The sequence below is a fragment of the Catharus ustulatus genome, chromosome 11 (genome assembly GCF_009819885.2).
Source record: "Catharus ustulatus isolate bCatUst1 chromosome 11, bCatUst1.pri.v2, whole genome shotgun sequence".
NCBI classification, from domain to species: Eukaryota; Metazoa; Chordata; class Aves; order Passeriformes; family Turdidae; genus Catharus; species Catharus ustulatus.
The window spans coordinates 18,389,014-18,658,965 of record NC_046231.1 but is presented as its reverse complement, the minus strand read 5'-3'; the positions used below and the strand labels follow the sequence as shown (position 1 = coordinate 18,658,965).

At 45.2% G+C, this 269,952-nt stretch overlaps 7 protein-coding genes across 10 annotated transcripts; 4 read left to right on the top strand and 3 right to left on the bottom strand.

The window, feature by feature from the left end:
- Window positions 1-6,274: 6,274 nt before the first annotated feature.
- KLHL36 (kelch like family member 36) lies at window positions 6,275-24,918 on the bottom strand. 2 transcript variants are annotated; one of them, XM_033069512.1, is made up of 5 exons: window positions 24,719-24,918; window positions 19,924-20,005; window positions 15,291-16,364; window positions 14,273-14,430; window positions 6,275-8,323 (listed from the first exon to the last, which is right to left on the bottom strand). In XM_033069512.1, exons 2-5 carry the CDS (start codon window positions 19,981-19,983, stop codon window positions 7,708-7,710), a joined length of 1,908 nt encoding a protein of 635 aa, XP_032925403.1. In that variant the 5' UTR covers window positions 19,984-20,005; window positions 24,719-24,918; the 3' UTR covers window positions 6,275-7,707. The 2 variants fall into 2 exon arrangements, with proteins under 2 accessions (XP_032925403.1, XP_032925404.1); XM_033069513.1 differs by having other exon boundaries at window positions 6,275-8,263.
- Window positions 24,919-25,078: 160 nt separating this feature from the next.
- COTL1 (coactosin like F-actin binding protein 1) lies at window positions 25,079-43,698 on the top strand. Its single transcript, XM_033070014.1, has 4 exons — window positions 25,079-25,258; window positions 25,550-25,632; window positions 35,750-35,907; window positions 43,272-43,698. The coding sequence occupies exons 1-4, from the start codon at window positions 25,182-25,184 to the stop codon at window positions 43,380-43,382; spliced, it is 429 nt and encodes a 142-aa protein (XP_032925905.1). The 5' UTR covers window positions 25,079-25,181; the 3' UTR covers window positions 43,383-43,698.
- A 52,597-nt stretch (window positions 43,699-96,295) lies between these two features.
- MEAK7 (MTOR associated protein, eak-7 homolog) lies at window positions 96,296-107,909 on the top strand. The gene is made up of 9 exons (XM_033069804.2): window positions 96,296-96,491; window positions 96,742-96,856; window positions 97,946-98,123; window positions 100,589-100,819; window positions 101,282-101,426; window positions 102,056-102,496; window positions 103,693-103,811; window positions 104,624-104,803; window positions 105,806-107,909. Exons 3-9 carry the CDS (start codon window positions 97,956-97,958, stop codon window positions 105,938-105,940), a joined length of 1,419 nt encoding a protein of 472 aa, XP_032925695.1. The 5' UTR covers window positions 96,296-96,491; window positions 96,742-96,856; window positions 97,946-97,955; the 3' UTR covers window positions 105,941-107,909.
- A 1,001-nt stretch (window positions 107,910-108,910) lies between these two features.
- On the bottom strand, window positions 108,911-136,053 carry ATP2C2 (ATPase secretory pathway Ca2+ transporting 2). Its single transcript, XM_033069803.1, has 27 exons — window positions 135,955-136,053; window positions 130,801-130,911; window positions 130,007-130,123; window positions 128,224-128,313; window positions 126,589-126,624; window positions 126,436-126,497; window positions 125,163-125,271; window positions 124,937-125,086; window positions 124,522-124,590; window positions 124,134-124,209; window positions 123,883-123,949; window positions 122,641-122,765; window positions 120,874-120,971; window positions 119,109-119,210; window positions 118,227-118,316; window positions 116,464-116,565; window positions 115,631-115,787; window positions 113,940-114,110; window positions 113,526-113,623; window positions 113,377-113,427; window positions 112,681-112,847; window positions 111,988-112,056; window positions 111,792-111,908; window positions 111,016-111,163; window positions 110,349-110,444; window positions 109,905-110,046; window positions 108,911-109,290 (listed from the first exon to the last, which is right to left on the bottom strand). The coding sequence occupies exons 1-27, from the start codon at window positions 136,051-136,053 to the stop codon at window positions 109,178-109,180; spliced, it is 2,832 nt and encodes a 943-aa protein (XP_032925694.1). The 3' UTR covers window positions 108,911-109,177.
- A 5,203-nt stretch (window positions 136,054-141,256) lies between these two features.
- Window positions 141,257-227,562, bottom strand: WFDC1 (WAP four-disulfide core domain 1). Of its 2 annotated transcripts, XM_033069927.1 has the most exons (10): window positions 227,350-227,562; window positions 168,313-168,426; window positions 160,568-160,677; window positions 158,507-158,760; window positions 152,548-152,743; window positions 149,219-149,302; window positions 147,021-147,161; window positions 144,874-144,915; window positions 144,025-144,099; window positions 141,257-143,292 (listed from the first exon to the last, which is right to left on the bottom strand). In XM_033069927.1, exons 3-9 carry the CDS (start codon window positions 160,596-160,598, stop codon window positions 144,041-144,043), a joined length of 807 nt encoding a protein of 268 aa, XP_032925818.1. In that variant the 5' UTR covers window positions 160,599-160,677; window positions 168,313-168,426; window positions 227,350-227,562; the 3' UTR covers window positions 141,257-143,292; window positions 144,025-144,040. The 2 variants fall into 2 exon arrangements, with proteins under 2 accessions (XP_032925818.1, XP_032925819.1); XM_033069928.1 differs by lacking the exons at window positions 168,313-168,426; window positions 227,350-227,562 and adding an exon at window positions 191,981-192,047.
- KCNG4 (potassium voltage-gated channel modifier subfamily G member 4) lies at window positions 222,728-239,187 on the top strand. Of its 2 annotated transcripts, none has more exons than XM_033069925.2 (4): window positions 222,728-223,160; window positions 223,915-224,705; window positions 236,967-237,770; window positions 238,452-239,187. In XM_033069925.2, the coding sequence occupies exons 2-3, from the start codon at window positions 223,965-223,967 to the stop codon at window positions 237,750-237,752; spliced, it is 1,527 nt and encodes a 508-aa protein (XP_032925816.1). In that variant the 5' UTR covers window positions 222,728-223,160; window positions 223,915-223,964; the 3' UTR covers window positions 237,753-237,770; window positions 238,452-239,187. The 2 variants fall into 2 exon arrangements, with proteins under 2 accessions (XP_032925816.1, XP_032925817.1); XM_033069926.1 differs by lacking the exon at window positions 222,728-223,160 and adding an exon at window positions 223,724-223,791.
- Window positions 239,188-264,083: 24,896 nt separating this feature from the next.
- Window positions 264,084-267,802, top strand: HSBP1 (heat shock factor binding protein 1). Its single transcript, XM_033070152.1, has 4 exons — window positions 264,084-264,164; window positions 264,587-264,653; window positions 265,271-265,390; window positions 266,463-267,802. The coding sequence occupies exons 1-3, from the start codon at window positions 264,120-264,122 to the stop codon at window positions 265,387-265,389; spliced, it is 231 nt and encodes a 76-aa protein (XP_032926043.1). The 5' UTR covers window positions 264,084-264,119; the 3' UTR covers window position 265,390; window positions 266,463-267,802.
- Window positions 267,803-269,952: the final 2,150 nt, after the last annotated feature.

The window sequence follows — 269,952 nt, the reverse complement described above, 5'->3', positions numbered from 1 at the left end:
GTGCTAGAAGGATCGCAGAGTCGTGGAGTGGTTTGAGTTGGGAGCTTGAAGATCATCCAGTTGCACGGCGTGCATGGTCAGAGAGACTTTCTGCCATGGCAGGGTGCTCCAGACCCTGGACTGGTCAGAGACAGCTTCTGCCATCACAGGGTGATCCAGACCCTGGACTGGTCAGAGACAGCTTCTGCCATCACAGGGTGCTCCAGATCCTGGACTGGTCACAGACACCTGCCATGGCAGGGTGCTCCAGATCCTGGACTGGTCAGAGACAGCTTCTGCCCTCACAGGGTGCTCCAGGCCCTGGACTGTCAGAGACACGTTCTGCCCTCACAGGGTGCTCCAGGCCCTGTCTCTCCCAGACCCTGGACTGCTCAGAGACACTTTCTGCCCTCACAGGGTGCTCCAGACCCTGTCCATTCTGGCCCTGGACATCCCAGGGATCCTGGGCAGCTGCAGCTTCTCTGGGCAGCCTGTGCCAGGATAGTGCCAGACCTTTTTCTGTGGTGCTCAACAACAGGATGAGCAGCAATGGCCATAAACTAAACTGTCCCAATTTACTTCATAAACCATGAGAAGTTTCAGCCCAACATGAGGAAGAATTTCTGTTTGTGGAAGGTGGCAGAGCTCTGGAATAGCTGCCCAAGGAGGGTGTGGAGTCTCTCTTGAGGAGACATTCTGACTGTCACCTGCTCCAGATGGCCCTGCCTTGGCAAGGTTGGACTGGGGGATCTCCAGAGATCCTTTCCCACCCAAATAATTCCATGACTCCTTGATTAAGTTGGAAAAGCCTGCCAAGACGGTGGAGTCCAGCCTGTGACCGATCCCTGTCTTGTCAGCCAGCCCAGAGTGCTGAGTGCCACATCCAGGCATTCCTTGGACACCTCCAGGGATGGTGGCTCCACCACCTCCCTGGACAGTCTGTTCCAATGTTTAATCACCCTTTCTGTGAGGAATTCCTCCTAATGTCCAAATTTCATCTGTGAAAGGCCACGTGCCAAGGGTGGCTCTGGCAGGTGACAGGTAAGGCTGCATGCCCAGATGATGCCAGAGTGAAGCTGTCCCACCTCTGTCCCAAATAACCAGGGTGGGAATGGGTTCAGGGTTTGTATCTAGGGAAAAAAATAAAAAAAAAAGAGGAATGACTAAGCCAATCTCATGATTTTGTGAGGATTGAGTCACAACAATAACTGAAACCCCCAGGCAAGAATCCATCAAATTAATCGCTAATTGACTCCATATTTTTTCTCCTTAAACAAACCACCAAGTCCTGCAAAAGTCTAATCCAGCTGGGCAGCGAGTGACAGAAACAACTTCATATCAGTGAGAAAGTTGCAGAGAAGAAGGGCACACAAGAACTTTGTGTCTTTGGCTGCTCGCAGAAAGTGAGGAGGAGATTCCTCCCCGTCTCCAGGACAAGGACACGTCGCTCCTGTTTTGTGAAGTGCAACACTTACGGTGTGCTGATGACAGTAAATGATTTTCTCTATCAGCCTTTACCCTTCCAGCTGACACACCCAGCTGCCGCTCCCTCGCTTTTGTCTCTCGCAAGTGTTGCTGCGCTGTCCTGAGGCAGAGAACCAGCAGTGAAAATGGCTGGTTAATATTAAAAGGGAGAAACAAAAAAGGGAGACAAATGTTCTGGCTTTTTGCATACAGCATTTCAAACGTCTGAAAGCCCCTCTCCCCTCGGGAGTCTAATTTACAAGGTAAATAATGGAGTGAAAACCCTTACGTAGCTTGTCTGGTTGAAGGCAAAATTCCCTTCTGCCCACAATGCTGCCTAAGTAAACCGACTGTTTCAAAATACAAATGAGCACAGTGTCTTCAGCCTGGAAAGCAGAAAATTCAACTACCAAAACTGTTAAAACCCAGAGCTGAGGGTGAAACCTGAGAAAGGATGTCACTTGTCTCATTCAGCAACATTTTAAACACGTTCGATTTTATCCCATCTTGGTATAGCTTAATTATGAAGTCTGCTAACATTTTACCATAATATTTCCTAATAATCTAAGGGGGTTTTTTTGTAATACCATGCTTTGATGAAACTTACCTGCTGCAAAGTTTCCATCTCTGTTCTGTTCTATTAATTTTTACCGATTTTAGTGGCCTGTTACTTCATTACTGCTTTCACTGCATAAATCTGTTGTGTTTTCTTACATTCTTTATGCCAGTGGCTGTGAATTATCCCTCCAAAACAACAAGATGCTTTTCCAAATTAAAAAAATACCCAGTGTCGTGTTTTAATTTCTGCCTATCCACGTCCTTAAGATTCATGGAGTCATGTTCCTTACAACATGTGAATTTATCAAAACCAAATGAGGTCCAGGCTGTGGAAATAAAGGATTGTCTGACAGCAGCCCAGGAGCTGGATAAACCACTCCCAGGGTATCTGGCTCCAGGTGCTGCTGTAATTGCTCTTATCCTGCTGGAAATGCAAAGTGTTTGGGGACTCTGTGGGATTTCACAAGGTCATGAGATCTGTGCTGGTGACAGTGCCAGGGAGATGTGAACACACCACCTCTGAGCACTGCTGAGGATGATTTTTGGGGACTTGAAGCACTCAGGACCCTCACACACACTTTTTCAGCGACAGAGGGAATACTGCAGCACTTCAGGTGCTGTCCTTGTAGAGCTTCCTCCTGGTGCCAAGAGCTTCAGGAGCTCCCAGGACTTTTTATTCCAAGATACAGAACTTTTATCCCAGCAGTTTCCAGGTCCAATAAGGGCTTTGCCTACATAAAATATTTGCAAGCAGCAGTCACCTTCCCTGGCTGAACTCAGGGAGGGTCAGTTGGCTCACATTAAAAACAGGATATTAAAGTTTTCAGTAGAGAACCAACCTGCTCTAGGTCAGCATCACAGATTGCAGAATTATCAACCTTGGCAGTACTTTTTGACCTTTCTGAGCCCTAAATGTCCCAGGCCAGCAGCAGGCACTGGGAGTGGGCAAAGGAGAGAAGGGCAGGAATGTCTCTGCAGGTGGAAGACTTTAGACAGGTAGCACAAACAGCAACTATTTAATTGCAAAAATGTTTTAATGCAAACCTGACTTTAAACTCCATATCCCTAAACTTGCTGGACATTTGTAAAAGATTTGCTGTTGTAAAAAACTTAAGCATGGACTAGTTCAAGCAGAAACACATTTGGAGTGTGGACAAACCTTTAGTAGATCATGTGGATGCTTGACTCAGTGTTTCAATTATCTATGCAGAACTTCTGGCTAATTAATTGTGACTTATTCATCCTTATCTTAAATACAAGTCTTCCCTCTTCTCACTCATTCATCTCTTTCAGTTCTGGAGCATCAAAAGAACCAGCAAGTCTCCATCTGACCTTCCCCTCATGTTCTGTCACCAAACCCATCATCATAAAAACACAGGTGTATTTTTTTCCCAATGCTGCTCCAAGTTCCAGGAGGAACTAAAAAATGTGTGTAGCACCAAGAGCCCCGTGCCTGGGCTGTGTCCTGTGTGGAGTTACCAGGCAGAGGAGGAAGCTGGGAGTAGCTGAGCTGTGCTCTGGCTCTCACAGCACAGTGACAGAACCTCTCCCTCTGCCCTAACCTGATCCCTGAGACACTCCAAAACCATAAGTTCATGAAGGAATAATTAGCATCTTGCTCATTATTGCATTCATGAGAACTGAAATAGCTCAAGAAGCTGAAATAAAATAATATTTAAAGCTGGTCACGCCAGCATTTTTTTTTTTGTTTGTTTTACTGGTCAGAGCTTTGCTAAGACATACCAGCAAGTGAAGAATCACAATTCAAATCCGGGCTTGTTTCCTGCAAGTTAAATTGCTCTCAGAAAGAGTACTGAAGGTTAAATTATTTCTTTACATTCCCTAGACACACGACCCCTTTTTTGCTGTCACGCAAGAATCCGGAATCCTAAACAGCGGCCAGAAAATCAGCAGTCTTGGGAAGAAACCACTGAAAGCAGTCTCATCTCTTACACAGAAAGACACCAGAATATTTTTCTCAACTTAAAATTTCGACTTGAGAATAAAAATATTTCCATCTTCTTTCTCAAGCTTTCAAAACAGCTGCATCTCACACCAGGCTGTAATTTTTCCTCAGGGTACCTCGGGGGATTTGTTATCGAATGTCAGAGTTACAGGCAGCAGCTCCTTGACATGCCAGTGCCACAGTACAGGCATAGAAGTGTGGGAAAAGCAAACCTGAGGCTTTTGGTAGCTGCTTTGTTTCAGGTAAAACGAGCTTTCCTCAGAATTTGGCAATGGAAGCCTTTTTGAAAATGAGCTAGAGCAGTAGTTATTTTTCCCTGGGGCAGGAAGAAAGAGCTGTGCTTCCTGGCAACAGTAAAACGCTGCAGAGAGCTTAGTTAGGGATGGAGGAGGTGGGATGTGCAGGTTCAGGAGCCAGGCTGAGCCAAGGGAATGCACCTTTCCTCTAGCAACCCTCATTCCTCACCAAGGGGACTGTTCAGACCTCAAAAACCAGAGCAGAAATCCACTTGTGTCACACAAATTCTCCCTCTCCTTTTTCAGAAATTCCAGCACAGCAATTCACCCAAAGCTGTGCAGCTCTGGGGAGTGAGGGTGAGCTCCAAGCTCCCTGTGCTGTGTGCTGACACTTCCCAGGGGATGATCAGCCACATCTGGATCCACAGCATCCCAAATTGATGGATGAGCAGTCACATCTGGATCCACAGCATCCCAAATCACAGGATGACCAGCCACATCTGGATCCACAACATCCCAAGTAAAAGGATGATCAGCCACATCTGGATCCACAGCATCCCAAATCCTGGGGGGTGATCAGCCACATCTGGATCCACAACATCCCAAATCCTGGTGGGTGATCAGCCACATCTGGATCCACAACATCCCAAATCCTGGTGGGTGATCAGCCACATCTGGATCCACAACATTGCAGATCCGGGGTGATCAGCCACATCTGGATCCACATCTCAGATCCAGGGGTCATCTGCCACATCTGCATCCACAACATCCCAAATTTATGGATGACCAGTCACATCTGGATCCACAACATCCCAGATCCGGGGGTGATCATCCACATCTGCATCTACAACATCCCAAACTGATGGATGAGCAGTCACATCTGGATCCATAACACTGCAGATCTGGGGTGATCAGCCACATCTGGAGCCACATCTCAGATCCAGGGGTCATCAGCCACATCTGCATCCACAACATCCCAAATTTATAGATGACCACTCACATCTGGATCCACAACATCCCAAATCCAGGGATGATTTGCCACATTTGTATCCACAACATCCCAGTTCCAGGGGTGATCAGCCACATCTGGATCCACAACATCCCAGATCCTGGGGGGTGATCAGCCACATCTGGATCCACAACATCCCAGATCAAAGCAAGACCTGCCACATCTGGATCAGTAAATCTCAAATTGATGGATGATCAGCCACATCTGCATCCACAACATCCCAAATGAGGGCTGATCAGCCACATCTGGACACACAGCACCCCGAATCCAGGGGCACTCTGCCAGACCCTGCCTTTAGAATTGCTCCCAGCCATGGGCTTGCAGGTGCAAAAGGGGATCACTTGTTCCTTTAGTGATGGAAAAATGCTCCTGACAACAGCAGGAAGGATCCCCAGAGACCTCTGAGGACACAGGAGATGTCCCACACTCACTCACAGCCTCTGCCTTTGGTATTCTCCCCAGCACACACACCAGGGGAAACAGGGCTTGCTTTGATGAGCTGTCTTTTGTTCATGGAATGAAGTCTAACATTTAGAAATCATTAATTGTTTATTTACACCCCATTAAATATTGTCTTTGAAACCACCTTACAAAGTGCATTGGATCTTTTGTCAGACCTGCAAAAATGTGAAAAGGAATTTCATAGAATCACAGATTGCTTTGGCTTGAAGGGACCTTAAAAATCACCCTCTGTCATGGCAGGGATACCTTCCACTATCTCAGTGGTCTTGGACACTTCAGGGATTCAGGGGCAGCCACAGCTGCTCTGGGCACCTCCTCACCCTCACACAGAGAATTTCTTCCCAATGTCCCATCCAACCCTGCCCTCTGGCAGAGGGGAGCCATTCCCCCTTGTCTCTTCTGACTGGCTGGAGCAGAAAAATGCAGAAAAGATGAATTATCAAAATAAGTTCTATTTCTGATTCATATTGTTAAAATTACCCCCTTACTAAAATGTTTCCACCATTATGAATTTCACTGAAAAATGATTACAGGATTATTTTTTTTTCCAATTAATCACAAAGGAAAACCTCAGTGAAATCAATACACAAGACATCAGACTGTGATGAATAGAATATTCTAAACTGGATTTATTGTTCCCAGACATTAATGTAATACATAAACACATTAAAAGAGGGGATATATTAACAAGCAACCCAGTAACAGAATGAAAAGCAAGCCTTTGAAATTTTTGTTCTATACTTACACATGAAAATGTCCCCAAAAAGTTAAGTAGTTGTCAGTCAACATAGCAAGGATTTCAGATATTAAAAAAAATAACCCCAAAAACTTGTCAATGAGTTTGTCATAACCAAAATGTTTTGTTTGGGTTTTTTTTTTGTTTTGTTTTAAATTTATTTTTTAGGTCGAAAAGGAATAACCATTACCTCATGCAGTATACAAAGGCTTTAAAATAAATCCATTAATGCAAATGAAAGACTGACTCTTGGGGATTTTTTTTTTTAAATTAAAAAAACACCAAAAAAACCCTCAAAGAGTTTCAGAAAATTAATTCCAACTAGTTTTCTTAGCATTGAAGAAACAACCTATAACCTCCTTGCACTCCAGAAATTTATTGTTACCTCTTTCAATACTTGCGTGCTTGTAGTAGGTCTCAGATTTACCAGAATTTCAAATGAAATTAAGTGCAAAAATGTTTTCTTAGTGTTTTCCAATTATTGAGGTAAGTAGTTGAGGGGGGAAAAAAATGACAAAAGAATGAGGGCAGCAGGATATCACCTGCACATACAACAGATGGAAGAAAAGGCAAATCTGAAATACATGGAAAGGGAGATGGGAGAGGAGGACTGAGAAAAAAAAATAACAGCAGTGATCAACAGCTGAACTTTAAACCAAAGCCCTTGAAATCCACTGAAATAAAGTGTGTTTATGAGCATGGCTGTGAGCTGGGCTCTGGGGAAGCTGGAATTGTGACAATGGTCCCAGTTCCAGCTGACTGCCTGACAATGCTGGGAATGCCAGTGCTGCTCCAACAGCTGCACCACGTCCTGGCCAAGCCACACAGAGACCAAAGATCATCAAACGAGGAGTTCCTGATGCCAACAGCGGGGTCACGAGCACACAGCAGCAGTTCCATAGTCAACAACAAAATGTATGGCAAACGAGAGACTGAGTTAGCAAAATGTGGTATAAAAAAGTATAAAAGTTGTCTTTAAAAACCTCCTGAAAATGTTGATATAATATGATGTATGGAAATGCCATGAGCCACAGAAGGAAAAGCCTAAGCCTTAACATTCAGGAGAGCAGCAGAACCTCTCTGGCCACATCACCCTTTGTATAGCAAGAGGGGGAGTTTTTGGTTTTTGTTGTTTTTACCTTAAACATGGGTTTAATCCAAAAACCACATTCAAGTGTGCATTTTCCGAGGCTGCAGAAGATGCCCTCCCCACCCTGTTTAAAAAGAAAAAGAATAAAGGTTAGACAGAAATGTCTAAATCCAAGTCCACCATGCAAGGATGGCTATCCAGGAGTGGTCATCTCCCTCGATCTTGATGTTTTTTTGTTTTCATCTTTTTCTTTTTGTCCTCTGTTTTGGGCTTCAGGGCGCACACACACGCGGACACTCCGGCGATGGCTTTGGGCAAGTCCGTTCCTTTGCACCACTTATTCTTCTCCTTATCATAAACCTGGACTGTTTTGGAGAAGACAGCTTCCTCCCAGCTGTAACCCCCAAGGATGTAAATCTTGCCTTCCCAAACTGCCACCCCAGACTCGCTGTTGGCTTGCAGCAGAGGCGCCACTCTGGTCCACTGGTTGCACTGGGGGCTGTAGGACTCCACGCTGAGGATGTCGAAGCGAGCCATGGTCTCGATGTTATCATCGCTGCCGCCGATGGAGTAGATGCTGTCCTGCAGGGTGCACATGCTGTGCCAGCCCCTGGCAGTGATCATGGGCCTCTTCTCCTCCCACACGTCGGTGCGGTGGTCGTAGCACAGCAGGTTCTTCCTGTAGGGGCCGATCTGGTAATCGTGGCCCCCCGAAATGTAGACGAACTCCTTGTAGACCGTGCCGGCGTGGCCGTACGTAAACCTGGGGCAGCAGACAGGACAGTCCTTATGGGTTTTATCAAGGCATGCAGCAGGGGCTGTGCTAAAGGAGCAAATAAACAGTAACTGGAGGCAGAAGAATGCCTGATGTGGTGGTTTTACCCAGTAACTCCTCTCCTTGTCAGGTCCTCACAGCCTGACAACCGCTTCTAAATCATCCTTTCCATAGCTGGTCGCTACAGAGCGCTAAGGTATGGCAATCACTTTTTAATGCATCCTCTAGAGTGTGTCACACAACAGAAATAGCCCATCCTGCTCTACTGGCATGACCTTTCACTCCCATTTTCCTGCTCTAGTGCTTGGCTTGCATCAGTCTGAGAGGGCCAGAGAAGGAAAAAAATCCTCATCTCAGTAAGGGTTTCTGTGACAGAAAGCGGAAATAATCATGACACCTCTCAGACTTACCAGCAGAGATAAAGCAAGAGAAACCAAGAAGAAAAGTGCTGCTGCCTTGTTCTTGCACAGCTTCAGGATCACTGGTCACATTTTTCCCCCACGGGCGCTCACCTGCAGACCCAGCACAGGCAGTGTCCTTTCCATGAGCCATCTGTCTGCTCTACCAGCACTGCCCTGCAGGAGGGAACTTCTCTGGTCACCCCAGGACAAGGCAGCAGACCCCAGTCCATCACAGATCATGGTGAAACAGGAGAAAATGAGATGGTAGAAGCAACACCATGCATGCTGCATCCACAGTGCAGAGAGAACCCCCCTTTGATCATCTATAATAAAGCCACTACAAACCCAAGTCTCCAGGCTATTCTTATCTTCACATTATGCTATTCCTGACCAAACCCCTTTGAGCTCCCAGGAGTGGACAACCAAGGTGATGAACAGCATCAGCACCTTTGAACACATCATTCCTACATGTCTTTTTTTCCTCTTTTTGGGGGTTGGGGTGTCCAAAGCTGCAGCAAATTGCTCTCACAAGGAGCCTGATCGATTCAATACCCACAGGGCACAGAGCAGTGTGCTCATCACGAGCCTCTACCACCATCCTTTGTAGTCAGGCACTCGAGACAACGCAACCTCCACGGCACACAAACCTCTGCTAGCACTGCTTCAGCCTTTGAACTGTGCCTGAACACGCTGAGCTCCTTGAGCTGTTTTCATTTCACAGGATAATGGTTTCTCTGAGCCACACAAATGCTATCAGAACATCTTCCACACACCTGAGTGCCAGCACTTCTGTGCCAAGGGAAAAAGATGGGCTAGAAAAGAAACCCCACATTTACCCTGGAAGCACAATGCTTCTGAGACAAGCTAAAAGGTGGTTATTATTCTAGATGCCTACCAAAACCTCTGATCCCTGTCTGAATCAGATATTTTAATAGGTTCCTGCTACAAGAAGCAGAAAAATCCCTGACACTCTTGGGCTGATAATGCTGAGTGACCAGGACAGTCTGTTCAACTACAGGGGCTGGAGCACCAGCCCTGGAGATGCTGCAGAGGTGACTTCATAGCTGTTCTGCTTCTTGGCCTCTCAGGGAAAAGACAGGGAAAAAAAAAGGAGACAACTTTGGTACAGTTATGAACTTTATCCAAAAAGGCAACTCAAAATTTCCACAGCTCTCAATGCCTCGTGATGGAAGCAGTTAATTCACACTCAGTGCTTCTGCTGGACACGCTGTACCCTGAGCACATGAACCCCTGACAGAAATACCACAGCAGATGGAGTGCCCAGAGATGCTGCTCCACCTTGTCTGAGGTCTCTTCCAGACAAGAACCAGGACTGGCCATCTCCAGTGGTTTCTGGGCTGCTCCAGCTGTGTTTCTCTACAGACACAGGAATGGGTTTAAAAATGCTCAGTCTGGGGTGGGATGGAATGGACAGCTTGAGTTCAGCTCATTTCAAACTGCAGCAGCTTTAAACCCACATGAAACCAAGCAGCCTGGAGGCTGTGCTGTACCAGGGAGTTTGGAGGAGTCAGGAGGAGGACAGTGCAAGGACATGGAATCCATCCCAGAGCCTGGTGTTACTGCTCTGCTGATGGCAATCACACATTCACCATTCAGGGAAAAAATGACCCGAAGTTAATAAAAACTTGCATTCTGGAGAAGCAGGTTAAATATTCTCCTGCTCTGGAGTTCTGTACCGGTAAGCAAGCAAGAGCCATTGTCTCTCCAGCACAGGCAGCTGCAGAAAAAGCACTGCTCTGCTTCTTTAGCCTCAGTCAATGGCTGTGTCCAGGGAACAGCAGCAGCTAAGAGAGTGGTTTGACAGAAACAATCAGATCTGAAGCACCAAATCAACCATCAATTTGTTATTGTCCAGTGTAGGACAATTACCCACTGAAATGCACCAGAGGTGTTCCACTTTGCCTCACTGCTGAAAGCTCATCCAAAATAGCATCACTTTCATAGGCACTGCATGAAATAGATGCATAAATTGAAACCAGTCAATACAAATCCTTCCTACAATACAAATCCTTCTGTGACTGAGAGGGCATTTCTAAATGAGTGGCTCCAGACATCCTCCAACAGACAGCACTGAGCATTTTGGCAGTGTTATCTGCAGGAGTGGCCAGAACAAAGCAGAGGCATTAAGAGAAAGGAGATTTGACTTTAACATCTGCTGGAGCCTGGCACTAATTTTGAATGTCTTAACCCAGATACAGTCCTGAAAAAAATTAGTTCCTGACCCAGTAACACCATTCAAGTACTAGAAAACCTACCATTTGCTGTCCAAGGCAGAAGAACACATAACTCAATAAAGCTTTGGGAATCCCCTGCTCCAGCCAGAGTCCAGGTGAGCTGTGGTTGCTCTGAATCTCGCTGTCCACCTGTTGTAGCCCTGCGAGATCGTTCATGACCCAACCAGCAGAGCAGATACCATCACTCCAACCTGTTCCAACACAGCTCCTCACACAGCAGCTTTCAGTTGTTCTGCCAAACTTTAACCTAGGGCCACTCAATTAATTTCTCTGCTGTCTGCAGCAGACCTTTTCATGGTGAGTGCAGGATGAGAACACACTGCCCCACCTCCTGCTCTGCTCCCTGCCGGGCTAGAAACTCTGACAGAAACTGCTCCCAGTTTCTGGGAAAAGGGGCAAAAAACACAGGACCTCTCTGAAGAAAGGGAAAGGTATCCCACAAGCAAGGACCCTAATGAGCATCAGGCAGGATGAATTCCCTTGGAGCAGGCTTGGACCAGCTCCACCCTTTAGACAACTTGGCTGAAGTTTTCACTGCGAAGCATCTGCCCCGAGAGGCTGCTTCTCCAGCAAGCCTTAGCTCAGTCTAAACAGCTCAGCTCCTTCCAAGAGAGTGCTGAGGGAAAACAACACGTTGTTTTGACCATATAGGGTGGGAAGGAGTGGGGGTAAGAGAGATAAGGAGCCTGTCAAGCTCTTCCTTAGGAGTGAGACTGCGAGCAGCAGCATGGACACGGCATTTGGCACTGGCGTGTGTGCTCAAGGACACAACCACTGCCTTTCCCCTGCAAACCTCCACACATGTGGCAAGCTCTAACCCTTGGGAAGCAACAAAATGAACCCATTTTCTGGATGTTCAGCATAGAAGCTTTAACAAACAACCTCTGAGAGTCCCACCCCAACAACACAAGCCCACACCCCTGAATGACCTCAACACGAGCCTGTCACTCCAGGGAACAGCATCCCAGGCAGCTGCTGGCTTGGGGCAGTCAGGAATGGCACCAAAATCCTGCTCCTGGTGGTCATGCTCCCAAGAGGACCAAAACACCTGCACTTGCTCTCTTCAGAGGGAAGAAGACAGAAAAACACAGGAAAATAGGCAGTTTTGTTGGGATACATTGCCTGATCAGCACTGGAGCTTCTGGCTTCCTCTACATGAAAAGTCTTGCTGCTAGAATAGGGCTGGGGGAGATGCTATTTGAGTGAAATAGGAACTTAAATCTGTTTGAGGAACAAAACCATGTGGTGGGGAGGAAAGCAGATCAGATGAGGAGTGTGTTGAAGGAAGACTGGAGCAGGCAGCAGGCACTGCAGCTAGAATGCTTTTAGTCTTGAATGGATCACAGAATCCTCTCTCATGCTCCTCCACTGCCAGCAAATCACACACTCACAGGGATGGGGCAGCCACAGCTTCTCTGGGCAGCCTGTACCAGGGCCTCACCATCTCACAGCAAAGAATTTTTTCCTAATATCTGATCTAACCCTGCCCTCTGCCCATGGGAGGCCATTCCCCCCCATCCTGGCACTCCAGGCCTTTCTAAAATCTCTCTCCATCTTTCCTGTGGGATCCCTTCAGGCACTGGAGTGCCACAGTTAGGTCACCCTGAAGCTTCTCCTTTCCAGATGGAACAACCCAGATTCTCTCAGCCTTTTCTCTTAGGTCAGGTGTTCCAGCAGCTCCACCTGAAGTGCCTCGAGGAAGAGCTGCCCAGACCCTTTTCAGCAGCCCCAGATCTGCCAGAGCCACTGCTCCCCCTGCTCCAGCAGTGTCAGGAAGGTTCCTGTTGCTCACCTCCGAGTCTGGCCTTTTGCAACCTGCATGAATTTCTTTTTGCCTTATTCCTTCTGTGCAGAAACACACAAACAATTCACTGCCCAGCACCAAAGGGAAAAAGGGCTGAAAAGATGAAAAATCCAAAGGGACCAAGAGTCCACTAAGATCTAACAAAAGATTTTGCAGCTGCATGGAAAAGTGGGAAGCTGCCTAGTTCACCACACAACAGGAAGAGAGGATGCAGAATCATTTATTTGGATACAGGAATAATTCATCCCACTCCTTGCAGTGTTAGAGGGGTCTGTCCCCTATTGGGGGAACTTTTGCCTCATCCAAGAGGACCAGCCAGGCAATCTAATAAAAAATTAACACCCACAAGTCAAAGTTCACTTTAAATGCTGCAGCTGCAGAATTCCCAAAGCCAGCACAGGTAGCAGATGGAATATGCAGACAAACTTCCCCTTTCTAGAGAGTCTGGGTGGATTAAGCCAACAGTGTGAACTTCTCCAGGATCATTTATGAATAAAAATATCCATACAGGATACACTCACAGGTGACCCCAGTTAGCAGAAGGATTTAGGACCTGAAGATACTCCCCTGCACAGCTTCCCAGGAAGGGCTGTGGTGTTTAGCCCCAGCTGCTGGATCTGCCCATGTGAGCAGAAATAAAAAGCATCCTGCTTGTGAAGAGCACTCAGGCCCAGCTGTTAGCCTGGATCAGCCTCGCATGGCAGCACCTGCCCAAAATAGAACTGGGCAACAGGCTTCTGTGTCTTCACTGGCTGCCTCTGGCTCTGCAGCTCTGCAGCTCAGGGAGCAGGGAAAACCCTCAAACCAAACTGTGAGCCTGTCTGAGATGGCACTGGGAGAGGCAGCACTGCTGCTGAGGTTTCAGACATCATGGGAACACCATCCACACAACGTCCCTGTGACTGCCAAATGTAAAACATCACTGAATCCGAGTCACTGTCAGCAAATGAAATGTCCTGCTGTCCTTACAAAGTCACTGCCCTGACCTTGATTCGAGCAATGCCCTGTCTGTCACCACAAAAGCTGCAGGGCTTAAACCTCTCAAGAGCAGAACAGCCAAGTTTTTAGTCAGACAGAGAGACAGAGCTCACATTTGTCGGGGTTCTGTATTTCCAATACAGGTAAATGTCTTTAACTCAACACTGAGAAATACCCTACAAGGAAAATCATCACACCAAGGTGACAAAGTAAGGCCAAAGAAATGACAAACCCCTTTGACCAAAGATGTGAAAAGTGCTTCTGAAAATATTCAGCTCCCAGTGGCCTCAGGAAAAGCTTTGTAGGAACTGTAGAATGAAATGACCAGAGCTCTCCCTCCCAGCCTCCAGATGCACCTTGGGATGAATTTAAAACCCCCCTGGCATGAGGCACGCTGCCTGCTCAGATCCCAGCTCTGCTGTGGTTTGACATGGCTGATTCCACATTGGTTTTCCATCCCCTTCCCTCCCTTACAGAGTTCCCATCCATCAGCTAAAGTCACACAGGCTCCCTTTACCAGCACTCCAAACACAGGGGAGCTCCCAAGCAGCTCAGTTACCTGGGCAGTCCTGCTATGTAGGTCCAGGAGTCCTTCTGAGGGCTGTAGGTCTCAACTGAAGACAGGGCCCCGTTCTCATTCCTGCCACCAACAGCCACCAGCATGTCAGTGATGGCTCCCAGGTAGAAATCCACCCGCCGCTGTCTCATGGAGGCAACCTGGCAAAGGAAACAACCTGCTGCCATCTTCCAGAGTCTGCTGAGCAGGGGACGTCAGGGCTGTTCACGTATGAGGACAGGGCAGCTGCTCCTTCCCCTTTATTTGGTAAGGAGAGATTCTGGTTTTGACCATTATATATTCATGAAACACTTCTGGTTTTCTGCAGCAGCGCTTATTTTCAAACAAGGGGAAAGAAGGAAATATCCAAGAGACATTTGTGTTTGTAGGAACTCCTTCCCCAACTCTGCAAGAAACAGGTACTGGAATCACTGAAAACCACAAGTGAACCATCCAGGATGACTGATTCATGGTTGGTTCATATGGAGACCATAACTGGTCCATACAGGAACCATGACTGGTCCATGTAGGAACAAGGAGTGGCTGATACAGTGACCCACACAGGTGAAGGTTTTGTGGCAGGACTGGGAGTGAAGAGCTTGTTCTAAAGGACATTTAGCACAGAGACACTTGACAATTGTCAGAGACATTTCCTTTTTTCATCACACCCTCTTTTGATACTGCTTGAGGAAGATGAACCAAGCAATCAGCTCTGAGTCCATTCCAGCATTGTTCACAGAAGTAATCTAAAGAATTGCAGGTGGATGCTGATCAGGAATTTCTCAAATGAGATGCCCAAATCCCAAATAAAGCTGAAAATCTGTCCTAAACCCTTTTGCTCTTTGTGTAATTTAAGCATTCCCACAAAGAACTCAAGCAGGTGCTTTGATGTAACCAACTCAACTTTTCATTTGGGAGTCATGCTGACTATTCTAACAGCCCTGTCCTTCCACCAGAAAAGGAGAAAACCCTCTGAACATAAAGGACTTTGAACAGAGAAATAATACAGCTCAAGTCTCACCTTTATCCACTGGTTACAGCGGGGATCATACCTATATAGGAGATTTGACGCCGCATCCCCTCCATTGTCCCGGGAAAAGCTGCCCCCGGCTATGAAGATGAATCCTCCCAAAACTGCGACACAGTGGTGGCTCCTCCGGGCTGGCAGAGGGGTTTCTGCCACCCACTGTCCCTTCCTGGTGTCCAGGAAGCAGGTGTCATCACAGAGCTCCAGGCAGCGCTCCGACACCTCCCCTCCCACGAAGAGCAGGCGCTCCTCGCAGGTGCGCAGCGCCGTGCGCTTGGTCTGCAGCACGGGCTGGGCCGTCACACTGTTGTGGTAATTCACTGCCTCCTCGATGAAACCCTCGCAGTTGGCTTCCTTGGGCAGCAGCGAGCACACGGCAGGCTTCACTCGGTGCAGCAGGTCGCTCTTGGGGATCAGGGGGAAGTGGATGTTGTCCAGCACCTGGTAAGCCTCGTTCTCCCGCTCCGGGTACTGCGTGAGCCACTGCAGGGCAGCCTGCAGCAGGTCGTGCTCGCACTCCTGCTGCACGTCGCTGCTGTCCAGGTACTGGCACAGCTTCTGCAAGGAGATGTTCTGCAGGAAGTCCGGGGTGAAGGACAGCGTGCCGAAGTTCTGCAGGATGAAGGAGTCGATGTAGGAGTCGAGGCGCTTCAGGTTGTAGATGGAGGCCAGCTCCTGCAGGTACAGGTAATTCTCCTCGCTGACCTCGTTCTCCAGGTACTCGCAGCAGAAGTCGACCACCTTCCAGATCTGCAGCAGGTGAGCTGTCTCCAGCACGTAGTCGATGTTCCCTCCATCCAGAGACAGCTCGCTGCCATACAGGAAATCCACCACGGCCTTGAGGCCGATGTAGGAGGCTCCAAAAAGCTCCACCTCCTTCTGGTGGGCCTCCCTCATGCCGATGGTGAACATGGAGTTGAAGTAGTCGCTGCACACAGCCAGCAGGTTCCTGTGGGCCGGGACTCTCTGCTCGTCCACCACCAGCACGATGTCGCAGAACAGACCGCGGTGCCTCTGCTCGTTCAGGCTCTGCAGGACCAGGCTGGAGTGGTCATCCCACCTGTACACCTGCAGAACACAAACAGCATCAGGCAGGGGGCACCTGGGTCAGCCCCAGAGTGAAATGTGTGTTCCCACTAAGTGCAGTCATACAGAAGTCAGAGGCAGCTTTCTTGTGTTGCACATTGGCATTTAGAATAAATTCTGATATTAAATAGTTGGTGGGTGACACAGTACGAGCCTGAGCTCCTCATCTGCACTTTGAAAGGTCTATGGAGACTTTTACTGCTTCCCACTCCTCCTTTTTTTACAATTTACTCTTCCTTCTCCCACAATGCTGCATTGAAACCTCCTCCCTGATGAGTTATACAGGCACAATTTTCTGAAACTCTTCCACTCATTGTCTTGGAGACATCTTGCTGACATTTCCTTTCTTCCTTGTCCCCCAAATGACTCCTTACAGAGTTCTCCCAGCTCAGCTACTCACAGAGCATTTAGAGTGGGAAGCACACACGCAGCAGCACTCTGAATTTTCATTCAGCCCATGTATTGTTTGGGTTACTGCTTGCTTGACAGCTGCCCCCTCTTAAATCTTTCCAGAACTCTGCATTTCTAAGCCTGTTAGGGTAAAATCCCTCTCTTTCTTCCCACATTATTCCAGGCACACACACTGCACTCAGAAGTAATAGCTGTTTATTTATGTGCAAAGCCACACATGTGGAGAGCTGATTCCCACAAGGCTTCTCCTGGCTTCCAGAAGCTGAGGTAGGTTTTGTTTAAATGAATACGAGTAGATATTTTCCTTTTAAAGAAAAGGGAAAATGCCCTCAGGACACATCCATTAAGTGCCCTTCTGGGATCCCTCTGGTCCTCACATGCTAACCACCAGCTCTGGTTGTGTCCCTGAGCTTTTGAGGCAAACAGCATTGGCCTCTTTTCTCACAGACTCACATCACCAGCCTCAGGATGAGCCAAGATGGAAACATTTTGTTACCCCTCAAATGCCCTGCAGAACACAAACTGAACGGGGCTGGTCAGTCCAAAATGTCAAGAGAAGTTTTAGGACCAGCCTCTGGAGGAATTAAATGTGTGATGGCACAGTCAGGTACCTTGTGATGTCTGTTAATAAAAGCCAGGTTAAGGTAAATGCAAATAGCAAATACTTTAATTACCAAATCCCAACTAGGCAGAGCCTGTAAGAACTTGTGAGAGGAGTGAAAAGGGGTGGAATGGAAGCACATCCCTGTGTCCTACCTGAGGCAGCTCTGAACAGCCCTGGCTCTTGCCCTGTCCTAAACCCCCGGGCTGCATTCCCAGAGGTGACACCTGAAAAGGTCACACAGGTGACCTGAGGTCTCTTCAAGCCTCCCTTCACCACCAAACTGTTGTTTCTCCTAGAAATCCCCATTACCTGTGGCTCTGCTGGCTGCCCAAGCAGAGAACACATTTTAGAGCAATCTAGAAAAGCCATTCCTGGCTTGGTTAAACCACAGTGGGACCCTCTCTACCCACCTGGGTGGAAATTATTTGATTCTCAGAGCCAAGAGGGCTTTTTGAGACCCAAATTAACAACCAAATGTGCTGCTCTTGGTGTGACATCCCAGCATCCCACATCCTTTTTATTTCCTTATGTTCTTTTCTAAACAATGGAGCCCAAGCTGCCAAAAATCCTGCTGTTGGAATGGCTCTGAACATTCAAGTGTGCAGAGTTAAACCAGTCTAAGGGAAGAGGCTTCAATAATTAAAAGGTTTCTGGATGAACACTCTTTAATTTGCCTTATACTCATCACACCTCTGAACTTAAAAAGGGATCTAAGGCATAGACAACTAAATGGCTTCCACTGAGGAATAAAACTGCCAGAAATCTGTAACAGGAAAAAAAAATTAAAATGGGGGTTTAAGGACAGTAAAGGTTTTTATCTGCATTTTCCTGAGGTTGGGAAAAGTGGAGCCTAAACAGAAACCAGGGAATGGAAGAGAGGGGGAGAATAAATATGGCAAAGGATAAACCACACTTTTGTAGCAGCTGTAATCAGGGGTAGCTGATGATGGGAGATGAACAGACAAGAAATAACAACTTGCAGCACCCTCTCCTGAATCTGCCTCACAGGGGATAGGATTGAACCAAATCCTTGGATTGAACCAAATCCTTGGACTGAACCAAACCCATCGTCCCTCTCATCCCTGGGAACTGGCTGATCATTTCTCTCTAATATTCCCTAATACCAGCACCATGCATAACGAGATTACAGCAGAATATAAGATTTGCCAGAGATCCCTCTCTGCTGAGCTGGATGTTGAGTCAGCAGCGTAATCCTGCCCTCAGATCCGCCTGGCAACTCGCTCTCCTCAAATCCTTGTTGCCATGTGGAGCTGCTGCTGCTCCAGGAATCAGGCATGAACCCATTCCTCACTCAGAATACAGCAACGTATTTCAGCCACTTAGTGACTTCATTTGTTCAGGAGCTGAGAGCTGCACATTTCAAAACCAAGGCTAATTTTGTACTGAACTTGAACATCTTTCTCAAGCTATTTATATTCTGCAGAACAGCCTTAGCATTATCCAGTAATTCTAAGTTTAACAGATAGTGACAGCTGCTGTCTAAGCAAGCAAATAAAACAATGCTGTCAAGTTAATTAATTTTTAATGTGATGAATTATCATTACATTCGGACTAAACTATTTAAGTGGCAGACAGGACCAGCACTGAGGGTAAGATTATATTGGTAGAGATGCATTTAGAAATTATTTATCTTTCATCAATTGTGTTAGAGCAGAATTTCAGCTTCTCTTGGATTCAAAGATCTAATTTCTCTCAGACTGCTAATGCAGCACTGCTGCTCATCAATGGTGCAAAAGAAAATTAGATCTGGCTCATTCAGAAAGATAAAGGCATGGAAAAGTTTGTCTTTTCCAGCTTTTTTTCTGGTATTACATGGTACCTGTTCTGCAGTTCCTGTAACAACACCACAAAAGCAGCTTGCACTGGCATGAAACAAAGTGAACATAATAATTACAGCTGTTATTTACATTTTATAAGCCATCCTGAGGACCTGCATAAGAGCTGCCTGGGATGGATTTCCGTGAATTCACAAATAAAAACAATGTATTTGTGCACACAGAGGTTTGATACAAAGAAAATGAACCGCACAAACCCAAGAAAGCAGCGCAGGTTCTGTGAGTTCGCAGCTGGCAGGATCAAGATTCCCATCTTTTACAAAACCAAGACTGAATCTAAAGAGTAATCCCAGCTTTGCTTTTGTAACGAGCTTGGATTTTACGAGGTGGATCAGTATAAAAAATAAACACATCACATTTCATAACTGAATTTTTAGTACAGAGAAACTACTGTGCTGCAATGATGTGGGTTTCTAACTTATGAGTCACGACGAGCAGATGTCCATTTGCTGCTGCTTTTCCTTTTTCTCCCTTAATCACCAGGCAGCAACTTCGACCAAAAACACTCGAGCAGGTAAACCACCATTTCCATCCCTCTTTTTAAAATCTCAGAACACTGACATTCCCCCACACCGTTCCGCCCTCTACCCCCACCACCCTCGCTGTTTCCACAGCGGGTTTTTGGTTTTTTTTTGGTTTTTTTTTGGTAGGAGACACGAATCGCACAAACCTTGGAGGATTCACTTATCTTGTGCGGGCGGCAGATCCTGCTCTGCCGGGTTCCCTCCATCACCGCCCGATCCGCAGCACTTCTGCAACAAAGGCACAGGAGATGTTCAGCAGCTCGCCCGCATCTTGTGCTCCACGGGGAATGCTCGGCACTGATCTGCCCGCCTTAAAAAATATTATTATCCCCTCCTCGGTGGTGTTTCCCGGTGCTGTCACAGGTCGGTTGTGCCAACAAGTTGGGCACAGCCCAGCCCGGCTCGGCGTTCAGCGCTGCCCGGGGCCGGCCGGAGCCCCCCGGGCACGGTGACCGACCGGCCCCGCTGCCAGCCCGCATCGGCCGCGGGGGAAATCAGCCGAAAACAGCGGGGAAAACAAAGCCGTGACAAATTCCGGCAGGCTGCAGCCGCCCCTCGCCCCGCGCCCGGGGCAGGAAACGGCGGCGGGGCGGGACCGGGGCGGGGAGGGAGCGGGGCGGGGAGGGAGCGGGGATGGGATGGGATGGGATGGGATGGGATGGGATGGGATGGGATGGGATGGGATGGGATGGGATGGGATGGGATGGGATGGGATGGGATGGGATGGGATGGGATGGGATGGGGTGGGATGGGATGGGATCCCCTGCGGAAGAGAACCACGCCGGGGATGCTCGGACACACCCCGGCAGATCGGGGCTGTTCCTGTCGCAGGATGCTCGGACACATCCCGGGAAATCGAGGTTGTTCCTGTCCCGGGATGCACGGACACACCCCGGGAGATCGGGGCTCTTTCTTACCCCAGGATGCTCGGACACAACCCGAGAGCTCAGGCCTGTTCCTGTCCCGGCATGCTCGGACACACCCCGGGAGATCGGGGCTGTTTCTTACTCCAGGATGCTTGGACACACCTCGGGAGATCGGGGCTATTACTATCCCGGGATGCTCGGACACATCCCGGGAGATCGGGGCTATTACTATCCCGGGATGCTCGGACACATCCCGGGAGCTCAGGCCTGATCCCTGCCCCGAAGATGCACGGACATATCCGAGACATCGGGGCTGTTCCTTGCCCCAGGATGTTCGGACGCATCCCGGGAAATCGGGGCTCTTTCTTACCCCAGGATGCACGGACACATCCCGGGAGCTCGGGTCTGTTCCTTGCCCCAGGATGCTCGGACACACCCCGGGATATCGGGGCTGTTCCTGTCCCGGGATGCTCGGACACATCCCGGCAGCTCAGGATTGTTCCTGTCCCGGGATGCACGGACACATCCGGGGATATCGGCCTGTTCCTGCCCCAGGGATGCACGGACACATCCCGGGATATCGGGACTATTCCTGTCCCCGGATGCTCGGACACATCCCAGGAGCTCAGGGCTGTTCCTGCCCCAGGGCTGCACGGACACATCCCGGGATATCGGGGCTGTTCCTGCCCCAGGGATGCACGGACACATCCCGGGATATCGGGGCTGTTCCTGCCCTAGGGATGCTCGGACACATCTCGGGATATCGGGGTTGTTCCTGTCCCGGGATGCTCGGACACATCCCAGGAGCTCAGGGCTGTTCCTGCCCCAGGGATGCACGGACACATCCCAGGAGCTGAGGGCTGTTCCTGTCTCAGGATGCACGGACACATCCCGGGAGCTCAGGGCTGTTCCTGCCGGGTCAGGGATGCTGCTGGCAGGGCCTGAGGCACGGCAGACATGGGTAGCTGTGCCAGGGGCACTGTCTGCAGGGAACACGGCGTTTCCTGTGTAAAGCAGTGATAAACTGTGCAGTGGGTGCAGGAAGTGCAACCAGAAACCACATCACCATCTCCTCTTGCTTACCTGGCATGACACTACCCGACCTCAAAAATTCACCTCCCCAGTGGGGCTTTCCCTGCCTCTGTGGGACTTTCCCTCATTCATTTATGGCCCAGGAGGCTTAAAATTAAGAAACCCCCATGCTGGTGAGCAGCAGGCTGAAGGTTCCCTGCCTAGGTGGGGAATGAGAAGCAAAGACACTTCACAGACCCACGGGTCCAGTTTCAGTGCAAAACCCAGGGGGCTGGCTGTGTGTCCAGCTCCATCTGCTCTCACCAAGGACAGCCCAGCTGGGACACGTGTCCCAGGTGGTGACAGGGCTGGCAGAGGATGATGTGCAGTGTGTGCCACCAGGGGAGTGTGCCACGGCTGCCTGGTGCCAGCACCTCCGCCTGCCCCGGCCTCTGCCACCCTCCAGGGCAGGACATGGCTCCAGGGCTGGGACAGCAGCTCCTGGGACACCCCAGGGCTTGTATCATCTGTTCATTATTGACTCTGGAGATGGAAAGGGTTATTGCCAGCTTTAGTCTCTCCTGCAGCCCTTGAGACCATGAGGACCTGGGTAAAGACCCTTGACTGTCTGAATGAAATCTCACTTTGCTGTCAGCCCCAATGCTGACTGTGACTGAGAATTGACAACCCCAGTGTTAATTGTGACCTGCAAATTAACAACCCCAATGGTAACTGTGACCTGAGAATTCAGGGCAGCCTCTTCCTGAAGGAGAGCATTGTTCTCTCCACTTCTTTCTCTGCTTCTGCACAGAAAAGACAGGGATGGAGAAGCAAGACTGGGGACAGGCATATAGAAAAAAAAGAGAGGGAGATGGCAAAGAGACACAGGGACAAGGCACTTGCAGGGGTGTGTTTTAAGTTAAATATAATGCTCCTGGGGGCCCATGGCTGCACAGAGCCATCCTGTTTGCTCAGCTGTCTCCAAATATTCTGAGACCCTTCCTGAGCCTCATGGTACAGTCTAGACAGCTGAAGGTCAGTCCAGACTGCCAGGACTTCATGCCTGCTGGAGATGATTTGGAGAGGTCCATAAGTCCTCACTTTCTCTTGTGCTTCCTCTCCAAGGACTCCTGACATGGACAGGTATTTCTGCCAGGCCTGTGGCATTTTCCTGACAGGATGAAAAGCCCTGTGTTCTGGAGAATTGCCATATGAAAAGCAAATCAGAGGTCACCAAAGTAAAAATAGTAGGTAATTTCCTCATTTTCTCACTCCTGTTACAGCCTGATGAAACTGAGCACAATACTAATCCCTCCATGCATTTAAAAAAAAAATATGAATCCATGAAAAAGTGAGAAAGACAAGGAAGAGAAGCAAAGAGAAGAGGTTTGGTTCCACAAGGAAGATGTGCATTTCTGATGTTTGGATCTGGCACTGAAATGTGTGAGGCATGAAATCCCTAATTAAGAGAATTAATGTTCCAGCCACTGGGTCACAGAGACCTGCACAAGGATGAGGCTCTCTCCTCCTGAGGGGGTGACATTGGAGTCACCCAGCTGTGCCCTAGGACACACCAGGAGCTGGGGATCAGGGATTGAAGGACAAGGACAAGGACAAGCAGCAGTGTCACAGGTATAAACAGCAGCAAGTGCCAGTGGATGATAAACACACACTACAAAAAATACATTTATGAGCAGATAATGGTCAGCACAAAGGCTTTTGAAAAATGAAAGTGCTCCTAAAAGCAAAGACAATCAATATAAATCCAGAAGTATTAATGTGTGATTATATTAACATCTGTGTGATTCACCCAGTGTGCTGCCCTTGTCCTGACTTCAGAAATATTTCCCTGTTCCCTATGACCTCATCGAATCCGAGATGCACTGCAGCAATGCCCGCGCTGCTCCGGGAGCCTCAGGGCTCGCAGGGACGGGGATGGAGCTGGAAGGGGCTGGGGCAGAGGGGCACTAAAGGGTCCCTGGCACTCGGGGGTTTGTCCCTCCAGATGTGTGACAGCACTCAGTAACCGTGGGGTAATGGGCATCCACCGCTCAGCCCTCACTGATGTGACACAAGCAATCATCATCCTCTGCAAACTTTCAAAGAAACAAAATGTGATACTTCTTATCGAGGAATGTAGATTTTATTAAATTGTAAACCTAACCCCAGGGGTTTCGGGTAGAAGCGCACTAAAATGCCTAAGGAGGATTGTAAAACTCAGTCCTTGGGCACGACATCACCCGGCGCTGTTTATTTCCAGCCGGGCTCTGCAAAGCAGAGAGCAGTCTCTATTTCTGTCACATCCCGCATGGCCCCGGAGCGCAGAGACTCGCGGGGATGCGGGATCGCTCCGGGCAGCGCCGGGAGCCCGGCAGGGGGAGATCGCTGCATTGCAACGGGGCGAGCCGCGCACGGCACGGACACGGACAGACACACGGACACACAGGCACAGGGACAGACACACGGACACGGACAGACACAGGGACAGACACAGGGACAGAGACACGGACAGAGACACGGAAACACGGACAGACACAGGGACAGACAGACAGACACAGGGACACGGACAGGCACAGGGACAGACACAGAGACATGGACAGAGACACGGACACACACAGGGACAGACACAGGGACACACGGACAGACACAGGGACAGACACACGGACACACAAACGGACAGACACACGGACAGCACAGGGACAGACAGACAGACACAGGGACAGACACAGGGACAGACACAGGAACAGACACACGGACAGACACACGGACAGACACACGGACAGACACACGGACACACACAGGCGGGCCCCGGGGCCCGCACACCCCTGGCCAGCAGGCTGTCAGACCCAAAATCCCCCCGGAGCCGCCGTCCGAGGCCGGGGCCGCCCTTAGGGCTGGGGCCGGGATGCGGTGATGCTCGGTGCCCGCTGCTCCTTGGCCCCGGCACAGCCCCGAGCCCCCACCCCCACCCCCACCCCCATCCCCATCCCCATCCCCATCCCCGTCCCCATCCCCATCCCCATCCCCATCCCCATCCCCATCCCCATCCCCATCCCCCTCTCACCTGCTCCTCTCTGCGCTACCTCCCGTGCGCCCGGCCCGGCCCCCGGCCCCGCCGCTCCGCTGCCGGCTGCTCCATCCCGGGCGCCTCCTCCTCCTCCTCCTCCCTCCTGGCGGCTCTCAGCGGCTGCCAAAGCATCGGGGGGCTGCCAGCAGAGCGGTGCCCGCGCACAGCATCCCCGCGGCGGGGCCGGGCCGGGCCGAGCCCCGCGGCCCCCGCGCCCCCCGCCCGGGCTATTGCATCACCGCGGTGCCCCCGCTCCGGGAGGGGCCGGGCCAGGCCCAGCCGAGCCATTGGCGGCGGCCTTGGCGGGGGCGGGACGGCGGCGGTGCGCGGGGCTCGGCTCGGCTCGGCTCGGCTCGGCTCGGCTCGGCTCGGCTCGGCTCGGCTCGCTCAGCGCCGTGCGGCAGCAGCGGCGGCCGCGGCCCCCCCAGCTCCGCGCTGTCCCCCCCTCCCCTTCGCCCCCATGGCCACCAAAATCGACAAGGAGGCGTGCAGGGAGGCGTACAACCTCGTCAGGGACGATGCCAGCGAGGTGAACTGGTAGGTGTCCCCCGGCATCCCCCCGTCCCCTCTCCCCGCTCCCCGAGGGTGACTGCTACAGACCTTGCCCCTTCTCCTCTCCCCCGCTTCCTAAAGAACGCGTTTTTTACATTCTGTTCTTCCCCATCTCCTCCTTTCCTTTCCTGAAGATTGTGATTGTTCGATGTATTCTTCGCCTTCTCTTCCCCCGCTCCAAAGGGTGACTTTTAAATGTGTTACCCCCTTTCCTTTCGCCCATCCGGAAAGGTGACTTTAACTGCATTATTCCCCTTGTCTTTTCCCTCCCCGAAGGGTGACGTTCAAGTACAATGGCTCTACAATCGTCCCTGGAGACCAAGGGGTAGACTATGAAGCCTTCAAAAGGAAGTGCACAGGTAAGCTTTGGTCCCTGTCCGCCCTCCCCGTGCCCAGGCCGAGGGGAAAGGATGGGAGGGAACCTGGGGGAACTCCGATTATTAACGCTGCTGCTCCCCGTGTCCTGCGGGATGCGCTTCCAGCTCCACAGAGCGCAACTCGAGTCCGGAGTCCGCGGGTCCTTTGTCTCACCCTTACACTTAAGGTCCTTCCTCCCCTCTTTGCACAATCTTCCAGCGCCTCTCGGTTATAAACCAGATAAAAAACGTGATAAGCAACGGCCGCCGTGTTGGGCAATGCGATTTCAGGGCAAAACCGGCTCAGTCGTGGCTAGAAAGATGCTGAGAATAAAGTACAAAATCCTTCTGGAAATCACAGCACCAAAGCGACTGGAGCTGGAAGGCTCGCTGGGATTTTTTTAAGAACGCGGAACGTGAGCGGAGGGTGGGCATTGAGAGCGGGGCTCGAACAATACAGCCCTGCAAACAATCGCAGATGTGGCGTTGCACAACCACAACTCTTGCGGCTCCAGGTTTAAACGTGGCAGTCCATTGCTGAGCTGCCGGCTGGGGATCATTCCGGGCAGGAACAAAGCCTGGGGAAAATGAAAATTAATTGGGGAGTGTTTTAACTTCGTCTGACTGTGACTTTTGATGAGTTTCACAAAAGCTGTTCTGGTTTTTGTCTCGGTTTTCCTCCTATCTTGGCTGCTAGTTAATGTCACCAAGTGAGTGAGATACAGAGTATTTTTTATTAATATTGGATTATAACAAAGCCTTCCTCGCTCAGCCAGTTACCGTGCATTCAAGTGCTGTGATCCACCTGTAGTTGCAGAGTTCTGTCTGGGCTGTGCTGAGCAGTGTGTGCCCTCTGAAAGTGGGGCAGCTCCTGGGGACACCTCAGGCAGTGCTGTGGGAACATCAGTGCCTGTCCCCGGGGCTGGGAGTCCCCGGGCTTGGCTTTGCTTTATTGAGTGGAAAGGGAGAACTCCCAGGGATGTAACTGAGGGCAGGACAGCTCTGATCAACCACAGGAGAAAAGAGTATTTCAGTCCTTGGAAAGGAGTGAATGAAGATGGTTTAGGCTGCCCTGCTGTGGTGCTGGCAGTGGGGTCTCACTGGGATTAACACAGCCACTGATTTCCAGAACCTGCAGGGAAGATTCTCAGAGCTAAGAAAGGTCCTGGTGTAGCTGGTGTCACTGCACTGCAGGAGCTCCTTCCCACTCAGCTCTCTTCAGTGGGCAGCAGAAGGGAAAAGCAATTACCTGGAATCCAGGGAATGCCGGGGAACCCCAGGGCTCAGCGCTTTGGGAGTTCATGGCAGTGGTTAATCGTTCCCTTGGGAGGTCAGTGACTTCAGGATCTGAGTGCCACATTCTCTGTCCCCTCTCCTGAGCATCTCCAGCATCTCCAGACACCTGAGGCTTGCAGGGCTCTTTCCCATTTATTTTCTCTCCTTGCCTTTATGCAGTCCATATCTTTCTTTTTGTCTGAGCTGATTTTCAATGTTTTTTTCTGGGTGTTCAAGAACTTCCTATTCTCCATTCTGTGGCAAAGGGAATCCTTTTCTGGAGTGGCTGAGCAGGCAGAGGGGCTTTGGCAGAGCACAGGCATGAGTTGGGCTGGGTAGGATGAGGATGACAAACGGTGGAGGCACACAGTGCACTCTGGAGTGCAGCTACAGCTGTGTTCTTAACAGGGTTTATAAACAAGGTGTTCAAACCAAGCTGGCCCCTAGCCAGAAAAAAAATGAAATTTTACAAATAAGCTCAGTAAGGGAAGAGTTAAATACAGGGCACTTGTGGGGTAGGCTGTGGCCTATTGTTAACATTTAATGGGGAGCTAAATCCCTTAGAGCTGCTCCATTGCTCCCTTTCCTTCTTCCTTCTTTCCTTGGCACCTGCTGAGGTTCCCTAGCAGACCAGGGCCAAGGTGTCCTCAAGCCCACCTCTGGAGCACAGCTGTTGGAGGCTTAAAAAAAAGGCAAATTGAGGTGTCTGGTCCTTGGCTGAGAGCTGAACAGGATCTTCCTCCACCCACGAATTTTGGGGAAGGAAGAGATGCAACTTTTGGAGCCTCCATCTGTGCAGCAAACCTTCACCTGGCCTGCTAGACACAGGCAGGAACCAAACCTTGTGCCAGCAGGGAAGCTGGAGCTTTCCTTCCCATCTGGAAGGAAGTAGAAGTAGAGTTGGTTAGAGTATTTCTACTGAAACAAAGTCAGGAAGAAAAGAGTAGCAAGGGGTGGGGAAAGCTGTTAAATATTATTTCTTCTTGTTGTTACATCTCTTTCCTCCTGATCTCTTCCATCTCCTTTTACATTTCACTGGAAGGGAGAAGAGCTGCTATCAATGCAAACAGCTTCAGGAAATGCAATTAAAAATGAAAAAAACCCTTGATATCAGAATAAACTTCCTTGGTTTGAGTTCTTGTTGTGTGACAAACACTGCCCTGAAAGCCACAAAGTGCTGCAGCTGCCTCTGGTAGAAGCTGAGCATCACTTGGTGGCTGGAGGTGAGAGCAGGAGCTGGGATTGCAAATCTGTGTGCAGAGAGTCACTGTCAGAGCTCGCTCTGTTCCACCTTCTGCACCAGCTATTTCAGCCGTTCTGAGCTGCAAACATCCGTGTTCCCTCTTTCTTTAAGCTCCATTCTTATGAAAAGCACCTTGGTACACTTTGCTGGGCATTAGGCAGCAGCACGGGCGGGGTCACTCTGTGCTGATTCCAGCCAGGGCTTTTGTACCAGTTTGGAAAATATCCTGTGCTGGATGTCCTGCCTTGTGCAGTGACAGAGCTCAGGAAGGGTTCTTGCTAACAGGGCTGTGGTTTTACTTTTTTCCCCCCATCCCTAACCCTTTGCATGCCCATCACTGACTCTGCAAACCTCCTGGGGACAAAGGGAAAGGAGAGAAACTGAAATTGCTTCTTTTAGAGGAAGTAGCAGTTCAGACAGGCTGTGTCAGAAACCAGCTCTGCACACTCCAGCCCTGCTCTGGGGCTGCTGCAGGAGCACACCTGACAGAGTGAGGCCATGCCCTGAGCCAGGAGCTGCTGCTGTCCCTGCTGTGGCTCCATTCCTCCTCTGCTGCACTCTCAGATACACATCCCACACCAGATCCTGGCCTGGGGGCCTGTTCTTCCTTAGATCTTCACTAAACTTTTCACTAAACATTCCACTATCACATTTTTCCCACCCCTATTTGGGGACAGCAACTGCCACTCTCAGAGGAAGGAAACATGGGAAGAATTTCTTCAGTGCCCTTTTGTTCAGGGTCCTGGGGTGCTGCTGCAAACACAGTGAACCCTGGATCTGTGTGTGTGAATCTCTGTGGGGCTGTCACTGTCAAGGTGTGTTTGTCTCAAGACAGCTCAGACACTGCCAGGGAGGGAGCAGACCTTCATTCAGCCAGGCTTTCATCTTCCCTGGCCTCTCCTCCAGCCCATCTCTCCTCCAGCCATCCCAAAGTAAAGCCAGGGAGGTTGGTTTAAGCCACTGCACATCCTTGTGTGATTTGGAGGTGGCTGCTGGGGGCTCTTCCTCTTACAGTCCTGTCTAGTGGCCAGTGTCCTCCCTATGGCCAGTGTCCCCCCTAATGGCCAGTGTCCTGTCTAATGGCCAGTGTCCTCCTTAATGCCCAGTGTCCTCTCTAATGGCCAGTGTCCCCCTATGGCCAGTGTCCCCCCTAATGGCCAGTGTCCCCCCTAATGGCCAGTGTCCTGTCTAATGGCCAGTGTCCCCCCTATGGCCAGTGTCCTCCCTATGGCCAGTGTCCCCCCTATGGCCAGTGTCCTCCCCATGGCCAGTGTCCTGTCTAATGGCCAGTGTCCTCTGTAATGCCCAGTGCCCTCTCTAGTGCCCAGTGTCCTGCCTGTGCTGGCCCTTGCCTGCCCCAGAGAGCTGGAGACCAAACTGGAGGCCATTCCCTGTGTCAGGGTCATTAAACACTCAGTGCAGACACTCCTTGTGTCTCCTGGCTGAGAATGTTTTGGTTAGTGCTAACAGCACAGATTACCTCTGCATGGAACAGGGACTTAATTCAAGGCTTCTGATCCTTTTTCCTTCCCAGTTCCAGCTCTTGCCTCTGCAGCTGGCCTGGCTCCAGAGGAAGCATTAATTTGGTGGTTAGTACTACATGCTATCAGTACACTTTGAAAAAAAACAGCTGAGCTGGTGCATTTGAAGCCAGATAGAGATAAGAGTTGAAGGTTATTGTATGGAAGGATGTGACAGCTCTCAGGATTTTTTTTGGGGGGGGGATGTTTTTAATTTCAAAGTTGTATAACTGGGCTGGTGATGCTGCTGCTGGGAAGAGTGGAATGAGTTACAACTGAAATGACATCCTGTGGAACTTGTGTGTGTGTCTGTTGTACCTGACTGCCCTGGACATTGCCTCAGTATTATGGAGCAGCAGAGCATCACATTGGCCGTGTCTGTGGTTTAATTTCATTTTTTTTAGTGTGTAATTTGCCATTAAGCAGTGGAGTGGCCAGAAGACTGTATTTTCCCTCCCTGCCCCCCCCCAGCCATATGTGAACAGCTGTTCTCAATGCATCTCTGACAAAAGAAATAATGAGCCTTTTATTTGGAAAGCCCCAGTCCAGATAAATAATTGCAATGACAGCATGAAATGGGATGGCTATTCATGTGTCTGAAAAGATCAGCCCAAAACCACACTGGGCATTCAGCAGCAGGAAGAACAGAAAATCTTTGGTCTGAAGTAAATACCCTATAAAATCATTTGGGGTAGACATAAAATATTAGAAAATAGACATAGAATTGGCTCCTAACAAAAATACAGGTTTTTTTGGGGTATTAAGATCAATTGTCCCAGAAATCCTGGGCTGCACATTAAAAATGCAGGAGCTGTGAGTTGAGGTTGTAGGAAAGATTTGTAAAAACACACGAGGACATATAATGAGATAGGTGCTTATCTGCATTTGGCTGCATCTTAAGTTGCTAAACTGGGCCTTGCAAATCAATCTCCTACTGCTTTTGTTTTTCCTCCTCAGTGTTCATCTCTCCTGCTTTCCCTTACTGGCTATTTAAAGGAAGACCTGGGGCCACGGGTGGCTTATGGAATTTGTCACCGTGCCCCTGTGCCCTCCCTGCCTGTGTGGACGTGCTCCTGGCAGGGTCACAGAGCAATCCTGGCTCCAGCTGGAGCCCAGGCTCAGCCTGTGGACAGGGTGTGGGTTTAGGGAATATTCTCACTGATTTTTGTGGGTGTAACTCGTCAGGTCAAGGCCTGCAGTGATGGTAACTCTTGGGTTTTGTGATGTTTAATTAAAATGTTGTGGCAGAGGAGGAGGGAGAGAAGAGCTTTGTACCTTTGTTTTGAGACCTTCTGGCCAACCAACACCACAATTCCTTCCTCCAGGGAAAAGCTGGGTCCCCTTCTGCTCCCACCCTGCTCTCAGCATCACCCAGGTCAGGAGAGAAATCATCATTGCCACAGGGGCAGCAACCTCCTGGTGGCTTCAGTGGACCAGAGAAGCCCCTGTGGGCTCATTTTCCCCATGCTGTGTCCCTGCACTCACAGCAGCCACCCTGAGTCACCCAGAGAGGGTTTGGTGGCCCAGGAAAGCCCCGTGGTGGCCCTGGGGTCAGACACGTCTGAGATGATTTAATGAACACGTTGGGGTGGAACAAGGCAGCCCTGTGTGAGATCTGTGGGCTTAGTGCAGGGTTTGAGAGGAAAAAACAGAGTGGGAAAGGGTAGGGAATGATTCTGTCTGCTCTTGTAGCCATGGGGTGATTGAAGAGGTGGAAAATCGACAAATTAATCTACAATTAATCCAATTGAAGCAAACAAATTAAACCTTCGTGGAAGCTGTAGTAATTCTTGTTGGACAGAAGACAAAAGCAGGTCAGTCCATCACCTGCCTCGCTGCCTGTGACCTTGTTTCAGCAGCAGGTGAGGCTGGGAGCAGTGTTTTCATCCTGGCACATCTGTGCCTTGGCCATTCAGAGCCCTCAGCCCCAGAACCGTGACAGTTTGACAATGCATTTCTTTCCTGCAGCTATTATCTTTTACTGATGACTCACTGCGTTTTCATCTAATGGGGAATTTTTCACTACAGCTGAACCAGAGCACTTGAGTGGATGTACAAAAAGAGAAGGGTACCATGAAGGGAATCTCTGTAGTTTGGCATCAAGCTTTGTTGACAGCCAAGGGCAGCTTAGTCAGAATATTTGGAAAATCCTGTCTTAGTGATAAATAAAGAGTTTGGAGAGAAATAGCAAGTGATGCTCCTTAAGGCATCCATTGTGCTGCTCATTGTCTGTCCAGCCATTGTTAAAGGAGTCGTGCTATTAATTGAATTAACATTGTTAATTCCTGCTGTTTGGGTCTTGTGTGATCCCAAATAAAGCTGCTATTTCCATCCTCCCCAGATCAGTTATGTGCTTCTCTCTGCCCTGAAATTCATGTCTCAGTGGCTGGGAGGGGGTTGCACAGGATTTCCTCTTTCAGGGGAGATCCATGCTGTCTCTCTCTGATTTGTTCTGCTCCCCTCACTCCCAGCAAATTCCTGAAACCACCGTGAGTGGTTTTGTGTGGTGGGTGTTAATGCCCTGAGATTTCTCTGGGAATTGGCACTGATGGCATCGATGACTTCCAGCGTGGGGATTTGGTCTGGCAGGGTAGAACTGATTAACTGTGAAAGAGGAAATCTGGGAGCAGGAAAGAACTTGCATTTTGATCCCCTTATCACTGGGAACACGCTTCAGACTAATTGTGAAACTCAGCCACTTCTGCTCAGGGATTTTGACCTGCACTTGGAGAGGCTTATACCCAGGCTGAGCCAGAGCTAAAAACCTCTCCATCCATCCCTGATGCCCTTTTAGGAACAGAGACATGTTAATTGCTCAGGGCTCCAATTCTCATTCCCTCTCGGCTTTGTGTGCAGTGCAATTCACACAGGCGAGTTAAGGCATCACATTTGTGCTAAATATCCTGGGCTGAAGGCTGTGGCAGCTGGAGAGCCTGCCCTGCCTCCAGAAGGGATTTAAACTCCATGGGGAGACAGGAGGAGACAGGACCCAGCTGGGGTGTGACCCCTTCAAGCCCCCACAAGTGAAGCAGCCCCAGGAAAATCTGCCCAAGAGGTGACTCAGAGCAGCCTCAGGTGCTCCTTAAACTCACTGGGACTGAACAGGGTGAAGTAAGAGCTGCTCATGCTCAGGTGATCTCATGGATAAATGCTGGAATTGCTGGATTTGGCTCTCTTTAATGTCCATGGGCAAGCACTGGAAGTTCTGCTGAGAAGCAAATCCTGCTGCTGCCAGTGAGCTGAGGGTTCATGTGAAATGGAAGTTATTCTACAGACAAATTCACAGAATCTCTGAATGGTTTGTGCTGGAAGGGGCCTTAAGATCATCTCATTCCAGCCCCACCATAAGCAGGGACACTTTCTACTATCCCAGGGTGCTCCAAGCCCCATCCAACCTGGCTTGGACACTTGGGATGGGGCATCCCTGGAACTTCCTTTATGTGCTGCTATGAAAAAGCACTCTTTTTTCACACTCATTACCTTTTTTCCATTCTCTTTATCCTAAAGTGGCATATTCCAGTGTCCAGGTTCTGAACAGCCTTTGTTGGATGAAAACCCCCCAGGCTCAAGGTGGGGAGCGAGGGCAGTGGCACCATGGCAGGGCAGGAGGTGCCAGCACTCCACGGCACCAAAGAACCTTCCAGGGCTGCTCCCAGCACAATCCTGGGCAGGGCATGGCCTCCTTTGCTGTCAGAGCTGGGGAAGCAAGGCTTGCTCCTGATCTGCTAATTGTAACATTAGGGGATTTGCTGTCTCACTTCCCCTTGGGTATTTCCTGGCTGTCGCCTCATTTATGGCTCTAATCAATCTGGGGAAGAGGATTTGCTGTCAGAACCAGCAGTGTCCACGGGTGTTTCTTACACTCACCAGGAGCAGGGGAACTGAGGGAGAAGTTTTGTTTGCCTGCATTGTTGGTACACGATTCTTTCTCTCCTTCCAAAGACCCATCTGGATTTTTCCTCTGAATAAGATCTTTCTCTTTGTTTCTATTTTTGAGATCTTCAGAGGAGTTTGTTTTGAACACTGTACTGGCTCACACACCCCCCTGCATCCATTTTCCAGTTTGCCCAGTATTACTCAGTTAGTGACAAAAGAATAAAAAAGAACAGAGAGAACAAAACAGGGAGAGCAGAGGAGGATTTTTTCCAGACTTAAAAAAACTCTTCTCTTTTATCAAGGGGAATTTGTCCACACTTTGGCAAATCAAAATGTTAAAGAAGCTCTGAGGTATGGCAGCTTGCAGAGAATATCTGAATTTTTATTTTTTAACATTGATTTCTAGCAGCTTATTTTCTGGGGGTGAACAATTTAGAGCTGCTTCTCCCCTGTCCCCAGAGCTCTTGGGGCTGTCCTGGCTCCTGGAGCGTGCTGGGGATCTTGGCAGTCACTGCTACACCTGGAGCCTGCATTTCCACCTGGCAATTAGTCAACCCAGCAAATCCCTCTGAGGCATGTTGAACTGGGCACAAGAAGTGTGCCAGGATTACCAGGAGTCCTCTCCAGCAGCAGCTTTGTTCTGCTTTGAGTCACCTCCTCCTAAAGGCCTCGAGTGACCTCGGAGCGATGAAGAAGCCGTGATGAGGAATATTCCACAATTGCACAAGTGCCCATCTGCTTTCTGCTTTCTGCCACTGCTGCTGCAAGGCTCCAGCATCCCTTGGAGCTGGGGATGCAGGGGGATGGTGCTCCTGATCAGGAAGGCTTCCAAATGCCTGGCTGCATGAATCACCAGGGCATGGAGGAAGGAGCTCTGTGAGATAAGAGCGTCCAAGCTCGTCACACATATGGCCAGGGTAAATTCACCTGGTGTGGTGCAGCACAAACCAGCTGTGAAACAAAGGTCAGCACAGCTCTAAAATCCAGGACTTCTCCCTCCAGAGTTTCTGGAGGAGAAGAAAAACACACCTGGGCAAGTAATTGGAGGTTTTTCTTTTCCTCCTTCTTCTCCCCTCCTTGTAAATTCATACAGCAAGTGAGTCAGAAATGGATGGAAGGAGGAAGAAAGATCAGATTTGCACAATGGCCAGTTCCTGGTAATGCTATAAAATGTGACCCTAATCCTGCTATTCTGTAAGAGACACCAAGGTATCACTTTATTTCTCTCTGCACCAGACCTGCAGGTGAGTAATTTGGCTGAATGTGTAACTGGGGTTAGCTCTGAGCTCCTGACCTGCCTGCTGGCTCTACTTTAACCATTTCCACTGTGATGTAGGGCATCCAGTTCCCTCCCAGTAACTCAGAGAACCCAGAGGAGGCAGAGCTGACAGCAAAGCACACCTTGTAAGCACTGGGTGTATGAACAGAGCCCCTGTACTGCCCCCTGATTCCCAAATTGAAACATGGCATCAGTGCTTTTCCTTGGTGTCTGAGAGCAACAGGCTCACCCTGGAAAAGGGCAAGGCAGGGATGTGTAAGAGCTGGATGGAGAGATGGAGAATTCAGACTCTGAAGATGCTGTTTATTGCACAGATGAGGTCCCAGCAGTTGTGGGGGTGGGTGAGCCCACAGCTGGTGGCTGTAGGCAAGCCCTGGGTCCTGGAGCTCTGTCCCATCCATGTCACAAAGCACTACATTTCTTTCTTTGCTGTGCATCTCAATACCTAACAACCAATCAATACCTTTACTATTACCTCCAGCCTATCCTAACTACTGACATTACCATATTCATGTTGCTATTTTCCAATCACAAAAGGTCAGTATGTTCAGTTTAAGCTAGAAGTTGTTTTTAGTTTTCTTGCAATGGAAAATTCTGAGATCTTGTGACATTGGTTTTCTGGTTTGTCTGTGAAAATCTTTTTGCTTGGTAAAACCATATTTTGTTTGAGGTGGATTCATCCTTTGCTGAGTTATAAAAACCCTTTCCAACTCATTTTACCCTTTGCCTTTTTAGTTACCCAGTAAGACTGGCACAGCAATTCTTCTACATCAAAACCTACTATCATTTCTATTCCTTCTTCTGATTCTACATTCAAAGATCTTTCTGTTATACACACATATCTGTGAGACCTTCCTGTCAAATCCTCATCCTTCCCAACAGGGATATTCCTCCTTTAATCCATTTTTCCCTTTTTTCCCTCTGCAGACGATGTGCGATTGTTCGGCTTTGTCCGGTTCACCACCGGCGATGCCATGAGCAAGAGAGTCAAGTTTGCCCTCATCACCTGGATTGGAGAGGATGTCAGTGGCCTGCAGAGAGCCAAAACTGGGACTGACAAGACTCTGGTCAAGGAAGTAGTACAGGTAACCTCTTCCTTGTGCTCCTTTTCTGTAGGAACACGGGCAGGAGGGACAGAGGGAAGGATTGGCTCATCCTCCAACTTAGGGGTTAATCCTTTAAAGAGAAGACATTGCCTGTCTTCCTCCTAGGAAGGCTTAACATCTGCCCTTTGGCCACCCAGGCACAAAGAATCACCTTTTGAGCTTCAGGCTGACGTAGCTGCTTCAAGAGGGTGAATTTATGTCTCCCATCCCCTTCCTCGATATGCAAATCGTTCAATATTGAATGATCACCAGCAGTATTAAGTTCAGCAGGTAAAATTAAACAGGAAAACCCACACCCTTGTTTAAACTTCCCCGGAGGCCTTTTGTCTTTGCACGGTGAACTTGTGGAGCTAATCACCTTTGGTCTGAAGTCCCCATTGTACCAATTAACAAACCCTTAATAGCTAACTAGATGTGAGCAGGCTTTGTTTGGCCTTGGGCGTAGCAGGGGAAAGAGAAATGTGCCCAGTCCAAGTGAGAACAAACAAGAGCCAGGAGAGAAGTGACTCGTGGGAGGCTGCACAGAGCCACAGCTGAAACCTGGCTGTGATGGAGAGGATGCTGTGTTTGGAATATTTCTTCTGGAGGAGTATTTAAAGCAGGATTAGCTCTTCCAATGAAACACAGAACCAGCTCGCCAGAGCCTGAGAAATTATTTTGTTTATGCTCTTGGAGAGTGGGCTGGTGATTAAATGAATGTCCCTCAATACCTGAGCTCTTGCCTGTGTAAAGGAATCTCCAGCAGGACACTGTGAAGGGTGAGAATGGAGCCCCCTCAACTCTTTGGTAGTTTATTTGATACAGAAGATTACTTTAGATAAGAGAATGAAGAAAATAATACATTCCAGATAAACTCTGGTGCTAAATGTTTCACAATGACAAGGACTCAGAGGGGTTCTCCAGAGAAACTTCCAGAATGACACCTGAGAGATGGGAAAGCAAGTTTCTACTCATGGGAAGCAGCTGAAACTGTGTAATTGTAGCTGAAGATGAAATTATAGAGTGCTAATGAATGACTCTTACATGAGTCACTAAGCCCAAGATTTTCTTAAAAATCTGTTTAGACAATGTGTTCCTGTTGAGTTGAATAGCATTCCTGAGCTCTGTGCTCAGCTCTGTCCCTAGGTCTGTTACATATAATTTGCAATTTCACTTGTTTCATCTTTGATTAGTAGTCTGTACAAGTTAATAATCTGGTGGAGCATTAACCATTCTTGGCTGTTACTTAAAAGCTTTCATATTCCAATTAGTCTGTACCAAAATACAAAACCAATACAACTGGTACTTGATACACTTTTACTGAGCAACCTTTCTCAATGTCACAGCACTGGTGATCTCCTGTCCAGAAGAAATTATCTTGACAAGTATTTTGAATAGTTCTTAATATGCAACTGAATCCCTCTGAGTGGAGTGAGATAAAAGCAGAACTATTTTCTTCTTTTTATGCCTGTGACCTTGCAGATAATCTGTCAAAATAAACAAGGACAAGAAAGTCCTACTGAAATTTAACAGAGGGAATTTATCCCAGGGAATTTATCTCACTCTTAGTAGCTCCCTTGACCTTCAGGCACATTCTCAGTCTTGTGTTTTTCACAGAGATTATTTGAGATGTGTTACACACAGAAAAATACACTTGTTTTTGTTTTTCTGTAATGATAAACTACAAATTGGAGTCAGTGTTGGTTCATCACTTGGAATCCCACCCTGAGGTGGGAGATTTTTGTTCTGCAGACCCTGAACAGCATGCAGGTGCGCTGGGCTGTGTGCAGGGAGGGTGGCACAGGGAGGTTTCTGTACAGCTTTGATCTGCACAAGGGACAGGCTGGGATTCCAGAAGAGCTCTCTCAGTAAAACCTGAAGGGCTCTCACAGTCTTGTGCTGTTTGCCAAAACAACTGTGGGTTTTTATTTAAGGCCAGAGAGGGGCTCCTGCTTTATACCCTGTGCTGAGCTCTGCTCAGAGCTGAACAAACACCAATAAATGCTGCTGGTCCTGGGAGACAAAGTGAAAAAAGAGTCAGCTCAGGCAGCTCCTGCCAGCACAGCCCAGCCCTGGGATAAAGAGGATCCCACACAGGGATTGTGGATGGCTCCCAGAAGCTCCTGCCACAAGAACACAAGGGACTCAAACTGGAGAGGGGCAGGTTCTGGGCTGTGAACAAAGGGATGAACTATAACACAGCAGAGAGGGGAACTGGGCTGCCCTGGCTTTGTGTTCTTCCCTTGGAAGGGGAGCAGGTGCTGAGAAATCTGTGGGGAGGTGGATTGGGAAGCAATGCTGGTGCTGAGTGCAGGAGGTTGCCAGAAAACCTCTCAGGAAGAAAGGACAATTGATTTTTAGCTGTAATAACTGTAAAATGACAGGGATGGATCTCATCTGCTACAAATAGCTGTAGCTCTTCTGATCTGTGCTAGATGAGAGCCAGGTCTTCTGGCCCTGCTTGGATCTATGCTTATTACCTCCTTAATGTTGTTGGAAAATGGCTTTTGAGTTTATTGTATTTCTTTTGGATTGTAGAAAAATCCACTTAAAGAACTATCAGGAGCTTCTTTTTTTTTTTTTTTTTTCCCCATAGCCATTTATTTTTCCATCCTTTCCTCCTTAACTCAGCTGGAATTTTTAGCTCAGGCCTGCAGCCTGGTCCAAGCAGTTCAGCACAGAAAGCCAGGATGGGGAACAAGTGTTTATCTGTATCTTCTTAAGGGTCTGGCTAAGTCCTGCTGTGTGAGACTGCTGTGCAAATGGAGTAGGGGGATGCACAATTCCATTTTTATCCACTGGCCTTCTCTCCATGCCAAGGACAGATTTAATGGGGGAAGAAGTGGCACAGAATTTCCCATTGCAGGCAGCTTGAGATGTTTGGGAGATAATTTCTGGGGTAGAGTCTAAACCTGCCCCTAGAACAATGTAAACAACTGGGAACTTCATGGAACAGTGACTTTTGCAAGGCTGCATCAGTTTGTCTGATTTTCCATGGATTTTCACTCTTCTCTGTTTTCATCAGCACTCCTTCCCCCACAAAGTCATGTGCTCTGTTATTTCCCTAATTCATATTCAGGGTAAAACAGCTCTGTTTCTGTGAGGAAATATTCCAGGCATTTTATTCATCATTATTTTTGGTGAGGAATTCATCTGGCTTTGGTGATGTCAACAGCTCTACTGAGTTCCTGCTTTGCAGCTGAAGCCCAGATCTTTGCTTTGCTCACCTTCCCCTTTTCCTTTGGATTCCTCACTGCACTGATGGTGTCCCATGAGGGAGCACCCCCTGATGGGGTCCCTGTCCCCAGTTTTGGGATCACACAGAATTCCCTGTATGTGCTTTGGTTTTCTCACATCAGTACAGACTCCTGACCAGAAGATTAAATAGTTAAATTAAACCAGAAGGTTTAATAGCTCTGTTAGAGGCAGTCAGGAAATCAAACTCACAGGGAGCAGCTATGGCACAGAGGCTTTGAGAGTTACTCATGAGGGTGAGTGAGACCCTGCTGGGAATGCAAACTGAATTCTGCTTTGTGACTGCTTTTCCTGTTCTGGTTTACTGTAATGACCATACCAAATGGGTATGGATTTACAAGAACTCCCAGCCTAGAGAAGAGGGTCAGAATCAGCAGCTTCTCATCCCCCTGTGTCTGACACACAGACTTGTGACTCTTCCAGTGGGATGAAGCACAGGCTGGGAGAATTTGCAGAGCAGCTGAAATGCAGCTCCCAGTGCTGAGACAAGTGTTTGCCAGAGGTTTGGACTGGCTTCTCTCAGTGTCTGGAACTGGTCCATGCAAAATTGGCAGGGAGCAGATTTGAAGAGAGGCTTTTTGCTGAGCTTGGAGTCTGACAGCTGAGTGCAGGAGCAGGTTTGCTGGAGGTCTGGGACTCAGACCATGCTGGAAAAGAAACCTGGGAGATGTCATCTCCTGACCAGTGGATGGGAGTGCTGACATTAAGCACAGCAGAACTGAGGATTTTGAACATCAGCAGAAGCTGCTCCAAGCCCCAGTAAAAATAAAATAAATAAGGAATGGCAAGAAGCTGCTCAGCTACCTGGCACCATCTGTAGCTGCTGAGTGTCTGTAGACTATACCAGGATTTTATTCCTGGCTCCAGGTTCCCAAGCTGGGATTTACAAGGGCCTCTGCAGACCTAGCTTGGTACAATATCTGCACCACACAGATTTTCCCTTGGGCAATTCAGGGAAATTTTATGGCCCATATGCTAAACATTCAGGGCTTGGAAGAGGAAGAAAATCTACTCCACCCTTTTTTTTCCCCCTTTAAGTGGCTAGAAGAGGAGGATTGAGCTTTCTGCACAGATTTCCCTTCCCAGGGAGGGATGCAGGCTCCTTCTTTGCTCCTGCCCTTTCAGTCTGTACCTGCTGTGGAGGTGGACACAGGGATGGGATTCCAGAATTGTGAGCCTGTGCTGCTCAGACACAATGAGAGTGCACTGGAGAGCCACGAGTGAACCTCAGCATTCCTGTGTCCTGTTCACTGGTTTGGGAGGCAAAGCAAAGAGGCTGTGGTCACTGCTGTGTTGTGAGAGTGAGAAAGATAAATGGCATCATTGTTTTTGTTATCTGGAGGCTGCTGATGAAGACAAAGGCTGGGATTCACTGGCAGGGCTTGCTGTGGTTGTGGAAAGCCTGGGGTTGGGGGGAGGAGAAGGGAAAAGGAAGTGGAGGATGTGAGATGAAGACACATGTCAGCAAATCAAGGGCCCAAACACCAGAGTTCTGCACTGTGCCTCAGGATTTGCACCCTGAACAAAAGCTCAGCCCCAGAGAGCTCAGACAGTAAATTCAGAGTAGTGAGGGAGGCTGTGGCTGGGAAAGGTCAAGCAGGATGTTAAAATCAGAAATTCCAGGCACCCAACTCACCAAAAGCATCTTCCCTCCTTGGGCCAGTGTGAGGAGACACCGTGGGTGAGAGTCAATGTGGGGAACTGAGGAGGACCCTGAGAGAACGGAATAAAGCAGAGTTATTAATAGCAGTGACCCAGATTGCACTCTGAGGGCACAAATCTGGCACAAGAGGTGGCCCAGTCAGCTAAGAGGATATTTAAGAGTGGCTGGGAGCAGAACCCATCTGGCCACTGCTATGGGGTTCATTCCTTGCAAAGTGTCTTGGTGGTGCTGATGTGAAATCATGGCTCAGCCCCCAGGAGTCATCTGGATAAATGTCTGGCTGAGAAAGCATCTGAGTAATTATATTTACTTTGTGGCACATGTAATTAATTCTCCTGTGTTTGGGCATGAGTGCACTTGCAGTTTTAATTTCAGAATCAGCTGGATGCTGCAGAGTGGGCATTGAAGAAAACCCTCCCAACATCTTTAAAATACATTTTTCATTAAATCCCTCTCAGAAACGGTTTTATGGACCTGCCTCAGTTCTCACTAAAGCAGGGCAAAGACTTGCCCTGGAATCAGACAGTCCTGGATAATCTGCTTCCCAAGGTGAGGAAGATTTGTTATAGCTGGTACCATAGAAAAGGAATTGAAAAGGCTCACCTCAAAACTCACATAGGGAGCACACCTCAGTGAGCATCAAATAGCTGAAAATCCTGGGCTCAGTCTCAGCAAGAGCTGAGCTTTGCAGAGATCTCACCCCAGAGACCTGGCAGTAGGACACTCATGAGCATGACTTAAAAAAATAAAAAGGATTTGTTTTTCTGTGGAAAGCAATGTCTTTCCCATTTTCCCTGGACTCTGCCAAGCTGTGGACGAGTGCCTGTGCTGTCCACATGGCCTGCAGGCAGTGCAGCAGGGCTCGTATTCCTGGGCTGCCATCAGGCAGGGCAGAGCAGACAGGGCTCCTGAGCTGCTCCCAGGATTTCCTACAGTGTGAAACAGGATCAGCCACAGCCCAGGGGAAGCAGTGGGGGAGGAGGAAGCTGTTTTCCTCTCCCTTCCACTTCTCCCACTGCATGAAAGAGGCGCTGAGGCTCTTTCAAGCTGCATCCTCCTCCACCCCCTCCTCACCCTCTCTGATCCCAAACTGAGACCCTTGAGATGCTGCCAAATAAAGAGCCCTCCCATGGAGTCTGAAAGCAATTAGAACCCCCCATTCCCATTGTGCCAGGGCTGCTCCAGTGCCAGGGAGACCCACACAAGATTGCTGCTGCTCTCCCAAAGCTTTGCCTCCTTCCCCCATCACCTTTAGGGGAACTCATTGCCCAGGGATTCAGGCATTGCAGATTTCCTGAGATATCACAGCAAAGCTGCTGGGATTTTAGTTCATGCTTTTGGTGGAGTGCAGTGGATGCTTGTGTTTGTCATGCTGGCTAAAGCTCTGTGGGGTGGGGGAAGGGAGACTCATGCAGTGCTCTCAGTTGTGGTTAGGAAGGGGAGGAAAATGCTAAAGCAAGCAGCAGAGAGCCTGTGTGCTGTGAAATGGCTGTGCACACACATGGATGCCATGCTGTGAGCAGCAAGGACAGCCCCCACAGGGGAAAAAATCCCTGAGGTGCCACTGCTCTGACAAGAGCCCTAAAGGCACCCTGGGATCCCATTCTGCTCCCAGAAAGGTTTTGTGTTCACAGCCTCACATCCCAGCAACTGCCTGGGGCTCCAGGAGCTGCAGAGAGCTCTCAAGCAGGGGAAAAGCTGCCCTGCAGACACAAATCATTCATCCAGTGTGTCCTCAGAGGTCACTTGGGATCACAAAGCACAGGGCAGAGCCTGTGAGCAGAGCAGCTCCCTGGCTGGGGCAGTGTCCTGGCTTTGGGTGTGCTGGAGATGAGGTGAGGAGGCACCAAATGATGGATTTGAGGGGAGGAGGCACCAAATGATGGATTTGAGGGGAGGAGGCACCAAATGATGGATTTGAGGGAGGAGGCACCAAATGATGGAGATGAGGGGAGGAGGCACCAAATCCACTGAAGGAGCTGAGATTGCTCCTGGTGCCATCCCTCCTCAGTCTCTCACTGATGGCAGGTGTGACACTGCATTGTGCTCTGGGGTGGTGCTGTTCTTTTTTTAGGAGAAAGGGCCCTCAAAAGGGGACAGAGAAGATTAATGACTTGCCCAAGATTATGCTGAGGGTCAGTGGCAGTCAGGAGGTCAATAATTTTGAGGGTTTTAGTTCACATACTGCTTAGGGAACCTGCCCTAACCTGGCCTGTGCATCTCCAGGAAGAGCTGCTGCACCCCTGGATTGGAAGTGGATACACAACATTTTTCCAGGCTAAGTGTTGGGTTTTGCCTTCACTTCTGTCTCATCTACAGCTTTCTATTTATATCAGGAGACCAGGGATGCAGCTCAGACACCCAGGGCAGCTGGATAACCCATCTTCATTCAGCTCCTTTGAAAATATCTCCCTTTTTTAACAGGCTTTTTCTTTATCTCTTGCAGAACTTTGCCAAAGAATTTGTGATCAGTGACCACAAAGAGCTGGACGAGGATTACATCAAGAACGAGCTGAAGAAAGCAGGGGGGGCTAATTATGATGCACAGACTGAGTAAAGGCAGGAATCTCCTGGCACCATCACCTGGATCTCAAAGGGAGGGCAAAGGCACAATAAACTAACACACCTGAGAGATGAGGCAACTGTGGCTTTCTGTGGCTGCACATAAGAACTCCCTTTTTTGCATACAGTGGACTTTTATTTTCCATTCTCTCTCACGAAGCATTCTTCTCTGGGGCTCTGTTTTTCTTTTTTCCCCCTTTTTTTACTCATAACTCTGTCCGTGTTCTCGCACCTGTGGAATTTAGGTTTGGCTCTGCTTTGGTCCTATTCAGCCCTGTGTTAGTAGAGACTTGCCACTGTGTCCTTCTTCATGTCTGTGTGTTTTATTTGGGCTCAACCTGGTCTCTGAGGGAAGAAAGCTTTGGGGCAGTTCTGAACATCGATTACAGTAATTTCACGACTATAAGGCGCACCCTTTTGACTAAAATCTTCCCCCGAACCCGGAAGTGCGCCTTATAGTCCGGTGCGCCTTATATGATGGACAAAGTTGCGAAATTCGCCAGCCTGGAAGTGTGAGCTGCAATGGGGGTGTGGTGCCGCAGGAGCACCGAGTCGCAAGCGGGGGTGGGTGGCCACGGCTGGCAGGAGCTGCGCGGGGAGGGAGGGAGCTGCCACTGGCCCCGGCCTCTGCCACTGTGTGGGGAGGGAGGGAGCTGCCGCCAGCCCCGGCCCTGGCGCAGGGGGAAGAAGAAGCTGGGTGGCACTGGGTGTGGGAGGAACAAGAAGCCGGGCGGCTTGGGCGCAAGGGGAAGAAGCTGAGTTTGCCAGCCAGCGAACTCCCAGGCGGGAGTGCCTGGGCCTGCAGCAGCTGTGGCCGCCGGGCAGGGGAAGCCGGGACCCGCGGCTGCGCGGTGGTAGCCAGGAGACCCGAGCCGCGCCAGCCGGGGGCAGGTGGGAGTGCCTGGGCCAGCGGCATGGGGAGGGCACCTGGGGCTGCGTTTAAAGGCTACGCCAATCTGTGAAAAATTTTTGCAAACTGAGCACCTGCTGGTAATTCGTTACTTTGTTGCGCGTGGCACAGCTCCTCAATGCAAAAAATAGTGTGAGCCATGAGCTGAGCCGCGAGGAGGGTGGGAGTGGCCAGACCCTGGCCAGCAGCAGCTGCACAGGGAGAGAGGGAGCAGGCAGCGCTGCGCCGCCCCGAGCCGCAGACGGTCCCAAGCCGTGGGTGGCCCCAAGCAGCCCTGAACCGCAACAACCCCGAGGTGTGAGCTGTGGCCACCCCGAACCGCGGCCACCCCGAGCCCCGCCTCGCCAGCTGGGGGCAGGCGGAAGTGCCAGGCCCCACACATGGGGAGGGCACTTGGGGCTGCATTTAAATTCTACACCAATCTGTGAAAAATGTTTGCAAATTGAGCACCTGCCAGTAAACTCCACGATTGCAGGTTTCTGTTACTAATTCGTTACTTTGTTGCACGCGGCGCGGATCTTCGCGGCAAAAAAAAAGTGCGCCTTATAGTCCGGCGCGCCTTATGGTCGTGAAATTACTGTACTTTAATTTTTGAAATATTTGTTCTGACTCTTATTCTTGGGAATAACATTATTTGCTGTTCTAGGCTCAGATCAGCTTGGGATGACTTCCCTCAAACTTTGATTAAATCGTCTAAGCAGAAATGTCCAGCTGAGATGTCATCTAACAGCTTAAACAACAAAGCCAACAAACAAAAAAATTTCTTTGACTCCTGTAAATGGGAATAAATTTGCCTTAAACATTGCTTGACAGTTGCTATGCTCTGTGCTGCATCTCTGTCCCTCCCTCTTAAAGGTAAGATCTACCATAACCCTAAAGTGGGTTTGGTTGCTTTTTGGAGGTATCACAGCACAGTAAACTGAGGGGCTTAGAAATGTCTGGACACTTGGTCACTATTTTGTGTACGTTGGTCTCTGGGTTTGTATCTGACTTTCCTAACGCTGGGGCTCAGGAGGTGAAACTGAAATGCATAGATTTCCTTTTTCAATGATGTCTGAAAAAAATAGCAGCTGCTGAACCCTTCCCTGCCGTGTCCCCCCTGTTATTTTGCAGTTAAACACAACATCTTCAGCTCTCTGGGGCTTTGGCAGTGAACATCCTCCAGCTGGGACCAAGGGAAGGAGCAGGGCAGCTCCATCCCAGCTGGGCTTCAATACTCAGAGAGAGAACCTGGGCTCAGTTTGGTACCAAACTGTTTCTTTGTGGGGGCTTCTTTGTATGGCTTTTGTTTTTCCATGGAAGGTAACTGTCCCCAGAATTTCATCTTGGGAGAACTGTGGGGCTTGGGAGTCAGCACTCTAAATCCATTACAGAAATAAATGTTTTTCAAGAACAGTTCTCAGCGACTCTGTTTTCTTTTACCTTCCCTGCAACAAGCCCATATTTAGGAGGTTTCTTAATCCTTATTGTAAAGCTTTGAGCTCCTGCAATCTTGGGGCTATTAGGAGAATTAAACAGTGGCTTAGATGTAAAATGATCCCAGTGCCTGCAGCCTTTGTCTGCTCATCCCTGCTCTGAGAGGCAGAGGTGACCACAGAGCACCTGACACACTTTTTGTTCAGCAGCTCTACATCTCCATTTCCAGCGCCAAAATACCAAGTGGGAATTGTAACTAGGTCAGAGAGAATTTCACAGCCACGGAAAATAAATGCAGAGAGGTCAGGAACAGATTTGGGAACAAGAACAACACTTTAGACAAGTTTTGCAGCTTCCTGCATGGGGTTGCATGGGGCATTAATTCATTAATTCTGGACTGGACTTCCTAAACTTTGCCCTGAAAGAAGGGAAATGGTTGTTTTTTACAGGACTGACAGCAGGAACAGGCATAACTAACAGGAATGAGCTTTGCAGAGAGTTGTGATGCTCTGAGGCTTTGCCTTGCTGGTTCAGTGACCACGATAAAATTTAATTTGACACCCTGTGGCACAAATCTCAGCCTGGTTTTGAATCCTGGCAGCACCATCACAAGAAATTCATCAGCACCAGCTGTGGTGGGGGCCTTCTGTGCCTACAATTAATAATGCAAGAAACAATTGGCAAAACATGGAACAGCAGAAAGGCTGGGACACAGAGAGCAAAAACTTGGGATCAATCACTTGAGGTGTGTGTGGGATGCCACACTTGGCACATCACAGAAGCACAGAAAAAATTGGAATTTGTCTCTGTTCTGAGAGCCCAGGGGAGCTGAGTGTCTGTGAGGGGCTGCTCTGATCAGATGTGGGTTGAATTTTCACCCAGAGTGGTGGGGGCAAAGGAGGAATTAATAATGCTTATTTTTGCTGGGACATTGCTCATCGGGAGTACCCAGAGTGTTTCAGGAAGACTGGAATCACAGAATCATTAAGGCTGGAAAAGACTTCCAAGATCAAGTCCAACCTTTGTCCCAACAACATCAAAATACCTAAACCAGAGCACAGAGTGCCATCTCCAGTTTTTCATTGAACAATTCCAGTGATTCCACCACTTCCAGTGCTTGACAATCCTTTCAGTGAAGAAATTCCTCCTGAAAATTGTATTTTACTTATTGATAGAAACCAGACTGCACTGAAGCTCCTCCTGGAGCAGAGTATCCTTGTTTAGGAGGAGCCTTTCACCATGGAACTGGAGCAGGAACAGCAGCCTGTGTGTTCCAGGGCCCCACATCCCTGGGAATTGAGGCTCTGGATGTGTCCCCCCTCTCCTTATCACAGCACTGCTGATAATGCTGCATCCCAGTAGTGATGCTAGCCCCCATAGGAGACAAGCATTCCCTTTTTTTCATTTGAAAGGCATTTTTTACCCAGTCAGGAGCCCTGATTTTTGTCCATTTAGCATTCAAAGCCTGGCTGTGCCCTGCCAGCCCTCTCCTCAGGCTGTGCTGAGGCTCAAGGGCTGTTCTGATGGTGTGGGGACCCAGGGCTGGGACACTGCTGTGACAGAGCTGGGACAGTGTCAGCAGCACCAGCAGCGCTCTGGGGGCTGTGTCTGGCAAGGAACAGATGGAAATGGATCAATGGCTGCTTTATATTTGGCACCACTGAAGGATTTGCTCTCCCTCCCCATTAGGAGTGCGGCAGATCCGATGCAGAATCCAATTTTAGCAGGGAGGAAGCAACAGAGCCTCCAAAAATCTGGCTGAATAGAGAGTGATGCAGCAGGTGAGCTCAGTCCAGCCAGCCTGCCTGGGGGTTTTGTGCAGGGCAGAGGGAAGGGAGAGGTGGGTGACACCTCAGGATGTGTTCAGGGCATCCCTCAGGCAGGGAAAGGTTTGGTACCCAGGGGCAAAGTCGTGCTTGGAGCCTGGAGAAAACCAGGCTGCAGTGAGTCAGAGCAGCCTGCAACACGTGAGCAACAAATTCCCACTTGGAGGAGGAAAAGAGACCTTTGGAGATGAGAAAAGAGCTGAGCCAGGCAGCGCTGGCCCCTGGGGACGCCGGGGTTTTACAGCCTGCTGTCCCCAGGGGTGTGTAATGCCAGATTAGCCCGGGCTTTAAGGAGGCTCTGCCCCGGGGGGATCTAATCTCTGCAGAGGTTTAGCACCAGGGCATGAGGAGAGGGGTCTGGAGAGGGGTGGAGGGACACACAGAGTATCTGGGGAGTTACAGGGTGGGAGCAGATTATAATTAATAATGCAAGAAACAATTGGCAGAAACGGAGCAGAAGAAAGGCTGGGACACGAAGAGCAAAAGCTTGAGATCAATTCTTTGTGGTGTGTTTGGGATCTTATACTTGGCATGTCACGAGAGCAAGACATAAATTGGAATTTGTCTCAGTTCTGCTCAGTTTAGTGCTCCACCACAAAGCTCAAAAAGGGATGCAGTTCGAGGTGTAAGCTCAGCTCAGTCAGGGCAGGGGCTGCAAGCTCAGCTCTAGTTAGAGAAGGGGCTGTAAGCTCAGATCTAGACAGGGCAGGGGCTGTAAACTCAGCTCAGTCAGGGCAGGGACTGTAAACTCAGCTCCAGCCAGGACACAGGCTCTAAACTCAGCTCCAGCCAGGACACAGGCTCTAAGCTCAGTTCAGTCAGGACACAGGCTCTAAACTCAGCTCCAATCAGGACACAGGCTCTAAACTCAGCTCCAATCAGGACACAGGCTCTAAAATCAGCTCAGTCAGGGCACAGGCTCTAAGCTCAGTTTAGCCAGGACACAGGCTCTAAACTCAGCTCCAATCAGGACACAGGCTGTAAGCTCAGTTTAGCCAGGACACAGGCTCTAAGCTCAGCTCTAGTCAGGACACAGGCTCTAAGCTGAGCTCCAGGCTCGTTTCTTTGCCCAGATCCCTCTGCACATTCCTGTGCATCTCCAGAGCAGGGGGAGCTGGAAGCAGGACTGAGGCAGGCTGGAACAAGGGCTCCTGGCAGGGGAATGGATCTCAGAGGGCTCTGAAGTGGGATCTCCTCTGCCCCCCAATCCCCCTCTGGGGCTCTCTCTGCTCCACAGGGGCTCAGTGAGTTATTGCAGCCTCAGCTGTGGCTGCCCCTGGGTCCCTGGAAGTGTCCCAGGACAGGCTGGGACAGTTGAGGTGTCCCTGCCATGGCAGGGCTGGAATGGGATGAGATTTAAGGTCCCTTTCAACCCCAGTCCAGTCTGGGATTCTGTGATCTCAGGCTTGGCTTTATGGCCCAAAACACCAGAGGAGCTTTAACTGCATGGTTTGGTGGGAATGAGGGCAATAAATGACATTCACAGCCCATCAGGCCTTCATCCCTTTCTCTTCATCTTTCCCAGACATCTGTTTCTGGCCTGGAGTAGCTCACTTTGAATTTCAAGGGCTGGTTGATTTGTGTAAGTTTGTCTGGGCTGGGAAACAAAGAGAAACCTTCCAAATATTTCACCTTTCTCCCTCTCTCCACCATCAAAATGTCCAATAAAGTTTTTCATTAACCTTAAGACTTCTTAGAATGAGAGCAAATTTCCTTGGAAAGGCAGCTGAAGGGAACAAACAGCATCTGCTGAGCAAATATTAAATGCAGGCAGGGGATGAATAGACTTATCTCCTTTATCATGATTAGCCACATTTCTGCCTTGTAATTTTGGCCTATCACTCAAAAGAAACTGTAATCAGGATGTAATACATCCTATTGGCAAATTACAGCCAGGCAGCTGCTGGAGGCAGCAGCTGAGCCCTTCAGCAATTTAAACTGGGTTTTATTACACCAGGGCAAGGCTCCAGCGAGTATATTAGTGCCATCATTTAAAAATAATAAGAGTTGAATCTTGTCCCACTGAAGTTAATCCTGGTTTTCGTGGGAAGAAGTGTTTTGCCAAACCCAGGAATGCAGCAGGTCCCAGGGGTGTCCTGAGCAGACTGAGAGCAAAGAGCTGAGCTGAGATCAGCCCAGGCAAAGGTGTGAGTGCTGCCTTCCCACCGGGATTTCTGGGTTACTACAAGCCAAGAAAAGTTCCATGTGAGGAAAGCTAGATGGAATCTGGCTGCAGAATACAGCTCAGACAAGATTTAAAGTGTGCTGTGGCAAAGTGTGAATTTTCAGCTCTCTCTTGAAGGGTGTGTTAGCATAACAAAGAGCACCAGAAGTGTATTTAACTTAAAATGTCAATGCTTCAATTTTGCTGAGTTCCAAAACCAAGATAAAACTAAAAGCTGTTACAATTCTTGAGAGCAAGAATCCTGCAAAAGTTCCCAGTATTTTTCAGAAAAAGAACCATAACTCTTGGTCCTAAAACAGATTCCTATTACAAAGTCACAATTATTCTGTGGGCTGTTAGAAACACCTTGCAAGAGTCAGAGAAGCACTGTTCTCTTTTCTAGATGCCAAGTGATTTTTGTCTATTTTGCAGTGGGAGGGTTTCAGTGCCCATCTCTATGTCAATATTCCCTGCACTACCCAGACAAGCAGCTATTTTCCACATCCATGTGCTGGCTGTCACCAGATATCATATTCTGCTTGAGAATTATTTGCTTTTTTTCCCCCCCTAACACTTTTAGTTCTGTTGGAACGACAGGGTTGATGAAAAACAATCACAAAATTAGGCTTTAAGTCAGAAATCAGCACTTTCCTTCTCTTTTATGCTGTTTTCTTTTATGCTGCATCTTCCTTCTAAAACACAAAGTTTCTGGAGAATCTCACTTCTGGATTTTCACTGGGTCAATATGGATACAGCTATGGAGTGATTTGATAGGGAATCTCAGCTGTGATCTGTAGAGAGCAGTCAGCTTATCTCACATCAGAGCTGTAAATCAGATCTACCACAACATTCATTATCTTTATCTCCCTTATTTAAGAGCTCAAACCTGTCAGATGAAACCATAAATCTGCTCCTTGCATCAAGCCTCTTAATATTCCTGTTGATGGAAAACTCTGCCAATGTTTCATTTTCCTCTCACACTGACACTTAATGCCTTAAGTGCTTGGAAAGATAAACACTGGCTTTAAGCAGCACAATCTCCTGAGCAGTTTATCTGAGGATTATTACACGGGTGCACGGAGGAGTCACTCATAAATTGAGCATTTTTGCCCTGGCTGCTGATTTAATTCCAGTGAATGGGGTGGAATATTCTGAGGATCATTGACCTGGGACATGGAGGAGATTCAACTTGAAATTTTATCCTGTTAAAACCTGCTGGAGTGGGACCCAGGCTGGAACTGAGATCCAGGCTGAGGGTGAGAAGATGAATTTTACTGGGGGCTGAACTGGTGTCCTGCAGCTGAGCACAGCAGGACTAGAACCAGTGTCAAAAAGCTGAAGACAAATTAACAGAAACAACAAAACAGACACAAACATTTTATAAGGGAAGGTGATTAACCCCTACAAGAGATAAAACTGATTCACCTTTTCACTGCAACACAAAGCAAGAACTCTCTTCAGTAGATGCTTGAATGAAACACCAACGATTGGATTTAACAAATGGGAAATTCAACTGTCTGCAGCACACAGATGATTAGATTTGATCTCAGCTCCCTCATGAACTTTAAGCACCTTCCCTGTCTCAGGTACAATACAAGAGATGATTCAAAGTGCATTTTCACAGAGCTCAGATGCATTTTCAGTGTCAAGGTAAAAGTGAGCCAGCTCTGCTCCAGACTGGGCAAACAACTGGAATAAAAATGTCCTAAAATGTAGGAGGGCTCCAAAGGCAAAACTCACCTCTCACAGTCTTAAATAAGGACACACAAACCTTTGTTTGCTCTTTTTCCTTTTCAGCCCCATTTTGAATAGATTAAGTTGTCTGAATTAGGGTTTATGGTTTTTACCAAATGCCACTTTCAGCACAGCCAGAAAAGCTGGAGTCTTCCAGTGGAAGAAGTATTTTAGAAATGATGTTGTATTAAAATAAACCAGCACAAGCTCATCTCCTTAAATGCAAACCAGGCAAGAAACCAAGGAAGTTTGATTTTAGTGCATGTTGGACTGAAATGTAGAGAAGAGTCTGCAAAATGTGCTGGGAAAGAGCTGTGACAGATAAAAACAGATTAAATGGGGGTGGTCAGTGGCCCCAGCTCTGCCCTCCTGGAAGGCACTGCACCCCAGACAAGCAGCTCAGAACCTGCCTGCACATCACTGAGTGCTCCCCTCAGTGTCTGAGAGTGTTCAGGAAGTGTCTGAATGGGATAAACAGCCAGAAATAACAAATCCTTCACTTAACAGAGGCACAAAACAGAGCAACCACTGCAGTGTCTGTGGGGATGGGGATGGTTCTTGTTACTCCTGCTCCACACACCAGAGACCAGGAGCCTCCACTCAAAAACCAGAGTAAAAGCAGAGAAATGTTTGCTACATTTTCTCATTTTTCCATTCAAGGTTTAACCTGCTCCCAGCCAGTCAATCCCTGTTTTTAGGAGGAAGGAGAGTTACTCACCCATCCTTGGACAGGGCAGGGCTGGAGGTGCTCACTGGTTACTCCCTGTGCAAAATGAGAATGAATAAATGTCAAACTAAGCTTGAAGAGTCCAGTTAGGGCAACTGCTAATTAATTATTGCCCTGGTAATGCAACTGTCCCTAATACCAATGCACAGCTCTCAGCTTTCCATTCCACAAGGATATTTTTTGGTGAGTTTAAAATCTGCTTTCACCACCTTACAAACACCCCACACAGGCCAAAATCCTCCTGGGGTTTGGCTTTACTGGAAATGTAAATCCCAACAAACAACAAAACAGCTTTCACTGTAAACTTCCTTTCCAGGCTTAGCTGTTCCCAAGGCTGCTCCTGGTGACATTTCTGTGCCAGTCTGACACTTCTTTCTATTATTTAATTGCAACTTGTAAATCTGATCTGCAAGAGCAGTCCAGCAATAATCACAGTGCTCCTTTTTGCTGCCTTCAGTATTTGAACCCAGTGTGAGCAGAATTACAACTCTTCTCAAATACACACAAATAATTCTTCCAAATCCACATTTTACTACTTTGTTTATACCAACAGATGTCAAGGCAAGAACACACTGGATTGCTTCCTGAGAACTGATACTGATGTCAGATTGGGAGTACATCCTCCTAATGAAAAACACCTTAGAGGAGAGGATGTTTTCAAAGCAACTGCTGCTGGCATGCTAGATGTTGAAAATAAAGATATGCTTTTCTGTATCCTGAAAGAATTCCACAAAATTCACACATACTTGGGAAAACAAAAGATCTTTTTGTATGTGTGTGAAAACTGCCCCGTTGCTGGAGCAAGAAATTGAAGCTGACAAACAAATCTGCAATGAGCACAGATCGTTTGGGGACTTCTTTGCTAAGTAGATTCTCAGACCACTCATAGCAGTGATTTTTGAAATTCTTTGCCTTTGAAAGGTTCTTTGTGAGGGAAATGTGGTCTAGATGGAATAGAAACAGAGTCCACTTTCTCATTAAACAGAGCACTTTTCATGTTCTAAGCATGACAGGCCAATACAAATCACAGATGGACCTGAAATTCAGAATTTGAGTCCAGAGGGAGATCTGCCCTTCCACTGTGTCCAAGGGAAAGGAGGAAATACATGCACAGCTTGTGTTCAGAACACTGAGGGGACAGAGAGCAGCCTTCAGCAGCCTGATGGGGGCATGGGATGGATTTGGGATAAACCTCCATGGAGCCCTGGGAATTCTCCTCCTGAGGGATATGGGAGTACCCAGATTGCCCCAGGAACCTCTGGTATTTTCCAGGACAGAACTGGAGAACTCTTGTGTGTCTCCTCACACACTCACAGCTTCCCTGGTGTGGCTGGACAGCAACTGCAGTGATTAATTAACCTGCCTCTGCAAATTACTTCATGCAAGGAAATTACAGCAGCATCTCCTCTGCTGGGATCATCTGAGATCAGCTCTGTTACCCCAGGACTGAAATTGTACCTCACTTTCCCTTCCTGCTGAACAAAAACCTTCTTACTCCAGGCTTTCAGGTGCAGATTATGTTTCAACAGTTACAAATGTGGTGTGCTGAAAGCATCACCAAAGCAAATGTCTCATAAATAGTAATAGGGTGCTGTGTTCCCCTCTCACTCTTCCAGAGTGAAAGATGATTTCATTTCAACAAAGAAGTGCAGAATAAATGGTAAAAATCTTTTATTTCAGGTCATCTGCTCCTTCTCTCTGTTCCTGTTGATTAAGCAGAGAGGAAAAGAACAGAACTGTGATTTTTTTTTTTATTGTGCATTCACAGCTCTATGTTCGATTCAAGAACATGAATTATTACTGAGCTACATCTGTTAGAGAACACTGTCCAGGTAAAATCAGCTTCTACTGGCACCTGTTCAGATGAAATCAATAGGCTTTTTGCCATCATTTTTACAGGCCCAGATATTGCTGTAAAATGTAGGAGTAAAATATTTGGACAGGCAGACACATATGATGTGTCTGTGCAAACTGAAGCCAAAGCTTTCCAGCCTCCAGCGAGATTGTGCTCTTAATTAAGTACAGAAAGGAAGGATGGCTTGTTTCAGAGATAACATTATCTTATGAAAAGCACAGAGCAGCACAGAGCATCACAGAGCCATGTGCAGTGCTGTGGAGCTCCCCTGCCATGCTGGTTAAAAACAAATTCTGATTAATCTGGGGCACAGGCCAGGAGCCCTGAACTGGTCCTTGAGCAGTGAGTGCTGCAGAAGGGGTGGCTGGAGGCTGGGGAGCATCCTGAAAATCCTGTTAAATGGAAATTGAGTTTTTCTGCAAGGTCACCAGGCCAGGATGTCTGAGCTCAGGAAGAAATGACCCCCAAAAGGGAAGAAATGATCCCCAAAAGGGAATAAATTACCCCTAAAATGGAAGAAATTATCCAAAAAGGGATGTATTCCACTGCTCTGGCACTGGCAGTTTCATCACTGCAGTGTGGTTGTGTTTTTATCCCTCTTTTCTGTGCGACAGTTTTATATCAGCTTCAAACTCTGCACTGCCAAGGGTCCATCCCCACTGGTGGCATTGCTCTGGAGCTGCAATCTCCTCTTTGATGCAGCTCCCTGAAGAGAGTCCTACCTGAGCAAACTGTTTCTGACTTCAGCTGAAGAATGTAGAAGTGATGATGGCTTTTGCTTCCTTCAGTCATCAATTTTTTGCCCAATGAAAGCTGTAAAGAAATCAGTGTTTTCTGTATTTGCTGTGGTAAAGGGAAGGACAAACTGAGTTCCTGCATTTCCTGTACACCTGCACATCCCAGTGTAGCAGAGGACAAACGATGGCACAGGCTGCATCACCTTCCTGTCCAGATTTAATTCCCTTTGCCTCATCAGTGGGGAGAGGCAGCTCAATTCAGAGAACACAATCAGAACCTCTAAATTAGCATTTAACTTTTCTTTGGGAGCACAGCTTGTCACAATCTCCTGTCACAATCAGTTAGGGATTGTCCTGGTTTGGAGGACAGGTGTCTGCTGAGAAAGGCAGGAGCTTCTCTTTGAAATGGAGAATGTAAACCCCCTCCCTCCAAATTATTATAATTTTGAAATCAAGGGGCTCTCAGGCAAAGATATGGGAATTAGGAATAACAGTTCTTTACTAGGGAAATTAAAATAGAAATACAGTACTACAAAGAACAAACCCCAAACCCTGACACAGTCAGAGTACAACCTGACACCCTGTCAGGCAGGGTGTTGGCAGCAGTCCCATCCCATGGTGGCTGCATCCTCCTGCAGTGACAGATGTGGCTCAGTTGGAGCAGTGCTCCTGTACAAGGTGCAGTTTCCCTCTAAAGCTCCAGTGGGGATGTGGAGAAATCCGGTTTTCCTCTGGAGTCCAGTGGAGAAAGGGGCTCCCTTAGTGTCCCAAAGCCTCTGTTTTTATCTTGGTAAGAAATGTTGGGCTCTTCCCCCTGGCTGGAGCAGCTCCCAATGGGATGCAGTAATTTTATCAGTCCCACAGTGGGACTCAATGGCCATGAGCAGAAAATGACTGGCTGGAGGAAGGGTGGGTTGTGAAAAGATAAAGAACACTGCCCTGCCTGGTTTCAATGGATGGCCCATTAGCAGAATATCTCCCATGGAGATCAGGATCACTGCCCCACCCTCAACAGATGGTGATAGAACAGATACCTTTTATCACACTCTGTATTGTAACCCAAGACAGGAATCCCCAAGCTGTTGAAAACAGATGAAAACAAAAATTCCCAATACAATTCCCCAAAATGAACTCCTCATGTTCACACTCGGAGATTCCTCCACAACCAATGTGTGTTTTCAGTGGGGACACAGCAATGGTTACATGTGAGGCAGCCTGACAAAGAAAGAAACTAAAAAAGAAAAACTGACCCCAAAAGCAAATATGATAAAGCAGAAGATGAAAAGGAAGTTGGTTTCAAAGATAAAATCTTTAGAAGGCTTTTGGAAACACAGGTGAGGAGAGGAGACTCTTTGGAGTTGACTGGAATATTTTTAGTGAGAAAATGAATTCATTAGCCACAATTCCCTGTGTCCCCAACACACTGGGATATTTCACATTAACTTTTATGAACAGACATGCATTTTCTCCCTTATTGAAGCATTTTCCCTCTTCTATTTTCAGAGCCCTCTGGAGTGCTCAGATAACCCCCTCTGGAAGCCAACCCCAGCAGGGGACTATTTAATAAGACTCTTTTTAAGATAAAATATTTCTACAAAGGTGGAGATAATGCTATGCCCACAGTCCTTTTCAAAGGAAGCAGAACAAGAGAATCTCAGTGTGGAAAACCCCTTTTTGATCATTCCAGCCCCTCTCTCTGTCCTGCAGGACACAGCAGTGTGATATATGTCATACATGATCATGAGACTCATCTGGACACACCAATTTCATTATTTCCACCCCACTGCCACTGACCCTGCAGTGTCCTTGTACCTGCTCTGACCTGGCTGAGTTTGTGTCAGCTCAGTTTGGTTGCTAAAGGAGCTGAACAAGAGCTGGAGCCCGTGGTACAGCTCCTGTTTGCCTTCCTGCACCCCTGACAGGCAATGACAGGATAAGGAATAAAGAAACCTGCTTTGTCTGCTCCAGTTTAGCAGCAAATCCTCTCCTGGTGTCTCCTCATGTGTCTAAATATACTCCTCTCTTGGGTGGGCCTGAATGCAATAATAAATCCCATTCTGCTAGGGGCTTTCATTTTATTCTGTACCATGGAGAACTGCTCATGTAAGAGTAAGTGGGTAATTGCAATGTAATACATTAAATTAATTTATTTGTCATGTTGATTTGGGCCATGTTCTTTCCAGCCTTCAGATTTATTTTATTTTATATTATATTATTTTATATTATTTTATTTTATATTATTTTATATTATTTTATTTTATAATATTTTATTTTATATTATTTTATTTTTCTTTATTTTATTTTATTTTATTTTATTTTACTTTATTTTATTTTATTTTATTTTATTTTACTTTATTTTATTTTATCTTTTATTTATTTATTATTTTATTTCTTATTTATATTATTTTATTTCTTATTTAGGCTATTTTTCTTTTCTTTTATTTTTAATTTTATTTTCTTAAAAGCCAGGAAGAAACATTTTGACCCTTCCCTCAGCAGGTGTTTCATTTCTTTGAGTGATCTGAGCACCCAGTTTGTGCTGGGGTGTGAATCCAGGGGTGCTGGGCTCTCCTGGCACTTGGCTCTGCTGCCCTTTTCTCTCCAGCTGGGTTTTACATGGAGGAGAAATCTCAGCCCCCCAGCAGATGAGCAATCTGGGCCAGACAGGAAATCTTCAGCCTTTCATGTCTCTTCAGGGGCAGGAAAATCAACAAAGAGAAAAATGGTCAAGGTCTCATGTACAGCCCAAAGCAGCAGAAAACAGGAACTGGAAATCTTTTCAGTTTATTCATCAATCCACAAGATAAAAGGACAATAGGACACATATTCTATATTGACTATATATTCTCTATTGACTATTCTGACTGTATTTCAAATGATGAAAGTTTTTAAACACAGCCAAAACTTCAGAAAATAATCATTGTTTAGAGGGAAAAAAAAGGACACAAACAAGTTGTGACCCTTAAAATAAAACAAAATAATTTTTTTTACCCAACCAAACAATTTTGTGTTGATTTTTATACAATGTTTGTATATGTATAAGAAATTTTGTCTTACTACTGACATTTCTTTTGTGGTTAATTCTTCAAAGAGCAATAAATAACAAGTATTGTGAAAAGTGTAAACTATTCAACTTATCATTTTTTCTTCCCTGCTAAACTGAATTGATGCATTCCCAGGTTTTAGATCTGCAAAATCAGCAGAATTTTTGTCCCATAGGAAAAATTTTATCTACCTGCATCCGGTAATTGTTCTATTTTTCACCTCCATAAGACCTCAGTTGGATCAGGTCAGCTTTCCTATTCTGGTTTACATTTATTTCCTGCAGGAAGCTCCATCTGTCAACAACTGAGTATTCTGCTAGCAATTAGAATGCCATCCAACACGTGACAGCTTTTCCTAGCACGCTGCAGGAATGGAAAAAGAACATTTTGGATGAATTAGAGGCATTAACATGAATGTGTGTCACACACTAGGCATTGTTATTTGCCATGACAATATCTCCATGGAGATTTCTAAAGTGCCTCTTCCTGGTTAATTGATTAGAATTCAAGACCCCAAAATTTGGGGTTAATATGGGTGTGCTAGGGGACCTGGTTCCAAAGGAAGCACAATCAGCTTGGATGCAGTTCTCAGAGATTCACAGAATATCCTGAACCACAAAAGTCATCCAGTCCAGCCCCAGCCCTGCCCAGACCCCCAACAATCCCACTCTTCTTTTCTCTTCTCTTCTCTTCTCTTCTCTTCTCTTCTCTTCTCTTCTCTTCTCTTCTCTTCTCTTCTCTTCTCTTCTCTTCTCTTCTCTTCTCTTCTCTTCTCTTCTCTTCTCTTCTCTTCTCTTCTCTTCTCTTCTCTTCTCTTCTCTTCTCTTCTCTTCTCTTCTCTTCTCTTCTCTTCTCTTCTCTTCTCTTCTCTTCTCTCTTCTCTTCTCTTCTCTTCTCTTCTCTTCTCTTCTCTTCTCTTCTCTTCTCTTCTCTTCTCTTCTCTTCTCTTCTCTTCTCTTCTCTTCTCTTCTCTTCTCTTCTCTTCTCTTCTCTTCTCTTCTCTTCTCTTCTCTTCTCTTCTCTTCTCTTCTCTTCTCTTCTCCTTCTCCTTCTCCTTCTCCTTCTCCTCCTCCTCACCACCCCAATGTTTCTGTAATCTTTCCGTTCATTTCTCTCATTTAAAAAATAAATAATTATTGATTGTGATTATTTTACATACTCAGGCATCATTCTCTCTCTTTTTTTTTTCCCCCTGCCTCTCTGATTTTGCTTTATTGCCAGGAATCCATCCACTCCAGGAGTTCTGTGATTCTGATTGACTCCAAGAAATTGCACTACTGTCTTTTGTTACACAATTTAATTCTGTTTGTTTTTGCAAGGGTTTTAGGATTATCTGCCTGCTGGCCTTGGCTTGAGCAGAACAAAACACCCTGTGTGCTCCAGGGGGTCAGTGTTATGGCATGGGAAATCTCCTCTCTGGAGCTCTCCTCCACTGGGCAAAGTCTTGGGGCTGCACTGTGCTGTGTGCTCTGCACACAAACTGTGCGACAAAACAATGGGCATTATCACTAATGAATTCATTTCTATTTTTTCCCTTTCAGCACAGACTACATTTAACAGCTATAAAGCCAAAACAGCTGTAGGCAAATAACAGCAGAGTTCAGAATGGGCTCTGGCCCTAAAAGTGCCACTCAGATTCAGATTTGCAAAGCTCCCTGCACTGTCCATTGGGATGGCTCCCACAAACTGATTCAGCTCTCTGTGACTGGGGATGGACTGAGCTCACTGTGAAATGACTTTCTGGGAAGCCTCTCCCTTGTTTATTGCAATTCCTTGTTTTCTGGAAGAGACTCTGGGATTGTTCTGGCTGTTGTGAATGTGACCTCAGATGTCTCAGTTGTTATTTCTCTAGCTGGGAGGATTTAGCAGCAAGGAATGTTCCCAGTTAGTGTGAGATGTTCACCTGGTGCCTGTGTCAGTCCAAGTGCCCAGATGGAAATGGAAAACAAAATTCATGATGCAAGAACACAACTCACAGAGAAAAGGTGTTGAAATAGTTAAGGCAAATGTACCATTGCTTCCAGCCACTAAGAAAGAATCCACAAAACTCAAGCAAATTTGCTGTCAGGAATCAATCCTGTTTCCCAAAATGAACTCGGTCTGGAATTTCTAACAATGAATCTCCAGGATTTGCTGAGCTCCTCCTTGCTGGGACAAAGAATTTAAACTATTTCAGGCCTGGCTTCAGGCATTTACTACCAGGGTGTGTTTGACAGGGGCCAGGGAAGATCACAGGATGAGGGAATCTTCACAGGATGGACTGGGGAGGAATAACTCCACAGCTCGAGTGTTTCACAGCTGCTTTCCCATTTGGTGATATCTCCTTGGACTCTTGAGCCTGCCTGTGCTTCAGGGAGAATTCTTTGCAGTGATTTTGCCCTTGCAGCTTTGCTGACTTCCCTGATGAAAGGAGCAGGAGAAATGAGTGCCCTGATGTTCTCTGAGTGCCTCTGCTGCTTTTTTCAAGCACTTTCCCAGGCTGGTGGGGCAAGTCCTGGTTCTGGGATCATTAATAGCAGAGCTCTGTTCTGCTGATCTGCAGAAATACTGGCTCAGGATTTTGCTTCTGGTGAATGCTGAGTGCAGGACACAGCAGCCGCTCTCACTTTGCCTGCCTAGAAAAGAACATTTCTGACAGAGTAAAAATGCTGGAGCAGTAGCTGCAGAGATGCCTCATCAGGACAGACTTTTGGTCCAACATAAACTTCTCATTACTTTTTAATACATTCAAACAGGCAAGTTTGCCTGCTCTGGATCAGTGCTCTGTGGGATGTGATTCTGTGTCATGACTTTTCTGAGCTGGCACAAGGAGCTCTTAAGCTGGATTTGTTTTGTTGAATCATGACCTCAGGGATTTGTGAGAGAAATGAACTGCAGCCAAGTGCTGGAGATTTTAAGGCAGTTTACAAGTGGAACCTCGGTCAGGCTGAAGTCAACAGCAAATCTCTGCATTCTTTTTTGGAACAAACCCATTTGATGGCTGAGATGTGAACTTTCTGTGAGAACATAAGGACCAGGTTTGGTGTGGCTTGAATTTGTGGCCTGAGGGTTCAAGGAGAGGATATTGATTGTGTGAGGATGGGATGGGGGCTGGAGCAGGCTCACACTAGGGTCCTGAGCATCCTCAACTTTCCTTCCCTCTGACTCTGCAGTTTCTGCTCCACTGCTGCAGCTCCCACATTTACCCTGGTTCAAGCACAAAACACTAAAATCCTTGTTTTGGAAAAGTTTCTTTAATCCTCCTGTGCCTGCCATTGGTGTCCTTCCAGCCAGTGACTAAGTAATCAGAGCTGGATAAAAGCCACTTCCCCCATCTCTCCCCCAGATTCTTTTCCAAGACATTTTGAAAGGCCCAAGATCCTTCCTACTGCACTATGGAATATTTTGGAAGGTGAAATATAATGTGGCTTATATAAAACTGCAGGATGCAGAACACAACCCCATTCAGATCCACTCAAAGCCTCCCTGAGTATTGACATCCATCAGAAATTTTCCATTTTTTTCACCAAATTTTCAGAATCACTAAACCAGCTGAGTTACTTCTTAATGCTACTTTGATTAAAATATTAACTTTCTTTCAACCAATAAAGGATCTTGGGCAGAAAATAATTTGCATTAGTTGAGCATATGGGTTGACTCAAAGACAAGTTAATTACAGAACACAGTGCAGAGAACCTTTGCCTACTTGAAGGAGAGTGCTACACAAAGGAAAAATGAAATAGGTGTTATCTCTTTTCAAATTAAATTGCCTGTTACAGGGGATGTACTTTATTCAACATGAAACAGAGTCAAGATGAAATGAGGAAGGAAAAGAGAAAATGAGATTGAGAAGGCATTGTGAGAAAAAGAAGAAAAAACTACTAAATAAAAGGCTGAAGGAGAGAATGAGGGTTTCTTTCTGTACTTTTCAGAAAGTCCCAAGGGAACTGAGATGCAGGAGAACAGGACTGAGCTGTGCTCCACACTCAGCTGGGTTAAGGGAATTTCCACTGCTGCTGCTGCAAGTAAGAGCTGGGCTCTGATTTACACCAAGAAAAGAAAGTTCTTAACCCAAACAATTCCTACCCACACACCAGAGACTCCCTGTAATTGGCCTTGGGAGCAGGACAAAGCCAGGCCAAGCCCCACACACCAGGCTCAGCCTTGCTTTCAGCTCAGGATATCTTCAGGCACAACATATAATTCCAAAAGCCAGCTTTAAACACTTGGATGATACAATTCTGCTCTCTGTGATTCCTTCCAGATGATATATGTGGATATTAATTATGGAAATAAATTTATCATTCATGTAATAACTGCATGTGGTCATGAATATAAACGTGGGAGTCATGCCAAAGGCCAGGGAGAGGCTCTGCTGAATTTCAGACAAGACCTTGTGGTGCCATCTCAGTCTGCAAGAGGCTCTCTGATAAGACCAGAGAAGTCTTGGTGCACTCACAGCCACGTGTTCCAGTTTGAGACCATTCAGAACTGGGAAGCATTTCCAGGCTTGACCTCACAGGTGTGAAAATGGAACTGCCCCAGGGAAGAAAAGATGAAAAATGCAAGATAACTTTTCCCCAGCCATGTGTGCAGTGCATCCTTGCAAAGAGCCCAGGAATTTTCAGGGTATTCTCCATCTGAAATATCTTGTGCCTGAATTCAGATCAATACAATGACTACCAGTTGTCATCTGTGCTCCCTGACATTGCAGGATGGAAGATGATAACATCCCAGTTATGTTGGATTTAGTGAGTTAGTTGGGTACCTGCAATTTGCTCTCTTATTGATCATTCCTCATTCAGCCTTTTATTAATTCCATATCTGGAAAACCAGCACATGAACCAAACCAGTTCACATTTATCTCCCTCCCAAAGCTTTGTTTAGTTTGATTGATTTTTGAACATACCTTCAGCTCTAGGTGACACCAGAGTCATTTCAGTAACTCTCACAAAAAGGGATTTAAGTCCCTGCTTCTCACAGTACATCACTTTTATTATCTTGTGAGAGGTTTGGATGTGGCAGGTATCAGCCAGCCCTGCTCTAAAGCATCATTTGATCAAGGTAAGAAAAGGAAACTGCTCCTGTAAATATCTGGAGATTTATGGAGTGCAGTGGATCTGTTTTACACAGTGAATCAGGTTTATGCCAAATCACCACACAGACACAGCAATTCTAAAGCCTTTCCAAAGCATTTCACACATTTGGATTGTCCTGTGTGTGGTAGGGATGAGCTCCAAGAGAAAACCTGAGCACTAATTTCCACACTTTTTCATGGCTCTAAAAGATTAATATATGACCCTATAACCCAGATTTTGGATTTGTAGATGCACTTTCCTACTTCAGCTCCACAAATCAAGACTTCATAATTAATTCTTTGAAAAGAATAAACTGATTCAAAGATGTCATTAAAGGCATAATTTACTGTAATGAACCATCATTACAAGATAAAATCCAGCCTGGCTCAGAAATTATTGTCAATTTGCACCTGAGTCTAGACTTTCCTGGTGTCTGTGATGCTTTATATTTTATCTTTTAAATTTTCCAGATTCTGCACTGCATTGGTGTGTGACTCTGAGCTTCATAAAAAGGAAGTTCTCACAGTTCAGGCACACAGAACAATCCTTTTCCAGCCCCAAAAAGTGCAAACAGGGAATTGAGGAGAGAATCTGGGAGGGTGGGACTGCAGAGCCTGGGCTGGAATTGGACAATGAACCCCAAGATGGAAATGGAACAAAACTGATAAAAGTGTGAAAATATGTGATCCATCATCCATCTTGGGCTCTTGCACTGCCCAAGGTGAATCCTTTGAAGGGTTTTAATAAATCCCCACTTTATTCCTTTAACTCTGCCCAGCCTCTGTTCCAGCTCACCCTCTTTAGGCATCACCTGTAGTGGCAGGGCAGTGCAGGCAGGGGTGTGGGGCAATGTGGGGAGATTTCTGTGGGGAAGGGCAGCTCTGAGCTCTGCACCAAGGGGGTTTTTATTGCTCTCAGGTGGTTCTGAGGCAAACTTTCAAAAGAACCCTGACCTGTCCCACAAGAATAAAGAGAACCTTTAGATGTGTAAAGCTTGAGGAACCATGCAGATTTGGTGTTTTTTTATTATTTTTCCAAATCCATCTTGTTTCCAAAGGAATTTTGAACACGAGCAATCTGCTCAGCACATAAGGACTCAAACCCAAAGCAGGGCCATCCCTCACCCAAACACTGCTCTGATGTTTAACATCACAGAGCTGACTCACACAAAATCTATCCAAGAGCAGGTGGCAATAAAGGCTTTCCAAGGCAGAGTGGGGTGTGCTGGCCAGGCTGACCCAAACCAGGGATGCCAAACTGGTGCCAGTGCTCAGCAGTGTGGGGTGTGCTGACCCAAACCAGGGATGCCAAACTGGTGCCAGAGCTCAGCAGTGTGGGGTGCTGGGGTGGATCTGATGCCTGCCTTGTTTACATGCTCCCTTCACTGCCTTCCTTTGCTCAATCAGCAGCTTCACAGAAAGCCTTTGGGACTTTCTTATGTCTGAGCAGCGCCAGAGAAATGCAGAATTGGGGAGGTCTTGTGCAGCATCAAAGTCAGGGGAAACAGAGCACTTTAACCCTAATTTGACACATAATTAAATTCAAAAAGGACAGGGGAAAAACATCCTCGTGAAAGGGGACCATGAGGAGACTTTTTTCCCCCATGACTTGCCAACCCTAAATTAGTATTCTGTGCTCTCTGAAGGAGGAATGCTTTTTTTGTGCTGTACTACTTCAAAATGGCCTTCAGAAAGTGTTTCTCAGCATGCAGGGAATAGCTGAAGGTCTTGGGAAAAAAAAAGAGTGCATTCAAACCAGCACTTGGCACTTGCAAAGATTTTGGTTTTCTATGACCCCACTCCTCCCATTCTTCTACAACTACTATCCAAAAAGAAATATTTTCGTCCAGCTGGCCTCCCCTGTAACAAAATAAGCCAGAATCTCTGTGTTAATTTGCAAACTGGGCTCTTCTCTGGGATTTGGGCACTCCCAGCTGTAATTTATTCCTCCATGTGACATTTATTCCCAGCACAGTGACACTGCAGCTCTGGCCAGGGCAATGTGGGCACTTGCCAAGAGAGCCACGAGCTCCTGCCCTGGTGGAAGGGCTCAAGTGGCCACTGCAAGGGCTGGAGGGAGAGAAGTTCTCTGTTCTTACCACCCCACCATCCTGCTGGCAATGGAGCCATGAGCCCTTTTCCCCAGCCCAGCTCTTTGTGCAATTCTGTCTTTCTTTCTTCTGCCCTTTCACCACACAAGGGACTGCACACCCAGAGCAAACTCACAGAGTGGATACCAGAAACCTTGGATGGATACAAGCTCCAGCTCATTTCAATTGCTTTGATTTAGTTTGACATCAGGTCTTTAATTCATCATAACCTTTAAGTTCTTTTACAAAACTAAATCATTTTTTGTTACTGATCGTTTTCTTATGTTCCTTCCCTGGGAGATTAAGTGAGATAGTATCTGCAAGCACTTTGAAGATGTTAAAGTGCTTATTACTGGATTTGAGAAGTCAACAGAATCATAAAGTTACAGGGTAAAAATATATATTAAAAAAGAACAAATCCCAGACACCACTCCTGATTCATCAACAGCTGGGTGCTGACTCCTGACCCTGGATCGTTGCTGCTCTTTATCCCACTGTCCAAATCCCTGACTGGCCAGGTGAGGAAAAAAAGGGGCATCATCTCATTCACATTCCCAGTCTCATCCTAAAGATATCCCCTAGGATCCAAAGCTTTTCTCTGAGCAGAAAGGGATTTTGACATCACCAGTGTCTGGCCTTGCATATGTAGGCAGACAGCTCTGGTTTCACAACTTGAACATCCTGGGTTACAAATTACAGCCTGATTCAGATGCTGCTTCACATGTGGCTCATCTGTGCCTTCTGCCAGCCCAAGAACTGCTGGGAGTCAGGCAGGGCAGGGCTGGGAGCTCCAATTTAATCTCTTGGTGCCTGGCAGTCAATGCCCCCAGGGAATGGAAAGGAGGTGCACAGTGGAGTCCTCCCAAATTCAGGTCAGGAAGAGTCATAAGGACACAGAGTACTCGACAGATGGATTTCCCTGTTCTCCAGTCCACAGTAATTGAAGAATTATTGTGCAATTAGTGGCACAATAACACAGAGCAGAAAATGGATCCAGGGTAGACATTAACATTCAGGAGGGGATATGGAAGGTGGTGAAAAGTGGTACCACGATGTCAGGTGGTTTGTGTCCCTTTATCTCCTGGGATAATCAACCTTGGGGAAAGGAATATATTCTGGGGCTTTGCCTTCACTCAGCAGTTTTTGCAGCTCCTGCAATATGAATCCTCCATCACCTGCACTGCACTGACCTCCCTGTGTATTTTAAAAACTTGTTTTCTTCTCAGAAATCTCCTTCTTTGCTTCTCCACAGCTTCTCTTCAGTCTTGACATTTTGGAAAGACTTCAGTCAAGCCCATCAGAGAAAATTTGGTTTTCATTGCTCACATGTGACGTGTCTTGCTGACCTTTTGGTGCATCTGTTAACCCTGGTCACCGTGACACTTCAGTTTCCTCAAACAGAAAGGAGGAATGAAAAACCAAAGGGTTCATCTGCAAAGCTTCCACCTCTGAACTCAATAAAGCAGAATTTAAATTGAAGGAGTTAATAAGTATTTTAGACCTCAGAGAAGTGCAGAGAATACAGCAAAGGAACAGCAATGTCTGCAGAACTGTGATTCAGATTTCTTGTACCTTCGTTACAGAGCTTTTCTCGGGTATTAGTTCTGTCTCTTGTGCTTTGTGCTCCTCTGACACTGAGCCAAGCCTGCTCAGCTAATGCTTTTACAACTCAAAGAACCTATTTTATCTGATTATTTTTCAACCACTTGAAATTAGGGTTTGAAACTGCTCTTACAAAGAGCCATCTGAACTGATGAGAATGTGAAAAAATAGCTCAAGTGCCTGTCAGATAAATATCCTGACTGTCAGCTGCTTCTGGGGAAGAAACGAGCACTGAGCTACAAGAGGAAGCACCAAGAGCTCTTTAGCCCCCTTTTTGCTTCTAAACAGGAAATTGTTTGAGGAACAAAGTGGGGAGAGCTGAGGTGTGAGCTCTGCTAAACCCCAGAGATGCTGGGGCTGAGTCTGCACCTCAGCAGCTCAGAGAAAAGTGCAGGGAATGGGTTTTTCATTGACCCCAAACACAAGGGTACAACCAGCAATTCTGCACCCTTGGCTGTGTGCAGCAAAAGGGAAAAGGCAGGAAAGGTGTTGGTTGTGTCTAATTCTCCACCATTGGTAGGAATAAGAGAACAGCTCAGTTAATTTGCTGTCTCTATGGTAACTGTGCATCAGGGCTCTCACTGCATGGACCTGCTCACTGCTTTCTGCACTGCACAGGAAATACCTTCTGCATGAACCCCAACATCTGTGCATTTACTGACTTCTGACACAAAAGAGAGGATGTGCCAAAAAAAATGGAATTGTCTTGTTTCAGATTTCAGTTTTGGAGCTGGACTGCCAAAACCCTAAAAATGAACCAGGATTTTATTGGTGGGAAAACAATGAATGGAGAGAAAAATTCCCTGCAGTGAAAAGGTCTTTTGTGGGCAGGAGAAGAAGTTTTTTTGTAGTGTTTACTAGAGCTGTGTCTCCTTTCTCTTCCACATGCCACTGTGTCTCAGGCATGGATCTAAGGAGAAAGTGTAAATTTTTTTCTCTGAATGATGATTTCTCCTGGGCATTATCCAAAGCCAGAGTGCCTTTGCCTCCAGCTTGTCATATTCATATTTGAGTTTTCACTGGATGTTTCTGGTATTCGTGGGACTCATCTGGATTTCTGCAAACCTGGCCCCAAGGAAAAGTTTTGGATCTGCAGATATTTCAGCTCCTCAGCACTTCAGCTCTTATTCCTGACACAAGAATGGTTATTTCACACCCATTTCACAGTGCAGACGTGGAAGGAGAGGGTGATGGTAAAACCACAAGTTTTAAACAGATTGAAAGCACTGATACAGATGGACAAAAGTTCTCCTATCACACACTCAACAGTGGCTGCAGCATTGGCCTTTTGTCCACGTTTTGGTTATTTCTTCAGTGTCCACTTCCCCTCTGAGACAGCCTCTCCTCTTTCTCAGTTCCTCTCAGAAACCATCCCAAGCTGCCTTGGTCATTTCCAGCCTGTGCTTAAACAGAAAAAAGGAGCTCAGCACAACATGAATCCTGGGAGGTCAGGGGTCTTCTAATAACTTCCCAAAACTGAAACAAAAGGAGCAAAAAATTATTTTGCTAAGAAGCACTGAGCTCATGGCAGGTTCATTTGCAAGGGGGTTTCCTATTTTCCTTTCCACAGAAATACAAGGAAATAAAAACCTCCCAGTTAATCTGCTTAATTTACTCACATCCTGAATCCATTAATAAAATCATTTGGGAAGCCAGTTGAAAGTGATGCTGCAATGTCTTTTTAATTCTTGTAACATCTCTGGAAAATATCACGGTGGGCTCTGCTCTGGGTTCAGTCAGAGTGGCACAGCACAGTAACACCAAGTCCTCCCCAAAATCCCAGGAATGCTTTATTCAGGATACTGAGCTGAAGCCTGCAATCATTCTTGTGCTTATCACAGAGTTTTACATGCATAATGTCCTTTTTCCCAAGGAATTGGTGGCCTCAGCTGGCTCCAGCATTTATAACTCAGGTTTTTGCTAGCAACAGAGGGAAGTTAATGCAATTTAAAAAGATTTTTAGGTCAAGTTCATCCATGTTTAATGCATTGGGGATCTGGCCCATTCTGTGCATCACAATTGGTTTAAACTGTGTCCAAGGAAAGAACAGGACTCACACAGTCAAACATACACAATTTGTGATTTTACTGTGAAAATGGTTTGGCTGTGTGGCTGTGCCCTGCTGTAAACCAAAGGGGTTTGACTGGGAATTGGAGCTCACTGCAGGTGCTGCACTGAGAGGAGTCACAGTGGAAGGGGTTGCTGAGGACACTGGGATTTTGCAGTTTGCCTTTGTGCTATTTCCAATTTCCAGCCCCAGCCCTTGTCCTTTTCTATTGGTGTCTCCATCCATACCCACTGCCACTCCACCTTTCCACTTCCACTTTTCCATGCTCTGCTGACACATCCTTTACCACCAGCAGCAGCTTTGCTCTTCCTTCCAGCCCTCTCCTACTCCCTGTCCCATCCTTCCTCAAATCTGGGGCTTTGACCCCAATTTCCCTTCTGATCCCTTCCTACACACATTTCTTTGTTTCCTGAAATGTTGCTCCTGTCCTGCTTTGCTGTTTTCCTGCTCTTGTTTGGCTGGTGAAGGGAGCCTGTCCAGGAATGTCCCCGGAGCTCAGACTGCATGAAAAATGTGACAAATGGCAGCTGGTGAAAGAGGGCAGATAAGGCTCAAGGATGGGGATGAGTAAAGTGATTTCGATAAAAGCACAAACCAGACAGGTGACAGCAGTGAAGTATTTCACACTCAGAGCAGACAGAAATCAAGATGGGGAAGAAAATCTGGTAAATTTATCTAATGTTGACTCAGCTGCTGTCCCCAGGGTGATCCACCAGATCTGCTTCAGTTTCCTGAGTCTTTATTAAAAAAAGCTTTCAACCAACAAAAAAAACCCCAACACCTCCACCTGCTGCTTTTCCCCTCAAAAAAAAAAAACCCAGAGGGATTATCTGCAATTGTTCTTTAGTCTGTGCTCTGTGCTGAGCCTTCCTGGAGGAGATGTGGTTCCAGGAACCACTGCTCTGTTTTAGGTACTGGCTGACCAGCTGGAACTGGGAAGAACAAGCTGGAAATGCTCAGCTGAAATCCTCATTGCTGAGTGTTTGGCAGAATTATGAGCATTCATTCTTTGAAGCCAGTGATAAATGCCAAGAAAAGCTGAATTTCTAGGACTGCCTATTAAAGTGCCCACACCCCAGAGTGTGTATGCACGCCAAAATATCTGAGTTAATTACTATATCTGATATATATCAACACAAATATTTTCAAGGAGATGCTGTAAATTGTAAATGAAATACATGAAATCCTCTCCCACTCCTCCTACAAAGGGTTTTAAAGTTTACAAACCTCTCACACAGGCTGCCCAGTGAGACACAGCTCACTCAGGTCAGAGTGCACAAAGCAGCAACTGCTTATTGAGGATGTCAGCCTGAGAACAGCATCCATTTGGAGAATTCAGGTCAGGAGAACATAATTATCCAAGTTGGAGTTTGTCCAGGTTACCTGGATTACCACTGCTATAAAAAGCAGGGTGGGACCATCAGTGAGTGATTAGGAGCTCTGTTTAGCAAGGCTTTGGAAGATCCTAATGTGAATTAGTGTTCCATTCCAACAACTTCTGGTAGTTGTGCATCCTTTTCATTAAAATCTCCCCTTTATTCCATGGCATTCAGCTGCTGCTTTCTGGACAGTCACAACAGTGGGATTTTTTTGCTTTTCCCTAAAGTTTCAGGGAAAAAATACATATCATTAAGGTCTTCTGCACTATATCAATAATAAAAACTATTAAATGTTAAAAACCTGGTAATTAGTCATCTCTTGTGCTTTTTTTTGTTTTTTGGTTTTTTTTGTGGTCTCAGCCCTGCAAGGAGCCTCCTGATTGAACAGGATTAAGGACTCTCCTTCCTATGAGCCCTAAATTGGTATCTCCAGCTGCAAACCTATTGGAAAAGCAATCAGTTCTCCCAAACTGCAATATGCACCTGTACAGCACAGTGGGTTCCCAGGGTCAGCAGCCTTTTCCTGGAGGGGATTTGGGAGAACCCCCTGTGCAGAGCTCAGCTGAACTGCCTGAGCTGCTCCATCACAATCTGCCACAAGCCAACACTGCTCACTGCCTTCCCTGCACCTCGTTTTCAAAGAAATTAAAAATAAATCTCCCATCCCCATAACAATAGTTATTGCTAAAGGAAACAGAGGCAGTCTGGGCCATGTTCAAGGTTGAGTAATTCCTGACAGTTTTCCCTTCTGTGCTGGCCTGTCCCTTGCAGACCTATTTGCTCTCTTTGCTGACTCACAAATCCATGTGGCAGACTTAAAAGACTTTATTATAAATACACCAATAATCTGAGCTGTCACTCCTGCAAGCTGCTAAGCTTCTGCTCGGGGCACGGGCAATAATGAGTTCTTCTATTCCTTTATTTTCCATGAGGGAGAGCTAGGCATGGATTTGTTATCAGACATCTGCCCTGTGGGATTCTGCTTATTCCTACTTCCACATTCTGGGGAAGGATGGATTCCCTTGGTTGTTTTGCTTGTGAGCAGAGAAGAAAAAGAGCAGCTAATGCTCCTTCCTTTGTCTGTGTGACCTGTGGCATTCAGAGCTCCTGCAGGGCTGTGCTGCTCCACACAGGAGCACAAATCCATCACTCCACAGCACACTGAAAAGCAGAGCATCATGGACAGGGCTGCACAAGGCTCTGAGAGAGACCAGGAAGGTCTCAGGATGGAGGCTGTGACTGCAGCTTTGCCACCAACAGGGAAAAGCCTCCAGTGAGAAAAGTTCATTACCAGCTGTTCTACCCACAAGGTTTTGCTGCCCACCCTCAGCCTCTGTCTGCACCTTCCAGAACAGCTCCCCTGCTCACAGTTTTATTCTGAGATGTTAATCAAGTAGGCTAATTATATATATGCCAGGGTTGACATTGGCAGGAATCATGGAACTGGAACCACCTCCCACCCCCTCACACTTCCCTTCTGCTCAGACACAGGGTGTTATTAATCCCCTCACACAAATCACTTCCATTCTGTTCCTCCACTCATGGCAAATGCATGTGGCAATTACACTTTTGCCCCTCATGCCTCTGAGTCTTGAACAGCATACCCCAGGAAAATGGGTCAAAATTCAATGAAAAAATATTCTACCACCACTCCTTCTACAAAAACCTCTGCTTTCCTTGAGAATATGTTAATTTTCATGTGTTGGCATGAAAAAAAAACCTCCCTCGAACATGAAGCGCTTCAATGTAGTTAAATCATTTGGCTTTGTGCCCAGGAAATATTTTTGGGGTTTGTACACAGAGTTCTCTCGTGCATTTCCATTCAGAAGCAATGGGATTGATACTGGGATGATTGCTGGATTGCTGTGCTCTGCAAACATTTGCTGTGCTGTCTGCTGGAGACAGAGAGGGGGTAATCACTCGTGAACTGTTTCTGTGGGAGAGCCCTCATGCCTCACCAGCCATTTCAGATGCACTGCAATTTATTCAGTGTCAGAGCTGGCACTGGGGAGCTGCAGCTGCTGCCAGCAGACCTGGGATCCAAGCAAACAGGAGCTCTTCCCACAGTGGGCACTGCTGAACCAACCTCACTGCTGAATAAATGCACTCATAAAGCACAATCCTGTAAAATTATTATTAAATACTGCACGTTCTGTCTTTAAAACTCAGGCAATATTATGACCCCTCACAGTGCTTTTACTTTCTTTAAGCATTTTGCAATTTCTCAGATTGTTCCTATTCACTTTTGGCCATGTTCATCTGCTACTTCTTAAAAATAAAATTTTAAAAAAAAAAATCCAAGACCTCTCTTCGTTATATCAAGCAAGAGGCAATCAAAGCCAGATTGTGGGAGCTCACCAAGACATTTTCTTTAGAGAACTGAAAAGGTCTTTTTGATTCAATTTTCCCTATTTCCCAGATCAGCTGCAAGGAATTCCCCCCAGACACAGAGCTCATTCCCCTCTCAGCCAAAGGATGCAAGTACAAATGTGCTGCTCTGAGTTTTGCTGGACTCAGAGACTTCTTTCAGCTAATTGTCAGAATAAGTCAAGATAAATCAGGGAAATTTGTGTTCACATCTAGAAAGGTCCACCAGTTTCTGTGCCAAATTCTAGGCAGGATCATGAATTGCATAACCACAGAGCCACAGATAACATCCAGTGTGACTCAGAGCAAATAAAGAAATTTTTCCTCAGAAGCAGAGAAAATATCAGCTCTGTAGGAATTCCTGCTCCACCTGGGGCAAGGACATGAAGGTCAGTGTGTGGAGCAGAATTGCTTTGCACATTTCAGTTGGGAGAGGAAGATGGCTCTGAAATGCATTCAGCACTTAGAAAATAAAATATAATGAGAGATCCCCAAGCTACTTTGCTCCATTGTGGGCACACCAAGGAATTCCACAAATGCCCTGCTCATCACAAAGTTCATCTGATGGACACAGCTTTGTGTGCACATTATCAGCATAAGTAGGACAAAGATAGAAAAAAATAAAGTTCTATTTATACCAATATAAAGAGACATCCAAGACAGGACCAAGCAGCAGCCAGAGAGACAAACCCATCCCAAGAAGCAGCCAAATAAATTCTCATCCATGGAAGCTCGCAGGGCTCTTCTCAGCTGAGGCTGGAGCTGAGCACACAGCTAATCAGTATTTGCTTCTGCCACCACATTAGTGACCTTTCAGAGCAGGGTGTAAGGAATGGATGAGAATCTCCCACAGCCCTCCATGGGATTTAACAGAGCTCTTCTCCAGGGCTCTGAAATTCTGGCACACAGAAATGCACCAATGCTTTTTTTCCAAGCAGTTTTTCCAAGCAGAGCAGTGCAAGAGCAGCAGTTCCAGACCTCTCCCCTCTGGGATGATCCAGAGCTGACAGAGCCACCAGCCTGGGTGGCTTCATTGCCAGGATCCTGCTGATCTGAGGCACTGCAAAACAAACACCTGGTGCTCCCACTGACTCCAGGTGCTGCTGTGGTAGCTTAGGCTCAGAAATGGGGGAACAAAGAGCTCCCAGCACACACAGGGACCCTGAAAAAGCTGCTGTGGGCCCTTCTGCTCACAACTGATTTCTGTGATGGAGAAAATAAGAAAGGGGGAGAAAAAGGAAAAAAAGCCCTTAAAGCATAGACTGTTTGGGATGAATCCTTTGCAGTTTGTGGCTGGGGCTGCCAGAGCAATCCTGAGCCTGTCTGAAGGCTCACACAGGTTTGTGTCCTCTCTGGGGCTGCACACACTGAGCAGCTCTGCTGGGCACCTCCATCTGCTGGAGCATCACCCAGCAGGTGCCACATCACCTCTGGGGAAGGATTAGTACAGTTGAAAGGTAGCTTTTAATTTCATACAATTGAAAAGCGTATCGAAAAACAAATTCTCATTCCAAAGGCTGTTCCCAAGGCTCAGCCACCTCCTGACTGTGGAGAGGGACAGGGGCTGCTGAGAAAAGGCATGGAGTGGTGTGGCTGGGGAGATTGAGTACAGCAACCTGGGATCTACACCCTCACACACCTAAAGGAGAGTTTGAAGTAATTTTGGGCAACTGATTTGTGGATGGAGAGGGAAAATACCAAATTTCCACAACACACCAAGGTTATTCTGCAATGAGCTGAGAGCCTGCACCCCCTTGCTCACCTGGAATCCCAAAGAGGGATCCCAACCTCGAGCTCCAGGGACACAAGCAGGGTGAGCACACACCCCTGCAGGAAATAGAGTCAAGCACAAAGAAAACATGCAGCTCTGCACTGGTATAAATGGAGAGAGAGCCCATAGCAACTTTTATTCTGCAGCTTTCAAACAAACTGTTACAGCAGGGAGCAGGAGAGGTGGGTGTAAAACCACAGCTCCCTCCAGGACATTCGTGTTGTGCCCACATTTCTTGGCTCCTGGTCTCACTGTAATGTGTAAAGGAGCTGAAGCCAACACTTGCCAGACTTTCTGATCACTGGAGAACTCTGCAGCACAGCTGATTTAGGGGCATAAATCATTTCTGTTAATGGGGCAGGTTAGTAAATGAACTTTGTTGTTTCCTCTCAAAGAGGGTTTTTGCATCCAGTTTTGTCAGGGTGTTTGAAGTGGGGGCTCTCAACACAGTGGTTTTTGGGGAGGTTTTCCAGAGAACACATTTTGTGTCATGGCAGTATTTGTAAGATCTTGTATAACACAGTAGCAATAACCAACTAAGCATGACCTAGAACCATCTCTCTCCCTTTGCCACAAGCATCTGTCTGACTTTGGATAGGCCAAGTGAAGGAAAGGAGCAGGACATATGGGGAAAAACCCTAAGGAAACAAAAAACTCAACAACCCCACATTTTCCTTTAGAAAGCAAATTATCAGCCTAAGCAGTTCCACAGTTCAGGACACTGGATGGTCAGTTAGAAAGTGGCATGAGCTAGCAGTGCTGCTAAGACAAAAACACAGCCCAATCTGGTCTTTGGCAAATTAGTGCATCTTTGACCCATCCCAAGTCATGAGAGGCCTCCCAGAGGGTGAAAACCACAGCTCTCCTTCAGGCTTTGGTGCTCAGGTTGTGTAAGAGCAACAGAATCTGCCTGTGGGATTTGGTGTTAGAGAGGCAAGTTATGATTGCGGGGAAAACTCAGAGCAGGCAGGATTTGATTTTGTCTCTTTGTTCATCAAGTACTTGAGAAGGAACACTCTCAGTGAACGTGGAAGGACTTTTCATGATGAGAGGAACACTCTCAGCAGGACTTTTCATGATGACAGAAAGAGGAAAGGTCCACCTCCATTAGCCAAAAAAAAAAACCCCATAATGATCTTGCTTGACAAGTCAGCACAGAGTGGCCATCCAGGAGAGCTGAGTACTTAAGGGTTGGACTCATGATCCTCGTGGGTCCCTTCCAACTCAGAATATTCCATGACAATAAGGTTTCTATGGATGGAAGAGTATATTTTCTTCTATATATTTACATTTTTACTCTGGTAACAGAGTTTATTCACTTTTTACTCAAAAGACAAATAGCCTGTGTTGCTAAACCTCCAGTTACAAGCACAGCTTTTTAAACCAAGATCTTGTTTAATGATAACTCTGGTATCATAAATTTTATTTATTCATTTTAATAACCCCTGGATTCAGTTTGCTCTGTGTTGCTGCATCCTCTGCAAGGGCACTGATCTTACACATGATAGTGGTTTCTGCATTAAACATCTGTGAAAAATCAGAAAACTCCAGCTGAGCAAATTGCTGGGTGTTGTTGGGGCTGTAGTCATATACTTAACTAGAAAATAAAAATCTACCTCTCATGCAAGCCTTGGCAAGGGCCTGTGTGCATGCCAGCTGTCAGGATGGGGGAAGCAGGGTAATTGGAGCGATTAAAAGCTCACAATGCTTACACACACGCTTCTGCATTTAAGGTGGAGTGAAACTGTCCTGTAACAGTGAAAGCCTGTGGAATCCTACCTGACATCTCTGCACCAGTATTTTAAATTCTGCAACCCTGACCCCACCAGCTGGCACCTACATAAACACCTCCCAGGAATGCTGGGGAGCAGCAGCACAAAGGGATGGGATGTGCTGACCCCCAAGCTGTGTTTTAAAAAGATCCTCCACTTGAATATATTATGAAATAATGGCAATTTTAGTAGCTAATGCGAGGTGAAGCAGGAGGGCCCTTATTCATTATTGCAAAGAGTGCAGGGAAGGAGAAATTTCCACATGCATTCAATAGGATTCAGTAATATCTCAGAGATAAGGATGCAGAATCTCTGTAGAAATCAGGATCATGCAAAGCAATGACATGACAGTTAATTTGAATTACTGCACCTGTGGGATTCTCCAAATTAACCTGCTGCTTTGCCCCTCAAAGAGTTGACCCAAACAATATGAGTGTGCAGGACATCTGATGATTTAAGTTTTCCAGAAAATAGTTACACCTTCCCCAAGCATAAAGGAGACCTTGAGGAAAAACAAAGTACTGTCCTCTATCTCCAAAGGCTTTCTTCACATGCACATTTCACACTGGATAAAAATAGCCTTAAACCCTGGGTTAAGTAAGCTTCTTATATTGGGAAAACCTGTTTCAAGTGGACAAAGAAGAGAGAAGTGGCACACCATAAAAAGGCCTTTGGTTTCAGTGTCTGCAGCTCGAAACACCATCCTGGTCTCATTTTCTGTGTCCAAGAGGGAACTGCCCAACACTGAGCCACTGCAAAGAGCAGAGTAAGCATGAACAGGGTGTGGGCTGCCTACTTCTCCTTTCTGCATTTCTCTCTTGAGATCAGGCTAAGTTCCTTTTCAAGCCTAACTGGAAACTGTGAAAAATTATTCACAGGAAAAAGACAAAAATCCATTCTGTATCTCTCATCAATACTCAAAGCTTACAAGCTGGCCAAGATCTTCACTACAGAAGAATCAACTGCAATCATTTCCATAGCCAGTAATTTTGAAATTGCCTCATTAGTACTAAAACATTTCTAGAGACACGCACATGACTTGTTTCTGTTGTAATTATTTCTGAGTTACAGTTCAAAGCAAAGTTGAAGCAAGTCAGAGAACAGGACATGAGACTTCCTGGTGCATTTTTAAACTGCAGTGCAAAAAGCACTAGATTACTCCAAAGGGAATGAGAAGGGAACTAAGGAAAGCAAGCCTATTGTTTTGTCAATTTTATTAATCAAGTGTCCAGAAACAAGAGTGGAAAAAGAAGAGCTAAGCAAGATATTCAGAGACTTCATGCTATTGTTCAGTTCTGATCTGTTCCTCTTGGCTACAACATTTCAAGCAAACTTGGCCACCTCAGGGTGCCACAGTTTCCCCTTCAAACCCCACAGTCACCCAAAATAAAAAGTCAGAAGGTTAATGATCTCTCATAATTAGCCACACTAAGATCACCTTGGAGGATTCTGGTCTAAGCCCTTAAAACTGATCCTGGTAGGACTAGAAACTAAAGTTTTATTATTATTATTTCTTATTAATGATTACTATTTCTCTTAGAAGGCTTGTGGTTAAAACCAGAGTTTCTGTGAGAGCTCCCAAGGCAGATGCAGGACAAGCAGCAGGGAATTCTTCACTGTCCTACAGCAAGTCATTCCCACATCTGAATCCATGCCTTTTGTGATGGAGACCAGCTTAAAAGGGAAATTTGGTGGATCCCTCACCACACCAACTGAATTCTACAGCTCCATCACTGGCTGTGAATAGTTCAAGGTCTAGAAAGGAGAAGAAAGGTTGGAAATTTTGGCCAGAATTATATCCACATTTTTGTGGTTCTAACATACAGAACAAGCAAAAGTAGTTCACATGAACACACGAGATCTTATAAATGGAGATGTGGGAGAAACAAAGAGCAGATACATGAGAATAAGAACTTTGTCTTACTGAGCCAAAAAAGAATTTACTCAGTGCAGGAACTGTCTCAGAGCTCTGCAGAAGGGAATCATTGCCCTCATTCCTGCAGTTTATCACCTTTCCAGACCCTTCCTTTGTGTGAGCAGTACCAAAGAAATCCCAAGCTGGATCCATAACCCAACTGAGTCCAGCACTCAGTGAGCACCCCAGTGCAGTCCAGACTGAGCTCCTCACCAAACCTCCAGCAAAGTCATCCCACAATCAATTCACACCATCCACCCCCAGCACCAGATGCATTTGGCACTGCTACAAATCTGGTCACAACCCACAGAACAAGAAGCTCGATGGAAATAAGGAGGGTGGACATTTTACATTTACACTCCTCCCAAACAAACCTTGCTTCAAACAGAGCTGCACCTTTTACCAAACAACCCATCCCAGGCTGATGTCAGGGCTGTGCTCAGCTGTTAGCACAGATTTCAGAAGGGCTGCAGTATTTTCCCCTTTTCAGGGCAGAGTTAACATCACAAACACGACCCTCAGAATGGATTTACACGGTTAAAGGCTTCACATCATCAGCTCAGGGGAGTCTCACCCTTTTCTTCTTCACAGGTACCCAGGAGGCCATGATGTGAACTTGTCAGGAGCCTGATCTGGCTTTAAATATCAGGTGATTTTTAAGCTGATCAGTTCCCTGATCCACTTTGCTGTATAACAAATTCCTTTGATAAATCTGAGGGCAAGACGAAACCAGGAAAAAGTGAAACTGGAGGAAGGAAAGAATACATCAATCCAAACTACTGAATAGATAATTAAAGTCATAAAATCACTACAGAAATCACAACACTTAGGCATAATTAGGTACCAGTACTGATGGTGAGTGGCTGTGGAAAGCTGTTGTACCCTCACAAGGTTCAGTCAGAGAATCCCACCTTTCTCAAAACAATGTTTAGAACATTAACACATCTCCACAAAGCCCTTTAAACCAAGGTTTTTCTATCCCAACCTGATGCACAAGCTGTGTTAGCACTGAGATCTGTCAGGGAAGCATTTCAGGGTTTCATGTGGGGTTTTTTATCCCTCTTTTTTTTTCTGCTAAAGAGTTTAACAAGGAAATATCTTGGAAAGCTTGGAAAGGACAGGCCTCCTGTGCCTGTTCAGTAATGAGCCATGGCCATGTCTGACCATTTGTTAGCATGGAGAGGGATTTCTGCTCCTGCCATGCAACCCAAGAATAGGTAAAAAGGAATTAATTAATTAATTGAATAACATTCCCAAATAAGCCAGAAGCAAGCAATGCAAAACTCTGAAAACTGCAGATCTTCCTTGAATTTTCTTCTGAACTTTCCATGGGAGATTTTGCCAGCATGGAACAATCCTTTGAAGCAATGGAACAAACGTGTCACTTAAAAAGTTCTCATTTTTATACAAAAAGCTGAATTCCTTGCCCACTCTTACAGGGATAGATATTAGGCTGAAAACCATGATTCCACTGATTGAGCACATTGGTGTGTCAGGAACAAAATGTTCCTGCTGTCCAGGCAGGCTGGGAATTGCAGGAGAGCCCTGAAAGTGCAAGCAAGGGAAGCACAATTTTGCTAAAAAAAGATAGAACTGAAACAGGGAAAAAACTTACTTGCAGTCTTAATTTATTTCAAAACATAGACATAAATTCATCTGGACTGTGACACCTTCTAGAGCAGGTGGGCCATGCCTCTTCCCCAAGAAATCAGCAGTGATACTGGGCAAGTGAAGCCACACAGACAGCGTCAAGCTGGACCTTTGCATGCCTACAATTAATAAAATACACTTGGGAAAGCCAAGGAGTTTAAGAGCATCTCTGTTAAAGGGTAAAAAAAAGAAGATTTACAATCAAAACATGACTATTGGGCTCAAAACAAGAATTATTAGGTGAAACTATGTGGCTTCTATTATGGAAAAGGCAAATTAAAGCATTATAATGAACTTATTGGGTTCAGAAAATTGCCTGTAGGGCAAACAAAAGAATGAAAGGACAAAAAAAGAAAATAAAAAAAAGATTCAGCAACTATCACATCCAAGGTAACACAAACAGATAACACAGGCAGTGTTTCCACACAGCCCACCAGTGCTTTCCCAACAGCAGAGCTGTGACTTGTCTCCCTCAGACTAAACAGGAAACAAGAACTGGTTTGGACTGGAGCCACATGTTCACAGTAAAATGATTACTGGTGAAAGCATTCTGAGCAGTTTCAAGCCCCACTACAAGACAGAAATTGCTCATCTAATTTCTTCTCTTGCATATGAATGGGAGCTTCATGTAAATTCTGCTTTCTGTGGGGTTTTCACCTGGAAAAGCACACGGCACTGATCTCTGGGAATTAATAGGATGCTGTGTACACTACAGCAATACAAAATGATAGCAAGCAGAAGATTTAGCACAGGAAAATACAGACTGAACGTGAGATTCCTAGAAAACACATTTGATACACCATTGTTCAGCATTTAAATCCCCAGCCTTCCTATTTACTCCTGTTGAAATGCATAATGTGAAAATCATCCTGACTTTTCTCTCCCCACTAACAATTACAGGTGATGCTTCTCAGCTCTGAATGTTTTAGCTCTGCAGCTCTCTTCTTACACAAGTGTTTTACCAGAGACAGTCAGACAATGCTGGTATCCAGCTTTTATTTCACATTTTGCATTTAGAATTGAGTTCATGCCAGGTATTAGGGAGTTCTAGATACTGTGCAGTCAGAAACCCTAAATACTGTGGTGTTTGAGAAACTGCCACTCTGGTACTTTATATATCATTGCTCCTTATGAGTACAATGTACCAGCAAAACAGGATTTATTTATTCATTCCAGAAATTCTGAATAATTTCTAACAACAAATCCATCTGAGAATTTTGCAGTTTGCCAGCAAACAAAGGAAGGGGCAGAATTTCTCAAATTAATTTTAATGCATTATTTACCAAGGGTTCTTGTATAATGAGGTAGGGAACAATTCTCTGTTGACAGACAGAACTAGAGGAACAATCTAAGCAGGTACCTTTCATCTTTTGTTTCTACAAAATGGCAAGGACTAGAAACATTCAGATTTATATTCTCTATCATCTTTACCAACACTGTAACCCAAAGCATTATATGCTACTTAAATATGCTTAATTAATATGCTACTTAGTATGCCTAATCAATATGCTACTGAATACATAGCAGATAATGAAATATTTACTGACACAGCATCCCATCACTGATCATACTTTTTGCTAATAAAGAAAACAGTGGCTCATACAAAATTAAACCAAACCAAAACACCTCTCAAATCTTTAAAAGACCTTATCAGAGTCTGTTTTTCAGATAGAGCATTTCCTGCAGCAGCCTCACCCCAAGGCCTGCTCAAAGCCAATCAATCACTCCCCACCCTCCTCATCATCATTTCCTCATAAGCAATAGCTGGAAATAGCCCCATCTGCTCTGGAAATCAAAGAGCAGCAGCTGGTGATCAGCCCTCTTTTACAGCAGCCTGTGAGACTTAAGGATATTGTCCTGAGCAACTCAGTCAAAATTAATTATAACCTAGATGGAATTAATTAGAGGCTATCTTTATTTCATCTCCATTGTTGTGCAGGCGATTGTTTCACTACTCCTCACATGACTTGGTAATTACAGTAAGATGAAACCACTTAAGATGAAATGTCCTGAATGGGTTTTGATTCAGATTTACAGGAGTGTGTTTGCAGAGCTGTGGGGAGAAGAGTGCTGTTTGTTAAATACAGAGCAGATCTCCACACACACACTCACAAAAGGTTTGTCAGCTCTTATTATTGCTCAGCTGGGGCAGCAAAACAGAAAAATTTTTGTTAATTAAAAATAATGAAATATTTGCTAGGAACAAGTTGTCTCTAACACAGAGAAAATTGAGTGGAATTCTGTTGTGAAATTCAGATTTTAGATTCAGGAAGCCTTCCCCTCATATTTGAAGGCATAAGGAGCTTCCTGAGATCTGTTACACGTTACCAGTAGTTTTATCTTGCACCGTGGGAGGGAGTTTCTGTAGACACTTTAATTCCAATCCAGATCAAATGGCTCTAATCAGTATTTTCTCAGCCTTTTATCAAGGCAGGCAAGAGCCTGCACGTGATGCAGATGCTTCCCAGATGGGTTTCAGCTAAAAGGGAAGAGTCTTATCAGGACTGAAAAGAGACAGTGGCACATTTCTCTTTGGTTAGCAACCACTGTTCTCCATATTAACATCTTTGATTAGATTACAGGAATAAGATTCTCTAGTTTGATAGTATAAAACCCATTTGAAAACAGAAAAAAACCCCAAACCTTGCACTTAAGAGAGAGGAAAACATCCATCCAGTTGAAGTAATTTCTCCCTAGAAGCATAACAAAGCTGAATTATTCTAAAATCCTAATGTCTGTTGCACATGGGCTTGGGGGAGGCTAAATGGAAGCTGACCCTCCCTGTGGACACAAGTGCTTTGTGTTTCCAGGGGTAATAAATAACACATCCCCTGCTGGAACCAGCAAATGCCATGCCTGGCACTCCTGGGAGTTTGGTTAAACTGAGTCTGTGGCACAAAATTTGAGATGGAGCTGAATGATTAACTCATGTGGTGCCTGCTGTGGGGAAGATCTGGAGGCCCTGGTCATGGGACACTATTTTTAGAGTGTGAAATCCTATGAAATTATCATGATTTTACAATATATGAGGAGGCAGGGAGGCTTGGCTTTATTCTGCCTTTCCTTACAAGCAGTGGTTCATGAGAGAATTTTTGCTTCATCAGTCATGCAGCAACCTCAGGAGAAGGAAACAGCAGAGACAAAACGGTTCTTGATAGCAGCAAACTGTTCTAAAAGTGCTCAGCATCCTCCTTTCTGGAAAACTCACAAGAGAACCTGTGTAAAATCAACATGAAAACCATCAGGGAGTTTTTGGGACAGGTAACAATCACAGGCATTTCAGTGGGAGCCCTCCCAGAGCAATCCAAGACTTTCCTGAGGTAATTCCAGTTAAAATGAACACTCTGTATCCTTCTCTGGTTATACAGTGAAAATCTCCAGTGGTTTTCACCTGGAGGCACAGTGCTATACCCAGCAGTAGGACTCTGGGTACTAAAATGTTCCAGTTATACAACACACACACAAAATGTTCAGAAAATTTTAAACTGAAAAAGTACATAACTCTCTTGTGGTTGTCACAGATATGCAAGATTAACTGAGTGCAGCAATAAATGAAAAGGTAATTTCCTTAGACCCTAATAATCCTGTGACAATCTGACTTGATTACCAAACCAATTTTCCCACTTTTTATTCTCTGAAGAACAACTGCTGGTTAGCAAGTTGCTTCCCAGAAACACTGCTGTAAAATACCAAAACTCCTGTAAGCAGGAAAAGGTCATTGTGAACATCATGTTCAGTGGAGCACAGAAAAGCTCAATTCATCCAAATAAAATGAATTATATGTGTTTGTATAAAAGCTATGTCATCCCATTATGTAATTGGTTTAATTAATAGGAATTTTAGTCTAAATCTAAACTGGCCATAAAAGAGTCTTCATAAGTTAGCAAAAAAACCAAGCAAACAAAGAAACAAAAAAAAAAATAAACAAAAAAACCAAACAAAAAACAAAAAAAAAAAATTCAAAAGAAAGTGATTTATGTGTGCAAAATCCTAAATATTTCATACACATTGTTTAAAGGATCTTTCTGTGATTTCAGTCTCATTTTAATCTTAACAACATAAGAGACTATTTACAGTTCCTCCTGCTCTAGAAGAGGATTTAAAAACCTTGTGTCCCAAGCAGCCACACTATAATTTCCCACATTTAATTAGAAAATAGATGAGATCAGTTTATTTGAACTGGTACTTGAAGGAAGCAATTAAGTGCTTCACTTAATAGGAGTGTGTGCAGTAAATCTGGCCTTTCATTACATGTACAGCTCCCCACACAATGGGTTTCTAGTAGCAGACAGAAGCTTGCAGGCACTGCTTTAATAAAAATCCACTATTTAGGAATATTTGGATGTATTTCCACTGTCCCTGAGGGACTTAGACTAATACAGCCTATTATCTGTCCTTATTACATAGAACTAAGTGTGCAATTAATTGGCAATCTGCAGTGGATTATGGAACCATTCCAGGTGGATGGGGGTTTATCACAGCATTTTGCTGCAGCAGATACTGTAATTTCCTAACTTTGGGACGCTGACTGCACAAGAATTTATTTCTTTGTCAGATAGGCCTTGTGAGCAAGAATTTCCATTTCCTTTCAGAGCAGAGGCAAGGGCAGGAGATGCAGCACAAAGCACCCTTGAGATAACACAGTATTGCTTCAGCAGACTGTCTGTGCTCACACAATGGGATGTGTGGGCTGCACCTCCCTCAAGAAATGAAAATGCAATCAATTGACTTAGTTAATATTTTGCTCTGTGGGAAAAACTCCATCAGACAGTCTGGAGCTCCATTAATCTGTGGCATCACATGAGCTGTGGCAGCCTAAGCAGGAGAAAGCCCTCTGTGGTTTGCCAGCCCTAGAGTTAACCTTTCCATCCTTGCCTTCTGCTGCACTGGAGCTGGATAATGCAGGAAAAACCTGGGATGAGGTGTCTGGAGCTGTCACAGGTGGCTCTGCTGTTGGGAGGGAGAGCTCACCTGGGAGCTGAATCCAACCACATCCAGAGGAGAGCAGGAGAGCTCAGCAAGGCATCACAGAGCAGGCAGGGGTTTGGAACACAGCACTCTCCCAGGAAGTGTCCTGTAAGATATTCAAATAAGATGTTGTATGCACAAACCTCACCCATGTTTTATTGACAGAAAGGAAATGTACAGAGAGCTCCTTCTGCCCTGTTCCAGAGAAGGCAGAACATGAGCTCCTGTTCTGGTGCAGCAAACAAACAAAACAAAAAAAAAAAATAGGGGAAAAAAACCCCTCATTGTATCACACTTTGGGGCAAATTCTCACATTTCCCTTTCTGCAGTGGCAATAATGTTATTCATTAGACTACCAGGTTTGTGTAGATAAAAGTCACCTTCAAACAGCATTCATGTAATGTAGCATGTTATCTTACTCCCTATCTCAAGAGTCCTGTTTTCTCCCCTCAGCATAAATGCCCAAAAAGCTCTGCAATGCATGGATGAGAGCTGCATTCTTGTTTGACTGGATATCAGTTCCTAAAAGTGAACAGCTCACTGCTTTTCCTATGCACTCAGCAAGTATCAAAATTCTGGTGAACGTTTATAAACGCAGATTTGCATAGACCACAGCTCAGCCAAGTAACCCAATCCTCATGTGAACTACATGCCCTGCTATAGGAATTTTCACTTTCATGTAACTTAAGATATAAATCTGTCTGTAGAATAAAATCTTTTAATTCTTCCAGCTATACCTAAGCCTCCTGATTCCCCTTCTCTTTGGCACTTGCCACTCTCATTTATTTTCAGACTGGTAATTGCTCCCTTTACATTTCCATCAAGAGACCCCCACACATCCAGCAAATCTCCAGATGCTTTTGCCATGTGTTAGGATTAATAATTAATGAAGCCAGCTGATTGTTCCAAGTGACCCATTATCATGTCAGGGCAGAGATGAACTAGAGAGAAGACAGGATTCATTTCTGAACCTCCAATTTCAATATCAAAGTTCAAAATCAAAACACCACCAGCAAAATAAACCTATTTCTCTCAAGAGATCTTTTTTTTTTTTTTTTTCAGAGCTGGCCAGAACAGTCCTTCAGCCTGGAAAGCAGATGTTCTCATGCTCAGAGCTTTTTAAACATAAACTATTTTTTCTCCAGTATATGGCATTTCTCAGGGCTTTTCTGACATTTAAGTATCATCCAGGTATTTAATGATAATCAAGAAGAGAAAAAAAGAATGGGAAAGGGAAATGTACATTAGCATGAGAGATTAAGGGAAATGAATATGTATAGCACACACACAAGAATAAAAAGCTGGTATACAATGGGATGCCACAGAGCAGAGTGGGAGGGCTTCTGTTCATTAAGTGTTGATACAGTGGATTGAAATAAAATTGAATAAAATCCAATTTAAATGCCAGGATAAAAAGCCTTGAACGATCAGGCAGGGGACAGAATGGATTTCTGTCCCTCAGAGGTCAGATCAATGCCTGACTGACAGCAGATGGTCGACAGCAGAAGCCTGCAAAAAATAAAAAACTAAATGGTTAGATCAGGTCTGCTGATTCTTTTAAATCCCATTCTTTGCTGTTCCTGTAACATAATATTTATCTGTAGTACAAAAACCAGTACCTATCACACAGACAGGTGTCATAACACAGTTGGTATCTCACTAGTTTTCTTCATGTCTCAAACCACCTTAGCCTCTACATGCATAATCCTGAAACAGTACTATTCAATTCTGCAAGAATAATTGATACTTCAGCAAGAAGATAGTAAATTCACCTGCTGAGGAAAAGCAAACAAACAAATAAATGACAGCCCATCAATTTGTTTGAAGTCATGAGCAAAGCTTCACTGGAGATAGCACTGCACAGCTGATTATCAGCCTGCTGCTAATGTAGGGCTCCCTGCATTGAGATTATTTAAGGATGACTAACTCATGTTACATTTATTTCCTCTAAACTTGCTCTGGGCTATGTGAAAAGCAGGAATCAATTAATTATTTGCAGGACCATTCAGACAGCACTACAAACAAAATTTAGGATTTCAACACAGCGCTTTTGTGGGGTGCAATATCACATGAAGTTGTATCACAAGAAATTAAAAAACCCAGAAAGGTAAAAATTAATTTTCCAATGGGTGAATGCAATTTAGAGATTGAATATCTGAAAGTGCAGATGGAATTGCATAGGTTTCATTGTTTTCAGTTGTGTCTGCTTTCTTCACCATTCATAATTAATATTTACAGAATTCAAGACCTTTCTTAAGAGCCTTTCCACTGCCTGAGGCTCAGTATTTTTTCAGCAGATGACTCACATTTTAATCCCTTCCATGTCACGGTAGGGCACAGAAAAGGAGGGTGCTTATATTGTCTCTAGTTGGCTGCACAGCTGAAATGGTGCTGCTGTGACTTCACTGTCCCCAAGGGACTCAGCATGGGCAGCATGTTTTAGTCATGACAGAAGGCAAAACCTGTGCGTGGTTATTTAAGGCAATCACTGAATCACTTTTGTGTTGTGCCTGCTATTGATTCGCTCTTAACTGCTCTTGGCTTTCAGCAATAGTGTCACTTTACCCTGAGATGTGGCAGGGACTGCAGAGTCACAGAGGAGCCTCTAACATAAATTACAGACAGGTTACAACAGAGTGGATAAACCATCCTGAATGAGATCTGCCTGCCTTCTGTCTTAGTGGAGAATACCTGACCTACTCCTGGATTTCTGCTGCAAAAGATGGGCTGGAACCTCCAGCATTTGGATTCAACACTGGGAACAATCCCATACTAGTTTAAGGAATGGGTAAGTGGTTTATCAAGCTGCTGCCCAACTGAGATTATAAGGCCATAATACAATGATACCTTAAACACTGAGGTAATAATGCCTTTTACCCATATAAATTAAGAAAACTCTGCAGTAAGTAAAAGAAGTTTCATCTGAAACCTGAGTGTACAGCACATTTGAAGGTACTTATATACCCAAAAGGATGCAAGGACATTGTGCTTCTTCTCTGCAGGGAAAAGCAACCAACACCTCTCCAGGGATTTTCTGAGGAGTTTGCAAAAAAAGCCTTTTTATCATTTTAGAAGAGCAATTACCAAACCACTTCAGCCATGGAGTACCAGCAGCTGTCTATCTTCATTTTTCCTGAAAATGTTAAAAGTGCAAAATCCATTGGAAAGCTCCTCAGAGAGCAGCTGGGGGGTTATTTATTTACTACCCATGGTCTGAAATGCACTGTTCCACACTGAAGGAATATGCCTTTCCCATAAATGATCTGTAAAACAGACAGTCCCAGCAGTTCACTACTGCAAACAGGATGTCTTGAGGGGAAAAATAGAGCTGGTGAGAGAGAGTGTATTTCAGATAATAAAGTGCATTCAGTACTAATTAATCTGTAAAGAGACAATATGAACAGACTGGCTGGATCCTCTTTGTCTGGTTATTTTGCTGTGTGCCAACACAGAGCTATTCAGAGATACCAGAGCAGTTTGTTAAGTACATGACTGGGTGGTATATGACTAAAATTTCCTGGAATTAGATACGCAGTTGACTTTTCATGTACAAAAAATCTGACTCAAACCTGTGCTAGGTTAGCAGTGCCATTCTTTTCCTGCATTTTTCACTTGTGTTTCAAAAACCTGGCTGAAGTTTCTGATTTAAAGTCTGCAGATTTTCTTCCAAGACAACAATTTTGTTTGCCCATTGCACTGCTACTGGAAGGGGACAACAACTCTTCCCCACCCAAGATGAAGGGGAAGAAATAGTCTCAAAAATCAGACCTGTTGTCATGGAAACCAGAACAAGGATTTTTGAGGCCAAAATGGATGCATTTATAAATCAGAGACGAGGAAAATCCCACCCTTTTATAAAAATACATTAAGTGGAAAATGTCTTTATCAGATATTTACTAGCTCAACAAATGCTGCAGTGTAAAGCAGCATGTGAGTAAATTTTTTTTTTCTCTAATACAATATGATCTCATCAGCAGCAGTGGTTCATGCATTTGAGAGAAAGGCAGTAGCCATAGAAACAGCCTGCTCTTCCTGAGTGGCAGAAGGCATCGTGTGACACCCACTTTTGGTGGTGGCCTCACACTCTGCCAGATTTGTGGCTGCTTTTGAGTGTCAGGGGTTTTACTAATGCACCTCAAAGCACTGGAACCGGTTTTATTCTGTGCAGCTCCACAGCTTGGCATGGCCTCTGAGGGGAGGTACCTAAGGGAGGGGGATTCTTTCTGCAGGATGGGAATAAAAGGTGGCTCCAGGGGTGCTTGTAGAAACAATGCTGCCACTTTTCCTCCATGTGTTGTTAGAAAGCATGTTGCTACAGCACTGGGATAAAATCAGGGCCATCACACCATGTACTCCTCCAGTATTTGTGTGGAGAGACATACAAGTGAACAGCAAACCTGCCTGAAGCCATAGAGCAAGACAAGGGCAGACCTTGGGAACAAAAAACCAAACAAACAACAACAACTAAGGGTTTTTTTTCATTTTTAAATCCCAACCATTCACACAAAGCATTTCAGCACTTCACCTTCTTTTCCCCATCACCATAAATCTCCCACACATCAGCTGCTAGCACAGAGCCCTACCTAAAGGTGGAGCCTGGCTTGGACTCTGATCTCCTGTGACATATTTTCTGTTTAGTGCTGGAAATTGCTGCTTTAAACTGCAACTTGAGCCCTGTGTGGGGACTCACGCTCTGAGTCACCTCCAGCAGCAGATGATTTACAGGCAGCCCCTCCAAGCTGTCTCAGCTCACTGTTGTTTTCTCCATCTCACTGGTACCTTACTCACTATAAAAGCACAGGTTTTCCTCTTGCTTGTTTGCAATGTCTAATTAGGCCCAAGCTGTAAAGAGCCAGACTGACCTTTAACATCTCTTTGTACTGAGGAGAAGAGTTGGATTTGCAGTTTAAGTCTGCTTGTTGATAATGATGGTTTCACTCTCCTGTGATAAAGTCCAACTTGAAAACAGAAAACACAGAGAGAGCTGCTGTGTTCTGCTCTGGAGAGCATCTGTGGGGACACATCTGCCACACGTGCTTTATGAAGGCACTGGAGCACCCAGATATAGAATAAACACTGGGATGGAAGCAGTTTAATGCCCTAACTCCCTCCCACAGCTCATGGCTCCAGCAGCCAACACAGCTGGATCACACAGGAAGATGCTGGATCACACAGAAAGCTGCTCCAGAACCAGGCTTTTATATAGCCCAAAGTTTTGAAAAAAAAAAAAAAACCAGCCTGGAACTGATTGGGGTAATTTGGCAATGCTGAGATGTACAAGGACATGAATGCATACTATATATACTATATATATACTATATATATATACATACATCCCTGGGAAAGGCATGAGGCAGGAACAGCTTCCTGTCTCACACTTTAATCCAGTGTCTCACCTTTTCTTGGAGCAGAGATCCCAGCACTGAGCAGTCAGCAACAACTGGATGCTCCCACAACCTGCACTGGTTTTGCTATGAGCAATAACCATCCCATCGTGGGCACTGGGTTACTCAGTGAAAGGCAAACCAAAGGCTTTGGACTCTGAGAGACACACTCTACACCTGGACAGAAATAAGGAAAGCAATCAAAAAGATGAGTTATGGTGGAAAATAAACTGCACTGTACAAACAGAGAATGAATAGAACAATTCCAGCCCAGGTGGAAGGGAAGCTGTGTGGGAAAAGGAGCTGCACATAACAGAGCAGTGCATTGCCACTCACACAAACCTCTGTGAAACTGCAAGAAATTTATTTGTTTACTCAATGGCTCTTGACATCACAAGCCATGATCATGTTTCCACCACTTATTTTCAAAACTGAAGTGTTTTCCATACAACACAGGACAAAACACTGGTTTCTTGTTCCATGGTGGGTGTCAGTACTGCACACTGCCAAGAACCACAGCGGCCCTGCTGAAAAAGTCTTCCCCCACAAATCTAAGATGTTTCAAGAGGTTTTCTCCCACTGCTTGGAGAAAGAGTCTGCATGCATTAAAGAGGTGAACAAGGGTGAAAATTAGTTCAGGAATGTTACCAGAGCTTTCCCATCTCGTAGTCAGACATGGTTTTGTTTGATGTTTTTCTCTTGTGTTTCCACCTCATTGTTTCTGATGGCGGTAGCACTTCCAGGGTTTGGGGTGGGCAGACCAAACAGTCTGACCCCAAGGACATAACTGGGGTAACAGCCTGTGAGGTGATCTGTGCTCACCAACAGAACAAAGAGTCTGGGCTACAGTGCTACTGTGTGTAGTGCTGCCCACATTGCTACTGAAATAGATGGAATTAAGCTGTGTTCTGAGGAAATGAGACCTTCTGTTTCCATCTGTGACAAAAGGATCCTCTGCTTTCCATCCTGCAGCACTATAAAAGGAAACAGCTAAAGTTACATATTTTCTATGGAAGACTTCCTGATTGGAAAAAATACCTTCAACAAATTCTAAAATTCCTTCATAGAAAGCAGCTTGTAAATGAAAAAAAAACAAAACCAAACCAACCAAATAAAAGAAAGAAGCAAACCCAAAGACTGTTGATACTCAGTGAGAGACAGAGTTCTACCATTTGACTCCTTTATTCAGTTACAGACTTGCTGTACTCCTCTACAGCTTTCACTAAACACAGATTACCAACCTTTGCAAACAAAACAAAAGAGTTGGGCAATGCAGTAAGTAATCTGGAATTTAATTCAAACTAGGTCTGGGCTAAGCAGAAAATAAACAAAAGGGGCTGTGTAGGGTTTCTCAGCATCAGAGGTTGAAGATTCTCTTGTGAAGGATTGTTTGCCTTGTCAAATTGACTGTGGTTTATAAGAATTATATCCCACCTGTAAGGCCATTTTCTGATGTTCTAATGTTCTAATCTACCCATAATCACAGAATCAGAGAATGGTTTGGAGGTGACCTTAAACACCATCTAGTTCCAACCCCAACAACCACATTCATCTGTTCACTGCACCCTTTCTCCTTTTATAGAAGAGTTGGTTACCAGCAGGCAGAGGGGTTTGTAAAGGGAAGTAGAAAGCCTTGCAAAACCCAGCACTTCCTTTGTGACTACCTAAGGACTCCGTTGGGGTGAGAACCAGACTTTCTTTTACCCTTATACGGCAATCCCACAAGAACCCAAGGCCAATTAGGTGAGAAGCTGAGAAGGTTCAGCTCCTACAGCAGCCACTTACAGGCACAGCTGAACAAGGTACAAATAGCACCAGGGGTAGGTTTGGAACATTCCTTTTAAAGTCAAAGGGATTTTGTGCTGAGGTCACCCTACAGATGAGCAGTGGGCTGAAACTACAACTAGTTTCATCAAATAACGTTATTGCAGGGTTTCGCTGTGACTGCAGATGTGAAACTTCATCAAAACAGGAAATACAGAGCATAATGGTATTAAAAGAGATGAAATGACTTTTGTGTTGTTCACTAGACCCTAAAACAGGGATAAGGGCGTTTTATAATTTAACTCTTTTAACTCAAATGTGACCTCTTTTGCAAAGGCCAGAGTTCTGCAATATAATGTAAATGAAATGCTGAGTAATAACTGGAAGTAAGAAGCACCAGACGTGTTTCCTCCATGTCACTTACAGCAGTGCTTATCTACACTCCAGGCTGCAGAGGCTTGAACCCAACGGCTTCTTTTGACCTTTAATCCCAATCTCCCTTTCCCAGAAGGTGAATATACCCCCACAATACCCAGCTGAAAAGTGCTCCGGTGTGCTATCACCATTTTTGGAGCGCCCAGTTGACTGGGGTGAGAGGGCTGGAGTTCTGCTCATTGCATGTGTGAATACAGTGAATTATAAACTCTTTGGAACAGAAATCCTCTCTCTGTCTGCACAGTGTTTGGCACAGCAGGGTCCCTTTCTCAGCTGGCCTTCAGTGACACTCAGTTCGAGGTGTGAATCACATCAAAGGTGAATCAGAATGGTTCTGAGTCACTGACACCCGAGCGTAACAACTTTAACGTATGTATACAAGACCAATGAACTGCAAAATTTCTCTGTTCCAACTCAAGGGAGGAGAAAAAATAATTTTAAAGAAAATAAAAAAGAACTGAGGTAGAACAGATGTGCTTGATATAAACACACAGCTGCTTAGCTCATTACTTACATTCTGTTATCTTGGAATAATTTATTTTAACTGAAGGAGACTTACCTGAACTGAAATGAGGAATACCTGGAACTAAGGTCATCTAAATTTTCTGTGATCGTGGCAAACTAATAAAACCAAATCTACTCAATTTTAAAGTCAATAAGTACATAGCCTTTTAAATAAACAGTTGGGGGTTTTGTGGTTTTGGTTTTTTTTTTACAAACACACGTCTAACACCAGTTCACAAAATCAGCCACAATTGTTTATAGAACCTTCTTGTGCTTTTTTCCCTCTTTTTTACACACCAGTATATTCCTGAATGTCCTTAAAAGGCATCTTAGTGTATTCTCTGTTTCTTACTGGTAGAAACAAAGCGCTCGAGACACTGAAGCAGCTCTGCTGAGTAGCTGAAAATACCCATGAGGAAGTGACGACTCATTTAAGGAGAGCTGTGAATTATCGCCCGCATGCACCACGTTTCCAGCTTGACTTTTTACACTCTCGGTGCAAAGAAAGGCGTCGAAAGGGTGTTTAGCCTCTGACCTGGCCATTCCCCCACAGCAGGAGCATAATCTGTGCGGTTTAGTCTGAGTATCTTGTGGCTTTAAGAGCTGGTGGCTCTACAGTTTAATGTCACAGGCAAGCGACAAAGCCATCCAGGAGCAGCAGGAAGCTCGGGTTAGATTGACGGGCAGGGCAAACAAACCACAGTTCACAGTCAGCTCTGTGACAAACGGGCAAGGCTTGAACAGAGGATAAATCTGAGCTAAGCCACGCCAGGTACCTTTCAGTAGCTTTTGAGTGATTCTGGGCTCAGTAGCTGGAGAAAAAGGGTCATGAAATCATGATTTGTTTGTGAAGATGGTACTGGTCAATCAGAATTAGCTGGCTGGTTGTCAGTGCAGGGTCAGTAAGACTGGAATCTCTAGTCTTGTACTTCAGACTGAAAAGAGGTTCTACAGAAAGAGATAAAATGTGAAACACAACCCGTTGAACAAACAAATGTAAAAATCCAATTGCATGTGAAGCAGTACATCCAGAGAAACACTAACCTTTAAAAAGAAATTAAAGAAAAAGTTAACTTGAACGAAAAACTTTATTTTTCTCATTCTGCATGTTTCGCTGTTCTCCTTGGGCATCAACTGGAAGTTCATTAACACTGATGGAAACCAAACACACTTTGGACTTTTTCCAGGACCTGCTCATGTAACCCAGGCAGGGACTTCCACCAAGAACCGAGTTTTGTGCTCGTGGTCATCATATAGAGTTAATAGGAAAGGGATAAACTAATTTATTACACAAGGTTTTGCTTTTCTTACACAGTGTGTAAACAGGGGAATCCAAACCCACTTGGAGCAGTGCTGAAGCCCGCAGTGTGGGCACACAGAGAACTTCCCAAACGTGTGATGCCATCGTGTGGGCAAAGACATCCCCAGCAGTTTCAGAGCAATGGCATTGAATCCTCGAATGTTTTGAGCTGTTTTGGGTTAAAATGGTCATCTCGACCCTGCTAGGGGCAGGGACACCTTCCACTAGCCCAGCTTGTGTTCACACCATGTGAACATGCCATTAATTCTTTCATTTTTACTTGCTATGTCCTGACCCTGCTGACAGGAGCTGGGTAACTCCTGTTCCTCTAGTGGTGATCAGAGAGAGTCTGAAACAGCATCCAGCCTGGAATTCTGGTCAATCTAAGTCTGAGCTGGCAACAAGGAGACTATTCTACAGGTTTTTATGAAATTTTGCACCTGTGACTGGTTTATACACCCCACAATTAAAAATTGTGGTTTAACTTTATCAAGGTTTTTACTCATTCTTGCAAAAGAGGAAAACAATGGGAGCTCTGCCATGGCTAGTACAGACAGAATCACAGGTTGGGTTGGAAAGGACTTTAAAGCTCATCTCATTCCAACCCCTGCCATGGGCAGGGATCCACAATCCCAGGGTGCTCCAAGCCCCATCCAACCTGATCTTGAAAACTTCCAGGGATGGGATATTAATAACTACTCTGGGCGACTAATTTTTTTCCTTAAATTATCTTCTTTTGTACATTTCTGCTTTCTGTTGAAAAAACACTGACTATAATTAGAAGTGAAACACCAAAGCTGTTCCATGGTACCTCATTGCAGGAACACTCACAACACCAGATTTGTGGGAATTTGCCCATTTCCCCCCATCTGGGAGGAGAAGGAGGCTTCACACTGAGCTCAGGCTGCAAGAAAATCAACCAGAGTCAGCCAAAGCATGGACAAAAATGCTATGAAGGTGAAGACCTTGGTGTGCTGCAAACCCTGTGGCTGAAAGAACAAGGAGAATAATGCAAATGGGATGCAAAGAAAAAAAGAAAAAGTGAGTTCTGGAGCAGAGTTTTGAACCACTGAGGTTATAGTTTTAGAAGAGGTTATGATTTTTTATGAAGTTATAATATCCCAAGTATTCATGTCTGACTGAAGGCATGGCCAGTCCCTGTGACCTTGCATTTATCCCTTAGTTCATATACAGCCTTTTTACCTCAGCCTCAGACCAGCCTGATTTTGCCAATCAGGAGATAGAAACTGAACTTACTGAGAAATTGTTGTGCTGATTTTGCCAATCAGGAGTCAGAAATCGAACTTATTCATTGAGAAATTGTTGTGCTTCCCCTCCACTCCCCATTGCCATTGAAATTCCCCAGATTCCGAGTGTTTACTGTGAAAGTGGTGTGTGTATTTATTCCACAATGGTACACCCAGCTTTTCCCTTCCCAAAGCTGCTTCCAGCACACATCAGGGCCACCAACACCTTCCCACAGACCTTTCTGGCACTTCCCAGGACCCTTTTTGGGATGGTTTTTAAAATGCTTCAGCACATGCTGGCATCTCAGCCCTGACAGGAGCTACAGGGGGTGGTCGCAGTGTCCCAGCTATAGCTTTGAATTTTTACTATTTTGAAACAATTTTTTAGGGCCAGGGAGGCTGAGGGGAAAGGGATGCCTCAGGAAGATGGGTTTCCGGAGGGAGGAGATTTTCCTGGAAAAAAGCAGAGTCTCCTCAGGGAAAAGGGATGCCTCAGGAAAATGGGTCTCCTCAGGGAAAAGGGATGCCTCAGGAAGATGGGTCTCCTCAGGGAGGAGATTTTCCTGGAAAAAAGCAGAGTCTCCTCAGGGAAAAGGGATGCCTCAGGAAGATGGGTCTCCTCAGGGAGGAGATTTTACTGGAAAAAAGCAGAGTCTCCTCAGGGAAAAAGGATGCCTCAGGAAGATGGGTCTCCTGAGAAGATTTTCCTGGAAAAGCCGAGTCTCCTCAGGGAAAAGGCTTCCTGGAAAAGCAGGGTCTCCTCATGGAGGACGATTCCCTAAAGTAGAGTCTCTTTAGGGAAAAGGGTCCCCTCAGGATGGACGGTCCCCTCAAAACGGAGGCTTTCCTCAGGATGGAGGGCTCCCTTAAAAAGGAGGGAAGGATCCGCTCAAAAAGGAGAGTTTCGCTCACAAAGGAGGGTTTCCTCAGGGAGAAGCGTTCCCCAGAGAGAAGGGTCCCCTCTCGGCTGAGAGCCCCTCACGGAGGCGGTGTGGCCGCGCTCTCGCTCCCTCCGGAGCTCTCAGGCCGCTCCTCACCGCCTTCCACTGCGGCAGCGCCCGCCTGTCCCCGCCGGATCGCGGGCACCACACCGCTGTTCCTGCCCTTCCCGGCTCCCCTCCACGCCTTCCCTGCATGTCTCCACTTCCTCCGTCCCTTCCCCGCCTCGCTCCGCCCGTTCCCCGCCGCGGCCGAGGCCGGCCCCGCGCTCCGCCCCGGCCGGGCGGGCGGAGGTGCCGGATGGCGCCGGCCGGGCCCGGGCCGGTGTCACAGCGTGGGGACATCGGGGACATCATCGGGGACAGCGGGGCCGGCCCGGTGTCACTGTGCGGGTCCATCGGGGCCGGGCCCGGGCCGGTGTCGCATCCCGGGGGCCATCAGAGGCCATCAGGGGCCATCGGGGCCGGGCCCGCCCTGCCGGTAAGCGAGGGGCGGGCGGGGGGCTCGGCCCTGCCTCAGCCTCGGCAGCGGGATGGGAAGGGATGGGAAGAGAAGGAATGGCAAGGGATGGGATGGGAAGGGATGTGAAGGGATCCATCCCTCCACCGGCTGCGGAGGGATGGGCAGGGCTGAGCTGAGCTGGGCACACCGCGAATAAACCTGTCATGGACCCCCTTTCTCCAGCGGTTCTCTGCTTAAATTAACAGCGTCTCCACGGTCTGTCTTCTAGGTTACAGTGGTTTCCATTCACTCCTCGGTGTTTGCCCCACGATCGGCATCTTCCTCAGGCAAACAAGGCTTTAGGCCTGAAGGTGAAGCAGCCGCAACCTGGCCTCTTATTTACGGTAAACAAAGTTAAGGACAGAAATACCGCATTGGGCTCAGCAATGTGTCCTTCAGTGCGGCTGAAGGGCTGCATGATGGGCTCGTCTAATAAACAGAGGTGTCAGGAATTTGCAAAAAAACCCAACACTACAAAAACGATCTTTTTATTCCATATCTGATCATATTGTCACCCCAGACTTGTGTCGTCCCCAGACAGATGGGAAGGCTGTTGGCAGTGGTGGCTGTCACGGTGGTCGTGGTGGAATTTGGGGTTTCAGGTGCTGTTAGGTCTGTGTTGTGCTGCTGCAGGGAGAAGGGCAGAGCACATGGCCCAGACAACACTAAAAATCAGCCTCTGTAATGCAGGTGGCTCGTGGTATATTGAAAGAGTTGTACTACTAGAAGTGTAGAACAAACAGAGAAACCCCAAACCAATCCCCCTCACCAATTTTAATTCTGTGTGTACCAACTCCCAATGATTGATTTATTGGTTTAGTATGAATCTGTGTTTTTAATGGGTCTTCAGTTGTGTTCCTAAATGGTTTTGTTCCTTTGTTTCAAACTTTTTTAGAGTGCATCCATAAAAAAAGGCACTCTCATGTGATTTTCAGAGACTTTGCAGTGATGGTGTTTTAGTGCCACATCATATTGGCAAACTTAGGTTCGTCCATTAATGCACCAGAAAGATGCAGCATAATCTGTCATAACTAATCCATTATCAGATTTTTCCCTTCATGTTAGGGATGCATTCCAGCTGTCAAACTCACGGTCACTTTGTGTAAACCAATTTAACCGTTAGATCATATTGGTTTTTCCATTTGATAGAGACTTGACAGAGGCTTGCATTGGTGGCCAGGGTGGTTTTAGCCACGAGCTGTCACACTGTCAGCTTTTAAAGCACAGTTACTGTTCACAGATGTTCTGCATGTTCATTAAGGCTTGGTGAATACAGAGACTAAACAGGAGTTTTAATCATTTGCTGTAAGGCTGCTAATTTGCTCTTCTTGTGAAGCTTGCACCAGTTGTTAGTCTGTTTGATGTATCTTTCATAGCCCTGGTGATACCTTTCTGTGTTTAATGTTTCTTTTGATTTTTTTTCTTTGCTTCAGGTTGAAAAAGATGGGGAATGCTGAAAGCAATGCCTATCAGAATCACCTTTCCAGATTTCTTCCTGAGGAGCAGTCTGACATTGATGGACTGTTCGACACCTTATCAGGATCGAGTGGCTCAGCTGGAGCAAAAAATGCCAAAGCTGCAAAGAAAACTGTGACTCTGGCAGCACTACAGGCAAGACAATCTGTTATTCATGATGTATCTGGGATGTAGTGCATTGAACAGAATTCCAGAAATAAGCTATAAAGATGTGATATTTTTTAATTGCTCGTCTCAATTTTTCATATTTTGGGACAGGACAGTATTTAAATTTTTCTTACAGTTTAACCAGAGTAGTGACTTTCAGGTTTGCATTTATCTCTTAAATTGAACTTTGGGTCCATTTGCAGTTTTCCTGAAGTAAGTTGGGGTGTATGGAAATATTTTCACAGAATATTTTTACCCCTGGAATCTGTAGTGTGGGATCATTTACAGACTGTCTTGAGGAGCTGTCACAAAGTCAGTTTTTATTTGGTTATGCCTGTCTCCCTCGACATATCACTGTCTCTAATCACTTGTACTAAAAAGAGAGAATTCAATTTGACTTGATTAAGCTGTGGCTCCCTGTTTTAGCTAATTAACATGCATTATGCTTCTGATTAACTTTGCATTCATTTTCTAATCAAGAAAAGAGAAAAATGAGTCATTGGGATGCTTAATAACTTCAGCTAGTCAGGAACTAAGTGGCCAAATGAGTGTAGTGGTAAAGTGCAGTTTTATATCTATTACACAGATAATGGAGTCAAATTAAAAGTCATTGAAAGCAGCAGGTTATTTTAAGGTGTTCAGCAGTGGCTGTGCATACAGACCAGCTTCAGCCTTCCTGCAGCCTGGCTGTTTGTGAGCTCTCACCAATTTTTGGAAAACCAAGTTTGGAAATGATGTTCCTGCTGCCTGGCTTTTCAGCACTAATTTAACCAGTGTCCTTGGTGCCTGTTAATTGTTTGGGACCTGGCAGAAGTTCTCTTTCTAGCTTTACCCTAGATCAGTGTGATCTTTGATGAGCATTTACCCTTTCCCTTCCTGCCTTTTGTTGGCCATCTTAAATTAAAATCTTTCAGAAGACTTTCTGTAGGTGCAGGGAGAGTGGCAATGGCATTTCTGCCTTGTAGGTGACAGTGCTCATGCCTGGACTGAGATGTGACAGATTTGATCCAACAACAATCTGGTACCACTGGTGAGACCCCAAGCATCACCTCCTGTGCTGTGCTTAGGTTACACATCTGGGCCAGGACAGGCTGCACTGCATAGCTTGGGAAGCAGGTAGAGCAGGAACCTCTTGATAATTTCATGAAGCCTTTTTACAGCAGGGGTCCTGAGCTGTCAGAGGTGTGAGTTAGATGGTTATTAAGGATTCCTTTTTTACCCACCTCCTTTTTTCACACCCCAGGTCCATTCTTTGGAATAGCTAGAAGCAAAATGAAGCAGCTCAGGGAAGTGGTGGGATTAGGTAGGGAGTAGTTAGGTAATTCAGCAGTAAAAAACCCTTGAGTATAATGTTTTAGTTGTGTTCCCTGCTGCCTCTGGAGGGTTTTTAGAAAGCCTCTCAAAGACAGCTGTACCCCCTGTGAGCATCCCTGCACTCTGATGTGAAAGGCTGTGGCTGCTGTTTCTGCTGCTGCTGGGATCAATGGGAGTTGTAGCACTGACGTCAGTGCAAGCAGCACAGAGCTCAGGATATTGGATCTCTCATGCCCAGCAACAGCATTAACAACATTAACAGCAAATAGGAGCAGCCCAGGTGGCTTCCCAAGAGTGGTATTGAGCCAGCAATCAGTAATAGCAGCTCCCCTGAGTGGAGCTGGGCTTTTAGGCAGGTGGGGCTCCTCTGATTTCAGCACAGTCCCACTGAGCAACACCTCATGTGGAAGAGTCAAAGCAGGTCTTTAGCACATCTCTGCACAGTGAGGACACTGGGTAATCACATCCTCCTCTGTGCATGTGCTTGAGATGAAATATTTTTAAACTGTGTAATTATCTTCAGCACTCTGAAAGTTGAATCCAGAGTCAGATCTTTCCCACAGAGCTGTGATGAGTGATGATATATTCCAACTAGATTTCAATTCAGAGGGCCAAGCATGCAATTCAGATGAATAAGTTCTGATTTTGACTCTCTTAACACCAGGGATGCTTTTTAAAAATCAGTTGATGTGTGCTTCAGTTAGTTGCTTTGCAGGGGGAAATTTTCCAGGGTTGTTTCTACACGTGTATGTGGGGTTAAACACTGCCCTGAGGACAGAGCTGAGATATGGAAAACACTTCATTTTTAAGTGAGCTGCACTATTGAAAGCAGAATGGAAACACAATTTTGAATGTTTTACTGGCAGAGCTGTAAACCTTTGCACCAGAGTTATCACCTAGAAGCCCTTTGCTAATATCCAATTAAGACTTTACAGTGTTGATTTTTCTGAAGTCCCTGGCGCTTCTAGAAAAACAATATCTACCTAAATCACTAAAAAATCACTATAAAAATAGAGATTTTTAGTTCTTTGACAAAAGTTTATTGCTGATGCTACAGCCTGTGTGTCAGCACAGGTTAACTGAGTACATCAGTTACTCTTCATTTGTAAAATGTGCTCTTTGCTTTTCTCTCACTGCAGGCACACACCCGGGAGCCCCTGCCAGAGCCAATGTCTGCTCGCTTGTACAATGGAATGAAAAGCATTGACCTGCCTGGCAAATCATCCGGGCCGAGTGAACAGATTGCTAAGGAGCAGTTTGTAATTTTTATGTCAAACCTCTTAAAAGGGAATGCAGATGAGAAGATTAGCATAATAATGAGAATGATCGACAAGAAGGGAGGGCCTCTGAAAGGCAAACAAATCCAAGAGGTAAAGAGCAGTTCAATGTGTGTTGGGGGGACAGTCAGGGAGCAGGGCTGTTTAAAACCCTGCAAGGGCTGTGGTGTGGCTGGTGCTTCTGGGATCTGAGTAAAATGCTTTCTAGAGCTTTAGTTGCAGGATCAACCGTGTAGCTTTTGAGATAGCACAGAACAGTAATTCACCAGCAGCTCCTACACTGCAGAACTTGACCCTCCCCTCCCTTTTTCATTCCCTGTGTTATGGAGGTGGTTTGTGAAGTAACATGTACAAAATGTTTTGAAAAAGGATCCTTTTCAAGGCCTATGGCACTGAAATAGCATTTCTGTAGTTCCTGAGTTGTTGTGGCAAGAGATGTTTCTGCCTTTGGGATTACAGCATCACTACTACTTGACTTTATCTTCAGACACTCCTTTGAAACTCTTGGAAGTTTTGCTAAGAAACACCAAAATGGTGATGTTTTAATCTTTTAAGTTCACAGAGGATCTGATCACATCTGTAGTCCATGTACTGAGCTACAGGAAAGAGCTGAAAGGTTGGAGTTTGGAGAACACGAGGGATTCTTCAAGTGGAGTCAAAGCTTTGGCTTCTGAGCTGCTCTCAGAATTGAAGCTTCCAGGTAAGCAGCCCTGATTCAGAATATCCCAGAGCTTGTGCACTCACTGATCTCATGAGAATTTCTCTCATTAGGTCACATCTTTGAATTTAAAGGGTGAGACCAAAATTGCAAATGTAGTGCTTAGAAAATAGCATTGTAATTTTATTTATTTAACCTTATCATCTTTCTCCTCTAAATTCAGATGAGATTTGATCTGAAGTCCAGTTTGTCTTGAAACATATCTATTTTACAAATACCTGACTTGTAAATGGTAGGAATGGACATCTAAATAATATTTATTTAAATAAAACGCATTGTGTATTTTATGTCCTTTTATAAAGCATAGGTCTATCTTTGCACTGCTGTAATAACAGATTTTGTTGTCTTCTAAAGAACATTTCATGAATTGTAGTTTGGAGTCTGTTTTTCTAAATCATGAGAGCCCAACCAAAGAATGCCCCAGGTAAAGATTTCTCAGTTCTATGGTTACATTTGCTCAATGTAGTTGACACTTCACTGTTGCTGGCTCCTTTCACATGTGGTTTACACATTCATTACAACAATGGAGTATTTTGTTTACACTTAAAAATCACCTGATTATTTTCCAGATGAGGAGGCTTACTCCTGTTCTTGTGTGTCTTATTCTTTAGATGGGACAAAGCCCGCGGGTTCTCAGCTGCTGGAGACGAGTTTTGAGCGCAGTGTCATTGAGGACTGGGTGTACCGAGTTCCCCAGATCTCAGTTTTCCTCAGTGTCATCATCAGGCAAGGCCTCCACGTCCTGCATTCCCTCCCAGACCAAACCAACGACATCCTCAACCTGGTCCCTCACTGCAAAGGCATCAAAGGACGAGGAGTTGTCAGCCTGTTTGACATCCCAGCCATCATCTACATCAACTCCCACCTGCCTGCAGAGATGCAGCACAAGTGGCAGCTTTTATTTTCCTCCAGGCTCCACGGGGAAAGCTTCTCACAGTTGTGTGCCCATGTAGTGAACAAAGGGCCTTGCATAGTGATCATAAAGGACTTGGATGGTTTCCTCTTTGGTGGCTTTGCATCTCACTCCTGGGAGGTGAAACCACAGTTTCAAGGTAAAACTCCCTTTTTTTTTCTTTAATATCTCTGGTAAATTCCTTGGTTTTTGTACAGGCACAAGAATCCTGTCCCCTTAATAGACACAAACCATTTCTTACACTTCCAAGTAATTTTTTTCTGTGGCAAAAATAACACTTATTTTCAAAGAGTATAAAACACATGCAAAGTTATTCTTAGCATAGCAGTCAGGCCTGTTGCTGATTAATATTTATAATTTGTTATTTGATAAGGCTTTTAAAATTGCAGGACTTATTGACCACAGAACAAGTTTTCAGGGAAATCTATCAAGCCCTGTAGCTGCTTAAGTTGAAAATGGAATGAAAATGAAGGAAGTAGAGCACAGATGATGAATTCATGTCTAAATTATTTGTCCACAGGATGGCAGTCCTCCACCAGGAACACCTGAGCCTCCTCCTGCCATTTGTGCACTGTTTTTGTTCCCCTTCTAAAATCCAGCATCAGGGCATTCTTTGGACAAGCTAAACTTCTTGTTCCCTTAAAACTTTGGGGGAGAAGAGAGGGTTTTGAAGAATTCTTTGGAAAGAATTTTTGTGATGGATTTGTGAAGGAAAAAACATGGGCTATGGGTGTTGCTGGGAATCCTCACTCTGGCTACATTAGAAACTCAATCCATGCCCTAAATGAGTATTTGAAAATTACCACTTTAGACAGTTGGTATAATATTATTTTACACTGATTGCACCTCCCTTTCCTTGTATTTTTTCCTGATAAAGAAACATATAAAGCATACAGGGCAAGCACATCACAGGTGCCTCTGAATCCTGAACTGGGCATGGTGAAAATTGCTCTGAATCAATGACTCTGAACTGATCTATGTATCAGTGTAGTCAGAGCTAGGGATGTCTGCATTCACAGCAGTTTGTCCAGAGCTGTCAGCTGGCCAGTTTTAGATGATATAATACAGGCACCTAGGTGACATAGTGACATAATGTCCTAGTGGTGCCTCTCACTCTGCCCTTGATCACAGCCTGTAATTGCATTGATTTTTGTGACTGCACAGAGTTCACTGAGAATAAAAAAGAGATCTAAATCTTGATGGGAGATCTACCAGCTTTCTGAGATGGTAGCTGCTGTCTTTGAATTATTCAGCTTAAATTATTTCTCCTAATTTATTTGCAGGCGAGCTATTGCTTGACCTCTTGTCTGACCTGAGGTGCTTCTCTGTTTGCAGGTGACAACAGATGCTTTCTGTTTTCTGTTTTCCCCACTCTGGCTGTGTACACATACACAGGCTACAATGACCACTACATGTATTTAAACCATGGCCAACAGACTATGCCAAATGGACTTGTAAGTATTCAGAAATGATGATTTGGAAATTGGATTTGTGGCTGGTGCTTGGAAGTGTTCTGTGGTGTTTTTCTTTCTGAGAGCAGATTTATTTCATTTGTTATTCTCTGAGGAAGTTAGCATGCCTGAAGCAGCACAAAAAATGATCTGTGTAACTGAGGATTCTTCCTGTGGCTACTCTCTCTGCCACACCAACTGCTTTTGGAATTATGGAGGAGAAAACCCAGCAGAATGAGAGTGCAGACACTGCAAGCAGCTGCTGCTGCTGTGTGATGACAGTGGCAGGAGCTCCTGCTACTCAAATTCACAAATGAGCTCTCCAGATGCAGAAGAGCTACAACACACCCTCTGTCTTGGGAATGCTTTGCAGTTTTGGAGCATTATGTGCCCATAACTTTGGGAATTGCAGCAGACTGGAATAACTTGTCTAGAGAAAGTGAACAACATCAAATTACACGATTGGTTTCTGTAGATGCTTTCTTAAATGGAAAGGAGGCAGCAAACCCAAGCACTGCCACTCCATTTGAAATGGAGCTGTTAATAAACAAAAGGCAGGAGTTTAATTTCTAGCAAAACTCTTAGGTATTTGTGTTCTGTGAAGCACAGAGGTAGGGCAGTATCACTCAGATAAATTTTTAGTTGTATTCAGGAATAATAGATGTGGGTACAGAGGCCCAGCTTCACTCAGAATCCCCTTTTTTTCCCCACCCACAGAAGTGTGGCATAAATACTGACCACAGCAGCTTATCCTCAGGTTTCCTGACTTTCCCAGTCTGTGCAGGATGTGTTTAATGTGCTGGTTCTCCCCACAGGGTATGGGTGGACAGCATGGCTACTTCGGGCTCTGGATAGACAGTGACTATGGAAAGGGCCACAGCAAAGCCAAACCTCGGTGCACCACCTACAACAGCCCCCAGCTGTCAGCCAAAGAGGATTTCACACTGGATGCCATGGAAGTGTGGGCAGTGGGAGACACCCCTGAGAGTGCAGGGGTAGGTGAAACTGTGAATTGAACCTGTGAAATTGTGTTGGGACAGAAGTTGTGAATGCAGAACTCGCAGTTGCGGTTTTCTGTTTCAGCACTGTCTCTCCGTTGTAGTGAATAACATTTTCTTTACCTGGCCCTGTGGTACCATGTGTTTTGTGGCACCAAATAGAAAAACTACTGGAATTGTTGAGGGTGCCAACAAGAAAGAACTATCAGGAACCATGAGGTGACAGAGTCAGAACAGCATAATGAATAGTGTGAATTTCAAAAGGCCTGTTTGATACTGAGGAATGCTCTCCTTGGAGGGGTCAGTAAAACCCAGAGTTTCTAAAAGCACTGGAAATTCTCAAGTAAAGTCTAATTTGTAGTTCAGTAAGAGACCCAAAAGCTTTCTTTATCAGTCACTTTAAATTTACTATTGTTTTACTATAAATTTATGTGCATAGGTTTATACCAGTCTTTCTGCACTTGGTTTATTTTGGGATATGAGTGGGAGCCCTCTCTCCAGTCTCCTCTGTCCCTGCAATTCAATCTCTTATTAAACTGTCTGGTTTGTGTAGTTTGGTGGGGTTTTAAGATGTATTTCTTTTTAATTTTTACTTCTTTTCATGCTGAATTCATGTGCCCTGACTTCACTGAACACATAGCTCTAAGTAGAAACAGAGCAAACTGTTTACAGAAAATGTCGAATTGTAACTGGATCTCTTCTTTAAAACTCCATATCAGCACTTCAGACTGAGGTGGGGTTAACCAGGATGTCCTGGATGGCTTGTAACCTGAATAAACTTGAAATAACTCACTGTCATCTTAGGAAAATTTATGGTTATTTTATGTAGCTGCAGCAGTAAAAACCATTTGATGTCTTTATGAATTTTGACATTGCAAATACATCTTCTCCATTGTGCCAGGCTTGCAAATCACATCACTTACAGACTTTTGAGTGTATCCCTTCCCTGTTGCCTGATAGTGACAATTTAAACTGACTGTATTTTATTTTGTTTTGCAGAAGAAGGGTAAGAAGAGTATCCTGGATGTGGATCCTCAGGCTCAGGCCCTGTTGGAAATGGCTGGGAAGAGCCGTCAGAGCGAAGGGCTCAGGGAGCCCGTGGAGGAGGATGAAGATGATGATGATGAGAACTAAAGGAGCCACAGCAACACAAAAACCCTTTACTTTTATTTACTTCAAGTGGTGATCGTGTCTCTTGGACAAGATATTTTTTTCCTCTTTTTTCCCCCCTTGAATGTACCTGATTGTCTGGGACAAAGCTTAAGCCTTGTACTTGTGTAACATTTAGGTCTAAAGCACTGTGCTGCCTGAAGGGTTTTGTCTGGGGAGGACAGAAGAATTAATGGGGACATAATCATTGGGCATGGCTGAGCTGGAGCTGAATATGAATCTGCTTTCATTCCCCATAGATCACATCTGCACACTGAATTAAAAGCAGCAGAAGTTATTGACAGTGTGGAGAATTGATATGTACATAGTTCTATATTTATAAAGCCTGTTCAAGGCACTGAGTAAAGCTCTTATACCTCAACTGCAGTATTTATTTGCATGCAATGAAATCAGTCAGCAAAGCTTACAAACTGTGATGATGTCTTACACTGGTGAACATAGAATAGTCCATGTGATGCCATAAGAAGGATGCTGTTCATTTGCATGGCTTCAGTTAAAGCATTGAATTTCAAGCTTTCTAAGATCAGATTTTCAGCAGGTGATTCCATGTGAGCTGTAGGATGTCCAGAATAGTTTTATAGCACTGTCCCTAGTGCATCTCACTTGATCTTTTCTGCAGAAACTTGTCTGTTGCTTTTTAAACTTAGAGCAGAATCACTGAAGCCATATTTACCCTAAAATGGGCCATACCTCCAGCAGCATTCTCTAGAGAAGGTACATTCTTTAGTAGCCTCATGAGACTGCAGTAAAAGATCAGGCTGTAAAAAAGGCTCAGAAAGAAGCAGCCACATTTAATTGGGAATAGGATCTGTAGATACCTTGTGAAAGAAATAAAAATCAGGGTTATGTCTGTAAAATGTTTAAAGAAGATTGCTGTACACTTTATTTCCATTTATTTCATTACTCTGTTATGGAAAAGAATCCCCACAGTGTGAAATGCAGTTGTTGGGATTTGTGCTCTGTTTTGTGACTGTTCACCAGTCAGCACCACTTTGGTCAGGTCTCTTATACTCAGGACTTTTCTACTTGAATTAGTTCCCTTCTCTCAGAAATTATTGGTTTGACCTTGCTAATTCTATGTGTAATTAACTTGTCAAAAATAACCCTGATTTCTACCAGGGACAGTAATGTCTAACTCAACAACAAGTGTTTGGTTATCAGTGTCTTTGATTGTCAGTCTTTCTCCTCCTGGGGAAAAGAATGTGTCCAATCCCCTTTGTCCTGCCATGAGTTTGTCTTCTTTGCATCTTGGAGAAAAACAATAGAATTCTATAAATTCTGCTCATGTGGCCTTCCTTAAAATTCTTTCCCTTGGTGTTTTCCTGTATGAGATTTTTCCCCCAGCTGTTGTTTTTCATAGATTTAAATATTCTGAACAATCTGCACTTGTGCCTTAATAATGTAGATCTCATTTTTAAAAATTACATTAAACAACATGAATTTAGCCTTGAAAGGAGAGCATGAGGAGATCACTCCAGCCAGGCATCCTAGGACTTAACTGTGTGTTTTGTAGAGTACCTGAACTAATGCTTGGGGCATTTATGTGCTCTTTGTTCCACTACAGAGAGTGCTGTTAGAGGCCTGGGAGAATGGCCTTTTATGCTGTATTTGCTTAGAGAAACCAGATAATCTCCCAAGTTTGTAACACACAGCAAAAAACAAGCATCAGAACAATTGCACTGATACTTTTGTACAGTTTTGTTCTCTCTCTATATTAATAACATTAAACTTTACAATGTAAGGAGTAGCAATGATGCTGTCTGTAAGTGTGGTGAGAGCAGCTTTTGTTTGAACATTCTCAAACTCCCACCATGAGTCCCAGAGGTCTCTCACTTAGCAGTGACTAAGCCTATTAAACACTCCCATGTGGATGAGACAGTTGGATTTCAGCAGTTAAACATAAAATAAATAGCTAGACTTTATTTTCCTTCCATTACAAGGCAGAAGCTTGTTTTTGAGAACTATCTGCATGGGTATAAAAAAAGTAAATAGAATTGTACAAAGCTATTCCCCACCAAAAATATTTCAGTGGCCAGGTTTACTTTGATTTTTAATGAGTGTCAGTATAGCTGTTTCTTTCTAGACTATGAATCCAAAATAAAATCCTGTTAAAACTTAATCTTGTGACTATCAGCATAGCATTGTGACCTCTGAAATTGTAGTTTTTGACAAGTTTGTGTGTGAGACTCTTCACTTTGAAGTTGTTAAGCTGGGGCAAGAGGAAAACTGACACTGGCACTTTCAGCAAATGTTCAGTGAAACATTATTTCCTAGAATGCCACTGATCCAAGCAGCAGATGGGATTATTCCAAATTGTTCTTTGAATGTACAAGATGGGCTTGGGAGAGATCAGTTTTTCTTTTAACCTGAACCTAATGATTCAGATATCTGGGCTTCATGCTCATGCACCTAAAAATGTCCAGGAAGCTTTTGAGGGCAGAGGGCTTAGCTGTGATCTGAACAGCTCAGTCCCTTTGTGCAGTTTTGACCCAACTGCAAAGCTCAGCATCCCTGCTCTGTTCCTGACTCATCTTTATGCTCAGGCTCTTGTGGAAGGCAGTTCCTTTCCCATGAAATCATGCACTGCTGAGCATTGGGTGTGATCAGATCCCTTTTTCTCCTGTCAGTCACACAGGTACAAAAACTGACAGCTGAGGGTTGGCACTTCAGCTCCCTGCTCTGTCTGACAGCTCCCCACAGTTTCCTTGAAAGTCTTGCTGAGTCAAGCTGGATATCTGGGAATCCACCAACACTACAGATGAGGGAAAAGAAATACTTCAGGGTGGGTCTTTTCCACTCTTCTAATTCAACATTAAAGGATGTGTCTAAATCACGAGTCTCACTCAGATACTTGTCAGCAACATTTTAAAATGTAGATTTTATTAATAAAAACGATTTTGATTTAAATAAATAAAATCTCAGTTTATGCACAATAAGTTTTTCTGTACAGGTGTGAAACTCCTCTTTTGTCTGGGGCTAGCACAGCTTTTTGGAATACAGATCAGTGTTATAAAAATATCCCTGCTCTTGGTTTAAAGCAGGAGCCACTCTGGAGGTTTCTGCAGCAGCTCATGTGGAGTGGGAAGAAGAGTCTGTGGGTGAGGACTGCTGGTACAGATGCACTTGAGTACCCTCAGGAAGGATGGATTGGATCACCCAGCATCACAGCTCTGTCCCAAGTGTGTTTCAGAGCAGCCTCAGTCAGTTGTGAGATCCCTTGGTGTGCTTTGGGTGGCAGCAGCGCTTCTCACACAGCTTGACGAGCTCGGACACCACGAACACCGAGGAAGCCAGGCCGGTGAGGAACAGCAGGTCTGGGAGAGCAGAGAGTGGAGCTCAGCTCAGCTGGGCAGGAATCCCAGCTCAGCTGGGCAGGAATCCCAGCCCAGGGCCCTCCTCAGCTGGGAACTGGGCTGGTGAACCCCTGAGAATCAGGGACAGCAGCAAAGGGGCACCCCCAGCTGGGACATCCCCTTGCAGGGTGGAAACAGGAATCATTTGGGATCCTGCCCCTGCTTCTGACAGCAGCCTGCTGTGGATGTAACACGGTGTGGTAGGGTGCAATTGTTGATTTAAATTAAAATCTGTGCTGCATTTCAGCTGGGAAGCTGAAGTCTAACCCAGCTCTTTCCCTGCATAATCTGAGAAATATCACCACACAGAGCTAGAAAATCTTAGCCTGTCTCCATTTACTTGCATTTATGTGCAGTAAATCAAAATTGAGAATCTAGGCTGGGATAATTTGAAATACTGCTACTATTTGGGTACAGCTCTGTGCAAATACACAGAGACAAGAGCTGTGGCTGATTTCTCCTCCAGTGAAGTGTTGGGAGCTCACACAGCAAACTGGGAACAGCATCTGCTTTCTAAAGACACTTTAAGGAAAAAAAAACCAACAAAACAAACCATTATTTATTTTGCAACTTACCTAACACTCCTAAATTCTCTGTCTGGAAGATCTTTTGTAGTGGAGGGATGTAGATAACAGCCAGCTGTCCCAGAAACGACCCCAGCACGGAGTACAGGAACATGCGGTTTCGGAAAAAGCCGATTTCAAATATCAGCTTTGTCTAGAAAAGGGGAAAAAATGTTAAAAAGTAACTTTCCCAATCTCTGTTGGAGCTAAATGTCACCTTGTTTCTTTACATTTCATCTCCATTACTTCTGAAGTTACATAAACATTTAGAGCTACATAATTGAAAGTGTAGTTGCACTTGAACGGTGATGGATAATTTTATCTATATAAAAAGCTGATAAAAATCATACTGCTTTAAATTACATTAAGAAAGCCCTTACTATGCAAAATGCTGGTATTCTAATGTTTATGTTTGTGATTTGAGACAAGAAATTACTGCTGACAGAGCCATCTCACCTGAGAGCGACACGTCAGGGCGTTGAAGAGGTCAAAAAACACAAAACAGGTAAAAGTCATCGTTGTGGTTCGGGGGGTTATGCCCCCTTTTGGGTTCTGGAAGCACACAGAAAATCAGGGGTTAGTTTGGCCTTACAAAAATATGCCAATTCAATAGAAGAATTAAATGTTCCCTTTAATGAGTGCAGTGAAATCTAAGGGTGGTAAAACAAAGGAGTAAATCTAGTTCTAGCTCTTATGGGCAACATTCAGTTCTCTCTGCTAATTTTAAAGTTAATGATCTTATCAACTGTATTTTAAATTCTTAAACTGATGTGGACTTTGAGTAAAGAACATTCTAAATTAAATTACTGAAACTTAAAGTACCAACAGCAATCCGTTGGCATTTTCTGCTGGGAAAATGGAAAGCTTAAGGTGAAAAGTCCAAAAAGTCCTGATGCCACATCAAGAAATAGTTTCCATTCTAGATTGGAAGGAACAAATTAGAGGTAGCAGAGGGAGGCAGGGGCAGAGCTGGGAGCTGACCCTGCTTTCTCAGCCCTCTGCCCACCCTGATCCTTCCCATGGATGGATGCCAGAAAATCCTTCCCATGTCCTTCAGAAACTGCCCTCACCTTGTGCTCCCCCCACCCTGATGGAAACAAGAGCTGATGCAGATCTCCCTCACCTCCTTCCAGAACACAAAGAGGGTTCCACTGATGATGATGAGTGCTGACATGAAGATTTTCAGGATCAGGGATTTGCTGAGGATGGTGTCTGTGATGCACCTGGGGGGCTGCTTGATGGTGTCCCTGTCAACAGGTTCAACCCCCAAGCTGCCTCCAAGAGAAGCAGGGGGATGTGTGAATTAATGCAGGGCGTCCCAAAATGGACATCCTGAGAAACCAGGATCGAGCTGGAGGGTGCAATTCTTTGGAATGAATATTCAAGCAAGGTGACATAAGGCTCAGATTTTTCCAGGACACTGATACCAAAGGTCTTTTCTGCATATTGAGCTGCTAAAATAACATTAGATCATCAGACCAGTATCCCACCCCAAAATGAGAGCTGTGAGAGTGCATTGTGTGGGAGATGTAACTATTGAGCTGTAGTTGTAATTAGCAGTTGGATGAGGTTCCTAAGTCTTGTGATTTTGGGCATATCCCCTCTATTCCCTGGCCATTCCACCAGCAGGTGATGCTTTCAGGACACCAGGCCATTCCTGGCCAAAAAAATGGAATAGGTAAGTGATTCCACCATAAAACAGGAAAATACAGAAAACCTCAAGTAAATGTGAAGTGCTTTTTGAAAGAGCAGGAGGGAACATAATATATAATAATTTAATAAGTGCAGCTTATTGAAGCACTGATGATGATTGCTGAGGAATCACAACAGTTTGTGCTCCTAGGCCAAATTCAGACACATTAAACCCCAGATTATTTTGCTCACTGGACTCTTCCATACCTCTGTGCTGGTGGCCCATCCATGATGATGTTGATCCACAAGATCTGCATAGCATTGAGTGGATTTGGTAGGTTGAGCACTGTTGACAGGGTAATCAGGCTCAAAGCTGAAATACTCCTGCAAAGCACAGATCATTATTCTGCAGGGCCTCACCCACAAGGTGCTTTCACGGGAGCTGAAGTGAACGGGAACTTACGTGCTCAACTGGAACCGCACAAAATTTTTTATGTTGTAAAATATTCCCTTTCCCTCTTCTATTGCATTCCTGGAAGGCAGAGGGGAGTTTATTAAGTCAAGAGCACTCACACTGTTTTACACTGTGACACTCAAAACACAAATGGTCTTTGGTACCCTCATTTCAGAGGAAATTCTGAGCCCAGCTCAGGAGAAGGTTGTCAGTGCAGCTTCTCACGTACAATTCCTTTATCAACGAGTGGATCTGCAAACCTGGGTCACATGGCCAGGTTTTGGTTCATAAAGCACACCTGAGACCTATTTATACACTCACTGTACCCTGCCCACCCTCCCTCTTGTTGTCAACCAACAGAGCATTGCAAATCATGTTTTTCCTCTGAGCTTCCTGGATGAGGCAGAGCTCGAGGTAGAATCATAAAGGTTGGAAAACTCCTCCAGGACCATCGAGTCCAAATTCTGACCAACAAAAGCTCTGATCTACCCAGACTTCAAGGTGCTGTCAGATCCCAAATTAGCTCACAGCAATGAGAAATGTGGCTTGGTCAGCACCACTTGGAAGGAAATCCATTGCCATGGATGCAATGAGGATGAGTCAGAGCCACCCTGGGGCTCTCACCTGCATTCCTCACACAACAGGCTTGCTGCACGGGACAGCCAGAACACAGCTGAAGAGTGGGAAATTCTCTACACCTACATGACTTTGGAGAAGTCATCATCCACGAGGATCATGTTGGCAGCCTCTTTGCTGACGTCCGTGCCCGCCTGCCCCATGGCGATGCCGATGTCCGCGGATTTCAGCGCCACGGCGTCGTTGACTCCGTCCCCCGTCATGGACACCACGGCACCAGCCCTCTGCAAGGCCTGTGGGAGGGGACAAGAGCTCAAGCCACAACATAAACAGGCACAAAAAAAGTCTGTGCTCTTTGCTTTGCTCTTTTTGTGTGGCTCTGTTTGAGGGTGAAACAGAATCGGCACCAGGCTGAGGGCAAAACCAAGAATTGGGAGATTGGTTTTTTAGGAGTATAGGGAATCTCACAACTCCAGCAGAAGTTAGAAAAGGGGAGTAAAACCCTCAGAAATCATTATCCTGGTGTTATAGCTGCTAATACCTCACTAGGTTTGTTTTGTATGCCCATGCTCAGACTTGCAAGAAAAATCATAAAATCATAGAATCATAGAATATCCTGAGTTGGAAAGGACCCACGAGGATCATCAAGTCCAATTCCACAGCTAATACCTTCAGAGAAACAGTGCCAGTGCTCTAGCTGGGGTTTTACAGTCCTTTAGTTTGAGCTGATGCTGCTGGGGAAGACCAGATCATCCAGACACCTGAGGCTCCCTCCCCCTTGTTTTTGTGAGGTGTCCCACGAATTTCAGAGGCTCTCAGTACCTTTATTATTTTTAGCTTGTGCTTTGGACTTGTTCTGAAGAAAATGGAAACCTGAAAAAACAAACCAAAACAAAAAGAAGACAAACTATAATCTCATATTAGGTGGAAGCTATTGGAAATAGGCTTTTTTATGCAATCAAAACTATTACATTTTGGACAGTGGAGGAGAGCTCTGCCTCTGTCAGTTGGTCCAGCTCTTCTCCAGACATGGCTTTCAGCTTCCCATTGCACAGACCAATATTCTGTCCTGCAAAGAAAAGAGATACCCACACTCTAAGTATTAGTAGATTCTATAATCTGTAATGCTAGCTGTGTCTTTTAAGAGCCTTACACTGAGATTTTGCCATTTCTGGTGCTAAAATAGTGGAATTAATTCACTGGAATTTGGCCCAGACTTTGTAGCTGCTCTATATTCCATTTAATGCTTGTTTCAATGGAAAAGCAAAAACTCAGTGACCTTTAAAGCCTTTAGTGCAGACACAAAAACGATGCTGAAGTTGATTATTAAGGGATAAAACACTGGACATAGCCCAGACCCCCAGGAAAGCAGCACAGCTTGGTACCTATAGCCACAGCAGTTTCCAGGGCATCTCCAGTGATCATCTTCACTGACACTCCAGACTCAAACAGCACCTGAACAGCTTCTCTCACTCCAGCCCTTGGGGGATCAATTATTCCAACCAGACCTAGAAATGTGAGTTTGCCAAGTTCTGGACCTGAAGCCAAAGCAAGTACTAGGAACAGAGGGGAGAAAAAGAGGACAAGAGTAAATTGTTAATGATGTATTTCCGTGCTTTAAATGGAATATTTAGAGGAGATATTAAATTCCAGCAGAAACAGTCAATAAAAGCAGATCTTTGGTCATTACAATCTGATCTGGTATAGACACAAAAATTCAGCCCACTGAATAACAGTTTCTCTGAATGAGAGCATTTCTGTTTGACATGTTTCTCTTAGGATTCCTTTCTTTCTAATTTTAAGCTGTCTTCCCTAAATGCAGATGGATTAAATCTGGACAGTGTTATGTTAAACCAGACACTATTAAACTACTAAGTTAAACAATAGCATTCCTGCAAAAACTTACACTTTTTTTAAAACATAAAAATGTGAAATGTAAATTCAGCCAACCCATCATGTAAACATCCAGGCTCTGAACATTTTGTCTCTGTTCTTGGTGCACACCCGTTATCATTCAATCATTCTGAAATCACTCAAGGATATTTTGCCAGGGGCTCATGTCAGCGTTGCTTTGATGATGGAATCAAAAGCTGCAGCAGCTGCCTGAGTTAATCACTTCCCTTCAGAGCAGTAATTTGCCATTGCCACAAGGGCAGATCATTTGGATATTGTAAACCAAGCGCTGCACAGGAGTTCCTAACCACAGGACACGGGGTGGGAGAATCTGTGCATTAACTACAGCATCCTCCAGATGCAGCTGGAGGCTTGTTCTCCTCTCCTTCCAGCCTGGGAACAGTGTCTGTGCTGCTGTCTGGAAGTCTGAGGTGTTCTGAGGGGATGTTTGTGCTGATGGAGGAGGTGATGTGTGTGAAGCTCCCGTGGGCTCTGCACTGACAGGCAGCTGGGATCAGGAGATTGAGACATTGGAGCCTGACAAAGGGTTGAACTGAGCTCCAGACAGAAATCTCAGTGCCCAAATCCGTGTGTGGAGCTCCTTTCAAAGTGGATTTTTGTTGTTTCTTGGCAGAGCAGTGCTTAGGTCAGGTCCATCCCCAAGCTCTCCAGGGCATCACCCCGAGCGTATCCCAGGCAGTCACAGCACCCCATGGAAGAGAAGCATTCCCATTCCCAGTGCTTGCTTTCAGTTCCTTTCAACCTCACTAATTGAAACTCAGAATAAATAAATAAATAAAGGATCAGACCTAAGACATGGCTCTTGGCATTCTGGAGTGATGGGAAAAGATCCTGGAAGTGATGCTAAGAACTCAGGGCTTTAAACTGAAACAGGGGAGATTTAGATTGGAGATTAGGAATAAATTCTTCCCTGTGAGGGTGCCCAGAGCAGCTGTGGCTGCCCCTGGAATGTCCAAGGCCAGGCTGGACAGGGCTTGGAGCAGCCTGGGATGGTGGGAGGTGTCCCTGCCCATGGCAGGGGTGGGAATGAGAAAAGCTTTAAAATCCGACCCAAACCATTCTGGGATTCTGTGAGGACTGAGCCCATCCTAACCACAATAAAGCAGGAAAGTTTCAGGCCAGATAACTGTGATCTTAAGGGACATGGGCAGCAGGGACTGACCTCTAAGTCCTGAGGAGCCCATCCTCTTCTCCTCCTGCTGGTACAGGGCTTTCTGCTGGGGCGTGAGTGACAGCGAGATGCCCCCACTGTTGTACAGAGTGCAGTGCTGGATCACTTCTTCAAATGCTCCTTTCATAAAGTAAATATCTTCCTGGTCCTTTAAAGCAAGGAGAGAATGCACTTCATCCAAAAAAAAAGGAGTGTTTAAACTAATAAGTCTTTAACTGGAGATAGAAAAGATCCTATTTCCTCTTTTACCTGTTTCAAGAGCATATATTATGAATAGGATGGGATAATTTGCTTGTATTATGGATAGGATGGGATATTTTTGCCTATATTATGGATAGGATGGGATATTTTGGCTTATATTATGGATAGGATGGGATATTTTTGCTTATATTATGGATAGGATGGGATATTTTTGCCCTGGCCATTTTTCATGTTGAGCCCTCACAGGCAGAGTGGTAATGAAAAGGTTGGGGAGTTTTTAAACCAGAGCATAATATCAGCCAAAATGAGCTCCTTAACCCAGTGAGGGACAAAGGGCCAACCTTTTGTCCCCACCACCAGACCCCTCTCCCCCTGTCAGTATTTCTGAAAAGCTTTTATTTTCCTGCTTGGACCCCTGTATAAGAAGTATTCCTTCCATCCATTCAAGCACAGTTTTACAAGTTAAAAATCCACCCAAGCTGGGAATTCTGAGGTTTGTTCAGTTTTCTCCCGACATAGTTAACTCCTGAAAACATTATTTGCTGAAGAGATAGCATTTCATGCCCTTTGTTGAGGTGCACAATTAGAAACACGAAACCAGCCCCTGCCTCTGTTTGCTTTACCTGATTTTTCAGTGTGCATTTCACAGCCATCCACTTCTGCTCGGAGCTGAATGGAATTTCCTTCTTTCTTACATAAATGTCCTTTATGTCAGCTAATTCCATCTGAAGAGAGGTAAAACAAAAAGAGCACTGTAAAGGCTGGGCATTGCCAAAACCTGGATATATTTTCCATATCACAAGGGTTGACTGTGTCCTTCCAGGTGTCAGATACCACAGAGCTCAACAAAAAACACGAGCAGAGCAAAATTCATATTTCAAAGCATTTTTCCTTTTGGTGTGTCTGATGTGGGATAAATTAAACTGGAATTTGAAGCTTGATTCCTATAAATTTTTAAAGAATTAGGGAACTGCCCTGTCTTTTTGTGAGGTTTTGGGTCAAAGAGGATCAAGCCCATTCCCCAAACCTGTGCAAAGCAATGGGCTGAGCAGATTTCTGAGTTTCTTTTCTGGGTTATTTCCCAGCAACTCTGCTTGAAAGAAGAAAAGAAACAGCAAATAACAGAATGGTCAGTGGTGGATGTGGTTTTGAATTGTTTCCTGTTGAATTAGGCTCAAAAAGCAATTCACAACAAAAGTTTTCAGTCCAAATCAATAAACTGCTCCAGCAGAGTGGGGGTGTCCAGGTGGAGTGGGAGAGGCTGGAAGCTGCTTTTGATCACCTTTGTGCCCAGCTCCCACCAAATCAAAACATTAACAAGAAAAATAGGAAAGAGAGCCTCTCTCATATTCTGCTATTGCTTGGCTACTGAATTCCAGAGCGAGAGGAAGGTTTAATTCAGAATTTGGAGAGATTAATGCCATTGTTTAAAAAGAAAAAAAAATTTAAAATAATGATTTCACTGCTAGAGTTATGAGCTTTAAAAGCTGGAGGTGACAGCAGCAGGCTGGGTGACACTGGTGAGGTGACACCTTGAGGTTTTTCACTGCTCTGCCCAGGAGTGTGAATGCAATATTCATAAAAACATCTTGTTTTACATAACCACGACTAGAAAAAAGTGAAAGCCAGCAGATGAGCCAAAATGAGGGTGACTCTGCCATGCAGTCTGGCCTGGCCTGTTCCTGCCCATTTTTAACTCTTGTCCTCCTCCTGGATTTTTAACTAGCATGTGCAGGAAATGCAAAACAGGCTGTCCTGTCTGAGGCCAAAGGAAATGCATCCCCAGCCTGGCTGCAGCATTAACCCAGTCTGAGGCCAAAGGAAATGCATCCCCAGCCTGGCTGCAGGATTAACCAACCTGAGACCAAAGGAAATGCATCCCCAGCCTGGCTGCAGGATTAACCAACCTGAGACCAAAGGAAATGCATCCCCAGCCTGGCTGCAGCATTAACCCAGTCTGAGGCCAAAGGAAATGCATCCCCAGCCTGGCTGCAGCATTAACCCAGTCTGAGACCAAAGGAAATGCATCCCCAGCCTGGCTGCAGCATTAACCAACCTGAGACCAAAGGAAATGCATCCCCAGCCTGGCTGCAGCATTAACCAAGCCTGTCTGAGGTCAAAGGAAATGCATCCCCAGCCTGGCTGCAGGATTAACCAAGCCAAACCATGCCTGCTGTCAGCACAGCAGCTCAGGGAAGGGTTTGTCCATGCCTGAAGATGTCTGGGAGAGGAAACATCAGTGCCCTTGGGCACAGCAGACAAAGGAGGACTCAAACCACCCTGGGGAATTTAAAGCAGCCTCACTCTGCTGCCAGACCTCACAAATCCAGCTTTGGTTTATTTGTTTATTTGGGTGGCAGGGAATGTTGGACTTTAAGGGTCTCACCTTCATGGCCAGGGCAATGAGAGCTCCTTCTGTGGGCTGTCCTATCACACTGTTCTTCCTGATGACAGCATTATTTACCACACAGCCAGCCTGCAGGAAGGGACAGAGGAGTCTTGTCATTGCTGGAGTCACAGCTTTGTCACCTCTTTAAATGAAGGAATAATTGGGGATGAAAGGAGCCACATCCCAAAAGTTTTGGGAAAAGGTTTCCCCACAGCAGCATCACTTGAGATCAGTCCTTGTGTTTCCTAAAGCCACTTAATCCATAACAAACACCAATATTTTGGGAAAATATTATGCTTTGGATAAATTAACATCAAGAAAACATGAGATACATCTCATGAACTTAATAGATCATGGAATTGGAAGCTCAGTCTCTACAACTCTTGTTTCTAATGTGCAGTATGAATAAAACAGGACCTAATCTCCATTTGAGGTTCCAGCTTAAATCACTTCACCACCCAAACACTCACTTTAGCCTACAGCTGAATGTTCAAAATTTTATGTAAAGCTGACAGAAAACCCAGAGAGCCTCACAATAAATTTATAAACTGACTGTGTAGCTGGCTAATGTCTACAAACTGTGCACATTAAAAACCTGAACATGGCAAAATGTATTGGCCTGTGTTCTGCTAGAACTGTGTTTTTATTCAGAATATCATTGACTCCTGAAACTGTTGGGTCTGAATATCTCATGATTTGCCTTTCACTCCTAAGTTTCAGCAATTCCAGCACACTCAGTCTTTCCAAGAGAATGCTTTAGCAAGACAGTCCATTTTAGAATTACAAAAGTGGGTTTTATTCACACTAATTATCCAAAGTTATTGGTGCAACTGAAAATGGAATGTCACTAGGATAAGCTGGTTCATAATTTATACTCACCTCCACGAGTTTCCCAATGGAGATGTTGGAAAACTCTTTAAGGATCTCCTTGGATGGCAGAAGATAAACATTTCCTTCTCCATTGTAGCCCACCCCAGTGACCTGAGGGAGGGAGAGAGAGAAGGGAAATTTCCCCTTTGCCAGATGTGTGCAGGGGGCTGCACTCCAGAAAATTCTCATTTTCAAGGAGTGCAGGGGTTCTTCTTTGTCTCTCAAAGCAATGCTTAAAGGAAAGGCTGCAGACAGTGACAATATCACATTAAAATGGTCTTTTAGGGACAAAAGAAATCAATTTGTCCTTTAGAGAACTTGTTTGCTGTGATTCCAGAAGTCTCCTGCAGCTCAGGGGAGAGATGCAGACCTTTGGCAGCAGTGGCATCCCTGGGTTTGTTCAAGCCCTGCCCTCTTGCTGACTGCCCTGTCTCTCCTCTGCCTCACATTTTGCATTTTCCCCTCATTTTGCACAGAGAGAAATGAACCAAGCAGAGAATAAAGCTGCTGTTATAATAAATATTCCTCCAGGAGACTGGTCAGTGGCAGGTTTCAGCATTTACAGCAATTTCAGGGAGCACCAGGTTATGCCAATGAACATCTCAGTGGTACCTGAGCAGTTTTTGTACCTTCAGCCTCACCTCTGCTCATCCCCAGGGCTGCAAAAATCCCTTCTCCTCATGGGATGTGCAAAAAACTGCTTGGTTTGGGTCTGAGTGAACCAAAGGCAAATTCAGTGCTGATGGATTCCAGCAGGGAAGGCTGGATTACTGCCTGATCCACACCTCTGCCCCATCCACACCTCTGCCTGGTCCATAGCTCTGCTCCATCCACATCTCTGTCTGATCCACACCTCTCCTGGTCAACATCTCTGCCTGGTCCATAGTTCTTTCTCATCCACACCTCTCCTGATCCACACCTCTGCTTGGTCCACATCTCCTGTTCCAGATCTCTCCTGGTCCACACCTCTCCTATTCCACACCTCCTGATCCATACCTGTGCCCCATCCACACCTCTCTTGATCCAGATCTCTCCTGGTCCATAACTCTGCCCCATCCATACCTCTCCTGTTCCACACCTCCTGATCCATACCTCTCCTAGTCCATACCTCTGTCTGATCCATAGCTCTCCTGTTCCACACATCTCCTGTTCCATAACTCTGCCCCATCCACATCTCTGCCTGATCCATACATCTCCTGTTCCACATCTCTCCTGTTCCAGATCTCTCCTGGTCCATAACTCTGCCCCATCCACACCTCTCCTGTTCCACACCTCCTGATCCATACCTCTCCTAGTCCATACTTCTGTTTGATCCACAGTTCTCCTGTTCCACACCTCTCCTGGTCCATAACTCTGCCCCATCCACATCTCTGCCTGATCCATACATCTCCTGTTCCACATCTCTCCAGTTCCAGATCTCTCCTGGTCCATAACTCTGCTCCATCCACACCTCTCCTGTTCCACACCTCCTGATCCATACCTCTCCTAGTCCATACCTCTGTTTGATCCACAGTTCTCCTGTTCCACACCTCTCCTGTTCCATTAAATCTGCCCCATCCTCACCTCTCTTGTTCCACACCTCTCCTGATCCAGATCTCTCCTAGTCCATACTTCTGTCTGTGCCACACCTCTCCTGGTCCATACCTGTGTCTGATCCACACCTCTCCTGTTCCACACCTCTGCCCCATCCACATTTCTGTCTGTTCCACTCCTCTCCTGTCCCACCCCTCTCCTGTCCATCCCTCTGTCTGTCCCACCCCTCTCCTGTCCGTACCTCTGCCTGGCAGCCGTCCGAGCTCACCAGCCGTGTCACTGTCATCTCGTTGGCAGTCAGAGTGCCTGTCTTGTCTGAGCAGATGACATTGCAGCAACCTGGGGCAGGGGTGGTTGGGGTCAGAACTGATAAATAACACAGCCCAGCAATGAGGTTGAGGAGAGGGAGAACAAGTTTCACTGATGTTGTTGAAAGTGCACCAGTGAAAGGGAGAAAAGGTCAAGAAATGGATGAGCTTCCTAAGGGGGAAGGAAAGGATCTGAGAGCACACAGGGCACTGTGAGCATCACTGGGGGTGAGATGTGGCACACCTGAAGAGGGACACATTGTCTTGCTCAATGTTTCTGAAATATCACACAGGAGAACAGCTGCTCTATTCCAAAAGGACAGACCCAACTCCCACTCTGCTGATTAAGCCATACTCTGAGTCAGGAGTGGCAGCTCTTCCCTGCCTCACCAAGGGACTGTGAGAGGAGCTGGGTTAAAGACTGGGACAGAAAACACTGAAAGATCAACATCTAAGAGCAGAAACTGCCCCTCTGCTCTGCTTTGTGCAATCCTGACCCATTTTTCCGAGCCCATTTACAAAACACCACAAAAAGATGAATTAGCAGAACACAACTTTCCAGATAGCTTCTACTCCCAAGAAGGGGGGAAATGAATACAAAACAAGAATCAGGCTGCACTCCCTTCTGGGTGTGAATACCTTCCCTGGCTCTGGAGGTGATCACAGACCCCATGAGCACAGTGACATCCAGGTAAAAGCCTGGAGAGAAAATAAAGCAGATTGGGCTGCAATTAAATGAATCACAATTTTTTTTTTTTTTTTGGCAGAGAGCAAAGCTGTGACCTCCAATACCTGATTTTTAGTTACTGATAATTAAAGAAGGATTGGTTTTTCTCCTTTTCAGAAGTTTTACAGGCAGTTTTGGCTGTGCACCTGCAGCTCTGTCTCTGTGGGTGCAGCCCCACCAGAATGAATTCCCTCAGAGGGAAAAGCTGTTCCAGATGTCCTGGGTCAGGGCAGAGACAACAAAATCAGGGTGATAAGATTCCTTAACTGCAGAACAAACAAGGGCAGTTCAAACAATAGCAGTGTTCCCTAAGCAGGCAGATTTCAGCTGCAGGACCTGGCCATGCAGCAGATTTTGGGAACTGCAGGGACCAGGCTTGGCATTTATTGTGCATTTAATGAGTGGTGCTAAACAGACACCGTGTCTCCTTCACAGCCCTGCTACCCTGACCCAGCAAAGCCTGGACTGCAGCCACAGGGACAAATCAAACATCAGGGGAGGTGGAAGAACAATTCCATCCCTGCAGCTGTGAGGAGGTGCTGGATGCCTTCTCAAGGTGCCCTCTGTCCCTGTCAGTGACTTTTTGGATAGCAGGGAGATGGCCACCAGCCTGCAGAAGGATATTTATGCTTTATTTATGCTGCCAAGCTTGATTTGGCAGGAAGGGGCTGGGAGGTTTTTAGGATGGATCTGCAGGAGGATCCCACAGCGTGGAGAGGAAGCAGAAACAAAGATTTTAACCCAGTGTGTGTGTGCAGAGAGGCTCTGCTCCCTGTGGGCTGGGCTGCACCATTCCAAGCATGCACCCATCCCACCAAAATAAGGGAAAAGGGTGAGAAACACAGGGCAGAAAATATATTTAATTCTGAGTGGCTTGCTCCATCCCAGTCAGCCTATTCCAAACGCATTTTCCTGGATCAGCCCAAGGCTCCAGCTCAGGTTTGGAGCCTGGCAGGTCCCTTTGCAGCCTTACCTAAGGTTTCTACAATGGGCAGCTTCTTCACAATCACCTTTCTCTTGGCCATGCGCAGCACCCCCAGCACCAGGGTGACGGTGACCACGATGGGGAGGCCCTCAGGGATGGCAGCCACGGCCAGGCTGGGGACAGAGAGACACAACAGCCTCAACAGGGGCCCAAAGCACAAGAACTGACCCAAAGGTGCCCAAGGGACATTCCCAGGGCTGGTTTTTCCTAAGGTCTGGAGGGAATAACCACTGGGGCTCCTGGTACATGGTAAATACAAAATCAGAGTATTTATCCAGCCCTTCCACCTTTTCCTGGATGATTTTGACAGAGCAGTTATTTCTCTTCTTTACATGGCCAAAGGGCAGTGATTTCTGGCTAAGCAGGGATTTAGAGGCTGGGTTTAATTTCATTTATTGAACTTTCTGAGGATGGGAGCTGGATATTCCTTGGCATCAGGGCTCACAGGATTACTGCACTGCTTCTGGCCATGTGCAGCCCCTCTCCTCCTCTCCTACCCCACAGAACCAGCTCCCCAAATGTCCCCACCATCAACACCTGAACAATCCAGCCACAGTCTGTATATTCTATATTAGATATTCCTTGGGAAACTTTGAGTGTTTCTAGGAATGAGCAAAATGGAATGCAGGAGACCTCACCAAACCATGATCTGCCCCCAAAACTCAGGATTAACTTTTCTTTGCCCCCTGGGAGACAGGAAGGTGGCTCTGAGTCACTTTGGCTTCTCTGCTGTCTCCTCACCTTTTTTTTAAAAATTTCCATAGAACCCTTCTTTTTCTAATAATTGATTTTAGAGCCATGACAGCACCAAGTGAACAGGTTTTATGGGCACAGCTGGGAACATTTTTTATTGTGTTTGGTTAAGTAGCTGCGCATGCTTTTTTATGATATGTGAGATATGCATTTGTTTTTTTAGATGTAAATCCAGCAGGAATAGCAAAGAGCAATATTTGTTGTTGGTACACTCCCACTAAATTCACAGCACAGATAGGAAAGGGCATTCACAGCAGGATGAGGCAGAGATGCCAGTGAAGATTTTCAATATAACAGTTTACAGATTTTTCTCCACTCTGTTTAAACCTCACATTCATTTTGCCAGTGCAGGAGAAATATGTATTTATGAAAGGTTTTACTCAAGTTCTCATATGTGAAATGCCTGTTGTTTAGAGCAGGGAATTCCTTGGGACATTTAGTTAGAAATCAAAGAGAAAAGGGCTCTGCAGTGCTCACCTGACTCCAATGGTGAACATGCTGAGGAGATGCTTCCCTTGCAGCCACCCAATGAGCATTATCAAACCTGGGGGTGGGGGGAAATGATCTGATTAAAAAAGGGTTTAAAAAAATCACTGACCTGTTTTAACTGGTGTTGTACAACTAAAAATGCAATGAGCACCCAAACCTCTCCTTCAGAACCCCCAAAGTCCAGACCCATGAGTGTTTGAGGAGCACAGAGGGATCCCAGAGCTTTGCACCCCACTCACCAATTATCCCAAAGGAGAACAGGGTGAGCTGCTTCCCCAGCCTGTCCATGCTCTTCTGCAGAGGTGTCTTGGGAGTCTGGGAAAATCAGAGATTACTGGTTTTATTTTGGTTGTTATGTGGGGTGAGGAGATGATGGTCAGAACAAGTGACCCACACAGTCCTGGTTGTCCATACATGATCCCTGCAGTTTCTTTGTGCTTTTCTCCCCCTCAAGCCTCCATCAGGCAGAGCCTGTCCTGTCCCTGTGTCACACTTTGGTGTCCCTCACTCACACGGGTGTTTTGTGGCAGAAGCAGAACTGAACCCAGTGCATTGACTCCTGGACTGCTCCTGCTCACAAACTTTCATCCAGAACATCCAAAATTTCCCCAGACAGGGATGTGTTACCTCCTCAGCCTGCATCATCTTGAACACCTCTCCAAACTGGGAGTTTTCACCCGTGCCAATAACCACGCCCTGAAAAACAGGGGGAAAGAGAGATGGAGGTGGGAAAAAACAAACAAACAGAGAATCCCAGAAAAACAAAACAAAACAGAGAATCCCAGACTGGTTTTGGGTTGGAAGGGACCTTGAACCCATCCAGTTCCACCCCATCCTTGGGCAGGGATATTTTCCACCATCCCAGGCTGCTCCAAGCCCAACCTTGGACATTCTCTGAGCACCTGTGCCTCCCCACCCTCCCAGGGAACAATTCCTTCCCAATCCCCAACCTAACCCTGCCCTCTGCCATTCCCCTTTTCCTGTCCCCCCAAAGAAATCTGCACTGAATGCCCAGGAGAGGCTCAGTGCTGTCAGGACTCACTTTTCCCTTGCCATACCGCACCAGGGTCCCCATGAACACCACATTGCTCAGCGTGGTGATGTCCCCAGCCTCCAGCAGGACACCATCAGTCTTGTTGCAAGGCTCAGCTTCTCCAGTAAAACTGGATTCATCCACCAGCAGATCTGTCACCTAATTAGAAAGATGCACTTCTGGCACTGCCACCACATGGAATTTCCCAGCCAGGCTGGTTTCCAGCTGTATTTACCTCGATGAGCCTGAGGTCTGCAGGAACCCTGTCACCCACAGACAGGTAGATGATATCTCCAGGCACCAGCTCTCGTGCTAGAAGGTGCTGCAGTTTTCCTTCCCTTAGGCTGCACCAGGTAAATGGAAAAAAAAAAATAAAAAAAGAAGAAAGGGAAGCAGGCTGTGAGGTTTTTATTCCTTCTGCAAGCTTGGAAAGCAAGAAGCCTTGCCCCAAAGAGCTTCCAATGTAAATAAGAACAGAAAATCTTCACAGCAATGAGCAGAGGATTATGTTTGGTTTGGGCTCTCTTTTAATTCATAAACAGATGGGCAGGTTATGGATGATTTACATTTCAGGAGTGACTTAAACATTATTTATACAATAGAGGAGCAATAAGAAGTTGTGCTTTCATGCTTTAAATAATGAATTGCAGATTCTTGAACTTAAAAAGAGGCTTTTTTAAAGCTAGAATTCCCCCTGGCATTCCACTATTGCATTCAAAGTGGAGCCTTGCAGGCAGTTGGATGCTTCTGGTGTCATATCATAAGTAAATAAAGAACCAACAGTGGGGTTTGTGAGCTGCAGGGTGAACTTTGGACCAAAGGAAAACCCCACACCTCTTTGGCAGGGCAAGGCTTCCCTGAGCCTCACAACTTATTTCTGTTGGCTGTGACGAAACCGAATTGCAAAGACATAAATAGGGAAAAAAGTTCCCTGTAATTTGCAGCCCTGATAGCAAACATCAAAGCCATGGGGAAAGCAGTGTCTGATCCACCCTGCAGCTGCTCCATGGGCTGTGACCTGGCTGGGGCTGTGCCCAACACGTGTGTGCAGCACCAGGTGGGACAGGAGCCCCATCCCACCTGCACCTGCACTCAGGTGCTGCTTTGTGCCCATCTCCTGGGGGGAAAAAAACTACCCTAAAGCAAAAAAAATACATACACAGGTGAGGTTTTTCCTGCCTGGGGAGACAGTGACGTGCAGGATGCAGCAGGGATGTAGAGCAGGATTTTTCTGGGACCCTCCTGTCTCTTAGCATTTATTCAATTCCTACTCCTTATTTCTAATTTTACTAATTTTATCCTAATAATTAAACAAAAATTCTAATAATTTCTGATCAATACTGATTATTTCATCCTCGTTCCCAGTGACCTGGAGCTGCAGCCATTCACAGTGCCACCCCTGCAGAGGCCAGGCTGTCCCTGTGTGCCCAGCAGCCTGCAATAATTTTCTCCTCCTGCCCTCCCAGCCCCTCTGAGTCCTGCTGCCCCCTGCTGCAGCCACATCTCACCAGTTGCACTCGGGGGGCACCAGCTTGTGCAGCTCTTCCAGAGACTTTTCTGAGCGATATTCCTTTGAAGGAGAAGGGAGAAGAGAGCCAGGTCACAGGAGAGCTCTGGCTGCTGGCAGCCACGGGCACGGGGCAGAGCTCGGCACAACCCACCTGGATAAAGGCCACGGTGACCACGATGAGCACGGCCTGGAGAACAGAGCAGAGAACAGAGAGCAGAGAACAGAGCGCGTTACAGGTGTGGCACAGGGAGATGGGGTGGGCAGGACAGGGGACAACAACCGTGGGGAGGGGGGACAGGTGTCACATATCAGGGTGAGGAGGGACAGGGGCCACCACTATGGGGATAAAGGACAGGTGACAACAACCATGGGGAGGGGGGACAGGTGACAATCACGGGGATAATGGACAGGTGACCACCATGGGGATAAAGGACAGGTGTCACATACCATGGGGACACAGGACAGGTGACAACAAAAATGGGGACGAAGGACAGGTGACAGTCATGGGGATAAAGGACAGGTAACAACAACCATGGGGATAATGGACAGGTGACAACAACAATGGAGACAAAGGACAGGTGACAACCATGGGGATAAAGGACATGTGTCACATACCATGGGGACACAGGACAGATGAGAACAACCACGGGGATAAAGGACAGGTGACACACACCATGGGGACAAAGGAGAGGTGTCACACACCATGGGGATGGGGGGCAGGTGTCACACACCACGGGGACAAAGGGCAGGTGACACCCACCATGGGGATAAAGGACAGGTGGCACACACTATGGGGATGGGGGACAGGTGTCACACACTATGGGGACAAAGGACAGATGACAACAGCCATGGGGATGGGAGACAGGTAACAACAACAATGGGGACAAAGAACAGGTGACAACTATGGGGATAAAGGACAGGTGTCACATACCATGGGGACACAGGACAGGTGACAACAACCATGAAGATAATGGACAGGTGACACCCACCATGGGGATAATGGACAGGTGAGAACAACCATGGGGATGCAGGACAAATGTCACACACCATGGTGATGGGGGACAGGTGTGATGAGGTGATGAGGGCCACCACTATGTGGACAAAGGACAGGTGACAACAACAATGGGGACCAAGGACAGGTGACACCCACCATGGAGACCAAGGACAGGTGTCACACACCATGGGGATGGGGAACAGGTGACACCCACTATGGGGCAAAGCACAGGTGACACCCACCATGGGGATAAAGGACAGGTGGCACACCACTATGGGGACCAAGGACAGGTGTCACACATCAGGATGATGCAGGACAGGTGTCACACACTGTGGGGACAAAGGGCAGGTGACACCCACAATGGGGATGGGGGACAGGTGTCACAGAGCAGTGTGATGCAGGACAGGTGTCAAACACATGGGGACCAAGGACAGGTGTCACACACCATGGGGACAAAGGACAGGTGTCACACCCCATGGGGATGGGGGACAGGTGACACAAACTATGGGGATGCAGGACAGGTGACACACATCATGGGACAAAGCACAGGTGACACCCACCATGGGGATGGGGCACAGGTGTCACACACCATGGAGACAAAGCACAGGTGTCACACAGCAAGGTGATGCAGGACAGGTGACACACACAATGGGGATGGGGGACAGGTGTCACACACCACGGGGACAAAGCACAGGTGACACCCACCATGGGGATGGGGGACAGGTGTCACACACCAGGATGATGCAGGACAGGTGTCACACACCACGGGGACAAAGCACAGGTGACACCCACCATGGTGATGCTGGCAGCATCCTCGTACTCCTTGGTGACGACACTCACTAAAGCTGAGGCCAGCAGCAGCAGGATGAGGGGGTTTTTGAACTGGGGAGACAAGGACAATGGGGAGTGAGAGGTGCTGAGCTGAGCTGGCTGCACACCCCATCAGCAAAGGGGGGTTTTGTCTCCTGTGGGGTTTTTGGGGTCAGGTTCCTGCAGTTCCTGCCCCACAGGTGGCCTTGGGGACCAGCAGGACAAAGCTCCCACCAAAACACACGAACCCCCCACTGTTCCCCTTTTTGCACAGGCAGGGCTCCCCTTTGCAGACACACAGCACAGAGCTGATCCCAAAAGCTTCTTAGATGCACAATAAGGACAAACAAAACTTTACTGTCTTTTTAGAATCTGAAACCAGAAATCCTCTTTCTTCTTCCTTCTCATTTTTTCTTTAATTAATTTGCTCAAATCTTCACTGGACAGAGGGCTGTGGGAGTCAGGAGCTCACTTGTTTCACTTTTAAACAGAGATTGTGAGGCCCCTTTTGCTACCTGAGGAAATTACAGCTCTGTTTAACTGATGTGGGAATTGATGGAAAGGAATTAAATAGATAAAGATAAATCTGCCTGCTCAGTGCAACAGATGTGTGGTGATGCTCAGCAGGAAAGCCAGGGTTTAAATTTATTCCTGGCTGGATCCAAAGGTGAAAGTCCCTCCATTTCTCTTTAGAAAACGAAGCAAAGGGGATGTTTACAAAAATAGCAGCTGGAAAAAGCCACAGTAAGAGGCTGCTGATGCTGAAGGGCAGGACCAGAGAAACCAAAGCTTGCAGGAGGATCAGAGATGCACCAAAGAATCCCTCTGGTGTCCTTGTAGGAGAAACTGCTTCTTAAGGTTCAGCAGAAATAAAACAGCTTTTATCACTTTTTATCAGGAATAAAATAATCCTTGGAGAGATTTAGTGATGATTACTAAAAGCCCAAAGAATATAAATTGTATTTAAAAAAAAAAGGGACAAGCCATGAAATAAAAATGAAATCTTTTAAAGTAACTGAAATGCTTGTGATTCAACTAAGCAAGAAAATCAGTCAAATCACTGGTTGGAAATGAAAAATAAAAACAAACAAACAAACAAAAGGCCCTTCTTGTCTGGTTAAAAGCTCTCAAAGGGAGGTGAAAGACATTAAATACTGATGAGAAATAGTTAATAAAAGCAAATCTCACATATTAAATACTGATGAGAAATAGTTAATAAAAGCAAAATCTGAGGATAGCTCAGGTGGGGAAAGAGAAGATAACAAATATCACTTCTGCCTGGCTTTTTGGGGCAGTTGGTGTGAAATTGTGGATGTCAGGAGCACATGGGGCCATTTCTGAATGTACCTGCCACTTGTATATCACTGACAGAGCCCTGAAAGTGCCCTGAGCTGCCCCTTTTTTGGAGGGATGGCCAAAACCAGAGCATCTTCCAGCCACCCTGGCTCTCCTCCACCTTTCACAATTTTATAACTTGCCTTAAAGGGAATAAATATGCTCCAGCAATCAGGCCCCTGCTGTGGAGCGTTTGATTTGTGGGCTGTGTGGAGATAAAAAGGTTCATTTCTGTTTGAAGATGTTTATCTGCACAGGAACCTCACAGTGGTTTTCCCAGGACAAGGAGCAGCTCCTGTGCCCAGGGCACTGCCTGTTCCAAACTCAGTTTCTGGGATAGAAATCCTGAATATTTCAATGCAGACACCACTCAGAACCAGCCAGCTTTTGTTTTTGCCAAGAAATGAGGATCTGTGCAGAGAATCCTTACCTGGTCCAGATATTTTTTCCATATTGGCTCGTTGTTCTCTACTGAGAATTCATTCCAGCCGTGCTTGGAGCGGCGCTGGAGCACGGAAAACTCAGAGAGTCCAGTCTGTAAATCAACCTAGAGGGCAAAAAATCCCAACCCAGCCCCACCATTTCACATTGCAGTCATAGAAAACTTCATGTTAAATTATGTCAAATAATATCAAATTACATATAAATTATATCAAATTACATATAAATTATATCAAATTTATATATAAATTATGTCAAATTTATATTAAACTCCTATAAGCAGACTAGGCAAGATCTTCATGGCTCAGTCCCAAATATGAAAAAATAAATCTGTCTGTTGTTTTTCTGTTAAAATATAAAATTTTACCATCAACCACCACAGAAACCCATATATAAGCACAAATTAATTAAAAAAAATAAAGCATATCTTCAAAAGGGAGAAATTATAGATGACAAATTAGAAATCTAAAATAGTAAAAGAAAGAAGAAATATCTGGTTGCACTGTGTATTTAAAGAGAAAATAAAAATAAATACACCCTGACAAAATTCAAAGGGAGCAAAATGAGAAGGGATAAAACTTGAATTTTAAAAGTGCTGAGGTCAGGACCCAAAACACAGCCAAGCACTGAAACTTTCCCTGATGCTGGGGACCCTTGAGCCTGCCCAAGGAGAGGATCCATCACAAAAATGCAGAAGAATTGGGCACTCCATGAATCTGCAAGTCAATTCAAGACTGATTTTGCCGCTCAGCCCTCCCCACACTCCCAAAGAGAAATCCTCACACGCAGAGCTCTTGCCAAATCCTCCTTGTGGCATTTACAGGCGTCCTTGGGGGGCAGGACTGCCACCTCCTTCTCCTGCTCGATTATTTTCAGCTCACACTCCTCGTGGGGCTGAGAAAACAAAAGGAGTCATTAGGTGAGAGCAGTGTTAATTAAAGTGTTCCAGCTTTAACCTCTTAATCCCATTCCCTTCCTGCCACTGTGACTTTGCATTAAACATAGACAAGGCATATTTTTTAAAACTGTAAAAAAGGTGGTTTTATTACCTACAGCTTAAATTTATAGGGTTTGCTTAAAATACTGTGTTTAATTAGTTGTTATTTCCTGTAACTGGTTAGTTTGTTAGTAGTGATATGTGTTAAAGTGTTTTTCTTTAGGTATGCTTGTATTCTTTTTAAAATTATTTAGGATAGTTTTTACAGGTGGAGTTAACTCTTATGGTTTTAGAATTTTTTTTCTTAAGAGAACAAGCAGATTTTTAGTGTTGTGGGATTCTATTTCCATGGAAGTTGGTTGGTTTTCACAGCTATGGTTGATTAAGTCAGAGTTTAGCCTGTGAGGCTTTCAAGCTCTGTTCAGCCATCCCTCCCCTTGCCAGCTGGGCACCTTCAGTCACCCCAGCACTCCCCAAATCTCAGCTCTTTAATACCAGCTCTAACTAACCCTGAGCACAGCCCCAAAGCACATTCTGCTGGGGAGAGAGCCCCTGAGGCTGGGGCTCCAAAATAGAGGAACCCACAGTGCTGGTGAGGAAAGGGCTGTGCTGTCAGGTGGGAGCTCTGTCCCACGCCAGACTCAATGCTCAGAGCAAGGAAAACACCTTTCCCCTCATAAAAACATCATCAAGGAACTGAAAATGTCAGCTGGAAATGGGAGCCTGAAGGAGAAGCAAAGTGTCCCCTCCTGTGTCCAGGGCTGTTCTGCTCCACCAGTGCCTCTGCAGCTCTTCCAGGTATCCCAACCTCTCCTTTCCAATTCCCTTCATTCCCTTCTCTAAAATGCACTCCCCAAATCTCTGCCAGCCCACTATGAAGGCACTGTGCCACTTCTGCAGGCTGAGCACAGAGAGGGAGAAATTCCCCTTTCCCAAGGGCCAGGAGCTCCATTCCCTTTTGCCTCCACTCCCAAAGCACAAGAGTGTGTGCTCATGAGAAAGGAGCCCCCAGGCTGGAGTTTGGCACTGGCTCCCAGCAGCCTGGAATGTTTGCTGTGGGATGCACTCAGGTCTGGCTCATCCTCCTGCTCTGCTTTTTGGGGACTCAGCCCTTGCTTGAATACTCAGGAGCTTTCTAGGAACATTCAGGGCTTTGCAATCTAAAGCCTGAGACAGAAAATCACACATTCAGAAAATGTCCTTGGCTGCTCTCTCATGGAGTTGTTTCAGTCCTGGGATTTCTGGAGAGCTCAGAGCATCTCTAAGCCCTGCTGCTGGGAGGTTTTAGCCATACCCATGTGTTGCAGCCCCTCTTTATGGCCATTTCCTGGCCCACAGCTCAGCTGCCAGCACGAGGGATGCCTGCACCCCTCTGCTCCCAGTGGAAAAGCACAGGAGTCTGCTGGGACCCCTGGGTCTGGGCAGGGCTCATTTAGAAACCCTTCTGTCCCAAGAACAGCCTGCTTTTCCAACCCCCAGCAATTTGCCCAAGTTCTCCATGGATTTTCCTGCTCCCACATTTCCCCCAAGCTGGTGACCTCATTTTGCCCAAAAAAAGCTGCAGTGCTTTTATAGGGAGCACTGGACATCACCCTTATTTCCACCTCTCTTTAACAGACCCCTTGAGAAGAGACAAAAACACCCCTTCCATGTTTAAAACTCATGATTTATATCCCTGTCTGGGTGTCCTGGTTGTACAAATCCATCAGTTCCAGACACTGAAATCCCAAGAGCCACTTCTGGAGCTGGAAAGGTTTGGTGGGAAGAAAACACAGGGCTGGCATGGGCAGGCACATCACTGGAGTGATGATGGATGTGGCCTCTCCAGGCTCCTCTGTGCTGCAGGTGACACACACAGCTAGCAAGGCACAGCTCTGCCCTGCAGTTTAAATTTTAATGAAAGCAGCTGGAGGGCAGGAAGAGACCCAAACACGAGGATAACATCCCTGCAGTCCCCAAGGGCAGCAGGACCCAGCTCTATCAGCAATATTTACCTTCAAAAGGTGTGGAGGAAATAGATGATAAAGGCTCTGGATGTGTCTGAGCCCTCTGTGGTTTCTCTAGGAATGCTGGCAGCTCCCTGCTCCTGCTAGGGCTGTGACAGGAACAGCTTTATTGGGATGAGTGAGCTTGCACTGCTGATCCTACACCTGTAAGGGATTTCCCCCTGAACATGGCACAGCTTTTCCCACCTGAGCAGCCCCTGACATGCACAGGCTGGAATTGTTTCAGTGGATCCCCATCTCCCTCCTCCTCTGCATGTGCTGCCTCTGCAGAGCCCCTGTGCCCCAATCCCATCCCACCCCATGGATGTGGGGCACCAGGCAGTGTCCTGTGCAAATCTCTTCTTAAACAAACCTCACTTTTGTATTTACATTGCAAAGCAGGTGTGGGTTATCCACAATATCCATTGACATTCATAACTTTTATCCTTTCTGCACAAGAGCACATCCAGCAGGGCAGGGAGAAATAACAAAAGGGCAATTATCAGTTTATCTATTGCTTTGCAAGATCAGGAGATACTGGGGGCTGTGAGGAGCAGCTGGTGTGGCTGGGAGCCACCTTGGAGGTACCTGAGCATCCCTCATCCCAAAACAATCCATCAATTGTGCTGCTGAGGAGCCCATGTGGAAGAAAGAGAGCGTGGGGCTTTCTGCAGAGCACACAGCCCTTTTTGTGTAGTCTGGCAAAAAGCCCAAAATATCAGTTCTGGGATTTCCCCCCACCTCTGCCTCTCTGAGGCTTTGCATTTTCTTCTCCCTGTCTTAGGTTTCTTTGGAGCAGTTAATGGACTGCAATCCAGAGTGGGCTGGGTTATTTAGTCTACATGAAGCCCTTCCAAACATTAAACTTCATCCCTGCCAAAAGTACAATAAATAAATCAAACCATTCTCTCCAAAGCATTTTACATTTCTTTTTTTTTTTTTTTTTTTTGGGTGGACATGGCAGGCAAAAAGACTCATGTTCCAGGGGGCAGAACCCAGAGTCCAGCACTGGGGCTTTCCTTCCCAGCCCACTTTGGGCATTTATCCTCCCTGGAATCACACCTTTGCAGCCCAGCACAGTGCTTTGACCAAAATATTTAATGGTTGAAAGTCTTCTGCAACTATTTTCAGGTAAAGAAGCAAAATGCCATCAAGGAGGAGAAAAATGAGTTATTTACCAGCCTAAATCATACTCTGAGAATAAGTTCCTCCTGATTTATCATTTTTATTTTACACTGCTGTCTACTTCCTACCTACTTCTCACCTCCCTCTCCTGTTGTACACAGACCACTCTGCAAGGACCAGAGCTAAAATTCACGAGGGGTTTTGATTTGGAAGTAAATACATGTCACTATTTATTTTGGCACAGCATAAATGGTGCAGCCTAAGAACAAGGCAGCCTAATTGCCAGTGGCCTCCTGCCTACCTGCAATCAGAAATCTCAGCTTCCCACCTAGCTAGGTTACAGGGAACTTCTGTATCATCAAGATCTTCTTTTTCTGGGATTTTTGAGCTCTGGGTGAGCAGTGCAGAGCAGCATCAGCCCATGCACTGCACAGGGTAAGAGTTCAGCATCTCATTTTCTTCTCCCTGTAACACTGACCCACCCCACACTGGACAGACAAGGCTCAGGAAAGGGATTAGCTGAAATGATATCTGGGAAAGGCTTCAGCCAGCCAGGAAAAGTGCATGAATCTCTCCAAGTGTGTGGATGGAGCTGGTTGGGATGGGAGAAAGGGCTAACCCCATGTGCTGAAGGAATTAAACAAATGGGGTTCACGTGGCAGAGCACCCAACCCATCTGCCATGTGGGGGAAAAAATGGGGCTTGAGCCATGGAAACCTCGTGCTGAGCAAATAATCAGTTAATCCCAGACTGGGAGATTTTGTGGCAAAAAGCCAAGAAGAGCAGCAAATGTCACCCAAACCACCACTGCCCACTCCATGTGCACCAAGAGTGAGAGCAGGGAGGGGACACCAGTGCAGCATTTTCCAGGAAAGGAAAGCAGTATTTCCACATGGACTCTGCATTTGGAGCCAAAACCCTCCTTGGCTGCAGCAAGAGCACAGAGGAGAGCCCCAGGGTCACAGCCCCAGGGTCACAGCTCAGGGTCACAGCCCAGTGTCACAGCCCCAGGGTCACAGCCCCAGGGTCACAGCCCTGGGGTCACAGCTCAGGGTCACAGCCCAGGGTCACAGCTCAGGGTCACAGCCCCAGTGTCACAGCCCCAGTGTCACAGCCCAGTGTCACAGCCCCAGGGTCACAGCCCCAGGGTCACAGCCCTGGGGTCACAGCTCAGGGTCACAGCTGTCACAGCCCAGGGTCACAGCTGTCACAGCTCAGGGGCACAGCTGTCACAGCCCCAGGGTCACAGCCCAGTGTCACAGCCCCAGTGTCACAGCCCATGGTCACAGCCCCAGGTCACAGCCCCAGGGTCACAGCCCAGGGTCACAGCTGTCACAGCCCCAGGGTCACAGCCCAGGGTCACAGCCCCAGGTCACAGCCCCAGGTCACAGCCCTGGGGTCACAGCTCAGGATCACAGCCTGAGGATCAGAGCCCAGTGTCACAGCCCAGTGTGACAGCCCCAGGGTCACAGCCCAGGGTCACAGCCCAGTGTCACAGCTGTCACAGCCCCAGGTCACAGCCCCTCTGCCAGTGGCCAGCCCTGGTGGCAGCGGTACCTGGGGACAGGTGAGCCCTGCTGTCCCTGTCCCCTGTTGTGTCCCCACTCCAGAGAGCTCCCAGGCACTCCAGGGCTCTCCCACGCTCTTCCTCAGTTTGGAGCCTCCTCGAAGCAGAGAACAAAGCTGCTGGGCAGGACTGGGGCCTCAGCTCTTGGATCACAGCACAGAAACAAGGCTCCCATCGCTGCCTGACCCTGGCAAACCCCTCCAGCCCACGGCCCTGCTGCCGGGAGGCATCACAGAGCTACCCAGGAACAAGGCAGGCAAAGCCAACCCCAACCACACCAGCTATTCCAGCAGGTCCAGACAAGAGGCACAGGCAGTTCTCACCTCCTCTTCCTGCTCGCCGCTTCCCAGGGGCTGGTATTTCTGCACCAAGCGCAGGAGCGCCCTTTTCTGCAGCAGTTTGGCCAGACTCCCTTCGCCCATCCTTCGCCCCGGCACCAGCGGGGTGGCACCACGGGGACAAGCAGCTTTGGGAGCTGTGGCCGTGGCAGGGCTGGCTCTGGCTCCCCCAGAGCTCGGGGTTACCTGCAGAGAGAAGCACCTGTACCCGAACCAAGTCACGCCTTCCCGCAGCCCGAGGGAGGTGCGCTGCTCCCGTAAAAATCCGGCACACAGCCCGGCCGTGTGTGCCACCGTGCTGGGACACCGGGAACAGACACCGGCAACACCTCCATCGGCGTCACCTGCCGAGCAGGTTGGGGTTTCTCCCCCGCCCTCCCAAGGATTGCTGCGGGAGGAGCATCGGCGGGCAGATAGGGAAGGTGTTTCGCCAGGGACAGGTTGCGCCGCCGAGCCTGTTTGTAAACTTGCAGCTGGGATTGTCCTGCCTAGGAAATGCTCCAGTCAGCACAACACAATTTATGAGTGTTTACATCATGGATGTGTGATGTGGGGATTTGCAATGAACCTCACCGTGTTTGATTTGTGCTTTCGTGGTCCTGCTAAGGCTGGACTTCAATAATCCCTGTGTGACCCCACCAGCTCGGGGTATTCTCTGGTGCTGTGATTCCAGGACTGATAAAGTTCACTGGTTGCATCATTCCACAGCTGGACTTCAATAATCCCAGTGTGACCCCTCCAGCTCGGGATATTCTCTGGTGCTGTGATTCCAGGATTGATAAAGTTCGCTGTTTGCATCATTCCAGAGCTGGACTTCAATAATCCCTGTGTGACCCCTCCAGCTCGGGATATTCTCTGGTTCTGTGATTCTAGGATTGATAAAGTTCACTGGTTGCATCATTCCCAAAGATTTATGGCTGCCTGGCAAGGAGCATCACGCTCTGGTTTGTCCCACGAGACCGACGTCCTCTCCCATGCACTGTGACCCTGAAATCGTCCCTGAGGTGTGAACTGTGAGATGAACATCCTCCCTTGACAGTAAAAACCACACTGAGGGAATAAAAGCCATTCCCAGCTGGAGAAAAATGGAGTTTTCTGCAGGAGAAGAGTTTCCTCCAAGGATGATGTCCACGTTCATTTTGCTCTGGACCATGATGAGCTCTGTGACAGCCTGTGGTACCCAAAACCTGGCCAGCCCTCACCAAAACCTACAAGAGATGCTGTGGAGGGAGTGGCTTCTTCCCAGACTGAGAAGAAAACACAGGGATTGGGAAACACCCTGCAAGGAGCCTGTAAAAGACAGCTGGGGCTGCCTGGGTTGGGCAATGCTTTCGCAAGGGGCCGAGCTGGATGTGTCAGGCACATGGAGGAAGTTCCTGCATCACCGAAACAGCGCTTCTTCCCCTGGGAAAGCAGCCAGGGATGATGCTGGGCTCTGATTTTCGGGAATCTCACATGCAGGCCCTGCCCATGGTTTAGGTAAGGGCTTGGAGCAGGTCCAGAGGGATTTGGACTTTGTTGTATAGGAATCAGGAGGTGAAATGTCTGTGAGCTCGTTTATGCTCTTGAACTGGTCCCCACCTTGTGCAGCTCTTCCAAGGAGCTGGATCATGTCCCTCCTGACAGGGACAGCAGCCCAGCCTGGCAGGGAATCCCTTCCCCTGCCCACCTGAGCGTGTTTGTACTCACCACAATCTTAAAATCACTCCAAATCCTTGTGTTTCTGCCAGAAAAGGGGTGGAAAATATCTTCCCCCTCTCTAGGCAGGTAGGAAGAAAAATTTCCCTTTGGTTTTGCTTTTCTCACCCCAAATCCTCGCCCATAATCATGGAGCTGTTGCCCATGAGGAGCATCCAGGGGCTGTGCTGTGCATGGTGTGCCCCTGGCCTAGGCAGCCCCAGCATGGCCCTCATTAGCCACGGGGGCTAATTGAGCACCAGGCTGCTCCTTTCCTTAATTAGCATCATCCCCTCGGCACAAACCTGCTGCTTGTAGAGACATGGAGCTCCAAGAGCAAAATCCAGAATGCACAGAACGGCCAAGAGGCCACACCCTGGGTTAGGGAGGGGGAACAATGCCCTGAGTGGGGCTGACAGAAATTCCAAGACAAACAGAACACAGAAAAGGAGAAAAATGCGTTGATGAGAATAATAATGCACTGTAACAAGCAGTGCAGGGTGGTTTTTATCCTCCCTGGCAGCTGGGGAGGAACAGTGTGGTTTGGGCTCAGGACCACGTCCCTCTCTCTCTGTGTTCCCTCAGTTCTGTTATGGGAAATTATATTTGATGAGACAGAATAAATGCAGGAAAAATGTTTCTGTTTGCCACTCACTCTGAGAAATTGCTGAACGGACTCAAGTTTCATTTTCTTGCTGCTGTTGATTTCTGCATGTTAGGAAATCTAATGAAAAATTAATGTACTTTGCTATCCCATGGCTCAGAAAACGCTGGGAAAGGATTGAATCAGGACTATAATGTTAAGAAAACAACACTAATACAAGTTGTATTTCCTCACTCTATCATTTTCACACTCTAAAAACATAACACACAGCCCAGTTACAGTGCCCTAACAGTATTTCCTATTTAATTGGGTAATAAAGCTCCAGTTCTAAGGAGATTATTTGGAAAAAACTTTTTTTTTTTGCTTTTAAATAGAAAATATCTGTTATAAAGACACACACAGCAAAGGAACCATTCTCTGAGACCCCCTGAGCCCAAAACATGATACTGTGAGTTCAAAACTCACAGCTCCTTCACCTGAACTGGGGCTTGTTGCACTTTTGTTCCTCTTGTGCCACCTTGAGGGAAAAAAATTCTGCTGCGTGGTTAGAATGGAGTTTGCAGCTATCCAAAAATCCAAACACTTCACTTCTGGGTTGGCATTTTCTGCTGCTCCTGGTTGTACAAGCAAAGAACAGAGTTTAGAACCACAGTTCTTTTCCATCTTGTCCCATAAAGGCTGAGTAAAATCCTTGGGTCTGTCCCCAGGTGTGTAATGGGGAAGGAAGAGGGAATTTAATGAAACCTCCAGCCTCCAAAAACTCTTTTATGGATTTTCCAAGCCTCAGAGGCTCCTTCACTGCTCAGAAAAACATGGAAAACTTCCTGAAGGTGGCCAATACCACAGAGCTCTGAACCAGGCAGAAACTGAGCAATTATTTTGTATTATCCTGCTAGTAGGAATAGAGTTATTGAAGATCTGTTTAGCCAGTCCTTCTGTTGGTGCAGCTGTTGGTTTCTGGGATGCACTGAACACTTCGGTGTCACTCCAGACACTGCCTCAGGTCACTCTGGGCTTTTTCCACAAAGATCTCTACCAAACTACAGCAGCAGAAAGTGTATTTGCTTGCATTGGTGTGGAAATGAGCTGAAATTAAACCATGATTTTGGGGTGCTCACCACAATAATCACTCTATTGCAAGCTGAGGTTCCTGTCACACTTCTCAACAGGAGACAGGAGTTATGTGCACACCCCCTGAAACCTCCCCATCCAAACAGGGAGTGATCCCAAAGATCCCAAGGACTATGAGAATTCCAAGTGATCCCAAGGACCATGAGAGGTCCAAGTGATCCCACAGATTTCAAGGTCCAAGTGATCTCAAGGGTCCCAAGGACCACGAGAGGTCCAAGTGATCCCAAGGACCATGAGAATTCCAAGTGATCCCAAAGATCCCAAGGACCATGAGAGGTCCAAGTGATCCCAAAGATCCCAAGGACCATGAGAATTCCAAGTGATCCCAAGGACCATGAGAATTCCAAGTGATCCCAAAGATCCCAAGGACCATGAGAGGTCCAAGTGATCCCAAAGATCCCAAGGACCATGAGAATTCCAAGTGATCCCAAGGACCATGAGAATTCCAAGTGATCCCAAAGATCCCAAGGACCATGAGAGGTCCAAGTGATCCCAAAGATCCCAAGGACCATGAGAATTCCAAGTGATCTCAAGGTTCCCAAGGACCATGGGAGGTCCAAGTGATCCCAAGGACCCCCAGGATCATGACTGTTCGAAGTGATCCCAAGGACCATGAGAATTCCAGGTGATCCCAAGGATCCCCAGGACCATGAGAGGTCCAGGTGATCCCAAGACCATGAGAATTCCAAGTGATCCCATCTTTGCTGGCACTGAGGGGCTGCCCTGTCCCTGGTGCTGGCTGGGGTCACCTCAGTCCCCCCAGACCTCTCCCCAGTGCCAGCAGTGCTGTCCCCAGCGCTCAGCTGCAGCAGCTCCTGTCCCTGCCTGCGTTCAGGGCGGGAGGGAGGCAGAGCAGGATCCTGCCTGCTCCTGACCAGCAGGTAGAGCAGGACTGGGTGGGTGGAGCAGGTGGGGTGGTGCAGTCTGGAGCAGCCCAAGCCCTCTCTGCCAGCTCTGTCCTGCAGTGAGTGGGCACAGCCCAGCTCTGAGCTCACCTTGCCTGGATTCTCCACCCCTTGAGCCTCCTGCAATCTGCCTGAGCAGTGCTGGAGCAGCCCAGAGCAGCAGCAGCACTGACCCAGGGCTAACACAGGCTCACTTCTCCTGGGACAGCCCCAGCCTCCCCAGGGCTGGCCACCAGCTCCTCTGCAGGCAGTGCTGAGCCTCTGACCCACAGCACTGCCCCCTCTGCAAGGGGACAGGGGTGCTGGAGGTGTTTTGGGCTCTGTCACCTCCCTTCCACTGCACAAAATGACTTTTGTCTCCCTATGCTTGTGTTATGTTCTCCCAACAACAAAAATTTAGAAGATTTCTCTTTTTTTTCCGCAATCCAAAGCTGAAAGTAGAGCAAGAAGACACAACAGAAACTCAGCAGGGTTGAAAAATAGACTGGTCACTTTTTATTGAGCACCAAAGCAGAACCTGAACGTGTGTGAGCACCAGGGGCACAGACCAGGGAGGGGCTGCACAGATGCTGGGGGTGGGAGAGGCACTGGGAGCACTCAGTGACACACAGCAAGGTCATCATAGCACCAAACAGGCTGCAAATGTTCATGGAAATGTTAAAAACCACCCACACCAGGCATTTCCTACTGTGCTGCTGGTAAAACTTGTGTCTTTGGAGCACAGCTCACCTGCTCTGTGTTTGCATTTCAGTGCCTGAGTTTCACATTTCTGTTTCACTGTTGGAAACACAGCACTTTGACAAGTCCCTTCTGTGGCTTTTGTTTCTGAGTTTGACAATTAATAACTTGAATTAACTTGGAATTAAACCCCCTGAGCATTATAGCACCACGAAGAAGGGTGATGGCTGTAAAACACCCAGTAAACAAAAATTAATCATCAAATTATTAATTTGTCAATTTTCTTCTTTTGCAAGCAGAAAATACCTGCACTGTCCCACCCAGGTGGTCAGGTATGTGCTTCTGCAGCTACAAAGAAAACAAACACTGAAGTGAATGTGTCCACTCAAATTAAACAGATTTTTGGGCTGCTTTGAGAGATTAGGTTGAGATTTGAAGTTTAAATCTTTCAAATTTGTGAATGCTCAACACCAGTTTTTCACCTGGCTCCTCACAAGGTTTTAGGAATTTTTTAAGATTAAAATAGAACATTTTGGCATTTACTGTTCAGGGCTCAGCAGTGATCACTGGAGGGCTTTGCTTTAATCAGAATTTGATTTTTTTCTGCAGAAAGTAACGCTGAACAAAATCAATCCATTTCCCTGAGCAGCACCGAGGAGTGAGGCTGCAGCAGGATAAGTGGCAACTTTCTGGTCTAACCACAGATTGGAACTATAAAATATGAACTGGAGCCTGGATAATCTGCTCTAGGGGAAGGGGATGAGCTTTAAGCTCCCTCCAAACCCAAACCATTCCACAATTCTCTGGTTCTGCTGTGTCCAAGCAGGAATGAAGATCTCATTGCAGGAAGCTGGATAGGATAAAATTCCAGAAATAGCTCTGTCCAAACATGGTGCTGCATTTAATATCTTGCACTTTAAAAAAAAAATGAGTTCAGCAAGTGAAGATATTTAGGAAAAAGTGGAGCCCTTCAGCTGTTCCTTTGCTCTGTAAAGCACCCAGGACTGTGTTTAAATAGGAAACAGAACAGTTTGGCACCTCCCATCTCTCCAGCTGCAAATGCCATGTGCAAAGTATCAAGAGTTTTACAGGTGTCTTGGATTTGGCTTAAACCATTTAGTGAGTGGAAAAAAAAAAAATTCCTGTATTTTGTGAGTGGAAGCAGGCACTTGCATTTGGGAATGGGGTATTTATATGCAGTGCTACTAGTGTGCAAATTAAAATGCTAATTTCATGCATGCAGATGGACTAAACCATGGAGCAAACGTGGCTTTTCTGCCAAACAATTCTGGCTGATTTGTCACAATGAATGCAACTGTCCCTTCAGGACTGCCACAGGGAAGGAAAACCTTAACAGAAAATGCATTTTCCATTGTACAATGCTAAGGAGCTCAAAACTGTGAGGCCCAAATAGAAATATCCAGACTTTAAGGGTTAATGAAGCCAACACAAAGGTGCAGCACTCCTGAGGCCAGACAATCCTTCTCATCACACAAATTTATCCTGGCTTTCCTTTTCCAACATTTCTCAGATTATCCAGACTTCAGGCCTTCAGGTACAAAACCACAGATTCTGTGAGCATGAACTGTGCTGGCTAAAACCAGCACATGACAGAGCCTGGCATGCATTTCTGTGTCTGCTGGATATTCTAGGAAGGAATCTGTTCCATTATTAACTCTCAATCTGCAGCTCACCAGACTGAGAAAAAAAAAAATTATAATTGCTCCTAGCTTAAACCTCCTCAAATTCTTAAGATTTCAGGTTTTGCCATTTAGAGTGGGTGTCAAGCCTGGTTCTTATCTGGATATAAATAGGAAAAAGAAGAAACTTGCAGGTTTCTTTGAATTTTTAAGCTGATTAAAAGGCTTCTTTAAAGGAGTTGTTCAAGACAGGCAGGCACTGGATTTGATCCAGAGAACCTCTTTAGTCTCACCTATTTTAAAGCAACTCAGATATGATATTTAGGCAGAATTCTGACGTCACTGGGCTGTGTTCACAGGCCTGAAATCTGAATTGGTCACACAACAAGCACGTAGAGGGCAGGCTCTGTGTCAGCAGCCTGATCATGGCACTGTGGCTTGCAGGGATCCCTTGGAGGTGTTTGCATTTCATTTGTAGAAAGGCAGCTGATAAGCAGTGTGGTTTCCTGCAGGGGATCACATTTTTCCCCTTCCTGGTGGGGTTAAAATCTGGGCTCATCCTGCTCCTTGGGTAATGGAATTTTTCTGTCAGTGGTGGGCAGGGGTCAGGGGGATGCTGGAGATGTGCTGGTGGAGATCTGGGACCAGAAAGCTGCTGGGTAAAGCATTCCTTGACAGAGTGGTCCAGCTGGGTGAAAACCAAACAACAAAAGGAAAAAAAAAAAAAAGAGGAATTAAAATATTTATCCTTCCTGGGATGTTTGCACAGAGCTTGTCCTTAAGTAGCTGAGTAACCTTAACAGCCAGCCTGACGTAGGTACAGAAAGACACTGCCTGCTTTGTTTCCATAACTCCCAGCTAAGCCCAAGTTAATCTTAAAGTGAAGCTGAAAGTGTTGAGAAAACCATCTTGGGACAGGACTTTTGGTGTAACAAATATTTTCATTCTTGCCTGATGCAAGGCTGATAAAATGGAGGGAGCTTTTTCTCTGGGCAGATAAATGTGCTCACCTGAGTGGGACCCACTGCTCTGCACGAGTGTTCACACACAGAAAATTATCCCACAAAACCCCCACGTGCTGAAGGATTTGCAGGACTGACCCTTTCAGCAGTCAGTGCAGAATAAACAGCTTTTCAGTTTGTCTGGCAGGACCAGTCACACCTGTGCTAGAGGAAGCCCCTAAACACCAATTATTTTTCATCCTCAAAATCATCCTCTAAATACCCACAAAACAAAGATTCTGCAAAGAAATCAGGTGTGTCTGGTGGAATGAGAGTGTTCCATTCTCCTGTACAGGGTTTTAGGGTGCTGTCTTTACTCCAGCATTTTGCTTAGAGGAAATTTCACCCTCAGACAATGGGTTCTCTGAACAATTCTGAGCACCAGCTATTTCCACCCAGCTTTCCCTTTATTCACTTACCCAGGCACACCTTCAATTAGCCCAAATGCTTTTGCTGGTTTTTCACATAGCCGACCAAATTGTTGGAATTGCTCCCTGTAAAAGAAATATCAGCAAAGTCAGGTTTTAGGCCAGGCTGTGGCACACGGTTTCTCGAGGTCCTCTGAGCAGTTTTATTGCTCTCATTCTTTAGCAGCTCCCTTGGAGGGCTGGGACAGCCCACACTGGAATAGAGGAAAGGAAATCCTCTCATGGTTTTATCAGCCAAAGTGGCCAGATTTGGCTGTTTGTGAATCTTATATCAAAGATGCTGTCTAGTCACAGCTGGATGTCACTTCCAACCTGATCCAGATCCAAGAGGGAGAAACCAGGAGCTTGGAAACTGTGAGGAAAGATGTGGGGGATACTCCTGCTTTCTTTGAGCCCCAGATTTGTGAGAGGGACCTGACACCTCTCAGGGAACACCAGGGACTGATTCACTGGGCTCCAGCCATCCCTTATCTCTCACCACAGTCCAAGACTCTGCTTTAACACAGCTCTGTGTTCAGCTGCAAGAACAAGAGCAAAGCTCCAAAAATATGCTTAAAAATAAAACAGGATTCTTGGACTGGGTGGTTCCCCTGGCAGAAGACTGCACAATTTAGCTCATTCTGTCACAGCTGAAAATTCTGGTTCTCCAGAGTCCACAGCCAGGACATTGTAAATCTTAAAATAAGATCTTCTGACCAAGGCATAGAATTGAGGATAAAGAATCTCTTTTTTTTTTTTCTGTGTACAAACCTTCATTTCATAAGGAGCAAATTCCTTGTAAGCATTGCAAGAATGATAAAGCTTAATTATAGCAACAAACACATCATGCCAGCAGCTTACCAAAATATTCCTTGTAATACTTATGCCTCAGGTTGTGTCCATCTGGAAAAGAAGGTACATGGTGAGAACATACCCAGTCAGCCTTCATTTTTTGTGTTAAACTCTGACCTTCTGTGTACACAGAGATGGAAATAATAACCCCACAATGAGGAAAATAAAAGTCCTCTGTCACTGAAGTAATTTAGGTTGCTATAAACCTCTTATAAATTGTTGAATTTACTGAGCTCTGTGGACACAACTCACTTGCCACCAGAGTGGGAATTGCCACGAACATTTTATAACTTTTTCAATAGCTACAAGTCAAGAAATCAGAGGCTTTCCCAAATGAAATAAAATTTCAGACCAGCTATTAGTATTTCACATAATTCAGGTTCCAGCTAGGTTGTTCTGTTTGCCATTTACATAATTACTTAAGCCCTTAGAAATATTTCATGTGTAAGATCCCCACAGTTCTACATTACATTGGTCACTATGGATGTTATTAAAGAAAAGGTTATAAAAGAGATGATCCAAAAGCCCTGGAAAAACTCTTAATCTGTTTTGGAAGCAGCTCAGAGACCTGGTTTGATGCTCCCCCTGGTTTTTACAGTGACCAAATGGCAAAACTGATGTCTCACATCTCTCCACTGAGGTGATTTGTAGCCCAGTGCCAATGCACATACCCTACCATTCAATGAATACCCAAATATGTTATGAGCTTTTCTGGAAAATATTTTGGCATGCATGAAATTCTTTTTTGGGCAAATGCGTCAGCAGAATAAAGGCAACAAAGATTTGGATGCAGAAAGCAAAGTCAGAAGGCAAAACTGGAATTTAAAACTCAGATTTCTCATTGAAACGTGCAGTAACATAAATATTTCTAATTTTTATGCTGTGTAGTAACAGCACATGCAGACACAACACCAGAGGACACTGGCAGAGTTAAGTTTTAGCTTTCATGTTTTTCAGATTCTGTATTGCCTTAGTGTGTGATTCTGAACTTCATATGAAGTGTTAGCAAGTTCTCTTCACAGTTTAATCACACAAAGTAATCCTTTTCCAGCTAAATAATCAAGGACACTGCTGCAGCTTCAGGCCCAAAAAGTACAAATAACAGCAAATTGAGGAGACAATCTGGGAGGGTGGGACTGCAGAACCTGGAGCTGGAATTGGACAATGAACCCCAATATGGAAATGAGCCAAAACTTATAAAAGTGTGAAAACTCCTGACCAGGTGTCCATCTTGGGTGTAGCCTCAGCGAGGCTCTTGCACTGCCCAAGGTGAATCCTTTGAAGGATTTTAATAAATCCCCACTTTATTCCTTTAACACTGCCCACTCTCTGTTCCAGGCCAGCCTCTCCAGGCATCCCTGGTGTTCTGGCTCTGTGCTGTGCCCATCAGCCTGCCCGGGAGGTGCAGAGAGGTGCAGGAGGTGCAGGAGATGCAGGAGATGCAAGAGGTGCAAGAGGTGCAGAGATGCAGGAGATGCAGGAGGTGCAGGAGATGCAGATATGCAGGAGGTGCAGAGATGCAGGAGATGCAGGGAGGTGCAGGAGGTGCAGATATGCAGGAGATGCAGGGAGGTGCAGGAGGTGCAGAGATGCAGGAGGTGCAGGAGGTGCAGGAGTTGCAGGAGATTCAGGAGATGCAGATATGCAGGAGATGCAGGGAGGTGCAGGAGGTGCAGAGATGCAGGAGGTGCAGGGAGGTGCAGGAGGTGCAGAGATGCAGGAGGTGCAGGAGGTGCAGGAGGTGCAGAGATGCAGGAGATACAGGAGGTGCAGATATGCAGGAGATGCAGGGAGGTGCAGGAGGTGCAGAAGATGAAGGAGATGCAGGAAATGCAGGAGGTGCAGAGAGGTGCAGGAGGTGCAGATATGCAGGAGATGCAGGGAGGTACAGGAGATGCAGGAGGTGCAGAGATGCAGGAGGTGCAGAGATGCAGGAGGTACAGGAGGTGCCAGAGTTGCAGGAGATTCAGGAGATGCAGGAGATGCAGGCAGGTGCAAGAGGTGCAGGAGGTGCAGGAGATACAGGAGGTGCAGGATGTGCAGGAGGTGCAGGAGGTGCAGGAGGTGCAGGAGATGCAGGAGGTGCAGGAGGTGCAGGAGGTGCATGAGCTGCAGGAGCTGCAGGATGCAGGAGGTGCAGGCACTCAGGCACTCACCGGGGTTTCCCCTCTGCTTGATGCACTGGCCGCGGTTGGGGATGCCCTCGGCCGTGTTGCCGGGGTTGATGATGTGGCACTCGTAGCCCGTGGGGCAGTGCAGGGGCTCGTCCCCATCCTCCGTGGTGCTGCAGGCCTCGGCTGCAAGACAAGCTGCAGGTCACCAACCTCGGCTGTCACATTAAGTTTTAGCTTTCATATTTTCCACATTCTGCCTTAGTCTATAACTCTGAACTCATTATACAAAGTGTTACACGTTCTCCTCCCAGCTCAGGCACACAGAATAATCCTTTTCCAGCCCATAACCAAGGACACGCCGCAGCTCCAGCCCCAAAAAGTGCAAACAGGGAATTGAGGAGAGAATCTGGGAGGGTGGGACTGCAGAACCCCAAGATGGAAATGGAACAAAACTTATAAAAGTGTGAAAATATGTGATCCATCATCCATCTTGGACTCTTGCACTGCCCAAGGTGAATCCTTTGAAGGGTTTTAATAAATCCCCACTTTATTCTTTTAACACTGCCCACCCTCTGTTCCAGGTCAGCCTCTTTGGGTACCAAGTGTGTAACTCCAAACTCCACACAGAGTGTGAGCTGCTGTTCTCCCACTTTGGTCAGACACAATAATTCCTCTCCAGGCCTGGGAATCAAGGACACCTCATTGCCTCAGGTTCCAAAAATGCAAACAAAAGTGAGTTGGGGGTGAGCAAACTTGGGGTAAATTACTTCATTACCTGCAGCTGTAATTGGAAGATTAACCGCCAATGTACAAATGGACCAAACTTATAAAAGGTTGAAAACTAATGACCCTTAATTTTGTCTGGCCTCTGTTTTTAGGTAGCCCAAAGAGGCATCACCCTGCAGGATGACCTCTCCATGGGCTGTTCTCTCCAGGCAGGATGGATAAGTGTGTCCCATCCTGACCCCTCCATGGGCTGCTCTCTCCAGCTGTGTCCCAGCCAGGCTCTGGGCTGGATGAGGAGCTAGGGAAGGAGAGCAGGAAGCTGGCAGTGTGTGCTGCTCTGTTCCCTGCTCCACACCCACACACCTGATGTGAATCCAAACCTCAGGTGTGTCAGGCAGTGCCACCCCTGCCCCAAACAGAGGTTTCATCATTTGACCCGGGATAAGCAGCAAGGGCAGCTCAGGAAGGTCAGGCAGGACTCGGGCAGTGTCTGTGGCCATTACATGCACAGACCCTGCAGGGCCACTCCACCCTCTCATTTTTAATTTCAAGGACCTCTGCTGTAATTCTCATGCCAGGGCTGATGGTTCTTACTTCCCTAATTACTCCCTCAAGCTGAGATGAAGGTGTTCAGATAAGAACAAATAATATAAGCATAACAAGGATGGATGAGGAGGAACCTAATTTATCTTATTTCTAGCTGTGCAGCCTCAATGAGCTGGAGGCAGAATTTTTTCTTCAAGAACTTGGAGTTTCCATAATAGATGAGAGCTGAGGCTCAGCGAGTCTAAAACCATCTGTGTAAGACCAAAGAGGGGAATTTATTTGCACTACCTGGATCTGGTTAATGCTGATCAAAAGCTTGGTTAACACTTTCATGAAAAGCCCAAAAATTTCAGGTGTCCATACATCTGGGAATGCCACTTCTCTTCCCAGCTCCCCACTCCCTGTTTATTTCAATTTTAGGTATTGGAAAAAACAAATTAAAACCCCTTTCCCTATGGAATGGACCTGAGAAGCTCAGTCTCATTATCAGCCTCCAAACTGAGATGCCCAGGTTCACATCAGCTGGGCAGCAGTTTGCCAGGGCTCCTGTCCAAAGCACCTTCAGAGCCAAGAGCCACAGCCCCAGCCCAAGGCACCTGGGTGATGAGGCCACTCTGGATTAAAGGATCTCCAAGTCCACCCACGGTCTATCAGGAAGCTGGCACAAAATTGTGTGTATGATGACAAAGCCTTCTTCTAAAAGGAAGATAGATATCTAATTATTTGAAGAATGGGTGCAAGCCCAGTTCCCTGAAGCATTCCTAGTGCTCTGCTGGATAACCCATATCCATAAAAAGTAATTTATTTACCAGAAAGCAGCCCCCAGCAGCACACAGAGTTATTCCTGTGGAAACTCCAAACACCAGCAGTCCCAACAGCCCAGACAAGCTCTGTGTGTGAAGGATTTATTCTCCAGGGCCTTTGTGTGATAATGGATATTGCAGAGAAGACAGAGAAATGTCCTGTACCTTGTAAGACTTCCTCTGGGCCGTCCAAAAGCCACCCATTGCCTCCCAGCCAGCGGGGTTTGGGCTGAACCAGCCAGTCCAGGACTGCAGGAGACAGAAACAAGAGAGCACAGCGTCAAGGTGCAGCAGCCACAGGTTATGGAAAAGTCATGGATTTCCTCTAAGGGGCTGTGAGGGGCTGCCTGGTGGGTTGATCTGATTTTGATTCCTATTGGCGCTCTGGTTGTCCCAGAGGAAAGGGAGACATGGATGAAGCTGCTGTCCTGGAAGCAGCTGCTGTTTCCCACTGTCATTCCTGTGGGATGATGAGGGTGCTGCCTCACTTCAGCACTAGGTCAGGCTGGGATTGCCCCTTTCCCTGAGTACACAAACACAGAACGGTCTGGGTAGGAAAGGACCTCAAGGATCATCTCATTCCAATCCCCTGCCACATCCAAAGGGATCTTTCACTACCCCAGGCTGCTCCAAGTCTCATCCAACCTGTCCTTGGACATTTCCAGGGATGTGGCACGGAAATTTTGCAGCTCCAGTTTGCCTTGGACACCTTTTTAACTCATCAATCCCCCAAAAAACCAGAAGTGTGGAACTGAACTCCACTCCCAGCTCGCACTCAGCCTCCCACACTCCATGCATGTGAAGACGCCCACCACCACCACCACCCCATCTCTGCCAGCTCCTCTCCCTCCCAGTTTGCCCAGGGGTCCCTGAGGTGGCTAAACAGTCTGTGTAAATGCCTCACAGACTGAATTCTAAATTAATTCGACTGCACTCACAGAAACCTGTCAACCTCTGCTGAGAATGGAATCTTGTAGCAGTACAAAACAGCTGATTTCCCTGAGAAAGGGCTCTGAGACTGTTACTGATGCCTTGGGTTTCAGCTTTTGTATTTTTCAGATTCTCTGCTGCTCGGTGTGTGACTCTGAAGCTGCATGTTGGGTGTTAGTGAGTTCTCTTCACAGGGTGGTTAGAGGAAACAATCCCTTCCCAGCTGGAGAATCAAGGACACCCAGTACCCAAAAAAGCAGAAACAGCAAAGGGAAGGGGGCAAACCAGGGGCTGAGCCTTATCCTTCCCAACAGCCTGGGGCTGTGGTTGGACAACTGACCCCAATGTGGAGATGAACCAAAACTTATAAAAATGTAAAACTATGACCAGGATCCATCTGGGATTTGATTTGGGTGCAGCCCCAGCCAGGCTCTTGCACTGCCCAAGGTGAATCCTTTCAATAAATTCCTGTTTTATCCTTTCAATAAATACAAATTTTATCCCTTTTAGTCTCTGTTCCAGCTCAGCCTTTCAGGCATCAGTTCCTTGCACTTACACAGACTATTCCCAACCATCTAAAAGACTGCAAACATCTATAAACAGACACTTGCCAGTGTGTGGGCATCTCAGGTGTACAGACCAGTCCTTATGGCATAACACCTAGTTACTGCCACTTAGAAGTGAACACTGTGGGAAACAGAAAAGGTATAAAACTCCCAGAAAGCTGTGTGAAGGCAGATCTCAGGATGGAGAAATGCAAGAATGCTGAAGATGCAAGGACAAGAAGCAATAAAGCTGTGAGCTGTATAAAGATAGGCCTCAGGAAAATGTTAAGCAAGATAATAGAAATATGTAAGATTAATAATGAAGCTTTTCCATTGTTTTAAGCTGTTACAAGCAAGCATTGTTCAAATCAAGATGTACATGCAGCTTTATTAATTGGCCTAAGCAAAAACTTGTCAGCTTTAATATTATGCTATTGGCTAGGAAGTTGTTAAAAGATTTTGTAACAAAGAGAACTTCCTCTGCTGTGCTAGCAGCTGAAGCTGTTCCATCTCCTGTGCTTGTAAAATGAATCTGACTGATGGAATCTCCAGGGAGCTGGGGTTGTTCAGCCTAGAGAAAAGGAGACTCAGGGGTGACCTCATCACTCTTTACAGCATCCTGAAAGGTGCCTGTGCTCAACTGGGGTTGGTCTCCTTCTCCTGGCAGCACTGACAGAATCAGAGCACACAGCCTCAAGCTGCACCATGGGAAAATTAGGTTGGACATTAGGAAAAAGTTTTCCACAGAAAGAGTGATAAAGTACTGGAATGGTCTGCCTGGGGAGGTGGTGGGGTCTCCATCCCTGGCTGGATGTGTTTGTATAAAGTCTGGATGTGGCACTGGGTGCCATGGTTTAGTTGAGGTGTGAGGGCTGGGTTGGACTCTGATATTGAAGGTCTCTTCCAGCCTGGTGATTGTGTGATTCTGTGATTCTGTGATGTTGTGGTTCTGTGATGTTGTGATTCTGTGATGTGATTCTGTGGATAAAGCTTCAAGTAAGTCAGCTACTCCAGCAGTCTCATGTTGTTGTTTGTGTACATATATGCAAACATAAGAGAAAAAATGTCCCAGAACCAACAAAACAACAAACCCTACACCATGAGACAAACGCCAGCTTTCCTCGCTGCGTGGAGCGGAGCGTGTCTCATCCCTCTGAGGGGAGGTCCCCAGCAGCAGGTGGCCACCCTGCATCCCTCTGAGCCCAGCCCAGCAACAGGTGGCCATCCTCCCCTTTGTTGCCAGCCCAACAGAGGTTGGGCCATCCTCTCACCCTCTACAGCCATCCCAGCAGCAGGTGGCCATCCTCCATCCCCCAGCAGCCATCACCCTGCACCAGGTGGCCACCCTCTCACTCTCTGCAGCCATCCCAGTCCAGCAGAAGGTGGCCATCCTCCATCCCTCTGATGCCAGCCCAGCAGCAGGTTGCCATCCTCCATCCCCAGTAGCCATCACCCAGCAGCAGGTGGCCATGGCCCAGCAGCAGGTGGCCATCCTCCATCCCTCAGTGGCCATCGCCCAGCAGCAGCAGGTGGCCATCCTCCATCCCCAGTGACCATCCTCCATCCCCAGTGACCACTCTCCATCCCCAGTGACCACTCTCCATCCCCAGTGACCACTCTCCATCCCCAATGACCATCCTCCATCCCCAATGACCATCATCCATCTCCCAGTGACCCCTCTCCATCCCCAATGACCATCATCCATCTCCCAGTGACCCCTCTCCATCCCCAATGACCACTCTCCATCCCCAGTGACCATCCTCCATCCCGAGTGACCACTCTCCATCCCCCAGTGACCACCCTCCATCCCCCAGTGACCACTCTCCATCCCCCAGTGACCACTCTCCATCCCCCAATGACCACCCTCCATCCCCAATGACCACCCTCCATCCCCAATGACCATCCTCCATCCCCAATGACCATCCTCCATCCCCAATGACCACCCTCCATCCCCAGTGGCCATCACCCTGCAGCAGCAGGTGCCACCCTCCATCCCCCTGCAGCGCAGCAGCTCCGTACCCGGCGGGGGCTGCACGGACTCGAGGCAGGCGTAGATGCAGCCGTTGTAGCAGCAGCGCTTGTGGCGCTGGCACTCCCCGTCCGAGCGGCAGCTGGGCACCTCGCAGGCGCGCTCCGGCAGGCTCTGCGGCGGCGGCGGGCACCGGTCGCTCTTCTGCTGCTGCGAGCTGTGAGAATGAAGAGGGTACTCATAATCCTTTCAAAGAGAAGAAAAGGAAGTCAGGTTCGGTGCGAGGTGTGCTCGGAATGATTTGCAAAGGGATGAAAAGGAGGGTTTGGTGTAAGGTGAGTTTGGGATGTGCTGTCGGGTCTCAGAGGGGTTTTTGGGAATTCAGCACAGAGGGAATTAACTGTCCACCTCCCCTAGCAGTGCATCATCCCCTTAGGGAAGTGCTTTGGATGAAAAGGAAGTCAGGTTCCACATAAGATGAGTGCATAACACCATGCCAGGGTCTCCAAGTGGTTTTTGGGTATTCAACAGAGAGAGAATTAACTGTCCAGCTCCCCCACTTAGGAAAGTGCTTTGGAAACACCAAACCATCACTAAATTATTGTGCAGAGCTTCCCTTGTAATTGAGATTATTGCATTGAAAATTAGGAGGTTAGAAAAAGAAATTCTTTAAAGTCTTTTCTTCTTTAAAGTATTTTATACTTAGAGAGAAGACTCCAGGCATCCTCATGAAGAGGACACCAAACCACTTCGATAGGGCAGCAGTGGAAATGAGGGCACTGTGCTGTTTTGGGACATGGAATAAATGTCCCTGGTAGCTCCTCTCTCCTCAGTGAGCTCCTTCCATCTCCATCACCTGGTCTGGACCAGGATTTATAGGGCAGCCCTTCAAGTTTATCCACGGTTGTTAAATTAGAGACTATTCCTAAATCATGGCACATTCTGAGTGAGATCTGTGAGTGATGCCAGCTTCATCCCCAAGAAAATGAGGCCGTGTTTCACTGCAGCAGAAAGAAGCTGAGCTGCTCATTGCACACTGACAGGACAAGGTGTGAAGTGGATTAACAGGCACTGGAACTTTTCTGAGGCACCTTTCAGATATTTGTCACACTGGGGCTGTTTCAGCAAGAAGCCAAATCCCTCCAGCAGAGAGGTGAATCACCCCAGCTCACTCCTTCCTCACCTGTGGTTCAAACACTCACTCACCCCAGGGCAGCAGAAAGTGCTCAGGGCACTCAGGTCTCTGCTTTATTAACATTTTTATAAACTCTAATTAAATCAAAACGTGGATTCTGGATTTGTACTTCTTCTAACAGAGATCAACATCAAGCCAGGGCTGTGAGGTGAGTGCTGCCATGGCCTCATGAGCAGGCTGGTAAGAGTCATAAATACATAAAAATAAGTGTAAATATACACTTGGCCCAATCACTGCTGTGTTACAAAATCAGTGATGAGAAACTGGGGCTGTTATTCCAAGAATGAACATGATGCAACAGTCCCCCAGGGGTTTCTAGGAAATTTCACCAGCAGGCTATGGAGAAATTTGAGGTGAGATTAGCATCCCTCTCTACATCCTGCTCCATCCTTACTGCATCCTTTGGAGCATCTGTGCCTTTGTGACCTGATCCCACATGGATGCTCCCAAAAACTGGCCAAGGAGAGGCCATGGCATGGACATGGAGTGTCAGAGAGACAGAATTCCTGATATTTTCACTAATGACACCCTCCTGCCCTGTTCCCAATACCAATAAACAATTTTCTTCTGCTTTCTCCTTCAAAACCCTTCCATGATGTTGTTTTCCCATGAACTGATAAACTAAAACACTAAAAAGGTTTGGAAAAACCCAATTTTTTCACGCTGAAGTTGCAAGCTCTCATATTAGTCCATTCCTCAAAAGCTGCAAATACTCCAAATTTGAAACATGTTTTAAAATTGAAGATACTGAAAATACACTTTTTTTTCCTTTTTTTTCTTTTTTTTTTTGGAGGGTGATGGCTGGATTTTAAATAGAGAAACTTTTCAGACCAGGTGTATAAGGGAGCACTGAGCAATAAATCTGTGCAGCTCCAAACACTGAGCAGGTCTCCTTGTTGGAGGGAGTGTTCATCCTGGAAGGTCACAGCTCACTATTCTATTTGAAAGGTCATCTGCAGACGGAAATGTGACCAAAATAATACTGGCAAATAATGGATACATTAAAAAAACCCCACCAAACAATTACTGCAGTTGCTTCACAGATGATTCAGAAACCAAGAAGCCAAAATTGCAATGAACAGCTGGCTCCATGAATGAAATTTCCGTTGGGGAACAATACAACAGATGTAGCCAAATAACTTTGTACCTCATGACCTCCCTGCCCATTTTCTCTGGTCACCTATTGCTCACAATTAATTCCTTTCAAAATAAGAATATTTTGCTTATTTGGTTCAATAAAACCCCCTGTTTATGTGTGCATAAAACAGGATTCCCTCATTCCCCCAAATAACCTGGGTAAGGACATCTCCAGGTTTGGGTTACAAGGTTTTTTAAAAGCTCTCCCAGCATTCACAGCTTGGCTCTGATTTATTACTTTTGCAGATTGTGACAACAATCAAAATTTCTTTAAAAACATATTTTAGTGCAGGAGGTAAATTTCTGTTTCCCATGGAGACTTATTAAATAATTTAATGACAATATCTGCCTTAGAGATGGCCAGAAACAAAGTAAGGGGAAAAGTTCAGAGTTCAGCTGAGGAGCCCTGGAAGTCAACAAAGATGAGGAGAAACCTGGGTGGAATCACTGAGCCTCAGCCATAATTTCAATAGCAACTGAGAGATGCAGTCTGCCTCCCAAAAATCCCAGATCTATTCTGTTATTTGTGTCTGGAACTGGTCCCTTGTGTCAAAGCAGAGCTCTCTGCTAATTCCTGTTCTGCATGGAGCCCCTTGAGGTGACACATGAGATTTATTTCAGCCTCCCACCAGCAGCTCTGGCCCTGGCAGGTATTCCCAAACTCTGGCCATAAAACACCTTTCCCCTGGAAAGAAAATACACAGGCAGAGTTTTGAATCCTCCAATATTTCCATGAAAGACCTAGAAAATCACCCATCAGTGATGATCAAAGTGGCAAACATCAGACTGAAGGCAGCTTAAACAATCTGAAGGACAAGACCAAAGCAATGGGAATATTCTCCTGTTGTTGGCTTGGGATTTGTCATTTGGGTTCTGCTGTTTGCAGGGCTGGGGTGGGCTCCAAGAAAATGCACAATAATGACTGAAAGGCCAGGAAATGCAGAACAAGGTTTGTGTGTGTGCAGGTTCCAAAGGGGAGGCTGAGGCTGCTCTGCTCACAGGTTACCCTGAGGATATGGGGCCAGAAATCTCCTGGGGCACAAGGAGGGTACCCCAGGGCTGACTTTTGGCAGCTGGCTGCTGGAAGGGTGAATAAATTGTTGGAAGAGCATTACAGCAGCTGTGAGGAATTCTTCATTGCTGGAAAACTTTGAAAGAAGGCTGGGATTTTTCTAAAACACTTGCTGTAGCTGACAGTGGAATGAAATCCAGACTGGCCCAGCTTTTCCCAACAGAGTGTGGGTGTTTTACCACGAACTGAAGCCCACTCCCAGGTAGCTCCCTCCCTTTGGGAACAGCCCCTGGAGTGTGGGGGCTGCACAACCCCAAATCACCAAACTTGGCAATGTCCCTCTGTAAAACAGATGGATTTTTGTTTAAAGCCCAGCTCCTGCATCCCACTGTGGCTGCAATCCCTCTGTCCCTTCTCCACTCCCACCTGACTCCTCCTTGCCAGGGTGAGGAAAAACCCCCTGGCCAGACCCCAAGCTCCTCATCCTCACACCTGCCCCTCATCCTGCAGCCAGCATTTTTCTGGACACAGAAAATTTTTTTCTGGACTCCAGCATTTTTCTGGACACACTCATCCTGCTGCAGCCTCAGATTTTCTGGACTCAGACCACACAAAGCTCCCTCCCCATGTCCTCTGGGGTCCCACAGGGATGTCTGTGTTGCCATAAGCACCTCCATCTGTCATCCCTCTATCCAAGTGACTCACAGATCAGCTGCTCTGCCCCCAGACTCCGATTTCCCAAGCTCAGGGAACACACAGCATTTGGTAGGAAAGAAAACATCCCTCTGAGAAACCAGAGGGGCTGCCAGAACTGACTGCTGGTGCAGGAGAGGATGGAGAGCAGATGCTTTCCCCCTGACAAGGTTTGAGGAGGAGAAAGAAAAGCATTTTCTGTTTTCCCCAGGCCAATGTTTGTGTCAATGTGAGCAATTCTAGCTGAGCTTGCCAGATCAGTAGCACCTGGACTTAGGGCTGCCAGGAAAAACAGCCCTGGGAAGAAGTGCAGGTTGAAAGGAGAGGATATATCCTCAGGGGCTCCTTATCTCAAGATCAACATGTAAATTCCTCTTCTGCTCCTGTCTTATCTCTCTGGGTCATTCAACTCATGGTTCCTATTAAATTTGAGCTTCACATTGAAACATGGCAGGAGAACATCCATATCAATGAGTGGTTTTGCAGGAAATGCACCTCTTTATATCACCATTTTCCAATTAAACCAGAGATACCCCATCCCAAGAGACGCTATAATGAAGAAAATTTCTTACAAAATCCTGAGGTGCCTTTCAAATATCTGCAAAATTTCAAGAAGACAGAATTTCAGTTTGCTCATGAGGGGCAAGGGATGTGTGTCACAATTCTGAGTCAGCAACTGCACAAACCAAATGTTGCCATGCACAGACATCACTCTAAAAGCCATGGGCATCCAAACATCCTTTTTGAATTAAAAGCTGCAGAAAACAGATGGAGGAATCTGCCTGTGGCACCAAGGTGCTGTTTATACACATGCAGTGGTTGGAAGATGCAATCAGACATGAGGATAAGAGAATTAATTGTTTGGGGCTTGCCCCCAAGCAATTCAAGGGGCAGAAACCTTGGCTCAGTGCTGGTTTCTGAGGGAACTTGGATGGACCAAGTAAAAATTTCAAATTTATAAAGAATTTATATTTTTTCTTTTTGAAACAGCAGATCCTAAAACTCATGCTATCACATTATTTTCCTTTTTTTTCAACTCCCATTTCCCATCTCCTTTGGCCCAGCCACACCAGGACAAACCCAGCACCATCCCCCCACTCCCAGGAACTCGTTGCTGTCACAGTTCCAGCCCCAGCACTCGTGTCCTGAGTGGATTTGGGGGCTGTGTCAGTGCCCTGAGCAATGCCAGGAGCAGGCAGGCACAGATGGTGCCACCCAGGCTGTGCCAGGGCATGAGCACAGCCCTGCTCCCTGTGCATTTTTGGGATTTCCACCTTTTCAGGATGATGGGCACACCAGAGACTCCAGGCATTTACAGAACAATTTATTCACCTTAACTTATTTACCCAGAGTTTTCCCAAAAGGCAGCACAGCAGCGAACTGAAATTCTGTCTTCTTGAAATTTTGCAGAAAACGTTATGCTGATATTTGAAAGGCACCTCAGGATTTTGTATGAGATTTCCTTCATTATAGCATCTCTTGGGATGGGGTATGTCTGGTTTGAAGTTTAATTAGAAAATGTGATATAAAGAGGTGCATTGCCTACAATGGATGTTCTCCTGCCATGTTTCAACGTGAAACTCAAATTTAATGGGATCTATGAGGTGAATGACCCAGCTGGGACAGGAGCAGAAGAGGAATTGAGATGTTCATCACGAGATAAGGAGCCCAGCCTGCTCCAACCAATAAACTCCATTATTTTCCCCCGCAGGGTTTTCATTCCCCTTTCTCCACATCCCTTTTCCCAGGAGATTTTCCAGGAGATCGGTGCCGGTGCCATCCCAAACCCCTCTCGCCGCTCCCATCGCTCTTCCCAAATTTCCCCCTGCAGCAGCTAGGTGGCAAAAGTTCCGCAGCCTGGGAAAACTCCACCGATCCCTGTAACCCAGAGCCGATCCGAACCCTCCTTATCCCCAATAAAAACCCCATTCGGCGGCGAGCATCCCCAAAAAATCCCCCCCAAAATACTCACATCGTATTTCTCGGTCATTTTGAGCAGAGCGCGTTTCCAGAGGGTCCTGGCACAGCCCGGCTCCGGCAGCAGGACCAGCGCGCACAGGGCTGCGGCCAGGATGGGTTTATAGAAACTCATCCCTGATAACAGCCTGGAACCCATTTTTTTATATAATTCCAGGGAATAAAAAGCTCTTGGGATGCGGGTGGTTCCGAGGTTTGGCGAGGAGAGAAGGCTGAGCGCTCCCGGAGCCGCTTTTCCCTGCGCAGCTTCTGGGAAGGGAAAAGGGGAAGGCGAAAGGAGAAAAAAAAAAAAAAAAAAAAAGGATGAAAAAAAATTTAAAAAACAGCACACAGAAGCCGGGAGCTGCTGTTGAACTTCTCTAAGTTAGATCAGGTTCTCGGCTCGCATGTTCACACAAAGCTCACGCTCTCCTTGAGTGATGGACGGGAAGATTACTCGGAAAGATTATTTTTAGACCTTTGTTCGCAACATCTGGCATCCTCCGAGAGCCCCATTGAGAGGCAAAGCGTGGGATCAGATGACAGCTGCCGCAGGGGGAAATAAAGGTCTCGGAGGGGTGGGCTCGGCAGATTTTTACAAACAGTTCACCCAAACTTCCCAGAGCCTGGGCTCTCCCTGTGTGCTCCCCACCGGGGGTTTGCATCGCGGTTTGACAAAGTGATAACTTCATCTGGGAGGAAATGATTTAACGACAAGATAAACATCCAGGGGCTGTCACTAAACCACAGTGACGCTGGTTTTCTGAAAAGGATTTTGAGGGAGGGGAGTGACGTTAGGAAAAAATAAATCGGGGTGTGGAGTGGGGAAGGAAGGTTTGGAAATTACTGCATGAGCAGAGAGGAAGCAAGGAAGGGGACATGAGTCAGGCTGTGCCTGACAATGGCAGGGACGGAAGGAGAGGACGTGGGGACTGGGACATCCAGGTACATCCAGTGCCTGCAGGGTGGGGATGGGCTGCAGAAATCAGGCTGGAATCAGCCCAGCACCTTGCTGGGATGGACACGGGGCAGGGGCTGAAGGAGAACCACAAGTACTATAAGAACTATAAGTACAATAAGAACTATAAGAACAATAAGTACAGTAATAACAATAAGAACAATAAGAACTATAAGAAATATAAGAACTATAAGTACAATAGGAACTTTAAGAACTATAAATACAATAAGAACTTTAAGAACTGCAAGAACTATAAGTACATTAACTATGAGAACTATTAAGAACTATAAGTACAATATGAACAAGAACTCTAAGTACAATAAGAACTATAAGAACAATAGGAACTGTAAGAACTATAAGAACAATAAGAACTATAAGTACAATAAGAAGTATAAGAACTTTAAGAACTATAACAACTAGAAGTACAATAAGAAGTATAAGAAGTAGAATATTAGCTATAAGAACTGTAAGAACGGTAAGAACAATAAATATAATAAGAACTATAAATACAATAAGAACTATTAGAACAATAAGAACTGTAAGAACTTTAAGAGCTGTAAGAACTATAAGTTCAATATGAACTATAAGAACTATAAATACAAGAACTATAAGAACAATAAGAACTATAAGAATTTTAAGAACTATAAGAACTATCAGTACAATAAGAACAAGAGCTATAACTACAGTAAGTACAATAAGAACTATAAGTACAATATGAACTATAAGAACTATAAGCACTATAAGAACAATAATCACTATAAGAACGAGGCAGCTGGTACATTTATGTGTATAAATATATAATCTGCATCTATATAACTTTAGAGACATCAGGAGGCTGCTCAGGATTCTGTGGCTGCTCAGCTGTGGGGGTTGTTTATTTTATAATTCCTCCTGAATTTCTCCTCCAGCAGCTTGTCCAGCCTCCTGGATGAAGGAAGAAACAGAACCATAAAATTTATACAGACACCAAGCCCTGTTTGCTTCACTTTACCTGGCTGCAGCTCTGCTGAGCAGAGAGGATGCACTAGATTTATTTTATCTCCACTCTAAAATGGTTCTGCAGAGGAGTGTTATACCCTGTGGACACACAAAAAAAATTCTCCCAATTATTCCTTCTACCTGAAAGCTGTGGAAATTCACTTTGATCCATGCCCAAGTGTCAATAGCTGCATGCAGGTGGAAGCCAAAGGATTTTGTCTTGAAGCTTGCCAGAATATGATGATGGGAACCTGAAAAAAGAGCAAGGTGTGCCTTAAAAAGCTCAGTATTTAAGGGAATATATTTGATTTATTCAGAGTTAAGGTTCCTAAAGGTTTTCTAGCAGTAACTGTGCTTTGGGCAGTTCTCTCTATATCTCTAAAAAAGTTCTTGGTAACAAAATCTGCTCAGTTCATGCCAGGGAATTTTGCTGGGAAGTAAAACCAGGGATTGCTCTTGTAGGGGGAAAGGGAATGAAGAGTTGAACTGGAGATGACACCTCCCTGCAGAGAGCACAGCTCCAGCTCCCTTCACCTGCTCTGCCCCATTTCACCAGCTCTCCTCTCCCCCAGAGCTGCAGCCACACATTTAAAACAGAATTAATCCTTCAGCACATCCAGAGAGGAATCTCTGCCACAACACTGTGACCTGTCCCACCTCTGACTTGATTTTTACTGCTCACAGGGCTCTGTCAGACACCGCAGGAGTCTCCAATTCCTTTCACAAATTCACTCCCCAGTTTGTTTCAATATTAACAGCTGCACCTTGATCCAGCACTGGCACATCCAGGAGCTCCCACCCCTGCCCTGAGTCCTGTGCTCCGAGGTGACAAATGACACAGCTGCTAGCACAGAATAAACACGATTTTTCCTTGGAGTATTCCTATTTAATTTATATCTTTGTGCTGATATTTCACTGGTCTGTGCTCTCACTGAAACCCAAAGCACCGTGAAACAACTCTCACCATAAATCTCCCTAATTTAATCCCATTTTTTGTTGTTTCAAATACTTGCAATCTGGACTTGGAGCATCTAATTCCACAGATTAATAGCTACCCTAGGTACCATTTACTGGCTTTTATTTGTGCAGATACACAGCTTTGACATTTATCTGAGAAAAATCAGAGTCTGTGCCTTGCAGTCCATGGAGTGAGAATTCTGCAGGACCAAAATTCAACAGCTTCACATCCAAATGAAAGTTGATGCTATAACTTATGGAATTAATTCTCCCTGCCATCCATCTCCATTCCTCACATGCTTCTACCTCCAGTCTCTGGTGGAAGCTAGACAAGGGATTCTATATTTTTTTACAATGTTAAGAAAATTCCGTGGCAATACTGGAAAGAATATTTTTCTCCCCTTTTCTGGACATTAATCTTCTGGGCAGTCCCTGGCTGGGCTGTGTTGTCAGGACATCATTTTTGCCAATCACATCCACTTTATCCTTCCATTTGGGGCTCAGTGAAACCTAAAACACGAGAGACCTGAGTCCACTCACTTATGGAGGAATTTTTCATCCACTACAGAGCAGTTCCTGTCTTACCAAGTTCACTTTTGAATTGCCCATTTAGACACAAAAAGAAGAGGAACAGACTTGACTTTGTGTAGAATTTCTTGTCTAACATTGGCAGGTTTATGGCTCCAGCTATTGGTGTAAAGCATTCTGAGCAGCTTGGGAAGAAATTGTGGGCATCAGGCACAAATCCTTACAAACACAGCCAATGGCAATAACCAGAAAATTAAAATTTACTAAGAGGGTGTCTGAGTTGTGTTACTCAAATTCCAGGTATTTGATGATGTATGGTGATTTAAAAAGCAGTTGTCACAAGAGGGAGAAAATTAATATCCATTTTCTCTTAAACTGCATTTTCTCCACACCCAGCAGTAGGGCTGAAGTTGTTTTCTCCCAGTGGAGCAATTCCCTCTGGTGATGGCACATCCACAGGGAGTGGGTGCACGGCTCTCCTATGCCCAGGGCAATGAGACATAAATGAATTATTGCAATATCTTGGCTGGATTTGGCTCCAGTTTATGTGAAATCTTGGGCATTCAGCAGGCCAGCAGTTAAAATAATTTTTTAACATGTGCTTGTCCAGGGAATCCACAGAACATCACTAAGTCAAGGTTTCTCTGCTTCAAGATTTGTGGTGCAGTTCCTCACACCAAATTCCTGCTGCCTTCAAGGATCCTGAGTGAGATTGCTCCAAACATCAGCACTGGGCAAAGACTCACCCTGTGTGCATGAATCTCTGAGAATTTCCCTCCCACAAATGGTTTCAATGAGGCAAATTCTGCACTACCATCAATTGCTGTCAGATGATAATGCAAGAACATGGGTGAGACTTGAGCACCTCCCCAGGGTCTGTGGAACCCTCAGCATCATTTGTTACCACCAGGAAGATGGATCTGAAGGAAAGGACAGGCATTTTATCAGCTTAATTATTTAATCAGCAAAAAAATAAAACCGTTTTTTGGAGCTGGGGTTCATGCTGCCTGGTTGGGATGAAAAAAAAAAAAAAGGTTTGTAAAAATGTTCTCAGGGAGGTTTGTGAGTGAAAGTCATTGGGGCAGCCAAGGAAAAATATCTTTTTCTAGCCAAAAAACAAGGTAGGTCAGCCTAAGTCAAGACTTGCCTTTTCCCAGAGGAAAGATCTGACTTTTAAAGAGAGATTATATCAAAGAGAGAGTTTCCTCAGAGCACACCACTGCAGCACACAAGGTGATTCATTTTAGCTGGACACAATCCCAGCACCTTCATGCCAGGGGTTGCTGCAATTCCTTTTCCAGGGGCCGTTTCCTTGCCAGCTCTGCACAGGTTCTGCTGCCAGCTGCAAAGGGCAATGGTTTTCTGGGGGTTTTTAGAGATTTTTGATGTTACCTAATCCAGTGGGAAGGTTACAGCTCCTTTGTGTCTCCCCTAAAAAATAATCCAGTGCTCCTCTCCTGCTGCTCTGGCTGCCTCACCAAGGCTCAGCCCTGAGGCTCTGCCTCTACCCACTTCCACTCACTCTTAGGAAATCAGAAAAAACCAAGTAAATCCAGAGTGGTTTGGTTGTGAATGTGAACACAGAGAAACCCCAGCCCTGGCTCAGCTTCCCTCAGCTGAAAAAGCAGGGATGGATGGCATCCCTCATCCCTCAACCTCTGCCTGCTGCAGGCTATCCTAAAGCAGCAATATTTTATTGGTACTTCTTTTCCTTCCCTAATCCAGCAATTGGGATTGCTCCCTGCATGGATTAGCAGGAAAAGGAGTCCCTTAGCTGTGCCAATCCTGATGGGTGAATACAAAAACCAACAAATAGAAGAACCTGCAGCATCTCTGGAGGGGTGACCTGGATGCAGATGATTCACCCCCTCACCCTGGGTTTATTTTGTGGCCAGCTCTACAGGAAGACACCAAACCTGGGGTTTCAATATTGGATTCATTCCTTCCCTGAGCAGGAAAAGCTGTGCCAGATGTTTGCTACCAGCGAGCTCCACTGGGAATTTATGGAGTGAAATAAAAGATCAAAAGCAATTCAAAGCACAGACAGGTGATTCCCTTTAAGCATCTGGCCCCAAGCCCTCCCAAAGCCTGGCAGAGGTCAATGTTAAGTGGCCCCTGAACATTTGGAAAGGCCTGTAAAGAAGGATATAAAGCCTGTACTTTTATCCAGCTTTGTTGGGTATGAGGTATAAAGGAAGCAGAGGAATGTTATTGGGGAAGAGTTCTGCATCCACTGACAGAACTGCCAGGAGCCTCCAATGCACAGTGCTGTTAATTACAGACAGAATGGCTCTCAGTGAGGGGGACAGGCTCCTCGTGGGGCACAGCCCTGTGCCCTGGGGACACTGCTGGATCCCAAACAATTCCTGTGCCTGGCACTGCCCAGCTGCGGTTCCTGCCCTTGTGCCAGCTCCCTCTGGGCGTGCCTGTCCCAAAGCCTTTTGTCTCCACAGAGGCTGCTCTGAGCTGCTGCTGTCCCACAGGAGAGGTTTGGGGGGCAGCAGGATCCTCTCCCAGGCCAGGGGGAATTGCTGCATGTTTTGGGAGGGGAGGATGTGCAGTGGAGCTCTCACACTGGGGCTGCTGAGAGGAGATGATTCACAGACTGGAAACCTCCCTGGTGGGCAGATTCACCCTGAAATTAAAGACAAGGGAGGTTTGGCTGTGAATCCACATGGGTTTCACAGCAAATCCTCAGTTTTTACCATGCTCTGCATTCAGCCAGGCTGAATTCCTGGGGGTAACAGGGCTGCATTCAGGGCCCCCAGCCCTCAAAGAGCTGAGCTGTGCTCTGGGGATCCCCAGAAAGTGTGGGGCCATAACAAAGTCAGAGCCAGGGACCACCCAGAGTGTCAGCATGGACACCAACAAACCCACCTAACAGACACAAGCCACTGCAAATCCCAGCTTTCACACATGACACTGAAACAGGGCACATCTCGTGGCTGATGCCCTGCTCTGACCCACAAAGACCTGGCCAGGTTGATTTTGGGGCTGCACCTCTCCCAGCTGAGTATCCCAGAGATAGATGGTTTCCCATAACAAATGTCCTGCCTACATCCAGAAATAGCAAATTCATAGCTCAGGGGCCTGTCAGAGACACCTGCAAACCCTGCACAAGGCAGAGGGAAGGGCAGATGTGTATCAGCACTGTGCTTGTGTAGGATTTCCTTTATGGAGCCTCTGACCTCCACGTCCCACATCCTATTGCCAGTGAACTCCCTCGCCCTGCTACAGCTCCTCCGAGGCCAGGAGTGCTTTGGCAAGGACATGAAATGATATCCCAGCCCCAGACAAACGCCTTTAGAGCTGTGCAACAGCTCCAGCTGCTCACATCAGCCCTGGGGATCTCAGTGCTCTCCAGGACAGCTGCTGGTGTCACCCCAGCCCCAGCTCTGTGCAGGAGTCAGGGGCTGAGCAGGGATCTGGAGCATCCTGAGCTCCTCAGGGACTGTGAATGGTGCTGCAGAATTCCTTAAAAGGGTTCCAAGATTTTGGAGCCCGAGTTTCATTGGCTGGATTCTGCTGTTTGCTGTGAGAAGGCAAAGAGCTTTTCTTTTCTTATCCAAACTGCAGGGTTGAACAAGCCATAGAAAATCCCACTTGCCTTTGACCTCTGATAAAAGCCTTATCTGAAGATAGACAGCAATATTTGGAGCTGTTGAAGGCTGGGCTTTAATGGGATTGTTCCCTTTTGTGTCCCTCAGCAGTGTCTGGAAGTCAGGGCTCGTGGTTCCATCACCCACCTGGCCTGAAGGGCACACCCAGGCTCCCTCCCATCCCAAATCTCTGCTAACTGGGCTGGATCTCATTCACCACTGGTGCCCAGACAGAGCTCAGGCTCTGGCTCCCGTCCTTGCATTGTTTTGAATCCTCTCTTGGCTTGGGCATTAGATATAACGAGATCTCATTTCAAAATCAGAAATCAAGAGATGCCAAGCTGGCATCATAAAGCAAAAACATCCTGTAAGAGAATTCCCAAAACTGCCTGCTGACATCCACACCTGCCTCTGGGCAGACAGACAGATTTTGCAAGCATCAGAGTGGCAGGGAACACAGAAGAGCTCAGGTAATTTCATGGTTTTGGGGATGTATGTAGCCCTAATTAAGAGAATGGATCTGCACAGGCCAGTTTCACTCCTCAGCTCAGCAAGGGACTTCTTTCAGCAGTCAGATACAGTTTAATTTTTTTTGAAGGTGTTGGAAGAAGTATAATAAGAAGAGTTTTCCTCCCCTGGTGTCTCTGTGTGAGGTCCTGAGCAGAACAATCAATATCCAGCTGAATTCCTTCTGAATTGTCCAGCAGGCTGGGACAGACACATGGAGAGTTTCCACCTTTTATTTCAGAACTTCCCATTTGAATAGCATGGCTTTGTTGGGAGGTTGTTGCCCTCCAGTGAGCCACTCATTATTGGATGGCAGTAACTTGAATTTTGCCATGGATGTTTCCTATTTCAGCTTTTCCCAATCCTGACATGAAGGGGAACTTGCAGCTCTCCCAGTGCTTGGCATTCCCTGCCATGTTCTGCTCTCCAAATCCCCTGGGCAGGACAGAGCAGGACAAGGATGAGCACAGGTGGGACAAGGAGGGCATGGCAGATGGGGACAGCTCTGGTTTGATTACTGCACAGACTGCAGCACTTGTGTTGTCTGGAAAGGCTGAGCTGGAACAGAGACTAAAAGGGATAAAATCAGTATTTATTGAAAGGATAAAATAGGGATTTATTGAAAGGATTCACCTTGGGCAGTGCAAGAGCCTGGCTGGGGCTGCACCCAAATCAAATCCCAGATGGGTCCTGGTCATGAGTTTGACACTTTTATGAGTTTTGATTCATCTACACTTTGGGGTCAATTGTCCAACCACAGCCCCAGGTTATGAAGTCTCAGCCCCTGGTTTGCCCCCTTTCCTTAGCCATTATTTATGGTTTTTGGGTACCAGTTGTCCTTGATTCTCTACCTAGAAAGGAATTGTTTTGTCTAACCACCCTGTGAAGAGAATTTACCTAATATGAAGTTTCAGAATTACACACCAAGCTGCAGACATTGTGCAAAACACAAAAGCTAAAACCCAAGGCATCACTTGGAGCCCCTGCTCGAGCAGCAGAACAATCTGGATGTTGTTAGCTGAGCACACAGCCAAAAATCCCTGAACACCCTGTTAGCACCAGGCAGAGATTAAGGGCAGCACTCAAACCAGGCTGGATTTCAGACCTGCTTCTGTCATTACTTAGAGCTGAATGTGGCTGCAGAGGACAATCAAACCTCTGACTCCCAAGGGAGCATCCCCAGCTTGGCAGGGCACAGCTGCCTTTGCTCTTCCCCTTGTGAATTTTATATGCTGCAAAATGTTTATTGCAGTTTTGGTTCCATGTTCTTGTTAAACTTTATGTACTATATAACTATGCTATATAATGCTCTGTTTATGTTATATGAAGATAAATATTTTATAGATCTATGTAGTTATTTTTGTTTACATACCCATAAAATTAAATCTCCAGCATGTTTCTTATGTGTTTATGCCCCTGTAGCTTGTCCCTCTAAAAGAATGGAGGAGTATCACACAATCCCTGACTGGATTGGGTTGGAAGAGACTTTGGAGCTCATCCCATCCCACCCCTGCCATGGCAGGGACACCTCCCCTGTCCCAGGCTGCTCCAAACCCCATCCAGGCTGGCCTGGGACACTCCAGGGATCCAGGAACAGCCACAGCCTCTCTGGCACCCTGTGCCAGATCCCCACCCTCACAGGGAAGAATTTATTCCCAATATCCCATCCCAATCTAATTATCAAATCCCTCTCCTTGCTATGTTATAGCTCTATTTAATACCTGCAGAGCAGCTCCAGGGCTTGCCAGAGCTTGAGCTCAGATTTACACTCAAGTTTTGCACCACTTGGCAACCTTTTTTTTGCTTCTTCAGGGTTTATTTATCTGAGTTTTGCAGTGCCCAGCAATGCTGGACATGTTCCAATGTAAATTATTTCTACAGAACCAGCAGTTGTGTATTTTGTCCAGCCTGAATCCTGGCAACCTCTGTGACTTGTATTTAATTATTAGGAGTAGAGAACAACCTGAAAGTATCTGAGAGCACTGGTGTCATGGGCTGTTTCTAGCATGTCTCCATAGGATGGATAAACATTTGCACTGATTTGGAATGAGTTCCAGGTCTCCTTCAACCCCACCTGTCTTTTCAAGTCATCAACCTGTTCTGGAGTGCAACCAGCCCTAAGAAATCACTTTTTTCTGCCTGAAGTAGTGCATTATTTCCTCATCCATGTTTTCTGCATTCTGAAAGTGTTAATGGGAGGAAGTGAATAGCTGGGTATTCAAATCCTTTTCCACAATATCTCTCTTTCTTCTCTTTAAACTCCTGAATTTGGGTTTTTTTTCCCCCCCAACTTACATCCAGCAAGCTCTTTGGCAAGAGAGAGCTCAGATGAGGCTTGGTTCTTTAATTACATTATTGGCAGACTGTGGCATTCCTTTGTTACTTTCTTGATCTAATTCCCCCAAAGAGCTGCAAAAAAAGAGAATGGTGGATTAATTTAATCACAGCTTCTTGTGTGGTTACAACCAGCTCCTTTATTGTCCCCCCTCACCTTTGGGTGCTCTGAGCCTCATCTCTCCCACCCAGGGTGAAAATCTCCTCCTCTGGGTAGTTTTTCCCTTCAGACTCTATTCAAAGCAGTGATGCAGACTAAAATCCATGTGTTGGGGATTCTGTAGCTGGAGCAGAGGATTCAAAGCCTTTCTTGTTCCATCCAGTCCTTCAGGGACAAAGTGACAATGCTGATTTAGCTGATGGCTGAGTGACCCCTCCCAGGAGCACAGGAAGGGTCCTTGTCAGGAGGATCCCAAAATGTCAAACCCCAGCGTTGTCTGCTGGAGGTTTTTGGGGCACTGAGCCCCACATCCTTATTTTGCTGAGCCTGTGGGGAGGGAAAATCCTTCTCATGACAAGGAAATGGAGACAGATGGGGTAGGAGCTCTTTCATCTGGGGCTGTGTGTGTGCAGAGCTGGCAGTTCTTACCAACTTTCTGTCTCAATTAACTCAACACTTCAGAGAAGCCCTGGACGTGCTGTTTGCAGCAGGGCAGATTTACTTTTCTGTGCAGGCTCAAGCAGCTGTTGCAGGCTGTGACTGAGAAGTTGTGGCATTTACAGCTGAGCTTTTCCAGACTCTCCCTGGAGCTGTGGAAATGTGAGTTGTGTCTCCCCATCCCTGGATCCGTGTCCCTGGATGGGAGGGCTGGCTTTGTCTCCAGGGATGAAATCCCACTTCCCCTTTGGAGAAATCCCATCTAGCTCCATCCAGCTTCCCATTCCTCTGGGAGCTTTTTGCCAACCATAAAACCGAGGCAGCCTTTGCAAATCAAAGCGACATTTAATTAGGTGAGTAACAATTAGCACCCTCTGCAGAGCTATTGATTGGACAATTCCCAGCTGGATCATTGGGCAGTCCTGCTTCTAGAAATTTCAAATAAACTCCCTCCCTCTTTCAAACATTTCCTTGAGCAGAGGACCCTTCATTCTCTGTAGTCTGCTCTGTGTCAAGGTTGAAAAATCAAGCTGGGCTGGACTAGGTTATTCCCAAATAATTTCTTAGGATTTTTAGCTGAGCTGCCTCAAAGAGAGATTTTCTTTAGTCTGGAATTCCCACAGAGGAAGTTTTTCACACCTAACCTGGCAGATTTAGACACCTCAACAATCAGCTTATGTACATGAACTGTGAATTACTGCAAAACAACACCTCACAATATCAAGAAAAACAGATTTAAACATTATTTCAATGAATAGAAAGGATCTTAAATTAAGGGAGAATGAAGACTAACAAAGCAGCAGTCCATGCTATAGGAAGGCAGCATTATATCCAGCAGAAAACACTGGAATTTAGGTCAGAAATTCCATAACTTACACACAGGTCACACATGACCTGGCACAGCAGCCCAGCTCCTACAATTTTCCTCTCTGAGGAAGAAAACGTGCTGCTCTCCCCCCTCCACAGTAATTTAATTTATAATTGTGTGTAACACGGCCTGATTCTGATTTCTTTGTAAGTAATTGTTTGCTGAGAGATCAGAAGAGATAATAACTGAGAATAAAGCAAGTCCCTTCACGTGAATAATTGCACCATCAATAGTGAGAGTCACAGCCAGGAACTCCAGGCTGCTGCTGGGACCAGTGCAAAGTCTCAGGAATGCAGAAGGAAACGCATTAGGCACAATGCATCTACTGGAGCAGCCATTCATCCAACAGGGCAGCTCCTGGAAGCCTGGAAAAACATGTTCAGCACAGGAATAATTCATGGAGTCCCCCCCAAAGGGGAACTTTGTTTATAAAGTGACCATCTAGGCAGGTGGAAATATGAGTTCTTCATAAATATGTTTTTGATAGGTATATCACAGACTCAACTGGCAATACAATTCATCAGTTTCCAGATTTTCAGAGGAAGAAAATAAAAATTCTACAGGCTTGTCCTGGAATGGGAATTCTGAATTGAAAGGCTGGAGTTGTGCCCACCAGTCACCCAGGGGCATTTCAGTCTGTTTCACTTTCCTCTCATTCTGCACATTCCTCCTCATTCTGTCCCTCTTTCCTCTCATTCCAATATTCCTTCTCATTCTATCCCTCTTTCTACACCTTCCTTCTTATTCTATCCCTGTTTTCTCTCATTTCACACATTTCTCCTCATTCTATCCCTAATTCTACACATTGTTCCTCATTCTATCCCTCACTCTACACATTCCTCTTCATTCTATCCCTCATTCTACACATTCTGAAGTGGTTTTTATTCCCACACTCAGTGCAGAACGGATTCAGGGAATAATTCCTGGTTTCTCTGGCACATGAGCAGCACATCTCTGATACAGGGCTTTGTCAACGAGTTCCTTCCAGATCAAACCTTTGAGGCCACCATGAAAAGAGGTTTTTCTGACTGAGGTGGGAGCCCAGAAGCTCAGGGGTTACTGGCAGAGCCACAGAGACCTGGGAAGGGCCCCAGGAGCCTCAGGAGCGCCACAGGAATCTTGGCCTTAGCCCTGCATATCTGGGGATGTGAGTAATGTCTCTAGCTCTGCTGTAAGGAATGCCAGGCTGGAACCTCACCCTTCCAACTATGGGATGGATCCTCACCCTTCCCTACCCCATGGGATGGATCCTCACCCTTCCCTACCCCATGGGATGGATCCTCACCCTTCCCTACACCAAGGGATGGATCCTCACCCTTCCCTACACCATGGGATGGATCCTCACCCTTCCCTGCACCATGGGATGGATCCTCACCCTTCCCTGCACCAGGGGATGGATCCTCACCCTTAACTACACCATGGGATGGATCCTCACCCTTCCCCACACCATGGGATGGATCCTCACCCTTCAACCATGGGATGGATCCTCACCCTTCCCTACCCCATGGGATGGATCCTCACCCTTCCCTGCACCATGAGATGGATCCTCACCCTTCCCTGCACCATGGGATGGATCCTCACCCTTCCCCATACCATGGGATGGATTCTCACCCTTCCATCATGGGATGGATCCTCACCCTTCCCTACACCATGGGATGGATCCTCACCCTTCCCTACACCAAGGGATGGATCCTCACCCTTCCCTACACCAAGGGATGGATCCTCACCCTTCCCTACACCATGGGATGGATCCTCACCCTTCCCTGCACCATGGGATGGATCCTCACCCTTCCCTGCACCATGGGATGGATCCTCACCCTTCCCTGCACCATGGGATGGATCCTCACCTTCCCTACACCATGGGATGGATCCTCACCCTTCCCCACACCATGGGATGGATCCTCACCCTTCCCTGCACCAGGGGATGGATCCTCACCCTTCCCTACACCATGGGATGGATCCTCACCCTTCCCTACACCATGGGATGGATCCAACTGCCCCTGGATCTGTCCATGGAGCAGAGAGGGGCTGGAGCAGCCCCACTGCTGGCCCTTGTCCTGCTCCTCTGGCCACTGGGAGCCCAAGGCAAACCCTGGAATCCACAGCTATTCCTCAGAGCTGGATCCCAGGAATTTGGTTTTTTTGAACCTTCTGTGCTGTCAGGCACTGACCCCCTGGAGAACAGTGCTTGTGACCTGAGGCCTTGGAGAAGCTTCCAAATTTGAGTTAAAGTCATAGGTGTGTAGTTGAATTGAGTGTGTGATTTCACATGGTGGAGATTTTTGGGTGGTGTCTTTTTTGGTGCTCTTCCTTCTTCTTCATGGTTTCAGGCAGTAGTTTCTGGTTGGACAGTCAGTGCGACATTCAGGGTCATGGGAATTTAGTTATTGGGTTAAAAGTATAAAAAATACAGGTGTTAATTCTCTATTGGACTGTTTAGCTTTAAGAGACCTTGTAGCAGCTGGATCCATCTCCATTTTTATCTTGCTTCTAGCAGGTAGCTGGAAGTGCAGTCGAATGCTCTGTATTTTTTGATAAAATTTAATAAACAACCAAGCCCAAACACAAGAAAATCCATTTCCTTTGTGCACTTGTTAACCCTGGCTCTGAGTGAAAGCAGAAGAGACTGAGACAAGCCACAAATTCAGTGGTGCAAAACTCCCACCAGTTCTCTTTTCTAGTGGAATTGCTCTTCATTCTCATAGCCCAGGGGTTGCAGCATCTGTGCTGAAATCTGTGGGTTTCACACTCTGCAGGGGGACAAATATTGGCTTCAAGACAGTTTTCATTGAGGATTTTATGGAAGGAAACATTCTAGTTGTTCAAAGGCTGGATTTGAAAATGCTGATTCTGCAAGGTCTTCAATTTGGAGCCAAATTTAAGGTTGGGTTGCCCTTTCCCCATATCAGAATCAGAAATACAAAAAATAGTTGTCAAAAGATTTTTTATTAAAGCCTGAGAAGTGGGGTCAGGGGGTCAAGGAGCTCTGGACAACAGAAATCCTTCAGGAGCATGTCTGGTTGTTTTTTCTGAATGGGAGAGTTGCTTTGCTTGAACCTTTTAAGTGTCTGCTGATAAAGATGAAGCAAAGCCCAACTCTGAGGATGAAAATGGAGCTGAAACTCCATCTGAGGCAGTGGAGACACCAAATACCTTTTGTTTTGGAGGAGCTGACCCCTGGGGATTCAAAACTCAAATACTCCAAAGAACAAGCATAAAGATGTTTTGGTGGTTTTTGTTTGTTTGTTTGTTACTGAAAATCTAAAAATCAGATATAAAGGTGCAGATTCACGTGAGGAGAATGGGAGTCCCTCTCTGGATCTCTGCACAAATCCCTGATGGGCCATTCCTGTCAGTGCCAGCATTTCCAGGGAGCTGCTTCAAAATATGGAGGAGTGAGAGAAAATATCTTCCCTGCCTCCACAGACTTTGCCTCCTTTTCCCAGCAATTTGCTTGTTCCTTCTGCATTTTGTTCACCCTTTCTCCTCTCTCTTGGAGAAAAAAAAACAACTTCCTGAATTTTATTTTCATGGCTTTGGGATGCTCAGGCTGCTGATGTATCAGGATGGGAGATCTTTGAAGGGAGGAGTTCCTTGGCTGCAGATTCTGCAAGGACACATCAGTGATATGGAGCACAAGTTAAAATATCTCTTGAGGGAAAAAAAAAAATAAAAATCAGTTGTTCCTATTTTCCCTAGGATTTTTTTTGTGTAGGAGTATAATAGGAGTATAATTGCTTTAAATCAGGCATAGGCCATGAAGGAAACAGATGCTTATTTCTTTTAGAGATTAGGGAACCTTGCAGACTGCCCAATAGGAAGCAGAGTAGAAAGCAGGCAATATATCTCATAATCATCAGGCAAATTTCAACATTGCTCAGGAAATAACCAGATTTTATGACTAATAGGGAAAAAAAAGCCTTTTTTTTTTAATGGAGGTTGTAGCAAGATTTCATTCATTTTGAAGTAATCTACCTCTCTAGCAATTGTGTTTTGGCCAGCTGCACCTCCTAGATCTGCCTGGTGGTTTGAAAGGGTAGAAAAAAGGAAATTTCCTGAAAATACACTGCACACCCCTATAGCCCAACACCAGCAGCTTTCCTTGAGCTGCAGTTTGGGGATTTCTGAGTTCAGGAATTCTCAGGAGCTGCTGACCATCCCTTCAAGGACCTCAAAGCCCACATACCTGTGAGGACCTGGGTCTGGATCAGCATTTTTGCTGTCAGGGTGTGCCAGCAGAGCAGCTCAGGAGAGGTGGGAGCCTTGCAGCATCCTCTGGCCTCTGCTGAGGAGAGATTTTCTGCTTCATTAAATCCCTGATACCTTAATGGGCTGTGCGTGATTTCAGGGGCTGGTGTGCAGGGCTCCTGCAGTTCGTGCCTGGAGCTTGTTAGTGTAATTTTCTAAAGATTAGCAAGCATTGATTCCACTGGGAAGCCTTGGGGAAATGCCCTTAATCTCCCCTGCCCGCTGGGCTGCCGGGATGTGACTCTGAGGGAAAGTTTTTCTCTTTATGAGGCTGCATCGGTTGCAATCGAGAGCCATTAGCTAATGGCAGCTTCATGGAGGCACAAACTTCATTTTCACATCCCCCAGCTTGTCTGAGCCCCCACAAAACAGAGACACTGACTCAATTCTGGCCTCACCCCTGTACCTCTAGGAAATGGAATTATTCTGGTGAGTTTTCCTTCTCCAGTCTGTAATAACTCCCACATATACACCACCCTTTAACCATGTGTTCAAATCCATGCAGCGTCCTTCCAGCAGGTGAAATTCCATCTAAAGCATCCCTGGCCAAGCTGGTAGAGGCACACACTTGGTTTTCACATCCCCCAGGGCTCCCACAAAAGAAAGACTCAATTCTGTTCTCATCCCTCTACCTCCTGTAAAGCTCAACCAGCTCGGCCAGGGGTGCTTTAGATGGAATCTTGAAGCAGAGAAATCTTGACTTAGTGATGTTCTGTGGGTTCCCTGGACAAGCACATGATAAAAAATTATTTTAACTGCTGGCCTGCTGAATGCCCAAGATTTCACATAAACTGGAGCCAAATCCAGCCAAGATATTGTAATAATTCAATTATATCTCATTGCTCTGGGCATTGGAGAGCCGTGCACCCACTCCCTGTGGATGTGCCATCACCAGAGGGAATTGCTCCACTGGGAGAAAACAACTTCAGCCCTACTGCTGGGTGTGCATAAAATGCAGTTTAAGAGAAAATGTGGGAGTTATTACACACTGGAGAAGGAAAACTCACCAGAATAATTCCATTTCCTAGAGGGACAGGGGTGAAGCCAGAATTGAGTCAGTGTCTCTGTTTTGTGGGGGCCCTGGGGGATGTGAACACCAAGTGTGTGCCTCCATGAAGCTCAACCAGCTTGGCCAGGGATGCTTCAGATGGAATTTCACCTGCTGGAAGGATGCTGCATGGATTATAACACAGAAGTGTGGTGTATATGTGGGAGTTATTATAGACTGGAGAAGGAAAACTCACCAGAATAATTCAATTTCCTAGACAAAAGGTGGAAAGTACTAAAATTAAGCAGTAAGTAATTCAATTTTCCGGTTACAAAACAGAACATTCTTGGTAGAATTAATGAATGAATGCTGAGTTCCTGGGGCTGTGTTTACAAATCAAATCTCACAGTACACAGGTGGCAAGGGACAATAAAAAGTCTAATTCTAAATTAGGGCCACCAAAGGAGGGGCTTGGAAGCTGGTTTATATTTTGAATAAGTTTTTGCCTATTGTGTGTGAGCCAGTTTGGGATGTGAACACTGCTTTCAATGTCTTGTTCCAAGTGCAAAATGACCTCCAGTGATTTTCAGTTTCACATTGTGTAAAGAGTTACCCCAGGGAAAGTATTAACAATGGCCCAAGGAGGGAAACAGTGAAACTTAGAGAGGGAAAAGCAACGTGCCTAAAGATAGACAAATTGTCTGGATAGTCCAGACATTGTTTTCTTATCTCTGGCTAAGCTGGGGAAGTAGATTTGTTGGTCTTGACAAGAAAGCCCTTTGTACATTGTGGGAGCAGGAGACCCTGGGGGCTGAGAACAATGGGCTTCCTTTGACACCGGGATTGATTACCTTCAGGAAGTGCATGTGGATTGCCCAGTGATTGAATTCCACTCTTGCTTTTTCAGGATCATCTAATTATATTACAGACTCTATCCTGCTCCTTTAAATGGCCACAATCTCTTTTACCACGCTAATGAAATAACCACTGCTTAAAATAATGGTATTTTTGCAATGGGCTTTGCAGCCAGTGCTGGGGCATTTTCTGCCCTGACAGAGAAGGGAACTCCAGGGATGTGTTCCACATCCTTGCAGGCAGGTGTTGTGGATTTTTCCCCCCATCCCACGCTTCCCATGCTGGCAGGAGTGTGGCTCACCATTCCCAACCAGCAGTGCAATGGTTTCTAAAAGATAAGGAGGAAAAAAACACCAGGGCACTGCTGGGTTCCTCCTGCAGCAGCTGCACTGGATTTGGGACACTGTGTTCTCCCAGAGTGGAGGAGACATCACTGGTGTAAAAGCTTTGGGGCTGAGGTCAGATGTGGCAGCACAGGGAGCCCAGTGCTGCTTCACCAGTCACCAGCAATCCAAACTTTGTGAATCTGCCAGCAAAGCACCAGGCTCACTGCTCACTCACATCTTGCAAACTCCAGGCTCTTTCTCAAGCAATCTGCTTTGCCCCTTCCCTTTTCCTCACCATATTTGTTTTCAGGGAGATGCCAGCTTGCCCCACAGCTGTGGCATTGCCCAAGCACTGCCCTCAATCCTGCACAAACTGCCCCTTGTGAAGAACAAAGGAGATTCGTGGCTGTTTGCTCACAAACTTTTAAAAGCACAACTGTAATTTATGGGAGGTTTCCCTTTCCTGTCAGCAGAGCTAGAGCTGGAGGAAAGTTCTGTGTTTCTTGCTGTGGTTGTGTGCACACAGCCCTCGGGTGCTGAGCTACCAAGGACATTTCCTTGCACAGATGTTGGGGATTTTTTTTTTTTTTTTTTTTTTTTTTTTTTTTTTTGTGCTGAAAATGATGAATTCCAGAGATCACAAAAGCTAAAAAGCTGTCAGCAAAGGAGCTTGTGGTTCAGGGCAAGGAAAGGCAGCTGCTGGGAGCACCTCTCCCCCTGGGGCCCCTGCCATGACCTCCACCTCTGGCAGGGAATCAGTGAGGAGGAATGGGATGTCAGAGCTCCCACATGGAGGTCAGAGGGAGCGGGGATGGCAGAGATGCTGGGGAAGGAGCAGTGCTCCCAGAGAGTCAGGAGTCTGTGAATAGAGGCCATGGGAGTGGTTCACAAAAGATGCTTTACTAAAAAGAGAACTCAAATTGACAGAAGTTCCCCCCTGCCATTGCTACCTTGATATTTCACTATCCAATTAAATCAATTTTTTTCTGATTTGTGACTTTTACAGCCCAGTCCTGTGGCAGAGCAGACAGACCCATGGGTAAATCATCCTCCCTTTCCAACTGACCTTTTGCTACCGTGGATTAAAATCTCCACTTTATTTACAAACATCAGCTCGCTGAATGAGCTGTTGAGGGCTGCAACTGTTGATGGATGCTAAGGTCATCTGAAACATCAAAGCAAAGGCTATTTATGAGCAAGGATGGGAAAAACATGGCAAGCTGCCTCCCTTCCTCCCCAGCCATGTGCTGCAGCCACGGCTCCATACTTTGGAAGAATATTTTAGAAGCACAGGCTGCAACTTTTATGGGTTGGAGATGAAATACCCAGCGTGGTCCTGATGGCAGCAAACACAAATCTGATTCCTCAGAGCTCCAGGAGCCACTGAGAGCTGTGCAGGGGGGAAATGGGGCAGTGGGGAGGCAGGAGAGGAGGAGGAGGAGGAGGAGGAGGAGGAGGAGGAGGAGGAGGAGGAGGAGGAAAAGGAAGAGGAAGAAGAAGAGGAAGTAGAAGAAGAAGAAGAAGAAGAAGAAGAAGAAGAAGAAGACGAAGAAGAAGAAGAAGAAGAAGAAGAAGAAGAAGAAGAAGAAGAAGAAGAAGAAGAAGAGGAGAAGAAGAAAAAGAAGAAAAAGATGAAAAAGAAGAGGAGGAGGAGGAGGAAAAGGAAGAGGAAGAAGAAGAAGAAGAAGACAAAGAAGAAGAAGACGAAGAAGAAGAAGAAAAGAAGAAAAAGAAGAAAAAGAAGAAAAAGAAGAGGAGAAGAAGAAAAAGAAGAAAAAGAAGAAAAAGAAGAAAAAGAAGAGGAGGAGGAGGAGGAGGGGGAGGAGGAGGAGAAAGAAGAGGAGGAGGAAGAAGAGGAGGAGGAGGAGAAGGAGGTTTGGACATCCTGGGGTTGGGAGTTCAGGCTGGGGTCGCTGTTGAAGGCTCTGTGGCAGTGTCACCCTCTGGGCTGTCCCACTCCAGCCATTAAAGTCACTTTGCACTCAACAACATGATATAAAATCCCTGCTCATTCCCCACTTCATGTGAGCAGGGAGATCCTTTTATCCCCTCAGCCCCAGGACCTAAATCAGAGATTTCCCCTTGACATTCTCTCCCTCAGTTTTCCAAGCTGCAGATCCCACAAAAAAAACCCTAAAACACCAGCCAAGATTCTTCCCCTTTCAGTTTAGATTCTTTTTGAATCAAAAAAAGATTTGTTGTTTCTAATTTGAATTTCCTTTATTTTCTTTTCTTTTCTATATATATTTTTGTAGCTGGCAGATTGAAAAGATTCAAAGGAGCAATTCACTTTTCAGATAAAGTATTTCCCTGAACTTCCCTGGTCAAGAACTGGGATGTTTGCAATACATTTCAGGTTCACACAAGCAACTGCTCTCTGTTTTTCTTGCAAAAAACCCAAATTAAACACACAAATCAAGGGTATCAGTAGCTTAGAATCTTGTTAGAAACCATAAATAGAATGCAGCTTATTCCCAAGGAGCATATTTCGGAAAATACTTTTGCCTTTCAAAAAGGCTAAAGGTGAAAAAGGAGAGGAAAACTGGGCACAGTTTCCCCTTGTTCCCACTCCTTTCACTACATTTTACCTTGACATTTGTAATTTAGCAGACAAATGATTTGCACCAAAATGGGAATATTTCCATTGATGAGGGAGGATGTGCTCCATCCAGAGGAATTCTTGGGAGCCTTGTTCCTTCTGTGCTTGGCTCCTGACCTCACAGGGCTATTTCCCTCTAATATAGCTCCCAGGACATTTTGGGCTAAATATAGCCACCCAAAAAAGGCATTTGTCTTAAAAAGTACCAATATATCAATTTCCCCAGGCATGACAACCTTTCAGCTTTGTTTGGCACTTGAGAAGAAGTGAGAACACTGCATTTCTGTTTTTCCTCAGAGCAGGGAGCTGAGTTGGAGTTGGTTCAGAGTTTTTACATCTCTCAAAGTTGTCTTTGTGGTGAAACTGCTTCCTGGAACCTGGGGTGGATGTCAGATCCCCCAAATGGACTTTCTGCAGTTACAGTAATTTCACAATTATAAGCTGCACCATTTTGACTAAAATTTTGGTCCGAACCCGAAGTGCGGCTTATAATCAGGTGTGGCTTATATATGGACAAAGAAGGAAAAGTTGCTGTTTTAGTTTGGAGGACAGGTGTCTGCTGAGAAAGGCAGGAGCCTCTCTTTGAAATGGAGAATGTAAACCCCCTCCCTCCAAATTATTATAATTTTGAAATCAAGGGGTTTTCAGGTAAAAATATGGGAATTAGGAATAACAGTTCTTTTCTAGGGAAATTAAAATAGAAATACAGCACTACAAAGAACAAACTCCAAACCCTGACACAGTCAGAGTACAGCCTGACACCCGTCAGGCAGGGTGTTGGCAGCAGTCCCATTCCATGGTGGCTGCATCCTCCTGCAGTGACAGATGTGGCTCAGTTGGAGCAGTGCTCCTGTACAAGGTGCAGTTTCCCTCCGGAGCTCCAGTGGGGATGTGGAGAAATCCGGTTTTCCTCTGGAGTCCAGTGGAGAAAGGGGCTCCCTTAGTGTCCCAAAACCTCTGTTTTTATCTTGGTAAGAAATGTTGGGCTCTTCCCCCTGGCTGGAGCAACTCCCAATGGGATGCAGTAATTTTATCAGTGCCACAGTGGGACTCAATGGCCATGAGCAGAAAATGACTGGCTGGAGGAAGGATGGGGTGTGAAAAGATAAAGAACACTGCCCTGCCTGGTTTCAATGGATGCCCATTAGCAGAATATCTCCCGTGGAGATAAGGATCACTGCCCCACCCTCTACAGATGGTGATAGAACAGATACCTTTTATCACACTCTGTATTGTAATGTGTGGCTTATAATCAGGTGCGGCTTATGTATGGACAAAGAATGAAAAGTTGCTGGCACCTGGAAGTGCGGCTTATAATCATGAAATTACTGTACTGTTGGGAAGAGCAGGCTGTTTTCTCTGCAAGCACAAGTCCCACATCATTCCAACCCTGGACAGCTTTTCCCTCAGGTCCTGGCACTTTTCCACACCTCCAGTGCCTGGGGCACACTTCCCTTTGAACGTGGGTTGAGAAAGAGCAAATGAGCCAAAGAGGGGATACTCACACACACAATTTCTTAGGATTTCCTCAAAAATTATTGGCTTATTTTTCAAACTAATATCTTACCTTAGGCCTTGCATCTCCATCACACCCCAAACACCAAACACCACCTCTCCACCTGAAGGTATTTTCCACTTTTCCAAAGCCATCTTCCAAAAAACCCCAAATTGCATTACGAATTCCCCCAAATTTTATGCACTCCTCTTTCCAGGAGAAGAGGAGGGTGGAAAATATTCATTTGTTGGGATGGAAACTGAGAAATCCTTACACAGGGGAGTAGATTACACTACACTCCTGTCACACCTTCCACATGAGGATACTTCAGTAATCTTCAGGGGAAGGTCACTGGTAAGGGTCTAAAAGCTGTACAAAAAGAGGATTTTGGCTGCAGAAAGTTTTAAACACTTTAAATAAGTCCCATTGAAGGAGGCCTCGTATGTTCAAACTTCCAGATGGGCTGTAGGGTTTTGGTGGTTTGGGATCTTGGACCTCAAAGCGCACAAAGGAGATCTGTCAGGCTTCAGATGAACCACAAGGGCAAATTTAATCTGCTTAGAAATGTGCAGCTGACTTGATACAGATTTTCTGGTGCACAGATCAAAGGCAGCGCTGCACGCTGGGCTGGCCTGAGTCCCCATGTGTGAAAGAGATGGGGAAAATGAGCAAAAGTAAAGAAACTGTGAATGGGGCTTCAGTATGGGATGGACGCCCTGCATTTGGTGGAGATCCTGCCTGTTGGCTGGGAGAAGGGAGAGGGGAATGCAGGAATTCTGGTGCTGTCCTGTTTCAGACAAACCCCCAAAACTCCTCCAACTGCTGGCCTGAGTGGTTTGCTGCCAGCTTCTTTCACCTCCTTGGAGAAAATTCATTCTTTTAGCCTTCTGGGGGAAATGGGTAGGCAGAAATTATTCCAGACTGGAGAGGATGGCTTTTGTATTCACAGCATTGATATGGCATTTAGAGTACAGAACAGTTCAGAGGGATGGGGGTTTGTGTGGCTCTCTGAGGTTGCTGTTGAAATGGAAAAAGGAAAATAAAGCTGTTTTTGAGGGTTCTGATGTGCTGCAGAGCTCCTGGCACACAGGGGTCCCAGCCAGAGCTCTGAGCTTCCATCAGCTCCCTCCTGGTCCCAGAGGGGACAGACAAAACTTTGTGCCTTCCTGGGCCAAGGAATAAAACAGCAGAGTTTGTGGGAGAGTTTAAGTGGCAGAACAGTTCCCAGAGCAAGGATTTGAAGCTGCCTTGTTTCTGTGGGCTGTCATAAACCAGGACTCTGCAGCCTTCCCCAGACAGGGCTGTGACAGCAATCAATAACTAGAAAAATGAAGCCAATTGTTGGCAGCAGGATTTAATATCTCTTTGATATGGGGCTTTATTTTATTTCTGTGCCTGGCTGTCACCTGCTGAGACAAGATCTGCGAGGAGAGGAGCAAAATCCAATTTTTGTGGCACTTCCACAGCATTAGCAAGTTTGTTTTGCACCATGAGATGAGGTTGTGCAGCCCACAGAATAACTGCTGAGTCCTCTCTTTGTCCCCCCATCCCCAAATTCCTGAATTCCTCTGAAAGGTTAAATATAGCTCTGCTTTGACCTGGAAAACAAGATATGTCCAAGGGATTTTTGAGGATTAACTTTTCCAAGGTGCATTATTTAACTCATTACTCCAGTGCTCAGCTGAACTGTCAGATTTGGGCTCTGTTGTGATACTTGGGATAATCTCCAATTCGACACAACAGATTCAGACAGAAATGAGGCAGTGCCCAGCACAGAGGCTGAGTGGGCAGAGTGAGCAAAACTGGTGCTCAGAGTGCCCTGGCACTGAGCAGGGACAGGCAGGGCTTTGCTGGACTGAGCTTTGGGATGTGGGCCAGCAGCCAAGTGGAGGAGCCAAATCCTTGGCACACTTGGCTTGCAGTGCTGGGAGATGACCATTAAGGCTGTTTATTCTGAGGTTTCTAAACTTTGTGCTACAGGTTTTTGGGGTTTTTTTTTTTGCTGTAATTTTGCATTCAGCCCTCACATGAAATGTCATGGCAGGAAAAGGTTCCAGGTTCCTTCCTTAGAGCACAGCTCTGCTGCCTGCAGCACACTGGGAGCTCTTCTGTGGCACAAGAGAGACACAGGACAAGCAAACAAACACTTACACTGCTGCTGGAAGTACGGGACTTATTCCCCTGACTAGCTTTAAATATGGGTTTTAACCTTAAAACAAGTATTATTTCCTATATTAATTAATAATTTAAAATTATTAATTAATGCCTCAGGTCCTCATTGTCTTGACAACAGCTTCACCTGGAATTCACAAAGGAGATAAACACATATTTTAGCATTTTGTTTGCAAACTCTTCCCTTCTCCCTCCAGGAAAATGTGTGTTCAGTAAATACCTCTGATGACACGAGCACGTTTTATTGTTTGAGTTAAATGAATGTCATTGACTTAATTAGTTACACATTTCCCTAGCAGGAAATGGGAAGCCATTAGAACTGCTGCATTAAAATACCCCTCAGCTACTGCTCCTCTGCAGATGATTCCAGTTTGGCTCATCTGCATTTCCCTGGCAGTGAGTTCAGCAGAGATGCTGCAGGAGCAGCCCAGGAAGAATTTCATCAGAGAGAAGTGATGTTTGCAGGGCCCCTGTCCTGCCCTGTGTGCCCACATCTGGAGCAAGAGCTCTGCACGCTCCCCTCCTCACCCTCCCCTTGAATAAATAATAAATAAATAAATAAAATTTAAAATAAATAATAAAAATAAATAAATAGTACATAAATAATAAATAAAAAACGCAGAGAAGTGATATTTGCAGGTCCCCTGTCCTGCCCTGTGTGCCCACATCTGGAGCAAGAGCTCTGCACGCTCCCCTCCTCACCCTCCCCTTGAATAAATAAAAAATAAATAAATAAATAAAATAAAAAATAAATAGTACATAAATAATAAAAAAATACAGAGAAGTGATGTTTGCAGGGCCCCTGTCCTGCCTGCCCTATGTGCCCACATCTGGAGCAAGAGCTCTGCACCCTCTCCTCCTCACCCTCCCCTTGAATAAATAATAAATAAATAGATAAAATTAAAAATAAAGAATAAAAATAAATAAATAAATAAATAGTACATAAATAATAAATTAAAAATACAGAGAAGTGATGTTTGCAGGTCCCCTGTCCTGCCCTGTGTGCCCACAGCTGGAGCAAGAGCTCTGCACACTCCCCTCCTCACCCTCCCCTTGAATAAATAATAAACAAACAAATAAATAAACAAATAAATAAATAATATAAATAAATAGTACATAAATAATAAATAAAAAATACAAAGAAGTCATGTTTGCAGGTCCCCTGTCCTGCCCTGTGTGCCCACAGCTGGAGCAAGAGCTCTGCACCCTCCCCTCCTCACCCTCCCCTTGAATAATAAATAATAAACAAGTAAATAAATAAATAAATAAATAAAATTAAAGATAAATAATATAAATAAATAAATAAATAAATAAATAAATAAATAAATAGTACATTAATAATAAATAAAAAATGCAGAGAAGTGATGTTTGCAGGTCCCCTGACCTGCCCTGTGTGCCCACAGCTGGAGCAAGAGCTCTGCACCCTCACCCTCCTCATTCTCACCTTGAATAAATAATAAATAAATTAAAAAAAATAAAAATAAATAATAAAAATAAATAAATAAATAAATCATACATAAATAATAAATAAATAATCCCTTGGTCAGCTGTGCTGGCTGTGTCCCTGCCCTGTGCCCCACCACTCTCCTCACTGCCAGGGTGGCTGGAGGAGCAGAATTGGCCTTGGCTTTAAGCTCAGCTTAACCAAAACATCCCTGAATCATCAACAGCTTCCAGCACAAATCCAGACCACACCCCATGAGGCTGAACTCTGTCCCAGCCCAAAGCAGCACACCCCTGACTCCAGAATGAAAACCACACACCTGGACACACCTGTGCAACTTCAGCCCTCTGGTGTCACCTGCCACCTACAGCTCAAAAATAACATCCTTTCCCTTCCCAGCACTGTCTCCATGATCAGAGCAGGCACAGGAAGGCTCTGAGAGGGTGAGTGACAAAAGGGTTTCAGTGTGCTGGAGCTCCCAGCAATCTGCTCCCAGGATAGTGAGGAAAATGTACTGCTCATCTCAGTTCAGGGCCACTCTGAAATGAGCTGAGCCACTTAATTAATGAATATATTTAAAACAAGGAGTGGAGGGATAAAAATCACTGAGAGGAGCAATTATTTTGACAGATGCTGCAAGTAGGGTCCTGTAATTCCTCCCAGAAGGATTGTGCAGAGCTAATTGCAGTGCAGTGATTCCACAGGCAGGCTCCTCTGGGGGACTCCTTTGCTTTGGGGGGAATTGTTCCTTCACTGGGGCTTCATCCAGGGCTCCTGAGACCTCATCAAAAGCTGAAAACTGTTCTTTTATAAGATAATACAGAAAATGGGTGAGAGCAACCACTGCAGTTTGGATTAGAGCTGAAAAAGGGTCTTGGCACTCTGGCTTTGAGCTCCTGGTTGTGTTGTTGTTGAACACATGAAAAACACATCCAGACAGGCACAAACACGGCCTGAACCATCCCTGGGACCCCTTCCTGAGGTCATGGTGTGACAAATGGCCAAGGGCAAGGGCTTGTGAACCTTTTAGTCAAAGGTGGGCACTGAAATTCTTTACCTCTGCCCCTGCAAACTGAGAGCAGCACATCTGGAGAGCCAAACTCCTCCTCAAAACGTTTATCTGTGATTTATGTCACCTCGAGCTTTTAATCCTCCTCAGAAGTCAAAACACAGAGTTTTCCCTTTCTTCCAGAGTGCCCTAGGTAGTCACACAAAGTTCAGGACAAACCCTGACTCCCTGAGATCCCCACTGTAAACTCAAAACCTGGTCTGCTTTGTGCAAGTGTAAATCTCAAAGTTGTGGAGTCTTACAAGTCAGAGCTCAAACTTTCTTAAGCAATTTGCCATTTGAGGATGAATACAGAGAGAAGTGCTCATTTCCAGTGAGGTCTGATTGTGTTTGGAAATTAAATCTATTTACACAAGCTCTTTGCAGCTTAACAGCCGTGGGTAAAGCTCCTGTAACCCCACATGGCATTATCAGTTCTGTTTGAGAAGGTACTGAAGGCTGAAAACTCACATTTTCTAATTTCAGAGATTTGTTTGCTTTCTTTTTTGATAGCATCCTCTCTCTTCTGACGCTCCATTTCTTCCATTTCCAGTGTGGAATGGCTCTTCCATTACTCCAGGACTATCAAATATTGCAAAAGATGAATTACATGGAAATAGATGTGTGGTGCTTTGTTAATGCTACTCAGCAGCAGCAATCCAAAAAGCATTATAAAGTCTCTAAAAGCCACTCAGAAAAAGAGATAACATTCATTTAATTTATTTTAGTGATGCTGTTAGTGTCATCCTCAAATGTCACACAGCATTTTCCCTTCCTTTAAAGGCAATTGAGGATCTGACTGCAATTCTGGTACCCATTCTGCCACAACTGTTGATTTAACTTGAAAGTGTGAGTGTTTTTATGGCACAGAAAATGTCACAACAGAAACATCCAGAGCTGAAGGATCTGAGAGCACAGCATGGCACTGCAAACTGGAACTGGGTGGGGGTCAGACCCACTCTAGAATCACACAATGCTGAGACATTCAAGGGTGGTTTTGACATTTTTAAAGAATTCAGCTGTCCCAGTTGAAATAAAGAGCTTTTTAAGCTGAGATACTGCAGTGTTCATGCACATGATGATTTTTTGGTGGGAGGAAGAAGATGGAGAGTCTTTGCTGGCTGAACACACTCGTCCATGGAATGAGTTGTGGAATATCTGGATGAGTAAACTGAGATCAGGGAGAGCCTCTGCTCTGAAAGGTGAATTGGCAGTGGAGTGGGGAAGGGCCCTGAGCAGCCCCTGGGGCACAGCTCAGCTCTCCAGGCTGTGTTCCTCTCCTGATCCACACCAGCTCAGGGCTTTGCTATGCCTCTCCCATTCCCCTGACACACCCTGACTGAGATTTGTCCCTGCACACAGAAACTGCAGAGAATGGCACAGATGAAAGGCAAAGGGCTATTTTATATTTCTATGGCATTCTCTCTAAGTGCATACCCTGATACTGATGTATTTTTACCACCTGGGAGCAGAAAACACTGCACAGAGTCCTGTAAACTCCAGCTGGGTGTGTGAACAGCTTAGGACAAAGAACTTTCTCCCAGAAATCTCCCCTAGGTTAAAAGAAACATCCTTCAGTGGTAACCTGAAGAAGTACAGCCACAGTACTAACACAACATCATTAAAAACTACTTAGGATGAATTTCCAGAGCAGCCCTTTCCCACAGAGCAGCCCCAGCTGAAATGAAAGGACTGTGCTGCTTTGTGCCCTGATGTTCCACAGCTGAGAGCTTCGAGCCCCTTCACCTTCAAATCCTTCTTCAGAGACACAAAGTCAGTACAAATGTAAAAGGAATTACTGAACAGGTTTGTAATTAGCACTGCAGGTTAAGGGCACACACACTCTTCAGCTGCTGATGTAAACAAGCACTGCTTGATATTTAAAGCATTTCCAGAAAAAAAATCATGGTGTGCTCTAAGCAGGGGAAGAGCTCTTCAGAAAGAGCTTACATAAAATAAAGTATTTATTTATTAATTGTCAGACACCTGCTGGTGGGAGGTGTTGATTTGCAGCATCCCCAGTGACAGAGACTGAATTATTTCCTTTTTCATCCACAATTAACCTTACAGATTGAACAGGAAGGTACCTAGCACAAAAGTGCTGCTGAAAGCCAGGGGTAAAGCCCAGCCAGAAAAGTCTCCTTTCATTGCAGTGCTCCTGTGAGCAAAGAGGGAAATCAGGAAACCAAATCTGAGCCTGCCCTGTTCGCCTGACACGTCAGGTGAGTGGTCACAAATGGGAAATTCAGTTTATAGCAACAGGAAGGGATTTGTTAACACACACTGCAGTTTTAAAAGTTTTAGCAGCTTGGAGGAGAGGGGAATAAAAAGAAGTGGAAGATATGCTGCTGTAGAAGCAGAGCATTTAGAGGCAAAGTGTGCAAATAAACAAATTCTTGTAGACACTGCCCTCATGCTGCCTTTTAATTGAACTACATAGATCAAGGAGTGCCACGGGGAAGGGAAAAACAAACCAGAGAGGAATTTAAATGAGCTTTAGGGAGGAATTAGGAAAGTCACCACCAAGCCAGGCCCCAGCTGTAAACACCACAGATCCATGAGAGGGGATTTTTCCTCTGGATTTTCACATCTCAGCCATTCCAGGCAGACCCTCCAGTCCTTGCTGCTGTGCTGGGGGGGTTGTTGTGGGTCCCTCCTGCCTGAGCCCCAGTGCTGCCACATCTCTGTGTGTGGGTAACCCTCACCTGCAGCTCCAGCCAGCCCTCCCCAGGCTCCTGCACCAACCCCTGAGTGCTCCTTGTTTGCCACTGATAATCCTTCCAGACCCAAACACACACTCTTGAAACACTCTGGCTTCAAAGGGGGCTGTGGGCCCCCAGGAAAAAAAAAAATCATTTGGTCACAGGCAGGCACTTGTCAGGATTTGACTCATGATGAATGACCTAAAACCCAAATAAACCTCTTTACTTGCCCAGTGCCATGAGGCCTGAGATTTAATTGGAGATCCCAGATGTTACCAGATAATATATAATTACAATGATCATCTTCTGATTAGACCAGAACCCAAAAAGCAACACTTGAGTGCCACTGAAGTCAGTGGGAGCTCTGCCAGCAGCTCCAAGCTGGCAGGATTTCACCCAACATTTCTCTCACAGCAGATTTAATTAGTGGTCAGTAATGAGGCACTCTTAAAATTCTCCACATCTGGGGAAAGAGAAACATGATTAGATTAGAGTGTACAGTTATAATTCACAAATAGGATTGTTAGAACTAGTTTTCTTCTGCTTTTTTTCTCCTTCTTTGCCAGGAATAACACAATTAAACTCAGCGTCCCCAGACATGAGTGGGTGAGGGATGACTGGAGTGAGGTGCTGGTGAGGAAAGCTCCTGACATGGGGGCCTGATTTAGGGGTCCCATTTCAGATTAGAGGCAATCCTGATTAACTCACACATGGTATTTCAGAGAAGGTTTGCAAATGAAGCACAAATCACTCCAGAACACGACATCAGATGGAAAACAAACCAGGAGGAAATGAGGCAAAAAGGGAAGCACCTCTTGGAGCAGGTTAATGCACAGGAGTGTGCTCAGTGTGTCCCAGCACTTCCTGGGCTGAGCCCTGATGTGTATTTGTGAGCTGTATATTCATTTATCACAGCTCTGAGTTCCCACTGCATTCACTGGGCCAGGCAGAGCTCTCCCCTGAGCAGCTCCAGGCATTACAAACTGAATTTTCTGTCCCTGAGCTGCTGAAAATGCACAAACACACACCCAGAGGAGCTTTCCATGGGAGATCCAGCAGTGGCTGTTCCAGGAAAAGGATTCTGGTGAGAATCCAGGAATGTCCAAGGGCTGGGGGTGGATAAATGACAGCAGAGTGGGGAGGCATGGCTGGTTTGAAAATTGCTCATGAGAGAAGCTCAGCAAAAAAGTTGCACACATGGGGTGATGAAAAGAAGTTCAGAGATGTGGCTGTAATTTTTCTATTTCTTGGGAAAAATGCCCCTCAAACAGAACAAGTTTGTTCATATTTGAGAATTCCATAGGAAGCTGTTTCTTTGATTTTCTAGGCAAAACTTTTCTTGGCCATCTCAAACTCCTCCAATATTCCAAGTCAGGAAAGAACAAAGCCTGGAAGCTGGGCTCGACAAAATGCTGTGACATAAACCCCAAGCCAGACCTGAGCTGCAATAATGGCTGGAAATATGGATTTTATTTCCATCTGCTTCCCTGAGTAAGTGCTCCCTGGTTTCCATTAACATTTGGAAGAAATCATCCTGACTCCAGCCTGGTGAGGAGGGGAAGGCAGTGGCTGTAACGTGGATTATGGGATCACTGTCAGGATTGAGCTGCCCAGAGAACCTTCACTTTCACCAAGGGTTTCCATTTGTGCATGCAGATGACTGGACAGCATGGTTACAGCTATGTTATTATCTCCAGGGCTTTTTTCTCTTTGCCTTCCCAGAGGATTACTCCTTTTGCTTGGAATAACAAGCAATAAAAGTGAGCAGGCTGTAAAACCCAATGATCTGGATGGAATTACCTCCAACCTGCTCCAAAGAGCAGATGTCCAGGATCCTGGCCAGACCGTGGCCAGGAGTTTGCTGCAGTCCCAGGAAGGACAGACACAGATTTCCACACTCACAGGGTGAAGGAGGATGACTGCAGATGTGACTTTCCTTGGCTCAAATCCACATTTTAATGTTGTTCTGCCCTTCAAGCCTCCTTTGAGTGGAAAGGTGGGATTTGTTTCACTACACAGCCTGGAAATATTGAGTTTCTGAGCTGCCTTTGCTCAGTTAGCACCACAGTGAGCTATCACATTCAGCAGAACTGTGAGATCAAATGACATAAATAGTCTGGAGCCTTCACACTGCCCTGGAGGGATCCCATTTTCATCCTCATCAAGGTACAACTGTGCATATCTACCAATGTCACCTCCACAGGGAAAAAATCAACCTTGCACTTTACACAGGAGCTGAGGTGCTGAAGAAAACTTTTGCCACTGTTGGCTCCCACAAAATTTACTTGAATCCATTATTGGCATCAGCTGGAATCTCATAAAAGCTCAGAACAGTGGTTGACTTTGCATAAGCCTTTCCCTGCTTAGGAATTACCTATCAAGAGCAAGTTTGCAATGAATAGATTTGTCTCACTTCTCCAAAATGCTCGTGGAAATGTGTGACCTTCAGGAAACAAGGTGGTGCTTTGGGCTCCAAGCTGAGGAGCAAATGTTATTCAAATATTTCATGTTGCCACTGGAAAGAGGCACTCTGGTACAGAGCATTCCTGACTGCAGTGGGAAATTTGGGGATTCAATCACATCAAATCATTCAGGGCTAGCAGGAACAGACTTCTGAAACAGCTCCCCACCTACCCACAAAGTTTATTCCTGGATAAAGCAATATACATCCATAGAGCTGAAAGCATTCCCTGGGGGAATGCTGGATCTGTCACCTGGAGGTGTCACAGAGCTCACCCCGAGGATGCACACACCACTGCAGAGATTTGATAACATTTTATGAGAGAGCTGTGCTCTGTCGCTGCCTGGCCAGGCTGGGGCAGAGGAGCAGAGCAGTAAAAATTAAATGCTGCTGGGGTGCTGGCCTTTCCTCAGGCTCCAGGTCTGAGAACAAAGATGTTTCCCTCCAGCAGCAGGGCAGGGAGTCTGAAACTTGAACAATTGCTTCTTTTTTTTTTCCTCAGGACTTTTCATTCCAGTGTAAGAACTTGCCTCTCCTTCCAATTATTTTAACTCCTCAGAGAGCACTCACCTCTTCTAATGGAAGTGATGCCAGAACTCCTGGGAGCACCAGCTTGGCCCTAAAGAATATAAATCCTTCTCCCACTTTCTCTCTTAATCTCCACTAAATCCCCTTACATTATGCTGAATTAGATAACAGGGAAGGCATTAATATTTCCTCAGATAAGAAATAAGCTGCCCTCAGTTAAACAACCCCTATTATTTATATCCATGTGAGCAAGCAACAACCACCAATTAGAAATTGCTGGATTCCCTGGCTTTTTTCTTTGTTTTATTTATTTTTTAAAATTTATTTTTAAATATGGTGGCACCTTAAAAAAAAAACAAAAAACAAAACCACCAAACTTGTGAAGCTGGGGCCAGAAGTTATTAAAGTAATGGGAAAAGCCTGATGGAACAAAGCTGATCCAGAACATGGATTGAGGAATATTATGTAACTCTCAAATGTTTCCCAAAAGCAAGTGAATAGTGCCCTGAATCTGTGGGCATGACATCACCACCTCCTAAGAACTTAATTCCCACAGATCCATTGTATCTTGTGATTATTTACAGGGGAAGCACTGAGTGAGATTGTCTCCAAAGCACGAGCTGGGTGCAGCCATTAGGCTTAGGAAGTGCTGCTGCCTGTCAGGGCTTCAATATCTGGGTTTATGGGCTTCTCTTTTATTATCTGTGCTCCAAGATGTGGATCCACCCACGTCTGCATGGGAGAATTGGATTTTTTCAGCAACACTCCCCTCTCAGGAGAGAGTTTCTCAACCAAAGGGGGAAAGGATCTTGAAATATTTTGTTGGAGCCACAGATGGAAACATTAAGAACTTAATTAGGAAAGTGAATTTACTTGGCCTGAATGGTAACTCTGGATGACACAGCCTCAGGTAAAACAAAATTCACATGGCAATTCAGCAGGAGCAGTTGGTTAAAGAATTACCAAATGATCATGAATCTGCATTTCTGAGGGCCAGCTCTAATTTCTCAGCAGTTAACCTGATGGCCAGCTGAAAGCACAGTGCTCAGGTGATTCAACAGAATATTCATTCACCATCAGTAAATTCATAAACCAGGAGTTAGGAGGAAATTGTGGTACCTGTTGGAATGAGCAGGATCTGGGCAAACTACCTGTAATCATTTCTTTGATGGATGAGACTTTCCCCTTTGGCAGACAGCACACCTTGTAATTCTTCTGAATGTGCTAATTATTTTAAATTGTTTGTTCTGTCATTGTCTCAGCAAATGAAGGGAAAGGGGTTGTCAGGAACACATACCTTTGGTTATCCAAACTGCTTGTTTAGCCTCAAAAAGTGCTTATTTTTCCTCTCCCTGAACAGAAATCTGTTCTTCTGCTGCAATATTTGCTAAGCATTTTCTTGCAAAACAGAACAATTCTGAAAATAGGAATAAAGAGGAATTATTAACAAGAAAAGCAATGGTTTCCCATACAGATGTTTGCACACTGTTATTTCTGTGGGGATTACAGTGGGGAGTCCTCTCTTTATTCTAAAATAAACCTGTGAATTGCATCCACCACTCTCAGTCCATCCCACGTATCCAGATTCCCTTAATTTGCACAACCTGGATGAAAATCCAGCTGCAAAGACTTCACAGCAGCAGGGAGATCACCTTAATCATTCACACCTCCAGCGTTTGAGCCACACAAATCTCTGCAGGTCTGGCTGTGAGCTCAGCTCAGCTCCAAGCACCAGAGGGGCAGGGGAAGGTGTCTCTGCCCTCTCCCCTCCCAAATTCCCCCTGGCCATGAATCCCTGCAGGTTTTTGTGTGCTCAAGTGAAGAAATAGCCTGACAGACTGCTGCCCGTGTCTAATCCTGCAAATCAGCACCAATAATCACCTTAGCCCTGCAGCAGATCTATTTTTGATGAGTGCCACCCCCCAGCTGACTTTGGGCTCCCAGTTCCAGATGTGAGGCCATTGGCTGCTGGCTAATGCTGGACTTTCACTGGCACTCTGTAATCCCTCGGGATTATTCACTGAGATGCTTCCCTCTTCTTTTTACATAACCAAGGGGACCTTTCTTCTTTAGCACCAGAACGGAGTGGTTTCTAAATTCAGGCCACAAAAGCTGTTCTCTGAACTGGCCCTCTGTCCACTGATATTTATCCTTTTATAAATACAATATACTGAACTTGGATAAATAGGCTCCTCATTCTAGAGCTTCCAGCTTTTCAGTTATTGTTACGATCAAATCTCAAATAATAATATATTTCTTTTTTTCACCAGATTCAATTTTTCCCTGGGGGAAAAATAAAACCCACCTTTTACTCATAGCCCAAACCTTATATAACTCTTCAGGATATGATTCATACTACAACTGCATTTTGGAAGACACACACACAGACATTGATGTTGTCTGCCAGCATCTCAATTCTCTTTGAAACACATAAACTCTCACTGCCTTCCTTTGGCTGCAGGAAGAAATCTGTCAATGTTTTTAAAGTTCAGTGTGAAATACCTCCCTTGCCACGAGAACTGAGTGGGAAGATTTTTCCTGTTCCCTGAAGAGCTGTAAGATTTTGGAAGTGTTTCATGTTGTGCACCAGGACAATCCGTCAACACTTTGAAACTCTTCGAGGAAGAGAAATTCAAATTTCTTGATTCCATTCCTGAATTTGAAAACGTTTTGCTCCTGTGTGAAGCATCTCATTTTTGAGATGGAGATACCTGAAGTATGGAAATGAAAACATGATCACTTTCTAAAAACCCACCAATTTTCTTATTCTGATAACTGCTTAAAATATAATTTTAAAATTCCTTTAAAAATTTGTCATTTATTAAAGGAAAAATCCGATTAATTGCAAGTAAGAATTTCTCAGGGTGACTATTTCTGTAGGGATCAGTAGGTTTGTGCACTCAGGTATCTGGATTAGAGTGTCCAAATTAAAATGGAGTATTGAGAGAGAATTCCTAGACCTTGGTGTGGTGTTACCAGGGCAGGAGCAGTGCAGGGCAGCTGGCTGATATGAAATATTAAATATTTCTCATGGTTTAATCAAGGGAAATGCAGCTACATTGTTTTATTTTAAAGAATTTTGAAGTTTATAGAGACAAAAGTTGTCTTGATTTTGACTGCAATGTTTTTGGCTCATCCTGATACTCTTTAAAATCCCAATCCAAAGAAAATGGGATCTTTGTTTTACAACCATTCTAGAAGAAAACATCTTAAAACACCCACTCAGTGGATGGTCAGAGGTGTAAACTTGGGGGTTTGAAACTGGAGCATTAATGAAATATGAGTGTGTTTGACTCCTGGAACTGCAAACAAAAGCATTTCTGTGATTTCTTGACTAAACTTGACTATACCTTCCCATTACAAATTCCTGCCAATCACAAATTCCTGCCCATCACAAATTCCTGCCAATCACAAATTCCTGCTCATCACAAATTCCAGCCCATCAAAAATTCCTTCCCATCACAAATTCCTGCCCATTCTGTCCTGCCCATCACAATTTTTTTCCCATCACACATTCCTGCTCATCACAAATTCCTTCCTATCACAAATTCCTGCCCATTCTTCCTGCCCAGTGTCCCTGCAGTGACCCTCCTGTTGTTGCTGCCAGCCCCAGAGAAGAGCCTGACCCTGCCCTGCCCCTCCAGAATTGCTGTGAAAGCTTCAGAGCTCAACCCACAGCAGCTGGAGCACATGGACAGAGAGGGACTGCAAAAAAATGCGTTTCCAAGGAAACCAGACAATCCAAAAAATGTCATATCACTTGATGGAAATATTTAATTAAGAGATTTAACAACTTTCCCTAGATTTAATTTGGTATAAATAACATTCAAAAAAATATTGACTCTTTGAGTAGAATGAGCCCCTTTTATCCCCATTTTTAAAACTGCATCACAGATAATTCCTAGGATTTGGGCAAAAATACAGCAAAAGTTGCTGGAGGTGGACCCTTGATGTCTTGACCTTCCAGACCAACACTCCATCTGTTTAGATAATAAATTTAAATATATTATTTATATATAAATTCTGTGGTTCAGTTTAAGGGTTCAGGTTTTGCCATTGTTTTAATGACTGCTGGGAGTTTCAGATTTGTGGCCTGGATGCACCAGGCACCACAAAGCTAAATCCAGTTAAACTGCTCTCTGGGCTTTGATCATTGACTTGTGACAGAGTTGGAGTTTTTAGGTGGATTTTTTTTTATTTTTAAAGAAAACTCATTTGGTTAATTTTAAAAAGCCAAGCAAAGCATTTTCCCGTGATTTGCATTCCATGTTATTTGACCAAATGCTGGAATAAACAATTAGGAGAAGCAGCAAGGGGTGAGAGAGTGCAGGCAGTCCCTGCTTGGGAAGGGCTGGAACCACCTAGAAGCTGAGAGGAGCTGTCTGAAGCACCCATCACACACAGCATCCTCTGCTGCTGCAGCACCATCCCTAATGGACGAGCTGCTGCATTGCCATAACGTGATTTAAAATGAGAAAGAACCATAAACATCTGCTCCATCAGCGCCCAGCTTGGCTTTGCTGAACTGCTGGGTGTGCTGCAATGCAGGAGCCACCATCTGCTGCGGAGCTCTTGCCCTTTCCATCTCCTGTGCTCTTGCCAACCACCTCCAAAACCCAAGAAATTCCCTGGAATGGCTGGGAGGTGGAGCAGAGCTCAATGGAAGCTGTCCCATGGTGGCACCCAAGAATTCCTCACAACCTCCCACCTAAATTAATGAATGTTCCCACTTCCAAAACCCAAGAAATTCCCTGGAATGACTGAGAGATGGAGCAGAGCTCAGTGGGAGCTGTCCCATGGTGACACCCAAGAATCCCTCACAGCCTCCCACCCACTCCCACCTAAATTAATGAATATTCCCACCTCCAAAACCCAAGAAGTTCCCTGGAATGACTGAGAGATGGAGCAGAGCTGTCCCGTGGTGGCACCCAGGAGTCACTCTCAGCCTCCCACCACTCCCACCTAAATAAATCAATGTTCTTGGAGAGGCTCTGCTTGTGGAGCCAGCCCACAAACCTCTGTGCCATTGGACACATCTCCCCTTCCAAAGGATGTGGTGATGTGGGTCAGGCTGAGAAGGAGCTGATGCATTCACTGAGATAAAGGGGAAGAGAAAATCTCACTGGGAATCCCTACTGGGAACAGGAAGAAACACAGCCCCAGTTGTGGAGATATTGGTGTGTTTATGTCAGCTTGCATGAGAGAGGAACTGTAAGAGATCTATCAGCTTTTCCTGGCTGCTTCTGGCTATCCTGTTATAAATATAATGGCTTTGGAGAATGGATAATATTTCCTGACCTTCCCAGTCAGGAATATTTCCTGACCAACCCCAAAACTCATGGGTGAGAGCAGCAAAGAGCAACACACACCAGTTTCAGGGCTGTCTGGCCAAAGATTTCCCCCAGTATTTTGGTTCAGCCACAAACATTCATTCTGGATCCTGATATTTTCTTTTATCATCAACTTTTGTCAGTAATAGACTTCAGAATATAATTGGGGCATCCTATTGTAAAAAAAGAAAACCAACCAAGAGGCAATCCTTGGCTAGTGGGCTTTTAAACCCCCCCTGTTACCTATGTACTGAATTAAAAATAAAACATTTGCATGATGGAAATAGAAAGGAATTGTTTGCTTGTCTTTTCTGTTTGGCTCCCATAGATTGGCTGGCTGCAGAATATCATTATTTTTCAGTCTCCCCCCAATATTTCACTCTCACAGACCTAAGGGCCTTAGGATTTCAGCAGCCACTTCTCATACACTCATTTCAGCCTTAAAATCTCTCTGTTAAGTCAATGTACATAATCCAGTGACAGATTGGGCTCTTGCTGTGGAGACAGAAGAAATAATCAAGTGCAGGGCAGAAAATCCCAGACACCCATCTGACTTTACTGCCAGGGAAAGCAGAGAGTCCTTAAATTACAGAGAACATGTCAACAAACAGCAATAATGCAGGGAAATACAGCCCAGAATGGCCTGATCCCTGTGCCAACACTGGGCTTGGCTTGCCCAGTCTCCCAGATTTGTGGCCAGAGAGTGAGAAAATGCAGAGCTGGCACCAGTTGTGCAGAGGTTTTTGGGGTAGCAGAGATGTGTTTCCCCTCTGTTTCTGTGGTCCCACTGTAGCTCAGTGGGATCAGTGGGCAAAGGAAAACTTTTCCCTTCTAATTTTTCAGAGATTCTGTTTAAAGCAGCCTGGTTCCAGCTCCCTGAGCTCTGTGCTGGAAGGGCTGCAGTGCCTTCACACCCAAATCCTCCTCCCCACCAAGGGAGTCATGGAGGTGGAACTGGAACTCTGCTCCATGAGATGGAACTCTGCTCCATGAGATGGAACTCTGCTCCTTGGAGGTGGAACTCTGCTCCATGGAGGTGGAACTCTGCTCCATGGAGATAGAACTCCCTTCCATGGAGATGGAACTCTGCTCCATGGAGATGGAACTCTGCTCCCTGGAGATGGAACTCTGCTCCATGAGATGAACTCTGCTCCATGAGATGGAACTCTGCTCCATGAGATGGAACTCTGCTTCATGGAGGTGGAACTCTGCTCCATAGAGATGGAACTCTGCTCCATGAGGTGGAACTCTGCTCCATGAGATGGAACTCTGCTCCATGAGATGGAACTCTGCTTCATGGAGGTGGAACTCTGCTCCATAGAGATGGAACTCTGCTCCATGAGGTGGAACTCTGCTCCATGAGATGGAACTCTGCTCCATGGAGGTGGAACTCTGCTCCATGAGATGGAACTCTGCCCCATGAGATGGAACTCTGCTCCATGGAGATGGAACTCTGCTCCATAGAGATGGAACTCTGCTCCATGAGATGAACTCTGCTCCAAGAGATGGAACTCTGCTCCACAGAGGTGGAACTCTGCTCCATGAGATGGAACTCTGCTCCATGGAGGTGGAACTCTGCTCCATGAGATGGAACTCTGCTCCATGGAGGTGGAACTCTGCTCCTTGGAGATGGAACTCTGCTCCTTGGAGATGGAACTCTGCTCCTTGCCACAAACTTTTAATCCCAATTTCAATAAATACAGACAGCACTCAGGTTCTTCACGCAGAAAAAACAATTCTTTATTCACATAGCTCATATTTACAGGAAATATCAGAAGGCACCGTGTGAAACCCAGCTGGTTAACAATCCACTGAAACTAATTTTATTGATCAGTAAATGGCTTTTGACCTGTCCATCAAACTCTCTATTCCTGTTTACATCTCTTCTTCACTGATTCTCATGGGATAGATTTATTGTTCTTGCTGGTGCAACTTATTTTTGCACAACAATAGATTGTTGTGCAAACTGGCTTTTATTCCTTTGATTCTTTCACATGGGAATTCACAAGCTAGCTGCTAGCTTAACTCTATTTTTACAAGGCTTTCTTGCAAAAGGATTTAGAGGTGGACAATCTGTGGGGGAGAGGATCCTCTAGAAACACACAGTGAATGGAATTAGAAACACTGCTAAAAATTGCAACCAGAGCAACTGAGGGGGCTGAGAGTGAAAATTTCCATTTTATTTTCATGCCTCCTGGACTCTTCCCTCCTTTAAGATCTTTCAAACTGAGTTACATCTCGTGATCAGCCAGGCATCATTCCCTGGGGCTGTTATTAAGCATCCTGCTCTCACACCTCCTGAAGATACACCAGGCCCTCTCTATTTATTCCAAACTCACACACCAGATGGACACACAGCTCTCCAAAGAGCTTCACTCCAACTCCCACCCTCCAGGTTGGTTTTTTGGTTTTTTTTTTCTTTTTTTTTTCTGTGAGGCAACCCCAGTAATGAAAATAAATGCCTGGGGCCTGACAGAAAGCAGGCGTTTGATTACATTAACTGCCAGTTTTCCAGCCAAAAGTGATAACAAATTAAATAGCCATCTGAAATGAGGAGTAATAAACCCAGGAATGCTGGCACAAATTGCCATCTGTGTGTTGCTCACTGAGGATTCAGTCTCCAAAGGAACCTGGATGCAGCAAAGCGTGTGACTGAGTGAGGGGCTGCTTCCAAACCCACAGCAAAGCCCCAAAAAAACCCAAAAAATGAGCACTAAGCCTTGAATTAACTACTCTGCTACAATGAAGGCAGAGAATCCACTTCAAAAATGTATAATATATATGAACATTTAATATATATGTGAACAAACACATCCTGGAGTAAGTCAAGTGATGAGTCACTTCCAGTTTGCTCTGTTAGGTATAATGTCCTGCAGCAGATACAGACAGCCTGTAATCCTTCACAACACTCAATATTTGATCCTGAAGCAATCCAATGATGGTAAATCAGAGAAAAGATTGGACATCCATTTCTGACATGATGGTTTTAGCAGCCTCCACGAGCAATGCTTCCCCTCAAAGGTGAATTTGTGTCTCTCAGGTTCACAAGCTCCTGTGTAAAAGTTTGCACAGCAAAGCAGGTGAAGAAATTCCAGTTCTGACACATAAAATCCCACTTTTTGAGGTCTCACAGCTCGCTGTCCAGGTGTTCAAGATCTTTGCATGAGAGGTAGATTTGTGTGAAAATATTTCACCTGAATCATTTGCTGCTAAATAAAGGAAAACACCAGAGGTGAGAGCACCTGCCCAGGCTGTGAGCAGCATTTCCCTCATACAGAATATTTGCTTTTTCAGGTTTCACAGCAGCAATACACAATTTAAGCCAAGCATCCACTATTTTCAATTTCATTCCCCACTCTTTGGTGCTTTCCTCTCCTCCTTTAAATTGCAGGTCCAGCAAGTTGGTGGCTCTAAGACTTTTAGCCCACAGGAAATAAAAATAAGAATGAAAAATAAATTCAACATTAAGACTTCATCATTACCACAAAAAGATTAAAAATGTAAACATACCTTTCAGAACCAAGCAGGAGCTACAAGTGGGAGAACATAATATTTTTTTAATAAAACAAATTGGCAAAGATTAATTTATGATTTAGCTGCAGGTGTTGGCAATGCTGTTGTGAAGCACCTGCTCCATCCGTATGAAATCCTGTTGGTGTGTTTGACTTAAATTTAAGTACATGAAAAAACCATGTTCCTAAACAAGAGCTGCTGGGAGGAAACTTCACAGCAAGGCTGAATTTTAAATCAATGGATCTCCAAACTTCTCCATCCAGATTCCCTGCTCTGACACAAACAGTGTCAGGAAATACTGACATAAATTCTGTATCATAAAGAAAAGCAATTCTAGAAGATTTTAGATTGTTTCAGGCACTAAAGAGAGAATTGCAAAAATCTTCAGATAGTTTCAATGCTGGAAAAAAAAATATTGTTAGAATGTTCATTTTACTTTTGAAACAAAGATTTTTTTAATAGGAAAAATACCTTGGAAGAGCAGGAATGAGGGGACACAGCCCTGCAGTGCCCAGGTGGGACAGACTGAGCTGATCCCTCAGTGCTGTGTGACACATGCTGTGCTCACTGAGGTGCAATTAATTCAGGATTATTGGTCATGCCCTGCTCTCCCCACTCCTCCTTCTGACTCTAAAGCACCTTGTGCAAGGGTCCTGTCCCTGCTGGGGTGAAGCAGCAGCTCCATGAGGCGCTTCCCAGTGATGCTCAGCAGTGAACAGCTCTTCCCTGGGAGCTGCTATTTCCTTATTTTCCAGCACCCATGTCTGCTCCAGCTGATCCCAGGGCTGGCAGCTGGATTATCCCACCACACAACACAGGAAATGTTCCTTTGGCTCCAAAGTGCCCTTGGAATACAGAACTGTCTAATGCACCTTTGGGATTGCCCTGTACCAATTAACACTATAATGCTAAAATATAATTACTGCACTTCCATTCTAAAGGCTTAGACAAAGTGCCCCATTTGTCTGGGCATAACTGAGTTCATCCTGTTTGATTTTACCTTTCTGCCCTCCTGTCTTCTTCTACTTCCCCATGTGCTTTATGGTGTCATTAAGAAAACAAACTAGTAAAACCTGCTAATGATGTCATCCCCTCTGGCTTTATTGCATTTTCCTGAATAGATTTAGATGAGATATCAGAAAGAAAATCCTCACTGTGAGGGTGGAAAGGCACAGAGCAGCTGTGACTGCCCCTGGATCCCTGGAATGTCCAAGGCCAGGTTGGATGTTGGGGTTTGGAGCAGCCTGGGACAGTGGGAGATGTCCCTGCCATAGCAAGGGTGGGACTGGATGATTTTTAAGATCCTCTCCAACCCAAACCACTCCATGATTCTACAAATGTTGGTCCTGACATTTCTCATGATCCCGTGGAGAAGGCACTCAGCCCAATTTAATTTTTTCTGTGCTGCTGTATTTTATTATTTTATTTTTTTTAATAGATGGCCACCAGTTCCAGATGTCTCTGAAAATGAGAGCATCTGAGTAATTCAGCACTCCCAAGCAGCAGCACTGTGCAGGCAGAACAGATGGCCATTCCCACAGCCTTGGATGCACGTTCTCCTGACGTGTGAGATGGAAACTGCAGGGCAGGAAAAATCAAGTACTGGACTTTTTATTAACTTTATGGGGTGAGTGACATCTTGCTGGAAGCCAGGCTATTTCTGGCTGCCATGTGTGCTGCTGCTCATACCCAAATTGGAGATGAAGTTGTGGAAAGACTGTCATGGTGCAGCAGACAGCAGGAGGATGAAAGTCCCTGCTCCAGACAGATGATGATAGAATCACATATTTTTAATTTAGTATTGAAGGACACTTCTATCAGCACCTGCTATCAGTGGGCACATTCTGCTCTGTGACAAAATAACCAATTATTACAGCAATTCCATACAAAGGAGTGGGATTATACAAGTAGACATGAAAGATAATAAATATATGAAGAGATATTAGGGACTTGCATCTAAATGTGTAAATGAAAAGCTACAGGTAGATTTACACATAAATAAAAAAAATCTGGATAGGCAATCAGTTGTCAAGGTTTTAGTGCCTTGGTCCCTCTCTTTAAATACAGCCACATTTTCTCCAAATTTTTGTATTGAAATTAATCATTATTTAATTGAATTAAAAATAGCAGGAAAATTAATTCAGCTCTGTCTTAGCTTTGTGATTTAGCACCTTTGACCCATAGCAGGTTTTTCACAAAACCTTTCAACATCTCTGCAGAAGGAGAACCTAAAATCGTGGCTGCGCTGGTTTAATCCATGATTAAATAAAAATGTCTCCACTTCCAGCAGAGTTCTCCATTCTCTGGTACATTACTCGAAGCACACACATTTGGATAATTTGCATATTCTAAACATTCCTCTCTGGCATGTTAGCCCAATTTCCTTTAATAATCTAACAGAGCTAAAACGTGCTAATTCCCCTTGATGTGAGTGATGTCTACACAAGTTATGTGCACGAGCTCTGGTTCCTGATCTCTGAAGCCTCCTCCTGTTTTTAACCCATTCACTCTAAAAATTGTACACTGTCAATGGAAAGCTTTAGGAGTGCTGAAATTCCAGCCAGGAGGACTCTAAATCTTGCTCACATTAAGCTGGCACTGACAAATGAATGTTGCTTGATGTTGTCTCCTGTACATAATTTTGTCAGCAGGGAGCAGGGCCGTGTCTTTGGGCTGGGAGAATGAGATTTAAGAGCACCCCTGAGAGTGCTCCAGACACAGCCACAATGCCCATTCTCTGTTAATTTGATAAAGATCATTTTCAACCCCAGCATTTTCCTGCCAGCGTTCTGTGGTCAGGAATTATTAGAATTATTACCTCCAGTGCCAAGCACAGAGCAGGTTGTGCCAGGCAGCCCCTGCTCTACAGGCTCACCAGGGCTCTGGGGTGCCTGAACTGTTGACTCCAAAATTCCATTAGCCCTGACAGAGCTCTGGTTTTTTTGGCCCCAATCTGCAAGGGGTCTGCACAGCCCCATGGGTTCCCATCTTTGCCATCTGAATTACAGTAATTTCACAATTACAAGCTGCACCATTTTGACTAAAACTTTGGTCCGAACCCAAAGTGCGGCTTATAATCAGGTGTGGCTTATATATGGACAAAGAACGAAAAGTTGCTGTTTTAGTTTGGAGGACAGGTGTCTGCTGAGAAAGGCAGGAGCTTCTCTTTGAAATGGAGAATGTAAACCCCCTCCCTCCTAATTATTATAATTTTGAAATCAAGGGGCTTTCAGGCAAAAATATGGGAATTAGGAATAACAGTTCTTTACTAGGGAAATTAAAATAGAAATACAGCACTACAAAGAACAAACCCCAAACCCTGACAAAGTCAGAGTACAACCTGACACCCGTCAGGCAGGGTGTTGGCAGCAGTCCCATCCCATGGTGGCTGCATCCTCCTGCAGTGACAGATGTGGCTCAGCTGGAGCAGTGCTCCTGTACAAGGTGCAGTTTCCCTCCGGAGCTCCAGTGGTGATGTGGAGAAATCCGGTTTTCCTCTGGAGTCCAGTGGAGAAAGGGGCTCCCTTAGTGTCCCAAAACCTCTGTTTTGATCTTGGTAAGAAATGTTGGGCTCTTCCCCCTGGCTGGAGCAACTCCCAATGGGATGCAGTAATTTTATCAGTCCCACAGTGGGACTCAATGGCCATGAGCAGAAAATGACTGGCTGGAGGAAGGATGGGCTGTGAAAAGATAAAGAACACTGCCCTGCCTGGTTTCAATGGATGCCCATTAGCAGAATATCTCCCATGGGGATAAGGATCACTGCCCCACCCTCAACAGATGGTGATAGAATAGACACCTTTATATATATATGCAGAATATATGCAGGGAATAGTAAAGGTGGTGGGAGAGCTGGAAAACATCACTTGGAAGGGATTCTGGACACTAAAATCAGTTATTGAGCAGTTATGGAGTGGGATTTTCCCAACTGCTCTGCTCCTTGCAGCTCTCCACAGGCACTGGACAAGGGTAAAGAATGGCAGAAGGGAATTTGAAAACTGGGAGAAAACCTGACAACTTCTCCTTACTCTCTTGCTGAAGAGAGTTCAGCACTGCCAGCACAGGGATGGATCCATTTGTGGGATGTTCTCAATGATCCCCTGTGGCAGGAGAGAGGGAATGAGCAGCAAGGGGAATAAAGGAGTAAGTACCTGTTAGGAATGGGACAAAAGTGTTTAAATCCTGCTTTGGGAGCAGGTGTGTGGCCTCTGGAAATTATTCCCATCCCTGTTTTTCACTGCTCTGTGTTGAAGGCAGCTGGAAGATTTGTGCAGCCCCTCCAGGCACGGAGGTTCTGTGCCTGCTCAGAGGCAGCAGTTTCTCCCAAGCAGAGCCTGTCCCAGCCACAGGGCAGGGATGGCTTCTGTCACTCACCCCCATGTTCCTCACCCAAGTCATTAATGTAAACTCAAGCTTTGAGTACCCTCAGCTTCATAAAAACATTGGTGATAAACTACCAGGTACCCAGAGATCTGTGGGACAGTCTAAACCCAAAATGCTTTGCAGTCAGACTTTTCTCCTTTCTCCCACCCACAGATAATTTCCCTTCCCACTGCTGTTTGTGAGCCCCCACAGTCACGCTGTGCTCCATCCTCATGCAAACAACCACAACACAAGCACACGTTTCCCAGAGCATGTGTTTTCTTTTTGCCAGTGTGTAGCTTATGATGGGGATACTTGCCAGGCTGCTGGCATTTCAAAATTCATCCCATTCCCCCTGTCCCTCTGAGGTGCTCCCATTAGGCTGAAATTAAACTCTAGGTATTTTCATTTGGCTCCATTATGTCAATTATATTAGAAGGATGTCTAAAGAAGGAGGGGGAAAAAAGAAACTTTTCTTATTTAAATTTGGAGCACATCACTGAAGCAAACAATGAACTCCTGATCTACCTGCTGAGTTTTTTCCTATTTTTTCTATTCTTAATGTGGATAGACACAACAAATCCAGTGGGAGCTTTGGAACAGAGAGAAAATTCGTCACTGAGCAAACTCTTAGTGAGTGGAGTGAATACTTAGGGTGGCCACAAGATTGCTGAAATCAGATTTGTAAGCCCCTTACACAGATCAGAGTAAGTGCTGTAGATTCCTTGGCTTATAACAGATCCTGGTATCTATTTATATTACTTATATTATTTATTTCTATTATTTCTATTATTTATATTTATATTTATATTTATATTTATATTTATATTTATATTTATATCTATATCTATATTTATATCTATATTTATATTTATATTATTTATATTCACACTGAGGACCATAGAAGGTCATAGAACAAGCTGAAGTTTCTCAGCTGGTCTTGCAGAATTGAGAGTTTTTAAGGAGCAGCATGGATGGATAAAATACTCCTAAACCTGGGATCCACCCCTAGAGCCTGTACTTTAATGCCTAAACTGCAGCTTGCTGTAAGAACTGCAGGTGTTTGAGAGGAATTGTTGCTCAGGGCTCTTTGGGGAGAGGTAAGAGTGGAGCATGGCCAGGGATCAGATGCAGTTCTATTTCTTAGGAGCCACACAACTCCCACAAAAACCCCCACAAGCATTGCCTGAGGACAAACTGAGCTGCCAGGGGGTTTTTCTCATCCCTTGGCACAGGACAAATGCTCTGGCTTTGCTGCTGGCAGGGAGCTGTCCTGTGCATGTGTCAGACAGGGAGGGCAGGGATCACTTTCCTTTGGGCACTGTGCTGGGTGTCAGGTGTGCAGAGAGCCCAGCTGGAGATCAGCCCCACACACAGCTGGGGCAGCAGAGCCTGAGACACCTGAGACAGCTGAGCCACCTCCCTGCAAACACCTGAAATGTGCAGTTCTCATTCCCTTCCACTGCTGCACTCATCTGCTTTTCCCTTTTCCTTTGCAGATGTTTTATAAGTGCATAATAATATTTCCAAATTGCCCTTCCCCTGGTTTCAAACAAAAGCTTTTGTTTTTTTTTTGCACTGATAAGCTTTAAAGGTATTGCATAGGCTGGGTGTAATAGCTGCCATACAATGTATTGTAAATACAGAGCTCTCCATTCAGACCAGAAACTGGGTTTAATTATGACACTTTTTGTAAAAGGGAGATGACAGTGGTACCAGCTTGCTGAACTTGTCAAAGAGATTATTTTGATTAATTTACTTCTGCCTTGCTCACTGTTCTCACAAGGGATGGAGGAAATGGCCTCAGGTTGAGCCAGAGGAGGTCTGGATTTGGAAATATTTGAAATATTAAAAAAAATTATTCCTAGAAAGGGTTACAAAATGAAAATGTTCAAAGCACGTGTGGATGTAGCACCTGAGGACAGGGTGAACACAGTGCTGGATTTGATGAACTTGATCTTTCCCAACCTCCCCAATCTCATAATTCTACAATTCTGCTGCCCCTGAGACTGCCAGCAGCTTTAGAAATCTCTGCTTTCTACAAGGATTTATTCTATAAATCAGAATAAGTGCACCAGGAAGGTTTTTTTCTTCTCTGGACCCTTGGAAAATCCCACTTCAGAGGGTGGCATCTTGACTAATTTCTGTGCTTGGAATTCCAGCCTGTGTCTCATTTATTGCAGTCCTGCTTGGGCTGGGCAAAACCTTCAGATGAGCAGAGGTTTTTTAGTGGACTACACAGCAATTAAATTTATTCCTGCTTTTCAATGGTAATATACAGGTGACCTTTTAAAAATGTTGTTATTAAATAAGGAAGTTGCTGGATTTGTTGTAAATTTAAATCCTGTGAACAATTTACCCTGGGTGTAGCTACAAAAGCTACATAATAAAAAGCACTGAGAATGTTTTAAAATTCCTAAAAAAAAAAAAAAAAAAAAAAAAAGTTTTGTTTGGTGACCACAAGGAGCTCAGAGCTGCTCAGAGCTCTCCATCCCTGACAAGGATGGAGCAGGAAGAAAAAAAAAAAATAACCAAAAACCTTTCTTCGACCTGATGAAGTGGCTGTGTTGGGAGTGGATGATTTTCAAAATCTTTTGAGCAAAAACAAAAGTAGAGAGTGAGGCTGAGCCAAGGAAATCCATCCCAGCAGCACCACAAAATCACCTCCTGCTTCTCACTGGGCCTGAAGTCAATAAAAGTTTCCCATTGGTTTTACTGGGAGTACATATCAAAAAAATACAAATACACCTTCGCAAATGTGACACAAACGTTGTCACATTATGTTAAAAACTCCTGGCCCTCAAACAAGCACCACCCAACAGTAAAATCTCAAAAATGTGAGGATTTTGCTCAGCAGGCAGTCAGAGATGGACAGAAGTACATGTTCCTTTTCTCTCTTTTCAGGCACAAATATAATCCTGAAGATAATAAAATATTCATGATACTAAATATTTAAATTCTTCTACCCTGCTGGCCTGGATTCTACATTCACAAAAAAAAATTAAAAAGGAGTTCTAACAATCTAAAAAGAGAAATGAAAAAAAAAAAGTGTGTTCAGCAAACACAGGTGAGTGCTTAGGAAATGACATCTTTAGTCACTGATGAATTTATTGCAAAGGGATGGCAATGAGAAATCACAAGTAGCTCACAGGGTCTCAGGTAAGGGAACTGCACCTCTCTCAAAAAAAATCTCAATTCTTTTTGGGCTGGCCTTTTAACAGGAAGCACTTTCTGAAATGTGTTTTAAGAACCACTAGATTGAGTTGAAAATCACCCCTTCTCTATAGATATTTATTTATATTTTATTTATTATGCCTGCCCATATGAGACATCCAGATCTCCCCTCACACTTGATTTTTTACCAGTTGGCATTTATGTTTTCCAGACAGAGCCAGAATTATCCACAAATCCGTGAAAAATCCATGAAAAAAATGTTGATGTTGATCTACTGAATATAGAAAACACATGAGCAAACATCTTCCAGATATGCTATTAAACTAAAGTGATAACATTTATCCAACTCTGCAAACATAAAGGCAGGGAAAAAAACCCAACAAATATCACGCCTGTAGAGCCTTGGCAATTTTACTTTTAAATGCAAAGCCAAAGCATTCAGAACAAATGGAGCATTTCTTTCATTTCCAGCCACGTGAGTGATGCTGAATTAATACATGGGGCACATTTGAGGGGCTTTGCTCCAGTGCCAGGCCATAAATACAAGGTTTTGTTCCTTATTTCTTCCTCCCATTCTCTTTTCCACCATCCTGGGTATGTGAGGGACTTTAACCCTTTAGCTCCTCAAGGTTTTATTCCCCTTGATACAGCACCAGGTCACTTTAGTGCAATCCCCAAAATCTGTGTGGTTGCTCATTGTGCTGTGATCAGCAGCAAGAATTCAGAGCTCAGAGGGAGCAATCAATCAAGAGTAAATTATTCTCCAGAATGGCTGAAAAATACAATTCTTGGAGTCTTAACTCACCAGGAGCAAGTTACCCCAAGCTGTGAAATTCCTGAAATAATTTCTTTTTGGGGGGATTTCATAGGAAGGTGATCTGTGGGAAGCCAAAGGGGTGAGGAGCTGTGTTACACAACTCTCCTTGCCCACATTTCCTTCAGAAAAACGCTTCACAAGAGCCCAATCTGCCAGTGTCACCCACATAGAGAGCTCTGCATCTGCCTGCCCATGTGAGAGCTTAATCTGCCTGTTCCATAAGATAATTAATTACTGCAGGAGTCACTAATATTGGCCATAATCTCTGGGTTTTTGTTAACACCTCTAAAGCAGCCCAGCTCACCCAGCAGCTTGCACGGAACTTGGAACTCTGCATTGAAAGGAGGACAAAAATTTGTCCTGAAATTTGTGAGCTCACATCCAGGACAACCCTTTGGGCTCTGTGCTGGGAATAATCCAGCAGTGAAATAGCTGAAAGAGCAGGAATTATCTCAAAATAACTGTATTGAAACAGAAAATAATGTGGGGCATGAAACATCCCTTTAAAAAAAATGCAGAAAATTATTTCTGCAGTTTGCAAATCAATGCTAAAGATAAAATTCCCCATTCCTGCCTAGTGAGAGCCCAAACATTCCTTAAATGAACCAGAGCAGTGATGTTTTTTCCCTTGATATTTCTCAGAATCATTCCTCATTCACCATTTGTGACACATCTATATCCCAGAGCAGGTGTGCACAAGTGCATTTATTTACACACGTGAAAATGTGCAATAGGAGCAATATGGATTAAGAAAATGAAGTTATATGGGGTTAAATAGTAAAGGCAAAGAAAACTTCTTATCAAACATGCATGAAAGTGATCCACATAGAAATGGCAGTGAGGAAATGTTCTTTATATATCACCTTCTGCATGAAAAATAAAAACTTTTGAAAGGACATAAATACGAGTATTTGTCAAATTCCTCACTCAGGGTAAAAATTGTCTTTGCCAGTGCAGGAAAACAACTTCAGTTCTTAATAAGATGTTTATTTGAGTGTTTTGTGGGATGGGATGGGATGGGATGGGATGGGAAGGGAAGGGATGGGATGGGATGGGATGGGAAGGGAAGGGAAGGGAAGGGAAGGGAAGGGAAGGGAAGTTTCGGGAAGGGAAGGGAAGGGAAGGGAAGGGAAGTTTCGGGAAGGGAAGGGAAGGGAAGGGAAGGGAAGGGAAGGGAAGGGAAGGGAAGGGAAGGGAAGGGAAGGGAAGGGAAGGGAAGGGAAGGGAAGGGAAGGGAAGGGAAGGGAAGGGAAGGGAAGGGAAGGGAAGGGAAGGGAAGGGAAGGGAAGGGAAGGGAAGGGAAGGGAAGGGAAGGGAGCCCCGGGCTCAGGTTTCAGCTCTGCCAGGGGCACAGAGCCAGGCAGGAGGGATGCCAGGGGGAGGAAGGGAAGCAAACAACACCTGCCAGGTGACTCCAAACACGACACCACCGAGCAGATGAGCTCCTTGATGACAGGCTCTGAAGCTCCTCTCCTGCCATGTGTCTTTCCATGACTCAGCCTCTGTTTTAATGATGCTCCCTCGCTGCTCGTGACCCAGGAGAAGACATTAATCAAAGCACTGCTGCTTGATTAAAGCATTAATAATATATTTTACAGCAGCAGGGCTGCATGTTAGAGGGAGGCTGAACTGTCTTTGGGATGAGAGGTGTTTTCCTTCATTAAATGTCCAAGGAGAAAAGTTCCAAAAACTGAGCAAAACCAAGATTTGCCAATGAGTAAAACTATTCTTGCCACAAAAATTCTGCTGACTCCAAAGAAAAATTGCACTAAATAGGAGGATTTTAGCAGGGATTTGAGGTGACCTCACATTTCTGACCCTTTTTTTGTGGTTTTATAAAGAGAGGAGGGGTCTCTCCTGGCAGAGGAGGTGACCCAAGTGGGGATAATTGCTGTGGCTCAGTGCTGATTGCTCCCCTATCCCTTTGGAAATATTCCTGTTTGGTTCCTGTGGCAAAACTCACTGGATTAAGTCATTTTAGGAGCCAAACTTTCCTCCTCTGAAAGAATGGGGTAACTGTCATGGGTTAAAATTGCCCAGAATCAGCTTTAAAAACAGATGAATTAGAAACAACTTTTCCTTAACAAGAACAAAATTAGCAACAGTGGGACAAGACTGAAAAAAAATGAAGTAATGAAGAATATTAAGACTGACAGCAGTGCCCTCTTCCATTCATAAATGTGATGATTCCATTTGTTTTGCAATAATTATATTTTGCACAAGTGAACAGTTTAAGAAAAGAACATTAAATCAAAATGTGTCAATGCAATAAAAACATTTCCAAATCCCTGGCCTGGTTTTCTACTCACTTCAATCTTTTTGTTGGTGTAGTCCCATGGAATATAATAGCTTTGATCTTCAGGGGATAAAATCAGATGCAGAAATTAAGTTACAAACGAAAATGATTCCAAAAAGTCAGAATTTATGGTGCAGTGTGTCTAAGTCAGAAACTGCCAGAAATCCTATTTTTGTCTAGGTAGAAGGACAAACAAATAGAGAAGAATTAGATATCAATTGTTAATGAGTATTAAACAACACCATCTGAAAAAAGTCCCAGATAGATATGACCAAGAAAGTAACATTTAAAACACCAGAAATATTAAAAAAAAGAAAAAACCTCCTAGAAGGCTGAGCATCCTTTCATGTGTGTCTCCATTTTACCTCCAGCATGGACCAGACATTCCAAACTCAACAGCTTCAAACACTCATCTGGACTTAGTCCTTACTGATACAGGTGCTAAAAAACTTGAAAAATTACATTCTAAATGCCAGGAGATCAGAAATACAGGAAATATAAACAGCACAGCAGGGAACTGCTTTAAGAAAATGGAGCAATGGGAATAGTCTCATGTATTTTCAAGGCTAATCTATGCACAAATTAATTCAGATTTTTTTTCTCTTGTCTTTATCTGAAACAGATGTAACAAGGAATACTGATAAAATCACTTTGCTGTCAATTATGTATTGAACTGAGGGGCAGATAACAGAGCTGGCTATGGCTTCTGCACAGAAATGATCAAAAAATAATTAAAAAATTCTGAACACAAACCAACTGGAACTTTTTAAGGTTTTCTTATGATTTCAGCATCCTTAGAGGGTCAGGCATGAGACTGTGTTTTTGAAGATCCACACTCAGTTTAGAAGATAACCCTTAAAACAAAAGGGGTGGATAAGGTCTATTTTTGTCTTCAAGTCAGTCTAAAAATCTAAATCATGGCCGAATATATCAGCAAAAAAAGAATATTTGCTGATGCTGGGACACATTCCCCTCATCCTAAGCAGGGTGTGACAAAGGACAGCCCCGAGTTTGGGACATGGGTGGGGCTGGGAGAGCTGCTCACAAACACTTTGTCACTTTGTTTGTGCCACCACCACAAAAGGACCAGCAGGAAATCAGCATTCTGCATGCCTGGCATCAGCTGGTAGAGATTGATACTAAAAAACTTGAATTTAATGGAAATAAAAGGATATGAGAGTGTATCTGCAGATTGCATCTCCACTAGAAGAGCTCACCCCTCATCACAAATTCACTCCAGGTTCCGTGGACTGGGACAGAAAATCAGAGCACTTATTGAACAATCAGGAAGTGTTGCACCCAGCTTTTTATTAGAGCTGTAAACGTAATGAAATTAAAATCTTTGGAAAACAAGGTATTTTGAATCTTTTATAAAGGTGTGTGGCTTCTGACTACAAATCAGCAGGCTGCTCTAACTGTGAAGCATCCCAGGAGAGATCCACGGTGTGAATCTGGCAGAACAAAGCTTCAGGAGAGCAAGGAATTAGCAGTGGAGTTTATTATGAAAGGATGAAGTTCAAACACAGAACCATTAGCCAGCTAAGTCCATTGCAAATAGCTTCTGGAAGGAATTACAACTCAAAGGACTCATTAGCTTAAGATGTGTTAATATCAGCCAGAGTTTCAGTGCCTGCAGGGAGTTGAGAGTTGAGATATGACTGATGCTGACACTTCCTCTTGCAGTTTTCTGCAGCTCAGCATTGCTTCCCTGGAGCCTGGAGCATCCCCTGGAAGCACAGGGCCCTTCCTTTCCTCCAGCCACTGCTTGCCCTGCTCATGGCAGCATTTCCTGCTCACAGCTGCAGGACACCTGCCAGGGGAATGGAGCGAGCAGAAGAACCCTGGGATGGAGGCAAACTGGGTTTGGCCCTTCCAGTGTGTGCATCAGGCAAATGGCCAATGTGACAATAATGGGGATTCACTCCAGAGCCTCTCAGTGAAACCAGAGACCGAGTTTTGCCTTGAAAATGGGAAATATTTTCATACAGTACAAACCCACAGAGTCTGACTTAGTCTGCTGCATTTATTTCCAGGGTGAACCTTCCAAGACAGCAATTATCTGTCTGCCCTGTGTGTGCACCAAACAAGAGGGTGTTCCAGCCTATTCCTGCTGCAACACCACTAATGACCAATTGAAGGGAAAACAATCTTGTCTCAGACACCAGAGAGCCAGCATTGACCTCTGGGAAATATCAAAGGAAGAAAACATTGGGTTTTGCTGGAAATCATAATCAAAACCATCTCATAAAGTCCCCCCAGCAAGGTAGATGTGCTGCAGAGATGGTTGTACCCCAATGTCCTGAAACATTTCTTCCTCTGAGCTGTAATATAAGTTATGAGCTAATATCACCTCACATGAAAACAACAACACTTCTGTAACAGAATAATAATTAGGAGCACCACCAGAATGTGAATCTGGAATGCACCAGTCCTTCCAAAGCCCTGCAGCCAGCAAAAAATATGTTGGGATCCAAAGCTTCACACAAAGACTTTTCTTAAAATTAAGATCTCATCCTAAACCCAGGAAAACATTATAGCACTTCTTATTTTTCTAATCAGCTTTAGTTCTTTCCTTCTTCTATCATCAGTAATGAACTCCCAGTCCCAGCTATGCCCTCCTTGCCCTTGGGTCCCTCAGCTCTTGCTAGTCACTGAACTCTTCATGAACTGTTTAGTAAATTCTGTTGACAAAGCAGAAATAGATGGTTTAGCTGCTTTTTCTGCTTCCCCAAAGCTGGAGGAGAGCAGCAGCCCCAGGCCCAGCAGCAGTTGTGCCTCTGAGTCCAAGCAGGTTTGTGCTGAGTGGAGCAGGTGCATTTTCCTTTGTCGTTGTTCAGGGTGACACCCTCTGCTCATCTGGGGTGTAGATCACATCACCTCAAGCACTGTCCCTGTTTTTACCTGCTGAGGCATTTACAGGTGAGAGAAGGAAGCATCTGCATTGATTTTACAAGGTTTTGCAGTAAAAGAAGAGAGTACAAGCTATAGCACCTTATACTGCCACTTAACAAAGGAAATTATGCATTTTATTGCTTGGTTCCATCCCTGTGGTCCAATACACTGAGATGACTCCTGAGAGGGAAACAGGCTGGAAGAGTTCCTCTGAAAAGCACAATTGCTGCAGAAATAGTGCAAAGCCATTCCAACAAAGCCCAGAGTGTGGGGGGTTATGGAGACCCATCCAGGACATGATTTGAAACCAGAACAGTCTGAAGGACTCCACCAAGAATGGCACCAGGAAAGAACACTGCTGGTACTTCTGCTGCCTGCATTACTTTAGGAGCTTAGGGCAATTTGGGTGATTTCATTCTAATCAAAATCTTTCCCTATTTCTAATCCCTTCAGCAGATTAAATATTACTAGAAAGAAAATCGACACCCACACACAAAGCCTGGGCTGGGCCACTGAGTGCAATTATTTATTGGAGGTCATTAGGGTTGGAAGACAGGCCCTTTGGGCCAGCTAAATACCCAGAAGGGAAGGACAAGCAACAGGAGAGATCTCTATCACCCTCTAAGTAGTTTCTCATTCTCTGCTATCGAAATAAATAGTCTGGAATGAATAAAATTCAAATTAGTCTCTGCTCAGTGAGATGGAGCTGGGCCAAGTGCTGCCATTTACTGAAGTCCTTCCACATCACTGCTAAAAAGGAAAGTTCTAAACAGTGACATCTTGGAGGCAGAATTTGTTCTGAGCACAGACTGCCAACAAAATGTATGCACTGATGTAAAATTCCCAGGGACTTGGAGTTTCTGCAGCCCCTGTCTAAACATTACTGAGGGTAAAAAACAAATAGCATGATAATTTCTGCTTGCCTCAAGCAAAGGGGTTCTTGGACATGTTTATTGTGGTTTTCCATGTGAAATGGTTAAAATGAGCTGCAAAAATTCTGGCTTGAATGCACGAAGAAATATTGCAGCCACAATTTCTCCCTCTCTTGCTGCCACACATTTCTAAGCTGGATATTTCCCAGGCAAGCAATAAGAGACCAAGTGGTAATGAAGTTATTTCCCTCCAATGTCTGGAGCCTTTGGAGCCACAGCCATATCTCAGCATCTCCTGCACCTTTCATGTCTTGTTGTTTATCAGAGGAGCAATGAAAAGGAGCCTGGGAATGAGGTGTAGATGAATATGAATTATTGAAAGGCACCAGAAGAAAGCGCTGCAGAAACAGGAGGATCTGTCATTTAAGCTCCAGGTAAGAGGTGTTAAAGCCCAAATGAGAGAATTGAATGTGAAAATGCTCTGAGTGCTGTTTGTGCTGCTTAATACAGAGTAGGGGGTGTTGCTTCTACAGTGTGCAGCAGTTTGTTTTGTCAAGGAGAAAAACCATCCTCTCAAACCCCATCCTCTTCTGCTTGCACTCATCCAGCACTGGATGAGGACAAAACTTTTGGGGAGAAGAGTAACTTCACTGGAAAAACTCCTTTTCCTTCAGGAGCCTACAGGGCATTTTATTGAAGACATTTTCAGCCATTCAGCATGAAATTTTGGGTGTTCCCTGGGTCATTCAGAGAAGGATCTCCTCTCACTTCTTGCTAGCAGCCACTCCACAGCTGTGGATGGGTGGTGTCACTCTTAATCTTCTACATTCTTTTGCCTTTCCTTCATAAGACAAAACCTTCATATCTTTAAATGTTTTTGTCAACCCCATTGGTTTCACATTCTGTAAATCTCTTTCAAACAATGAAATCCAAAGCCACAGGAGATGGGAATTTAGCAGCACTCCCATTTAATCCATGAGCCATAGCATCTTCTTTGTAAAAAATCTCTACAAGCATCTTTTGATTCATTTGGTGGATAAACTGAACAAATTGAGCCATTTTATGTTTTGCTCTATGCTAGACTAACATGTTATAAAACCAAGCAGCATTTCTGCTTTCCAGACTCTTGCTTTTCATTGCATTCATCCCTCTTCCTACTTCATGCCTGGTTTGCTTTAGATTAATCCCCCATAGTGGACACACAGTAATTTCCTCAGGTTCACCCTGAGTTTACGAGTGCCTTCCATTTTCTCTAATCTCTCTAGCTCTGTCTCTGTCTCTTTATCTATCCTGCCAGGCATTTCCCTCGATTTTATCGTTAATTAATACATCTTTGTAGTGTTTACAACAAAAGCTGGGTTATAAACATGACTCACAGATCCATTCCTTGCCCAGTCCCACCTTTGCTGACTCAGTGTGATCTCAATTTTTAGATTATAGTGAATGAAACATTTGCTGATTATTTTTCCTCTCTGGCCTTTTAGCAGTGGGAGCTGATAAGCCCTCATGACTTTGTAGGATAAGAGGAGGTGGGGAATGCAGATGGAGAGAGCAGAATGATCACTTTACAGGAGGCAATGCCAGCTTTGGGCAGGGAAGCTCACAAGGAGCACTTAGACCTTCCTAAACTTCCTAATCCTTGTTCTAAGCCAGCTCTAGAGTGCCTCCAATCAGTCCAAAAGCTCCTCTGCACGAAGGGGTGATGGAGCAGCCAGGGAAAAGTGGAATTGCTGACAGTGGGGCTTGGGCAGCCTCTGGGGTTTGCAGTGCTGAATGTGGAATGGGAACTTCCAAACAAACAGGGAAACACTTGGGAGGGAGGAACCACAAACTAAGGGTTCTGAATTAATTTTTGAATTCACAAACCCAAGGGCTCAGAATTCATTTTTGAATTCACAAAGCCAAGGGCTCTGAATTCATTTTTGAATTCACAAATCGCCTGGGCTGTTGGATGGGCTGCAGGTCTGACCAGGGGGTGAGGGAAGAGCTTGCTCTGCCTCCTGGTGATGGGATTTTCAAAGATGTTCAGTGTCAGCCTCAGGAAGCCATCCCAAAGCAGCTGCAGGGATTCAGAGCAGGAGGAAAAGCTCTGTCCTTCCCTCTCCAAGGGACAAGTGCCTCCCCTCACTCATGGGCACCTGTCCCAGCTCTGCAGGGACTGCACTGCCAGCACAGCCCTCCTTCCAACAGCTCCACACTGACATCATCAAATAATTCCTTCCTATCTTAGCCTCAACAAGGCTAACTTTTCATAGATTAAAGTACAGACCCCAAGGAGGAGCCAGCCAAGTCATTAAGAAGAGCTCAAGGGTACTTTTCAACAACTGTGTGGTACTAAATACACAACAATGACTTTTATGCATATTGCTTTTAACATAAGGTCTCAAGGCTTGGGAAGAAACATAATTGGAGTGATTTTTTTTTAAACATTTAATGCATCATAAATGGAGAACTGGAATTTGTATGGTAATTTGAGCAGTATGGTATTAAGAAAAACAAGAGGAAGAAATCAATCTCACCAGTAAAAACTAAAAAAAAATTAATAAATTCTCAGACCTTCCTTCACTAGTTTTAAATTATTTGAGAAATAATTTATAACAGGAGTGGGGAAAACGTCAACAGCATTCTGTATTCAAACCCACCTCACCTGCTTAGCAATTCATGTTTTAATCTGGCAGTTTGTCACAGTACCTAATGGAATTTTAACACTATTTCTTTTTCTGTTTGAAAACTGAAAGCACTTCTGTGTTTTATTCTTGAGCTACATAACTTTAAATAATCAATCTTTCCAGTCACTTACCCACCTGTTAAAAAGCTGTCTTCTCCAGCAGAATTAGTTGAAGATCAACTTTTTAATGCCTCCTCTCCTTCTCCCTGAATGACTGTTGTGTTTCAGTATTACAAACACAGTTTTTACAAGAGCACAGTAATTATTAATTTGATTTATGACTGGGAAAGCGAGGCACAGAGATATTAAGTGGTATGGCTGGGATGATAAAGAGGGAATTTTACAGTGGTAACTGGATTGTGACCACAATATTGCCTTTTCCCTTTTACTGCACCAGCCAATGACAGGTACTTCAGTGTGCACTGAACCTGCAACATCTGGTTAAAATCTTCAGATTTTCTTCCTAGAAAATTAACACCTTCTTCTGTCCATTTGCCTCTTCAAATCCTGAAGTGGGTGTGATTTTCTCTGTCAGCCTTCAGACAGCTTCTCTTGAATCAAAACTCTTTTTATCTTAATCATGCCTGCTGCTCTTGGCTGTAGAAATGCCTGAAAATGGTAAAAAACCCAATCTTGGCACTCAAATATCAGGTTTAGAGGGTCACCAGAAAGAGAAGTTCTTATTTCTATGATATCCTGTATTTCTATTTATCTATTAGATAGATAGTATAGTATCTGTAGATAGTATTTCTATGTGTTCTGTGCTCTATATTGGATATTTGTGGTATTTCAGTGATCCTGAGCTGCACCACTGAAATGACTCCCTAGATATCAGTCATGAAAATGGTGTGATTCAGAAATGCTCTGGAACTGAAATAAAAAGCTCTTGGTAAGAAAAGCATTTATGCAGTTCCCAATTTTTGTCTCGCAGTTTACGTTGTCAAGATGTTTTCAGCTCTGAGAGAAACATCAAAATGCACAGTCCAAATGTGCCTGCAGAGTCAGAGAGAGAATGGAGGGAAAACTTCATTTCTCAGCCACAGCCTCCTGCAGATTGTCACCAGGCCTCTCTTTCAAAGCCCCCGGTTGCCAAGCTCTCAGTGAGGCCAGAAACGCTGCTCAGATTTGTTTCCTGATGTGTGTGTGCTCAGACAGATGTGCCCTTTTAGTCTAGACCTCAGAGATGGCAGAAAACCTTCCCCAAACCCAGCTGGTGTGGGGCTCAGGGTGACACTGCTCACCAGAGCTGCAATCAGAGAGGTTTGTTCCACTCCTGACAGACCTGGGGCTGCCTCTGTCCAAATCCTGACTGCCAGAGCCCCTGGGCATTCCCTGCTGATCCATGTCCCACTGTGTGCAGGGCAATCAGCACTCAGCCCCAACCATGGCACTCAGATTTTCCTCTGCTCGTGCCACACAACATTGTTATCCCTTTTAAACATGAGGGATTCATCCCTTATGCAAAATTCATTGGGGTCCATGTAGGAATGAGCATCCCTTTGGGATTCCTTTCCTTTATTAACAGGCATCGTTTTCTAGGTAGTCCAGGGGAAAAGAGCAGAGAAAACTTCAGGAAACTTCAGCCTCTGTCCAAATCCTGACTGCCAGAGCCCCTGGGCATTCCCTGCTGATCCATGTCCCACTCTGTGCAGGGCAATCAGCACTGAACCCCAACCATGGCACTCAGATTTTCCTCTGCCTGTGCCACACAACATTGTTATCCCTTTTAAACCTGAGGGATTCATCCTTTATGCAAAATTCATTGGGGTCCATGTAGGAATGAGCATCCCTTTGGGATTCCTTTCCTTTATTAACAGGCATCATTTTCTAGGTAGCACTGAGGAAATGAGCAGAGAAAACTTCAGGAAACTTCAGCAAAGTTGGTTCAGGTTCAGTCTTTGTGCACGGAGAGGAATTAAACAACACAGAAATGTGTGTGTTACATGGCATGAACATTATTTTATATTCACATAGCAAAGAAATGCCCCAAATTTGCTTCAGTGGTAATTCAGATGTGACCCCTTCCAGCTTTCATCAGACTTCACAGAGAAAAAAGAAACTTTTGCAAAGGCAAGGAAGGAAATAAGGAATAAAACACTGCCATGATGTGTGACTCAGTCTTCCAAGACAATTTGTGGCGCAACAGGACCGTGGATCATGGCTGGGGTTTCCAAGGGCAGGGATGAACCAGCAATATTTCATAAAATGTTCAACAAATCCTGGCTACCCATGGCCTGATTTAGCACACATTGCTGGGCCATTGCAGCATCATTCCACTGGAATCAATAATGCTGCAACTTGGTAAGGCTTGAATAATGAAGAGGTGGATCGAGTGCTTTACTGTCAATTTAATTATTCATACAAACGAGGCATTTGGCAAGAGAGGGGATTTCTATTGCTTCATAAAGACAAATTATGGGAGAATAAACAGGAACATGAGGCAAACATTGCTGGACTGAATAAAATGTTGGCATCAATCTCTAAAGTTTACCTTGCAATGTGTAATGTCATAATTAAATGGAGAAAAGGAGGCCAAGCTATTCTTTATGGCCAGTGAGTAACAGAGGGATCTGAAAGGAAGCTGAATTTCCATGTAACAAGGATATCTAAATCCAATTAATTCCAGAAGTGCTAACCACCAGTGAACACAATGGAAGCATTTAAATGAATTTTTGGGTGTTGAAATGCTCTTTTCAATCACATGTAATTACTTTTTTTTTTCCCCCCAAATAACCGAAAAATTGTTTTATTTATCATCAGCATTCACATGGCACAAACATAAAGAACCATTGGCTGAGGCCTGAAGGAAAACCAAAGCTCACAGACAGCCTGTGTGCTCAATCAATAAAAGAAACAGCATCAAATAATTTTGTGATGAAATTGCACCCACTGAAGATGCAGCACTGGGCTGATTTCTAAGCCAATGAATGAGGACAGTGAAGGATTTGAAAATTCATTTATTTTCCTCTTTTTTTCCTCCTCCCCTTTCCCAGTGCATTCATATTTCCTTAAATAATTATTTTGATTTACACTTTTGTTTTCCCCCTGACTTTAAAAGCCTGAGATGCATCTTGTGTTAGAGATGCCAGGCAAAGCAATTATCTTGGTATTATATTTAAGCATCACAAAAAGCCTGTTTGGGGAGGGAGAAGGACTGACAACAGTGCTTTTATTAAATTACAAGCTGCTCCCTGCAGAATGATGGGGAGGCTGGAAGCAGAGTGAGGTTGCCCATTATAAAAACATCATTAGTCTGGAACATCTATACATGCACATATGGATATAACCAGATTATTCAGATTTTTTGGGTTCTTCTGACAGAGAAATATTGCCAGGTGAATATTGCATGCTCAACCCAAAGGTGCAACACTGACCTAAGAGAGCCCAGGCCACCCTCAGGTGTCTCAGCACAGACATCCCCACACCAGCAGCCCCCATGGACATCATCCATCAAGAATCCTGGAGAAAAAAAACAGGAAAAGCATCCACGTGGTGCTAGAACATCTCCCTGGTACCCAGGAATTGGTGGGTTCTGACTTTCTGTGCCAGACATTGGATCTGCCTGGGGAACCTTCACTGCATAAATTTCTCAGTTCTTTTCTAAATACTTTACACTTTTGGCCAGTGCAACAGCATGTGCCCATAAATTCTACAGTTTTTTAATGTGCTGTAGGGAAAAAATAAAACTATGTGTTTTCTGTATGTCTGCTCTTCATGGGTGCTGGCATAGCTGAAAGGAAAGATGAAATCAAGGTGAGCAAGTGAACAGCACCAGCTTTCCCATCTCCTACTGCATCAGCCCTTATCAATCCCTCAATTAAAGCCTGAGAAGGCTTTCACTACTGAAATCTGCAGGGAAAATAGGCTCACTTCAAAGGATGGCCCTGCCAGGTGTGTGTCACAGGTTTGAGCTCCCTCTGTCCTTCCCCAGCAGCAGCACCTTGTCCTTGCTGTGCAGCAGGGGAGAGAGGAAGGACTAAACCAAATCACAGGAGAATGGCAGAGCTGCCAGAGGAGGAGGGAGACATGTCATCCATGCCAGCAAACCAGTGAAGCATATGGAAACTGCTTTTAAGGCATAAAGGGTGTGTAAGGAGTTGTTATAACCAGATGGCTAAAGAGCAAGGAGAGAGCAATTCCAGAAATTGTGATGGAAACAGGGAACAGAGGAAGAAATTAAGGATTATGAACTTCATATTGAAAAGGACACGGAGAAATTAAGAGGAAAACTACAGCAGTAGTGATGGAAATTTTTTAAAAAGTGAAAAAACACACATCAGCAGATGTTAGAACTGAGCCAGAATTTGCCTTTCTCACTGCAGAGTGTGTCAGTGCTGAGGAGGATCTCCCACAGATGTGGCAGAAGGGTCCAGGAGGGCAGAACCAGCCTGGCCAGGACAGGACAGCTGTGGGGTGAGGTACATGTTTGTGTTCTTCAGAGCTGGGTTCAGGGCCTGACTTCCTCAGACACCAAACTGGGTATTTTTGTGTGTGTGTGCATTCATTTCCCATTAATAAAATTCAGACAGAAATATTTCTATCCATTCTCTGCCTCTGACAGAGCAATGAGGTCCTGATCTAACCAGAGACACAGCTGCAGGTCCCAATAAAACAGCTATTAGAGCACCCAGTCTTAGAAAAGAAAATTTAAAATTAAAGTACATGTATTTCTTGATAAATTAATGTACCACTTAAGTCACTCAGTTGCAGACAGCATTTACTCCTTGCTTTGAATTGATTCACCTTCTTGTCTGCTCCTTCAGAAAAATCACCTTTAACAGCACCATGCAAGGGATTCACAAGGTAGGAAGGAAATGCTAATTGGTTTTATCCTTTTGTGAAACAATCCATCCAAAGTTAATTAGAATAGGTTTATTTTTTTCAGCACAGAAATAATCCATAAGAAAGATTGATGGGCAGAGCAAGCTGCGTCCTGCACAGAGGTGCTGGGATTTCAATGATTCCGAGCCGTGCTCCCAGAACTCTGCACCTTCAGGCACCTCTCTGGTCTTTCTCTGAGGATGGCATAATTAGGGTTTGAGTGCAAACCCCAGCGGTGAAGCCTGATAAGAAGTTAATCTTGTGGGCACCACGTGGGCCCGGAGAGATGTGCCCCAAAAGCCCAATTAGCAGAGGCTGTGTGCCCTAGGCTGTGCCAGAGCTGTGCTCAGGGCTGATTCAGAGCTGAGGAGCAGCAGCTCAGGGCTGCACCAGCCCCTCACACAGCACAGGGCTCAGGAGCACTGCACTCTGTCCCCATCTCACTCCTGGTGTGACATTGAAATCCCACAGGTTCTCACAGGATTCACCTCTGAGCCTTCAGCCACACAAGCCAAGGATTTTCTCCCTGCCTGGGGATCCCCACAGAGGGGACTCATCCACAGACCCCACCCCAGGTGTTCTGGACCCTCTGACTGAGGCCAAGCAAACTGAATTTGTGTGAAATCTGTGCCATCCCAACTGCAGAACCCAGCATTACAGCTCCCTGCAGCCATGCATGAGCAAAGTGAGAAAATGATAAGGTTTGATTTCCCATCATCTGTGAAGAGAAAAGGAAAAAGTTCTTGGCTGTTGGAAAAGCACTGCAGAACTGGAAAAGAGAGGCAGAAGTCCTTTCTTTTATGGAAAGAAAGCACTTCCCAAACAGCCCAAGGAATGCTGAGGAACAGCATCCTTGGACCCTACAAATTCCCCTTTCCATCCAGCGATTTTAAAGAGCAAATCCCAGTTGGACCCTACACATTCCCCTTTCCATCCAGGGATATTAAAGAGTAAATCCCAGTTGGACCCTACAAATTCCCCTTTCCATCCAGGGATTTTAAAGAGTAAATCCCAGTTGGACCCTACAAATTCCCCTTTCCACCCAGGGATTTTAAAGAGCAAATGCCAGTTGGACCCTACAAATTCCCCTTTCCACCCAGGGATTTTAAAGAGCAAATCCCAGTTTCCAGAGGGACTCAGGTCACGGAAAATGCTGCTGGGAAATTTAAGTGGTTTCTCCAGACCAAGTGACTGTAGCATGACTATGATAGAAGGAGTTAATAGAGACTGAAATTGTTTTATTAAGTAGATTTGCCAGAATTTACTGATTATTAAACCTCATTAGCCAGGAACTTGTACTCCATGTTCTTACCCAGTTGCTGCCTGCTGCCTGCTGGATGCACGGAGGGATGCTGGAAGGATTATTGCTAAGCCCTTCCCCCTTCCCTCTCCCCTCCTCTTCCAGGACAACATTGACAGTCCCGGGGGAAAGAGAGGAGAGAAGGGAGAGGGCAGGATCCACCAGCTCTCCACCAGCGAGGCTCAGGAGAGGAGCTGCCCCCAGAACACCTTGGCTGAGCATCCCTTAGCACAACATATGTTACATCAACACTCACGGCTGCTTTCCACTTCCAGGAAAGACGAGAAGGAGGAAGAGGGAAGGGACGGGCAGCTGCGGAGTGCTCCAGGGATTTTCCATGGAATGGATGCTGGTCCCCCCAGCAGCTCCGTGTGCGGGATGTGAGCATCACCTGCGGGGCAGCCTGCCTCCCGGAGCTGCCCTGCTCCCATGGTAAGGCGGAAAACTTTCCTCGCAGGGTTAGCATCTCGCTAAAAAAAGTGGGTTTTCATCTCCGGGCAAAGCCAGGGGTTTGTGCCTGGAAGGAGGAGGGAGGGTTTCTGTCGCTCCGGGATGAACAAACACTTTCTGCCTGCTGCACAAAGTTTTCCCCGCGGTGGGCAAAGGTTCCCCTGGAACTTCTCAGTAATTTGCGGCGGCTCGAGGCCGGGTTGATCACAATAGCCATGATTTAAAACCCTCTCCCAGCTAATGGTCGCAATCCCCGAGAGGCAGCACGGGCGGGAGGAATCCCAGTCTGAGCAGTCCAGTTAAAGCAATTAGAACTTCGCATCCAGTCCATGGCAGGTCATTAACGCTCCGTCTCTAATAACTATTAAGCAGCTTAGTTGAGTTAGCGCGTGGTTTTGGGTTTATAGAAATAAGAAAGCGAAGCGGCAAGGACCGGAGAATCCCAATGCGAGGGAGGAGAGCCCGAGGTGCTCCCGTTCGGGCTGGCAGGAGCAGTGATAGCAGCGATAATTATGAATGAGGCTGGAGCTCCGTGCCGGTGTTGCCAGACAACCAATGAGGCTGCAAAGCAAAGCTCATTCACGGGCTGCAGCCTTCAGGAGCCGGCACAGAGGTGACTTTTACTTACAAAACAGGCACTCGTTAATTTGGTGGCTGAGGAAAGTGGCTGCGAGCACCTTTTCTCTTGCAGTAACCTCTGCTATGTTTTCTCCTCCTCCCCGTGTCTCCCTGACAGATCCCCCTGCTCTGATGCCGTTCTGGATGTCCCGGTGAGAACTCCTAGAGATGCCTATTCTCTCCAGAGGCAGTGACCAAGACTATAGCTACAACTCCTGCGATTCCTTGAGCCACCTCCTTCCCATCTGCGTGGAAACCCCTTCTGTCAAGGGGGTCCATTACCAGAGAGCCAGGAGGATTTACCGCCCTGACCAGGTGTGTGCAGCCGACCTAAAGACAGAGATCATGATCAACGTTGGAGGCATCAAGTACCTGCTGCCTTGGAGCACTTTGGATGAGTTTCCCCTGACCAGACTGAGCAAACTAAAGCTTTGCAGCAGCTACGAGGAAATCATCCAGCTGTGTGACGATTACGACGAAGACACGCACGAGTTCTTCTTCGACAGGAACCCCAACGCTTTTGGGATGATTGTCAGCTTCCTAGCAGCAGGGAAGCTGATGCTCTTGAGAGACATGTGTGCCTTGTCTTTCCAGGAGGAGCTGAGGTACTGGGGCATTGAGGAATCCAACCTGGAGAACTGCTGCTTTCGGAAACTCTTCCAGAAACTGCAGGAGCTGGCCGAGATCCGCAAGGAAGAGGAGCTCCGGAGGAGCAAGGAAGCTTCGTGTGTCTTGGATGAGAAAACCAAATTTGGGCAGTTCATGAACAGACTCAGAGATATGGTGGAGAACCCGCAGTCAGGACTGCCAGGCAAAGTCTTTGCTTGTCTCTCCATCCTCTTTGTGGCCACCACAGCTATCAGCCTTTGTGTGAGCACAATGCCGGACTTAAGAGCTGAAGAGGACAGGGTAAGTCAGTCCTTAACGGGTCTAACCACAGATTTATGGCACAGTCTGTGACAGGAAACGCAGCAAGGGCTCAGATTAGTTCTGTCATTTTCAAGTGATATCGTGTTAAGAACAATGGGAACAAATATTATACTGATTTTTAGCTAAAACGCAGGAAAGCTTTTGGACAAAGCAAGTATTTCAGCTCTCCAGTGTAGGGCAGGTTTTCCTTCTTGAGAAGCAGCTGCCAGTGTAAGATTAACTTGTTAGCCCTGAGACTCTCAAACTGACATTGTGGAGTTCTCAAGATGCTTCACTCTCTAATTACAGGCAATCTCTCCTTTGGACACAGAAATGTTTTCCTCTGATATCTTTACTTTTAAAACAGCTGGGTATATTTCCTTGTGATAAAAGTTTCAGGGAGAAATATTCATTAATTTTTACACATTACATTTCAGTAGTTGCATAAAGATTGAAGGATGAGAGGCAGATGAAGTATTTTTGCACATGCTGATACATAAAAGCTGTGCTTCCAAAAATCTCAATTCCATGCTAAGATAATTCTGTATTTGCCCCATATGTATGTACATATTGTAGAAGCAATACCAAATTCTATCTGAACTGCTAACTGCATTTAAACCCTTCCCAAAGAACTCACCCACATTAATTCAGGACAAATAAATCAAGCCTGTATCACACATGAAGGATCTTCTCTATAACATTGCTGTAAATATTTCAGCATTTAAAAGATTTATTTTTTGTAATAATAGACCAGAGAAAAAGTGAGAATCCAAAGTTATTTCAGATGTGGCAACATCCAAATTCATCACATAACCTTGACTAATCTCTGTAATGAATCCTGCATTTCATTTGCAAATTGCCCTTCCAAAAGTGCTGAGGAAATCTGTGTCAAATAAACCCCCTGCCCCAACCCCTGCTGTAAGACAAGACATCCCTCTGAGTGTCATATATTGATGAATAAAGTCATTTTTATATTTATAGCACAGCCTGGTGTGCACACTACAAAAATCTGTATGTATTTTACTGCTCAAGCCATTGGTCAAATCAGCCTTGTCATGGTTAAAATAGGTCCTGATATTTGATGTCTTTGGATAAAACTGAGGACTGCACAGGAGGCTGAAATCTGAGATCATTCCCTGCTCCATTTTAACCCCTTGAATATTGACTTCCATTTGCCCAAGAGGGCTCTAACCTGTCAGGAATAAACCTGCTGCTCTTACAGCCTTCCTCAGCTATTACTTTTTGGCTGAAAAAAAAGGGAAAAACTGTGTTCACTCTTAACACTGTTCCAGTGCTTCTTCCAAGGAATACTTTAAATACAGAACATCCTTCTTCCAGCTCGATGTACAAACATCACAAACTCTGCTCCAGCAAGTGCATCCTACTAACTTTGTTAATGGAAGTGGTTCAATGCTTTTATCTTCATTTTCCAACCACTGCAGGAAAAGCTTTGATAAATAAGTCCATGCAAAAGAACCAGCACATGAGCAGAGCTCATAAGGGGTTGTGTGTTTTAAAAATAATTTACTGAGTTAGAAAGAAAAGCATGCTGAGGGTTATAAGTGTGTCTGGGAGCTGCAGTGAAGCTGCTGTTCCTGGGTTTCCTATAAAACAAGGATGACATTACTACTTAGAGATTTGCATATGTATCAGTACTTTAAAAACAAGCAAACTGCCTCGAAACAAGCTCAAAAGATGGATTGCTTCAAGTGCAGGGGAGAGGATGAAGGATGAACTTGAGGAAAGAACCACATTTGTCCAAATATTTGGAAACATTCCATAATTTACACTTACAGCACCAGCCTAATGCACTTTGTCATTGTGCCCCAGAATACAGAGTATTAAAAGTCCTGTTCTTTGAATTATGTGATGTTCTGCCACAGGAAACACAGGGGAGTATATGAGACAAAATATTCATGCCTTGTGGAAAAGCAGAGAATCTGAACTACTAACAAGCAGTTTTGGCATCCCTAAATTTTCATCCTCAAATTCTTAGCCTGCAACAACTAAGATTTCATTACTGGGATCTCAAAAGAGCATTTTAACTAGAGCTGGACAAATAACTCCATGAAGTTAATTAACTAAAATTAGGAGTTCTTGGCTGCAGCTGAGTCATACTTAATAAAATCAACTCTCCACTGATTTGTAACTCAGAACTGTTCACTGACCTCAGAGAGTGATTCCAAAATGGGGCCACATTTACCTGAGACAGGCATGCAGGACCTGAAATTTTTGCTTTTTGGGCTAAACACAAAGATGATTTGATACCTGTTTGCTCAGTGACAGGAAACAGTCAAATTCCTTCACAAAGTTTCTGAACAACCTGAATTTCCACACCTGAATTCAAAGATGCCCTCTCGTGAGGTTTATTCAATTCTGAGTTAAAGCTTGGCAAAAACTCTGAGTAAATGTCCTTAAAAGTAACACTGGAAATTGAATTTATCCATAGCACCCATTCTGAAAAACAGACAAAGAAGGCTTTACCTCTGCTGCACATGTACCACTCTAGGGTCCTGTTCCTCCTCATCACAGCCACCTTGAGAGAGTAAAAACTGGCTGCACTCCAGCTCGAGAAGGATCAGAGTCAAAAAAAGAAAGCAAAAAAACAAGGAAAATAATGCAAGGTGACTTGCACTGGACTCACTTGGCTCAGAGGCTGCTGATCCCACCCTGCAGGCACAGCAGATCCCTTCTCCTGCCAGCAGCTGCTGAGCCAGGTGTGCTCAGAAGGGAGGGAAGCTCCTGGGCAGGCAGGAGAGCAACCAGGAGGGAACCAGGGCGAGGGGAAGTGAAAACCCGGCTGTGTCTCCGGGAGAGGGATGGCAGGGAGCCAGGAGGGAGCATCTGCATCAGGGAAACCCTGGCAGTCACCCTGGCAACCAGAGGGGAGGGAAGGACCATCAAATCGCCAGGGGCAGCAGAGGGGATGGGAGCTGAGAGCTGGGAATGCAGCAAAGAGTGAAATAAAGGAGGAGTTGTTATAGGCAACACGCTCCAGAATACCCCAAATCCACTGAGGAACCTCAACCTCCTCATGAAAAAATACCCACAGAGATTTAGGAGAACATTTCTGTAAGTTTGTATCATTTATGCACATGCTGTGAATCCCAGCCCAGAGAGAACAGTCCCAGGTGAAGGGTGAGCAAAAAGTTCAGTGAAAATGTAGAGTAGCAAAGGAACAGCTCAGGTTTGAGTGTGGCCATGAAATAAATATACAAATGTTTTTTTCATTTATGAGGCTAAGGAAAGAGGAGTCATCAGTAACAAGGTTGTGTTATTTAGGAATGAAACAACAGAATTATCACATTCTCCAGGGGCAGTATATCCTTGTCTATGGTATTTGCATCAGTTCTTTATGAGCTCAAACTGTCTTTGGTAAAAAAGCAGATTTAATATCCTCAACATGCAGCAATCAAGGCACGTAGAGATAGAAAAAAAGGCAAATTTAGAGGTGAGGAAATCTGTTATTGATCTGAACAGCAGCTTGAGAGAACTGTAAATCTGGAGACCAAGCATACAGGGCAGGAAAGCTGAAGTGACAAAATCCACCAGCATCACCTTCAAATGTAGAAATTCAGATCATCCCACCAGGGACAGGACAGACCCATCAAAACTCCTGAAAGTCCCAGTCCCACTTAAGAGTTACAATCAGGATCTAAGAGGGGGCACTGAAACAACCTCTGCTCAGCACATCTAACCCAAAAGAAAAAAAAAAAACCATAATTACAGCAGAAAGTTCTGGGATAAAACCACTGCAGAAGGGCCTGGAGAGGGAGAGCACTTTGAAGGACTCTTGGGACTTTCCTTAGGACAAGATATTTCATTTAATGAGTCCCAAAACTTGGCATCCTCTAGGGACATGACTCAGCAGAAAGGCCCCAGCAAGGTCTGTACTTCAGGAAGGCAGCAAATTAAGGTCAGGGGGAGGAAAACCCCCAGATATTTCCATTCCCTGACCTTCCTACTACTAATTTTTGTGTTTGCTCTTGAGAAGCTTGGAATTGCTTTAGGTATTTTATAGGACCTAATGAAACAAAAGTCACTCTTGTTTCATGTGAAGGTTTCATCCTGAAACACAGAATACTCTTTTTTTTTTAAGCTTCTTTTCTTGGGATCACTTGGTGATGTGAAAATCAAGTTCCTTTTAAGAGAGTAAGTTTCCAGTCTCTGGTTGCACTTAGAATTCAGAAAATATGAACAGATGAAGAGAATCCAGTACTTAACATATAGAACCACTTTAATTTTTTTTTATTCTACACCATTATTGTAGAGGCCCTGATTAGTTTTTCAATGCTTGATGTTGATGAAGTTTTCTATATGAAACTAAAGAATATTTAGCTTGCACACTGGGGGAAACTGCCAAGAAACAGGTTTTCCTTAAAACTGGAATAATTTTATTTTACAGGGGAAAAAAACCAAATTTATTTGCCTTACTGTGAAGAGAAAGAAAATGAAATGCTCATTTAAAGTGTAAGACTATAAAGGCATATGTATACATGCCTATCTATAAATATATAGCCATATACATATGACTTGAAATTACTTGGAACAAAATAAATTTGAATGTGCTTTGGCTTTATTGCATCAGCTCAAGCACTTTATTCTGGGTTCTTATCAGGTCCCTTTCTGCAGACAATCCCTCTCTAAAACTGTCCAAGCACCCAGTGCAATTCTGATTTTTTCTGACTGTTTTGATCAGCAAGGAAAGTAGGAAAATGTGCTTCACTGGAGCACCAAAAACCTCCTGGTCTAGGTGCACTCAGCATAATAGAACCCAGATAATTTGTGTGCTTCATGGGCTGAATTAGTTAAATTAATAATGATTGAAGAAAGGTTAAATGAGAAGCCATTAAACAAAAATCAGAATATTCGAGCCTGGGACTTTGATATATATTTGTAAATTATTGCTTTGTGGGATCTGCCTGTTTTTGAGGTCAGAAACACCAGGAGCTTTGACCTTGAAATCACACTGCTGTGTTAGGACCCTGATTTCAGAGTTCCACATTATCAGTGACCCTTCCCCAGGCATCCCCACCCAGAATTGCCCAGTTCAGCCCTGAGTCTGTGATGTACAACACTGATAAAATTCCCATCCCTGAAGCCAAAAGGGCACTGTGGGGTGCTCAGTGCTGCCCATCTGTGCCCTGGCTCGCCCCTGCCACACCAAATAAACGTCTGCACAAACTGCTGACCCTCAGGGAGGGAATGCATCCTGCCTGGCTCTCCAAAGCCAGTGTCCAGGGTTCAGAAAGCACAATTAGACATTATTGGTTTGCCTTATGTTCATCCCCTTTTGGCTGTGTCCCAGCAGCCAAGGCAGCGAGCTTTGCACGCCATCCTGGGGGACACCCAGCTGTTCCAGCTGTTCCAGCTGTTCTGCACTGGGAGGGCACCAACAGCTGTGCAGGGGGCCAGCACGTGTGTTCCTCACTGGGAATCAGGATTTCTTTCCCCTCTTGCTGCTTTCAGGGTTGTAATAGTTAGAGAAGCCTGCTCAGCACAGGTGGGTGTTTAATAAATGCTTAGGAAGATTTGTGTTCCCTTTCGTGGAGAAAGGAAAACTCTGTTTGATACTAATCCTGCAAGTTCTTCCCACAGTGTCAGCCCCTCTCATTAGCACCAGTGTCTTCCCTTAAAACAGATTCAACCTTATTTGGGAACCCCTGTACTCCAGAGTTATAATGAGAAGGAATTTCTGCTCTGAAGAATTTGCAATGCAGTGAGAAAAGAAACAAAAAAACAGAAACAGGCACAATGCTTTGACCAGCAGCAAAACTGCCAGTTGAAGGTTATCCTGCCAAGTCCAGATGAATTCCTTGTCATTTTGACTGTCCTGTTCTTCACAGTTACAAATTGTCTTTAAGATTCCATGTTAGAAAAACAGGAAAGAGTTTACTCTTTCACATCTTTCTAATACCAACACTTTGGAGTCACCAGCTGGTTTAAGTCAAATTCAGATTCTTCAGACTGACTCTCACAGTGTTTGCAGACTAAGGACCCAAGTTTAAAAGTTAATTGTAACATTTTATTTTGGGTACACTTCTGCCTCAGAGGGGATAATTATTTACTGGACACAGAGCATTAACTTCTTTCTCTGTTCTTTCTAATGTCCACATTAATGCAATACCAATATTAGTTTAGTTTCCTCAAATGTTGTAGTTATAATAATTGTTATCCTAAGTCCAGGCTTCTTTCCCATCAAGTAGAACAAGTGGGAGCTCATTGTGCTCTCAGAGTATGCAGCACTGCTTTAACAAGCTCATCATTCCCTAAATCAGGTTAGAGTCTCTTTCTCAGCAGGCTGTAACCTTCTGATTTTATTGCATCGGGCTGAAACCATCAATCCAAGTGCTGATGTGATCCATAACACGGGGTTTTCAAGCTCTCCCTCGCCATCATTTGATTCAGCAGAGCGTGGTTTAATTATTCAAATAGCAGCGTCAATGCGGCCGCAGTGATTCAGCAGTACCTGCAGCACTGCAGCTGCATCCCGGAGCTCAGGTATGCAGGCAGCTTGCACTGGCACCACATCTCCTAACCAAGCCTTCACTTCACAGCCAAAAGGGATTTCTGCCCTGGATCTGCTCATTTCCAGCTGCCAGCGGGATAAGAACAGCTTGGAGCCAGCAGGGTAGCTCAGTTCCCTCCACCCAGGTCTTGTTCTGCCTCTGCTCCTTCCTAACCCTTCTCTAGACCTGCAGCCTCTCCCACTGCCTTGGGTCTGTGGGCAGGCAAGGAAAAGAACCAAAGCTTGTTTTCACACCATCCCATTAGTTGGTGTTTTTCACACAGAGGGAGCTGCTCAGACTCAGGTATGACTGAGAAGTGCAAAAGGTTGGAAAACAACCCCCCCACCCAGGAAATGGCAACCTTGGGCTTAGAGAGGGAAATTCCCCAGTTTTACATCTCAATCCCACACTCAGGCTGGCTGGTTTTGGCCAAAGGGCCGGGCTGCAGGAAGAGCAGTCCTGCTGGGATAAGTGCTGGACAGCCCAGGCTGGCAGAAGGCAGGTCAGGCACACAGGACAGGCTGATCCCATCTGCTGCCACTCTGCTGGACACTGGCCTCTGTCCACAGAGCAGTGTGTGATCACAGGAGGGATCTGAGCAACAACCTGGCTGTGCCAAACAAAACCTGCACCTGCCAGGACAAATTTAGCAGAATTGAACCTTGACCTTGCACCAGCCACGGAGCCAGGTACAGTGACATTCTGGCAGCCTGTCCTTCCACTGCAGAGGGGTGAGCAGGTCCTGTGTTCAGGGAAACTCCTCTAGACTCCAATAGGATGGAGCATTTGCTGTCTGATCTTCCCTGCCTGGCTCTGGCTCTGTGATGTGTGGGTCACAGAGCACCAGGACAGCCTTTCCTCAGGAGGGATCACTGCTCACATCCTTTCAGCCCACTGCTCAATTGTTTTATGGTGATGAGCCAGCTGCCTGCCATAAACATGCCCTGGGAATAGCAGTGTTTGCATACAGGGGTTCAGTCATGACTTCTAGCTGGGTTCAAGGGCTTTTATCAGCTTGGGTTCATAAATAACATGAGATTCCTTTCTCACAAGTGTGCTGTGTAAGCAACATGCATTACCTTGTGCTGAGGTACACATTGATTTCCACTCTACAGCTCTGGAAATAAGATATGGTTCTGAAATAATCCAGACACTGTTCAAGCTGTGCTTATTAGCAAAGTGTTCTACAAGCATTGGGGGAACTTTTGCTATTTAACTTGGGAATAGATCGTTTGAAACAATAAACACTTGAAATCACTAACACCATCCCGAGCAGAGCTCCCTGGCAAGCACAGGAAGATCACAGGAAATGCTGTAGTTTAGCTTGTTTTGCCTCCCAGAGGTTTATAGATTGTGGGAAATCCCAAATTACACACCACAGAAAACAGGCTCAGATTGCTGCCAATAAACTTCCACTTAGAGTCAGTCACACCCAGGGCAGAGAGTTGGTACCAAACCAATTTTATCCTCACACAGCTGCACTCCCAATGTAATGGGAATAACAGGATTTCTTTCCTCGTTGTACTTCAGATTAAGAAGGAATAAAGGGTAAATACCCACTGCAAAAGGGAGTGGGGTAAATCTCTGGCAGTGGAAAATAATTGGTGGATCAGGTAATGGCTCAGAACAAGTTTTCCAAAGGATATTTTAATTATCAATTGTCTTAGAATGCAGGCAGGTGGGACTCAAATGAAGAGCACAGAGCAGACCCTGAAGGAATGACAATAGTTCCTTGGTGGTGTCATACAGTTATTCAATGATAATAAAGTTTTTTCTTGTTTACAATGTATTTTAAAAAGTGAGCAGCATCTGGAAACCCGCATGGAGAGATGACAGATATATTCTTCAGGGGAAATTCTGTTTCAGTCTCTCTGGGCATAACTAGAATTACTGATGCATGTAAAGATATTATTTTCACTAGATGAGATTTATATCTGTTGTAAGTTAAGCTAGTGCTGCACAGCTCTGGGATCTGATTTTGTTTGTTATCCTACAAGTCATTACACTTTAATTAATGTTTCCTGGCAAACTAAAAGGCTGGGAAATTTATCTCTTTTTGCCTTGTGAGTGGCACATATCTCAAGCACATTTAGCTGGAATTCACAATTAGTGAATAAATTTCTTTTTTGCTGCTCCATCCCTGGAAGTATCCAAGGCCAGGTTGAAGCAGCCTTGTCTTTAAGGTCCCTTCTACTCAAACCTTTCTGGGATCCTGTGAGAGGAAAACAGAATCCAGGAGAGTTGCCCTGGGCACCCATTTCCTCTGGCTGCTGAGGGAACTGGGTTGACTGGAATCAATAATAATGTTCTTCTATTTTATTATGAACCTACATTTTTTTTCCTATTTAAGGAGAATTTAACAGAAATATCCTAAAATGAGCAATCTCACTGTAACACCATAAACTCCAGCACATAAGAAAAGACAGAAAATAAGCCACTCTCTTATACACCAGAGGGGGATAATCAAAAGGAAGTTTGAATTTTTGACTATCTCTGGTGGTAGAGGAGTATGAAACAACTCCTTTGCTTCTTTGAGGTAGTTTATAAATCTAAGAAACCACTCAATATTTCAGGCACCAGGCTCAGTAAATATCTTTTTACACTCAAAATATTGTTTCATTCATTGCTGAGCCAAATGCCCATTTCATACAGAAGATCAATACCAGGCACTCATTTTATTACATTAATATCACAGGTTGTAGAATTTCTGCTGGAGGCAAGTTCCATAAATCCTGATAAATTCTTGCATTGTTGAAAAGTAAATCTGCAGGATGAATAAAGTATAAAGAGTTACATACTCACTGCTGGGCCTGTCATAACTCCCATCAAAGTCAGTGACAGGCTGAGTACAGATTGAAGTCTGATGGTTTTGTTGAAAAAGCCCTCCCAAAACATGCTGTGGTCATTTATAAATAAAACCTCATCTTCCCCTCTTGCTCACAATCAGCACCAGCCTGGAGATTTCAGAGCTCCCACTCCACCATGAGCAAAACTGCAGCAGGAGGAGAGAGAGCTCAGTGCAAATTTGTCTCCAAGATCTGGAAATAAAACCCCAGAATTCTACTCTAGTTAATGGTGAGGTCAAGGGAGGGAGTTTGTTGTGGTTTGTGTTGGCAGGTGCTGAACACCAGAATATCCAAATGTGCCTGGTTTGTTCAGAAAGAGGAATTTTTGAGAAGTTGTTGTGTCATAAAGAGATTTCTTTATTGGATATTTAGGAAAAAATGGACCAGGGTATTTGGGCCATACTGAAAGTCTGTGATGGAATGTGGTGGCAAAAAAAAATAAATTGAAATCTCACACTGACACAGGGGTATCAGTATTTTGGTGAGAACAGATATCTGAAGGCAATGTGTTCTGCCTCTTTTTGGACAGCAGTTCTGAGAGCAACATAAAACACTGAGGTGTAAAAATCCTCAAAACTACTGGGAAAAACAGAAGTTGGCTTTGGTGCTTGATATTTCCTTCTCCTCACTCCCACCCCCCTTATTTCAGTATTTGCTGCTTTTGAACAGGATATTCAAAAGGATGAAGAATGTTAGAAGAGACTGGCATTAGAGAGGGATATTCTACATAAATCAAGTCAGGTGCATTCCATAATATATACAAATGTTCCTAATGTATAAAACATTCACATACAAACTCTTGGGATGAAATCCATCTCCCAATGTGAAGTCAATGAGCATGTTCTCATTATGCTGACAGCATAAATTGCCTTCACTAAGTAAATATAAATTTCCATAGGGAATACTGAGGTCACTGAGGGTGGCAGGAATTTAAAATCTCCAAAACAGTCTCTTCATTGCTACACCTTGAAATTTTGAAACTTCACACTCAGTTCAAAAGACTCCATGTATCTTAATGGTTAAACCTTGCCACAAACAAAATTTATTTTCTTCTATTTTCTAAGGAAGGGATAGGGAAAACCCCATGATGATCTGAGAGCAATGTCACCTGCAAATGTCTAAAGGCAAATAAATAACAGATGTACTGGAAATTCAGCCCAGCTAACAAAAAATTAAGTAAGTCTTGATGGGAGCAATGAATAATTGAGAGGCCACATCAGTGGTGTGAGGTCTGTGCAGAGCCCAGGCTGCACTGTACAAAGAATTGAGGGCTCAGAAAGAGTGAGCACTGCACAACACAAGTGCTGATTGCAGGCAATCTCATCAAGCCCAGTCAGCAGCTCTGCAAACATCAATGCACTTCAGCACTGAGTGCAAATGGAGCCACAGCCTGACCCTGCACAGAGCCCTGCCAGGGCCAGGCCTTCATTAGCTTCTGTGGTGTTTCATTTTAGGGGTAAAATATGGGCTGGACAGCTTACTGTGCAGAAAGGAACAATCCCCAAGTGGTGTTACAGAGCTGAATTGTTCTGAGGGTTGGGCAGGGTTAAACACACTCCTGAGGGGGAACCTCTACTGGCCAATTCTATACACAAAAAGACTTGTTATTCCCAAGTGCAGCAGAAAGTGGGAATTATTCAGGAATTACAGCCTGCATGCCAGGCTTTAGATATAGATAGGTTTCATTCAGGTATGTTGGAAGAAGCAGCACAGTAAAACGAGGCAGGTTGGTAGATCTGTTTGTTCAGCTATTTCATGTGCTCAGTATTCTCTGTACACAACTGAAGGACAGCTGCCACACTGCCTGTGAGCTGGGCTTTGTTTATCCCTGCTACTCAGGCAGATTCATATTGCTTCTCCCTCAGTGTTTTTGGGTGCTGGTTTGTCACTACAGAGCCTTCCTTCAGAGGCAGAAGAAAAGCAATTTATTAAAGAAGCAATCACACTTTTATAGACTAGATTGTGGAATTGAGGATAGGGACAATTGAGGAAGGCAACACCCATTGCAAACATGCTTCCACCCAAACATCACCTCTGCCACGCATCCTCCTGTGCCAACAGCAGGTGCTAATCTCTGTTATTCATTATTTCTCTTCTGTTTTGCTTTGAGTAGCTTGAGAAAGACTCAAGTTTCTTTATCCTTAGCTCTCCACAGCATCCACAAGTCCCCCTTTTTAAACTTAGGAAAAAAAAAAGTGTTTGTGGTCCTTTGCAGGGCCCTGTGCAAGGGAGAACAAACAAACACAACCCAAGCTGCATCTTTCCCTGGCTTTCACCAGTATCCCCCACTGGCTTGAAACACTAATCTTAAAGAAATTAGGATTTTAGTTAAAAGTTAAAAGAAACTGGGCTTGAGATAGTTACCTGAAACTTAAATAATTGATTACTTAGCTGTGCTTGCAATGGGAAAGGATGAAACTAGTAGTTAGGTCCAAAGAACACAAACAATTGCAACCAGAAACTCATTCTTTGCAAAACTGGAGTTGCCCCAAAGCCATTTGTATTGTCATTGATAGAAAAGGTCAGGGTGGGGAAGACTCACCTTACTTCCTCCTTCTAAGACCCCTCCCCACAAAAAACGAGCCCAGACTTAATTCAAGAAGCCAACCACGCTGTTTAATAGCCATTCCAGCTAATTACCATGGGAAGCAGGGATGGGAGGGGCTGGTATTATGAATATGTATTTGTTTGAACTTTTTGTCAATAAACAGACTTTGTGACCACCTGTAATTTTGCAGTGTGTATTAGGGGGTTACCCCACACTGCTGCCCAGTGCTGAATAAACATTCACTTTGTAACTTTAAATTGTTAGAGAGTCTTTTGCCCATCACAGTTGAGTATCAATATAGACCAATACCCCTATTTTGGTAAATAAGGCTGTAAGACTTTCTTTTGTTCACTTCCAGGGTGAGTGTTCCCAGAAGTGCTATTACATCTTTGTCATCGAGACCATCTGCGTGGCCTGGTTCTCCCTGGAGTTCTGCCTGCGCTTCATCCAGGCCAGGAGCAAGTGTCAGTTCTTCAAAGGCCCCCTGAACATCATTGACTTCGTGGCCATCTCCCCCTACTACGCCTCCCTCATCTTCTCCGAGGACGACTCCAGCGAGGAGGAGGACAGGCCGAGCAGCAACACGTACCTGGAGAAGGTGGGGCTGGTGCTGCGGGTGCTGCGTGCCTTGAGGATCCTGTACGTGATGCGGCTGGCGCGGCACTCGCTGGGCCTGCAGACGCTGGGGCTCACCGTGCGCAAGTGCACCCGCGAGTTCGGCCTGCTGCTGCTCTTCCTGTGCGTGGCCGTCACCCTCTTCTCCCCGCTGGTGTACCTGGCTGAGAACGAGTCGGGCAGGGTGCTGGAGTTCACCAGCATCCCCGCGTCCTACTGGTGGGCCATCATCTCCATGACCACCGTGGGATACGGGGACATGGTGCCACGCAGCGTGCCGGGACAGATGGTGGCTCTGAGCAGCATCCTCAGCGGGATCCTCATCATGTCCTTCCCTGCAACCTCCATTTTCCACACCTTCTCCCACTCCTACTCCGAGCTGCGCAAGGAGCACGAGCGGCTGCAGTCGCGGCTGAGCCGGGCCAAGAATGGCAGCTGCTCCAGGGAGAGTGACACCTTCAATGAGACTGACAGCCTGGTCCTGGAGGGACAGACATCCCCCATCAAATACATCTACACAGGGAACTGAGCCTGGCATCCCTAGCAGATAAACCCACACAGGGAGCTGGGCCTGGAGTCTCTGTCATATAAATCCATACAGGGAGCTGGGCCTGGAGTCCCCATCAAATACATCTACACAGGGAACTGAACCTGGAGTCTCCATCAAATACATCTACACAGGGAGCTGAGCCTGGAGTCCCCATCAAATACATCTACACAGGGAACTGAACCTGGAGTCCCCAGAAGATAAATCCACACAGGGAGCTGAGCCTGGAGACCCCATCAGATAAATCCCCACAGGGAGCTGAGTCTGGAGACCCCATCAGATAAATCCACACAGGGAATTGAACCTGGAGACCCCATCAGATAAATCCACACAGGGAATTGAGCCTGGAGTCCCCATCAGATAAATCCACACAGGGAGCTGAGCCTGGAGTCCCCCATCAAATACATCTACACAGGGAATTGAGCCTGGAGACCCCATCAGATAACTCCACACAGGGAGCTGAGCCTGGAATCCCCATCAGATAAATCCACACAGGGGATTGAGCCTGGAGATGCCATCAGATAAATCCAATCAGAGAGCTGGGCCTGGAGTCCCCCTCAGATAAATCCACACAGGGAACTGAGCCTGGAGTCCCCATCAGATAAATCCACACAGGGAATTGAACCTGGAGACCCCATCAGATAAATCCACACAGGGAGCTGAGCCTGGAGACCCCATCAGATAAATCCACACAGGGAGCTGAGCCTGGCATCCCCCATCAGATAAATCCACACAGGGAGCTGAGCCTGGAGATGCCATCAGATAAATCCACAAAGGGAGCTGAGCCTGGAGTCCCCATCAGATAAATCCACACAGGGAGCTGAGCCTGGCATCCCCCATCAGATAAATCCACACAGGGAGCTGGGCCTGGAGACCCCATCAGATAAATCCACACAGGCACCTGGGCCTGGCCTGGGGCATTCCCAAAACCCCTGACAGGAATGGGCACATGTGTGTCAGCAAAACACACAAAGCAAAGCAACACCATAGGTTACAGTGCATCCTCTCTCCTGGCATAGGTGTAAGCAGCAGCCAACCCAACAGAGCCAGCTCCAAAAAATCCCCGTGGAGCTGGAGCTTGGGAGAATGTAAAATGTCAGACTTTATTCAGTGATAAATGCTCATTCTCCTCTATGGCTACTAAGAATAAACTTTGCCACTCATGCATCTTGCTGAACACCTAATACTGAATGAGTAACAAACAAACCAGCTGTTGGCACAAGCACACTTGTTATTTTATTTGCCTTTCAGTTTCCAGTGTTCTTGCAATGAGCATCCTGAGCCAGGCATTAGGACACATTATTTCTGTGGTTATCCACAGCTTATCCACAGGCATTCAGATACAAATCTGAGTTCTGTATTTAAAGCCAGTAACAAGCTTAAAATAAAAGCGCTGTATGTGACAGCTTTCAAAGTTTGCCTGTAGCCAGACGATCAATCTGTACCTAACAAATTGCACTGCTTTGTATAAAACACTTACTGTTTGCAAGAGCATTTGCTTGAAATGCAGTTGTGGTCTGCAGACTGTAAACATATCATACTAGACAGCAAAAGTCTTCAAACTTCTTTTTCATATAATTATTTAAAATAAAAATGAGGAATAAAAAAAGCCCAAGCTACCTGACCATATCAAAAAGCCTTGGTGTTATATTTTTTGTTGAATGGTGATGGTTTCTCTGGAAGAAAGATAAAAAATAGACTTCTTGAAAATGTGATGATGGCTCAGAAGTATCCAAAGGTACAAACAGTAAAGAATGAGGGGAATGATTGCCAGAGAGGCAGTGGGAGTGATTTCCTGATGGGAATGGAAGTTGCCCCTTTTGGGATACCCATGTACAGCCAGAGGGAAGGAACAGGGCTTTGCAGAGGTGGGACAGACTGGGTGGTTTTGTGCAGTTTGACCCTTTAGATGGGCTGAATGTGGCCAGTGAACTCCACACAGGTCACACAGGTGTGCACAGACACCTGAGTGCTCAGGGCCCGTGTGTGAAACCCCTCCTGATCCCCACAGGGCTCTGACACGCTGAATTTCAGCTATAGCTCACAGCACCAAGATTAACCAAGGCATACATTAATTTTTCATCAGATTTTCAGTTTTCATCACCCCATTTCTTCAATGTTGCCAAGGTCCCCATATCCCTGTGATGGGGCAAAGCTCAGTGGATGGCCATTCACCAGGGCCAGCTCTTGGCAGGCACCTCTCCTGTGCCACTGGGAGCCTGGGGACGCTTCCAGGACTGTCCCATCACCCCTGGACATCCAAACCCAGGCACCTGCAGAGCCCTGCAGCTCCCTGCAGGCATTTGGGAGCCTTGGTGCCAGGCTGCTCCCTCCCTCCTGCACAGCTGGAGTGCAGAAAAGCACAGCTGAACATCCCAGGCACAACTGGGGTGATGTGGCTGGGATTAATCTCTTGGGCTTATCTTGCTACTGGCCTTATGATTTAAACCAGAGAAACTGCAGCGGATTATTCACAGGGATGTTCCAACAAGAGGAACAAGTTGATTGAGATGACAGGCATTTACATTTGCCCCATTAAATGTGCAATTTCTGCTGGTTTATGCACAGGTCCATCTGGTTTTTTATTTTTCACAATTAGCTTTTTTTTTTTTTTTTAATTATTTTTTCTGGCTGGCAATTCTCTAGAGTGAGATGATAAATCAGACAAAATCCTGGTCTGGGCTATGAACCAGACCTCTCCAGAATTCTGTGTGTGGTCATGCCACCCTAATTTCCCATGAGATTCTGCCGCTCTGGTTGGCAGTGCCAGATCAGTGCTTGCTCCTGCTGCCTGGTGGCTGCTGGGACACAAATCCTGAGCAGAATTGCTGCAGCTTTTAAAAAACACTTCTCCCACTGACAAACACTCTGGAGATACAATCAGGTACGGCAGCTGATTTGTTTATGTCCAAGTAACAATTTCCTTGTTAAACAGGAGTTAGTTCAGTATGGTTGCACATAAAATTAGACCAGAATTTTTCTAAAGATGTATTTGGTGAAATACTGTTTTTTCTCCTCAAGTGCTCGGAACAGCTCTGTGCCCAACAGGTTCTGTCACACAGGTGGGACTGAGGACAGTGGCACAAACCCAAACCCTGACTCAGTCAAGTGTTTAACCCCATTTAAGTTCCCAAAAACAACCCAAAATGTGCTGAACCACAGAGTTCAAACAAACAAACAAATCACCAGGGCTTGACAGGGAACTGAGTGTTTGCACCTCCAGCAGAATTTGGACCATCACTCACATTTTAACTTCAATCTCCTCTAACAGCTAGCTGGGTCTGGGCTGCACCAGCTCTCACAGAAAAAAAAAAAAAAAAAAAAAAAAAAAGTCCTGCATGATTCACTGTGTTACAGGGGAGGGAAAAATATGTTGGGAGGAACATTTAGTGCCCGTGTAACTCAACTGAGTAACAAATGCAGAACAAGCAGTTACAATTAGCAGACACTGTTGTTGCCAGGATGGCATCATTTCCTAACCAGATTTAATTAAAAGAGCAGTTGAGCTGCCTGGAACCCGGCTCCTGCGCCTTCAAAGCCTTTTCCCTGGATCTGAAGGCCAGGAGTGGCAGAGGAACAGCACCCATCACCCAGGGGAGTCACCCTGGGCAGCCCCAGCAATGCTGTGCATCTCTTTTGAGGTTTCTGGCTGCTGCTGTGACACAGCAACCCCTCCTGCTGTTGTAGGAACCTAAAACTCCCATAGTGCTGCTTTTTGGGGGAAATCAGGATTCCATCCTGCTGTGAACAGCAGCCTGAGAGAACACAAAACACAGCCAGGACATCCCCCTTGATCTGAGCTGGACCCACAACACAGAATGGCTTTTCATCAGGGCTAAATGGGAATTTTCTGTGATGTTGAAATCCCAGAGAGGGGCTGAGACCTTTGCTCTGACCTGACTCTCATTTCTTCAGGGGTTCTGCAGATTGTTCCAGGTTTCTCTGCAGCCCTGGTACCTCCCAGCTGTCCTCCAGCTGTTTCTCCTCTGAAGCCTTACATAAGATAGACATGTGATTATCTCAGTAATTAACTAATTTTAATTTCATAGGTGCAGTATTTTATTATTTCAGCCTACTATTAGAACTCCTGAAATCTGCTTTCCACCTGTCTTTGCATCCAGCCACTGACATTCATAACATAAAGTTACCAGGTTGATTAAGCCACAAATTCATTGAGAAAACAGTGTTTTATTTTAGGAGCAAACTGCAGAAGAATTCAAGGAGTGGACTGCATATGCCATGCATTAATTATAGCAGAACTATTTAAAACTTGCCCTGGTCAACAGTTTTATTTCAAACACACCCAAACACTGTTGTGCAGTTATTTTGATAATTAAGCACATCTGCTGACAGAAATTACACTCAGCATGTCCCTTCTGGTTTTTTTCCCCACGAAAGATTTTCTCCCTCTTTTTGGTGCAGAAAATTATTTTAATACATTGCAGTAATCTATAAATAATGATGAAAACCTAAAAGGTCAAGGAGAGGGAGAAGTACAGCACATTCCCACTTTTAACTTCTACAAGTAATAAATTATCAGCCACATGTAGAAGCTAAAACTGATTAAAAGGCTGATAGAAAAGTCATGTTTCCTAAATGCAGGCAAGTTTCTGCATGGTAAAATGAAATTTTACTGAAAATATTGAATTCCTTGCTGTGAACTTTTTATTTTGGTAGCAATGGGGCTTCCACTCCTTCCCTGAACCACGGGCTGCAGGTCTGCTGGGCAAGCTCCAGTTGTTAATTTGCAATATTAGGATGAAACCTGATGCTCTGGGTTATTTTGTTCCTGGATGGCTGAAGTGATGCTCACAAGAAAAAGATGAAGAACCTAAGTGTTTCCCCTCCCCCTGTGCTCCTGTCTTTATCATTTCATTTCTGATAGAAGACAGCTCTCAAAAAACTGATTTTCCTCAAAGTTCAGTGTTCCTGTAGTTCCCTTACGCCAGGGAAATGCTCAAGGAGGGGGGAAGAGCCCAACCCAAAGCTTGTGTACTGTAAGATCTGCAATCAGAACAGCATCACAGAACTCACACAAAAATCCAAGCCTGGATTAGCAGCACTAAGCAAAAGTGCTAAAGGAGCATTTGAGCAGATTATTACAGCAGATCCAGCAAGAGGGATACAAATCCAACTCAGATTTCATTATTTTCATACCCAATTCCTGCCATAACTACAGCTGCTGTAAAAATCAAGCACATTTCTAAAAGGGAGGGGCTGTAAAAGACCCTTCAGGTCCTCTCTGACAGTTACAGCCTGTTACCATCAGTAATAAAACATAATCATCACAAAAGATAATCATCATAAACAACACTTCACATTTTAATGAAAAGCTCTACTGCTTCATAGCTGAAAAATTGTGTTTAAAAAAAAATCATTAGGACTTAATGTATTAGCACAGAACTCCAGACATGCATATAATTAAGTCCTAATGTCTTCCAAAATTTCATTCTAATGTTCAGCCAGATATTAGCCAGTCACATGAGCCAACAGGTTTTGTTTCAGCTTCTTCAAAATAATTTAATCCTCTTTCAAGAGACTGTTCTCAGCAAGAGCAAATGGACCAGTACAGAATTTTCCTGCTGCCTGAAGCTCAAGCAGACGAGGAACAATTAATGCTGAACTTGCAGGGCAGTGAAGCCTCTCTGGGAATCCAAGGATATTTCACTTTATTTAAGGAGAATTTGCTGACAGCACACAGGTGAAGTCCTTCCTCAATTCCATGGATTCTCTTGCCCACATCAGGAATTGTTCCTTTGCTCCACAAAGTTAAAGAAATTTCTTATTAGGATTCATCACCTTAAAGGTACTGTGTGAGAAATGTTAAAGATAATTGGGCTGCACTCATGAATAAAGAATATTAATAAAACAAAGTGCTTTTATGTTCTTCCACCAGCAGCTCTTGTACTGCCCTTTAAGTGTGTCAGACCCTCCTTTAAGAAAATAGCCATTAAAATTTTCTAATTAAAGTTTCATTTGCAAATCCCTGGTTTTGAGCAACAAAACAGGAAACAATCAAAGGTTTATGCCTCGAGGATCTGATTTTCCAAATAATTTGTGTTTTCATTGGTCTGATGTTATACTTACACCTGGCTCTCCTGCAGCTTTCTGAGCTGTCTCGTTCCACACCAAATTAGTCAGAGCTCTTCTCCCTCTGAGAGACTCTTATATGAGAATTTCCCAAAAATCAGCTCTGCTCAAAGACCACAGACTCAAAGCTTCTGAGAGACAAAAAGCTATGAGCTCATCATTAAAGAAAAAAAAACTATTACACAGTTCAGCAAAGCTTCATGAATACATTCCTCCAGCACAATTACCTTGATTTTCAGAGGATATTTTTAGGAAAGAGAAGGTGAAACCACACACTTCATCTGCAATTCCAGGCTGGATCCAAGGTTCATACCTTGACTGGGGCTGGCAGGATTTAGAGCAGTCATTTGCAGAGCTGATCAAGATAACACTGTCAGCTCATTAGGGTGTGAGTATGCATGCTAAAACAAATTAAACTCATTTCGTTCTGATAAAAAGATATCTGAGGAAAATTGAAGGTCAAAGAGATTTATCCCATAAGGGATTCAGAGTTTGAGGAATGTTCTAATGGAATTTAAAACTCGAGAAATGATGCATTTCTGAGCAAAACTGCAACAAGGGTCCATTTCTTTGTGTTATTACACAACTGGCATTTAAAAAAAAAACAAAACACCCCCCCAAAACAGCAATGAAAATACACAGAAATTAATCTTTAGAGCAAGGATATTGAAAAGAACACAACACAGAAGAAAAATAAGTTTCAAATTATCTCCCAAAAGAGCAAAAATATGTCAGTAGATAAATTTGCTGGGCTTTAATCCTATCTATTGAAACAACAGCAAATTAAAGGCCCATTTCTACAGGTCCTGGGATAATTCCTGTGCTAATTTCAAAGTGCTTCCAGCTTTTTGAAAGTCTGCAGAGCTTCAATCACCCAGCACACTGAAAGCCCTAAAAGTACAACTAAATATTATGATAAGGCAGTTAAATTTTATGCTCGGCTGTACTTCATTTTATTGAAATAACAGAGATTGTGACAGATGTTTCTGCCTGCCTCTCCCTCCGTGTGGGGTAGCACAGACAGGGAGAGCAGCAGCCCAGGTGTGGTGTAAATAAATCTCTGTCCTCCTGAAATGAAAAAAAAAAGTCAGATCAGGACTATGAAGAGAAAGTTCAACCTTTCTTTTACCTCTGAGATCAAGACTCCAGGCTCACAAGTTTTGTTGGACTGCACGTCCTGCAAACTGTTCACAAGAGTTGCAAACCCAGACACAACCTCAAGATTTTGCAATCCATTTTTATCTTTATTCCTGTTATAAGTGCATGACATATTGTTGGCTTTTTGCAAATATTGAGATAAATGCTGTATGTATAATGTTAAAACAGTTTTTCTGGATGAATATAGGCTTTTTTCCTTTTCTTCTAATAGCAAAAGTTAGACATAAGTTTTTTAGAGATAGTCTGCTTAAAATAACAACCCTTAAACGTGTAACAAAGACCCTGCAGCTAAGACAACAATTATCAACACTCACCATCTGCAAAAGGCCAGGGCCACTACCCAAATTAAAAAATAATTTAAAAAAAGATTAAAACCACAAGCCAAAAACATGCATGCTCTAAAAAGGCAGACCCAAGGAGTGGCCATGCTAAATAGTTCCCAGAAAATTTTGACTATACATGAAGGACTATGAATATGCAACAGGTAGATGTTGCATTTAAATACACTTTAAAATGTATTTAAAATACATTTAAAATGTATTTATAGTGGCATTCCCAAAGCACCTGGCAGTTTTAACCCTTTGCTTTATGTGTGTCTCCTATTATCTTTTTATTGAACCTTTTAAATACCAAAAGTAAAACGTGTTTTTCACATTCCTACCACTGCACAAGACATCCTGACTGCATATAGCTACTGATTTATACAGAACACTCCCAAGCACTTGCATTTCCAAAAGAGAGGGAATTTCACAAGGTCTTCAAAGATTTCCAGGCTGATTCTGGTGGGAAAGAGGAATTTAAAAAACCCCATGGAATCCTTGATTTGTTCTGTTTCCAACAAGAAGAGTCCACCAAATGGCCACCAACAGCAAAGAACATCCCAGCCTCTAAAGTACCAGGGAATAGTTGTGTCCCTGTGTATGAGGCAGAATATATTCAATTTATAACTAAATAGGTGCTGACAAGGGCACGTTCATTCTGAGAGAGAAATTGGCACAGACAGAGCTGTTTGCTGGCTCAGCTCTGGCTAAAAGGCAGCACCAAGGACTGCCAATATTTATGTGATCTTCCTGTTTTATTCAGAGAGCAAGAAAACACAGCCAGAAAGTCCTGGAGCAGCACATTGAACAAGGCAGATACAGCACTCATTTCTCATGACTGCTTTTCTGCTGAATAATCAAGCTTAGAATGGTTTGGGAAGTTTTCCTCTTGGAAAATGTGGTGGGTAAGTCAAGTGGCTTCTGAGCTGAGCACTCTGGACAGGCTTAACCCTGCCAAAATCTACCCAAGGAAATTGTCCCAGGGTGCTGTGTGTGCATGCAGGGAAGCAGGTCTAGAGGGAAGTGCACTAGTCGGGTTTTTGCTCATGGAACCTGTGGGTTTGCCCAGAAGAAATCACAATTTCCAGCTCATGGGATGTAATTTCCTTCCTTCCTTCCTTCCTTCCTTCCTTCCTTCCTTCCTTCCTTCCTTCCTTCCTTCCTTCCTTCCTTCCTTCCTTCCTTCCTTCCTTCCTTCCTTCCTTCCTTCCTTCCTTCCTTCCTTCCTTCCTTCCTTCCTTCCTTCCTTCCTTCCTTCCTTCCTTCCTTCCTTCCTTCCTTCCTTCCTTCCTTCCTTCCTCCCTCCCTCCCTTCCCCTCCCTTTCCCTCCCTCTCCTTGTTCTGCATGGGTCCATCCATTTTTCCTCCCCTGCCTGCAGGAGGATCAGCAATTCCAGGGTCAGGCACTCTCCAAGCTGGCCCATCCCCAGCTGTGACCTGCAGCTGCACTTCTGGAACCCTCTGTGCCCTCGCCCTGCCCCCTCCAGCCCTGCCCCTCGGTGACTGAGTGAAGGAAATGACTGAGGAGATGTCTGATCACCAGATGCTCCAAATGTGAGCACAGCTGAATCTGCAGGAACAGTGCTTTGGGGCTCAGCCAGCACTGAGACAGCAGTGCTGAGGATTTTCTCCCACTCCTCCAGCCTCTCAAGGAAGTGAGGCACACACGGATGGATGTGCTCACTCTCCAGGGGCTGTGTTCCAGCTCTCTTACAGACAGATCTGAGCCCAAAACTGGGGCCAGACAGGATCCCCAGTCAGGTCACTGTGAAGATCCCTTCTATTCTATTCTATTCTATTCTATTCTATTCTATTCTATTCTATTCTATTCTATTCTATTCTATTCTATTCTATTCTATTCTATTCTATTCTATTCTATTCTATTCTATTCTATTCTATTCTATTCTATTCTATTCTATTCTATTCTATTCTATTCTATTCTATTCTATTCTCCCATCCCATCCCATCCCATCCCATCCCATCCCATCCCATCCCATCCCATCCCATCCCATCCCATCCCATCCCATCCCATCCCATCCCATCCCATCCCATCCCATTCTTATATTCTTATCTTTTCTATTTTGTTAACATTTGAATTACCAGATCAGAGTTCACTTGACCTGACAAAAAGATGTCTCTGGCCTCTGAAACCACACAGCAGACTGTGAGCACCCAGACTGGTTTGGGTTGGAAGGGATCTTAAAAATCATCCAGTGCCACCCCTGTCATAGCAGGGACACCTCCCACTGTCCCAGGCTGCTCCCAGCCCTGTCCAGCCCGGCCTGGGACACTCCAGGGATCCAGGGGCAGCCACAGCTGCTCTGTGCACTCTGTGCCAGCCCTGCCCACCCTCACAGGGGAGAATTTATTCCTTAAATCTAATCTAAATCTTCCCTCTCCCAGTTTAAAGCCATTCCTCCTTGTCCTATCATTACATAGTGCTTTCCAACATTTCCAACAAATGCAACTTGAGATTTTCTAGTTTCCTCCTCAGTCACCAACTGGAATCTCCTGATAATCTAAATGCTCAGGTTTACCCCAGAATCACCTCGAGATCTTTGTTGTGCCTTTACCTTCAGCTCTCCACTCCTGCAATCTCCTCTCACCTGAGCTTTGCTCTGCAAATCTCTCAGCTCCTCTGCATGACAAAGCCACATAAACCTGAACACATTTCCAAGCTCAGCAGAGCATTGCACTCATTCCTAACCAGAGACATCGTTCACCAGGCTCCAGATTTTCCAGGTGCTGGGGCTCTGAGAGCTGTGAAATGAACAATAAAAGACTCTGGCTAGCTTAGCATGAAGGCAAGATTGCAAATTAACATTTAATTTTATTCAGGTTTACCCAGAGGGCAGGAGTGGATCCTGCTGCTGAGGGACAAAAAATAAAAATGTTTAAAATTTGAATCACAGGGACCTGCAAGGAGTCCAGCTCTGAAGTGAATGGGGATAAAACCCATATTATTGGCACCACTCTGAGCTAATCTCAGAGCCAGGTATGTTGTAAATGTGGGAACTGTACTATTTTAATTAATGGCTTGGTTTTTTTGGGTTTTGGGGGTTTTTTTCTTTTTTTTTTTTTCTTTAGAGTTAGGATTAAAAACACGAAGGAAATAAATTTTCTCATGTTTGGGCTTGGTTGTTTATTAAATCTTAGCTGAAGTACAGAGAGTTCAGCAACGCTTCCAGCTACCAAATAAAAGTGAGCAAAATGGAGATGGATCCAGCTGCTACAAGGTCTCTTAAAGCTAAACAGTCCAATAGAGAATTAACACCTGTGTTATTTATACTTTTGACCCAATAACCAAATTGCTGCGACCTGCAGTGCAGCACTGACTGTCCAACTAGAAACTACTGCCTGAAATCATGAAGAATGAAGAAGAGACAACACCCAAAAATCTCCACCTTGTCCCATACCCATTACTATATTAAAAAAACCCTCACCATGTGAAATCACACACTTTTATCTAACAACACATCCATGATTTTAACTCCATCACTCAAACTTGGAAGCCTTCTCCAAAGCCTTGAGTCAAAAACAGTATTCTCCTAAAAATCAGTATCAAAACCCACAAAAAAACCTCAAAACCCCCAAGTTTCTGAATTCCAACAGTGTGTTTATTCCATATGTTACCCACAGAACCACAGGATTTGCCTTTAGCCCATAGAGGGATTAATTCCCAGATGGATGCTGCAGTTCAGGAGAAATTCTCCTCCCCCAAAGAATGATTTGCCCCAGGGCAGCACCTTCTCAAGCCACCAGGGAAAACAAAAGTTGCAAACAGGATTTGGAGGAATAGGGATTGTGTTCAGCTACCAAGATAAGGATTTTGGGCAGCTCTCAGCACCCTGGACCTCAGGCCTGCTGCTCCTCTACACTCAGATCATCCAAGCCTGAGTTAATTAAAGCCCTCAGTGTCCCATGGCACAGATAACTTGTGTGCAGTGTTGTCTTGCAGCACTCAGAATGAACACCTGATACCCTCAGCCAACAAATAATGCAAGAGAAGCTGGTTCTAACTTGAAAGAATGAAAGGGAAACCCCAGCTCGTTTCCTCCAGTGAATTCTCTACAGAAAAGATGATTTATTTTTTTTTTTTTTGTTGAGGGTGACCCCTCAGTCCCAGGTGCCAGAATTCCCCATAAAGACCAAACTGATCCCTAATAACTCCTAATGATCCTGGCTGTCCCTCACCCCAAGCCTGATGAATTAACTCAGAGATGGCTCTTCCCTTGTTGAGGAGCTCAGTCTCTGTAAAGGGAGCCAAAAGGCAGAAGAAAAAGGGAAAAGCTGTTGGTGGCACTCATCCAAAGCTCTATCTTTATGTGAAAATCATCTCCTCAGGCAGGAAAAATGGCACAGTGAATTTGCCAGGACAGTGCAGCAGCAGAATGCTGTGTTAGGCACACTCAGGGGTTTTCTGGCCCTATTTAGAAGAGTCAGGATTTGTCACACACTTTATTCTGTGTCCTTTCACACTTCAGAGGCATCAATAGCAGAGAAAATCGGGCCCAGCCCTCCTTCACAATGAATTCCCTCTGAAAGCAGCAAATAGATTTGGTTATTGATGTGTGCCTTTCCAGAGTGGGAGCTCCAGCTCAGAGCTCAAAAGATTCCTGGTGAAACAAATTACCTCTCTTCTCGTGGAGGAGAACAAGTGGACCAAATTACAGAAGTATTAAAAGTCAGTCAAGTATTTCATCACCTACAAATGCAAATATAACGTGTGCAAGCTGAGAGAAGGGCAAACAAATTACTCCTGAAAAGGTGGGTGGGGAGAAGGAACAAAATGAATTGATCTTTAAACCTCAGCCTTTCCCCTGCAGATAAATCTCTGCTGAAATTAAACCAGATTAAAAAAAAAATAACCACAAAACCAAAGGAGATTCAAGTCAGTCATGAAAGAGCAAACATGATTTTGATCATCAGCCCAGCCTGGCCTGTGGATTTTTGGTTCACATGAAGCTGATGAAAGGACAGAATTGAGGTCTGACCCAGGGTTACTCTTCACTCCTTCTCTGCAGGTCCAGCAAATCTTACCCTGAGTAAAATTAGTAAATTTTACCCTGAGTAAAATTTTACCTCTAGAGAGGAAGGGTGTCTGCTCACAGGAGCCCACAGAAGGTGAAGAAGGGACAGTGATTTATTAAGAACTTTCTTTTCTCAAAACATATTTCCTCATATAATCAGAAAATATTAATGACATTCTGCAGACCTTTTTCAATCTATTTTTTCTTTCTTTTTACAAAACAGCTGTTTCCTTCCAAAGACAACAAATGTTGATTTATGTGAAGCAAGATCAGAACTTTAGATATGAGCACTACCTGTAATTTCTTGTTTAATGACAAAGTGGAAGAGTGGACCTTCAGTTTTCTCTAAGAGAATATAAAATAAAACAATAAGAGCTGTCTATCTAGGATGGAGATGCCTGAAATAACTGGGAATATATGATTAGAGAATTCACTAGGGGATAAAAAAAAGAGGGAAAAAACCCTCTTTTTTTTTAATGTAAAAGCAGAAAGTTCAGCTTAAGCTTTTAGCTGGCAGCTAAAAGTAAAGCACCAATTGTTTCTTAGGCTGAATTATCACTACATGTTTCATAAGGATTAAGTAGTATGTTGTTATTAGAGTAGTCAGTGATTCAGGATGCCAGAAGATTGGAAGATTAAACAAAAGCTAATCTCTAGAAAAGTAGGACGAAATGCTTTGTTTCTTTTTCAGGAAAAAGGATTCCCAGGTTCTCAAAAGCTGGCTTGGTAAGGTGACTTTTTATTTCAACAGCAATATTTTCCCATTTACCTCTTCCAGAATAATTCATTTTCTAAAAACTGTGTGTACAGAACAGCAGAGATCAAGAAGCACTGGTGGTGTTATTTTTTTTTTTTTTTACAACTTAGCACTAATAATAATAATAACATTTTTCTATAAATCAGGCAACTCTGCTTGCACTGGTGATCAGGGCCTGGCACAACTGGAAAAGGTTTTATTTGAAGGGGTTGGCAGAGTTTGAAGAGGTGTCAGCAAAGCACTGACAAAATGCTGTGAGGAGTGATAATTTAGCAAGACATTTAGAAAAAATTAAAGTTTTTTTAATGAGAAAGATGGTGAGTGCAGAGTCAACCTCCCAGCACAATCCTACATCAGGTTTGCCTTTTATTTTTAATTTATACATTTTCAGCAGCACCTCCCACCAAGTTCTCTATTGCAGTATCAGTGGTGTTCAGGCTTGATTACCAGGTAAAAGTGACAATGATAAATGCAGATCTTGGAGAGAGATTCTCAGAGAAACTCCCACAAAATGCTTAAGGTTTTGGAAGGTGGCTTGGATTTTGGACTTTGTAAACAGATTTTAGTGCTTAAGGGAATTTTGACAGCTCTCAACAAAAAGAGTTCAGCACTCAACTCATGCAGAAAGTTCTGCAAATGGTCCAAAACAGCCTTTAAAATGTACAAATATCTATAGTAGCTCTGAGAAATGTTTATTGCCCTGCTGTACAGCAAAGATGGCACACATTCAGTAGATATTTGTATACATCCATTAAATATTCTCTGCACTGGAAGAAACTTCCTATCCAAGTGCAGGAACCGACCTGGAATGGGAGCAGCACAAACATCAGAGCCCTTGGGAGGTTTTATCCAGGACAGAAGGAAGCTTTAAAACATTTGCAATTCATATCTGAGCGAAGCCTCGCTTGCCCCCAGGCTCCCTGCTCTGCTGAGAGCTCCAATTAAACAGATGCAGCTGCTAAAATTAGGGATCCTAATGGCTATGCACAGGGCCAGGCCCTTCCCTGGGAGCAAGGGCAGCTCAGAGGGGCACTGGGAAGGTCAGCTGGAAGTTCAGACCTTTCCCAGCAGCTGGCACTGGGGGCTCTGTGCCCCAGGGAAGCTCTGGCAGGGATGCAGTGAGCTGGGAGGACAAGGATGGGGGTGTGGGGCTGCACAGAGCCTCCCCAACAGCTGCAGAACCAGCTTTGGCTTCCTGAATTTATGGATTTCAATATTCCCTGTCAATCTGGCAGCACACATCCATCCCTGGAGCCTGGGACTGAGCACTGTGATGATCTGCAGGAGGAAAATGTTAACAGTGCTTCTCCAGAATAAAGCACGTGAAACATTCCTCTCAAAGGGACCAGGCACATCACAGCAGGCTTCAAAAGCCTTGTTCCTTTTATCTCTGCTTGGCTCTGCTCTCCATCTCCTGCATTTCCCACTTGTGGTACCCAATTTGCTGCTGCCTTGTAGCTTTTTAGAGAAACTCAACCCAAATCAGTGCTCAGGGAGCAGCTGGTTGGAAGCTACAAATCTTGGATTGGTGGTTTCAGCTCGGTGTTGGAGCATCATTGCACCAACAATGAGAGTCTGAGCTGGCTCCAAATCCAGGATACTCCAGGGCTGTGTGGAATTTTTATTAATCAGCTGATATATTCACTGGCTGACTTATCTCCTGAATTCCTTTAGCCAGTGCCTGGAGATGACAGCAACCATTCCTCAGTAATGGATGAGCTTCCAGCATCTCAGATCTCCAAGTGCAAAACTATCAGTGCTACAATATTCAACATCTGCTGCAAGTCCCTCACAGCTAATTATCAGCTCTGCTATGGCTCCCTAATGAATTTCTTAGGGATAGAGAGGCAAGGAAGGATTTCATTTGGCCTGCAGTGAGATGACAGAGCTCGTGCTGGAAGGGGATTTTGGAAAATGTTTCTCTGGAGTGAGTTACAAGAAAAAAGAAGAAAAAAAGAAAGACCTTAGCAGATATTCCTGTTTGCAAACAGCCAGTTTGGAAGATTAATATCTCCTGCAGTCTGAATAAAATGGAAGATTTGGGGTTTATTTCTATTGGAAAATAACTTTCCTAACAGAAAAGTAGATCTGTTCAATTTTACTGCAGCATTCTAATTTCAGTGAATGTTCCATTTCAAAATCAAAGATATGAACAGCATCATTTCCAGGGTGTTTTGGCCAAAATGCACCTGCATATGTTTGCTAGATGGGGCTGAGAGTCCTTCCACACTCAGCACACCTCAAAACCCACACAGTCAGAAATTTTTATTCACATTCACTCTTGGATTTGCAGGAATTGGTGGAAAATCCTAAGAAAGTTTATTATATCCCCAGCTGATGTAAACCAGCAAAGTCCAGTAAAATAAACAAAACCAACTTTAGATTTAGTGAATAACTCCTGGAATGAGCTGTGTGAGGTTGCTGTGCACAGCTGGTTTTGAGGGGACAAGAACAGTGACAAAACCACATCTCATTTACAGAACAAACCCCAAAAACCTGCTGAAATGATGAAATTATGAAACAGGAATTCCTTCCTGACCTCATTCTGTGATTCAGGTCTGGTTATCTGCCTGCTCAGTTATTTGAATTTTCATTGAATAATCAATTCATTTGACACCAATTCCATTGCATTTTATAATTCTCAGCTCACCATTCACTTGAATAAAGAAGTTGAAGAACTGGCTATTAATGTCAAGGCTTCTGGAGTGATGTAACAAAGTGTTTTGATAACTAAACACACATCAAGAGTTAGAGTTATGGTGGCAATTCTTAGTCTTCCTGAGACAGCTGGAAATTGGAAAAAGCACAATCTGGAGAATTTTATGATCCTTTTAGTGAACATAAATTAGATATGAAAAATAATTTTCTGCATAGTGATCTACAGTTACTTGAAAATTCAGGCTTGAAAATAGGGATAATTCTTTCAGAGGCAGGCTGATTGTTCTTTCTCAGATCAGCTTGCTTCCCATTCATTACAGCTCCAGGGTGGGCACTTTTTACCCATTGAGGGTTTGTAATGCACTTCTGTCTCCTCACACAGTTAAATGCCACAAGAGGTTTTCCTGTTTGCATCCAAAGTTGCAGCCACTGGTTGGGATCTGAAAACACACCCAGGACGAGATGAATCCACCAGGAGAAAAGGGAAATATCACAGGCAAAAATCAGTGGCACATCCCTCCACCAAACCCCAAACACCATCTCACACAACTGGAAACTTTTGGAGAAGATCTGACTATTTTAAAAAAACAACAAAACAACCCAAAACTCAACAACATGCCATATAACTCAGTTATTTGGGCCCCAAATTGTTAATATTTCCACTAATTCTTTGTGTCCTTGGATTAAAAAGCCTGGACTGCTGTTTGTGCCTGTTTCTCAGGATGAGGTGCATTAATAAGGCTCAGCCTGAAAGGGCATTACAAATCAAAAAAGCTGAATTTTATTCTTTGCCTCTGTCAGAGATCTCAATCACAGGGTTATTCTGTACTCAGCCTACTGAATGGACACAGGAGGAATTTCAGCTCTCTAGTTGTGGATGATTGATTGCTCTCTGTGGTTTCTAATTTTTTCCTGAGTAAATATTTCAAGCCCTGGTCTTGATGTTGTAAAATAAATCATGATATAATTATACCTTGCCAGTGTTTCAGAAGAAAAAAGTGCATGGATTTATTATTTCTGATAAGCAGCCTTATAACAAGAGAAACCTGAGTGAGACAAACAAATTTACAGCTTCCATCCATGCATTTCATACCAGATTAAAATGGCTAAAGCCAGAATTTAAACCTGATCTACCTGAATCTGGAAGATTAGCAGGCTTATCTGACACAGGATCATGGAGCAGGACTTGTTCCTTTGGAAAGCAGCTGGTTTCAGCCTGTCAAATTTATCCAGCTCACCAGTGTGCACTGAAGCATCACATCCACTGCCAATTTATAAATCGCTTTATTTTACATAATGGAAGTGCAATTTGTAAAGCCAGTGTTTGGGACTCAAGACACTGAACTTGTGTTGTAAGCTGCCTGATTTCTGGCTGTCAGCTGAAAACCTCCCTGTGGAGGATGGAAATCAAAGGCTGAGGTTCACTCCAACTCCAGAGTGAGATTGCCAGGGCAGGCTGGACACAGGGTGCAGCAGAAGAGAAAACCATTTATTGGTTTGTGATAATGCTGATGTGTTTGGAGTGGGGAGTGTAATTTCCCTGTGACCTTCCTCCTTTCCTTGGGCACATCCAGTGCACAAAGAGGAGCTGGCCTCAGCCAGCTGCAGAAGCAAAAAATTGCAATTTGGGGGGCAGGCAACACTTATCTTGGATACTTTCCTGTCCACCCAGCTGTTGGAAAATCTGGGCCTTATTCACCAGCCTTGAGAGATAATAACAATAATAACATTAATAACATTAATAACAACAACATCAATAACTATTTTATTATTATTATTATTATTGTTATTGTTATTGTTATTATTAATATTATTATCCAGCTTTTTGCCCCCTCACCCAGTCAGACCACACCTGTGCCTGGCAGTAACCAGACCCAGACCCATAACAGCATTTATTGTCACTAGGCATCTGAATTCACTGTAATAAATGGGATATTTCAGTGTATCCCTAATGATTTCTGAAAGGAGAGTGTAAAAGGCAGAGACTGAAAGACTGAAATCACAAATCTCTCTTGCTGTTTGAATGAGCTCTCAGGCATTTCTGCTCCCCAGCACTTTTAACCAGCAGTGCTTGATCTGATCCATGGGGAATATCCTCAGAAAGGGAACTGCAGCCTGCAGGAGCTGGCTGCATGCTCTGGCCAGCAGATTCTCTCAAGGTGGATTATTTTCAACCTTCCAGTCTTTTAAATTATTTTCTCTTTTGAGAAGTTCTGAATTATACAGCAGTATCTTTTTTAGCAGCGGAAAAACTCATTTTAACCACTCTGGTTCCTAATCTCATTGCAAGTGTAGCATTGGGTCTCAAATGACTTTAAACTCATCAGGAGACACTCTGGGCAATGCAGTTTTAAACATCAGATACCAACCTGAGCCACAGACTGAACAATAGACTGTGCTAAGTAGATATGAAAAAGAGACTTAATTTCAAATTACCTCATTTAAAAAGACACTTCCCATAATCACCAGACTAATTCTTCAGGGACTCAGTTAAATCATGTCATCCACCTCGTGTGGCTCCTGCTGTAATTTATTTCCTGCTCATTTTGAAGGGATCATTAGACTGTGAGATTTTTGCTGACTACTGTTGATGCTTCAAGAGGGGAAGAGATGGTAAAAACCAGGGGTATGCAGATATGAAATAATGTGTTTGACCAAATGCAGATTTCTGGAGTAAACACTCCAGAGTTTTGGCTCAGGTTGCATCTGGTTTGAAAATGCACACACTTTCACAAAAAATAGAGGAAAAAGGAGAAAATCCCCAACAACTCTAATTTTGAATAAAAGTAATGATAAAGATCCATGCAGTGATGTACTGGGAGAATGGAATTTATTCACAGTGGGTTGAAAACACAGCCCAAGGAGGACAGTGATGGGGAAGAACTTCATGAGAATCTTTGCTCAGAGAGTTCCTCTCTGAATGCCTCATTTCTGAAAAATTCCTGCTCATCCCAGGCTTTTAAAATCCTAATGATCTCTGAAACTGGTGGCTGGCTTCCATATTCCAATGATTCCCCAAATATCAATTCAGTTCTCTTCTGTTTGCCTCAAAACTCTCTGTTTTGACCAAAAGTGCCAATTCCAGAGCACCAATGTAGTGATTGGCACCCCCTAAATCACAGACAGAATTGCTCTGGTGATGGTCAGACTCTGCAGTTCTGAATTACAAGCCTGTTATGACTCATTGTGGATATATAATTAATTAAACTTTCTATGCAATTTATCTACACAAATGTAAAGCCAAAATGCTGATTGCCTTGTGAATGGCTTAAAACTTGGTTTAACATTAGATAGAAAAAGGTAAATGACACAGCCTTTGAATGGCCAGTAATGCCAAGAAATAAAAGTTTGAAAAGGAATTTTAGAAGATCTTGTCTTAGAAAGCTACTGACTCTTCAGGGATGTTATAAAAAGATTTAATACAAGCCACTGCTAAGCAATTTAGTTTTGTAGAAAAGCCACAGTGAATTGCAAAGGTTCATAGAATGGTCAATGGAAGATTAAAATAATGAAATTTTGACCCCACAAGATATTTTCAGCCATATGACTGGGATAAGGCAATCCCATTATCTAGTTCAAAATCTGATATTATTGAGGAAAAACATTTCAGGGAGTGGATCAGATGCTGTCTACAAAGACCTCACTGGCTGTGATAAAACATCCAGAGGGCAGAAATACATCCCTTGCAACAAGTCAAAATAAAATAGTTGGGGGGACACTGAAACTCCTACATGCCTGGAAGGATGGGAAATAGATGGAGGTCCCTAATGAATGCCATAATGACTTCCTGAGAACTTGCCATCCTATAAAAGCACTGGAACCACGAGGATGAGGATGTTCAGCAACAACCAGCAACAAAAGCATGTAGGATAAATAATAAATGCCACATCCTACAGGCAATCAGACATTCAGAAGTCTCCTTCTCCCAGGTGGGAACCATTAACATCATCAAAAATTCCAAAAGGAGCCACCCAAAGAGAATTTTGCAGACATGTCTGCCACAGAGACCAGTCCTGCTGACTGTGGGGCATTCCCAAGGTGGGACACAGAACTTTTCCTGCCCAGATCAGTTTTCAGGAGCACTTATGACCAAAAAGCTTCGTGCTAGATGGCTCTGAGCCCATAATACTCAGCTTTTCCTGTTGAGTGAAGACTCCTTCTAGAGAGTCCCATTAAAAAGAAAATCTTTGTCCCAAACCGATGACTTTGTTCCCCCATGGAAATCAGACTGTTAATAACAAAAAAAGAGTTTTTATAACAACAGGTTTTTGGTTCACAAGCCAGGCTACTCAAATGCTAGAGGAAAGGGACTCCTCCACATCTTTACTCTCAATGTTTATGAGAGAAAACAGAACCGTGGTTACTGAGAAAAGGGAATTTTGTGACAAGCCCCAGAGCTATTTATGCTCTCTTGAAGGAGACAGACTGGGACATCATCTCCTCCTTCTTGTTTCACCCTTTCTGTTGTAAAGCCCTGTTGTAAAGTGTTAACCCTGCCACACTAATGACTTCCATTTAGCTCTGCATTTCAGACAAGACTGATCACCTCCCTTGCACACCCCTGGCCAGCACAGAACATCTTCCTTTTCAGTGCACACACCGAGTCTGCAGCAAGCAGCATTGATCATTCCATTATCACTCTGTTATACTTAATTTCCTCTTCATCCTTCAAGTCAAACTCCATCCCAGACCACATCAATAGTGCTGGCAACACCCTGATGGATTATCCTGGCTCTGGTGCAAAATTACTTTTGTGTTGCCCCAGCATCACTGAGCTCTCCTAAACTATTCAGAGCAGAAAATTAACAAGTGCATTGTGATTTTTTTTAAAATGCTCTGATGTGACTTTGCAACAAGCATTTAGCTGGTGCATCAGGCAGATTGACAAGGGAGCAGAACTCTGCCAATTTGGGGATTTTGACATGAGTAAAAAGCAGTAAAGCAGCCCTGGCACCCACCTGGGCAGCTCCTGCCTCAGTTTTGCCCCAGGGAACTGCAGGGGTTACCAGGGCTCTCCACTCTGAATAAATGAAGGTAGAAAATTAAATTCAAAGAACTTTGTGAAATGAAGCAACTCCTACATCCTTTGGGAACAAAGGAGTTTTTGGGGAGATGTCCCCAGAGTTTCTCCTGATGGGAGCAGTGATTTCCTGTTGAAATCAATGGCTGCCATTTGGTTTAAAGGACAAAAAAAGGGCTTTTCCTTCTCCTTTCCAGGTCCAGCCAAAGCACCAGCACTCCTCTCACCCACAGCCCAACAAAGGGTCCCACTGGCCCCAGAAATTACAATACTGAACACAGTGGACATTTGGGATTATAAAAAATACACATTAAAAAAATTAAGTAAATCTAATTTGCCCATTTTTCCTGATATCCAAAGGTACTTTGAGGCAGGTAGAAGCACAGCCTGGTGACCCTTCCTGCTCCTGCTGGGTGAAGTTTTTGTCCCCTCACATTTAGCTGTGCTGGCTCATTTATTCACAGTGGGTTAAAAACACAACCCAAGAGGGACAGTGATGGTGAGGAGCTTCCTGAGATGCCCTTGCTCCAGGCTGAGTTCCTCTCTGAATGCCAAATTTCTGATTTTTTTTAATCTCAACAGGAATTACCTGCAGATGTTGATTTCAAATCTGCATTGCAATCTGCAGGACAGTGGGAAATGAGTTCCAGGAATATTCCACAAGTCTCTTGCCAGCAGAGCAGAACTTTCACTTGCAAACTGTAATGGTGAAACAAGTTCTTTTTATTGCCATTATTTTAACCCTTTAATGACATTTTAACTTGGCACACAATAACTGTGGTGTTACTCAGACTGATAGATGTAAAAATGCAATGGCCAAATTGCTGAGAGAACTTCATCCCCCCTTTAACACCCCAAAGCACCTCTGTGGTGCCTGCCTCTTCTTTAGCTGGCCTGTCCCCACACCAGAAAATGAATTAACAAAGAAATTTTAATTTTTTTTCCTGGCAAGGTCAATTCAATCACTTTCAGCAATAATTGCAGGTGCTCTGAGTGTCCCCCTCTGTGAGCTGCCCAGGCCCTGGTGCTGCAGGTCTGAAGGGAAGATGAAAGCAGCAGAATCTGTCATTATTCTGCACGAGGCTGATGCCAACAGTCAATATGATCACGAGCAGGGGAAGTGCAGGGGAGCAGCCACCAGCTTGAGATGGAGCTTTACTCATGGCTGGCTGGATAACAAAACCTCAGAGTGCACAAATAACACATTGACAATGTTGATTCACAAGCATTTATCACGTTGTTTCCAGGATTGTTTTCCACCTCCAATTTATTTTCCAAATGGGATTCCTCTCAGTTGCCATCACTCTCTGATTTATGTGCCTGTGTCACTGACCCTGCTCAAGTCATGTGTTTTGACATTTGAAAGCAGGAAATTGAGAATTTATTAACCCTAACTCTTCCCTTGGCACTCATGCATGCAGATACAATTTTTGAAACAACACATAGCTTGAAATTTTTCAGCCTGTGCAGCCTCAATGAGAGATGACTTCCATGTCCCTTCAGTTTATGCTTCTAATGAATTCATTCTACAACTTAAAATACACTAAAAACCTTTCTAAGCTAGAGTAGCCAGAATTACAAGAGCTGGATTTTCCTGCCATGCAATTAGGGTGATAGTTTAATTTAATTTCTTCCTAAACCTGCTGGGTGTTTCATCCCAGTGGGCTGTGGCTGTGTGATCCTTTCCAAATCCTGCTTGGCACAGGCACAGAACCAGACAGAGCTACAATCATGCAAGGAGATGATGGCAGCAGTCCTGCCCACACTTTGATGGCTTGATATTGTGTATTTTTGTGCATTTGATATTGTGTATTTTTGTGCATTTGATATTGTATATTTTTGTGCATTTTACTGCACAAATAAGCACTGCCAAAGTATGGCATCCCAGAACTGGAAATGATTCTGTACTATCAATGAAGTCAAAAAACCAGGCAGAGTTTTAAGGCCCAAGAAGAGTTGTTTTCATTCCCAGCACTGTGCCTGGGATCAAACAACTCCCTGAACCCAGCCTGAGGAGCTGCAGACACAGCTGCAGTGGGAAATGCTTGCTTGGAAACAGAAGCAGAAGAAATTTGGACCCATGGTCATTTTTTCCCAGGCATGAATTGGGTGATTTCCCTGCACTGGGAATCTTTGCAGAACCACAAGTCCAATGTTAGAATGAGCTGCTGTTAAATTCCCATGAGGAAAGAGATGGATAGAGGCAGCACTGACACAATCTGAAACTCAGGTTGGAATTAAAGGTGAGGTGTGGGAGCACCAGAGGATATCAGCTCTTCTGGTGTCTGCAGGCAGGAGCACAAATTCCAGCACAGCTGGGCAGGACTGGAATGCTGTGCAGAGACCATCTAGGAATGTTGTGCTGCTATGAGATACTGTCTATAATTAAAATAGTTTTGTTTTTTTTTCTTTTAAAGCACTTCACATTGCCAGCTGTGATTTGCTTGAAGAAGTGCTGATTTTTCACCAGTGGCATTTCAAGTTTGTCTGTGATAATAATTTTCTGTATTTTTTTTCTACTGAAGACATTGCAAAATTTGCCTGAGAAAGAGCAGGGATTAAAACAATTGATAGCATTTCTTCCCCAGTATTAGAAGGGGAAAAAAAATCCAATCTCACTCGTGCTATCAGTTTTTGCAGGGTGGTAGAACAAGTGATACATGTGTGGCTTCCCCATCACCTTTATAACTGGAGGAGGGCTAAATCTCAAGACTTGGATGTTGCAGCACCAATTTGCCACTTTTAACCCACAGAACCTTCCCTTCCTGGGGCAGGAACAACAGGGACACACAACAGGAGCTTTTACACTTCACTCCATCCCTTAACCCTTCGTGTGAGCTCTAAACATGACCCAGTGTCCCACTGAAAAGGATCCATGTGAGCCCCAAATCCCACCAGGGCTGCTGGAGAGAGCCTTTCCCTTCTGTGGTGTTTTTTGTGGTGTTTTTTTCCTGCTCATTCTCACCCACCCTGACCCGAGCTGGCCTGCAGGGAGTGCACAGAAGTGTGATAATTGATAAAAGATTTGTGTTAATTATAAAGTATTGGGGTTTATATAAACCAAAATACAAGGGTCTGAAGTGAAGCATGGACCCTTGATGAAGGAAAACCATTTTATTTTAAATCCCCTGTGATGAATATTATGTTTCTAAATAATTTGTATCTACTACCAGGTAAAATCAGACTTTCCAATAATCTGATTGATTTTGCAAAATCAGACTTCCTGCCTTTGTTTTATCAACGACTGCCTATCCACAAAGACCAGAACTTCCCAATTTTTGGGAGTTTTATCTACCAAGACCAGATGCTCATCTATGGGACTGACTCCCAGAGACTTTCACACAGATTTTTATTTCAGCGACCAATCACTGCTTGCCTGGCAAAATTATGATAGCAAGAAAACAAAAATTATTGATTACCACGAGGTACCACACTATAAGAAGAAGCTGCAAACTCAGATTAAGTGGAGCATGGTGTGGGCAGTGACCCCTCACACCTCCCCAGCGCTGCTTTGCCCTGTCTATATAAAATAAAGCAACCTAAATTTTGCTAAAAATTGAGAGTTTTGTTTCTCATTTATAACAGCAGGAAGAGGATCTTGCCTTGGCTCCATCAATGCCTCCCCTGGGAGAGCAGGGACAGCCTGGGGCATGATCACATTACCCAAAGCTCTCTTCCTCCAGGAGACAGCTCCTGAGGGTTTGTTTGGACAGGCTGGAGTAATTGAATTTCACTCACATGTCACAAGCACCCAGCATGCTGGGCAGGGAACAAAGTGAATAATGCAGCAGGGAGCTGCTGTGTGCCAGGCAAACAGGTTGGAAAGCAGCTCTGCTCACAAGCAGCTGTCTGGAGCCCAGGCACAGCTCAGAATTTATTGCTCATGCTGGATTGCAACCACATGGCTCGAAACCAGCAGAGGCATGATGGGCTTGGGCTATTTTTTGTTGTTGTCCATCATGAAAAAACTTTTTAAGTGCATGGAAAACTACAGGAAACTAGCAGCATTGCTTAGAGGTCGCTAAATTCAGAATATTCTGGGTTAAAGCACGGGAACATCACAATCTCTCCACAGCAGAGCCAAGTGCAGATTTTCATGTGCTGAGAGTTTGGGCAGAAAATGAAGAAGTCGTTCTGCTGAGCCATTTGGGAAGGTAAATTAGACTGTCAGCCTGGAATCTGCACTTGGAAACCCTTTCCTCTCCCACCATGACACTGAACAAACAAATGTTGGTTCTGTTCACCCCTCAGTGGGTGGGTTTTACAGAAAGGGCTCAGCATTGATCTAACTGTGATCAGGGGAGTTTCACAGCGGATTCAGGCAGAGCAGGGACTGCTCCAGGGTTGCAGATTTACACATTTTGCAAAGTTTTTGGAATTGCCCAATATTCAGAGTGTAATTGCTCTTTTTCCTGGCCAGGTTTCCACGCTGGCTTCCATGGTGTCCGTTTGTTTTCCAATGGCACCTCTGTCCATCTCCAAATGGGCTTTTCTCCTGGTTTTATGGACTTGGAGTTGGAAGGCCACGTTTCAAATTTCCATGAGGAAAAAAATTCAACTCTCCTTAATTTCAGTCTGAGATCTGTAGCTGTAAATTCGTGATTCATTTGCCAAAATTCTTTTAACTCAATAACGTAAGGGAAAAAACATCTCAGTGGAGCAGGCACTGAGAATAATTACCTATTCTTCTCCACACATGAAGTATTTATAATCAAATCATCCAGCTTTGTCTATTCAAAGCAGCAGAAATGCCAATGGATTCTCTAAGAAATCTTCATGAAATGTCATCCTTTAAATTTTCATCTAATTCTGGGTAGATTGTTAACATCCAAAAGATAAGACCTGCCTAAGCTTAACTGCTCATCCAAAAGAAAGCAAGAAATAAAATAAAGGAACATTCCAATATTGTGCATTAAAAAATAATAACAAAACTGGGAAATAAATAACTTTTTTTCTTTGTGTAAAGAAGTGAAGACTTCAGGAACAAAACTGTATAAAATAGAGACAACAGCTGTGGTTCAAAAACGTGTAAACCTTAGAGCAGAGATGCTTCTTACATGGAATGATTTAACACCACCTGCCAACCTACGGAGCTAAAAACCAACAGAAGATAGAAGGATAATTAATAATATAACTATGAAACTTTCAGCCGGAACGTATAAACAATGAAAAGCTTTAATAGCCGGGGCGGATTTGCGGCCTACTGAGGGATGAGGGGAAGGACTACATTTCCCACAATGCCGCGGGCCGGAAGCTCTCGCGAGAGGCGGAAGTGGCGGGGCGCGGCCCGGAAGTGGAGCCGCCACCGGAGCGACCATGGCCGAGACCGACCCCAAGAGCGTGCAGGACCTGACGGCCGTGGTGAGGGGCGGGCGGGCCGCGAACGGGCTGGAAGGGGAGGAGGAGAGGGGAAATCCCTCTCCTGAATGAGCCGTGTCCGCGGAAGGGGTCGCTGCCCGCGGCAGGGGGTGGAAGGAGATGGTGCCCTCATCCCAGACCGTTCGGTGTCACCCACAGGTGCCCCGTGTGATGGGCAGGGCCCTGCGAGCCGCTCCTGTGGGTTTGGTCCTGCCTGGGGAACGCGGGCGGTTTCTGCATCTTACGGTTATTTCCTCTAAGTGTCAGTTCGTCTCGTTATACATGGATTTAAACACCATTTTTACGTATAGATGTAATTATACTGCAGAGTTCTGAGGTTCTCAGTGAAAGAATAGTACTTACTAGATGAGATTGGGTAACAGCCTCTGAAGGAAACAAAACATTTCTTTTTTTCCCCCTATTAGGTGCAGACATTGCTCCAGCAAATGCAGGACAAGTTTCAAACCATGTCTGACCAAATCATTGGAAGAAATATCCTTTTGTAAACTCAGATGGGTGCAGGATTACAAATGTCACGAAGTCTGTTTGCCAGTGGGGTTTGTAAGATAAATTTGAAGTGGCCATAAGTGTTTGATCAAAGCTGTAATGATAAAAACAGTTAAACCAAGCAAGCGTTCCCCACTTGTAGAGGAATGTTATCCACTTCCAGTGCTGGGAAGGGAAGGACCTGGAGAGAGTCCAGAGGAGGCACCAGAGTGCTCAGAGGGATGGAGCAGCTCTGCTGGCAGGAAAGGCAGAGAGAATTGGGATTGTTCACCTGCAGAAGTGAACTTCGAGGTGACCTCACTGCTGCCTTGCAGTACCTTGAAGGGAGCCCACAGGAAAGGTGGAATGGGACTGTTTGTAAGAGCCTGGAGTGACAGGATGGAGGGAATGGGCTCAGATTGAAAGGGAGCAGGGTTGGATGGGATGTGGGGAAGGAATTCTGCCCTGTGAGGGTGGGCAGGCCCTGGCACAGAGCAGCTGTGGCTGCCCTGGATCCCTGGAAGTGCCCAAGGCCAGGCTTGGAGCAGCCTGGGATGATGGAAGTGTCCCTGCCCTGTGGGGTTCCCTGAGGCAGGCTCTGTCCTTCCTTGACCCCTGGGCAGTTGATGACATGAGCTGCCGCATCGATGACCTGGAGAGGAACATCGCCGACCTCATGATGCAGGCGGGCGTGGAGGAGCTCGAGGGAGAGAACAAGACCCCAGCTTCCAACAAGGGCTAAAGTAAATTGCTTCTTGCAACAAACCCCTGGGAGTGTGGAATTACTGACTTGAACAGGGAGGGAGCTTCTCCTTGGTTTGTGAGGGGGTCTGGGAGTTGTGCATAGTGGAATTACACAGAGGGAGAATTGTGCTGGGGAGAGAGAGCATGGCCAGGGAACAGAACGGGGCTGCAGCACCAGGAGCTGCTGAGGGGGCTCAGCCTGGAGAAAAGGGGGCTCAGAGGGACCCTCCTGGCTCTGCACAACTCCCTGACAGGAGGGGATGGATGGGGGGATCAGGCTGTGCTCCAGCCCAAGTTGTGCCAGGGGGGCTCAGGTTGGACACCAGGAGGGATTTCTCCATAGAAAAGGCAGGCAGGCTTTGGAACAGACTGCCCAGAGAAGCACTGCAGCCACAAGTGCTGCTGAGGAGTAACTCAGCTGTAAACTCCTCCTGTGTGTAACCAGGAGCTGGCAGGGAGCAGTGACTCCCACACAGCTGCCAACAAGCAGGTCCTGGTTCTCAGCAACACCCCAGAAGTGTTTCAGGAGCAAGAGGTGACCCAGGAGTTCTGGTTTTCTGTAAAATGAATAAATGATTTTACAGCATAGCAGTGTGTAGTGTATTTGAAAATAGTGTTTATTGGTGGAGTTGACTTCTTCAGCAAATACAAAATTCTGATGTGTTAAAGGACACTTTTAAGGAATGGCATACAGTTTATTAACAGCAGAGTTCAGGGATCTTTAGATCTAGACTTGTCATAACCTGCCTAAGAGTGCAGTAGGCATGAGACAATCCATGTCCCAGGGCAGTGCTCCCTGGAGAAAGAGATTTCCTCAAAGGTAAATTGTGTTATATGTTCTTTCAGCATTTCTGACTGCTGACTTGTATTACAGTGGGCCTGTGTGTTGGTAACAGATACATTCTTGCTTGTTAAGGTATCTATTTTTGTGTTATCTTGTTAAAAATATAAATTATTACTGGCTTTATTGCTCTCAGTGTCATTTCCAGTGGCCTGAACCCCACAAATGAAAATCTCTGATGAGCATGATTATCTTCCTTCTCAGTAATCTCATTATTTTTCCCTCCACAGGTTGCCAACAACTCAAGTCATGGAAGATGACTTTTTTTTCTACAAATCCTTGGAATTAAAGAATGGCTTTTTGCAACTCCAGTGTGTGAAAGCATTTTTATATTGTTACAGAGCTTGCATTCCTAATGTACATTGTATAGGTGGGGTAGGGTTAGTTTCTATTTTGATTTGTGTACTGTAATTTCACTTTTTGAATTCTTGTTATGAGGATCACTTGGTTGTGTTATTAAAACACAGATCTTATGGATCTCAACTCCTGGGTGTATTTTCTTGTGGAGTCACTTTTTTCTCTTTCCTGTACTTTTCTAGATGTTTCATGTTTGATAGCTCAGCATTTAGTGGCTCCCACCAAATGAGAATCTTGCCTTGTCCTACGTGAGTTTGTGGAGTGAAGCACAAGATTGAAACTTCATTCATTGCATTAATTGTAGCTCTGAGCATCAGGCACTCACTAGTTGAGGATTGTGTTGTTTTTCATACATGTAATAAAGGTGATTTTTGGAAACAAGAGACACTGAACATCAAAATCATCTCTCCTACTCCTGGTGTGCTCCTGGAGCCTGAACCAGAAATGCAGATTGACCATGAGACATCAGAGCAGCCACTGCCACCCCATGCTGGGACAGCTGGGCACACAAGGAGCTGTGAACAATCTCTCTGTGGCACTGAAGGATTTTCACTCTGCTTTGACACTCCTTTGGCATTCCTTTGATCCATAACTGGAATGGGACTGGGATTGATGCTGGACAGGGCAGGGATGGCAGTGTGGGAATCACTGCCTCCTTGGACACAAGTTTGCTAACAAGGCAGTGATGCATGAGGAACAAAAAAAAGAGAATCCAGGTAGATTTCTACAGCCTTGCTTTTCTTGGAATAACTTCAAAATACTTGATTTAGAGAAGTGTTTGCTTTTCTAGTCACACCCACATGGTTGGGCCTGGAGTCTGTATTTATTACATTTTGGCCATGGAAGGTGAGTTTGGGAGAGTCTGTACTGTGTCACTTGTGAAGAAAAATGACCAATGTCAGCTATTCCTGACAATCATTGCAATGCTCCTCCAGCTTCAAATGCAATTTTCAGCAAGCACTAGTGGCAGGCAGCAGTTGCAGGTGGACCACACTTAAACTGCTCCCTAAATGCCACCAAATTAGCACCTGAGTGCTGTGAAGGCAATATGACAGGTCATTTTTCCAAAAAAAAAAAATGGAATAAAAGCTCATAATAACAGGGGAATTTTGTGAACATGAGAAATGTATGGATACATACTTGTAATACCAGCCTTAGGTCCTTTGTAATGTCATTTCAAAAAAATCTAATAAATGCTGTGTGGTAACAAACAGGTCATGTGTGTTAAAGCACAAGTGTGTAATTATGTGGGGATTCTATTTAGTTGTAAGCTATAAAAAGACTTTAGCTCAGCTGTTACTCAGAATACAGTCTGAAAATCCAGGTGTGCTCTGTGTAATAAAAAGGTGATGATTCATGCCCTGGCAGAGCTGGACTTTAGCAGCTAATTAGAACATAGGAGAGTATGTTAAAGTGGATAATCATTTTGTGTGATGTTTATGCATGTACATTCTCACATGATGTCTAATGTTATAAATCCTTATCTGGCTGTGTTCCTCCTGGGCACAGATGGAATGTGCCTGCACCCTCCCCTGAGCAGCAGCAGCACAGCCCTGCTTTCCTCAGGTTTATTCTGGCAGGATAACTTCCAGGATTTTCCCAGTCACTGGAAAGATTCCACTCATTGTTCAGTAGGGATATTTTCCCTCATAAATTTAACACTTCACTGATTTAACTGCTCTTCCCTGCACCTACTCTGGATTTCCATGACCATCTTCTTCCAGCCCTGCTTCTCTTCCCTTCTGACCCTTCAGAGCCCCACTTCAGCTCCTGAGGAGAGAGCTGTGCTTTCCAGGTACCCACTAAGTGTAGATGCTCTTTCACAAAAGGTCTGCATTAGGAGCAGCAAATAGAGTCAGTGCTTTTCTGTGACAGAAATTAGGAGTGGCCTAATGCCAGTGTTCAGCCACAGGTTGTGCAGCAATCTTGTTTTTGAATGCTGGAATGAAGACCTGAGAACCAAGAAATAAGTCAAATATCACAGGAGCTGTGTGGCTTGTGTATTATGCACTGGACAACACAAATTTGACACTGCTGTTTCATCTCTTTGGGTGTCTTAATTCCTGTCTTTATACAGGAATGTTACCCTGGACAGAGGAACAGCATTCTAATAAATGCATGTTTGAAACACTTCTGAAACACTTAGGGCCCACTGATAAACGATCCACAATTATGATATCCTTAAGAGGATTTTCATTTAATCTCTAAAGGCACTGTACAGTAAATAAGACTGCACACCCAGCTTTCAGCCAGCAGCATCTGGTGCTGTACTAAATGAAGCTGGAGAGAGCCAGTGACACACTGACCTGTGACAACCCTGCCAGGTTTGGAATCTCCATTTCCACAGGGTGAGCACAGCTCCAGGAAGTCTCACTGTGGGACACTGAGCCACAGGGAATTGAGCCAGAGGTTCCTGTGGAAATCAGGTGTGACCCTGGGCTGAAGCCACTCACTGGCTCTTCCTCCAGACCTCAAAGCTCGTGGAATTCAGTCCTTCATTCTGTAAATACATTTGGCACTGCCTTCCAAAGGGAAATAATGTTGATTTTATAGTTTGGCTGGGAAAGAGCTGTGACCACAGCCAGAGACTGCCCAGCATTTCTCTAACATTACAGCTGAGCTGCCCACATGGAATCATTTAAGGAAACACTTCTCCTTTCCCAACTTTCTAGCAGATAGTGCCTTCTAGTGGCACAGGCACTGCGAGGAGCAGTGCTGCTCACATTAATCAGTGTTACCTTTAATGAGGGGTCAGATGCTGCTGAGATGTGGGGATTGCACAAGGCACTCAGGATTGGTTGCAATTAAGAAAATTAAGAGGATGCACAAATCACTTCCTGGGCTTCAAGCCTCCCTGTTTTCAAAAGACCTAATGATTGCTGGGATATTTTTTTCTCACTCTGATGTAGAGTTAATGAAATTTGGGCATTAGGAAAATAAAGAATGAGATTGAATACCTTACCTCTCCTCTTACAAACACTCTGAAATCAGGAAGGCTAGCCAGGAATTATCTCTGAAAAATGTGCATGTAATAATAGAATGTTACAGACCTGACATTTTTATTTATGAAGCTCTTGTAGTCAGATACAGAAATAAAATTCCTTCAGTTCACAGAGCAGTGCAATGTGCAATCCTTGCTCGAGACACTCAGTGCTGTCGGAATTAACAGCTGGAGAAGGGATGGAGTTAATTTCTGCAGAACTGCAGGTGTGCATGTGACAAGTGTGGCTGACCTGTGACCCTTTTGTGCCCAAAGCAAGGCTCCCACCTCTCATCCTGCACCTCTGAGCTCCCCTGGGAGCCTGGGGCAGACTCTGCCAGTGGCCAGCAGAGATGTCCCTGCGTGCTGCAGCACATCTGTCA

Coding starts and splice junctions, on each gene's coding strand:
- ATP2C2 (XM_033069803.1), bottom strand. CDS start 136,053: ATGGGCGAAGGGAGTCTGGCCAAACTGCTGCAGAAAAGGGCGCTCCTG. Junction 128,314..130,006: donor GGAAAAAATATCTGGACCAG/GTAAGGATTCTC, acceptor TTGTCTCCCCAG/TTCAAAAACCCCCTCATCCT. Junction 124,210..124,521: donor AGATGATGCAGGCTGAGGAG/GTAACACATCCC, acceptor TGATTTTCCCAG/ACTCCCAAGACACCTCTGCA.
- WFDC1 (XM_033069927.1), bottom strand. CDS start 160,598: ATGGATCAAAGTGAATTTCCACAGCTTTCAG. Junction 158,761..160,567: donor TGAATTTCCACAGCTTTCAG/GTAGAAGGAATA, acceptor TTCCCTTCCCAG/AAGCTGCGCAGGGAAAAGCG. Junction 144,100..144,873: donor GTATTACAAGGAATATTTTG/GTAAGCTGCTGG, acceptor TTTCTTTTACAG/GGAGCAATTCCAACAATTTG.
- MEAK7 (XM_033069804.2), top strand. CDS start 97,956: ATGGGGAATGCTGAAAGCAATGCCTATCAGAATCACCTTTCCAGATTT. Junction 101,427..102,055: donor CTCAGAATTGAAGCTTCCAG/GTAAGCAGCCCT, acceptor CTTATTCTTTAG/ATGGGACAAAGCCCGCGGGT. Junction 104,804..105,805: donor ACACCCCTGAGAGTGCAGGG/GTAGGTGAAACT, acceptor TTTGTTTTGCAG/AAGAAGGGTAAGAAGAGTAT.
- KLHL36 (XM_033069512.1), bottom strand. CDS start 19,983: ATGGAGGGAACCCGGCAGAGCAGGATCTGCCGCCCGCACAAGATAAGT. Junction 16,365..19,923: donor AGATAAGTGAATCCTCCAAG/GTTTGTGCGATT, acceptor TGTGTTCTGCAG/GTGTACAGGTGGGATGACCA. Junction 14,431..15,290: donor GCTGTAACCAGTGGATAAAG/GTGAGACTTGAG, acceptor TTCCTTTGCCAG/GTTGCCTCCATGAGACAGCG.
- KCNG4 (XM_033069925.2), top strand. CDS start 223,965: ATGCCTATTCTCTCCAGAGGCAGTGACCAAGACTATAGCTACAACTCC. Junction 224,706..236,966: donor TAAGAGCTGAAGAGGACAGG/GTAAGTCAGTCC, acceptor GTTCACTTCCAG/GGTGAGTGTTCCCAGAAGTG.
- HSBP1 (XM_033070152.1), top strand. CDS start 264,120: ATGGCCGAGACCGACCCCAAGAGCGTGCAGGACCTGACGGCCGTG. Junction 264,165..264,586: donor TGCAGGACCTGACGGCCGTG/GTGAGGGGCGGG, acceptor TCCCCCTATTAG/GTGCAGACATTGCTCCAGCA. Junction 264,654..265,270: donor TGACCAAATCATTGGAAGAA/ATATCCTTTTGT, acceptor ACCCCTGGGCAG/TTGATGACATGAGCTGCCGC.
- COTL1 (XM_033070014.1), top strand. CDS start 25,182: ATGGCCACCAAAATCGACAAGGAGGCGTGCAGGGAGGCGTACAACCTC. Junction 25,259..25,549: donor GATGCCAGCGAGGTGAACTG/GTAGGTGTCCCC, acceptor CCCTCCCCGAAG/GGTGACGTTCAAGTACAATG. Junction 25,633..35,749: donor CTTCAAAAGGAAGTGCACAG/GTAAGCTTTGGT, acceptor TTCCCTCTGCAG/ACGATGTGCGATTGTTCGGC.